The following is a 288,358-nucleotide window of genomic DNA, read 5'->3' on the forward strand; positions in this document are numbered from 1 at the left end:
TTGTGCTATCAAAAATTTTTACATCATTTGTCCACTAAGAAACTAATTAATAAAAAGATTAGTTTAATATATGTAATCCCTATCATAAGTTTTTCCGTCACTTACTCTGTTGTAACTGGAAATTTTTGTCATTGTTGTGGTATTGAGTTCACAAATGGTTTGGTGCAGCTTTCCACGTAAGTCTAACCCGTGAAAGCCTCCTAATCTTTGCATAACTACAGCAGACTACATGCATTGCACTCCGTCTTCAGGCCACGAGTGGCCAACCGGGACCATCCGACCGCCGTGTCTTCCTCAGACGAGTATGCAGATAGGAGGGGCGTGGGGTCAGCACACCACTCTCCCGGTCGTTATGATGGTATTCTTCACCGAAGCCGCTACCATTCGGTCGAGTAGCTCCTCAATTGGCATCACGAGGCTGAGTGCACCCCGAAAAATGGCAACAGCGCATGGCGGCCTGGATGGCCACCTATCCAAGTGCCGACCACGCCCGACAGAGCTTAACTTCGGTGATCTCACGGGAAGCGGCGTACCACTGCGGCAAGGCCGTTGCCAACCTACATGCATTGGGACCTGTTTATTATTGGGTTGGTGCATAGGTTCTTAACGACTACTAAAGACAAAAGGTACAAGCAACAGGGCGTTAATCATCAATAATATATTCTCCTACGCTATTTACAACAGTCTGCCTAAGCTGGGGTAGCTTTTAGATATCGCAACTATAATCATCACCCGGTTTTTTGAGGCGAAGAACTCGTCGAGCCATGTTCGGAGCTCATTTTCATCCGGAAAGGAAGTTCCTTGAAGGTTGTTGGATAGAAGGCAGAAAAGGTGAAAATCTGAGGGTGCAAGATAAGGTGAATGACACTGGTGCGAAATGCCTTGCCAACCCAACTCCAATATAGCGTTTTTTGTCAGTCTAGCGGAATGCGGTGGGCTTTATCGAGAGTAGCATGACGCAGTATTTCTGATCGTTGTTCTTGGATTCTGTCTGCAAGACGTCTGAGTTGTTGACAGCAAATGTCAGCAGTGACGGTTACACCTCGGGAGAGCAATTCGTACGAGGTGCATTCAAGTTCTAACGCCTCCGATTTTTTTTCTCCGGACTGGAAAGAGATAGAAACATGCGCATTGTTTTAAAATGAGGCCGCGTTCATTGTCAATACGTCCAAGAGATGGCAGCACCGTACGGCAGATGGAATTTTACCGCCAGCGGCGAGAATGAGAACTGTTTTAAATACTTAAAATGGCGACGTTTTCCTTACTTGAACAGCGTGCAATCAGTCGTTTTCTGAATTTGCGTGGTGTGAAACCAATTGAAATTCATCAACAGTTGAAGGAGACATGTGGTGATGGAGTTATGGATGTGTCGAAAGTGCGTTCGTGGGTGCGACAGTTTAATGAAGGCACAACATCGTGTGACAACAAACTGAAACAACCTCGGGCGCGCACAAGCCGGTCTGACGACATGATCGAGAAAGTGAAGAGAGTTGTTTTGGGGGATCGCCGAATGACTGTTGAACAGATCGCCTCCAGAGTTGGCATTTCTGTGGGTTCTGTGCACACAATCCTGCATGACGACCTGAAAATGCGAAAAGTGTCATCCAGGTGGGTGCCACGAATGCTGAAGGACGACCACATGGCTGTCCATGTGGCATGTTGCCAAGCAATATTGACGCACAACCACAGCATGAATGGGACTTTCTTTTCGTCGATTGTGACAATGGATGAGACGTGGATGCCATTTTTCAATCCAGAAACAAAGCGCCAGTCAGGTCAATGGAAGCACACAGATTCACCGCCACCAAAAAAATTTCGGGTAACCGCCAGTGCTGAAAAAACGATGGTGTCCATGTTCTGGGACAGCGAGGGCGTAATCATTACCCATTGCGTTCCAAAGGGCACTACGGTAACAGGTGCATCCTACCAAAATGTTTTGAATCACAAATTCCTTCCTGCACTGCAGCAAAAACGTCCGGGAAGGGCTGCGCGTGTACTGTTTCACCAAGACAACGCACCCGCACAGCGAGCTAACATTACGCAACATTTTCTTCGTGATAACAACTTTGAAGTGATTCCTCATGCTCCCTACTCACCTGTCCTGGCTCCTAGTGACTTTTGGCTTTTTCCAACAATGAAAGACACTCTCCGTGGCCGCACATTCACCAGCTGTGCTGCTATTGCCTCAGCGATTTTCCAGTGGTCAAAACAGACTCCTAAAGAAGTCTTCGCCGCTGCCATGGAATCATGGCGTCAGCGTTGTGAAAAATGTGTACGTCTGCAGGGCGATTACGTCGAGAAGTAACGCCAGTTTCATCGATTTCGGGTGGGTAGTTAATTAGAAAAAAAATCGGAGGCCTTAGAACTTGAAGCACCTCGTAGTACACCGCACCGTCGCTGTTGACACCAGATGCATAAGATTAACTTCTGTCGATGTGCGTATGTCTTTGACCGGGGAGTTGATGCTTTGTTTGGGTTCAACCATTCAAGTCTTTTTCCTTACGTTAGACATCATTTCTCGTCATCAGTAACGATACATTACAGGAAAGATCGGTGTTGTTCACGAGCGAAGTGATGACGAGCAAGTGGAGATGCACATACGGCCACTGACTAATTTTTGTGAGTTTGGCTTAGAGCTCATGATCAATGCTCATCACATTTGCCAGTTCTCGAGGACACTGGATTAATGTGTCGAAGCGATCTTCATCATACCGCAATGGTCTTCCTAAATGTTGTGAATCACTATTGTCAAAACGAGCATCCTTAAAACGGGAAAACCATTTTCTTGCCGTGCTCTGTTATATGGCATTATGCCCATATGTGGTGTAAATGATTCTGCCTGCCTCCGCTGCTGTGATTCCCCTACTGAACTGAAACAGAAGAATATGTCGGAAATGTTCAGATTTCTCCACTTGGTACTCCATTTTCTAGCGTCCACAGCTCCACTCATTATCTCAAATGACAAACAGGCAGTATGTAAACTCAAATAGCAACAGTGTACTACATATAAAATGGCACTCTATAAATATACTCATAGCAACAGGAATGCCAACATGCAAACAGCCTATGAACTTATGCATCGACCTAACATATTCAGCTCTTGGTCTTCCTCTATTATTTCCCCCCTCTGCCACACAAACACTTCTCTGCATTACCAAACTGACAATTATTTCATCCCTCAGGATGTGTCCTATTAATTCATCCATCATCCATTCCTTTATTCAAATTGTGTTACAAATATTTCTCTGTAGTTCCATTCAGTACCTCTCTTTAGTTGTTCGATCTACCAATCTAATCTGTAGCTGCCATCCATAGCACAACATTTAAAAGGCTTCTGTCTCTTCGTGTCTGAACAGTTTATCGCCCATGTTTCACTTCCGTACAAGGCCACCCTCCAGACAAATATCTTCAGACAGAGGCCCAAACACTTAAATTAATTTTTTAAGTTAATAAATTCCTTTCTTCAGGAATGTTTTCTTGCTATAATCAGTCTGCATTTCGTATCCTCTCTACTTCGAACATCTTCAGTAGTTAAACTTATCCACTTTTAATCTCTTAATATGTAATCTAATTTCTTCAACATCATCTGATAATTCGGCCACATTCCATTATCCATGTTGATATTTATCTTATAATTTCTTTTCAAGACATTTGTCCATTCCGTTCAAGTGCTCTTCCAAGTCATTTACAACATCATCGGCAAACCTCAATATCTTTATTTCTTATCCCTAAACTTTAAACCTGTACCCATGTATCTCCTGGATTTGCTTCACTGCTTGCTGAGTGCACGGACTGAAAAAAAATGAAGGATATGTTTCAAATCTGATTCATTCCTTTCATAACCACTGCTTTCCTTTCATGTCTTTCGGCTCATATATTTGCAATCTGGTTTTTGTACACGTTGTAAATAGCTACTCGCTCCCTGTATTTTAACCCTGTTGCCTATAAAATCGAAGAAGGTAGACCACTCAACGTTGTCAAAAGCTTTCTCTAAATATATACGTGCTATGAATGTAAGTTTGCTTTTCTTCAGCCTATTTCGCTCCGGAATTCATAATGATCTTCGCCAGTGCCGGCTTCGATCAGTTTTTTCAAACTTCTGTAAACAATTCGAGTCATTCTTCTGCAACCATGGCTTACAAAATTGACGCTTAGGTAATATTCACACCTGACAGAACCTGCCTTCTTTGCTGTATGTATTATTACATTCTTGACTCGCAAAGGTAGCCGAGAGTGCTAATACGCTGCTTCCTGGACTCGAGGAGGCGCGCCGGCCCCAGATCGATTCCGCCCGGCGGATTACCGACGAGGGCCGGTATGCTGGCCATCCTGGATGTGGTTTTTAGGCGGTTTTTCACATTCCGTTAGGTGAATACTGGGCTGGTCCCCACGTTCCGCCTCAGTTACACGACTCGCAAACATTGGGAAATGTTCCCACTATTCCATGACTTACACTAGATGTATACAGCTGGCGTAATTCCGTCCCGGGAGGTTTGGGGTGGCAGCAGGAAGGGCATCTGGCCACCCTCTGCAACTAACACTGCCAAATCAATAGTAACATGGCCGACCACGCGTGACGCTGGCAAAGGCCCCAAGAAATAATGAAAGAGAAAAAGAAAATTATTACATTCTTGATTAAGTCCGAAGGTATTTTGCCTGTCTCATAAAATCTGCTGACCAGATAGTACAGTTCTGTCATGGCTGGCCCTCCCGAGGATCTCAGAAATTATGAGGCAATATTTCGTCTTGCATCTTTCAGTGACCTATCAAATTCTTCTCGCAGTATCATATCTCCCATCTCGTCTTCGTTTCTCTTCCCATTCTACAATATTGTTTTCAACTTCATTTCTTGTGTATAACCCTTCAGCTTTCCCTTCTTTGCTTAGTAATGGTTAGCAATCTCAGCTCATGATATTCATAGTTCCTTCTCTTTTATCTAAAGGCCTCCTACCCATAGTTGTACGTGCTGCTACAGTCTTGCATTTGCTCTCTAGCCATTCCTGCTTAGCCATTTTGCACTTGCCCAGTCTCATGATTAGGCGAATGTATTTACTTTTGCCAACAGCCTTGCCATAGTGAAAACACCGGTTCCCCTTGAATCACCGAAATTAAGCGCTCTCGGGCTTGGCTACCACTTGGACGGGTGACTGTCTGGGTCTTCTGAGCGCTGTTGGCAAGCGGTTGCACTCAGACTTTGTCAGTCCATTTGAGCAGTTGCTTGACTCAGAAGTAGTGGCTTCAGTCACGAAAACTAACAACGGCGGGTGAGCGGTGTGCTGACCACACGCCCCTCCATATCCACATCCAATGATGTCTGTTGGCCGAGGATGAGACAGCGGTCAGTCTACAGGGTGTTACAAAACGGTACGGCCAAACTTTCAGGAAACATTCCTCACACACAAATAAAGAAAAGATGTTATGTAGACATGTGTCCGGAAACGCTTAATTTCCATGTTAGAGCTCATTTTAGTTCTTCCACCTACGCTCAATGGAGCACATTATCATGATTTCATACGGGATACTCTACCTGTGCTGCTAGAACATGTGCCTTTACAAGTACGACACAACATGTGGTTCATGCACGATGGAGCTCCTGCACATTTCTGTCGGAGTGGTCGTACGCTTCTCAACAACAGATTCGGTGACCGATGGATTGGTAGAGGCGGACCAATTCCATGACCTCCACCCTCTTGACTTTCATTTATGGGGGCATTTGAAAGTTCTTGTCTACGCAACCCCGGTACCAAATGTAGAGACACTTCGTGCTCGTATTGTGGACGGCTGTGATACAATACGCCATTCTCCAGGGCTGCATCAGCGCATCAGGGATTCCATGCGACGGAGGGTGGATGCATGTATCCTCGCTAAGGGAGGACATTTTGAACATTTCCTGTAACAAAGTGTTTGAAGTCACGCTGGTACGTTCTTTTGCTGTGTGTTTCCATTCCTTAATTAATGTGATTTGAAGAGAAGTAATAAGATGAGCTCTAACATGGAAAGTTTCCGGACACATGTCCACATAACATTCTTTGTGTGTGAGGAATGTTTCCTGAAAGTTTGGCCGTACCTTTTTGTAACACCCTGTATATCGTTAGGCCTTACAACGCCTGTTTGGAGTTAAGGTTTTTTTTTATATTCCCTTTCGCTTGCTTCATTTTGTGCATTTTTTCTACTTTCGTCAGCTAAATTAAATATACCTTGTCTTATTCAAGAAATTCTACTGCGCCCTCTCTTTTTATCTAGTTAATCCTATGGTGCCTGAACCACGTCATCTCTCAAGCTTATCCATTCTTCTGATGTATTCCTTTCCCCCTGTTTCAGTCAATCGTTGCCTATGTTCCCTCTCAGACTCTCGACTACTTTAGTTCTTTCAATTTATCCATTACCTGTCTACTTAGCTTCCTACATTTTGCAATTTCTTCAGTTTTAATCTTCAGTTCATAATCATTAAATATGGTTATAGTCAACATCTGCCCCTGTAAATATGTTGCAGTTTAAGGGCTTTGGACGTAAAAAATATAGGAAAATCGATTTTTCAAAAATATGCCTGTTTTGTAGCGCACATCTTCCTGAATTGTTTGCTGTATAAAACATATATACTTGAGAGATTATGAGGCATTTTATTTGGTCTTAAGTGTACCAAGGTGCAGCGCCACAGCCCTTTGCACAGCAATCTTCTGTAAGTGTATTTCGCTCTGTAGAATTCAATGTATAGATTTGCGTCATCAAACCTATATTCAGGGACCTTGCAAATGAAAATTTATTGAAGAAACGTCTTCATGGCGGTACCCAAAACCCAAATGAAAGATTTAACCAATGTGTAAGGGAAAGATTGCCAAAAACCGTTTTGTGGGCAGAAATGCACTTGCTATTTGTGGTTATGATGCAGTTTCATGTTTTAATGATGGTGTGCAACGCAGGAAATATGTTTTAGAGAAGATGGGAATTAAGCCCGGAGTGAACTGCATCAAAGCTTTGTATGCGATAGACAGAGAGCGTGTAGTGGAAGCAGATAAATCATTTTTGGAGGTGACAAAATCAAGCAGAGTGCATCATAGGACTGTGAAAAGGAAGGAGACTGATTTAGAAAATGAAAAAGAACCTGCTTATGGTACTGGACAGTTCTAAAGGAATGCCAAATACAATCACAAACTTGAACGGCCATTTTCCGCAAAATACAAATTTCTGCACTTAGATACACGTTACATCCAAAATAAATATCCTATTACTTTCAAACGTGGTATGCTTATTAAACACAAACTCCTTAATGCAGAACTCTAGGAATTTCCATATCTATTAAAAAACTGTGGTAAAAACTGAGATAATTAGCTATAAAATTTGTGTTTTTCTAAACATGAAGTTTAAAATGTAACAGCTCTTTCATTTTTACATAAATTAAATAAATTCTATACATTTATGCACCTGTTACTATGGTTTGTATGCTGTGCAAAACTCATCGAACAGTATCTCTTACTTATGAAGAAAAGTGTACCTATAGCAACAAAAAAGTGAAAAAATGATGAAATTTCACAAGTAAAAAAAATTATTTTGTTATGTTTTTGAACTTCCACCACAGTGAGTGTGAATCCTGAATCCTTCCTGGTCATGCTGACAAAGTTTTATGAATTTATTTGTAGAAGTATAAACAGTGGAAATTAAAATATCCTGTGGTGCCTCTCCCGCTCGAAGTCGGCCCGTTTGACGTCGGACCCCCCTTAAAATCTAGTTTCGATATCTCTACCATACTATTGTATAATCAATGTGAAACCTTTCAATGAGTCTAGGTCTCTTCAGTGTAAACATTCTTCTTACATTACTTTTAAGCCAAGTGCTTGAGATGATTAAATTATGCTCTCTACAAAATTCACGCAGCTTCATCTTGCATTCGTCTCCCCCAGCCCATGTGTTACGTCTATTTCCCCTTCTATTCCTTTTCCTACTGTCGAATTCCAGTCTTCCAGTACAAGTAATTTCGTCTTTTTTAACTGTGTGATTTTTTAAAAATCTCATCATTCATTCACTGAATCTTGTGGTTGGGTTGTTGTTGGGGGAGGAGACCAGAGAGCGAGGTCATCGGTCTCATCGGATTAGGGAAGAACGGGGAAGGAAGTCGGCCGTGCCCTTCCAAAGGAACCATCCCGTCATTTGCCTGGAGCGATTTAGGGAAGTCACGGAAAACCTAAATCAGGATTGCCGGACGCGGGATTGAACCGTCGTCCTCCCGAATGCGAGTCCAGTGTGCTAACCACTGCGCCACCCCGCTCGGTTCACTGAGTCTCTTCATCACCTGGAGCACTAGATGGGATATAAACTTTTATTACTATGTTGTTCATAGTAGCTTATCCACATCTTTGTTTTCTTATTCAATATTAAGCCTACTCCTGTGGGTGCTGGCTGTATGTCCATCTTGACTACTAGGATGCGTTGTCTGTTATTTATAGTAGCTTACCTGCATTTCTATTTTCTTACTCAGTAGTACGCTAACTCTTGCATTGCCCCTATCTGGTGTTGATAATCCTGTTCTGACCTAATCTGATGTTCTGTTCTCTCTGCCATAGCACTTTACTCTCACGATTCATACCTTCAAGCTATGCGTCTACATTTTTAAATTCTACAACCTACCTAGCCTATTAATGGATTAACATTCTGCACTCGGACCCATGGAATGCCAGTTTTGTTTCTCCTGATGTCGACGTCCTCTCGAGCAGTCCCCTTCTAGTAGCCTGAGTGGAAGAGTATTCTACCTCGAATATTTCGGTGCCATCACCATTCGATCATGTAGTAGAGGTTCATGCCCTTGGAAAGAATCACGGCTGTAATTTCCCCTTGCTTTCGGCCAATCATATGAGCAGCACAGCAAGGCCAGGCTGGTTTTGTTATACGGCCAGATCAGTTAATCGTCGAGATTGTTTCCCCTGCAACTACTGAAAAGGCTGCTGCCCCAGTTCAGGAACCATATCTTTTGTCCTCTCAACAGACACCCCTAGGCTGAGTTTGCACCTACAGTACAACTATTGGTAACGTTGGGGCATGCAAGCCACCCCACCTCATCAAGCTCAATTGTTCATGGATTGCGGGAGGTCAGATGTGGGTTAGAAGTCCAGTGCCCAATCTTTAATAACTGCAGAAGGCATAAGGTAATCACAAGGTAATTGTTTCGTGATGTGAGTCTCACAAAAAACACAACATTACATATATGGTTTACTCCATTTGTTGAGTGTGAATTATTTGACTTCAGCTGTATTAGGTACAGATCTACCACCCAATACTGACATATTACAATTTGTGTCAGACTGGGACTCTATCCCTGATTTTCCACTTATGCGAATGGTCTCCTTAACCTCCTCAAATACCAGTGCACGCTCGCTGCACTGAGCCGGCCGCTGTGGCAGAGCGGTTCTAGGCGCTTCAGTCCGGAACCGCGCTGCTGCTATGGTCACAGGTTCGAACCCTGCCTCGGGTATGGATGTCTGTTATGTCCTTAGGTTACTTAGGTTTAAGTAGTTCTAAGTCTAGAGGACTGATGACCTCAGATGCTATGTCCCCTAGTGCTAGGACCCATTTGAACCATTTGAACCCTGGACTGACCCGAACTTCCACATGTCACATTGTCCACATCCTTACATCCATCAACAAATTCATGTTTGGATCCGTCCGAGAAGCGTGCACGGTTAGTCGAAGTGGTTAAGGCGACCGACTGTGACAAGTGGGAAAAACTGGTTCCACCCCCCGGCCAGCACAAATTTTCAAAGGTCGCTATTGGGATCTATACCTAGTACAGATGATATAAGTAAATCACAGAAAGCGTATTAATTTCGAAGTATTTCATACAGCTGTGGATCGTCAAGAGTGTCTGTTATTTCAGACACTTGGCGTGCACATGACAGTAAGTATACTGGTCCATATTCGTTATCTCATTCGCCCTGTGCAGGAATCCAACTAATGTGAGCCTTAGGTGCTGAGTTTAGTGGACGACGATATGAGGATGTTGACAGTGTCATACGGAAAGTTGTGGCGGTCATGGCGGCGTGCACGGATAGCCGATAAACAGGAAATCCGGGTTCTAGTTCTGGTCCAGCACAAAATTTTTATCTGTCACTAGCTCTATACCTAATACAGCTGATGTAAAGAAATTCACAGTGAGCGAATTAATTACGAAGTATTTGGTACAGCTGTGGTTTGGTTGGTTGATTTGGGGGAGGAGTCAAACAGTGAGGTCATCGATCCCACCAGATTAGGGCAAAGACGTCGGTCGTGCCCTTTCAAAGGGACCATTCCGGCATTTGCCTGAAGCGATTTAGGAAAATCGCGGAAGACCTAAATCAGGTTGGCCGGATGCGGATTTGAACCGTCAGCCTCACGACTGCAAGACAAGTGTTCTAAGCACTGTCCCATCTCGCTTGGTGGTACAGCCGTGGGTCGTCAACAATGTCTGTTATTTCAGACATGCGTGTAAGTTTATTCCAGTAGTTTTCAGGATTGCGTCCATTATATGTTGATGTTCGGACATATTGATATATCTAGAACGTACGTCTGAAAACTGAGGGAATATTCAACCCGCCACTGAGGGAATATTCTATCCGCCAGCAGAACTTGAGCAGTCTAGTATTTTCACGTTTTCACATACAATCACACCGAGGCCAATGACTTCACAGCATGTATAGGCATAGAAAAAAATCATTTCTTAGTATATTAGTTCCTTGTGGCAACGGCCTTGCCGCAGTGGATACCCCGGTTCCCGTCGAATCGCCGAAGTTAAGCGCTGTTGGGCGTGGCCGGCACTTGGATGGGTGACCGTCCGGGCCGCCATGCGTTGTTGCCATTTTTCGAGGTGCACTCAGCCTCGTGATGCCAATTGAGGAGTTACTCGGCGTAATAGTAGCGGCTCGAGTCAAAAAAAAACATCATAACGACCGGGAGAGCAGTGTGCTGACCACACGCCCCTCCTATGCGTATTCTCAGCTAAGGATGACACGGCGGTCGGATGGTCCCGATGGGCCACTTGTGGCCTGGTGACGGAGTGCTTAGTTCCTTGTAGCAATATCTACAGAGCCGTATTAAAACTTGGACTTGAATGTCATCTGGACTATTACCAAAACGCCTAGTGGAACCAAGACTGTGAATGCTTAACCAACTGTTTTTATATAACACCCATTTCTCACCCCTCACCTAATAACCCTATGTGTCTTACAAACACTGAATTTTGTCCAGTGTTAGTAATACATAAATGTATCGAGTTTTATTGAAACTGCTTAGGGAGGGGGGGTTCAAAAGTTCTCATATGCACCCCTATGGTTTGGGCTAGGGATTTCTTTACCCTGAAGTACTTTTCTCTAAGGCAGTAAGTCACCTATGTTCCAAATTTGCTTGATATTGCAACAGGCTTTCCAGAACTTATGTCAATGTGAGCTTTACATTAACGCATGTGCCTCTGTGTTGTTCCATAAACTTCAACATTTACATAGAGTAAAAACATTCAACAGCCGAGATCGTATAAATATTACTTTACTGAAAAGAAATGGTTCTGGCAGACTTTGCTGTCATCTTCAGGTCTTAGTAATTATTTTGTTATGAGAAGTGTTCATTTTACGCTGGACCTCACGCAAAGTTGTAATGTGGATAAAAATCAGCACATTATAAAAGGTTTGTCATAACTAAAATATTTAAAAACATAAAGTACATTGTACAAATGGCCATGTCTACAATATATCGCTCACAGATGCTTGTTGCGCTACAAAAACATGCTGTTCTTTTATCCATGTGACAACTTGGTGTGAGGTCCAGGGAAAAATGAGCATGTTTCTTAACATAATTTCTTTAAGACCTCAAGGTGACAGCAAAGTCTGTCGAAGAATGTTGTTTGAAACAAAGAAATATTTGTGCGATCTTGGCTGCAGAATGTTTTTAGGAAGTAAAGCAGATCGCTTCTTTGGCCTTCTCAAAATGAGAAAACTCAGTTCAAAGATTAGAAACCTGACTAGTTTTACTGCTATTTAATTATTGAAAATAAACTGCAGAGCTATACTACAAGATCTGAAAAGAGGTTAGTGGAGATGAAAGAGAAGTTACGTAAAATAAAATGGGATACTTCATGGATATCAAATGATGTGGAAACACGTAGACCACAGAGAGGAAAAGAACGTGTAGGAATGTCTACTGTAGCCATTATTATAAAAAGGCAGCATTATAGATATTCTAGAACTCTCAGGTACTTGTTTTAAAAAGTAAAGGAAAGACATACCTTGGAAATCATTCATCTGCAATTAGTTACGGAAAGCATTAATGCCAGAAAAATTCAATGGTGTATAACAGTATGGGATTTCAATGAGAAATTAATACAAAAGGCGAATCTTTGGGTTTTATGCTAGAAATTACAGATGTTACATTAGTGGAATAGACATAGTAATGTCTTCAAGAAAAAGGGAATCAAACTGAAAATGGAATGCCTACAACAAAAACATTATGCATGATGTGACTGTCTTTTCCCACTTTAGAATTTCAAGTGAACACTGACTAACGACAGCCATAGACGAAACACAACCTCATCAAGCACTAAATCAAAAATAATTATTAGATCCACATGGAAACAACGACGCTCTTTTTTAAAAAGAAAAATCGTACCGCGAAGGAATTATCGAAACGGGACCGAAAACGATGTTCTAATGGTTCTACTTCATGAACCAGTAAACTGAAAGTCGTAAAAATAGGAATAACAAAAAGCATGAATTAAAAGCATTTGATGCAGAGGCTCTAGAATTAAAAACCGAGATGATTACCTAATGGAAGGTAGGCAGATGAAAGGCAATTCTGACGCTGACGGTGATGAATAAGTTTTTTCGCTATTTTCTCGAAAACTGACATGTTGAGAATCGTGGCGGTGGTACTATAAGGCCAAAGAAACTGTCATAGGCACGGGCATTCAAATACATAAACAGATAAACGAATGCAATTTCGGAAAAACTACATGATTTTTTTCAAAAGAAATAGATTCAAAAATTGAGCAAATCAGTAACACGTAGATCCCCCTGTGGCCCGTATGCAAGCAGTTATTCGGCTTGATACTGACTGACAGAGTTATTCGATGTCTTCCTGAAGATCATGTGCAACGAAACTTTGTCTCGAAACCTGGCAGAAAATCCAAAGAGATTCTGGTCGTATGTGGTGTTAGCGGCAAGAAACAATCAATGCCTTCTCTGCGAGATAACAATGGAGATACTATCGAAGACTGCTAGATTTACTAAACACAGCCTTACGAAATGCCTTCGCAAAAGAAGACGAAGTAAATATTTCAGAATTCGAATCCAGAACAGGCGCCAGCATGAGTAACGTAGAAGTAAATATCCTCGGAGTAGTGAAGCAACTCAAATCACTTAATAAAAGCAAGTCTTCTGGTCCAGACTGTATACCAATTAGGTACCTTTCCGAGTATGCTGATGCATTATCTCCATACTTTACAATCATATACAACCGTTCGCTCGACGAAAGATCCGTACCCAAAGGCTGGAAAGTTGCACAGGTCACACCAATATTCAAGAAAAGAAGTACGAGTAATCCACTAAATTACAGACCCATATCGTTGACGTCGATATGCAGCAGGATTTTAGAATATCTATTGTGTTCGAACATTATGAATTACCTCGAGGGAAACGGTCTATTGGCACACAGTCAACATGGGTTTAGAAAACATCGTTCCTGTGAAACACAACTAGCTCTTTATTCACATGAAGTGCTGAGTACTATTGACAAGGGATTTCAGATCGACTCCGTATTCCTGGATTTCCGAAAGGCTTTTGTCACTATACCAAACAAGCGGCTCGTAGTGAAATTGCGTTCTTATGGGATATCGTCTCAGTTATGTGACAGGATTTGTAATTTCCTGTCAGAGAGATCACAGTTCGTTGTAATTGACGGAAAGTCATCGAGTATAACAGAAGTGATTTCTGGCGTTCCCCACGGTAGTGTTACAGGCCCTTTTCTGTTCCTTATCTATATAAACGATTTGGGAGAATCTGAGCAGCCGTCTTCGGCTGTTTTCAGATGACGGTGTCGTTTATCGACTAATAAAGTCATCAGAAGATCAAAACAAACTGCAAAACGATTTAGAAAAAATATCTGAATGGTGCGAAAAGTGGCAGTTGACCCTAAATAACGAAAAGTGTGAGGTCATCCACATGAGTGTTAAAAGGAACTCAAACTTTGGTTACACGATAAATCAGTCTAATCTAAAAGCCGTAAATTCAACTAAATGCCTACGTATTACAATTACGAACAACTTAAATTGGAAAGAACACACAGAAAATGTTGTGGGGAAGGGTAAGCAAAGACTGCGTTTTATTGACAGGACACTTAGGAAATGTAACAGACCTACTAAGGAGACTGCCTACAATACGCTTGTCCGTCCTCTTTTAGAATACTGCTGCGCGGTGTGGGATCCTTACCAGATAGGACTGACGGAGTACATCGAAAAAGTTCAAAGACGGGCAGCACGTTTTGTATTATCGCGAAATATGGGAGACAGTGTCACAGAAATGATACAGGATTTGGGCTGGAAGTAATTAAAAGACAGGCGTTTTTCGTTGCGACGGAATCTTCTGACGAATGCCAATCACCAACTTTCTCCTCCGAATGCGAAAATATTTTGTTGACACCGACCTACATAGGGAGGAACGATCACCACGATAAAATAAGGGAAATCAGAGCTCGTACGGAAAGATATAGGTGTTCATTCTTTCCGCGCGCTTTTCGAGATTGTAATAATAGAGAATTATGAAAGTACTTTTGAAACGTCCCCTTAGAAAAATTATATAAGACTGTGCTTAAACTGACACACAATATTTTTAGCGCAACGCAATCTGACTTTCAAAAATCCCTGCGAAAGAATGGCCCTGACTAACATTAACCTATACGTTTCACAAATCACTTACCTCACAAAAATCTTGGTTACTCGAACTACTGCAATACAGCGAGCGCCACTACTGCCAGCTAAATAAAAGATTCAAACTACGGAAGGCACTAACTATTGGTAGGCATAGTTAGCAAATGAAAGATTTTAATAGAGAACAAACAATGTATTTACCTTAATAGTGTTGAAAAATCATAATATACATAGCAGTTCATGACATCCAGTCTTACGAATTTCCAAACTCCGCCATTTCTCTCCCCACATCCACCACTGCTGGCGGCTCACCTCCAACTGCGCAACGCTATGCGCTGGTAACAGCCAACAGCCCAACACTACAATGGCGAATATTACAACAATGCCACCCAGCCACAGACTGCACACAGCACAGCCAGTGATTTTCATATAGAGCGCTACATGGCGTTACCAATATAAAAACCTAAACAGCCTACTTACACTTTTAGGAACCCTTGTCATTTGCAGATTATCCATGCAGATGTAGAAATTCTGTCTTACTGGCGCATTAGATCGTCAAAATTCCGAACTGGTTCGAGGGCCCCTGCCCTTCACGCTCCAAACCTTCTCAATTGGAGAGAGATCCGGGGATCTCGCTGGTCAAGCACGAAGGAAATGGAAGCCTACATTGTTGAAATGCAAGCCTAGGATGGCTTGCCATGAAGGACACGGTATAACGGAGCGTACGATATCGACAACGTACCGCTGTGCTGTAAGGGTGCAGTGGATGACAACCAAAGGGCTTCTGCTGTGAAAACAAATGACACCCTAGACAATCACTCCTGGTTATCGGACCATATGGCGGATGAGAGTCAGGTTGGTATACCACTGCTATCGGGGGCTTCTCCAGACACGTCTTTGCTGGTCATCGGGGTTCAGTTCGAAGTGGTACTCTTCACTGAACACAATTTTACTTCAGTCAGCGATGGGATACCAGTCTGACCATCGTCGCCATACGCCCGACAGGCAGGAGTGATTGTCTGGGGTGTCATTTCTTTCCACAGCAGGACCCCTTTGGTTGGCATCTGCGGCCCTCTTACAGGACAGTGATACTTCTACGATATTCATATTCCTTCGTGGACTGACCTTTTTTTTTTTTGTCCTCGTGTGTACATAAAATTGAGTAACTTCAGCATCGTAGAAAATGAAATATTAGGAACAAGACGGAAGATGCACTTACTAAACAAAGGTGGTTAGGAAAACAGCGAAATATGATGCAGGTATGAATAAATGAAAGTAAATGTTTGAACGGAAAGGGTCAGTTATTAAACAAGAGACGAGAATTTCAAGCGGAGGATAATCGCAACATGATAAATTAAACAGAATTTCGTTAAAAGTTTGTGTAGCGTAAAAGATGAATCAGAAACACAAACAGGTGATAAGGCGCACATTGATCTTCTGAAACTTACTTGTTTTATAAACTGATTCGAGGTATGAAAAAGGGCAAATCACCTGGAAGTGATGGTTTTTCAACAGAAAACATAAACAGGGAGTAATATACTACATACTTTCTAAATTATTTGTAAAGTATCTGTGGATGAAAAAGTTCCCAAAACTGGAACGATGTTCTAATGGTTCTACTTCATGAACCAGTAAACTGAAAGTCGTATAAATAGGAATAACAAAAAGCATGAATTAAAAGCATTTGATGCAAAGGCTCTAGAATTAAAAACCGAGATGATTACCTAATGGAAGGTAGGCAGATGAAAGGCAATTCTGACGCTGACGGTGATGAATAAGCTATTTTCTCGAAAACTGACATGTTGAGAATCGTGGCGGTGATACTATAAGGCCAAAGAAACTGTCATAGGCACGGGCATTCAAATACAGAGATATGTAAACAGGCAGAATACGGCGCTGCGGTTGGCAACGCCTATATAAAACAACAATGATCTTGTGCAATTGTAGATCGGTTACTGTTACTACAATGGCAGGTTGTCGGTCAAGATTTAAGTGAGTTTGAATATGGTAGTATAGTCGGCGCACGAGCGACGGGACACAGCTTCTCCGAGGTAGCGATGAAGTGAGAATTTTCCTGTACGACCATTTCACGAATGTACCGTGAATATCAGGATTCCGGTAAAACAAAATCTCTGACATCGCTGCCGCAGGAAAAAGATCCTGCAAGAACGGGACCAACGATGACTGAAGAGAATCGTTCAACGTGACATAAGTGCTACCCTTCCGCAAATTGATGCAGATTTAATGCTGGGCAATCAACAAGTGCCAGCGTGCGAACCATTCAACGAAACATCATCTATATGGCCTTTCGGACCCGAAGACCCAATCGTGTACCCTTGATGACTGCACGACACAAAGCTTTACGCCTTGCCTGGGTCTGTCAACACCGACATTGGACTGCTGATGACTGGAAACATGTTGCCCAGTCGGACGAGTCTCGTTCCAAAATGTATCGAGCGGATGGACGTGTACGGGTATGGAGACAACCTCATGAATCCATGGATCCTGCAAGTCGGCAGGGGACTGTTCAAGCTGGTGAAGGCTCTGTAATGGTGTGGGGCGTGTGCGGTTGGAGTCATATGAGACCCAGTGGCCCCATGAAAACTCCACTGACTTTAAACACTTCCGCTGGGCACCAAACTCCCCAAACATGAACATTATTGAGCAGATCTGTGATGCCTTGCAACGTGCCACTCAGAAGAGACTTCCACCCCCTCGTACTCTTACGGATTTTTGGACAGCCCTGCAGGATTCATGGCGTCAATTCCCTCCAGCACTACTTCAGACATTATTCGAGTCCATCCCATCTCGTGTTGCGGCACTTCTGCAAGCTCGGGGGGGCCCTATACGATATTAAGCAAGTGTGCATATTTCTTTGGCTCTTCAATGTAATAGATACAGGAAACAGCGTTACAGATCCATATTCAGATGGTTGTTACACGTCTGATATCGGTTTTCTGCACTTGGATAGACGTACCGCTCTTAGTGTATCGTCACCCTGAGCCGCGTATTACGACCTCAACTTTTCCATGCATCGCGGAATTTTTCTGCATCCATATTGTTTGAGCGTGTTTTCTCAAGTCATCTACTCACCTTCTATCACGTCATTTCTCAAGTCTTATCTTGCCTCTTCAGATGGAGCAAAGAACCTTATTGATCCATCTACCACTCATTCACCAGACCCACCTCTTTCATTTTCATCTTACAATTACGTCTTGCGCTGCATTATCTTACCGTTTCCATTTTGTGCTATTAAATATGAATTCAAAAATTGAGGGCAACCCAACGAGTAAATGTGTTGTTATGTGCGTACGTGTAGGGTGAACAACAAAATCCCAGAAATATTTTTTCTACATTTTGCAACAAAAATATGTTCATTAAGTAGGGTTGACTACGTCATTTCAGGCTTTTAAATGGTTCCTGGACTAGATCTGTTTGAATCTCCGTACAAAACTATGTGCAGTTAAAACTTTTTTTTTTGCAATCTGTGTATAGCGCACTGTGTACCAAACCCAGAAAAATAAAAATAGTTTTTGACAGCGAGGTCATAATTTACAGTGCTGATGTTGTCATGGAAAAACAGTTACTCGACTTCTAGCTAAGACATGCCATTTTTGTTTTTAGTAGTAATAACAGACAATTAATCTTGTACGGGTTCTTGTTGAGGTTTCGTAGTTCTTAATTACATTCCATCTGCCCTTGTGCTTTTACGTACCTGTTGTTGGATGAAATGTCTGCAGCATCTTCACTGCCGCTTGTCTCACGAATCGTACAGCGCCGACGCCTTTTTAATAAGCTGACAAGATGCGAAATGAAAGGGTTATTTGGGGTAGCCCATAAATGACGTCACATCGTTCGCTAAGCGAGGAAATGGTGTAGGTGGCAACACATTAATATACACAGGCATAAGGTGTAAACAAATTTAATTATAATACACATTACAAAACTGTTAATTCCAATCCAAAAAATAAGTTGTAATCAAATATAATTTCAAAAATACCTGTGTATAATTATGCTATGCAACATTCTCATTTTTTTTTTCATTTCACACACATAGGTATCTTAAACAGTAGTTTTGGATGTGTGTACATCCAGTTCTATATACCATGCAAATGAGAAGTGTCAATGTAAAAAGCGTTGCATTAGCACAAAGTAACATTTATTATATCCATGCCCATAAAAGCGAGGGAACTTTCAAATCGGGATGTCTGTATGAGGCTAACCGCAATACGTAAGCGTGTACTCCTCGTGTTACAAATCGCACGCAGCCGAGTGAGTTTTCGTCTCGTATAAAAAGGGTCGGTCGCCCACAGTACCTCTGTCGACGGTACATTAATATCAAAATCGTATCAACTGCGACAGTCTCCTCTAAAGTTAATGTACACCACGGTGTTGGGCGGTCACAAGCAGTAATTACTTTCCAATCAGAAACATCCATGGATGTGTTTTATGCCATAGCTGCTAAGCCACTGCTTTACTGGCATCTTGAACGGTGTATTTTCCACATTTTATGCAGTCCCCTGCTACTGGAGAAGCTTTAGGACGAACCAACGCATAGGTTTCTTTCTGAACTTCCATCGGAATTACATTTATCTGCCCGTCGTCAGACTCTGACACTCGAAGGCAAAATTCATGCATTTCTTTTTTTTTAACGGTTCCAGAATTAGAATCGTTTCTTCCATTTTAAAACGTAAAGCCACAGCTTTGGCACAGCTACTTCAGTTTGGCACCAAAGACACACAAAATTTTAAGGATGGTCGCCAAACGTGTGCCACCAGGATACGTGGAACAAAGTTTCGTATTTTCTTAGTTTATCGTTATTTTTACTAGACATTATCAAACGAAACCTAAATGTCTGCATCAAACAACAACAAAAAATACTCGGTTCACGACTTTACTAGGTTCTAGATGAGAAACAATCGCTCCGGCGGATTATGAAATCTTTTATAAATTGCTAAGTATCAAGACTTTCCGAAACAACTTGTGGCTCTGTCGTAACTAAGAAATTAACAAACCGATACAAAACAGATTTTAACCTGTGCAGCAAGAATACGATCTGCCTCTTCACAAATTACAGTTAACAGTAATGAAATAAATTCACAGTAAACAAGTGAACCAAAACCAATGGATGTCACAAGCTTGCAGGCAGTCACTTCTAGCACAGAGGTCGCACATCAACTTGCTGGTATATAAACAGTCTAAGTAACATTGACAAACTCATTAAGTTTCTGTAGTTTTCTGCCGTATAGTCCTTCCTTTGTACTTCACACATTTGGTTTTAACAGTGTGTCCTATTACATTGTATGGTACCTGATGTGCATACTCAAAAACTCGTGCAGTTTTCAAGCAATTTAGTGAATGTAATTGTTAAAGTAATGTGTTTCCATCAGTTACATAAAAGGTGCTATTTAAAGCTGATGACGTCATTCATGTCACTGCCCCTTTATGATAAGGAATATGTTGCTAGGTGGTAAAATGATGAAATATTAAAGACAAAACATAGTTATTAGTCTTTGTTATTTCATTCTCTATTATGGGTGTAATATGAAAACCTATTTTCTAACAATGAATAGAAGAACATTACTGGTAAGCCAAGATGTCTGGTTAGGCTCATAAAAAGACTGCTGTTAGTTGGGCTGAATTTCTCAGATTTGTTTACAATATATTTTGCGGGAAAACAAACAGCAGCTTAGTAAGTTTCTTTCTTTTTTGTACACTCAGGTGCCCCACGTTTCTGCACTGTACCCTATCTCCCCATCAAACACAATATCACTCAGTTTCTTTGCAACATGACACTTCATTTTATTAAAATAATACATCTCATTCATAATAGATAATATTTATACTCATAATTTCAAATTAATGTGTGCATACGAATAGGTGATGAGTTACAATCAGTTACAAGACCAATATCTTTAAGCGAACGTTAGCGCATCGGTGCTCGTATCGACGTAAAGTTAGTGTAGGTTTACTGAAAAATGTAAATACAGGTAGTGACAATTTTAGAAATGAAATTTCCATCCTTGACATTGGCTTCTGAAGAAGAGTACTGGATGAGCCCATACGAAAACAAACAATTGGCAAAAATTATTTTACTATAGCACAACATATCTGCCACCTTGCAGTGCTTTTAAGTTACAACTCTTTTCATGAAAATAATTCAGAATTTTCGTGAGGTAGAGTGGCAGTAATGTTTTTGTACTTTTCTTTCAAATAATGGAAAAGAACACACACATTCAGAGTTCTATTACAATATAGTCATTGGCAGACTTTTCAACTCCATTTGGCAAGGATTTTGACATTACATTTTTGTGTTTCTCTTTTTTTTGCAAAATTTTTCATATTGGAAGTTTAAATTGACACTGCCATGCCACTAAAGCAGACTTGAGATTTTTTTTCCATTTTTTCGCTTTTGTAATACTTTGCTTTTAAATTTGTCTGCTGCACTAGAAACAATGAAGCACGTGCAATTTGCCTGCACAATACTAGATTTAAACTACCATGTTTCCATTGTTATACAAAGAAATATATGTCTACAATAAAACATCATAGCATCATACCATTGAGTGACAATTACATTTAGGTTCTATGTCATTCTCGTTGCGTTACGAGGTTTTTTTTTTTTCAAAATAAATGTTGACAGTGTGCCAAATATTCAATACAGTGCTTTTTTTAAATCTTTTCGACACAGATTACACATATTATGTTTTTCCCCAAAAAATGTACGTTTAAACAGGAAAAATTTCCACGAATTATATGCCGAGCCTGTGCTGCTTACAATTATAATAATGACAACAATAACGACAATGTGAGAATGAGACTGCACTTTTTTTTAAACCACTCTGCACGTGTCGATCACTCGCATAGCAGATCTGAATCATTGTTAAGCGCTGGTAAAAAAAAAAAAAAAAAGAAAAGTTTACCAATAAAGAACACCTATCATTTCCCTTAGTAACCCCTCTTAGGAAATACATTTTCAGTATTCTTGCTACCAAAACATCTGGACTGCATGCCGCGAAACATACCGTTAATGTTGGTGGGTTAAATAACAACACAAAGAAAAGGATACATTTTGAGATCAAGAGTATAACATAAAACACTGCAAGGGAACGGCTGCCGCAATAAAGCAGCCGCTTCCCACAACATACAGACCGACATCATAGTCTTGGCCACTGTGACGCACACTCGCTCGCACCCCGCCCCGTATGTCAACATCAGCAATGATTTGCTTCATCCGCGTAAGTCAACTGGCTCCCGTCACAGTGTGCGTTGCATGGCGAGGAATAAGCTGCACCTCTCGAACTGATTTAGTAACATACAACGTACAAACTATACATACGGTTAAACACATTATAAAGACACACACACTCGCTCATGTACGTTCCTTGTCAGCAACAAACAGCATCTCTCTTCTCTGAAAGCAATTAATGCGAGGCTCGGCCCTGGCAAAATCTATACTAGTTCACGAACGAGGATGCCCCGTCAGTTAACACTTCTATCAGGTCATGCCCTCCCCCTTCCAGAGCACACGCCGGTATTGCTGCAGACGACAAAAAAAGCGTAAAAAAAGAAAGACTTCTTGGGAAGATTATTTACAGATAATCAGTCTGCGTTCAAAAAAAAAAAAAAGAAAAAAAAAAGAGTAAGCAACTTGACACCCTCCAACTTTGTACTAAACGAGAGAAAAATACTCGCGCGAGCGCAATGCCAGCGTAAGATATTAGGTACCGCACCGTAACCACATAATCATGTTACATAAAAAAGTACTGGATAATGACACAACAAAAAAGCAATGAATCGCTACATTTATTATCATTATTATTATTTTTACAAGTCCACGTATGTAACTGCTTCAATCGCTGGCTGGTAGCCTGATTCACTTGTATGTAGAAACGAATAGTCTTACCGCGACACAGTACCAGAGTCAGAACACAAATTGCTCGTACACAGCCAGCTTTCGGGGAAGTCGTCCACTCCATGGTCACGAGCTGTGACTGGCTCCTTTGAGATTGCGAGACGTAGAGGCAATGATGCACTCAACAAAGCAAACAACAGTCCCAATCGTAGCACTGACTAGTTTGTGCACATATTAAGATACACTTGTATTACAGGTCAGACTAATGTACATTGTCACCTCGCAGCAGAAGAGCTGATCACAGGAAATGTGCACGCGTATAGGTTACTGACGATGTGAAGAGAAAAGAAGCGAAGAGGAAGCAGATGACATGGAGTGCCTTTAAAACGCTGAAACTGTTGAACTATGGAAGGAGTGACACGACGCTGACCGAGGTGGGAGTAAGATGCACAACCCAAAGGTGGAGAGGCAAAGTACGTCGTGCTGACGCCATGCAAAAATGTCTCATCAATTAAAAATTTCTGCGATAGTGTGCATAATGTATCTGGGTTCCATTTAAACTTCATTCTGTTCTTTTCTCAACAGAACTGAAATTACGGTTATTAAAATAACACAATCGCATAAATTATTTGGGCGAAAGAAGGCTGATTAAAAATATTCAGGGTTTAAAAAGGGGAAAACTACTTGAATATTTTTTTAAAGGACGTTGCGCATAGAAATGTTTAAAAGTAAAATAGGCTAACAGAATTAGGTAAAGAGAAGAACAGAAGAGGGGAAGAAAAGCGATGAGAATGAGGAAAACATCTTGGCTGAGAGTCGTCGAAGGAAAGATTGGAAGGGTAAAGAGAAGAAAGAAGATTTGGAATGGTGAATTATATGGCAAACGGGAAATGTCAGCAGCAAGTTAGGGAGGTTCACCGAACAAAAAGAAGTGGGCACAAGCGACGAGTCAAATAAATGTCATGAGAGAGATATACGAAAAAATGAGAAAAGTGTGTGAATAAAAAATAAATACGCATAGGGCATACAAAACAGATTATTTCGCAAAAAAAAAGAAGCAATGGAATTCACAACAGGCACGGATTCGCGCAAACTGTTCTGTGACTGAATACAGGCAAACGACTGATGTCGGACGAATATGCCACCATCATTTCAGTGCCCCTAGAACTCACTCTTTGTCTGTCCCGTTCACCGATGTAAACACAGCAGTGTTCCGTGTCCACCTTGTTGGGCAAGAGATGGCTGCAAGCAAGGTGGTAATTGCAAGCAAAAGGTACAAAGTCTGTACGGTGATACAGGCGTCAATAGTGGCAATTTATCAGGCACAGAGCTAATTTCTTTGCCTTTCTCTGACCAGCCACGGCCGAAACGTTATATTCACAGAGCGTTGCTGAAGGAGAGAGATAGAGGGGAGGGGGGGGGGGGGGAGAAAGGGGGACGAGAGCAGAGAAGAAATACTAACGACCCGCTGTGGGTCGATCTCAGGATCTCTGAAATTGGAATCGTTACTTATGCAATTCCCAACACAAATGCCTCGAAGTGAACGACCTATATCTCCAGAAGCTTTGGCTGCAATTTACTTCTGACCCGGCAGTTCGGAGACGTAACGTTGTACTAATCAAACGGCAAATTCACGTAAAATTACCTCTGACTCACATCAGTTACACACGGAGAAATAAATTCACAGCGACATTGGTGTGTGTGTGTCTCTCTCTCCCTGTCATGTGGCAGGAACACACCAGTCGTCTAGAGCTGAAATTTATTTATATATAAGCCGGTGGTGGCAACTACAAACAACTGCCGCACACAAGACGTAAACAGAAAAACATAAACAAACAAATAAACGAATAAACGAAAGACGCGCCCGCAATGCGACGAACGGAAATGAGATCTAGCCGGTTGGACGCCGGCGATGCAGTCCAGACAAAACTCAAGTCCCTCCCCCCCACCCCCCACCCTACCCCAAAAGAAAATCCCCACCCTTCCCCATCACACAGGTCAGCCCGCAGCCCAGAACGCTGAGTGCTGCTAAATAAAAGCAGTAGAATTAGCTCGTTTACGTGTATACTAAGGCTCAAAACGTGTAACTCAAAACAGCAATAATCATAATAACCACAATAATTATAATAATTATAATATAATGATAATAGTATTTATAACATTTTTCCTTTTTTATTTGCATAGAATAGCATTAAACGTAAATCTCTTCGCACTCTAGCTTAGTTCGTTACCCACTCTCATAATTTTTTTTTCCATCTCTTGTACAAAGTCGCTTCACATTAATAACTAAAGAATTAACTCGTTAAACATAAAACAGAAAAAGAAAGGCCATTTGCTCCATCCTTTCGGGTTGATAACAGCCCACAACTCTCTCTTCTCTAAACAAAAAAAATGCGCTCTTGCGGGAGGAAAAATAAAATAAAAAATAAAACAAAGGCTGGAATTGCACCACACAACCGCATCGCAAAACAGGAAGATGCTTCATCTCTTCCTCAGCGCGTACACACTTTCTGTCATGTTCAAAATACCAAGCCATTTTATTTTATTTATTTTTAAAAAAACGTCCATGTGTTTTATCTATTATGTTAGAATTATATTTCATGTATATATCCTGTATTATATATATATATTTATATTTGTGTTTGTGTGTGTTTTGTGTGTGTGTATATATATATAATTTGTTTTTCCGTGTTGTACAGTTTGTTTGTACGGTCCCTGCCGCTTGGCAGCGCTGGCGTCGTCGTCGTCGTCGTCGTCGTCGTCGTCGACGTCTTGGTCGTGGTGGCCGGCCTACCAGCAGAAGACGGACAGCTCGCCCCCACGGTCCCCACCGTGCCTCCACGCCGTCACCGCTCGCGCCTTCAGCTGCAACAAGTTACACGGAACGTGAAAGTGACGAACACGTGTAACAACAACTCGAAAAAACAACAGGAAAAAAGTAAATTTCATTTGTACACGACCCACAAAGCTGAAAATCTTAAAGTATATTACGTAAACTGAAGGTGGAGGGATGAAAGGGAAAGGAAGGAGCTGATGATAGCAGCAGCATCGGGTCTTTATGCAGAATCGACGGGGATGAATGAAAATTGTACCGGATCGGGGCTCGAACCCGGGATCTCCGTTTACTAGGCATCTGTGTTAACCAATGCGCCATCCAGACGCAGTGTTTATCGCAAATGCACAGACTATCTCGGCATGCTCCCCAGGTCTGCAGCTCGTGGACTAATGGCTAGCGTTGCCGCCTCGGGGTCCCGGACTCGATTCCCAGCCGGGTTGGTGATTTTCTCTGCCCGGGGACTGGGTGTCTGTGTTGTCTTCATCGTTCGTGACAGTGGCTAAACTGAATTGTGTAAAAATTGGACTGTGTAAAAACTGGACTGTGTAAAAATTGGACTGTGTAAAAATTGGGACATACTATGGGCGCTGATGACACAAACCAAACATCATCATCACCATCATCAACGCTGCCCGGCAGACCCACATTCCCACCTAGCGCCAACTATCTATCCTCCAGTCCCCGTCGATGTTCTCCACGCTCGATAAATTTAGATTAGATCGAAAGATATTCTGAATCTACTCTGTATTTTGTGAACTCACTGCCGGTGGATGTGATTCAGTTATGTGAATGGATATTGTTAATCCTTCTAAACCACAAGGGGTAAGGTGTCACAAAAAAATGGCTCTGAGCACTATGGGACTCAACTGCTGAGGTCATTAGTCCCCTAGAACTTAGAACTAGTTAAACCTAACTAACCTAAGGACATCACAAACATCCATGCCCGAGGCAGGATTCGAACCTGCGACCGTAGCGGTCTTGCGGTTCCAGACTGCAGCGCCTTTAACCGCACGGCCACTTCGGCCGGCTAAGGTGTCACAAAACTGATACAGCCAAAACTTTCCAAAAAATGATATGCAGAGTCTACTCCTAAGAAACCACACCTCCTGTTAGTTATGCAGCCATTGATTAGGAACAGTTAGTCTTTTTTCACTTTGGAGGTAAAAATCAGTTTTGACAAAGAGCGCTTTCGAACTCTAAATAAATATACAGACGGTCTTAAAACGTTTCCCACATCTAAGCAAATATTGACTATGTACCTACCAAATTTGCGTTACATGGACACAACATTACGATCTTTCTACTTAATTATTCATTATTGTCACATTCATTGTATGGAGATAATTATTAAGCCGTCGATATAACCCTTAATGCAGTTTACTCCTAAAATTGGTGCGCTAACGCCTACGACCCATCCACCAGACATGCACAGGTAATCAGCTTGCTGAAGAAGAAGAGCCTCCAAAGAAAAAGGGAGTAGGCCAAAAGTAGGACGGCCAGAAATCTATGCCTGTGACCAAAGCTGTTGCAAGTATTCAAAAATAAAGGAAACTGAAGAGACTGGCTGTGATTCCGACATCTCTTTGAAGAGTGACGACAGCATGGACGATTTCAAATTCTTTGGAGGATCCAGCTCCTATTGCAAAGTCTGCACATACATGTGTAGGGGATTATATCTTGGATAAATTTCGAGGAGGAAGAAGGAATTCATACGAGATATGTTTGCACCATACAAAAACTACTAAATAATGATCTCAAACTTATAGCTCTAGAATCTATGGACGAGAAAAAGAAAGGTTTTAAAATAAATGAAAAAGACATTTATCTTATTAACAACAGTGATGTCAGGTAAGTTGGCAATATTCCCCATGTTGCCACTGGGATGATAAATATAAAACGAGGAATCTGATTTGTGTTTAACAGTCCTGTTGATGTTCACGAAAAAAAAGGACAATGGTTCTCTTTTGGAAATCTCTTATTGTTAAGTCTGATTGTTAAGCTTTCCTACCCCATTGTTCACTTTATAGTACCGAAAATACGGAAAACAAAGAAATTCCTGTAGTTCGCTCTGATGTGCATGTCACGCCATAAAAATGTCAGTTGTACATATGTATCGTTTTGTGTGTTCTCTATCTCGTTTTTAAGAGCTCAAGTTTCTATTGTCAGTGTATATAACAACATCACGTCTGTATCATATCTTGGAGCAGCTGTACCATATTAAGAATTTCAGTTAAAAAATGATACACTGTTTTTTATAGTCTTCATCTGTAGCTTTAAAAAACGAAAGACAATGCCATTTTAATGCGGATTATACTCTCTAACATTAACATTTTTTTTCTACCAGTTAACCTTTCTACTTCAAAAACAGAGACAAATTTTGCGATTTTGTATCAATTATATAGATCACAGTTTCCTATATTATAGGTTAATGGCATATTCTGTGATCTGTCAAAAGCACAGTCATAACATCCCTTCAAGTAAATTAGAATATGACAGTCACATAGGCACTTCACAACATATTCATGTAAGAAAAAACAAAAAGAAAGAACGAAAAAAAGATAGCGAGAGAGAGAGAGAGAGAGAGAGAGAGAGAGAGAGAGAGAGATGTCATTACCCACCTATGGATTAAATACAAAGAAATAAATGTAAAAATGTAAGAAACTTCACAACATATTCATGTAAGAAAAAACAAAAAGAAAGAAGGAAAAAAAGATAGCGAGAGAGAGAGAGAGAGAGAGAGAGAGAGAGAGAGAGAGAGAGAGAGATGTCATTACCCACCTATGGATTAAATACAAAGAAATAAATGTAAAAATGTAAGAAACCGACAGTATCAGTGGGAAAGAGCTCTGTCATTGTCTGACTGGGAAATAAATTCATGTGGTGTCACGCAAGGATCCATCTTAGGACCTTAGTTTTTAAAGTGTATGTAATGCTCCAGTTATATCCGCCACATATTACTCATTCTAAAATGTTAGTTCAAAACGAACGACGGCGTATGAAAAAAGATCTCTTGCTGAGTCTCAGAATAAGGGTGACAAACGGGGAAATTCTTTTTTATTGATCTGTGCGTTAAAATACGTTTCATATTAGTGGCTAGCAAAGAACATCTGAGCTGACACCCGGCATTGCATGCGACGCAGGCCACGAAGAATGGAAACGGAATATGATGGGGAAATTTCTTAAGCCAGCAGCTGTATTACAATAAAGGAGATTAACAATGTACTGTAAAAAACTCAGCCGTTGCTTTGTTTTACGAAATGAATTGACGGCTTTTGGCTGTACCAGAACAGAACTATAATGATTTATCGTTTTGTATTCTCAAAAACAAGAAGTACAAATAGGCGCAGTGTTTGAAATTTTATTGAAGAATTACTGTATTAAAGAGTGTCTGTGAACAGGTGACAAAAGTGGGCTATCTGTCGTAACATTTTCTTCAGGATGATATAAGGTTTTTCAGTTTGCTAGCTAGGGCAGTTGTTTATTCTTTCGAATTTCAACAGACACTCTAAGAAAAAAAAATGAAGCACCACGAAAGAATTATCCGAATGGGACGGAAATCAGTAGATGTGATGTACATGTACAAACTAACTAATGATTACGATTTCAGAAAAACTGGATGATTTATTCAAGAGTAAGAGTTCACAAAATCCACAAAATTGGCAAGTCAGTAATACGCTGGTCCACAGCCGTCCCTTACGCAAGGAGTTATTCTACTTAGCATTGAATGGTAGAATTGTTGGACGTCCGCCTGAGGGATATCGTGCCATATTCTGCCCAACTGGCGCGTTAAACCTCCCGTAATGCTGCAAACCTTCTCAATTGGGCAGAGATCCAGCGACCTCGCTGGCCGAGGAACGGATTAGCAAGCAGGAAGACAAGCTGTAGAAACTCTCGCCTTGTGCTGTCTGGCTGAAATTTAAGCTCAGTATAACTTGCCATGAAGGGCAACAAAAGTCGGAGTTGAATATCGTCGACGTACGGCTCTGCTGTAAGAGTGCCGTGGATTACAACCAAAGGGGTCCTGCAACGAATTAAAATGGCACCCCAGACAATCGCTCCTGGTTGTTCGTCCATATGGCGGCCGACAGTCGTGTTGGTACTCCACCACTGTCCACGGCGTCTCCTTCGCTGGTCATCGAGTCTCATTCCGAAACATGACTCACTGAAGACTATTCTACTCCAGTCAATGAGATTCCGGCCCGAAGACGTGTCTGGAATCGCTCCACTCAGCGAAGGTATACCAACTAGACTTCCGCCCGCAGTACGACCCGACAGCTAGGAGTGATGCTCTGGGGTGCTATTTGGTTGTCATCCGCTGCACCCTCACAATACCGAGGTACGTCGACGATATTATACACCCTGTTTTGTTGCCCTTCATGGCAAGCCACCCTGGGCTGAAATTTCGGCAAGATAATGCCCGCCCGCACTTCAAGTATTATGATGATGTGTTCTGCTCATTCGGCACGTCTGTCACTGCGAGTTCAGCGATCTCCAGTCTTAGCAGGTTTTCGCCATCCTTTTCGTAGTTACTTACGATGCATTTTTCTTGTGTCGTTAAGTAAAACCTTACAAAAAGCTGTCGATTTTATGAACATTAATGAACAGACACAAAAAATTTTGTCTCACTAAACCTTGAAAGACAGACTACATGGACATCATAACTTCTGTTCAGAGAAGTATACTACAGAATTTCATAAGAGATCACATTTTGAGGTAACTCGGTTCGAACTGTTCACTGCCATGTCCTCAGCTGCCAATATTGAGAGAATCTGCTTTTGCTTCAGAGTGCAGAGAAATCACCAGGTAATGGGAGCGGCGCCTACACGATCGCTCTGTGGTAATGTTTCTGTTTGTCTCACAGTTATAATGAATACCCCAACATTGAGATCTTCATTAGCCCAATCGATATACTGCTGTTTTCTTTTTAATCTTATTCCGTGATAGAAAGCTGTTTCGGATAAATGTTGTATGCGATAACTGCTCAAAATGGTTCAAATGGCTCTGAGCACTATGGCACTTATCATCTGAGGTCATCAGTCCCCTAGAACGTAGAACTACTTAAACCTAACTAACCTAAGGACATCACACACATCCATGCCTGAGGTACGGTAGGATTCGAATCTGGGACCGTAACAGTCTCGCGGTTCCGGACTGAAGCGCCTAGAACCGCTCGGCCACCACGGCCGGCTGCGATAACTGCAATCAATCTGACTGTGACCAAAAACGGAATATCTATGAAAGTAAAAGTAACTAGATCCCTTTCTGGCATCACTAGTCTCGCAAGAAAGGAACTGGTGTACCCCATACGTCTCTGTCTAGTGTGGATGTCATGTTCAAGCATGATAACGTTATATAAGTGTTTGTGTAGTGTGTATCTGACACGGGACTTGGGTACCAGCCGGTATTCACCTGATGGGATGTGGGAAACCTCCTGAAACCACATCCAGGCTTGCCGGCACACCGGCCCTCGTCGTCCATCCGCGAGGCGAGTTCGATCCCGGACGGCCTTGCCTCCGAAGCGAGCGACTACTGCTCCCCATTGTCTAGGCGGGTGAATTTAGGAAACCAATCAGCATCTGAAGTAGCTTCCCACTGTGGTGCTAACAGAAGTCTATGATTAGAATACCGAACCTCCACTTATACTTTTTCCTTCTTTGATTCTTGCCAAGAATAAGCATGTGTGGTGTAAATTTACACTGATATGTATTCCAGTACGCCTGATCATTATGGCTCACACTTCAGCGATTATGTGAGCGCTGTGAGGCACATCTGTCATTAAAAAAGTAGCGAGACTTCCTTTCTGTTAGGTTTGAAAACACTTTTCTGAAACGGACCTCGTGACAAAAGGTAGGCTCGATATTTCGTTAATGTTATCATGCTTCTTCCTTCTGCTACACTGTTTGTGTCTTATGGCACGTTTCAACTGGAGGTTACCCATCAAGTCGTGTTCTGAGCATCTTCCTTCACCCGTCTGTAACTTCGTCCTCTTCTAATGTCGGTCATCACTTTAAATTCTCTTTATATCTATTGCTCTCATTCCTTCCAATATTGTCTCTATAATTATTTCTTGCAGACAGTTTCCAAGCAGTATATGTTAAAAAGATTTTTTTTCCTCTTTCTGATCACTTCCGATAATCTTCTTTTTTCCCTATTTTCTTCTTCACATTTTCATTCTTAAGTCAGTCAGTCCACTTCACTTTCAGCATTATTCAGCGCAGACACATTTGAAAACATTCTAAACATTTCTCTTCTTTCTTTTGATCTGTCCATGGTTCACTGCTGTGTAACACAACACTTCACACATAAAATTTTGCAAATCTTTTCCTCAGCTCCATTGGAATTCATCTAGATGTTAGCAACTGCTTCATCTTTTTAAATGCTCTCTTTCCCAGAGATATCATCCTCCTTATGCGTTCTGAACAACTTCCACTCCATATCATTAAGCTTTCCAGGTACAGAAAGGATATTACTTGTTCTGCATTTTTCCATCTAAGAATATGTTATTAAAACTTCCTTCTCGCTTATTCTCATCACTTTTATGCTTCATATAATTATCTGCATTTCAGACACATTCTTTTCAATACTCTTCAACATCTTCTGTAACTCCTTTCCTGATTCCACCAACACATTTGCGTAGTCTTTATCCTCCAACAACAATGCCTCTTGCATCCTCTATGGCCTTTCTTGTCAGTTCTTCTCCATATACTTGAATAGTTTCTGTGACAGTCAGCGTCACCGCCTTACACCCCTTCTGTCGTCTCAATCCCCACTCTAACTCTTTTTGCTTTGTGTTCACCACTTAGTCTATACTCATATCTTTTAAAATTCTCAGTAGTATGCTCCAGTTGACTCTACCCATAAAACAAACATACATCACCTTGTTCATTTCTATCATGCTTTCCCCAATCATCCTCACACAATCTATAGTAACTCTTATTCGCCGGCCGCGGTGGTCTAGCGGTTCTACGCGCTCAGTCCGGAACCGCGGGACTGCTACGGTCGCAGGTTCGAATCCTGCCTCGGGCATGGATGTGTGTGATGTCCTTAGGTTAGTTAGGTTTAAGTAGTTCTAAGTTCTAGGGGACTGATGACCACAGATGTTAAGTCCCATAGTGCTCAGAGCCATTTGAACCATTTGAACTCTTATTCCTTTACACTTTCTGGACCCGAGATGGTATTTCCCAATATTTTCCTCAATTTTCTTTTCGTTTCTCCTTAGTATGACTCTCGATGTAGCCTTTGTAACATTACTATTAAAAGCAATTGTCCTGCATTCTTTAGCGTTGCACTTTTTAGGTAAAGATACGAGAATGGTCTTTTGAGTAGGTCTTGAGGCCTGTGTCATAAATTTTGTTTACTACCTTAGTCAATCCATTTATGATGCAGTCAAACCTCATTATCCGAGTAGTACAACTTATATATGTTTAAGAAGTGGAAAATGAAAAAGAAAGTGTCATTTGGCTCATACCTAATGAGCATGCTTAGAGGAGAAACGGTGTAGCACAAGGGAAAGATAAGTTATCTAAATCGGCCTCCGGCAAGCGCTTTCCCCGTCACTCCGTGACAGCAGCTTCGATTTTTCGATACAGACCTACGCGTTCGGTTAACAAGCTCGCCGTTTCTATCACGTGGAAGCCATTTATGTCGCAGCCACCTCTCGAGACGGACACTAAACACATACCGCAAGCGCGGGAGATTCGAGATGGGACTAGTCCCACGAAAGGGAGAAGTCAAATTCTCGACCAGAGCGACCGAATACTTTTTAAGCATTTCCCGCCAGGGTAATCGTAGCTGGCTAGTAACCAAAAGCACTTGGTCACCTAAAGCAGCGATCATTTTGAAACGCTGCTACTCAAGATTCTAAATGAAACTGAACAGAGCAACAGGTCGCAAGCACTTTTACAGCCCGTTCAAATTCAATTTAGGATTTGTATAAAATGAATGAAACAGTGCTATTTTTTAATTTTGTGTTTATTCCGAACGGTTTCGGTATTAAACCATCATCCAGGGAAAAATAAAAATAAAAAAGCTCTCACATATTATATATTATGCTGAAACCGGTCGGAATAAATACGAAACTAATCATGCATTTATACGATATATCTCACCTGTTGACTGTCGCTAAAAAGGTACAGGGTGTTTGATAAAGAACTTCCTAGTTTTAAGTACAAATTTAATGGGGAAATTAATGAAAAATCACATCAATGAGTACATATCATTAAAGAAAATTCCTTCGAGTTTTGTTTAATGTTAGTAGTCGTCAACGTGCGATCCATTTGTTGCCCTGCACACGTCGACACCATACTCCACTTCTCGGCATGTATTCACCAACACTGCAGGTGTACCGCTGCGACGATTCTTTCCCGTAAAATTGATGTCTCTGATCCTTTCGCCGGCCGCGGTGGTCTAGCGGTTCTGGCGCTGCAGTCCGGAACCGCGGGACTGCTACGGTCGCAGGTTCGAATCCTGCCTCGGGCATGGGTGTGTGTGGTGTCCTTAGGTTAGTTAGGTTTAAGTAGTTCTAGGTTCTAGGGGACTTATGACCTAAGATGTTGAGTCCCATAGTACTCAGAGCCATTTGATCCTTTCACTGTACACAACATTTTTTATGTGGACCCAAAAGAAAAAGTCCCGTGAGGTTAAGTCTGAGCTTCGTGGTGGCCGAGGTATTGGGCCAGCCCTACCTATCCACCTTCCTGGAAAGCGAGTCTCAAGAGCCGCATGCACATGGTCACTGTAAGGAGTTAGGGCGCCATCTTGTTGGAAAAACTCAAGCCCCTTTTCCGCTTCAGTATCGTCCATTTGTGGAAAGACATACTCTGTCAACATGTCACAGTAAACGTCCCCGTTTATTGGCTTTTCTACAAAAATGAAAGGACCAGTCACATGATATTCCTACAAACTGCACCAGACATTAATTCTGGGGAGTCACGTTGATGCTAAATACCTTCATGTGGATGCTATGTCCCTCAAATTCAGCAGTTATGACGATTAACTGTTCCACTGACATTAAATGTAGCCTCGTCAGAAAAGAGAATCTTTGTTTTAAAAAATTGACATCGTCATCAGTTCTGTGTAGAAAGTCATCAGGAAATACCTTTCGATTTTTTCCGTAAGTTTTACTTCATGTAACTGTTGCAATTTGTAGGCGGGTAACTTTCTGGCCAATGACTCCTTCGGGCTCCGAACACACGAAACACGGATCTGTTCAACATCATATTCAGAAATTCTCGGTCTACCTGGTGATTTTGCTTTAAAAAGAAAAGTGTGTGAAATCTTATGGGACTTAACTGCTAAGGTCATCAGTCCCTAAGCTTACACACTAATTTAGCTTGAAAAAGTTTTTTGCCATTATCTTTAAATTTTTTTATTTTCTTTGTTGGTTTAAAAATTTTATTTATTTCATATATTTAGTGAAATTTTTTAAGAAAAGGACAAACACACACACCCATGCCCGAGGGAGGACTCGAACCTCCGCCGGGACCAGCCGCACTGTCCATGACTGCAGCGCCTTACACCGTTGCTTTTAAAACACTACCAGTTTCCTTGAAAGTCTTTAGCCAATGACAGATAGTTTTTGCTGTAGCTCGTTCACCACCATACTGACACTGAAATTGCGTTGCACTATTACAACTGACTCAGTTTTCACAAGCCAAATAACACACCGCGCTTTCTGTTGAGGAGTACACATTGTTGCTGAGTTGCTCTGCACTGCACTCCACGCACGCCTGGACTGAACTGAGGGAACACAGGAAAAAAACAGCACTGGTGCCGTCTCAAGGTCAAGCAGACCTGCCAACTGCAGGGGAGCCAAACTTGGAGAGTTGATTAATCAAACAGCACAGGCTACAATAGTGCAGGCCGGCCGCGGTGGCCGAGCGATTCTAGGTGCTTTAGTCCGGAACCGCGCGACTGCTACGGTCGCAGGTTCGAATCCTGCCTCGGGCATGGATGTGCGTGATTTCCTTAGGTTAGTTAGGTTTAAGTAGTTCTAAGTTCTAGGGGACTGATGACCTCAGATGTTGAGTCCCATTGTGCTCAGAGCCATTTGAACCATTTTTAGAATATGCATGTCACTTTGTACAGATTCTAGGACACTTTAAAACTACGGAGTTCTTTTTCAGACACACTGTATTTACTTTGGAACTGACGCTTCGGCAGCAGGATCACGTGATGGCACGGGCTGGAGTTGCCACGTTCCGAACGGAGCACACGTGAAAATTTCATTCAACTCGCTCAAACGCGCAAGCTATTTAATATGCAAAGCTACAGCTGGCACCTGTGCCTTCCGTATGATCTGTACTGTGTATTTTTTTCATTTTTATCTTTATTTGCGGCAATAAATTTTAAAAACACTATACAGAAATTTTAGGAAAAAGCATCTCCTGGTGACTTTATCGAATTTTCGATGTGCGGTGAACCATTTTGTTATCGAATTTAGGTGAACACATTATACGACGAAATGTCGAGGATTTATGCTAACTTTATAACTTCGGAAGTACGTTACGTTTTCACGACTAAACTGCAGAACCCATATTGACGAAATTTAGTATGGAGACAGCTTGATCCCGGAGGATGAATGTAGGCTACTTTAGAAAGTAGTACCTCTCAAAGGGGTGGGGGTGAGAATGAAAGAAGCGTAACGCACCGCGCACAATTGCCCGGACTATATTCAAGCAGTATTTGAGAATGAAAGTACGTAAAACTTGCCACAAACTTCACACATAATTTCAAACCTTCAAGAAACTTTTTCTCCCTGACACCCTCCGCAAAATGGTAATAGGAAAAAAAATAATCGCTTACTATATTCTCGCTGTTCATGCATTAAAACTGCCTTATCAGGCATGACTTTATAATTCATTACTTCTCCACTAACAACTTTGTTCACAACATACTTTGCAGACAGTATCACATAGACCGCTGAATGTGCCTGTGATGTATGACACACAGTTGAGGAGATATAACGTCAAAGAGTTAAGTGCTTGAGAAACTGCCGCATCACCCATGGCGTTTTAATTTATTATTTCTTTACTACTAACTCTATTCGCACCACATTTCACAGACAGTGTCCACTCATACCACTGAAAGTACCTGCAAAATTATAAGTCATTTTACGACACACAGTTCACGAGATTTGACTTCACAAACACTGAAAAGGGATGGCAAGTCTGGAACACGTGGAGCAATTGCATGCAGATTTATTATGGACCTGAGTCGTTATTTTTATAAAAATGTTATGAAGTAAGATACCCCTGGGTGCGAAGGACAAGGAGTAGTGTCAGAATGTTAGCAGACGAAACTGCAGGGCAAAATTCGCTACACATCATGTCGAACACGTGTATAACTATATGTGAAATATGTTAGATGGACTTGAAATGTTTGTGATACGTCCGTGCGAGGCCAAAACCGCGGGTATAAGGTTATTACATCATATTTTCATGTGCTTCAAAATGGTATTCTGTTATAACTCTCTAACACGACATAAAACAAGTTACATGTGATGCATTGTGCGTTACAAGTAACAGATCTAGAGGTTTTAAAATAACACAACAAAAAATTAAGCCTGTTAATCGAGGTGAGGAAACGATAAAGAGAATAACGATGAAAAATATACTGTCTCAGTATTCCAACAACTACAATGCAAACAATGGGAGGGAATTCTTTTGTACGTTTAAGCCTTGGATCTTGACATGAAGTTCATCAGGATTCACTTGCTGATAACAGCCTTCATGTTACCAGTCAATGTTGTCGAAGCAATACTTTTACTATGCAGGTACTCGAACAAGACACACCGTACTTTCAACAGTGCACCTTAAACTCCATTGATATTACTCTCATAGCTACCACATATGCTTGAATTAACACAGTGCCTGGAGTTACTTAATAACGCGTAACTTCGTATAACGACTTTTATTTCAAACAGCTTCATTCTGCCACGCCATTTCTGTGATGCCCTCGGAGATAACTCAGTGCCTCGACTGCAGACAGTGTAATATACCTTTTTTTTAAGTTCCGTGCCTCAGTCGGTAAAAATGGAATCCTTATAGGATCACTTTGTTGTCCGTGCGTTTGTCCGTCTTGTTATATCCCCCTTTTCTTCAGAAATGTGTAGACTGTCAGGTTGAAATTTACGTCAAATACTAAGATCGGTGGCGGTGTAAAACATTTAAGCTTCTAGGTCATTGCAGTCAAAAGATACAGCCATTTATCTCACGTATTTTGATACTTGCAAATTCGCTTATCAGAGCCATATGTGAACTAAGGATGATTCAGAATTACTGTTACAGGCTTGTAGGTGTTGTAGAGGGGTGCTAGTAGATTACGTTTTGATACGGAACACATGTCCGCAAATGTACCGTCTAAACTTAAAATAAATCTGAAGATCGGATCACTTTCAAATCTCCCACATCACGGTAAGCATATAAGCTAGAAGAGGGCCCAGTCGTCTCTGCATGTTGTAATTGTCACGTCACATAACACCTTCCGAGTTCAACAACAGCTACAAGTAGTTGCTACGTTCGCAACTAGGAGGGTTGACTCGGGTGCTCCACGGACGTGCTGCACTCTCGACTTTGAAGAGGGCGTCCTTCGTCACGTAGAAGAGAACCCGAGGACAAATACTCGAAACACGGCCTACGCCACGTACTCCTGCAACGTACAGGTCACAGTTCAGTGTCGCCGCCGTGTGCGTGCCGTGACGTGAAGCGGGGGACTTCAGAGTGATTTGATGAACCGATTTTACATCTTTCCTTGACATGGTTCCTTATCGAAACTTCATCTAATAAGTCCCCTCTGCAACCCCTAGAAGCCTGTAATTCGAAGTCTGAGTCACACTGTACACAAAATTAGGTTTGCACGGAACCTCAGAGCACGAGTACTATTCGCACTTGCTCGCAACGTAACCTTTCATTTGGCTCCACATCAATGCTATTAAGTTCAGATGGGGGTGACGAAGTGATAGCCTAATGGCAGATTGGCCGTATGTTTCCGCCTGCTCGTCGATTTCGTATCCGGGGAGTTGTAGTTCATGGAGATATTAGTTCCACCCTTTCTTATCACTTACTTTGACGTTTTGTCACTGGAGCGGATCACCGTCTCCTTTCGCTTTGCCATGGCACACGTCTTGTCAACAATAACAAATGGCTCTGAGCACTATGGGACTTAACAACTGAGGTCATCAGTCCCCTAGAACTTAGAACTACTTAAACCTAACTAACCTAAGGACATCTCACACATCCATGCTCGAGGCAGGATTCGAACTTGCGACCGTAGCGGTCGCGCGGTTCCAGACTGAAGCGCCTAGAACCGCTCGGCCACACCGGCCGGCCAACAATAACAGAATGGTTGGGAGCATTATCAAGAACGGTTGTTGATGGTGTAGGCATGCATCGACGTGAGCTTCGTGATGTCTCCCGATAGTGAATTTTTTTTTCTCTAGTGTGCTTATTGTAGTAGAATTTGATATTTCATTGTATTCTCTGTCTTACGACGCGTGTGCGAAATTGGTGAAAGTGTCAACGCGGTTTATTTCACATATATTTTGGAATTTAATGCATGATCGATTTTTAATGTTTTACGTCCGATCTCAACAGACTAAAATAGCTACACATTGTCTTACATGTCATAAACTACGACGGTAATACTGACACTAAAAGGTATAGTGGCTGCGAGTGGCAGAAGCGATGCTAAAAAGAGACTGTTGTACATTTTATCTCTGGCTTTGTTGGCCGACTTGGATGTAATTTCTAATTGTTTTTGTTTTGTGTTGTCTTCCCGGCAGGAGTTCAAAATGGCTCTGAGCACTATGGGACTCAACATCTGAGGTCATCAGTCCCCTAGAACTGAGAACTACTTAAACCTAACTAACCTAAGGGTAGCACACACATCCATGCCCGAGACAGGATTCGAACCTGCGACCGTAGCGGTCACGCGGTGACAGACTGAAGCGCCCAAAACCTCTCGGCCACCCCGGCCGGCGTCAGCAGGAATGGAGAGAGGTATATATTGTTATATGAAAGGGATAGTCTGCCATTGCAATCAGAATTGTGGCTTTAATCTTTGGTGTCTATATAGAAAACGCGGAAGGATTAAAAAACCATTTAATTCGAAAGAGCTCATCTTGACGAATAAACGACGAATATAATCATCGTTAAAGACAAAAAAATAGGAAAATGTAATTCATTCTTTTAAAAACTCGACACTACACACTGGAAATTATATATGTTTAAGTTTTATCAGCAAGATTTACATCCTGTGGTGAAAATAATTTCAAAAGTCTGCATCGAATTTATAACACGGATCAAAACCAGCGACATTGCCGTCTTTTCTCCAAAGGAACATGAACAGCCTGGACATGGATTTATTCTCGCTACGACGATTAACTTTTCGTTCCCCTCCCGTTTTTCTTTGAGATTGTGCAGAACCATCAATACTAAATCGTCGATCGCCGCAGCTGTGGAGTGCCGGAATCGACATCGCCGAGATTCAGAAGAAGAATTCTTCCTTCAGCGAATCTGTATTGCTGGAGATACAAAATAATAATAATTATTATTATTTTCAGAGAATCTTCAAGATTTTTTCTAGGAAAAGTCCTGCAATTAACTTCACAAACATTTATAATATTACTGTTCTTTTTTCATTTTTTTATCTGCACAGTCGCCCAGTACAGTACACATTCATTCAAGAGAGAATTAGTACAATATTGCAATTAACTTGGGGAAGGGTTATTATATTATGAATGACACGTATACCAGCACACCATAGTCCATGCCTGCCCGCTGCGTTTTCTCATCGCCTTCAGATAATCAGAGACAGCTAACTGCACCCGCTGACGAGGTACACTTCGGTCAGATGACCGTACCTTCAGTTTCCCAAAACACACTACGTTTGCAACCAAATACCGTAGTGACCACAAGTGCAGTACTTCATCTTCTTTCGCGAGACTTGAAATTCTAATGAATTTACTCTGTGTCCCTCTGACTTCACTGTAAGATTTGGCTGTCATGTTATCAGTAAGGTCGTACAGGTTTATTCATAAAGGTTCTCTACATTCACCCAACAAGATCGTGTTTCTTCCAACAATTCCCCTATAAGTTACACTGGAACAATAACCTAGAACTGGTCAGGCTAGCGTCTTGTACCTTCGATAACCCTCACGTGGTCTCGCCTACACCCAGGCACAGCAGCAGCCGTGTGGCACGTTCACTGAATCGGTGTCGAAGTCCCTGAAGGTAGAATTTTGTAGCGCTCAAAAACAATGCGTGAGTGGCACTGAGGGTGGATGCCGAAATGAGGTGTCTTAGAAGGACATATTGCTTTAGTCACACACACACATGTGAATGTTGCTTTCTCACGTGATCACGTCACAGGAGGGTGCGAAACAGGAGGGCTGAAAAAGCATAAATACCCTTTGATGCTGTGGAATCATATTTATATTTTGTCAAATGGTCTTAGTCCTTAGTGACTCCACCCTGTATACGAGAGCTAAAATTTACTACTTACCCCTAAATGTTTACATGATCAAGGAATACCCTACTGATTTCCTACTTGGGTTATTTCTCTGTTGTAGGTATCATCTTCCATCAATCCGCATTTAAACAGACCTCCCACTTATTAGTTATTACATCATGTGGAAATATTGTACAAGTCATTCGGCATTTTCTTACCACCGATAAGCTACGATTCTTTCCTGTATACCGTCCTGATCCTGTCTATAAATCGTTTACGTAAATAGATCACTTCAGATGTCCCTTTAATCTTTCTTGGGCACTTTCGCCGTCGAGACCTGGGTTGTAACAGTGAAATATTACAAGAGACTAGCACATACCTCCGAAGACACTTCGTATGATCGTATGTTGGTTAGGAATCGACACCCTGGTGCTGTATTTAACGCCTTTTGGAAATCTAGGAAGGTGTAATCTACGTGTTTATCTACAGCTACGATTGTAAGACGCGAGGTATAATGCAAACAACAACAGCATGAGTACTGTTTGCAACGCCTCTTGAAGAGAATTCTCTCGCCACGCAGGACTGAGGAAAAATAGTGTGCGTGGGATGGTGAGACGGGGACAGGCGGTCAGGAATCTATCCTGGACCTTGGACTGTAACACGTCGTTCGCCCTTTCACGGAGCGCACCTGCGTTATGTTGGGTCCGCTGCCCTGCAACAGCAACAAGCAGTGCGGGTTGTCTACACACACGGCTCTTCCGCTCACGCAAGGACCTCTTTGTTCGCGTTTACGTTACACACAGCAATACAAATTGAAATAATGACAAAAAATTCGATAGTCATTTTGACATACCTCAAATATATACCCTATGGACAAGACGTGTATGTCAATATATAAAAACACACCACACATCTTTGCACAGAACAACGCTTCGAAATAATGTTGGAGCCAAAATATTGACTACTGAAGATGCTTTAAATAAAGCGAAAGGCGTCTGGTAGAAATAAGATTCCTATTAGGAAGCAAAACATGGCATGTCTCCCATATTAATTACAAAATTCCTACGGCAGAAGCCTTAAAATTTAAAAAAGGTAAATAAAAGATTTTAAAAAGGTAAATAAAAAGCATACACGAGAATGTTTTGTCGCAGAGGATGTATCTAAAGAACTGTAACATTTCTGGCGCTTGCTGCTATGAGCTTTACTGCCACGTTCCACATGTCGGCGGAACAAGGACGCAGTAGCGCCGACGCATGACGTTTTACATTGGAGTCACATGTGAACAACAGACGCTACAAAGCTTACACGTATCGTGAGAAGTTTTGGCTAGCTGAAACGAATTGTGTTCTGACTGGTTATTGAAATGAAAGATATGAGGGTAACCCTCGGGCCAGCGCGCCGATACTGATATTTTCTTTTAGTAGTAATTAATAACTTAACATCGAGATTTCGTTTATAATGCAAGGTCACCTCTTAACATTGAGGTAACACAACATAGTCATAACATCATTGTATTTTCAACTTCTAGGAAACATTTGAGCAACTAGTGAGAGTCGAATTTGTTCGTTTGTCATTGGCTTCGTGCCGAATGACCGACTAGCTAAGCGGTTCTCGCTAGACAGTGCATTAGGATTAGCAGGGGCAGAGCAGTTATGTTGGATGGATTGGCAGCGTCCGTCTAAGATCGCGACTCTGCGAAAAATGCTAGGCATAACAGAGTGTTCAACAAAATGTTCAAATGTGTGTGAAATCCTATGGGACTTAACTGCTAAGGTCATTAGTCCCTAAGCTTATACACTATTTAACCTAAATTATCCTAAGGACAAACACACACACCCATGCCCGAGGGAGGACTCAAACCTCCGCCGGGACCAGCCGCACAGTCCACGACTGCAGCGCCTCAGACCGCTCGGCTAATCCCGCGCGGCTTTGGAAAGTGTAATTTGGTTTGTCAAATATTAACAATACTCTCCTTTTTGTCTGAACGTGAGAAAGAATTATATTTTGAATAACAATGATTACTATATTTTAGTGTGATTATTGTAGACACACGCATCTCTACCTCACATCATTGAAAAAGCTGCTGTTTTGGCTGATGCATTGTGCTTATTAAAACGTACCTATGATCCATACGAACTTCGGAAAGTATTTTTTCAATGCACGGAATCCTGACCCTGTTGCTTGGTTTCATTATAGCCTTACAGTAAAAGCAGCTGACTGCAGATCTCCGTCCTGCCTCAGGGCTGAAAAGACAACATCCTTTGGAGACGGCAAGTTGTTGGACATTTTTAGAGATTCTGTATTCTGCTTTGATGTGGCAAGACACATGTAGGACCCTTACCCGTCGTGTTAACACAGAGAAGGGAATCGCATGCGCGTTCGCTCTCATGACTGACGTATGTCGTATTCAGTAGCGACGTCATGTCTTTGGGGATCACTGTACAACACACACTATTACAGACCGAAATAGCATTCGCGGTTTTGGTAAAAACAGTGATGATGGAGACACGACGAGGAAGAAGATGAAGAAAATGGATGATGATGATGATATGATGATGTCAATGATGACGACGAAGAATTGCGGATGGAGGATGTAAATAAGTTCACGTCTGAAATCCAGAAAGTGGTGATGGTGATGACCACGACGAGGAAGTGGGAGTCGAGAACGTAAATGAATTCATGGATCACACACGTCTCAAATGCAGGTAACAGTGGTGGTGATGGCGATGACGAAGGTGAAGAAGATGATGATGATGATGATGATGTGGTAACTGTAATGACGATCTCTCTCGTGACGACTAACGCAATGATGATGACGAAGGAGACAGCGACAGGTATTGCGACAAAGGTGAGAAGGGCGGGGATGTGGCCCAACCTGCGGCCCGACACGCATCGATCGGGTAGCGCGGCCTGGCGCAGCCACTTTAAAGCGGACGTGTGGGCGCCACGCTGCGTCTTGTAGTAACGCCGTAGTACTAGCGCCCGAGTTACGGGAGAGGGAGCGAAGTGGGAGAGGGAAGGGGAAGAAGGGTCGCGGCGGCAGAAGGAGGGAGGAAGGAGGGGGGGAGGAGCGAAGGTGTGGGGGGTGGGGGAGGGCAGCAGACGTGGTCGGCATGCCAGGCCAGACCCGCTCCGCTCTGCTCTTTCACGGTCGCTCCGTGGCGTAGCGTAGCACTCCATTCAGAGGGGTCGCCGACTACCGCCTCAACTACAACCTCAGCTCTCTAAGCTGGCGACACACTTGCCATCTCCAAAATACACTCAACTGTCCTTCTCGACCTAATGACGTCTTTCCATTTCTAGGTGCCATGTTTCCAGGAACTCTGAAAAGTCGAGACTACCACTAGTACAGACGTTACAGAATAGCCACTCCCACAAAGTCGCAGACTGTGCCTCCCTCCCTTCCTCTAGCCTGTTAGTAAACCGATTATTTTTGTGTGTGAGGCACTATCATTGCTAAACGATACGTTGGGGATAATGGATACGTTCTTTGATTTAAAAAAGCATTTTATTGTCCGGACCATGCAATACCTTCACGTCTGTTGGAACAGTATAAGTTTAGGGAAATAGCTCAACAATTCTGAAATATACTTGAAAAAAGAGACAGCATTGGTCGTATATTTTTTTATACTATTGCAAAATCGATTTTCTGTCACTGAGTGACCATCTTCAGTGCTATATTGTATAACTTAAATTGGGATGCACTGTTGTCACTATGCTTACGGCGATCACATAGAGTCTATGTGATCGCCGTAAGCATAGTGACAACAGTGCATCCCAATTTAAGTTATACAATATAGCACTGAAGATGGTCACTCAGTGACAGAAAATCGATTTTGCAATAGTATAAAAAAATATACGACCAATGCTGTCTCTTTTTTCAAGTATACCTGTTATCTGGTCGTTGTGCACAAGACAACATGGAGTCGCCAATCAATCAACAATTCTGAGCTTCATATCCGGAAAGAACTAAGCAGATGGGTGACTTCCAGTGTCAAAAAACAGGTAAGAAGTTTATTTCTGACTGGGGATGCCTTTCTTCATTTGCTAGACTTTTTACTAATATACACTACTGGCCATTAAAATTGCTACACCAAGAAGAAATGCAGATCAAAAACGGGTATTCATTGGACAAATATATTATACTACAACTGACATGTGATTACATTTTCACGCAATTTGGGTGCATAGATCCTGAGAAATCAGTACCCAGAACAACAACCTCTGACCGTAATAAAGGCCTTGATACGCCTGGGCATTGAGCCAAACAGAGCTTGGATGGCGTGTACAGGTACAGCTGCCCATGCAGCTTCAACAGGACACCCCAGTTCATCAAGGATAGTGACTAGCGTATTGTGACGAGCCAGTTGCTCGGCCACCATTGACCAAACGTTTTCAATTGGTGAGAGATCTGGAGAATGTGCTGGCCAGGGCAGCAGTCAAACATTTTCTGTACCCAAACAGGGCCCGTACAGGACCTGGAGCATGCGGTCAAGCATTATCCTGCTGAAGCGTAGGGTTTCGCAGGGATCGAATGAAGAGTAGAGCCACGGGTCGTAACACATCTGAAATGTAACGTCCACTGTTCAAAGTGCCGTCAATGCGAACAAGAGGTGACCGAGACGTGTAACCAATGGCACCCCATACCATCACGTCGGGTGATACGCCAGTATGGCAATAACGAATACACGCTTCCAATCTGCGTTCACCGCGATGTCGCCAAACACGGATGCGACCATCATGATGCTGTAAACAGAACCTGGAGTCATCCGAAAAAATTACGTTTTGCCAAGTCGAACTGTTCGTGCTGATGGTTGTTGTCTTGCAAACGTCCCCATTTGGTGACTCAGGGATCGAGACGTGGCTGCACGATCCGTTACAGCCATGCAAATAAGATGCCTGTCATCTCGACTGCTAGTGATACGAGGCCATTGGGATCCAGCACGGCCTTCCGTGTTACCCTCCTGAACCCACCGATTCCATATTCTGCTAACAGTCATTGGATCTCGACCAACGCGAGCAGCAATGCCACGATACGATAAACCGAAATCGCGATAGGCTACAATCCGATCTTTATCAAAGTCGGAAACGTGATGGGACGCATTTCTCCTCCTTACACGAGGCATCACAACAACGTTTCACCAGGCAACGCCGGTCAACTGCTGTTTGTGTATGAGAAATCGGTTGGAAACGTTCCTCATGTCAGCACGTTGTAGGTGTCGCCCCCGGCGCAAACCTTGTGTGAATGCTCTGAAAAGCTAATCGTTTGCACATCACAGCATCTTCTCCCTGTCGGTTAAATTGTAGCGCGTCATCTTCGTGGTGTAGCAATTTTAATGGCTAATAGTGTAGGTAGCCTACAAACAAAAGGGCAAATATAGAGGGTTGCCTTCCTTCATCTGCGAGTTTTCTGGCTGATATAGGTAGCCTATAAACGAAAGGACAAGGAGAGAACAATAAAACAAGCAAATACTCCTAACATGCGCATGTAACAAAACCAATGGTTTCCCCGCTATGACGCAAGCACAAGTGTAATGCAGTGTCCCGTCACATTAATGTGGCCGCCTAGTAAAGGACTCAGTAACCACCTTTTGTAGCCGCACCGCTGTGAGACGTGCAGGTAGGGAGTCATGCCAAAGGTGGACGTGCCGGCTATTAAGTAGGTGGCCATAATGTTCTGGCTGATCAGTGTAAATTCTCTGGCGTGACGGTCTCACTGTGCCTCTGATACATGTTCTGACTGCTTGCTTGGAAGAACTCTGCAGCCAGTATCAAGCAAATTATGCACACGGCCTACAGCAATCGCTGCTACAATTTGTTTGCGAACTGTTCTGAAAGAAACTCAAAAAGTGGTGTGTGCTGTGTGTGGCCTACTCGCCTGAACGGGTTAAAAAGAGGCGGGTCGCCAAGGCCTGATCTATTTTCACTGTGGCGTCCTTCCCGCGGCCGTTGCTTCATTGTGTGATAAGCCTCGTGGCGGCGGCTTGCCAGCCTCTCCGAATCGTCAGTCACCTCTTGCAAGCGCAGTGGGCGCACTGAAATCTCAAGTTACTCCGGGATACCGCTGTATTCCTCTCCAGCATCTTTGCCACAGTTCGTAGGAAGCGAAGTCTATCCATGCGTTTGTATCAGATGCTCTCGCATGTTTTCATTGATTTCACTGAAGATCTCTGGCGTACTGAATCGTCCCTTCGTCTCGCCCTACGAAAATAGTTTAATCACGTGCAGTTTCACGCACGGTAGCGGCCCCGAGCTCTCGCTTTCTTTGCCTGGCAAGACAAATTACGTGACACATTTCTCCCGAACATGAACTCGGACACAACTTGACTAGAAGATGGGATCGGTTGGTAGGACATGTTCTGAGGCATCAAGGGATCACCAGTTTAGCATTGGAGGGCAGCGTGGAGGGTAAAAATCGTAGAGAGAGACCAAGAAATGAATACACTAAACAGATTCAGAAGGATGTAAGTAGCAGTAGGTACTGGGAGATGAAGAAGCTTGCACAGGATAGAGTAGCATGGAGAGCTGCATCAAACTAGTCTCAGGACTGAAGACCACAACAACAACAACAACATGAACTCGGAAACGCCAGACGGCGGATCCAGATTACTACTGGACTCCGTAAACTGTCTCACTAGCGGACACCGGCGTCGCTTCGATACACGAGACAGAGTTCAAATTGACAGTGCTCCAATATTAATCATAAATATCCCGCACCAGTCTACTTTCAGAAAGACTTCCTTGTCTCAAAAAATGTAGACTAGGAACCACCGACAGACTTTCTCACTTGACCCTTTCAACTTATACAGATAATTCCCACAAAAAAGTGACACTTCACAAACATTTCAATTCTAGGGAAAACATTGCAGTTTTGTTGGCACCAGTTAAACCTCGCCAAGTATGTCTCTTCATTAAAACCAGTAACCCTTGCCCATCCCTGATTCTTTAAAGAATCGAACTCAATGAAAAAAGCAGCTTCAAGACTTCTGGGTAAATTGCGCTCCATTTCAAGAACAAGTGATTTTTCACTCATATGGATGTTTATGAAGTGATATCTCCTGCACTGTATGTCGTACGATGGAATAAGTTTGCTGAATGATTCAGTGGTACTAGTGGACAGCGTCTGAAAAATGTTACGAATATAGTTAGTAGAAAAGACGCAACAAATTAAAACGTCATGCCTGACGCCTGAATAGCGAAAATGTAGTAAACGATAAACATTTTTTATTTTTTTAGGCGTGTGAGAAAGAAAAAATTTCGAAAGGTTTAAAATTATGTGTAAAGATTTTTGGAAGTCACTAAGTGCTCTCATCACGAATGCTGTATGAATACAATCTCGGTAATTTGCGCGCCGTAGCCGCGCTAGCTCAAGTCATATACACAGTTTCTAACTTTAATACTTCTATTGTTATGTTAAGTCTTTAACGCTCGGTTACACCTCTTGATGAGTAGGTTATGATAGCATTTTAAATTTTTACTTTCCGTCAGTTATTAAATGAAATACTCGAAATCAGTTTTTTTTTTTCTCCATTCTCTCTCATGAAAGTCCTTAGGTAGGCACTCTGCAAGAGCGTCCAGGTGCCCGCTTTAGCCATTTAGTAATGTAGATACCACCACCAGCTAGCTGTTAACTCTTAGAGTCTTACACGGGCCTCACCCCGCCAATCATCTGCAGTTGCCCATATAAATTGGCAGATCTGTTTCTACACTGTGAACCTGCACACGGAGGACAAGCTTGCAAATTCTTTTAGGTTTTACTACTGCAAGAAAACTTCATGGATCACGTCGAAACTCGGAAATTTGTCATTCCCTCCTAACTGGAACTTCCGATCCAGATATTCCAGTACTCCAACAACCAGAAGAGCTGCCGAACGACTTCTCATTGTCGCGAGTTCCAAAATGCTCCGTGAAAGCCTTTTTATGACTCAGGTATTGAAGCCTCTGGAGCAGAATGCAGGCATTCTGACTGGCCACCTGCCGCCCCCACTAATATCCCCCCCCCCTCTAAAGAGTTCTGTTTCTTTCCAGTATCTCTCGTATTTTCATTTCCATCATTTGCTGGAAAACATCTGCCACTGGAGGGAAAGTCACTAAACCTTAAACTGTCCTACTGAGGTCAGGGTAAACCCCTCTCAACAGTTGAAGGACAACATTATTTCTACCAGGACTAAACATATATTCTGATATGTGTTTCTGTTACAAAAATGGTTCAAATGGCTCTGAGCACTATGGGACTTAACATCTGAGGTCATCAGTCCCCTAGAACTTAGAACTACGTAAACCTACAGGGTGTTTCAAAAATGACCGGTATATTTGAAACGGCAATAAAAACTAAACGAGCAGCGATAGAAATACACCGTTTGTTGCAATATGCTTGGGACAACAGTACATTTTCAGGCAGACAAACTTTCGAAATTACAGTAGTTACAATTTTCAACAACAGATGGCGCTGCGGTCTGGGAAACTCTATAGTACGATATTTTCCACATATCCACCGTGCGTAGCAATAATATGGCGTAGTCTCTGAATGAAATTACCCGAAACCTTTGACAACGTGTCTGGCGGAATGGCTTCACATGCAGATGAGATGTACTGTTCCAGCTGTTCAATTGTTTCTGGATTCTGGCGGTACACCTGGTCTTTCAAGTGTCCCCACAGAAAGAAGTCACAGGGGTTCATGTCTGGCGAATAGGGAGGCCAATCCACGCCGCCTCCTGTATGTTTCGGATAGCCCAAAGCAATCACACGATCATCGAAATATTCATTCAGGAAATTAAAGACGTCGGCCGTGCGATGTGGCCGGGCACCATCTTGCATAAACCACGAGGTGTTCGCAGTGTCGTCTAAGGCAGTTTGTACCGCCACAAATTCACGAAGAATGTCCAGATAGCGTGATGCAGTAATCGTTTCGGATCTGAAAAATGGGCCAATGATTCCTTTGGAAGACATGGCGGCCCAGACCAGTACTTTTTGAGGATGCAGGGACGATGGGACTGCAACATGGGGCTTTTCGGTTCCCCATATGCGCCAGTTCTGTTTATTGACGAAGCCGTCCAGGTAAAAATAAGCTTCGTCAGTAAACCAAATGCTGCCCACATGCATATCGCCGTCATCAATCCTGTACACTATATCGTTAGCGAATGTCTCTCGTGCAGCAATAGTAGCGGCGCTGAGGGGTTGCCGCGTTTGAATTTTGTATGGATAGAGGTGTAAACTCTGGCGCATGAGACGATACGTGGACGTTGGCGTCATTTGGACCGCAGCTGCAACACGGCGAACGGAAACCCGAGGCCGCTGTTGTATCACCTGCTGCACTAGCTGCGCGTTGCCCTCTGTGGTTGCCGTACGCGGTCGCCCTACCTTTCCAGCACGTTCATCCGTCACGTTCCCAGTCCGTTGAAATTTTTCAAACAGATCCTTTATTGTATCGCTTTTCGGTCCTTTGTTTACATTAAACCTCCGTTGAAAACTTCGTCTTGTTGCAACAACACTGTGTTCTAGGCGGTGGAATTCCAACACCAGAAAAATCCTCTGTTCTAAGGAATAAACCATGTTGTCTACAGCACACTTGCACGTTGTGAACAGCACACGCTTACAGCAGAAAGACGACGTACAGAATGGCGCACCCACAGACTGCGTTGTCTTCTATATCTTTCACATCACTTGCAGCGCCATCTGTTGTTGAAAATTGTAACTACTGTAATTTCGAAAGTTTGTCCGCCTGAAAATGTACTGTTGTCCCAAGCATATTGCAACAAACGGTGTATTTCTATCGCTGCTCGTTTAGTTTTTATTGCAGTTTCAAATATACCGGTCATTTTTGAAACACCCTGTAACTAACCTAAGGACATCACACGCATCCATGCCCGAGGCAGGAATCGAACCTGCGACCGTAGCGATCGCGCTGTTCCAGACTGTTTCTGTTACAGACACGACGAGTTGTTGACGCAACTTTACAGATGTGAAGGTCGTCATGGGGGATCGTAACATTTCATACTGTATTAATATGTGACACTGGAATTGAAAAGTAATCGATATATTAAAATTGTTTTATACTTATGTGAAAATTTCGGCTATAGAGTCAAAATGGATCTGAATGTAAAAATAATGACTACAAAGGATGTGGCTTTCAATCACGAGGCAGTAAATCACTAAACGTACAAAACTGCGCTATGGTAAGTCTCACACACGCTTTCATCCAACGACATTACGTATAGTTCGTGTTCTCCCCCTTGCAGATGAACAAACGGCCTTGTGTTTTAATGTCATGCGACTTCTATTCAGAGTCACATACAGTCAAGTCCTTCAATGTGGCGCTACCGTCGTATCTGTCATTAATTTTCAGATAGTCATACTTTGTATATATGCTGCGTAATTTCCATAAATTCTCGTAAAGAATGATTTTTTTATACTGTAATCCATCATACGCTGCTGACAGCTCTAGTCGGTGGCTGAATTATTTGCCGGAAACGATTTTACACAAGTCATAATGGTGGGAATTACTCCATGGTAAAAAAATAAAAAAAAATGATTCATGAGGTCAGTTCTAAATGAATGTCCGAACATACTAACGCATTCCGGCAGCACACACACACACACACACACACACACACACACACACACATTCTCTTAGGAGTCCACATCTGTCAGAACGATGAACAAAGAGTGATGGAGACGTAATATAACTAGACTGGTTCATACCACATCGCAAAGATCTCATGGCCAGTTATGGTAAAGAGTGCAACTGTCTACGAAATGAATCATGGGATCACCAGCACAATTCACAGGGGGGAAGCAGAAGCCGTCTGTTGAGGATGAGACACAAAGAAGCTCCATCATGAAGAATGGCAGCAGTCCCTAAAGTAGCCACAGATGGCGGAAATCAACGAGACTGGTGCGGCAATTGTAATATTGACTGCAGACGTGGTCGGGACGACTTTAATAAATGCAGCACTGCGATGTGGAAGGCGACAACAAACTTCCACATTATCTTGTCCCAGTACAGGTTTGCTCTCTAACAAAAATTATTTTCTATCTCCATCTAGGAAGGAATCAAGATTAGCGTTTACCGTCCTAAGGACAATGATGTAGGAATCAGCATGGGTTTCGAAAAAGACGATCGTGTGAAACCCAACTCACGCTGTTCGTCCACGAGACTCAGAGGGCCATAGACACGGGTTCCCAGGTAGATGCCGTCTTTCTTGACTTCCGCAAGGCGTTCGATGCAGTTCCCCACAGTCGTTTAATGAACAAAGTAAGAGCATATGGACTATCAGATCAATTGTGTGATTGGACTGAAGAGTTCCTATATAACAGAACGCAGCATGTCATTCTCAATGGAGAGAAGTCTTCCGAAGTAAGAGTGATTTCAGGTGTGCCGCAGGAGAGTGTCGTAGGACCGTTGCTATTCACAATATACATAAATGAACTTGTGGATGACATTGGAAGTTCACTGAGGCTTTTTGCGGATGATACTGTGGTATATCGAGAGGTTGTAACAATGGAAAATTGTACTGAAATGCAGGAGGATCTGCAGCGGATTGACGCATGGTGCAGGGAATGGCAATTGAATCTCAATGTAGACAAGTGTAATGTGCTGCGAATACATAGAAAGAAAGATCCCTTATCATTTAGCTACAATATAGCAGGTCAGCAACTGGAAGCGGTTAATTCCATAAATTATCTGGGAGTACGCATTAGGAGTGATTTAAAATGGAATGATCATATAAAGATGATCGTCGATAAAGCAGATGCCAGACTGAGATTCATTGGAAGAATCCTAAGGAATTGCAATCCGAAAACAAAGGAAGTTGGTTAGAGTACGCTTGTTCGCCCACTGCTTGAATACTGCTCAGCGGTGTGGGATCCGTACCAGATAGGGTTGACAGAAGAGATAGAGAAGATCCAACGGAGAGCAGCGTGCTTCGTTACAGGATCATTTAGTAATCGCGAAAGCCTTACGGAGATGATAGATAAACTCCAGTGGAAGACTCTGCAGGAGAGATGCTCAGTAGCTCGGTACGGGCTTTTGTTGAAGTTTCGAGAACATACCTTCACCAAGGATTCAAGCAACATATTGCTCCCTCCTGTGAATATCTCGCGAAGAGACCATGAGGAGAAAATTAGAGAGATTAGAGCCCACACAGAGGCATACCGACAATCCTTCTTTCCACGAACAGTACGAAACTGGAATAGAAGGGAGAACCGATAGAGGTACTTAAGGTACCCTCCGCCACACACCGTCAGGTGGCTTGCGGAGTATGGATGTAGATTTAGATGTCCTCAGAGTCGGAACACAAACTCGGACGGGTGAAAGAAATCGGCCATGTCCCTTTCAAAGGAACCATCCCGCAATTCAATCAGGCGATTTAAGGAAACAGCGCAAAACCAATACTGGATAGCTGAAGGGTGATTTGAGGCGTCGTTCTAACGAATGCGAGTTCAGATTTGTACCACTGTTACAGCCCTCTAGTTGGCTCCTCCTGGGTAAAGTATCCTGGGGGTAGAACAGCCAACAATTCGCTGGAAACTACTCGGGATGAACTAGAAGACTAAATGAGAACTACAACTACAATCGTACATGTCCTGCACGGATTCCTGGTTACGCCCAACATCACAGTCGGCAGGGTATGCCACCGTTCAATACGACTCGGCAAATTTTGAACTCTCTGATTTTCCCCTCCTCAGACGGTAGTCCTTAATCGACGGTAATTTCAGCAAGAACGGTGGGGCAGCGCCTCGCGACATGGAAGGGTACGCCGTCGTGAGAGCAGCCCAGCTGATGCTCCCTGGGCGTGGCTCGCAATTCGTTGCAGCTCTCACGGCCTCGCTCCTGCCGTGTTGCGTACGTCCGCTGCTAGATGGTAGCAGCTGCGCCTCCAGCGCGGAACGCCACGTTACAATGCTTTCTCATTCTGCACCGCTGCACACTGACGTACCTGTGTGCACATCTCATAGAGCAGTGCAGTGCCAAACACATCCCCCTCCGCGCCACCAAAAATACTGAAATGGTACGTGGTACACTTACGAAGTTACTTACACAACTGACATAAAAATTATTTCTAAGATGAGGCCCTTCGAATGTGGCATAATTCTTGTGCATGCACTGCACCGCCTTCTACAAAGATCATAAGCCAGCACACCACCGATAAATGAGGAACTGCTTTAAACTACAAGCTTTTCAAAAATTTTTGGAACATTGTTTCAAGAAAAACACCGATCTTCATACGAGGGGCGTTTGAAAAGTCCGTGCAAAAATAAAAACTACTTACGTGTTTGGGGTGAACCTTTTTTATTTTTCGACATAGTCTCCTTTTACACTTACACACTTAGTCCAACGCTGTTCTAATTTGTTGATCCCTTCCGAATAATAGGAAATGTCCAAGACTGCAAAATTGCTATTAGTTGCTGCAATCACCTCCTCGTTTGAATAAAATCTTTGTCCCCCCAGCCATTTCTTCAAATTGGGGAACAAATGGTAGTCCGAGGGGGCCAAGTCTGGAGAAGAGGGGGGATGTGAAACGAGTTGGAATCCTATTTCGATTAATTTTGCGACCACAACTGCTGAGGTGTGTGCTGGTGCATTGTCGTGATGGAAAATGACTTTTTTGCGGTCCAATCGCCGGCGTTTTTTTGCAGCTCGGTTTTCAAACGGTCCAATAACGATGAATAATATGCACCTGTAATAGTTTTACCGTTTTCGAAATAGTCGATGAGGATTATCCCTTGTGAATCCCAAAAGACAGTCGCCATAACCTTTACGGCCGAAAGAATGGTCTTCACCTTTTTTGGTGCAGATTCTCCCTTGGTAACCTATTCTTTAGATTGTTGTTTGGTCTCAGGAGTATAGTAATGTATCCAGGTTTCATGCACATTGACGAAGCGACGCTTAAAGTCCTGCGGATTCTTCAAAAAATGTTCAAATGTGTGTGAAATCTTATGGGACTTAACTGCTAAGCTCACCAGTCCCTAAGCTTACACACTACTTAACCTAAATTTTCCGAAGGACAAACACACACACCCATGCCCGAGGGAGGACTCGAACCTCCGCGGATTCTTCCTGAACACCTGCAAACCATCCTTGCAACACTTCACACGATTCCGTTTTTGGTCAAGCGTGAGCAATCGCGGAACCCATATTGCAGATAGCTTTCTCTTGTCCAAATGTTTATGCAAAATATTATGTACCCGTTCATAAGAGATGCCCACAGCACTAGCAATCTCACGCACCTTAACTCAATTGTCATCCATCGCCATATCATGGATTTTATCAATGATTTCTGGAGTCATAACCTCCACAACTCCGAAAATTTTGAAACCACTTATAAACTGTTCTAATCGAAGGTTCAGAATCACCGTAATGTTTATCAAGCTTCTCTTTAGTCTCCTGAGGCGTTTTTCCTTTCATAAAGTAATGTTTAATCACCACACGAAATTATTTTTCGTCCGTTTCTTGACAATCTCTCGACTTCCTTGATTCACACGAATGCCAAACACAAAGAAATACACCAGTATGGCTGAAACTTGGTGTGCGTTCTTTCCAAAGATGCTACTAACTAAACGTGATCTCGACACGCGCCTGTGGTGCCATCTCTCGGACTCTGTAGGACTTTTCAAACGCCCCTCGTAATATTATAACGTGTTTCATTACACACGAACGTAATGATATTTTTATTTTTGGATGACCGGTTCCGATCTTCTAAGAGATCATCTTCAGATCTTAAACTGAAGATGATCTCTTAGAAGATCAAAACCGGTCATCTAAAAATAAAAATGAACAACTTAAATGCGCTCACGACTGTGTCTATTGAAATAAGTTACAAAAGCTCTTTGATTCTGAAAGTAAAGTTTTGTAACAACAACAACTGGTTCTGATACAGTGCAACACATCTGTACCTATACTTCACAAGTCACCATTCGGTGTGGAATAGCGTGATTCACGTGCCACTCTCATTCCCGCATGTTCCAAATGGTGTGTGTGATTTCGCTAAGCATCCCTATGCGCTCTAATTTTTGTAATTCTTTTTTTTCAATGTGACGTATTAGATTCTGTGGAGCAGTTAGATTTTGTGGCAGAACGGCTTACGTCCCAGTACGGCTGAAATACCAAAGTGCTGCACACATGACTACAGTCAGTTTTTAGACAAAGCTGTTTGTAGTAATTACTATCCGAGTCAAAGTAAAAGGCCAGAATAATCCCGTTCCCATACTTACTGTTCCTCAGATTTAATTCTTCCTTAATGTTACTAATATTACCAGCCCCGTCGCCACTCTGCGAGGGAATTCCTATACTATTACTGGTCATGGTTCAAATGGCTCTGAGCACTATGGGACTTAACATCCGAGGTCATCAGTCCCCTAGAACTTAGAACTACTTAAACCTAACCAACCTAAGGACATCACACACATCCATGCCCGAGGCAGGATTCGAACCTGCGACCGTAGCGGTCGCGCGGTTCCAGACTGAAGCGCCTAGAACCGCTCGGCCACACCAGCCGGCTACTGGTCATGGAATTATACAGTAAAGTAACAGTTATGTAGCTATAACTTGACCCAGGAGTTATGTAATTGCAACGTATCGCTCGTTTGTCACCCAACAATGAAGCCAGAGGCAGTGGCTTAAGAAACTGCTTCAGCTGAAGCAATAAATGTGTGGAAGGCTGAGATATAATGCGTTTTTTTCTGGTGTTCCGTCAGACACTTACAATTTAGTTTTTGTACTGTATAGCCGGAGTCAGCCAAAATAAATACTGCTTACCATCTCTCTCACGTGAAGCCCACCGTCGAAGGAAAGCGTCAGTTTGTTTCCCGTTACAAACAAAATTATTTTTAAAGCGGAAATTTACGTGCCTATTCGACAGAGTGATCCCAAATTAGTCTGTACAACGTTTGTTTTATCAGTTAACGAAGAATAACCAGCCCGCGCTAGCTGCTACTGCCGAGCAGCAACGCTGTTCAATCGCAGCTGGAGTACTCGTTACTCTACGTGTTTTACTGCTCCTGTTATCTCATACCGACAAAACAAATACAGCACTAGACGAGTTTGGAACCACTCTATCGAATGGGCGCGTAAAATTCCGTTTCAAAAGTCGCTTCGTTTGTAACGGGAAACAAACCGAGTTCTGGCTATTCTTCGTGTTTCACTGCTCCTGTTAACTTATACCGACAAAACAAATATCCCACTAGACGAATCTGGAATCCTTCTATCGAACGGGCACGTAAAACTCCGTTTTAGCAATTATTTTGTTTGCAACGGAAAAAAAACGGCGTTTTCCGTCGACACTGGGCAATGCATGTAAGACGTGATAAACAGTATTTGTTTTGGATGACTCTAGCTACACACTGCAAAAACAAAATTTCAAATATATGCGAAACATCAGAGTAAATACGCCTGACGACTCCTAACCACCAAATCTTTGGCCTCCACGCATCTCTGTAGCAGCCGGCCGGAGTGGCCGAGCGGTTCTAGGCGCTACAGTCTGGAACCGCGCGAACGCTACGGTCGCGGGTTCGAATCCTGCCTCGGGCACGGATGTGTGTGACGTCCTTAGGTTGGTTAGGTTTAAGTAGTTCTAAGTTCTAGGGGACTGATGACCTCAGAAGTTAAGTCCCGCAGTGCTCAGAGCCATTTGAACCATCTCTGTAGTACCATAACACTTCCCTGAGGTCTTAACACATGTATCATCCTGTCTCTTCTTGTAGTTTGAGTTAACCACAGGTGCCTTCTCTGATGAGGACAGTACTGTAAGTATCCGTCTAAGATTATTCCCACAATGTGTGAGTCCTGAGTTTGACCATCGGCTGGCGCTTTATTTTCCCGTTACCAAGGAGGTACGTAGTTATTTCTGCCATTAGCTGGCTACATTGCAGTCACTAACTCATCATCACTCCTCTCCTGCAGGTTTTTAGGCAATGAATTCTCCATCTCGCTGAAATATCTTCTTTGTACGGCGAAATTTCTATCGTCACGATGGACGATGTGCAGATGCCGTTTGTGGAAGTTCGTGGATGTACAAATTTACGACTGAATTTAATCGGTCATTTCTAAAAGACCTCATAAAAGCACCGGGCTACTTTCGAGAAACATGGAAAAATGTGTTTTAAAACCAAATTATTGGCCCCATGGCAACTATTTATTTACACCAGTAGTTAACACCAGAGAATATGTTCTACACTAAAAATAGGTTCCATATTCAGGAGGAAGAACGCGACAAGCTGCCGATTTCTGTGAGACAAGAAACGTTCAGCAATGACTTCAGAAATACGTTTTTTATAATCAGAATATTTAAGAATTTATCTTTTTAAAATGCCGTAATACAAGTTTTTTTTTTTTAAATTAAAGTCGTCTTTCGAATATAGTGAATGAAACGGTGATGAATGTAATCGCGAAGAAACAGCGCTTTATTGTGCATAATGATTAAGGAATGGACAGAGCAAACGCTGAGGTACCACAATATGGTCAATTTGGTAATGGAAGGAAGAGTAGGCGGTAAAAATTATAGAGGGAAACGACGGCTTGAGTACAGTAAGTGGGTTCAGGAAATTGTAGGTTGCTACATTTACGCAGATATGAAGAGGTTTGCATAGTACAGACTAGCATAGAGTTCCATTCAACTAGCCTTCAGCTTCAAAACAAGAACATCATCAATAATAATAATAATAATAACAAAAACAGTCCAGATACATGTTAAAAAACGTACGTGATGAATTACACCCTTGTGTGACGCCTTTGTTTGTTTTGTATAGCGTGCGTGTGTGAGGGGGAGGGAAAATTGTAGAGGGAGAAAAGGGTTTACAACAGGAAGCACATTCAGTTGGATGTAGTTTGCAGCAGTTAAGCAGATACGAAGAAAGTTACACTGTATAGACTAGCTCGAACAACTGCATCAAATCGGTCTTCCGACTGAAGGCGACAATAGGTTGAAATTATGCCTTTAAAAGACCACCAATGAAATCAAATGTGATCAACCTACGTGGAATGTTTGTGTTGTTCTGAGCAACTAACAGATCCCGCAGAAATATGGCCACTACACGTTACAATGTAAAATTTCCCTCCCTATTCATCAGCTGAAGATGTGTAGCTCTTAAGGCAGTTTACAACGACTGTTTCCGGCTTAAATGCGCCATTATTGAAGAAAACGAGCATTTAAGAAATAAATGAAAACACTGTTCGACACAGTAATTTCTCCCGGCGTTATAAAACGTTCAAAAAACTTAGGTGATTCCCCGCCGTTATTTTGACAGGCGCTCACAAACTCTGTGCCTCTGTCGATTGACCAGAGGGCGAGCAGAGTTTCAAAAAAAATGGTTCAAATGGCTCTGAGCACTATGGGACTCAACATCTGAGGTCATCAGTCCCCTAGAACTTAGAACCACTTAAACCTAACTAACCTAAGGACATCACACACATCCATGCCCGAGGCAGGATTCGAACCGCCGACCGTAGCAGTCGCACGGTTCCGGACTGCGCGCCTAGAACGGCGAGACCACCGCGGCCGGCAGCAGAGTTTCAGAATTCAATCATAAACCTCTATCTCTATAGTGTCACTTGCTAATTTAACTACAATTATTTCCTTTATTACTAAATCGGAATAGCTGGAAGTGCGGACCAGAATCTTATACTCCATAGGATGGCCGGAGCCAAAGAATTGATCAGCAAAAGTAAATTTGCTCGGCTGTTTAAGTGTGTGTCATACTTACGTTCAATACACCGCTCCCCCATGGTCCTGAACGGAAATACTGTCGGCTCCTTATTGTTAAAAACTGCCAAAGAGGCCTCGTCAGCGGTTCTAGGCGCTTCAATCTGGAACCGCGTGACCGCTACGGTCACAGGTTCGAATCCTGCCTCGGGCATGGATGTGTGTGATGTCCTTAGGTTGGTTAGGTTAAGTAGTTCTAAGTTCTAGGGGACTGATGACCACAGATGTTAAGTCCCATAGTGCTCAGAGCCATTTGAACCATTTGAGGCCTCGTTAGCGTAGTGTAATGGTACGATACCTCCTCCCCCCCCCCCCCCACTGCCATGGATGGTGGCAAAACACTTTTCCCAAAATCTATGAGGAAGGTACTTACACAAATGAACAATTCAGTTGGAGTAGTAAGCTGTTATCTGATAAGCACACTCCTTATTAGAGAGAGAGAGAGAGAAGAGGATGGGAAGCGGCGGGAGGGGAGGGAGAGAGAAAAAAAGAATATTACCAAAAAATGTGAGAAAGGGCCTTTTGGAAACACACTATTCAATTGAACTCTATGGTAGCATGCTATTAACTGCTATAAAAATTACCAGCACGAATTCGATAAAGTGTTAGGCCGGTACATAGCTTTGTAGCGTTTTTGTTTTCGATGTTGGTGTCCCGGCTGCTAAGGGTTTATTTATCGACTGCCATTTTTTATTTGTACTTCATTGTTGCTATATGAGTTTACATGTTGTCATTTGGAGATAGTTGAACCGTGGACGCTAGAAACTGGAGTGCCAAAAGGAGAAATCTGAACATTTTCCGACTTATTATTCTGCTTGGGTTCAACAGAGGGATGATAGTAACAAAGGCAACCAGAAACATTAGCGCCATCTGTGAGTATAAACCCATTGGACAGGGCACGGCAAAAAAAAAGGTTCTCGTTTTAAGGGGGATCGTTCTGACGATAGTGACTCCCCAGATTCAGCAAGACCATTGCGGTTTCATGAAGATCGTTTGAACGTATTAATCCACAATGATCCGCGCCAGTGTCCTGGAGAACTTGCAAATGTGATGAACAGTGATCACTCCACCAACGTGCGACATTTGCACGCAATGGGGAAGATCCAAAAATCTGGAGTACAGGTGCCGCACGCTCTAAGCCAAAATCACAAGTGGGTGGGTGGCCTTAGGTGTATCTCTGCTTGCTCGTCATCATTTGGCTCGTGAACAACACCGACCATTGCTATCCTGTACCGTTACTGGTGACGAGAAATGGTGTCTTTATGCAAACATAAGAAAAAGACTTGAATGGCTGAACCCAAACAAAGCAGCAACTGCGCGACCCCAAAAGATAATGTTATCCCTCTAGTGGAACAGCGACGCTGAGGTGTACTAAGAATTGCTCTTCCGAGGTGTAACCATCACTGCCGACACACACTGTCAACAACTTAGACGTTTTGCAGACGCAGTCCAAGAACAACGACCAGGAAGACTGCGTGATGCTACGGCACGGTAACGCCCGACTGCATTCTGCTAGACTGACAACACTGTACTGGAAGTACGTTGGGAAGACACCCCACACCCACCTTATTCACCTGATACTGCGCTCTTCGATTTTCACCTTTTCCGCTCTCTATCGAATAACCTTCAAGGAACTTCCTTTCCGAATGAAAACGCGCTCCGAACGGGGCTCGACGAGTTCTTCGCCTCAAAAACACGTGATTTCTACAGTCGCGGAACCGTAAAGTTGTCCCAGCGTTAGCAGACTGTTGTAAATAGTGAAGGGAGAATATATCATTGACGATTAGGTTCTCAGAAACTAGTACACCTGCCGAATATCGTGTAGTGAATTAGATTGTAAATAGTGAAGGGAGAATATATTATTGACGATTAGGTTCACAGAAACTGGTACACCTGCCGAATATCGTGTAGGCAATTCGCGAGCACGCAAAAGTGCCGCAACACGACGTGGCATGGGCGCGACTAATGTCTCAGTTAGTGCTGGAGGGAATTGACACTATGTATCCTGTAAGGTTGTCCATAAATCTGTTAAGCGTACGAGCGGGGTCAACAGCACGTTGCACGGCATCCTACATATGCTCAATAATGTTCACGTCTGGGGAATCTAGTGGCCAGCGGAAGTGTTTAAATTCGGAAGAGTGTTCCTGGAGCCACTGTGTAGCAATTCTGAACCTGTGGGGTATCGCACTGCCCCGCTGGAATTGCTCAAGTCCATCGGAATGCACAGTGGACATGAACGGATGCAGGTGATCAGACAGGATGCTTACGTACGTGTCACCTGTCAGAGTCGTACCTAGACGTATCGGGGCTCTCATATCTCTCCAACTGCACACGCCCCAAACCATTACAGAGCCTCCACCATGTTGAACAGTCCCTGCTGACATGAAGGGCCATGGATCCATGAGGTTGTCTCCATACCCGTACATGTCCATCCGCTCGATTCAATTTGAAACAGTCCAATGTCGGCGTTGACGGGCCCAGGCAAAGTTTAAAGCTTTGTGTCGTACAGTCATCAAGGATTCACTAGTGGGCCTTCGGCTCAGAATGCCCATATGGATGATGTTTGTCTGGATGGTTCGCATGCTGACATTTGTTGATGGCCCAGCATTGAAATCTGCAGCAGTTTGCGGAAGGGTTGCACTTCTGTCACGTTGAACGGTTCTCTTCAGTCGTCGTTGGTCCCGTTCTTGTAGGATCTTTTTCCGGTCGCAGCGATGTCGGAGATTTGCTGTTTTACCGGATTCGTTATATTCACGGTACATTCGTGAAATGGTCGTACGGGAAAATCCCCACTTCATTGCTATGTAGGAGATGCTGTGTTCCATCGCTCGTGTGCCGACTGTAACACCACGTTCAAACTCACTTAAATCTTGATAAGCTGCCATTGTAGCAGCAGTGACAACTATGCCAGACACTTGTCTTATATAGGCGTTGCCGACCGCAGCGCCGTATTCTGCCTGTTTATATATCTCTGTATTTGAAAACGCATGTTGGCGCTTCATTGTAGCTCCTCTTGTCGTTTTTGGGCTTTACGATAAGGATAAAGTGTTCAGTTCACCAGTTCTGTTGTGCAAACTGTTCAGGCACGAATACAAGATGAAAGACATGTTGGAAAGGATGTGAAGGGAAATTGAACCTTGCCTACTCGTTCTACGGGCAACACATTTGGAAGTGTATCCATAGGAAACTGTACGAGTTAAGCTATCATCTGCACCAAACCGCGTAGCAGTATCTAGCATAGTTCCCTCGAAATAAATCCGTGTCACGTTGAACGATTCTCTTCAGTCGTCGCTGGTCCCGTTCTTGTAGCATCTTTTTCTGGCCGCAGTGATGTCGGAGATTTGCTGTTTTATCGGATTCGTCATATTCACTTGAAGTGGTCGCACGGGGAAATCCCCACTTTGTCGCTACGTCGGAGATGCTGTGTCCCATCGCTCGTACGCCGACTATAACACTACGTTAAAACTTACTTAAATCTTGATAACCTGCCACTGTAGCAGCAGTAACCGATCTTACCAAACAGTTGTCTTATATAGGCGTTGCCGACCGCAGCGCCGTATTCTGCCTGTTACATATCTCTGCATTTTAGTACGCATACCTATAACAGTTTCTTTAGCGCTTCAGTGTATATGTATATAGGGTACCTCTGCAATGCCTTTGAGATGTGGTTACCATCGTCGCTGGCGGCGCAGTGCTCCAGTGTATAAGACATTGAGAGCTATAGACATTGACTTGGCTGGTCAATTCAATAGGCAGCAGCTTATGGGTGGTCCGAATGTTTTTCGTGGACTACGAATGCAGATCACGTGTGATGTCCAAGCTGTGTTTGGGGGCAGTACATGGCTGAACTTGGCTGTTGTATGGGGGAATCATGCTGATTATGGTGGCCTTGAAGCATTTCCCGATGCAAACATCTTGGCTTGGAAGACATGGAGTATAGCCGAGAGTACAGGTCTGCTGCCCAAAGTTCCAGAAGGTCCTTTGTTACATTTTTTGAGAAAAGTGTTTTCCCAAATAATGTAAGAAAGGACCATTCGCAAAAAACACCAATTCAATTTGAGACAGGAGTGAACCCTGTGGCAGCATGCTGTTATGTGCTACATACATGATCAGCACAAATTCGGTAAAGTATAATGCCAAGCATACTTCGTATCAGTGTGTGTGTGTGTGTGTGTGTGTGTGTGTGTGAGTGAGTGAGAGAGGGAGAGAGAGAGAGAGAGATGGATGGTGTGAGAGTGTAGTGAGGGGAGACGTCGGCTTTAAGAGGGTGCAGGCCCGGGCTGGTGGGACGCGCATGAATGAAACGGCAGCCAGCCCGGGCGATGCAGCGGCGATCAATAGCGGCCCAGCACAGCAGACCACACCACGGCCGAGCCGAGCAGGGCCCAGCTCGGCTCAGCACGGTGCCACACCAGGGCTGGCTGGGAGAGTTACGACCCGGGACAGGCACACAACGACTGCACTCGGGAAGACCATCTCGGAGAAAAGTCCACTGGTCGCCAGGCCTGCTCCACCTAGCAAACTCAGAGCGCTGGTATATCAGGACGCTACTGAAAGTCAGTCCACTGGTATAACATTGTCTGGCACACAGTAAGCGGGTAGCCGGCCGCTGTGACCGAGCGGTTCTAGGCGCTACAGTCTGGAACCGGGCGACCGCTACGGTCGCAGGTTCAAATCCTGCCTCGCGCATGGATGTGTGTGATGTCCTTACGTTAGTTAGGTTTAAGTAGTTCTAAGTTCTAGGGGACTTATGACCTCAGCAGTTGAGTCCCATAGTGCACAGAGCCATTTTAACAGTATGCGGGCACCCATGTGTAATGCGGAACTGACCACTACGGAAGTGGAAATCAGCATAAAAACGTGCATACTTGTAGGAAAATGAACGCTGTCGGTTGGAATAGTTGTGCACAGTGTATACTAAATAGTAAGAGATCGAGTACACCAAGAAATGCAGTAGTATGGCGTCGCATTTTGTGTCAGTAGTACAGTATACAGGGTGACCTTTTTCACTGTGTACAAACTCAAGGACATGATCGATGAGAGGATACGGAACAAATAAGGTCAAATGAACTTACATCCGGAGACGCATGGTTTCCACGCTACAGACCAGTTATTCAGTCACACTTTGCTACAGAGACTGCGGTCTGACATGCACTGTACCACGCAGCCACAGTTACAGTACGCATGTTATCCTGCTCGGGAGTGGTACTCTTCCTCGTACATCATACTCTAGCGCCCTCTCCTGCAATAGTAAACGGCAATGTTGTGCCGGATTCACTTCTCTTGCTGACTCACCTAGTAGTTGGATGTGATACAGCGTTCTACACAATGGTTCCGTATTCGAACTGAGAGCTTGCCGACATGGTGTCTACTTACGGAAAGGCAAAAGGCAATTGACGGCGGGCAGCAAGGTTGTATCAAGAGATCTATAGCAGCATTCAATGTCCGCAGCAATGTTTCGCCGTTTGTCCGAGACAGGGTCGTTTCAGGAAGCAGGAAATAATGAAGGAGGTATCCGAAACGTTCGGACACCAGACTTGGAGGAAAATGTGATTTACACTGTGGAAGGCTACCGCTGTGTCAGTACCAGGCAGTTGGCACGCCAGTACAGGGTAAGCCAGGCGACAGTGTGGAACATTCTCGATAACAATTGTTACTACCCTTATCGCTTACAGTATGTGCACGGCTCGGATGGAAACAACTTTCAACACATTTTGTAAGTGTGGCTGAATGGGACAGCGCGTATTAGACCGCAATCTCTGTAACAATGTACGAGGGGTGTCCAGAAAGTAAGTTCTGATCGGTCGCGAAATGGAAACGACTGTGTCAATCCGATAAAGCTTTGCACAGTTGTGTTGGGCAGTGTCTCTAGCACAACCCTAGATAGCATCACGTCGCTCTTCTCATTTCTGAGCTCACAGTGAGCGCGTAAAGATGTCTAGAAAATAGTGTCTCCCGCCAAGTACGAGGGCCTGGTGAGAAATTTCGCCTGAAGCTATGCAGCCAACATTACATAACTGTCGTGCTGTTTCTTCTTCAAGACAATTCTCAGCCGGATTCTGCAGTGGCAATGAAGATGCTCCTGCTTCGTTTTCAATTGGAAATGTTTGATTACCCACAGTACAGCCCGTAATTGTCTCCCTCTAAGTTTCATCTCTACTCACATGAACCACTGGCTATGAAGACAACATTTTGGCACAGACAACGAGCTGTAGGCCAGCGTAGAGAATTGGCGGAAAGCACTGGCGGATGCCTTCTATGATGAGGGTATTGGAAAGTTGGTTCAACGCTACGATAAATGTCTAAGTCAGAACGGCGACTACGTAGAGAAGTAGCTAACTGTTACAAATAAAACATTTCTGATTTGCACTGTGGTTTCCATTTCGCGATCAATCGGAAATTACTTTCTGGACAGCCCTCGTATGATTGAATAAACAGTCTCTACCATGGAAACCACGCATTTCGGACATAAGTTCATTACACTTTTTTTGTTCCGTATCCTCTCATCGATCAGCCCAAAAGTTTGCACACAGTGGAAAAAATCACCCTGTATAACAAGACATAAGCAATTCAAGTGGTAAGGGCTGTACTCGGTATAAAGGAAGTCAGCTGCAGTGTTAGTGTGTGCGTAGGTGCCCTTACTACTGCGGGTACGAAACAGACACCATTAGTGGCAGTTCGTGTTCTGTACATAAACCACGATTGCGACACTGCTACGCGGAAATCAGTTATCATGTGATGAAAAAGCAAAAATCAGCGCGTACAAGGAAATGTGACTCTCTAACCATCAAATCGCCAAGAAGCTAAACCGTTCAATTACTGTGATTGATAATTTCGTTAGATTAGATGCACGCTACGGACACAATGGAAAAAATGAACAAAGTAGAAAATTATCTGAGGCATCCAAATGGTTTCTCTTGCGCAAAGCAAGGCCCACAAACCGTCATTCTTCTCACGCTGCTGCCGATTTACAGTTCCCATTAACTGCCAGACGTGTACGACGAATTCTAATGGCTGACAAACGCCTTGCATTCGCAAAAACCTCCTCCAGCGCCAAAACATAAACAATCCAGATTGGAGTTTGTTGAAAAATGTATGCTATGGACTTCAGAATGGGATAAAGGGAGCTTCAGTGACAAGAAAAAGTTTAATTCAGATACGCCGGATGGATTTCAGTATTACTAGCATCATCCGAGAACAGCGCAGCAGGTAAGAATGAGCAGAATTTTTGGTGGCGGGAGTGTTATGATTTGGGCGGTCTTCTGCGCTAAATCACGCATTGCTTGGCTCAAAATTAGAATGCATTCTATCACGTACACTGAGATGTCAGAAACAGAATTGATGAGAGAGTATGAGGACCTAGGGAACGGCCGGCAGTTCTAGCCGAGCGGTTCTAGGCGCTTTCTAGGCGCTTCTGTCTTGAACTGCGCGACTGCTACCGTCGCAGGTTCGAATCCTGCCTCGGGCATGGATGTGTGTGATGTGAGGTTAGGTTAGGTTTAAGTAGTTCTAAGTTCTAGGGGACTGATGACCTAAAATGTCAAGTTCCACAGTGCTCAGAGCCATTTGGACCTAGGGGACGAAAGTCTAATGCTTCATGAAGATAATGCGTCTGTGTGTTTCTCCTACAACCAAATTGTGTTTTGAAGGCAGAGATACAGTTGTCTTGCCATGGCCTGCACGTAGCTCGGATCTGAACCACTTGGTAAACATTTCAAGAATATTTGCAAGGCGTATTTGTCGCAGTAGAAGGCAATTTGAGGCCGTATGTGGGCTAAAAAGTGCAATACGAGGAGAGCGGGGGACAGTTCCATTGTAACAATGCCGAAGTAATTGGAAGAACAGAGGTTAGATAAAGTACTAAAACGCAGTAACTCAACAGGACAGTGAAGGCCTTTATACTAATTTCCATCCACGAAATGCAAACGCCTTCATTTGTTACTTGTGGTATGAAAGAAATATGTAATTCGGCCATGACTGTTTATGCCTTACTATCTACTACTTTCAAAATAACTTCAATACACGTGTGCTTATATACAGTACTCTTACTTTCGCAGGAACCCTATCTTTACACTGATTTCCACTACTGTAAATGTACAACCTCGACTTCAGTTTCGAGCGTCCAACATCACTACTTTCTCCGCTTTCGGCTCTTGAGGAAGGATGGGCTGCTATTCTTCCACAGACAATCAGACACCTCATTGAAAGTGACTCCAGCAGCCAAAGCGTGGACTCAACCCACATTAACGTCCACTAGTACGTTTCTAGATACTTTGGATTAGATAATGCATACCCACAAACAGCCTGATAGAATTAAGAGGATCGATCAATTGATAATGCCCCACAATTTATTCATTAGAGTTTTTCTTTTCATGAGTTAGAATTTCGTGACCATATTAATAAACACTTGTTTTATAAGTACAATTCTTCTTTATACACTCCATCACTCTCCATGGCCTTAAGGCACTGTTGTTCAAAAGCACGTATTTCAGAACATCCAGTTAACTGTCGACGCAGAGACAGAAGGAAACTTCCAATTTTTAAACGTTTTGGTACAACGAAAGTCGAGTGGGCGTCTAGCCCACTCTGTGAACCGAAAGCTGACGCACACTGAATTTCCACCATCCAGTCCAGAAGAGGGCCGTTTAAAATACATTTATATACAGAGCTACACTTCTTTCTAACGAGGGTCAGTTGGACTCCTAAATTAATCAAAAATGGCTCTGAGCACTATGGGACTTAACTACTGAGGTCATCAGTCCCCTAGAACTTAGAACTACTTAAACCTAACTAACCTAAGGACATCACACACATCCATGCCCGAGGCAGAATTCGAACCTGCGACCGTAGTGGTTACGCGGTTCCAAACTGACGCGCTTAGAACCGCACGGCCACACCGGCCGGCCCTAAATTAATCATCTGAAGCGTGTACTCCGTAAGAAAGTGATATAAAGCCGACGCTCTTCAAGAAATGGAAAACGAGATGAGCCAGCGATTGTGCTCCTTCCTTTCTGCAACACTACACGTAACAAACTAAGCAGTCTTGGGAAGGTGACAAACGCACACAGAAGTGACAGAAGTCAAAGGATAGCGAAAAAACGGTTCAAATGGCTCTACGCATTATGGGACTTAACATCTGAGGTCATCAGTCCCCTACCGAGCGAGGTGGCGCAGTGGTTAGCACACTGGACTCGCATTCTGGAGGACGAAGATTCAATCCCGCGTCCGGTCACCCTGATTTAGGTTTTCCGTGATTTCCCTAAATCGCTCCAGGTACATGCCGGGATGGTTCCTTTGAAAGGGCACGGACGACTTCCTTCCCCATCCTTCCCTAATCCGATGAGACCGATGACCTCGCTGTTTGGTCTCTTCCCCCAAGCAACCCAACCCAACCCCCCCCCCCCCCCCCCAAAGCAGTCCCCTAGACGTAGCACTACTTAAACCTAACTATCCTAAGGACATCACACACATCCATGCTCGAGGCAGGATTCGAACCGGCGACCGTAGCAGCCGCGCGGTTCCACACTGAAGCGGCTAGAACCGCTCGGCCACAGCGACCGGCATAGGATAGCGGTATGCATACATACAGATGGAGGTCATCGCGTACTCAGGTCTATTAAAGGGCAGTGCGTTGGTGGAGCTGATTCATGTGATTCAAGTGATTCCTGTGAAATGGTTTCCGACGTTATCACGGATCACCACGGGAATTAACAAACTTTGAACGCGAAATAGTAGTTAGAACTAAACGTACGGGACATTCCATTTCGGAAATCGTTAGGGAATTCAATATTCCGATATCTACACTGTCAAGGGAGGGCCGAGATATCAAATAACAGGTATTACCTCTCACCACAGACAACGCGGTGACCAGGGGCCTTCACTTAACGACGGAGAGCGGCGGTGATTCCGTAGAGTCGCCACTGCTGACAGACGAGCAACACTGCGTGAAATAACCGCAGAAATCAGAGTGGGATGTACGACGGAAGTATCCGTCAGGACAGTATGGCGAAATCTGGCGTTAATGGGCTATGGTAGCAGACGACAGACGCGAGTGCCTTTACCAACAGCACGACATCGCCTACAGAGCCTCTCCTGGACTCCCAACCACATCGGTTGGACCCAAGACGGCTGAAAAACCGTGGCCTGGCCAGGTGAGTATCGATTTCAGTTGGTAAGAACTGATAAAAGCACTCCGTCATCAGGCCACAAGTGGCCCATCGGGACCATCCGACCGCCGTGTCATCCTCAGTTGAGGACGCGGATAGGAGGGGCGTGTGGTCAGCACACCGCTCTCCCGGTCGTTACGATGGTTTTCTTTGACCGGAGCCGCTACTATTCGGTCGAGTAGCTCCTCAGTTGGAATCACGAGGCTGAGTGCACCCCGAAAAACGGCAACACCACATGGCGGCCCGGACGGTCACCCATCCAAGTGCCGGTCACGCCCGACAGCGCTTAACTTCGGTGATCTCACGGGAACCGATGTATCCACTGCGGCAAGGCCGTTGCCAACTGATAATAGGGTTCGAGGGAATGGTGCGGGCTGTGTTTACATGGAATGAACTGCGTCCTCTTGTACAGCTGAACCGATCATCGACTGGAAATGCTTATGTTTGGCTTCAAATGGTTCAAATGGCTCTGAGCACTATGGAACTTAACATCTGAGGTCATCAGTTCCCTAGAACTTACAACTACTTGAACATAACTAACCTAGGGACATCACACATATATATGCCCAAGGCAAGATTCGAACTTGCGACCGTAGCGGTCGCGCGGTTCCAGACTGAAGCGCCTATAACCGCTCGGGCACACCGGCCGGCTATGTTTGGTTATTTGGTGACCATTTGCAGCCATTCATGGACCTCATGTCCGCAAATAACGATTTCATATAGCTGGGCCACTATTGTGCGCCATTGGTTTGAAGACCATTCTGGACAAATCGAGTAAATGATTTGGCCTCCCAGATCGCCCGACATGAACCCCATCGAACATTTATGGGACGTAATCAAGGTCAGTTCGTGCACAACATCATGCACCGGCAACACTTCCGCAATTATGGACCGCTATAAAGACAGCATGGTTCAGCACTTCTACTCGGGGCTTCCAACAGCTTTTTGAGTCCATGCCATGTCGAGGTGCTGCACTACGACGGGAAGAAGAAGATTCGATACGATTTTAGAAGGTATCCCATGACTTTTGTCACCCCAGTGTATTTTCCGACCACCTACGGAGATAAGAGGCCATGCAGCGCCCGCTTAAGGACAGTCTCGGCCTCAGAATCTCTGGGATAAATAACATCTCCTGCGAGTGCGGAAGCAACTACATCCGTCAGTCCATCTGTACCGCTTCCAAACGCTGAGCAGAATAACAACGGCACATTAATAATAGGGAACTTGAGAAATCAGAAGTTGCTGAGCACAGTCTCACGAAGGAACACTAAATACTGTTTCATGAAACGAAAGTTTTCTCTCAGTCTTCTGCATACTGGGATTCTGTTATTAAACAGACGGTGGAAATAATCCAGCGGATATGATCTTAGTGGAGCATGGAAGCGACCACTCGACGCAGAGAAGAAACAGAGAAATTAACCGCATTGTTTAAGGCTCCTGCGGGAGGTGACGCCAGCAGTGCAAACATTGACATCATCTCTGGCAGTATGACGTAGGTGCTGACTAACCAGAAGCCGTCCATTGGCTACATAAGGTCACTATGCAGCAACCACGACAGTCATTTTCTTCTCTCAAAAACGATGCTGAGATGCTGATAGTCGAAAGCTAGATGTTTGATGCAACAAGAAGTCTGAGAACATTAAATGTAAACATGTATTGCTGTTGCTAAAAGCTCTTGTCCTGTGTTCATAGCAGTGTTCTCACGACTTTAATTACGTTCTCGTCATCTTCAAAGTGTGTTCCACGTAGAGAACCCTTAAGAGGTCCAAACGGAAGTCAGAGGGTCCCGGGTCTGAGCTACAGGGTCCCGGGTCTGAGCTACAGGGTGGATGAGGCAGTGGTGTCCATACCAGCTTGGTGATATCTTTCTGATTTCTGAGGCTTGTGTTTCGGCGTGTGTCTTCGTGTTGGAGCAAGATTTCTTTCGATTCTTGTCAGACCTAGCACTGTGCAGCGTTTGGCTGGCCCTGCTCTAAATGATCGTTTTCCTACATATACATAAGGCTGTGAAAAAAATGCGTTATTTATTTAACAGCTTTAGTGCAACTAGAGGGTGAGAGACCAAAAACGAGTGCAAAAACGAGGCATCTGATGGCTGTCTGTCAACATTCACAAATGCAGAATTTGGGTAACCAAAAATCCTAAGACTGTCGTGGAACCCCCGTTGTATGACAAAATGAGTTTGTGTGGTGTGGATTTACTACTCCAATCGTGATCGGTCCCTTTTTGTTCGAGAAAATGCGGAGTGCTGCTTTTTAAACTGTTAGCGCGACGTGTGCGAGGTACGCCGATATATTACAGAATCGCATTATCCTTAGCCTGGCTGATAAACACGAGGTGGAAGGTAGACTTTCATCCCATACTGCTACACGTGTGAAAGATCTCTTGCGCATATCGGTCGGTGAGAATAGCATTCTGAGCCGCCTCTTCCGTCATCCTTGGCCCCCCCGAAGTCCTCAGGCCTCAATGCGTGTGATTACTGGTTGTGGGGCAACCTGAAGTGGAAAGTCTATCACGTTCATCCGACCACATTGGGGATGCTAAAAGATCCGACAGCAATTCTCACCATACCTACTGACATTCTCTACAGTTCTGTCCACAACATTGTCCCTCGGCTGCGGGTATGTCGATGAATGACGTTCGACATGCTGAGTAGGTGTTATAAAGAACATCGTCTTTGCTAAAAATTAATTATCATGCTAATTATTCATTTTGTATCATATGAAACGCCATCTGTTCTTCATTTTGTACATTTTTTGGTTTCAGTAAAACCCCACGTCATTCCAAGCATGTGTGGCAGATTTTACCTCACTACCTACATTGCTTCGTGAAGCACTGAATTTTCAGACGTTACCGGGCTTTTGTTTCACCCTGTATATTTTGCAAAGCTGAGAGTACTTCTCATTGCACCACTCATTAGGGCTTCTTCCAGTTCCATTCACGTACGGGTCGCAAGAAGGACAACTATTTTAAGTGCCTCTATGCGCTGTAATTATTCTAATGCTAATGGAACGATACGTAAGAGGTAGAAATATATTCTTTGTCCTCTAAGGCTTGTACTTGAAACCTTGTAAGTAGGATTTCGCAGGATAATTTGCGTTTATCTTCGAGCATCTGCAGTCCGCAGCTCGTGGTCGTGCGGTAGCGTTCTCGCTTCCCGCGCCCGGGTTCGATTCCCGGCGGGGTCAGGGATTTTCTCTGCCTCGTGATGACTCGGTGTTGTGTGATGTCCTTAGGTTAGTTAGGTTTAAGTAGTTCTAAGTTCTAGGGGACTGATGACCATAGATGTTAAGTCCCATAGTGCTCAGTGCCATTTGAACCATTTTTTTTTTTCGAGCGTCTGCCCGTTCAGTTTCTACTGGATGTTCGTGAAGCTCTCCCATAGGTCGAATAAATATGGTGACCATTCCTTCTTCCCTTCTTCACATACGTTCAATACTCCTTGTTAGTCCTATTTGGTTTGGGTCCCACAACCGTGTGTTGCACGAGCGTTGTGTAATTTACTTACATGCTGATGGTATTTTCCTAGCTTCCTACCGATGAAAAGTCTGCCACTTGCTTTATTATCCTAACCCTGCGAATTCTTATACCCAGATATCTGCATGAGTTGAAGATTCAGATTATGATTCATCGATATTGTTACTGTACGATGTCACTTTTCTTCCGTTTTGTGAAGTGCACAATTTTACACTTCTGAAAATTTAGGAAGACAAAAACTGCTCAGAATAACGTCGCATTTGAAAAGCATATTATTGATCGACAATTTGGCCAATAGACGGTACTGTCAGTATCAGAATATGCACAGCATCAGAGACGCAGCACACAGGTATTCCTCAGTTTACATCCGAGACGCCCACCACGGCTGTCTCAATGAAGGATCGGGCGCTGCTGCACAGCTCTTTTACAAAAACGGTGAGTGTGCACCAGTAGCCCTGCAAAAGTTCAGGAGACTCACGGGTTTGAAAAAAGTCATTGGTCCGATGTCCGTTAGCGGTCTGGAGAAAATGATTACAAAATTCGGAAAAACATTGAAGTGAAATGTGGTGGAGGGAGGAAAGTAGTTGATCCGGCATCTGTCGAGGATGTGACCACAGCATTCCAGGATGGGTCGAGCGGTTTGTGCAAACAAGCACCGCACGGTGAATTTCCCGAATGCCGCACACGCCTTCCAGCAGAGTGCATAAAAATCCTACGAAACATTCTGCATTGCTTTCCACACAAAATCACTCATTTTAAGGGGTTGCTTCCTGATGATCTACCAGCAACACAGACAGAATAACACTCAGCTCAGACTATTTCATGGCATGTCGGAAGAGCGATGGGTCGGATAATATCACATGAAAGGAAAAAGGTACCGGTATATGACGTTGTTCAGCTAACGGTGAACACCAGGAGATCCTTAAGAAAGTACCACGAGAGGGGTCGAAACGTCGAACATATAGAAGAAACTAAAGAGGGACATAACGTGGCCTAACAACCTAGAAGATTTTACCTTCAACGACTCCTTCCTCTTTCCTCGGACGAAGAATCCCTCGCAGCAGGAAATACCAGAATGATGACGAGGCTTCGAGGTTAAACATTTCCTCAACAGCGAACTTGCACAAGTCTACGACCAAGGTCTTCGCCTGCCATTCATCACACGTAAAAACGTGGCGCATTGAAGGGTGAACATGCTGAGAAGCACTAACACCCTCGCAAGTGTTGTGTAAGAAGGCAAATCAGAAAATCTCTGAGCCTACTTTTTTATTATCCAAAGTACCGTACATACAGGTAATGACAAATATACATCCTAATGTACGTACCATGGTCCCCACATCGGTTAACATATTTGTCCCATCGCAGTATTAAATCTGAGATGCCCTGCCATAGAATTCGTCTGACTGACTACGGAACCACAGACGTACTGCTGTCTTGGCTTCACCGTTACTTGCGAATCGCTGCTCTACCAGGAACTTCTCCAACGGTCTGAAAACGTGGAAATCACTAGGGGCGAGGTCTGGACTGTATGGTGGGTGGTCCAGAATCTCTCAGCGAAATGCCCGGAGCTTTTCGGCAGTTCTGATTGCCACATGCGGTCTTGAATTGTCGTGGAGCAGAATCATGCTGCTCAAATCGAGAATCTCTCGCTGTCTTCGCCTGACGGCAGCCCTCAAACGTGACAGTGTAGAGGAAGATGGATGGTTGCACCTTGTGGCATGAAACCCAGCAGGAGCGGTCCACGGCTATGCCAGAAAGCCGCTAACATCAATTTCCCTATAGATGGCGCTGAACGGAATTTTTTTTTGACACAGGCGAACCTGGAAGTTTCCACACCATGCTCTTCTCCTGTGATTCCGAAGTGAAGTGCAGTATCCACGCCAGTAACAATGCGGTCCAGGAAAAAAGCACCGTCCTTGGAGTACCGTTCCAGATGATGAGGTGAAGTGAACACATCATTCGCTTGCCTTTCATCATGTCATCCAATTGCTTAGGCACCCATCGATATGAAACCTTCCGGTACCCTAAGGACCTGTGAACGATGTCCTAAGCACTGCCATACGACATGCCAGGTTCCCGAGAAATGGCAGTGATGTGCACACGGCGACCTGCTTTCACCATTGCAACACGCTCGATAGTTTGTCGTCAGTCAGCGACGAACACGACTCCCCCAACCGCTCATTACCAAGCAAGACTTCACGGCCTTTGTCGGACTCACGACACCACCACCTTACCGTTCTCAAAGGGAGACAGTTTTCCCAATCTGTGGGCTGCATTTCCCTGTAGATCTCGATGGGCGTTCGTATCTTGTTCCATAGTTTACGAATCACACTTCGTTGCTCTACCGCCTGGGACGTGTGAAGCATAACCGCCAGATTTAACAACTGACAGCAGCGCCGTGCGACGCAGCTACCGGCAGATAGGGCCGGCACGAACCTACACTACTGGTCATTAAAATTGCTACACCACGAAGATAACGTGCGACAGACGCCAAATTTAGCCGACAGGAAGAAGATGCTGTGATATGCAAATGATTAGCTATTCAGAGCATTCACACAAGGTTAGCGCCGGTGGCGACACCTACAACGTGCTGACATGAGGAAAGTTTCCAACCGATTTCTCATACACAAACAGCAGTTGACCGGCGTTGCCTGGTGAAACGTTGTGATGCCTCGTGTAGAGAGGAGAAATGCGCATCGTCACGGTTCCGACTTTGATAAAGGACGGACTGTAGCCTATCGCGATTGCGGTTTATCGTATCGCCACATTCCTGCTCGCGTTGGTCGAGATCCAATGACTGTTAGCAGAATGTGGAATCGGTGGGTTCAGGAGAGTAATACGGAACGCCGTGCTGGATCCCAACGGCCTCGTATCACTAGCAGTCGAGATGACAGGCATCTTATACGCATGGCTGTAACGGATCGTGCAGCCACGTCTCGATCCCTGAGTCAACAGATGGTGACGTTCGCAAGACAACAACCATCTGCACGAACAGTTCGACGAAGTTTTCAGCAGCATGGACAATCAGCTCGGAGACCATGGCTGCGGTTACCCTTGACGCTGCATCACAGACAGGAGCGCATGCAATGGTGTACTCAACGACGAACCAGGGTGCACGAATGGCAAAACGTCATTTTTTCGGATGAATCCAGGTTCTGTTTACACCATCATGATGGTCGCATCCATGTTTCGCGACATCGCGGTGAACGCAATTTGCAAGCGTGTATTCGTCAGCGCCATACTGGCGTATCGCTCGCCGTAATGGTATGGGGTGCCATTGGTTACACGTCTCGGTCACCTCTTGTTCGCAATGACGACACTTTGAACAGTGGACGTTACGTTTCAGATGTGTTACGACCCGTGGCTCTACCCTTCATTCGATCCCTGCGAAACCCTACATTTCAGCAGGATAATGCACGACCTCGTATTGCAGGTCCTGTACGAGCCTTTATGGATACAGAAAATGTTCTACTGCTGCACTGGCCAGCACATTCTCCAGATCTCTCACCAATTGAAAACGTCTGGCCGAGCAACTGGCTCGTCACAATACGCCAGTCACTACTCGTGATGAAATGTGGTATCGTGTCGAAGCTGCATGTGCAGATGTACCTGTACACGCCATCCAAGTTCTGTTTGACTCAATGCCCAGGCATATCAAGGCCGTTATTGCGGCCAGTGGTGGTTGTTTGCGTAATGATTTCTCAGTATCTATGTACCCAAATTGCGTGAAAATGTAATCACATGTCAGTTCTAGTATAATATATTTGTCCAATGAATCCCAGTTTATTATCTGCATTTCTTCTTGGTGTAGCAATTTTAATGGCCAGTAGTGTAGGAAGGTCCAAAGCTGGGAATGGATACACTGACTTCGCAATTACAGCCGTAATATGGCTAAGAGTTTCACACCTGGCATTGCCAGGTTCGCGGTGAACAAGGGTAACTCGGCTGGTGCGGTTGTGTCACCGGCTGCGAGGGGGGTGGGGGAGGGGGGGGGAGCGTGCCGGTCGACGCCTGGGCTGCGCGGTGTGGGATGAGGGGTGCAGCTGCCGGCGTGTTTAATGAACGGCCCGGATTAATGGATCCTCTGGCCGGCGCGCGCGCATTATTAAAACGGGTCGGGGTCCGGACTGCGCCACAGGACAGCACGGACACTGGGCAGTCGGCGCCGCGAGGTAACTCGCCGACGCGACGGCGGCCACACTGCGGCCAGACACCGACTGCGACGGCGGCGCGGCTTCCGCTTGCGCTGAGAGTGCGACAGGTAACGTTAACGGTGAACGAATGTTTCAGTTTGCAGCGGAGTGCGCGCTGATATGAAACTCCCTCGTAGAGCAAAGCTGTGTTCCGGATCAGGAATCGAAACCGGGAGCTCTGCCTTTCTCAGGCAAGCACTCTACCGAAACTTCCTGGCAGATCAAAACTGTTTGCCGGACCGAGACTCGAACTCGGGACCTTTATGTTTCGCGGGCAAGTGCTATACCAACTGAGCTACCCAAGCACAACTCACGCCCCGTCCTCACAGCTTCAATTCTGCCACTACCTCATCTCCTACCTCCCAAACTTCACAGAAGCTCTCCTGCGAACCTTGCCGAACTAGCAGTCCTGGAAGAAAGGATATTGCGGAGACATGGCTTAGCCACAGCCTGGGGGATGTTTCCAGAGTGAGATTTTCACTCTGTAGCGGAGTGTGCGCAGATAGGAAACTTCCTGGCAGGCTAAAACTGTGTGCTGGACCGAGACTCGGGACCTTTGCCTTTCGCGGGCAAGTGCTCTACCAACTGAGCTACCCAAGCACGACTCACGCCTCGTCCTCACAGCTTCAATTCTGCCACTACCTCATCTCCTATCTTCCAAACTTCACAGAAGCTCTCCTGCGAACCTTGCAGAACTAGCACTCCTGGAAGAAAGGATATTGCGGAGTCATGGCTTAGCCACAGCCTGCGGGATGTTTCCAAAGTGAGATTTTCGCTCTGCAGCGGCAGGACAGCTTCTGTGAAGTTTGTATGGTAGGAGACGAGGTACTGGCGGAATTAAAGCTGTGAGGACGGGGCGTGAGTCGTGCTTGGGTAGCTCGGTTGGTAGAGCACTTGCCCGCGAAAGGCAAAGGTCCCGAGTTCGAGTCTCGGTCCGGCACACAGTTTTAATCTGCCAGGAAGTTTCATATCAGCGTACACTTCGCTTCTCATTCTGGAAGACCTGTACCGATTGAACTACCACAGCACGACGCACTGTACGTTCGTAGCTGTTCTCCTGCCATTACCACGTCTTCCAGGAGCGCTACACCTGCAAGTAACGTGGGAGAACTTCTACAGGGTGCGGCAAATAAAAGTGTGCCGGACGTTCGGCGCGTTACACTGCCAACACTTTGAGACCTTTTGTGGCAGCATTAACGGAGGAGGAAAATACCTAAGCTTCCAACAGGATGGAGCAACTGCCCATACAGCTGGCTGAATTACACAATTATCAGGCCAATCTCGTCGGGGCCCTAGCTGGCCACACAGGTCACCTGATTTGTCAGTGTGCATTACTTTGTGTGAGGAGTGATCAAGTCTGAGGTGTATCCCAGCACGCCCTTAGTCTTCAAGAAAAGCAGCTGAACATTTCACACGAGATTGCAGCAATTCAAACAGTCCAGCTTCGATCTGCCTTTAGCAGCTTGGCCAAAAGTGCCAAGAGATGAATGATGGTCACTTTCAATATCTGCTATACTCATGCTAGTACGAGGGCTGTCCAGAAAGTAAGTTCCGAATGATCGCGAAATGGAAACCACATTGAAAATCAGAAATGTTTTATTTGTAACAGTTAGCTACACCTTCCAGCTACTTCTCTACGTAGTCGCCGTTCTGACTTAGACATTTGTCGTAGCGTTGAACCAACTTTCCAATACCCTCATCATAGAAGGCAGCCGCCAGTGCTTTCCGCCAATTCTCTACGCTGGCCTACAGCTCGTTGTCTGGGCCAAAATGTTGTCTTCATAGCCAGTGGTTCATGTGAGCAGAGATGAAACTCAGAGGGAGACAGTTACGGGCTGTACTGTGGGTAATCAAACATTTCCAATTGAAAACGATGCAGGAGCATCTTCATTGCCCCTGCAGAATCCGGCTGAGAATTGTCTTGCAGAAGAAACAGCACGACAGTTATGTAATGTTGGCTGCATAGCTTCAGGCGAAATTTCTCACCAGGCCCTCGTACTTGGCGGGAGACACTATTTTCTAGACATCTTTACGCGCTCACTGTGAGCTCAGAAATGAGAAGAGCGACGTGATGCTATCAAGAGTTGTACTAGAGACACTGCCCAACACAACTGTGCAAAGCTTTATCGGATTGACACAGTCGTTTCCATTTCGCGACCGATCAGAACTTACTTTCTGGACACCCCTCGTACTGTATTTCCTTTCCTCTGCTGTGTTCCTTTGTACTCTGGATCTCTGTTCTCTGGGCCACCTATCTGCCACACCCTACAGCAAGTTTAGGAGATTGGAGATGAGGTACTGGCGAAACTAAACCTGTGAACAGCCCGTAACTCGTGCTTGGTTAACTCATTCGGTAGAGTATTTGCCCGGAAAAGGCAAAGATTTCGGATTCGAGTCCCGGACAGCACACAGTTTTAATCTACCAGGATGTTTCAAGTATTAACATGTTTGGTAAAAATACTACGAGGAATAGTTAGAAAGCCATGTTTTCATTAAACTGTAATGTAGTTATCATGAATCTGGCGCACTTTCGCAAACTTTCTACAGCCGACTTCCGTAACAGAGTGTTACTCGTGCATGACAGATCGCGGCAGTGTATAGCTCTAGAAAATGGCCGATACTGACGCACAATTTACAATTTGTACAGAAACCAGATGGCAGTTATAAGAGTCGAGGGGCATGAAAGGGAAGCAGTAGTTGGGAAAGGAGTGAGACAGGGTTGTAGCCTCTCCCCGATTTTATTCAATCTGTATATTGAGCAAGCAGTAAAGGAAACAAAAGAAAAAATCGGAGTAGGAATTAAAATTCATGGAGAAGAAATAAAAACTTTGAGGTTCGCCGATGACATTGTAATTCTGTCAGAGACAGCAAAGGACTTCGAAGAGTAGTTGAACGGAATGGACAGTCTCTTGAAAGGAGGATATAAGGTGAACATCAACAAAAGCAAAACGAGGATAATGGAATGTAGTCAAATTAAATCGGGTGATGCTGAGGGGATTAGATTAGGAAATGACACACTTAAAGTAGTAAAGGAGTTTTGCTATTTAGGGAGCAAAATAACTGATGATGGTCGAAGTAGAGAGGATATAAAATGTAGACTGGCAAGGGCAAGGAAATCGTTTCTGAAAAAGAGAAATTTGTTAACATCGAGTATAGATTTAAGTGTCAGGAAGTCGTTTCTGAAAGTATTTGTATGGAGTGTAGCCATGTATGGAAGTGAAACATGGACGATAACCAGTTTGTACAAGAAGAGAATAGAAGCTTTCGAAATGTGGTGCTACAGAAGAATGCTGAAGATAAGGTGGGTAGATCACGTAACTAATGAGGAGGTACTGAATATGATTGGGGAGAAGATAAGTTTGTGGCACAACTTGACTAGAAGAAGGGATCGGTTGGTAGGACATGTTTTGAGGCATCAAGGGATCACAAATTTAGTATTGGAGGACAGCGTGGAGGGTAAAAATCGTAGAGGGAGACCAAGAGATGAATACACTAAGCAGATTCAGAAGGATGTAGGTTGCAGTAGGTACTGGGAGATGAAGAAGCTTGCACAGGATAGAGTAGCATGGAGAGCTGCATCAAACCAGTCTCAGAACTGAAGACCACAACAACAACAACAACACTGACGCACGTGCAAGACAGCGATTTTTTTTTCTTAATTTTATTCATTACTACAGTAGGTGAAACGACCAATTGCGTTGATGAAAGACAAGTTGTGCGGCAGTGCTACGGTGGACGTCAGTACCATTACACGATGATTTCGTCGCTGAAACGCAGCTGAAGGCCGAACGCAGTTGATTAATACAACTGGAGCGGAGCGGCTAGCCAGCGACTGCAGTGGCTGTCGACCAGAGCATCCGAGAGACGAACGTCGGGTAACTACAGATGAATTGTATCGCCTGTTATCCACTGGTAACGGCAGCATCGTGGTCATTACTGAAAAACTGGGCTACTCCAAGATCTGTGCCCGCTGAGTACAGAAAATTTTGACTGACCAGAATAACGAGACAAGAAAAACAACAGAATCCTTTCTGTCACAGCGTTTCAAACTGGAGGATGTCATGGAAATAGTCAGTGTACCAATTTCATTGCATACTGAACAACTCGATACACTCCATAAATTTCATACACGATACAGACAAATTTTATGTACGATACTGACAAGTTCAAAATTTGTGTTTCTGACTGAAAGGTTTCTCGATGTGAGAGTCGTATTCTGTTACTAAAGACTGCAGGTATATTGGAACGATGCCAACATGCCGAATTATTTAACTCAGCGTAAGTCAGGTAGTAAGAGAGAGAGAGAGAGAGAGAGAGGAAAGAAGAAAGAGTTCGGTGCTGTTGACCAGATCACTAGAGGCGAATCACACGCTCAGATTCGGGAGAGATGGGGAAGGAAGTTGACCGTTTTCTCTTCACAAGAAACCAGCCCAAAATTTACCATAAATGAGTCAGGGTAATCATCGGAACCAGAAATCTGGACGGGAATTTGAAACCTCATCCTCGCTAACTCTAATCCAGTGTCTTACCACTACACCACATCGCCAGGCCAGGACTACATTTTCATTATCTACAAGTGCAGTTTTTCCGATTATGTTCTGAACCGTTAAAGACATACATGTGCATGTACAGTGAACGCAACAACAAGTGCATCAGATGTTACAAAACTTTGGTGCAATCGCATGTAACATTACTTCTGATAGTTCAATTTTCTTTGAAAATTATTTGTATTCTATTTTTACGCGAATAAACAACTACCCCAGAAAGAAAAGTGTTTTTTACTATATGTTCATCCACACTGTTCTTCTTTTCTTGGTCGTAAGGACACCTTCCAGAAGTCTGCACCACTATTTATTCGATATCCTGTATACTTTCTTTCACGTGATCTTCGCACTATGTCTAGTTGTTTGACGATGTGGTACATCGAAACAGCTGCACTGACACCGTCGTTAGATAGTTGAAGACAATTATTTGTTCTGTGGTTTGTCTCAAGGATCTAAAACAAACTTTCGAATCCAGATTTCTTCATTTCTGGGTAGGGCAGTCAATCTTACCATATACTGCACTTGTGACGGCTACACTATCCTTAGCAAGGAAACAAAATCAGTTACTGTAGCTGGGGTGGAGACTAGGGGGTCTTCCCTTTCGAAAAGAAGTATGAAACAACGTTTAACGAATTAGAAGGGATGTTGAAAAGAGTTCTACCAGAAGATGACCTCAAGGTTGAAACGCAGAATATTAAAAACAAAACATTTTGCAGGTTGTTGTGGTTATTTACTACCAAAATCTCCATTAAAATGAAACTATGTTAAACAAATTAAAAAAGTCACATACATCAAATTTCCCAATATCGTAACAAAACTAGCTCTTCTATGTGGGACAGAATGTTTGACTCTTAACTAAAATCATAGAACAGAATATACAGTACAACGCTGGAGCTGGAAATGCAAGAAAACAATCAAAGGTCATCAGACAAAAAATTAGTCACCCCTAGAGAAATCATTACAAGCATCATTTACTACCGTAGATTCCGCCTCTATAGTCGATAACCGCCTAGTTTCGGCTAGGAAGTGAGTCCACAAGGTTGTGAAGGTACGTCGCATCCAGGTTAAGCCACTCGCTGAGGATTTGGTCATGCAATTCCACCAAATTGCAGGGATGCCGATGTCGGAGTTTTAACGGCTGTTCCAACATGTCCCACAGATTTTCTGTGGGGTTCAAGTGAACTGATTTTGCAGGCCAATCGGGATATAATGGGGTGGTGGACTGTTCAGTTGCATTCTTTCAGGCCGATGAACTTTGCTGTTGTCATGTTGAACAACAGGGATATCAATGGCTTACTCCTCATGCAGATGGTGGGTGAAAGGCAACACCTGATCAAAAATGGTTCAAATGGCTCTGAGCACTATGGGGCTTAGCATCTGAGGTCATCGGTCCCCTAGAACTTAGAACTACTTAAACCTAACTAACATAAGGACATCACACACATCCATGCCCAAGGCATGATTCGAACCTGCGACCGCAGCGGTCGCGCGGATCCAGACTGAAGCGCCTAGAACCACTCGGCCACACCGGCCGGCTTTGATGCAGTTCTTCATGCCAGTCTCCCCAGTGCAAGCCTTCGTTAGATTTTGCGAACATGCGAGGGAACATCGACCAATGAGTAGCAAGACTGATTTTCGTGGCTGCCTGATTCGACTGCAGTTCAGTATGTTCTAAAAATTCTGCTACAGAATAGAAGAAGTTGTCTAGAAAGAATGACCTTACGGTTCTACTAGCAAGTGAGAACAATGAAATAACTTTTATCTTACGTGGATGACTGCTGTAAATTTATGTCGCACCATCTGTAATGGAAGTTTTAAAAGCTATTTTGCTTACTGACTTGACATTTCGGCCTTGTATCATGTCAGTGGATTATATTTCATGTGCGTCCGTTTTCATAAAACAAATAGTGTGGTTTGCAACGCAGAACGGCCAGCATCCGCTGGAACCCACTGCGATCAAGAAACAGGATAAGCTTCACGTCCCGTGTGATGTATCAACTCATTTTTGAGCGTGCAGCAACCGCGTCTTGTGCGCTTCAAGATGACAAACACGTCCAGCGTGAGGAAGGTATGTATCAGCGTGGACGCCACGACCTCTCCTAGTAAGAGATGAGTGTGACGTTTACAAGTAATGCCCACTGTGTGGAAACAAAGCGCTGGGAGTGCAGTGTTTCTGCTTTGGGACAGGAGTCGGCCGTCGCTGGGCCCGCGCCTCGGGCTTCCTTTCGTTTCCCGTGAGACAGGAAGGCAGTCGGAGGCGGCCACGGCCGCGTTCACGTTCACGCTCGGCAGAGTGGTCGCCTAATTGCAAAGCCCTGTCGCGCTGTGTCCACTGTGCGCCGTGGGAGCGCCGGCCAGCACCACGCCGCGCCTCTGCTGCAATATTCAGCCGGCCGGCCGCGCCGCCGCTGCCGTAGTAACGGCCAACTACTGTCCAACAATTACACCGAGTTTATCTGTCCGAGGCACCGGTTTACGTACTAATCAAGTCCCTGCCGAATCGTAATAACTTAACAACACAGTTCTAGTCGTTAAGCAGTGCGCCCACCCATCACTGCTAAGGGAAAATGACAGTTAATTCGGATGTGTGACAAGAATAAACCTGTAATGTTAGGATACAGCATTAGTAGTGTCCTGGTTGAAACAGTCAAGTCGTTTCAATATCTGGTTCTAAATGGCTCTGAGCACTATGGGACTTCAGAGGTCATCAGTCCCCTAGAACTTAGAACTACTAGAACCTAACTAACCTAAGGACATCACAAACATCCATGCCCGACGCAGGATTCGAACCTGAGACCGTAGCGGTCGTGCGGTTCCAAACTGTAGCGCCTAGAACCGCTCGGCCACAGCGCCCGGCTTTAAATATCTCGGTGTAAAGTTGCAAAGCGATAAGAAATGGAACGAGCGTGTGAGAACTGTGCAGGGAAGGCTTCGTACGACGGCTTCCGGAGTATTTATGTAGATGTAACCAGTATGAAAATGACTTGGCGGCACTCTTAGGGGCCGGCCGGAGTGGCCGAGCGGTTCTAGGCGCTACAGTCTGGAACCGAGCGACCGCTACGGTCGCAGGTTCGAATCCTGCCTCGGGCATGGATGTGTGTGATGTCCTTAGGCCTGTTAGGTTTATGTAGTTCTAAGTTCTAGGGGACTGATGACCTCAGAAGTTAAGTCCCATAGTGCTCAGAGCTATTTGAACCATTTGAACCACTCTTAGGAAGTTCCATTGAACTCTACCCTCTCGCAGCTAGAAACAACAAATCAACACTATTCCCATTGCTGCATGTAAAGCTGTCCTAACAGCGGACGAGGCTGTACGAGTTTTCTGACGTCCCTCCCTGTTATTTTACGATGAGGGGCCATTCTCTCGCATGAAACACAAAATAACCAATAAGAACTAATATGAGGCAAGAGCGCTCCCAACGTCACTCGCAGAAGTTCCCAGACGCGACGAGACTGTACGAGTTTTCTGACGTCCCTCCCTGTTATTTTACGATGAGGAGCCATTCTCTCGCATGAAACACAAAATAACCAATAAGAACTAATATGAGGCAAGAACGCTCTCAACGTCACTCGCAGAAGTTCCCAGACGCGATGTTGTATTAGTTGTTTTCAGTTCAAGGCCATATTTCGTGGGATTTATACATACAGTATTATAACTCATACCCTTTACATACGACGACGAAAAAAAATCGCGACACCGAGGAGTTGTGCGACATAAATGAAAGTCTGTAGGGTGTTTCGCGCCAGCTGCGTAGAGTGGCGCTAGTACCGCCACTATGAGAATCCTTATCCCGATTGCTTTAAATAAACGCTGAAACGGTCGTGAGCGTTAGTTACCTTTAAGATTGGCCCGCCAGGTTAGCCGTGCGGTCTAACCCACGGCTTTCCGGATTAGGAAGAAGCGCCTGGTCCCTGGCACTCACACGCCCGGGTTCCCGGGTTCGATTCCCGGCGGGGTCAGGGATTTTCTCTGCCTCGTGATGGCTGGGTGTTGTGTGCTGTCCTTAGGTTAGTTAGGTTTAAGTAGTTCTAAGTTCTAGGGGACTTATGACCACAGCAGTTGAGTCCCATAGTGCTCAGAGCCATTTGAACCATTTGAACCCTGGCACTCATCCGCCTGGCGGACTTGTATCGAGGTCCGGTGCCGGCCAGCCTGTGGATGGATTTTAGGCGGTTTTCCATCTGCCTCGGCGAATGCAGGCTGGTTCCCCTTATTCCGCCTCAGCTACACTATGTCGGCGGTTGCTGCGCAAACGAGTTCTCCACGTACGCGTGCACCACCATTACTCCACCACGCAAACATAGGGGGGGAGGTGGGGGGGGGGTCCACCGGGGGCCGAACCGCACAATAACTGAAAGAGTGGTTCGGTGTGGGACGGCGCAGGGGTGCACTGGGGTAGTCGTCGTGGGGTTGTGGATCACTGCGGCTGCGGCGGGGACGGAGCCTCTCCGTCGTTTCTAGGCCCCCGGTTAACATACAATACAATACAATACCCTTAAGATTGGACGAGGTGAAATGGTGCTTTTAAGTCGACAAAGTAGACATTATCAACACATCACTGAGTCTTAACGAGGTCGTTCGACACGGCTAAAACAAGCTGGATGTTCCTTCTGTGATACTGGAGGAAGACTTGACACGAATGTAGCCTATGTACATGACTGCTGGCAGCGGAGGTCACGAGTATGTACGGTTGCAAGAAGATTGGGCTCCAAATGGTTCAAATGGCTCTGAGCACTATGGGACTTAACATCTGAGGTCATCAGTCCCCTAGAACTTAGAACTACTTAAACCTAACTAACCTAAGGACATTACACACATCCATGCCCGAGGCATGATTCATACATGCGACCGTAGCACTCGCGCGGTTCCGGACTGAAGCGCCTAGAACCGCTCGGCCACCACGGCCGGCCGTACCCAACAGAGCCCAAACCAGAATAAAGGCGAAGTGTGGACACATCCCATACTGATGCCCGCAAATATGTGTCCGGAAACTATTCATACACAGTGTATGTAGGGTTAAAGGACAAGTAGCACTATTGTGAAGGAAGACCATCGTGTTCGGAGTATGGCTCTGGCGCATCCTACTGCATCTGCAGGGACGTCGAACAGATGTGCAGAACTGTACACCTATATCTCTAAAGTCGATCAGTTGTAGAATTTTGGAACACGTATTATTTTCGTGTATAATGACTTTTCTGGAGACTACAAATCTACTCTGTAGGAATCAGCATGGGTTTCGAAAAAGACGATCGTGTTAAACCCAGCTCGCGCTATTCGTCCACGAGACTCAGAGGGCCATAGACTCGGGTTTCCAGGTAGATGTCGTGTTTCTTGACTTCCGCAAGGCGTTTCATACAGTTCCCCACAGTCGTTTAATGAACAAGGGAAGAACATATGGACTATCAGACCAATTGTGTGATTGGATTGAAGAGTTCCTAGATAACAGAACGCAGCATGTCATTCTCAATGGAGAGAAGTCTCCCGAAGTAAGAGTGATTTCAGGTGTGCCGCAGGGGTGTGTCGTGGGACCGTTGCTATTCACAATATATATGAATGACCTTGTGGATAACATCGGAAGTTCACTGAGGCTTTTTGCGGATGATGGTGTAGTATATCGAGAGGTTGTAACAATGGAACATTGTACTGAAATGCATGAGGATCTGCAACGAACTGACGCATGGTGCAGGGAATGGCAATTGAATCTCAATGTAGACAAGTGTAATGTGCTGCAAATACATAGCAAGAAAGATCCTTTATCATTTAGCTGAAATATAGCAGGTCAGCAACTGGAAGCAGTTAATTCCATAAATTATCTGGGAATAGGCATTAGGAGTGATTTAAAATGGAATGACCACAAAAATTAATCGTCGGTAAAGCAGATGGTTGGTTGGTTTGTGGGATTAAAGGGACCAGACTGCTACGGTCATCGGTCCCGTAAAGCAGATGGCAGACTGAGATTCATTGCAAGAATCCTAAGGAAACGCAGTCCGAAAACAAAGGAAGTAGGTAACAGTACACTTGTTCACCCGCTGCTTGAATACTGCTCACCGGTGTGGGATCCGTACCAGATAGAGTTGATAGAAGAGATAGAGAAGATCCAACGGAGAGCAGCGCGCTTCGTTACGGGATCATTTAGTAATCGCGAAAGCGTTACGGAGATGATAGATAAACTCCATTGGAAGACTCTGCAAGAGAGACGCTCAGTAGCTCGGTAGGGGCTTTTGTTGAAGTTTCGAGAACATACCTTCACCGAGGAGTGAAGCAGTACATTGCTCCCTCCTACGTTTATCTCGCAAAGAGACCATGAGGATAAAATCAGAGAGATTACAGCCCACACACAGGCATACCAACAATCTTTCTTTCCACCAACAATACGAGACTGGAATAGAAGGGCGAACCGATAGAGGTACTCAAGGTACCCTCCGCCACACACCGTCAGGTGGCCTGGGGAGTATGGATGTAGATGTAGAGATGCAGCAATTTGAGCAGTATTTCGCACAGCAGTGACACAACGAACTGTTACAAATCGGTTACTTCGTGGACAGTTCGATCCAGACGGCCTGCAGCATGCATTCCACTGACCCCAAACCACCGCCTTTGCTACTTCAGTGATGTCAAGAGAGAGCTCTTTGGAGGGCAGGCTGGATATCTGTTGTGTTTTCTGATGAAAGCTGATTGTGCATCGGTGCTAGTACCAGCCGTGTGCTGGTTGAAAGTAGGCCAACTGCGCGCCTGAAACCAAGTTGTCTGCGCGCAGCCACACTGGACCTACACCTGGAATTGTAGTCTGGGATGCGATTTCATACTACAGCAGGCACACTCTCGTGGTTATCCTATGCATCTTGACTGAACTTTGTACGTCACTCTGGTGATTCGACCTGTTGTGCTGCCATTCATGACAGTATTCCAGGAGGTGTTTTCCGACACAATTACGTTCTCCCACATACCGCTGTTGTAACCAGCACACTCTCCAGAGTATCAACTTGTTGCCTTGGCCTTCTGGATCACCAGATCTGCCTAAAATCGAGCGCATACCTGACGTCATTAGACGACAACTCGAGCGCTACCCTCAACCAGTATTAACCGTCTGGACTACGTGTAACAGGCGTGTAACTCCATCCCACAAGCTGACATCCGCAACCTGTACAACACAGTGCATGCACGTTTGTATTCTTACATTCAACACTCTGGCGGTTACACCGGTTATTAATGTGCCCGTATTTCACATTTGCAACGGCGTTATGAATGTACGCTGTTTTAAGGTGATGGCGCATTGAAGACTCACCACAGTCGCGTCGTTCTTTTATGGTTTTGTTATAATTAACTGTCAGTTAACAACGTAACGGCGAGTATAGCCTTCAGAAGATCGTACCATAAAATAAAACGTAATTTTTTGTTGAAGCTCAGCGGAGCTTAGCTGGTAGGGGCGCAGAGCTAAGAAACAGTGTGTGGAGGGTTTGTGTCCTGTTGCTCATTTTTTTTTTCTTTTTACTTATGCGTTTCCTTAAAGGGTTGTGGGACTATCTCATTAACTTAATATAAATATCTGTTATAATGTTCTATGTTACTGTAATATCTCTTTATATTCGATGAATTATTCTGATACAATTCTACCCTTGAATGACGTTTACTAATTTTCTATCTTCATACTCGCAGAATCCATGCGCAAAGTAGTTACATACAATAGCTATGCCATGAGCGCATAAGTATTCTTTGTAGTACTCTCTCTGGTGGTTGCTAGAAAAAAGCTTCCGAGATTGTCTTCGTGCCGATTAGCCTGAGCATTGTTTGAAGAATTGTAATCTGAATATTGAGATTTATGACAAAAGATAACTGATACGAAATTGTACGATTAAAAGGGAAATATATATATACATATATTGCTCCTTCATACAAAAGGTGTGTAATAATTTACATTAATGATATTCATCGATATATTGCGTAGTTGTTAATCAGAAGGGAACTTCCGAAAGACTGGATACGAACCTGCATTTAATAATCCAAGAGCTCCATTACTTCTTCGGAAGGTTAAACCTCATCAAAGCCAAATATCCGCTTGATCTGAGGTTTCCCGACTGATTATACAACGCTCCCAAAAATACGAGGCATTTTATTTGTACAGATTAGCAGACTGCCGCAAAGCACGAGCCTGCAGAGAAGAAGAATCATCGCCTGATTTCATTCTAACAAGTAAAATTTCTGAATCATTTTGAGTGACTGAGTTATGACTGTGTTTCCTATTATGAATGACTGATTGCTCGAACGAATTCAGAAGAACATAACTACATAATTACATAGATAGGAGGAAAAATTACATTACGTAAACATAGGTGCGCTCTGTCTCAAGACTGAGTTTATAGATTTTGTGAAGTTTTAGTATAACCTGTGACGGCGCCCTTGCCCCTCACACAACGCTTGTTTCAGATACTAAGACTTACGCTCACCACGTTTGGTTGGAATTGCTCTGATTTCCTTACTGATTAGACATGGAACTTTCCCATTTATCCTATAACACGTTCATAAATATTCAAGTTTTTATTTATGATACCACAGACAGAACAACATGGGTAGCACAGGGGTGGAGCGGGGTGAGACCGTCATCCAGCACAGCTGTATTTTCAGACAAAACAAAATCGCTGTGTACAGGGAGCTATGTAATTCAGTATTTAACTCTGCACTCAGCACGTACCTGGAGCACCGCCAGAGGTAGAAGTCGATTGAAGTGCTAAGATCGTCGCCGGGTACTTCGGTGACGCGACAGCTATTGTATGGTCAGTCGTCACAAATCGCTACTTCCATGTCTTGCATTTCTCTTCGTCCCGTGAACGCGGTCTGATTTAGAGTGGTTATTGTTATCCCATGTCCTCTTGGCCTACGCCGGGACCGAATGGACATAAGAAAACATCGTAAAAATGTAATAACTAATGTTTTTAAGTTTTTCAACGAATTTGCTTGTAACGAAGAAGCTAGATGGGACATTACTGCCGGCCGTTGTGGGTGAGCGGTTGTAGGCGTTTCAGTCTGGAAGCGCGCGACCGCTACGGTTGAAGGTTCGAATCCTGCCTCGGCCATGGATGTGTATGATGTCGTTAGGTTAGTTAGGTTTAAGTAGTTCTAAGTTCTAGAGGACTGATTACCTCAGATGTTAAGTCCCATAGCGCTCAGAGCCATTTGAACCATTTTGGGACATTACTTTGCCCAAGCACAAAAATTGACGAAAGCAGCATGCAGAGTCACAGACAGAACCGTGCAACGCGTTAGCGATATCGTAACTTCTTCAGAAGCTGTAGGTCTGAATGCTGTCTACCATTCACCACGAAATGGATATAAAGTGCAAAGTATATTTACTCAAATGGGCGGTTTTAATAAAGAAGAGGTGCGCAGTGCTTTTCGTATACTATAGCCACCTGTGTCCGTCAGTAATTTCAATACAATATTGGGTCTTAGGGGTCTGATACGTCCATTCTTCCCTTTCTACATGACGTCGCTGTTACGCCCAGAAATTGTGGCGATGGACACAAACTTATTGTGGAAGGAAGCGATATTATCACCCCAAAAGATAAATTTTTGCTCACTGTGGATTTGTTGCCTACGTAGGACAATAAGCCGTATTTGACTTTCTCAAAACTACGCGAAGAAATATATTTGGCACGAGTCCAAGGGAAATAGTGGCCCCAAAATACCTACAGGCACTTTTGTATAGCGAATATCTGTGTTTTGACTGATGGCTGTAGTGATGAAGAGTCTGCAAACATAATCCCTTCGGGCAGTAGGGAATATTCTCGGTCGTATTAAGGCGAGCCGTCAGAGCGAAAACCCTGGCAGCGGCCTCCAAGTCGTCGGAGTATCTCGCAAGTAAATCTCGTTTACAAGTGACACGATAAAGTAATGATTGCTCAGATTTTATCAAAATTAAGTTTACAATTTTCCCAACAACTTTATCGCTGGATGTTTTCTAACAGAAAGCAAACTCATCAACGACGATGTTTGTCGTTGCACTGTCAAAAAATTTCTCACGTCTTACGGTATTTTATTTCTTACCTCGGAATACATCATGTCTTCAAGATAAAATGTGTATGGCATTCTTCTATGAGCTTTGCGATTGTTCATACTTTTTTTTACAGTCCAAATACGTTAGTGCTTCTGGCTGTTTCCCCAGCTCATGTAAAAACAAATATTTATCTTTAAAATTTCTTGTAAAGTTTGTTTTTCTTCTTTTTTTCACAACGACTGGCAATAGTTTTCTTTCCGAAAGTACTGCATCATATTTTAGACTAAGAACAGAGATGGGTCACTTTCTTTCGGAGCAAGCAGTAATGGAAACAAAAGAAACATTCGGAGTAGGTATTAAAATCCATGGAGAAGAAACAAAAACTTTGAGATTCGCCGATGACATTGTAATTCTGTCAGAGACAGCAAAGGACTTGGAAGAGCAGTTGAACGGAATGGACAGTGTCTTGAAAGGAGGATATAAGATGAACATCAACGGAAGCAAAACGAGGATAATGGAATGTAGTCGAATTAAGTCGGGTGATGCTGAGGGAATTAGATCAGGAAATGAGACACTTAAGGTTGTAAAGGAGTTTTGCTATTTGGGGAGCAAAATAACTGATGATGGTCGAAGTAGAGAGGATATAAAATGTAGACTGGTGATGGCAAGGAAAGCGTTTCTGAAGAAGAGAAATTTGTTAACATCGAGTATAGATTTCAGTGTCAGGAAGTCGTCTCTGAAAATATTTGTATGGAATGTAGCCTTGTATGGAAGTGAAATATGGACGATAAATAGTTTGGACGAGAAGAGAATAGAATCTTTCGAAATGTGGTGCTACAGAAGAATGCTGAAGATTAGATGGGTAGATCACATAACTAATGAGGAGGTATTGAATAAAATTGGGGAGAAGAGGAGTTTGTGGCACAACTTGACTAGAAGAAGGGATCGGTTGGCAGGACATGTTCTGAGGCATCAAAGGATCACCAATTTAGTATTGGAGGGCAGCGTGGAGGGTAAAAATCGTAGAGAGAGACCAAGAGATAAATACACCAAGCAGATTCGGAAGGATGTAGGTTGCAATAGGTACTGGAACATGAAGAAGCTTTGGAACATGAAGAAGCTTTCACAGGATAGAGTAGCATGGAGAGCTGTATCAAACCTGTCTATGAACTGAAGACCACAACAACAACATACTAAGACCTGGAATTATCACAAAACAGCATTGCTGTACGGCGGAACTTTATTCGCCTATTTTCATGACTAACACTAAGGAAGTGGAAGTAGACGTGGAGTGACGTATAAAAATAATCGGAAACCACTGAGAAAAAGAGTCCAGCTCTGTAGCTCAGTGGCCAGCGTGTCTGGCACCGATGCGAAAGGGCTGAGTTCGATTCGCGCCCCTGTCAGGGATTATTCCTTCGCGGAAGGGCTGGTACGAGTGAACACAGTCTCGTGAGGCCCATAACTGAGAAGCCACCTGAATCAGAGGTAGCGGCTCCAAGGTCAAAATGCCGTGAGAGGATCCAGTGACATCACTGGCAGTGGATGACACGGCGGTCGGTCACCCCCGATTGGCCCATCAGCGTCAGCACGAGAAGCTTCGCTTTGTTTTTACTGAGAAAATGGCAATTAACTTGTTGAATGTGCTTTCTGCTTACAAAGTAAAACACGACGGCGACACTTAACTGCAGAAATACAAATATGGAGTCATCACGTATTCGATACAGTTCGAGTGTCGAACTATCAGCAGACGTTTCTCAGCCAGGAATGTTTCACGAGCTCCACCTCATCTAACGGCAGCGGCGCGACTCGACAGCAAAGCGGTTCAGGATGTAGCAGCCCCCACTCCTAGGCTGAGCTGCCCACGCGTCGCGCTGGCGCACAGTGCTAAATTATTCCAACAGCTAACGCGAAAAATGAAAAGAACCGCTCCGTAGTTTGACTGGGCTCTTAGCGAGCTGCGACGGATGAATGTTTTATGGGACATCTCCTCACAAAAAAAAAACACCTTACGGTACTTTTTTTCCCTAAAAGATGAAATGTGCCCTGAATCAACAGTTGTTTCCGATTCTTTCTGTAGGTATTCACGGGATGTTTTTCTTCCGCCCCCGCCTCCTCCCTGGCTCCACTCTTGTCGCGGGCCCCCGGGGGCGGAGCCCGCGGCGGCCGCAGCAGAAATTATGTTCATGTTTTATGTATCGGCCGCGCCGGCGGGACGCTGCTCGGAAATAATTGAAGCTAAAAAACGGGAGGCAGCGTAGGCAGCACAGTGTGACGGCGAGGACGGGTGCGCTGGGGGGGGGGGGGGGGGAAGGTAAGGTCGTGTCGTGCGATGTGCGGGTGGCCGACACAGCAGGCGTTTACGAGACGGGCAGATCCGTCCGCTAACTCGTGCTGACGGGACGTCTGTTTTACTTGTCTGCAACCAGAACGAATTAGTGAAAATAATGCACGTTGCGTGGCCCTGGGGGCGGGAGAACGATCGCTAAGTTGGTTCCAGCTGCGAATGAAGCTGGGCGGAAGTTCATTATAAAAGACTGGGGGCTGCTCAGCTGAATAGGCAGCGGATAGCTTCGTCGCCTTCGGGTCCGTAGACCCCTCTCTCTGCGAGCGTGCTCTAGGATGTCGATGTTTCTTCCTCCAGTTACGTCGTGAAAGAAACTGCGCTTTCATAATCAAGGCGATATGTTGTTGTTGTTGTGGTCTTCAGTCCTGAGACTGGTTTGATGCAGCTCTCCATGCTACTCTATCCTGTGCAAGCTTCATCTCCCAGTAATTACTGCAACCTAAATCCTTCTGAGTCTGCCTAGTGTATTCATCTCTTGGTCTTCCTCTACGATTTTTACCCTCCACGCTGTCCTCCAGTACTAAATTGGTGATCCTTTGATGCCTCAGAACATGTCCTACCAACCGATCCCTTCTTCTAGTCAAGTTGTGCCACAAACACCTCTTCTCCCCAATTCTGTTCAATACCTCCTCATTAGTTATGTGATCTACCCATCTAATCTTCAGCATTCCTCTGTAGCACCACATTTCGAAAGCTTCTATTCTCTTCTTGTCTAAACTATTTATCGTCAATGTTTCACTTCCATACATGGCTACACTCCATACAAATACTTTCAGAAACAACTTCCTGACACTCAAATCAATACTTGATGTTAACAAATTTCTCTTCTTCAGAAACGCTTTCCTTGCCATATAAGGCGATATAAGCTCACCGTACAAAATGTACACTTGTACCTTTCGAACACTCGTAGTATTCGGCGCCACCCCTCTCGTGTTTCGCCAAATACTTGAGTTTCCCCTGTCAGACAGGCGATACCCGATAGGAAAATATATGCTGGAAGTTGATAAGTCGAAACAATGTCACGGTCGAAAATGTTCTGTTTCTCTGTTTTCTGTAAGCGAGAACGAGTTGGTCAATGGTGGTCGCGACAACCAAATCGATACCACCTGTAGCGGTGCAAATACGCTCTTAGACAAAAAGAATGAAGCACCAGATGGAATTATCCGAATGGGACGGAAATCGCTACGTGTGACGTAAATGTACAGACAAACAGGTGATTACAATTTCATACGAAGTGGATGCGTTATTGAAGAGAGAGAGCTTCACAAATTGAGCAAATCAATAACGCGTTGGTCCACCTCTGGCCTTTAAGCAAGCGTTGGCAAGCACGAAGAGAAGCTGTAGAAACTCTTGCCGTGTGCGGGCGGTCGTTATAGTGCTGAAATGTAAGCCCGGGATGGCTTGTCTTGAAGGGCAACAAAACGGGGCTAGAATATACTCGACGTACTGCTGTACTATGAAAAGAAATGGCACCCCAGTCGTGATCGTCGGGCCATACGGCGGGCGACAGAGGTTTATATCCAACCTCTGTCCGGGACTTCTCCAGACACATCTTCGCTGGTCGTCGGGGCTCATCACACACGAAAGTTCTGCTCCTGGCAATGAGATTTCAGGTCGAAAAGGAATCTGGAGACAGTGGTGGGATAGCAGCCTGACTCTTGTCCGCCATACTGCTCGACAACGGGGAGCAATGGTACGAGGTGCCACTTGTTTTCGTAGCAGGACCCCTTTGGTTGTCAACCGCGGCTCCCTTACAGCACAGCGGTATACTGACGATATTCTACGCACCGTTTTGTTGCCCTAAATGGCTAGCCACCCTGGGATTATAATTCAACAACATAACGCCTGCGCGTACGCTGCGAGAGTTTCTACAGATTGTCTTCGTGCTTGTCAAACTCTATCTTGGCCATCATGGTCGCCGGGTCTCTCCCCAATCGAGAACGTTTAGAGTGTTACGGGCACGGCCCTCAAAATAGCTCGGGATTTTGACGATCTAACGAGCCAACTGGACAAATGTGACATGGTATCCCTCAGAAGTGTACCATTCAATCCCTAGCTGAATAACTGCTTCCATAATGGCTACATGTGGACCAACACTTTATTGACTTCCTATATTTGTGAAGACCTTTCTCTTGAACGAATCATCCAAATGTTCTGAAACTGTAGTCATTTGTTTGTATTTAAGTCTCGTTCGACCACGACGTTGAGACCGCAAGAGCGCTTAATTCCTATGAAGCAATTATTTCGTACGTAGGGTCTTTAGAAATTAAGTTATACGTGTTGACCCACGCTAAGGCTATTGCGCAACAAGAGCGGCTCATTGTTGAAAGCGAGTACATGTTCTGGATACGCTGCGGACACAGTTCTGCTGCGGTACGAATGGCAGGTGCGCCGCAGCGCGTGATCGAAATGGCGCGGGAACTGGTAAACTACTGCACTGCTGAAGTACGCGGGACAGTAAGATTCTTGTGGGCGAAACTACTAAATTACACACAAACCCACAGCGAAATCCTGGCGGCATGAGGGCCAAATACAATGTCGCGTCCAACTGTAGTAAAATAATTTGATCGAGGCTGCACAGTCGTGAGTTGATACCAGTCGGGAAGTCCAGCTATTGCACCATGCCATTTCTATCTTTTCGGCGAGCTGAAAGAAAATATGTAGGAAAAGAGATTTCCCAGTGACGAGAACGTGCACACAGCATTTCTCGAATGGCTCTATGACCAAGAAGCAGATTTCCATTATTGAGGTATTGAACGATTTATACAGCCCTGTATGTCCATCTTTTCAGAGATAGTTGCGGGACCTCGGCTGTTCGATACAGAGTATCAAATCAGAACACCTTTCAGCCATCTAAATTTCCAAACTGTTATTTCTGGGCCGTGCTGCGGCTCGCGTTGGTGCCGTTGCTAGGTTGCCAGCGTTTAGTGGGTATAGTTACGGTTGTCGTCTTCTTCTTGTGTTCATTGGCGCCACTCCGTTTGTAAGCGTTGTCTGTCCGCTAGTGGCAGCAGCGGCCGTTATCGATATCTAGTAACAGTGGTATTATCTTTGGGGCGACGTGGTGTTTCCGTGTTCGGTGAGTCGGCAGTTCGGTTTGGGACGGACGAGCAGCCAGGTCCGCGCAGCACGGGAACACGCCGGGACCACTGGCAGCACGCATGCACTGCCGGATGGAAGGGCTATAGGCGCGAGGGGCACAACCTCGTTGTCAACCGGACCCAGGAAGTTTAAGTTGAGTGGACCTTAATTCATTGTGAGATCTCGCCATTTGTTTGCTTGTTGCTGCTCGCTGTGTCGCCGAGACGAAGAGCTGCGAGTGGAGCGTTTGGGGAAGATGAACCTAATTAGCCTTCCTCCACTTATTATTAATTGTTGCATTCTGCCGGCCGCGGTGGTCTAGCGGTTCTAGGCGCTCAGTTCGGAACCGCGCGACTGCTACGGTCGCAGGTTCGAATCCTGTCTCGGGCATGGATGTGTATGATGTCCTTAGGTTAGTTAGGTTTAAGTAGTTCTAAGTTCTAGGGGACTGATGACCACAGATGTTAAGTCCCATAGTGCTTAGAGCCATTTGAACCACTTTTTGTTGCATTCTATATGTTATTATTAGTAAAGTTCAACCAGTGGTATTTTTCCTGCCTAGTGGCCGCTGACGCCCCAGTTACTTGCCCTGCAGCTTAGTGTATGTTACGGCAGTGTACTTTTATTCGCCTTGCCGCTGCTGTCCGGTAAGGCAAGTAGTTCGACAGCTTCCTTGATTTGTGGGGTAGGTAGTGTTTTTTTTTTCCCTACTCTGGTAGTAGTGGTTCCTTTCTGCTTCCGGATGCTCTAAACACCGGAGTCTAAATACGTAGTACTGACTGCCGGACCGAGCGAGGTGGCGCAGTGGTTAGACACAGGACTCGCATTCGGGAGGACGACGGTTCAATCCCGCGTCCGGCCATCCAGATTTAGGTTTTCCGTGATTTCCCTAAATCACTCCAGGCAAATGCCGGGATGGTTCCTCTGAAAGGGCACGGCCGACTTCCTTCCCCATCCTTCCCTAATCCGATGAGACCGATGACCACGCTGTCTGGTCTCCTTCCCCAAACCAACCAACCAACCAACTGACTGCCGGTTCCAGCTTGAGTGTGTTATTCAATCGTTGCATTGGTCGTCGGACGTCAGATAGATTCGGCAAATGATTATTGGTCATGCGTTTAAAGTGCCACTTGTCTGAATTACCAACTCGTGAAGTGAATGCAACTCTTGGCTGTCTGCCTAATCACTTGCGACCTAGGAGCAACGTCTGCGCTCACCCCCCCCCCCCTCCTCCTTGGTTTGGTCAGATTTGATGATTGTTGTTTTGTTTTTTTAAATTTATTAACTAGTTCTTAAAAGACTGCTATTCAAGCCTTGAGCCGTGAAACAGATTTTAAATTACTACTATTGGGGCCTTCAGCCGAGAAATAGTTGAATTTGTCGTCAGTAAGGCCTTCAGCCGTGAGTGTTACTTGTCTTAAAATTTTTATTAGACAATTGTATTCTAGCAGTGGTGCTTTTATGATTGTTCTATTAAAAATATTTTAATAACTGTAACTGCAAGTTGAAGACATTAACTGGATCTTAAAAGATTGTTATTCAAGCCTTCAGCCGTGAAACAGTTTTTAAATTATCACAATTGGGGCCTTCAGCCGAGAAATAGTCTTGAATTTGTTGTCATTGAGGCCTTCAGCCGTGGAACACTTCTTAATTTACTGTCACCTTTTATTTGTTGTTGTTTCCAAATAAAGCGTACGTGATTGAAAAATAAACTAACCAACAGCAATTGATTACGGCCCCGTCCACAACCGAAACCCAATCCTGCGTTCCTTGGCGCCAGGTCTCAATTTTATTGCGTTACCAGTTTCGACGTCATATTACGCAATCTTCAATCCCCTTGACCGACGTGCGGAAAGATTACAACCTCTGTTTCGGTCAAAGTAGAGATCAGCATTCAGAGACTGGTATCTGTAGATTTTTGATACAGCGATAACTTCAAACATCATCTGCCACCTGTACCAGTTCAGTCGGCAGATGATGTGTGAAGCGATCACATTATCGAAAATCTACAGATACCAGTCTTTGAATGCTGGCCCCTGTTTTGACTGGAACCGACATTGGAATCTTCCTACACGGTGGTCAGGGGGCCTGAAGATGGCGAATATATCGCCGAAACTGGTATCCCAATAAAATAAGAGTTTGGAAATTTAGACGGCTGGTTTGATTTGACATTCTGATTTGTAGAACGTTCCGATGGTTCCAGAATGAGATTTTCACTCTGCAGCGGAGTGTGCGCTGATATGAAACTTCCTGGCAGATCAAAACTGTGTGCCCGACCGAGACTCGAACTCGGGACATCCCCCAGGCTGTGGCTAAGCCATGTCTCCGCAAGTATCCTTTCTTTCAGGAGTGCCAGTTCTGCAAGTTTCGCAGGAGAGCTTCTGTAAAGTTTGGAAGGTAGGAGACGAGATACTGGCAGAAGTAAAGCTATTAGGACCGGGCCTGAGTCGTGCTTCGGTAGCTCAGATGGTAGAGCACTTGCCCGCGAAAGGCAAAGGTCCCGAGTTCGAGTCTCGGTCGGGCACACAGTTTTGATCTGCCAGGAAGTTTCGTTCCCATGGTTGTTTACAGAGACTTCGTGACCATGTTAAAAACAGAGCCATGTGTCTGCGTCACTTGGAAGTATAGTGCAGCAATCAATAGAAGTTACTTAGGTCCCCATAATGATTTATTACTTACTTTTTGAAGTTCCCTCGTAATCATGCTACATCATAATGATATTTTCATTCTGCAGTGGAGTGTGCGCTGATTTTTAAACTTCCTGGCAGATTAAAACTGTGTGCCGGACCGAGATTCGAACTCGGCACCTTTGCCTTTCGCGCACAAGTGCTCTTCCAACTGAACTACCCAAGCACGACTCACAACCTCTCCTCACAATTTTACTTCCGCCAGTACCTCGTCTCTCACCGCTGCAGAGTGAAAATTTCATTCTGGAAACATCCCCTAGGCTGTGACTAAGCCATGTCTCCGCAATATCCTTTCTTCCAGTAGTCCTAGTCCTGCAAGTTTCGCAAGAGAACTTCTGTGAAGTTTGGAAGGTAGGAGACGAGGTATTGGCGGAAGTGTAATCGTGAGGAGGGGTCGTGAGTCGTGCTTGGGTAGCTCAGTTGGAAGAGCACTTGCCCGCGAAAGGCAAAGGTCCCGAGTTCGAGTCTCGGTCCGGCACACAGATTTAATCTGCCAGGAAGTTTCAATGCTACATCATGCTTGAACAAAAGGAAAAAAAAATAAGACGGCGGAGTTGTAGCCTAGTTATCTGCTTTTTCCTCTTTGCTTTAACAGCCGAATTCCCACAGCACTCTTAATGTTAGCGATCTTCGATTTTAATTTCGTCGAAAGTTGTTATGGCCTTCCTATACAACGAATCAGTCCTCCAGGCGACCATTTGTTTTCGATTTCTTCATATTCCCCCTGCAGCCATTTCGCCTTCTCTCCCCTGCACTTCCCACGCATTTCAGTCCTGAATCATTCATCCTGCTGTATTCCCGTCTTTCTCGAACCATTTCTGTGTTTCCTTCTTTCGTCTATCACTAGTACTAGCTTTTAGTTACACAAGGTTTCTCCTCAGTTACGTTCCTTGCCTCTATGTTTGTCTGTCCAACTTCAATGATTGTCTTTTTCAGAGGTGTGCATTCCATTTCAAATGAACTGCCTAATGTGGTATTCATTATCATTGTATCTACGGCCACGGGGAACTTGAAACGCATCCCATCACTCCTCAGTGCTGCAGTATTCAACTTCTTTCCTCATACGGACGATTCTCTTAAATTTCAGTCTACTCGTCGTCATTATTAAACTATGGTCAGAGTTACTATACTACTGGCCATTAAAATTGCTACACCACGAAGATGACGTGCTACAGACGCAAAATTTAACCATCAGGAAGAAGATGCTGTGATATGCAAATGATTAGCTTTTCAGAGCATTCACACAAGGTTGGCGCCGGTGGCAACACCTACAACGTGCTGACATGAGGAAAGTTTCCAACCGATTTCTCATACACAAACTGCAGTAGACCGGCGTTGCCTGGTGAAACGTTGTTGTGTTGCCTCGTGTAAGGAGGAAAAATGCGTACCATCACGTTTCCGACTTTGATAAACGTCGGATTGTAGCCTGTCGCGATTGCGGTTTATCGTATCGCGAAATTGCTGATCTCGTTGGTCGAGATCCAATGACTGTTAGCAGAATATGGAATCGTTGGGTTCAGGAGGGTAATACGGAACGCCGTGCTGGATCCCAACGGCCCCGTATCACTAGCAGTCGAGATGACAGGCATCTTATCCGCATGGCTGTAACGGATCGTGCAGCCACGTCTCGAACCCTGAGTCAACAGATGGGGACGTTTGGAAGACAACAACCATCTGCACCAACAGTTCGACGACGTTTGCAGCAGCATGGACTATCAGATCGGAGACCATGGCTGCGGTTACCCTTGACGCTGCGTCACAGACAGGAGCGCCTGCGATGGTGTACTCAACAACGTACCTGGGTGCACGGATGGCAAAATGCAATTTTTTCGGATGAATCCAGGTTCTGTTTACAGCATCATGATGGTCGCATCCGTGTTTGGCGACATCGCGGTGAACGCACACTGGAAGCGTGTATTCGTCATCGCCATACCGGCGTATCACCCGGCGTGATGGTATGGGGTGTCATTGGTCACACGTCTCGGTCACCTCTTGTTCGCATTGAAGGCACTTTGAACAGTGGACGTTACATTTCAGATGTGTTACGACCCGTTGCTCTACCCTTCATTCGATCCCTGTGAAACCCTACATTTCAGCAGGATAATGCACGACCGCATGTTGTAGGTCCTCTACGGGCCTTTCTGGATACAGAAAATGTTCGACTGCTGCCCTGGCCAGCACATTCTCCAGATCTCTCACCAATTGAAAACGTCTGGTCAATGGTGGCCGAGCAACTGTCTCGTCACAACACGCCAGTCACTGCTCTTGATGAACTGTGGTATCGTGTTGAAGCTGCATGGGCAGCTGTATCTGTACACGCCATCCAAGCTCTGTTTGACTCAATGCCCAGGCGTATCACGGCCGTTATTACGGCCAGAGATGGTTGTTCTGGGTACTGATTTCTCAGGATCTATGCACCGAAACAACGTGATAATGTTATCACATGTCAGTTCTAGTATAATATATTTGTCCAATGAATACCCGTTTATGATCTGCATTTCTTCGTGGTGTAGCAATTTTAATGGCCAGTAGTGTACATCAGGTGCAGCGCTGACAAATGAGCCCTTCCACTGTCCACAGCCGGTTTCGCGGCTTAGAGCTAACCGCAGACGCTCGCCTAAGCAGGGCGACATTATGAACTGCGGTGAGCGGAGATGTGACGTGAGGTGGGCGCTGGTTTAGGTTACGTCGCATTGCGCGCGCTTGCCTCAGACGCCGACCGCACGCGCTGGGCGTAATTGCGAGCGAGCGTAATTAAAGCGGCCAAACTAAACGCCCAGGCGCCCCTAATTACCTGGTCTAACTCCGTGAGCTAAAAGACTGCGCCGTCCGGCCGCGTAGTACCGCCAGACCCGCGAAGAACGCCGCGGCTCCACCACATCTGCCTCCTGCTCTTTTGAATATTCTCTCTCATAAATATTGTCTCTCTTCAGCGCTGTCAGTGGTATACACGGGCACTGTAGTGGCATCTGCTGGACGGGTGGAAGAATTAGAAAACCCACGCTGCCTCCAGAAGTACTCAACCACGCGATCACGTGTGTCCGCGGCTGTCTTGCATCCATAATGAAAGCCCACGTGGACGTGAATACGTCCGTGGTTCACAGCGTCATCGATGCGCGCTCACGAACACACGGGCGTGGTCACTGCTGTGATATACGATAGCAACGCTCTCTTAAGGCTCCCAACAAAGCCGACTGTAAAGCGAAAAGCCCCGAGCGATTAGGCGCGGCACAAAACGCACGAAGCCCGCATCTCGTGGTCGTGCGGTAGCGTTCTCGCTTCCCACGCCCGGGTTCCCGGGTTCGATTCCCGGCGGGGTCAGGGATTTTCTCTGCCTCGTGATGGCTGGGTGTTGTGTGCTGTCCTTAGGTTAGTTCGGTTTAAGTAGTTCTAAGTTCTAGGGGACTTATGACCACAGCAGTTGAGTCCCATAGTGCTCAGAGCCATTTGAACCATTTGAACCAAAACGCACGAACAGAACAAGCTACTAAGGCGTCGAGAGCTGAAAGGAAATCAGCACTTCTTGCTTTATGCCGTGGCAGTGAAAAGCAAAAAAGAAAGAATAAAACTGTTACTGTGGGAGAGAGGGGATAGTTGACCGTTCTTCCAAAACAACTTATTTTAGAGGACGAACACACGTTTCGAAATTCCTTCAGCAAAGAAGACGACAAAATATTCCACAATACGAATCGTGAACAAATACCAACATGAAGAACTTAGAAGTAGATATCCTCGGTGTAGCTCAAATCACTGAACATGGCAAGGCTTCTGGTCAAGACCATATATACCTGTTAGCTTCCTTTCACGGTATGCTGATACAACAGCTCCATACTTAGCAATCATATACAGCCGCTCGGTTGTCGAAAGTACCGCACCCAGACAATGGAAAATTCAACATGTCAAAAAAATACTCAAAACAGGAAATAGGAATGATCCCCAGAATTACAAAATGGTTCAAATGGCTCTGAGCACTATAGGACTTAACAACTGAGGTCATCAGTCCCCTACAACTTAGAACTTCTTACACCTAACTAACCTAAGGACATCACACACATCCATGCCCGAGGCAGGATTCGAACCTGCGACCGTAGGAGTCGCGCGGTTCCGGACTGCAGCGATAGAACCGCTCGGCCACCGCGGCCGGCGCTAAATTACAGACCCATACCACTGGCATCGATTTGCACTAGGATTTTGGAACATATAGGCCTACATCATTCTTGTGGAACGTAACTAACTCTTTGTTCAAACGAAGTAATGAGTGCTATCGACGTGGGATCCCAAATTGATTCCACATTTCTGGATTTCCAGAAGACTTTCGACACCGTTCCTCACAAACGACTTCTGATCAAGCAGCGTGCCTACGGAGTATCGTCTCAGCTGTACGACTGAATTCGTGATTTCCTGTTAGAAAGATCACAATTTGTAGGAACTAATGAAAAGTCGTAGAGTAAAACAGAAGGGACATCTGGCGTTCCCCAAGGAACCGTTACAGGACCTCTGCTATTCCTGATCTATATAAACGATTTAGGAGACAATCTGAGCAGCCCTCTCAGACTTTTTGCACATGATGCTGTCATTTACCGTCTTGTTAAGTCATAAGATGATCAAAACGAATTGCAAAATTATTTACACAAAGTATCTGTATGGGGTGAAAAGTGGCAACTGATTCTAAATACTGAAAAACGTGACGTCATGCACGTGAGTACCAAAAGGAACTTCGGTTACACGATAAATCATACAAATCTAAAGGCATTCAAGTGAGCTAAGTCCTTAGGAATAACAATTACGAGTGACTTGTACTGAAACGATCACACGTATAACCAGAGACTGCGACTTATTGGCAGAACACGTAGAAAATGCAACCGCTATACTAAAGAGACTGCCTACACTACTCTTGTACGTCCTCTTCTGGAGTACTGCCGCACGATGTGGGATCAGAATTCAGATAGGATTGACGGAGGACATCGAAAAAGTACGAAGAAGGGCAGCTCGTTTTGTATCATGGAAATCATGAAAACAGAGACGTTTCTCGTTGTGGCAGGATCTTCTCATGAAATGGCCATCTGTAGCTTTCTCCTCCGAAAGCGAAAATTTTTGTTGGCGCCCACCTACGTAGGCAAAATGATCATCACAATAAAATTAGTAAAATCAGAGCTCGCACAGAAAGATTAAAATGTTCGTTTTTTTTGGCGTGGTGTTCGAGAGTGGAACTGACCAGAAATAGCTTGAAGAGGTGGTTCAATGAACCCACTGCCGGGTGCTTCAATGTGAATTGCAAGGTAATCATTTAGATGTAGAAACTGAGGATGAGCAAGGATAATTACCGGTTCCTATTGGAACTTGTGCATCATAAATTAACTAATCTTGACCCTGCGACAAGAAAAAGCAATGACATCTTCCGAAACGTTAACGCCTACTCTAAGATTCCAGGCTACTGGTGATTCCAAGTCTGTGAAAAAAGCTTTACTTTTGGTATGTGGACACCCATACTGTCAGCACTACTTTCTTTCAACGTCTCAATGACGTGTCTTTCTCGGTAGTAGTGAGAACACGGAGTATTATTTTCTTATTAATTTCCCCCACTATTGTCCGCGACCAACTCTCTTTTGCCTATTTCTTCATCTGCATCTACATCGATACTCTGCAAATCACATTTAAGTGCCTGGCTATCATTCCGTACGATCTCTGATTTCCCTTATTTTATCTTTGTGATCGTTCCTCCCTATGTAAGTCGGTGTGAACAAAATATTTTCGCATTCGGAGGAGAAAGTTGGTGATTGGAATTTCGTGCGAAGTTTCCGTCGCAACGAAAAACGCCTTTCTTCTAATGATGTCCATCCTAAATCCTGTATCATTTCTGTGACACTCTCTCCCATATTTCGCGATAATACAAATCGTGCTGCCCTTCTTTGAACTTTTTCGAAGTACTCCGTTAGTCCTATCTGTTAAGGATCCCACACCACGCAACAGTATTCTAAAAGAGGACGGACAAGCGTAGTGTAGGCGGTCTCCTTAGTAGGTCCGTTACATTTTCTAAGTCTTTGGTTAGCCTTCCACACAACATTTTCTATGTGTTCCTTCCAATTTAAATTGTTCGTAATTGTAATAAGCCGGCCGCGGCGGCCGTGCGGTTCTAGGCGCTACAGTCCGGAACCGCGGGACTGCTACGGTCGCAGGATCGAATCCTGCCTCGGGCATGGATGTTTGTGATGTCCTTAGGTTAGGTAGGTTTAGGTAGTTCTAAGTTCTAGGCGACTGATGATCTAAGATGTTAAGTCCCATAGTGCTCAGAGCCATTTGAACCGCCGTGCGGTTAAAGGCGCTGCAGTCTGGAACCGCAAGACCGCTACGGTCGCAGGTTCGAATCCTGCCTCGGGCATGGATGTTTGTGATGTCCTTAGGTTAGGTAGGTTTAGGTAGTTCTAAGTTCTAGGCGACTGATGATCTAAGATGTTAAGTCCCATAGTGCTCAGAGCCATTTGAACCAATTGTAATACCTAGGTATTTAGTTGAATTTGCGGCTTTTACATTAGACAAATTTATCGTGTAAGTGAAGTTTAACGCGTTCCTTTTAGCACTCATGTGGATGACTTCACACTTTTCGTTATTTAAGGTCAACTGCCACTTTTCGCACCATTCCGATATTTCTTCTAAATCGTTTTGCAGTTTGTTTTGATCTTCTGATGACTTTATTAGTAGATAAACGACAGCGTCATCTGCAAACAACGGAAGACGGCCGCTCAAATTGTCTCCCAAATCGATTATATATATAAGGAACATCAAAGGACCTATAACACTACCTTGGGGAACGCCAGAAATCACTTCTGTTTTACTCGATGACTTTCCATCAATTACAACGAACTGTGACCTCTCTGACAGGAAATCACAGATCCAGTCACATAACTGAGACGATATTCCATAAGCATTTAATGGTGTATCAGGTTTTGTGGTAATCTTTAGTCCAGATGTTAAAAAGCCATGGCTGCAGTTCATACCGCTCAACTACAACATTCACGTGTTCTTTGCACGAAGTTACCTTCTATCTCGTCTAAACAACTTCGTCAGCGCGCCGCTTGAGCTGTGACGCGTGCGCTGCTGACGCCTCCACTGCTTGGAACCACACGTGTGAGCGAATGCTTCGGCAGCTTTCGTGTAACATCGTATGTGCTTTCACGCACGTATACAGACTTCGGCTCCGTGCAGCATTCAGCACCCAGAGTGCGGGTAGCGCATTTACGTAGTCCGCACAAGTTGAGGGATTCTTTCTGTTACAAGGAACGTGTCAGTGGGCTCTTAGCGGTAGCTATTTATTTGGTTTAGAATGTACACGCGTGAAATTGCTGCGTTAACTTCATATTCGATTCTCTAATGAGGGAAGCGTACAACCAAACAGACACCAATTTTGCCCATCTTTGGCACGGTTGTGCAATTACTTGAATGATCAATGTTGCTTCATTACAATGGGTTTCTCACGTGCGTTCCAGAAATATAGGTTCTTAGTTTTACGATGCTGCTGAGGGAGGCTAGAAGTGCTGACCGTACTGCGGTCTAGTTTCTTTTATTTTCTAATCTTGAATCGCAACAATGAATCATGGCCGGCCGCGGTGGTCTAGCGGTTCTAGGCGCGCAGTCCGGAACCGCGCGACTGCTACGGTCGCAGGTTCGAATCCTGCCTCGGGCATGGATGTGTGTGATGTCCTTAGGTTAGTTAGGTTTAAGTAGTTCTAAGTTCTAGGGGACTGATGACCACAGATGTTTAGTCCCATAGTGCTCAGAGCCATTTGAATGAATCATGTTTCCGCGGAAACGTACGTAGTGACGTCATCCCAAGCTATACCAGCCTTGAACGACGACCACTGTATTGGTGACACATGCATGAATGTATCGATAAATGAATGTTCACTTCATCTATTTCCTATTATACCTCGCCACGAATGTTCGTTTGCGCAGAAAAAAGTCTCGATGCAGCAGTGCTCGTGGGTAATTTCCACGAATGATTGCCTGTCGAAGTTGCGGTGTCCAAACGATACATATCGAACCTGCGATCGTAAATCGATCATGCGACTTTGGTGGCGGGCGCTGTGATCAATTATTTGTGATCGTCATTTTTATCTGTTTTCCACCGTTCCCTTAGTTGCTCTAATTTACATACCTCCGCGAATTATTTGTGAGTTGCTAGGGAATGCCAGACTATTTATGTCGTTAGTGAGTGGGATGTCTGGTGTTCTTGACGTTTCTTCGGCGGATTCTCTCACATGGAAAAATCTAATTCCATGTTTACCCAGCGCAGAAAATTCTTCGACTTTTTGTCGCAAAAGTGGAGTACCACCGAACGAGGAAAGAAGGGACTATGTAGACTGTGGTGGTGCGAAGTGTGTAAAACTTCGTAAGAACAGTTTCGATGCTGAAATACCGTTTACAATTTCATTGCGGACAGTGCAGAAAACGAACGAGTATCAGGAAGAATACATGGTTGGATTCTTACAAATTATCCATCCAGACCACCGTAATGGACTTTCACATGATGACAACACCGACTATGAGTAAGGTAAGTCGTCTGCTGTGGAATTACAAGTATTTTTATAACGCTCTTCTTTTGTCGTTGCTGTAGTGACCACCGTAAACATCCTGCCACGAGAATCGCATGATCAATTTACGATCTTCGATAAGCAATCATTCTTGGAAATTACCTGCTCGTGTTTGGCGGAATATTAGAAAAATATTGACGAGACTCGTACGTAATAACGGCAGATTTCCCTTAGCCACTTGTGCTAATGCCGCTTCTCTCCTACGTTACTCAGCAATTCCACAAAACTTTGAACGTCCATGTCTCGAAAACAGTCGGGAAGCGCATCGTAGCAGACCAGCATCCGTTACATCTAAGTACGCAGTGCAACCGTGTCAAAGACCAGCAAAATTCCTGACCCGTTGTTTTTATGCTTCCGTTGATGCGCGGAGAAAATCACAAAAGAGACTGTGAAGGTGTAAATGCATACAATGGAGTCTGACAAAGAGATCTTTAAAAATATTCGAATTTTTGCTTCACGAAAAATCAGTGATAACATATCTAAACAAGCAAACTAAGATTCGATTACTTGCGAAGAGTAAAAACTGCGTGCCCTTTCGAGTACCGGTACGGAGTATCGATCCCCGACCTGTGAAAGCCGTGGCAGTCCTGAATACGTTATCTCTGCAAGCGACACGAATACCATCAAACTTTGAATTTCTAATTTGTTTACTTTCATACCTTCCAAGTTTAACTCAATCAAAATTTTCATTTCTTTCTAATCGGCGGATACGCACAGAGACACTGACAGAAAAACTTCGCTAGAGGCTTACATTCCAATCTCGCCGCTTTGCTCGTTTTATAATAGTCAGATAAAAGTTCAGATTAGGCTTACTGGTTTCCGCCGTCACCGGCCTGAGATTTGATTATGCCAAACTCTGCCAATTACGCCGGCCGAAGTGGCCGTGCGGTTAAAGGCGCTGCAGTCTGGAACCGCAAGACCGCTACGGTCGCAGGTTCGAATCCTGCCTCGGGCATGGATGTTTGTGATGTCCTTAGGTTAGTTAGGTTTAACTAGTTCTAAGTTCTAGGGGACTAATGACCTCAGCAGTTGAGTCCCATAGTGCTCAGAGCCATTTGAACCATTTGAACCATCTGCCAAATACGGCACTTCGGCAACGTAAGTTGTATTTCAAGATGGCGTATTCTCGGATCAGCGTCTGACACAAACAAGCACTATTGGACCGTATGAGTTGACACTCGAGCGTTATGTCACAAGAGCGTAAACATCCATTTTAAGCATGAAGTTTCTAAATCCACAATCCGCCCGGTGTTGCTTTATGGCTCAGAATCTTGGGCTCCAATAATTACCTCTGTTTGAATAGACATGACAGAGTCTTGTGAAGGTCCAAGTGTCTGACAACGCAGTTGCATACGAAAAAAGAAAACATAAGGGGATGGATATGAGAGAGAGCAATTTCGGACAAATTAAGATAAACATGCCTTAGCTGGTACCTCTAACCCCCCGCGCCCCACACGTCTTCAAACCCCTACGACACTTTAGGAGCTCCGACAGGCACTGGGTGCAAAAAAAAAAAAAGGTTCAAATGGCTCAACTTAGAACTACTTAAACCTAACTAACCTAAGGACATCACACACATCCATGCCCGAGGCAGGATTCGAACCTGCGACCGTAGCAGTCGCGCGGTTCCGGACTGAGCGCCTAGCACTGGGTGCAAGAATGGGAGGCTATACCCCAACAGCTGCTCGACTACCTAATCCACAGCATGCCATCCCGGTTGTGCGGCCTGTGTACGTGTGCATGGTGATCATATACCATACTGATGTCGGGGTACATGCGCAGGAAACAGTGGCATTTTGTAACACATCTGTTTCTGGACGGTGTTCTCAACTTATCACCAATACCGTGGAATTACAGATATGTGCCGTGTGTGTTCCCTATGTGCCTATGCTATTAGCGCCAGTATTGTGTAGTGTCACGTTGTATGGCACCACATTCTGCAATTATTCTTAATTTATGAGGATGAGTGTAGTTGCAGGACTCATTTCCGACGATGCATTTCACAGAAAAGTTGTGGCGGAAAGCAATCGGGAATGAAAGAAGGAAAGAAATGCAAGACGGGGGGATGGCTGCGCCCGAATTTGTTCTCCTGACGACCAACTTCACATTTACGTTTGTTTTGGAGTACACGCTTCCGGATTGGAGGATTTGTCGTGTGGACCACATATCGTACACTGCCGCTGATGTTCCATTGGAAGGAAAGATCGAAGATCAGAGTATAAGATCGTGTCGACGACGAGGTCATTAGAGATGGAACACAAGCTCGGTTTGAGTAAACATGGAGAATAAAAGCATTTGTATTCTTTTCATATCAACCATCGCGGTATTCACTTTAAGCGATGATTGTTCCCTTACACTCAATACCTACGGCGAAGAAATGAAGCTCACAGTACCTGAATGGAACAACATCACCCCCAAACTTACAGGAACCAGCTGGGATTTGAACATCTGCCCTAGCACTATGATTCCCCGCAGCAGAATATTCTGCACCACTTTGGCAAAATGTTGTACATGGCAAATAGGTTGATGCAGCTTTAAACGAGACGGGTCGCATTGTGCCAGACTGCTTACGTTCCACTGCTGTCAGTAAACTGTACCAAATTAAGGGTATAGCACCGCCGGAGTTTCGCAGGATTGCAGCTTCAGAAGTGGAGAGGAAGAAACAGGAAACTGATCCCACAAATCCCTTGTTTGGACACGAGCATTAACGACCAAGGCTCAGATCACGAAAGAGCTTCGTGCAGACTACAGCAGTTCCTTCGTTTCTTGGACCACTCAGAGTGGACTTTTTTTGGCGATATTCTTTACCTGAAGCACACGAAAAGGATGTCAAAGGGGAGCCATTTGTGACATGGAAGATGCGCTCTCCATTAAGAGCTAGGATCTCACGATACAAGGTCAGCCTCAGCAAATGGATCTTCGGCAATGAGGTTCAAATCTGTCAGTGCGGTGACTTGCAGGACCAACACTACTTTTTTTTTTTTGTCATCAGCCTACCGACTGGTTTGATGCGGCCCGCCACGAATTCCTTTCCTGTCCTAACCTCTTCATCTCAGAGTAGCACTTGCAACCTACGTCCTCAATTATTTGCTTGACGTATGCCAATCTCTGTCTTCGTCTACAGTTTTTGCCCTCTACAGCTCCCTCTAGTACCATGGAAGTCATTCCCTCATGTCTTAGCAGATGTCCTATCATCCTGTCCCTTCTCCTTATCAGTGTTTTCCACATATTCCTTTCCTCTCCGATTCTGCGTAGAACCTCCTCATTCCTTACCTTATCAGTCCACCTAATTTTCAACATTCGTCTATAGCACCACATCTCAAATGCTTCGATTCTCTTCTGTTCCGGTTTTCCCACAGTCCATGTTTCACTACCATACAATGCTGTATTCCAGACGTACATCCTCAGAAATTTCTTCCTCAAATTAAGGCCGGTATTTGATATTAGTAGACTTCTCTTGGCCAGAAATGCCTTTTTTGCCATAGCGAGTCTGCTTTGATGTCCTCCTTGCTCCGTCCGTCATTGGTTATTTTACTGCCGAGGTAGCAGAATTCCTTAACTTCATTGACTTCGTGACCATCAATCCTGATGTTAAGTTCCTCGCTGTTCTCATTTCTACTAGTTCTCATTACCTTCGTCTTTCTCCGATTTACTCTCATACCATACTGTGTACTCATTAGACTGTTCATTCCGTTCAGCAGATCATTTAATTCTTCTTCACTTTCACTCAGGATAGCAACGTCATCAGCGAATCGTATCATTGATATCCTTTCATCTTGTATTTTAATTACACTCCTGAACCTTTCTTTTATTTCCATCATTGCTTCCTCGATGTACAGATTGAAGAGTAGGGGCGAAAGGCTACAGCCTTGCCTTACACCCTTCTTAAGACGAGCACTTCGTTCTTGATCGTCCGCTCTTATTATTCCCTCTTGGTTGTTGTACATATTGTATATGACCCGTCTCTCCCTATAGCTTACCCCGACTTTTTTTCAGAATCTCGAACAGCTTGCACCATTTTATATTGTCGAACGCTTTTTCCAGGTCGACAAATCCTATGAAAGTGTCTTGATTTTTCTTTAGCCTTGCTTCCATTATTAGCCGTAACGTCAGAATTGCCTCTCTCGTCCCTTTACTTTTCCTAAAGCCAAACTGATCGTCACCTAGCGCATTCTCAAGTTTCTTTTCCATTCTTCTCTATATTATTCTTGTAAGCAGCTTCGATGCATGAGCTGTTAAGCTGATTGTGCGATAATTCTCGCACTTGTCAGCTCTTGCCGTCTTCGAAATTTTGTGGATGATGCTTTTCCGAAAGTCAGATGTTATGTCGCCAGACTCATATATTCTACACACCAACGTAAATAGTCGTTTTGTTGCCACTTCCCCCAATGATTTTAGAAATTCTAATGGAATGTTATCTATCCCTTCTGCCTTATGTGACCGTAAATCCTCCAAAGCTCTTTTAAATTCCGATTCTAATACTGGATCCCCTATCTCTTCTAAATCGACTCCTGTTTCTTCTTCTATCACATCATCAGACAAATCTTCACCCTCAGAGAGGCTTTCAATGTATTCTTTCCACCTATCTGCTCTCTCCTCTGCATTTAACAGTGGAATTTCCGTTGCACTCTTAATGTTACCACCGTTGCTTTTAATGTCACCAAAGGTTGTTTTGACTTTCCTGTATGCTGAGTCTGTCCTTCCGACAATCATATCTTTTTCGATGTCTTCACATTTTTCCTGCAGCCATTTCGTCTTCGCTTCCCTGCACTTTCTATATATTTCATTCCTCAGCGACATTACTAGTTTGCCAAAACCTTTCGGTTACATGTGTTACCAGTGACCTTTCTGCAGCTAACGAAACACCAGTCAAAACTGCCGAATACAGGACTCTCTACAGAAAACGAAGGGAATTAAATGAAATTATAAAAGACATTTTCAAGTCTTAAACGTCGATGATGTACACATACAGACTGAAGTGACGAATGAAAATTTGTACTAAGGCCTGGATTCGAAAGTGGGTCTCCTGCTCATTAAGCCGACTCGTAAACAGTACGCCAGCCTGGCACAGTGGCTTCGCACACCTGCACGGACTATCGTAGCATGCCTCCCTCCATTATCCACATTCCCATTCACCCCTCAGCTGACTTGGTATTCCCCCTAAACCTGAACAGTATTTCACAGGCTCTCCAACAGTATTGGAATAGGACATCATTATTGAACAATATAGGGATCCTTCCCGAAACCTATGCATAGGTGCTTTTGTCAAATGGAACTATATGGTTCCAGAGTCCTTTTCAAGTCTCTGCCATCTATGATGTATAAATGCAGATTGAAGCGACGATGCGTCGTGTTCACGGCAAACGGTTTCTCAAAAATGGCTCTGAGCACTATGGGACTTAACATCTGAGGTCATCAGTCCCCTAGAACTTAGAACTACTTAAACCTAACTAACCTAAGGACATCACACACATCCATGCCCGAGGCAGGATTCGAACCTGCGACCGTTGCGGTCACGCGGTTCCAGACTGAAGTGCCTAGAACCGCACGGCCACACCGGCCGGCCAAACGGTTTCTCGTCTGCTCCGAATCACTTAGTGCCTTACAATCGCTACAGAACATGTACCCAGCTGAGAAGTTGCACCAGCTGACATATGACCAACTATACACTTGCTCCAACGGCAGGAAAAGCAGGTGTCATTCTGCTGGATGCCTGGGGATATGGGGAAATAAACAGGCCAATCGGGCTGTCAAAGAGGCCTGCAGAGGGCACGACGTGTCACAGTGTCCTATTTCCCTGCAGGATGGCGTTTCTGCACTACACAGGAAGTTCACCAGTTGTGGGATGAGGAATGGCTGACAGTAACGGACAATGGTGAAGTCAACTATCACGGCCGTCGTGTTCCTCTTGCTGGTTGTAAGGCGGGATGAAGTGATCCTCAAATGTCTTCGCATTGGGCACTGCCCTCTTACACATGGCTTTTTACTACGGCGAGGCCGCGCGGGATTAGCCGTGCGGTCTTAGGCGCTGTAGTCATGGACTGTGCGGCTGATTCCGGCGGAGGTTCGAGTCCTCCCTCGGGCATGTGTGTGTTTTTTTGTCCTTAGGATAATTTAGGTTAAGTAGTGTGTAAGCTTAGGGACTGATGCCCTTAACAGTTAAGTCTCATAAGATTTCACACTTTTTTTTTTTTGTTTTTTTTAACAACGGCGAGAGGATCCACCGTTTTGTGATGCCTGTGGCGTGGACATCTAGGTACGCCATTTTTTAACACAGTGCATTTTATACCGTGATGATGTGATGAATGTGACGAAAGTTTTAAAGTTTTGTGATGTATCTGGACTCTGGCCTAAGCTTTTAGGCTGGAGGTTTTAGAGTGCTGCAGAGTGGCTCGTTCGTCGTTGTTTTACTCTTGCGGTCAGCCAGCCACGTCCATCTCCTATATTGTTTTAACTCTTTTCTACCGTTTTTTTCCTGTTTAGCTGATGTTTTAATACTGTCATGATACTTCGTTTCGTGCTTCCGTGTAGATACACACTTAGTTTTCTACATTTTGTTACCTTTCGTTTCCGTGTTGTTTTGTACTCCTATTTCGTACATTTTCTCGACGCTTATCTCAAACTGTTTTCGCGCGGACGCTGAAGAACTTGCTGCCGTGCGCCCATATCATTGTGTCCATCTATCCATCCTGAAAATTTGTACCAATCCAGGTTCGAACCCTGGCGTCGGTACAAATTTTCATTCGTTACTTCAGTCGGCATATATAAATCACGTAAAGAATTATCTTCCTGCTTATTTGTTTCTTTTTATCTTCCTGCCTGTTTCTTTTGTAATTTTTGTGTAAATATTAATCCCTGTGTTTTATTGCTGTTACTTTCTGTCTGTGTTCGTTGAATTTCTTCTGTAACTAATTCTTTGTTTGTAATTAATCTCTCTGTGTATGTTATTAATGATCAGTCAGTATCGTAATAATTTCATGTCCTAGAGATGTAAAACAAATAAACAAATAACCTTATCGATTTAGGAAAAACCGGAAAATCTGAATCGGTTGTTCGTCCTCCCGAACGCGAGTCCAGTGTCTTACAATTATGTCACCTCTTTCTTTTCGAGCGCTGGAATTAGGTGGGTTAATCACTGTTATCGTGGTGTCGTATAGTCGTACAAAAACTCACTTCCGGCATCCGTGTCCGTGAAAATTCCTACTGGGGGAGTTTTGAATGCGGTAGATAAATGACAAATCGCGCAGACAAATTCAACAGCTATTGTCAGGCGCGTTATTATTTGCAACTGTCTCTTCAGCTATTTGTGATCGGAACAACATAGAGTTACTTCTTTCACTCTGACATGAAAATCGGTTGCACGTTAAGAGGATAGTGCGATCATCCTACTAACAAGGGAACCTCCCCATCGCACCCCCCTCAGATTTAGTTATAATTTGGCACAGTGGATAGGCCTTGAAAAACTGTACACAGATCAGTCGAGAAAACAGGAAGAAGTTGTGTGGAGCTATGAAAAAATAAGCAAAATATACAAATTGAGTAGTCCATGGGCAACATATGCAATATCAAGGCACATCTGGGCACAGGAGCGCCGTGGTCCCGTGGTTAGCGTGAGCAGCTGCGGAGTGAAAGGTCCTTGGTTCAAGTCTACCCTTGACCGAAAAGTTTACTTACTTTGTTTTTGCAAGTTATGACCTGTCCGTTCGTTCATTGACGTCTCTGTTCACTGTAATAAGTTTAGGGCCTGTGTTTTGCGACCGCAACGCAAAACCGTGCGATTAGTAGACGAAAGGACGTGCCTCTCCAATGGTAACAGAAAACATTTGATCTAGGAAAACACGTCTGATATATTCTATACAACACTGGCGACGGCATGTGCGTCACCTGACAGGAATATGTTGTCGACCCACCTAACTTGCACACTTGGCGAATGGGTAAAAAGATTCTTCTACCTTGCTCGATTTAGGTTTTCTTGTGGATGTGATAATCACTCCCAAAAAAGTGATGAAAACGTAAGAGTGTGTCACATAAACTGCAAAAAATGAATTCAACAGTTTCACAGTCGCACAGTTTTCTCTGTGCTCTGTCAAAACATATGTTTTTAACGTTTTAAAATTTTTCCCTGTGTAGACCGTCAAATCGTGCATACGTCCAAGCAAATCTGAACACGTCCTGGAATTTTGGAGAGCGAAATTGATTATGTGTGAGTGCCTGAACTGTGATAATCGTCTGAAAATAAAAATTAAAACTTTTTACTGGAGGGAAGACTTGAACCAAGGACCTCTTGTACCGCAACTACTGACGCTAACCACGGGACCACAGCACTACTCAGCTCACGCTTCTCTTGATGTTACCTATCTTGCGCATGGACTACTCAGTTTGTACATTTTGCTCATTTTTTTCATAGTTCCACACAACTTCTTTCTGTTTTCTCGATTGATCTGTGTTCAGTTTTTCAAGGCCTATCCACTGTGCCAACTTATAACTAAATCTGAGGGGGGTGCGATGGGGAGGTTCCCTTGTAAGTCCCTGTACGAAGCTGTGCGAGGTTTACCTCTGGCGCTGAGCATCTAATTGCTGTGACGGCAGACGCATAAAGTCGTGAATGCAGTGTGTAAACCGGCCGGTGTCTCCGCTGGATGCACCACAGGCGGGAAGAGACTATAAGCGTATTAAGGAGTATAACTATTGTTGCGCAATAGACTCTCTCTTTCCCAATGTTTATCCCGTCGTATGGGGAGCATTGGTTTTTTTTTTTCGTTACTTTACATTACTGTTTCACCTCTGTGGACAGGTGCCCTTCCTGGAGCCACAATCGTCTTAATCTGAGGGAGGGAAGCTGCGTCTTCCATGTCCGGGAGGCGACTGCCAAGGAGGAAGTAACTATGAGAAAAATACTGAGTAACCAACGAATGGGTAACATTCTACTAGACAGAGCGTCGAATGTCGGAAGTCTGTACATGGTAGGGAAGCTAGAAAATCTGAAAAGAGAAATGCTAAGGCTCGATCTAGATACAGTGGGCGGTCACTGGCGTGAAATGGAAAGATCAGAATTTCTGGCCAGACGAATACAGCGTAATATGAACAGCAGCAGAAAAAAGGCTTAGATGTAGTAGGATTCGTTACTAATAAGAAGATAGGGGAGTAAGGGAGTTGCTGTCAACAGTTCAGCAATAGAATCACCTGCAAACTAGCGCCAACGATAGTTAAGATATACATGCCGACGTCATAAGCAGACAATGAAGAGATAGAGAAGATGTATGAGGATGTAGTACGAGTAACTGATTATGGAGGGGAGATGGTAATTTAACAACCAAGGTAGATTGGAACGTGGTAGTAGGGGAAATAATATACAGCTAGGGGAGTATATGGGCTTGACTGTGGGAATAAGAAAGGAGAAAGGTTAATTGAGTGCCGCAGTCAATGTCAGCTAGTAATAACAAGTTCAAAATTCACAAGACGAGCGGATATAGCTGGAAAAGGCCGGTGAATAGGCGTAAACTTTGTTTTGAAAGTTTTCGATTTTTTATTGTTCGTGTACAGAAGTTTCTGTGGCGCGGAATGGGAATGGGAATCAACCCAGTATTTGTCAAAACTTGCGTGGAAAACCGCGTAGAAGGCACGATAATTCTGGGCGGTGCACCACGTAAACGCACTTATGTTTGAGCTGTACGAATGTGTCCCGTCCCTCAGTGAACTAACGCGTAAATTTTGCTGATAAAGAAAACTATCTTTCACTGTGAGGAAGAATTACAGACCCTGGCTAATGGCAAATGGAATGACTGTAAATCAACTAAAAACGGAAGTACTGTGGAGCAGCGTCGCAGAGAGTGACAAAATTAGCATCAAAATTAGGGACTGTGCACAAGAGGAAGATAAGAAATTCTGCTACCTTGTCAACACGCACGAACCTGGTAGCATATCTGAAGCAGTAAAGTACAGGGAAAGAGAGCAATGCTCATCAGAAGAAGTCTATCTACACTCCTGGAAATTGAAATAAGAACACCGTGAATTCATTGTCCCAGGAAGGGGAAACTTTATTGACACATTCCTGGGGTCAGATACATCACATGATCACACTGACAGAACCACAGGTACATAGACACAGGCAACAGAGCATGCACAATGTCGGCACTAGTACAGTGTATATCCACCTTTCGCAGCAATGCAGGCTGCTATTCTCCCATGGAGACGATCGTAGAGATGCTGGATGTAGTCCTGTGGAACGGCTTGCCATGCCATTTCCACCTGGCGCCTCAGTTGGACCAGCGTTCGTGCTGGACGTGCAGACCGCGTGAGTGGCCGTGCGGTCAAAGGCGCTGCGGTCTGGAACCGCAGGACCGCTACGGTCGCAGGTTCGAATCCTGCCTCGGGCATGGATGTTTGTGATGTCCTTAGGTTAGTTAGGTTTAACTAGTTCTAAGTTCTAGGGGACTAATGACCTCAGCAGTTGAGTCCCATAGTGCTCAGAGCCATTTGAACCAGACCGCGTGAGACGACGCTTCATCCAGTCCCAAACATGCTCAATGGGGACAGATCCGGAGATCTTGCTGGCCAGGGTAGTTGACTTACACCTTCTAGAGCACGTTGGGTGGCACGGGATACATGCGGACGTGCATTGTCCTGTTGGAACAGCAAGTTCCCTTGCCGGTCTAGGAATGGTAGAACGATGGGTTCGATGACGGTTTGGATGTACCGTGCACTATTCAGTGTCCCCTCGACGATCACCAGTGGTGTACGGCCAGTGTAGGAGATCGCTCCCCACACCATGATGCCGGGTGTTGGCCCTGTGTGCCTCGGTCGTATGCAGTCCTGATTGTGGCGCTCACCTGCACGGCGCCAAACACGCATACGACCATCATTGGCACCAAGGCAGAAGCGACTCTCATCGCTGAAGACGACACGTCTCCATTCGTCCCTCCATTCACGCCTGTCGCGACACCACTGGAGGCGGGCTGCACGATGTTGGGGCGTGAGCGGAAGACGGCCTAACGGTGTGCGGGACCGTAGCCCAGCTTCATGGAGACGGTTGCGGATGGTCCTCGCCGATACCCCAGGAGCAACAGTGTCCCTAATTTGCTGGGAAGTGGCGGTGCGGTCCCCTACGGCACTGCGTAGGATCCTACGGTCTTGGCGTGCATCCGTGCGTCGCTGCGGTCCGGTCCCAGGTCGACGGGCACGTGCACCTTCCGCCGACCACTGGCGACAACATCGATGTACTGTGGAGACCTCACGCCCCACGTGTTGAGCAATTCGGCGGTACGTCCACCCGGCCTCCCGCATGCCCACTATACGCCCTCGCTCAAAGTCCGTCAACTGCACATACGGTTCACGTCCACGCTGTCGCGGCATGCTACCAGTGTTAAAGACTGCGATGGAGCTCCGTATGCCACGGCAAACTGGCTGACACTGACGCGGCGGTGCACAAATGCTGCGCAGCTAGCGCCATTCGACGGCCAACACCGCGGTTCCTGGTGTGTCCGCTGTGCCGTGCGTGTGATCATTGCTTGTACAGCCCTCTCGCAGTGTCCGGAGCAAGTATGGTGGGTCTGACACACCGGTGTCAATGTGTTCTTTTTTCCATTTCCAGGAGTGTACTAACATGTAGCCGGCCGCGGTGGTCTCGCGGTTCTAGGCGCGCAGTCCGGAACCGTGCGACTGCTACGGTCGCAGGTTCGAATCCTGCCTCGGGCATGGGTGTGTGTGATGTCCTTAGGTTAGTTAGGTTTAAGTAGTTCTAAGTTCTAGGGGACTGATGACCACAGCAGTTGAGTCCCATAGTGCTCAGAGCCATTTGAACCATACTAACATGTAACGCGGGCCTCAATGTGAGGAAATCACTGACTATAAGAAGGGATTAAAAACAAAGGAATAATTTTCATGCTACAAAAGGGAGCAGTAGCCAGCAGTCACCGTATGGGATTAGAATATATCTAAAAAGTAATTGGGTATATTACTCAGGGTCGAAAAGACTTCACAGTTGCGAATTGCCTGACATGCCTTTCAACAGTGGAGACAGAGAAAAGAAGTCAGAGGGGCCACCATGAAAATACGCCATTTCACTGGACCACCGCATTAAATATCCGTCGACGAAGTGTCTCTTTCGATATGATTAGTTATAATTAAATAATAAGAGTTACATCAACGTTTGAAAGTGCTACCATTCCACTAAAACGAAGTAAAAGTTTCAGTTATTGAAATGGACAGAATCTACCAATGTTTTCACCGAGAAATGTACACGTAAACCTACTCGTTCCGCACCATAGCGAGTTAACGCGGGTACGATCCACGAAACAACACAAAAGCTAAACTAAACGAAGAGCAAAGTTTTGAATGGAATTACTAACTTCTTCAGAAGCTTTACTAAGAAAATGGGTATGTGCATATCCAGGGATTACTCAAGATTAAGAACTTTATTCGCGATGTACTTAGAAGGTAAGAAGACTTGCAAGTTAGAAATATAAATTTTGAGAAGTTTTATGACGCGTGCCCACAAAGCGGATATAATAAACCTACTGCTTTCAGAATTCTGGGATTGTGATCTGTTCCTGCTTAATGAATTCATGCCTTGTCTCCCTCTACAATTTTTCCGCCCTTTCCCCCTTTAAACACACACACGCTTCCCACCAATGCTAAACTGACAACTCCTTGATGTGTCAGAATGCGTCGTATCAACCTGTCTGTTTTGTTAGTCAAGTTGGGTCGTAAATTTCTTCTCTCCTCAATTCGATTCAGAGAGAGAGAGAGAGTGTGTGTGTGTGTGTGTGAACTCTTATGGGACTTGAACTGCTAAGGTCATTAGTCCCTAAGCTTAAACACTACTTAACCTAAATTATCCTAACGACAAACACACACACCCATGCCCGAGGGAGGACTCGAACCTCCGCCGGGACCAGCCGCACAGTCAATGACTGCAGCGCCTCGGACCGCTCGGCGAATCCCGCGCGGCTAATTCGATTCAGTACCTCCTTCATTAGTTAGCTATTTCATCTACCCATTTAATCTTCCCGCACATTTACTCTTCAGTTTTGTGTGTATCACTACATTTCATAAGCTTCTGTTCTTGGTTCAAATGGCTCTGAGCACTATGGGACTTAACATCGATGGTCATCAGTCCCCTAGAACTTCGAACTACTTGAACCTAACTAACCTAAGGACATCACACAACACCCAGCCATCACGAGGCAGAGAAAATCCCTGACCCCGCCGGGAATCGAACCCGGGAACCCGGGCGTGGGAAACGAGAACGCTACCACACGACCACGAGCTGCGGGCTTCTATTCTTGTCTGGACGGTTTATCGTCTAAGGGTTCCACTTCTGCACAAGTATACATTCGAGACAAATACCTTGAAAATGACTTCTTAATTCTAAACTGATGTTATATGTTGATAGATTCCCCTTTCTGAACCGCTTTTCCTGCTATCGTCAGTCGACATTTTGTACCCTCTCTACTTCGGCCGAAATGGAAAAACACGTCGGTTTCTCGTTTCCTAGTTCCCTCAATCCCCTACATCGCCGGGTTTATTTCGATTACACTCCATTACCCTTATTTTGCTTTTGTTCATGGTCATCTCATAAATAATTTTCAAGACGCAATCCACTGCGTTCACCTGTTCTTCCAAACTCTGACAGTATTACAAAGTTATCGGCAAACGTTAGAGTTTTTATTTCTTCACCGAGAAGTTTAATTCCCTTTCCCCATCTCTTCTTGGATTCGTTTACAGCTTGCTCAACGAACAGGTTCAATGATGTCGGGGTAGGCTACAACCCTGCCTCGCTCCCTTCTCCACTGGGAATTTCCTTTCATGTCCTTCGACACTTGTAACGGCAGTCTGATTTCTGTACAAGTTGTATATAACCTTTAGTTCCCTGTATTTCATCCCTGGTACCTGCTGAATTGCAAGGAGTGTAGCCAAGTCAACATTCTCAAAAACTTTCTCTAAATCTACAAATTTTATAAATGTAGTGTTGCTCTTCTTCAACCTATCTTCTTCAGTAAGTCGCAGAGTCAATATTACCTCACGTGTTCCTACATTTCTCCGGAACCCAAACTGATCTTCCTCGACGTCGCCTTTTACCAGTTTTTCCATTCTTATGTAAATAATTCGTGTCTTCAGAAGCAAAAGTGTGTGCAGCTGGCGCGGCAGATGTTACTGACAACTGCCGCTGGATAGCGCGACGGTCGCAGATGACGCCGCGCACCTAAGCTGTGATCATTTCTGACTGCTCACCGACCACGCGAGAAACCACGTCTACTTCCATGTCAGGATTCAAAACTCTTGTAACTTCCGCTTAAAACCCCGTAGTTCCTCGCCGCAGACGACGACTGCAGCTAACGATCTCTTCCATCGCGGCAACAACGTAGTGCATCATAGCAAGGACTTCAGCGATTACACAGAAAATTGCGTCTATTCAGAAGCACACGAGGTGGTCAGCTGCAAAGAGTGCTCTAACAGACGACCTCTACGCCAAGAGACAGTAGCGAAGCAGCTGTAGAGCGCGGCACGTAAGGCAGAATACGCCTGCGCTCGCAAACCGCCAGCGCGTTGCATTAGAGGGGGCCGGGCGAGCCCCATAAAGTAAGGCGAGGCGTCGTGTGTGTGTGTGTGTGAGAGAGAGAGAGAGAGAGAGAGAGAGAGAGAGAGCGGCAAGTAGTACGGCTGACCTTCTGCCGGTTGTAAGGTTGCGCTGCTCAGCTGTTCGCGCCCCTCCGCGCCGCCGCTCCCCACCACTGCGGTCGCACCCGCCCTCCCGCTCTTCCCCCACCTCCCACTCGGCGCTGCCGCTGACACACCCACCTCCTCTGGACGCCATAACGCGGAGCCAGCGCGCCACGTTCAAACGCGCTAAACAGGGTGACGAGTTTTCCGCCGGGCAGTTAAGAACTGAAATACGCACCTTCAATCCAAGCAGTGACCTTCCAGATCAGTGTTCCTTATCAAACGGTCTGTAAACGCTCTGAGCAGTCTTTAAGCCAATTTTACACGATGACTTTCTTGTCTAAATCGACTGCTCGGGACACGCGAGTTTACAGCGACGCCCCTGGCATATTGTTCCTGTACTAGCTGTCGCTTCTCAAGAATGGGCATTTGTGTTTACACGTCGGCTCAAAGCTGGTTGTGTTTTGACAGCACTGAACACTAAAAGCTACGTCTGTGAGAGACTGTCGGTAGAATAAGATGTCGATAAATAATAACAGAATTACGAAACTAACAATGACAACAGATTCCAGAATGAGATTTTCACTCTGCAGCGGAGTGTGCGCTGATATGAAACTTCCTGGCAGATTAAAACTGTGTGCCCGACCGAGACTCGAACTCGGGACCTTTGCCTTTCGCGGGCAAGTGCTCTACCATCTGAGCTACCGAAGCACGACTCACGCCCGGTACTCACAGCTTTACTTCTGCAAGGTTCGGAGGAGAGCTTCTGTAAAGTTTGGAAGGTAGGAGACGAGATACTGGCAGAAGTAAAGCTGTGAGTACCGGGCGTGAGTCGTGCTTCGGTAGCTCAGATGGTAGAGCACTTGCCCGCGAAAGGCAAAGGTCCCGAGTTCGAGTCTCGGTCGGGCACACAGTTTTAATCTGCCAGGAAGTTTCAATGACAACAGAGTTCATTAATCGTGCGTCTTTAGAATGAGTACATGTAAGACATAATGGAACGGCATAAGATTACAAAAATTATGGGAAAGTGCTGGACCCAAAGGGGCTGGTCATGTGCCAAAGATGTGTGAAGAGGGAAAAAGCAAACTCGCTGTGGAGAGAAAAACAATAACAAAACATGTCCGCTTAGCAGGCCTAAAGTGAGGTAGTGGGATGAGCTGCAAAACTAGATCGACTGAATGTTTCACAAAATCAGAAGGAAGCGCTTGCCTGAAGCAGGCAGAGACATTTTGTTAGGGTTTCATCGTCTCCAGCGCCTGTGGTAACTGGACGAGGATGGTGGTGGCGATAGACTACGAGAACAATGTTGACAACCATAGTGCTGATGATGATGACGGATAACTACAATACTGATGAGTACTGTGATGGGTACAATAGCAACGACTAGAATGACAGTTACATTAACGATGACAAGAATGCAGAGTACAATACTGATGACTGGAATTACGACTATAAGAGTGATCCCTAGGATGTTGATTACAGTAATGATGACTACAGTGACGATTACAATATTGAGGAGTATACTGACGTTGCCCGCATCTCGTGGTCGTGCGGTAGCGCTCGCGCTTCCCACGCCCCGGTTCCCGGGTTCAATTCCCGGCGGGGTCAGGGATTTTCTCTGCCTCGTGATGGCTGGGTGTTGTGTGCCGTCCTTAGGTTAGTTAGGTTTAAGTAGTTCTAAGTTCTAGGGGACTTATGACCACAGCAGTTGAGTCCCATAGTGCTCAGAGCCATTTGAACCATTTTTTGAAGTCCTTGCCACATCTAGGTTTGGACGTAACCACTGCTTAAACTGCTGCTTTAATGACACTGTAGAAGCCCAGATTGTAATTTTTTCCCTGTATTTTTAAGATTTGTAAATTTAAAAAATTCAATATTTAAATGGCTTTGTACGAGTGTCTGTGGTTTTTGTACATTGTTAAAGCCTTTGTAAAGTAATCTATTGTATATCAGTTTGCACTAATGTACCAAATACAAATTCGGCTTCTACATAGGTTTACTGCGTAAATAACGCTTAAGAATAAGTTTTAGTCTGCCTTAATTAACTGGCAGTAATTTTGTAAACATGTTTTTTAGATTTCTTTTCGTCCACGTTTCAGTTACCACACTGTAAATGTAATCATACAAATAGTTTTAAGAAAGAATGTAATGTTACACTAGTGGAACCTGTCGATCCAGTTGGCAACGCGTATCCTTTCTTGATCACTGCCTTCCAGTCAAGGGGCACCCTGGCTGCAATTATGTGCTGTGTTGTGAGTGACATACAACGGATGTATGTGGTGAATAACTGTGTATATAGTTGTTTTAATGTTGACATGCCGATGCATCAGTCTTCTAGTCTGTTACGTACCTGCCAATTCGTGAGAAAGAATACTTTTACTGTTATTTTAAAGAAAAATTCAGTAATCTGTCTGTCGAGGTATGTTGTCCTTCTGGTTTTCTTCTTTTATATTGTACCTGATACTGTACATTGCAATTGTTTTGTATATAGTCAGACTGTATAAATACTTTCGTGATCTGAAGACGGTAACACTGATTACTAAAATCGGTTATGAAGAAAATAGCGATCTCGGCAAAGAAGTTCAGGTTCTCTAAAGTAATTACAATAGTGATTGATGACCATGATAATGAGTGCAGTGATGAATGTGGGGTTATGACTTCAGTGATAATGGTTCTAGTGGTGATGACTGCAGTGGTCATGACTAGACAACGGATTTTTAGGTCGTAAAAAAGTGTGTTTTAGGCAGCTAAAATAGGCTCTTTCAGTAGTTCATTTAGGCTATATAAAACCTAAAATAGGCTCTAATAAAAATGATGCAGAGAAAATAAAAATAAATTAAAATACACAGTGTTGACAGTATGAACATCTTATTAATGCCCGTCTCTTCTGAACAAGCGAATGGAATCGACCGGTGCTTCAGATGAAAACATCTCACTACTGGCAAATTATTTTTCGACCCGGAAAATTCACGTATAACACCTTTCACGAAACAGAGTAGTTTGATAGGTCTGCCTGTAGACAGCAGCGAGATAATGCGCGGAGGGCAGTAATTTAGCTATAGAGGGCGTCTACGATTAACATTGTGCTTTTTTAATCCGTGCTCAGCTTAAGGCCTATGAAACCGTTTCTTTGCGAAAATACACAGCTGGCTAGAATCATAACATTTAGTACTCCCACGTTCGATTCTAATGTGTAACTCAAATCTTTGACCGGTTCCCATTCAACCGCGCCGAGTGCTGTTGGTAGTAAGGCAAGCAAAGGAATTGTAAACAGTCTCTAACGATCTTCGCCTTCGAAGAGACGTAAAGCCCTAAGTTTACTTCCTTCTTCTAATCTTTGAAAACACAAGAACTCTATGTCAGATTAACGAAATAGGTACTTTTTAGGATTTTGATGCCGAAATAGGCAAAATTAGGCGTCAACGTCGAAATACGCAACTTTAGGTCCTATAGAACTAACGGTATTCAGTATAGTCATGAAATGCCTAAGTACCAAGTTATATGCAAATTGGAACTTAGGAAAAAAATAGGTTTTAACCTAAAGATCCATGATCTATTTTTTACATATGAATAATAAAACACCTTTAAAGAGTATCTGGTATTAACAGGGATAGCGATATAAAAAAATAAAAAAACCGAAGTGTTAGGCAAATACGAAGCATGAGCACATATCAACTAGCCACTTTGCTGCACGCTGGGCAGAAAACTTTTTTTTTCCATTTGTCGTATAGTGTGGAAAAATTTGGAACCACTGTCTTATATGATGAAACACGCACTTTTTAGGTTATTAAAGCCGAAATAGGCAAAAATAGGAACTAACGTCGACATAGGCTTTTTTAGGTCCTATAGAATTAACGCTATTAAGTGTAAATAGTCATGAAACGCATAAGAACAAATTTTTATGCAAATAGGAACTCAGGAACAAAATAGGTTTTTACCTAAAATCCGCGGTCTAGTCATGACTTTGCTGATGACAACTATGGTGATGTCTGTGGTGGTAATGCGCATGGTGATAATTACTGGCGACAATGACAGCACTGATGATTACTACGGCTGTGATGGTGATAACACTGACACGGATGACGGTGAGGCTGATGACTGTGACTGTGACAAGTTTGATGACGAGAACCGTAACGATGACTGCGACATGGACTATGACGCCTGGAACGATGATGCCTACAACAGTTGCAACCATGAGTCTGGCAAGTACATCGAGGAGATGAGAAGCAAAAATGAGAGAGAGGGAGATGGAGTTTAAGACTTTTATAAGCCCTCGTCGCCAGTTTTGTAAAGGCCTCGCCGCTACTGTGGAGGCCGAGTTGCCACTGTTGTTACGGTAGGCCGAGTTGCTGAGTTCGTGAAACGGCTTCTGGTGCAGTACAGCGCTAAGACAATTTCTCCCTGCCACTATTACACAGCTATGCACCAGGGTGAGGTAACAGGATATGAGTACGAAGGCTCTACAACACGCCGACAAATTAGTAACAAAATCACGGCAATGAGTTAAAAAATGGGTTCAAATGGCTCTGAGCACTATGCGACTTCTGAGGTCATCAGTCGCCTAGAACTTAGAACTAATTAAACCTAACTAACCTAAGGACATTACACACATCCATGCCCAAGGAAAGATTCGAACCTGCGACCGTAGCGATCACTCGGCTCCAGACTGTAGCGCCTAGAACCGCACGGCCACTCCGGCCGGCAATGAGTTAAAAGGTTTATTTATTTTCGTGACTTGTTGAATAATGAAGTCTGTAACACTGCTTGTAATATAACACAGAAAGGCCCTCAATAGCTGATTGCAAATTATCGTAGGTAAACTTCAGAGTACATAGCAAATGCAATTTACAACAACTGCCTATTCACTTCTAAGAGTTCTCTATACGTCATTCCCTGTCTTACAAGGGGACCGTCCCTACTGTAAATCACAGAATTTAATGCGCTTCAGATATTTTGCAAAGGCACTTACCCTGAGTACCTGGCTATCCAGTTTTTTAGCGACGGGCCTTGGTTTTTGAGAAAATCGTTTCTGAAGTTCATTGCGTGCTTTGTGTTTCGTAACATTACAAGTAATCCGAGCAAGTCAGCGTAGCGCAGTGGTAGAGCTTCACGACTGCCGTGCTGGAGGTACCGTGTTCGAATCCTGTTGGCGTAGTTTTTCGTCCGAATTTTTCAATTTTATTTCAAAAAATATCAACAAACAGTGTAATGTATGCGAAATTAAGAAGATATATTCAGTTATTAATTTTTTCTGTCATACAATATTACAAAATCTCATTTTTCACCGTCCACATTGCTTGATGTGCCAGAACGATATTGTGCGTGATACTTATCATAGAACCAATCGAAGCACAAATTTTCGCAGCACCACGCGCATTTTATGAAAGCAACCGTCTTGCAGGCGCACGGTTTCTTCACGAGCGATACCGGGAAACACAATTATTTTGCACTCAAAAAGATTTCCCTTTCATCCGCTAATTTCGATGCGAACCATGCGTATCTGATCTTGCTTTCAAAATTAGGTGCGCTGAATTGATGTAGGGTTAGCGAATGTAATTTTATCGAATCTTCCCTAGAAGCGATCTATATATTGTCAAGTCGGGAGCACACTGAATAATTTTCGTGAAGATTTTCACCAGTCGGCAAAAATAAACATCGCAGGCCGGCAATAAGGAGTGCACTTGGGTGGGACCACTTTTAGGGTGCAGGTGCTCGCTTTCCTTTCATCAGTGAGTAGATGATCGTATGATGTTGAATCGGTTTGACCTCCCCACGAATCGATAATGTACAAAACATTTTTCTGTCCCAAGTACGGAAAAATTACAGAAAGCAAAAATTCTTCGTACAACAGTTTCGTGAACTTCCCGGATTTTGTGCAGGACACGACTACATTTCCGGATTTCCCAGTTAATTCGTTTTTTAACGTTAGGACCAAATTTTCCGGACGCTTCTTGCATACATAAAAAACATATAGGATCACCTTCCCTGAGGCTGTTATGGTATACTGGGCCGTATAAGAATGAGTGAGCACTCCGTCTTAAGGCCACAAGTGGCCCATCGGGACCATCCGACCGCCGTGTCATCCTCAGCTGAGGATGCGGATAGGAGGGGCGTGTGGTCAAGCACACCGCTCTCCCGGTTGTTACGATGGTTTTCTTTGACCGGAGCCGCTACTATTCGGTCGAGTAGCTCCTCAATTGGCATCACGAGGCTGAGTACACCCCGAAAAATGGCAACAGCACATGGCGGCCCGGATGGTCACCCACCCAAGTGCCGGGCACGCCCGTCAGCGCTTAACTTCGGTGTTCTGACGGAACCGGTGTATCCACTGCGGCAAGGCCGTTGCATAAGAATGAGTAGTCTTGTTAACATCTTTTTTCGGGCGAGAACGGTTTTCGTTCCTCTTTCCGAAAGTGATCTATTATACGTTGCCTGATCAGTGTTGATTACGAAGTCAGGGTCGAAATTCTCCAAGAGTATTCTCCTTTGTATGCGGAATTGTTCGGCAGCTGCTAAAACTTCGTCTATCGTCGCAAATTCTTTAGAGCTGACGAACTTTGTAATTTTGAAGAAGAAGAAGAAGAAGAAGAAGAAACGCGAGCAGGATTCGAACACAGTACTTCCAACGGGGTAGCCGGAACCTTAACCGCTGCGCTATGCTGACCTGCTCGGAATATATGGCAAGTTACGGGCATACAAATCACGCAATGAACTTCGAAATCGATTTTGTCAAAAACCAAGGCCCGTCGCTAAAAAACCGGCTAGCCAGGTACTCAGGATAAGTGCCTCTACAACATATTTGAAGCGCATCAAAATCCGTGATTTACAGTATGGAGGGTCCCCTTGTACGTCAGCCCTGGACGATGATCTATAACCAAGCGGGCGAGTGTTGCTCTTCTGTCTTCCGAGTAGGCTTCTGTCCGTTGTCGTCCGGCTATTGGCCGATTGTACTCGGCCGTTAATGGGCCGAGGCGAAGTCGATACCTTCATCCTCAGCGCCGCCTGTGGCGCTGGTGGAACTCGCACAAGTGGCGAGTCTCTGTGGCATTGGCAGCAGCTCGTATCTTTGCGCCTGTGGTGCTTTTATCCCGGCTGTGTCTTGTTCGGACGACACAGCTTAGACGATTGTGTGTACCTCAACGCACGAAGCCGTTCCTCCAAGAACAGGAAGAGTGCACAGGAAAGAGGGAATAAGTGACAGTCAGTGGCGTGCCGTCGCTTAGCAACGAGCACGCAGGATGAGCCTGACGCCGCACGCTGCCCGCAACATGCTGGGCAATCTCGACGTGAAGCCCACCAAGTACCCGTTCGCGGCGCTGCTCGTCATAGCCAGCAACCTGTGCACGGGCACCATCCTGGGCAAACACTGGGTGCTCACCGCGGCCCGGTGCCACCACAGTGAGTACAGCCTATACCTGCACCACCTAGCCACACGCCGGTACTACTCCAAGTAAATTCCGGAATGCAAGGGATGTAAAATGTGGATTTAAGGAATGGGAACAGCTGCGAGAAACAACCCCGGAGCAGAAGAGTACTTTAGCTTTCATAGCTGCATCCCAGGCGTATGTAAGGCGCTACATTCAGCTCTTACCAACTGAAATCGGGGCTCATCTCACAGGGCCGACGTTTTTGCAATGGTGTAGGGTCCGATCGATATCGTCACAAGCCCAGGAGAGGCGCTGCGGCCGATGTCGGGATGTTAGCAAAGGCACTCGCGTCGGTCGTGTGCTGCCATAGCACATTAAACACAAATTTCTCCGCACTGTCCTAACGGATACATTCGTCGTACGTCCCACAATGTGTTCTGCGGTTATTTCACGCACTGTTGCTTGTCTGTTAGCACTGACAACTCTAGTTCCATACTTAACAAGGGTCTAGTGTAGCAGGGGATGCAACCCATCGGCTTTGAACAATGACGTCAAAAGTCGCCACAGAGCATGTATTACAAAGATGGAAGAGCTGAGGAGAATGTTGAGAAACAAAGGAATGCGAGAGAGATAAACGTTATTTCACATATGTAAGGGTCAGTAGTATTTTCACGTCAACGATATCGCGTGTTTATATCTTAGTATTTCTCCGCAAAATACAATGGAAAGAAATGAATGAAATTACTAGCAAAGAATACATCACGTTACATGTATGTCAGTTGTATCTAGAAAGTCTTTCGAACTGTATTGCTTAAGTGCAGTACGTGATACAAGTTCAGCGTAGTCGATTTCTTAGTTTCAACTAGCATTGCTGTCCTGTTGTTCACTTGAACTATGTATCCCCTGCTTCACTAAACCGCAAATGAAACACCCGATACAAATTAAAAGCTCATTCGAAGTGTGTTGCTTAAGTACAGTCCGGAATACGAGTTTGTCGTAAGGCGATTTCTTCGTTTTGACTAGCATTACTGTCCTGTTCTTCACCTGAACGATGTATCCTCCGCTTCAGTAAACCCTAAATGGAACACGGGATACAAATTGTAGATGTGCTGTTTATTTCGTCTCCGCTATTACTAACAGTCTTTTCTTACGTACATATCAGTATTACTGATGACACAAATACCTACGTATGTAATATATGTATACCAGACTTCCATTGACCTCGATATATGTACACTGGTAACGAATAGGTGGAAATACACGTACGTTACATTTGCAACCTGTTTCATTTTATATGTTTTGATTGTTTATTTAATCTTTGCGTTTCACTTGTTGAAAGGGAACTACACATTGATCTTGTCAAAAGCCGAGAAGCGATTCTTCTTAGTGTTGTAGCTCCCTTCAGTAGCTGATAAGTGTTTTTTGGCTTTTTTAAAAAAAAATCTCACGAGATAGAATAAACTGATCCTAAGATACAGATGCTTCAGTAGCTGATAAGTGTTTTTTGGCTTTTTTAAAAAAAATCTCACGAGATAGAATAAACTTATCCTACTTCATTAAGCAATCAATAAAAAAACTAAACTGAAACATAACAGCAAAAGCGAAAATGGTAAACTGAAAATAGAATAGATTACGAAGTCTTTTGCTGTTATGTTTTAGTTTAGTTTTTTTATTGATTGCTTAATAAAGTAGGATCAGTTTATTCTATCTCGTGAGATTTTTTTAAAAAAAGCCAAAAAACACTTATCAGCTACTGAAGCATCTGTATCTTAGGATCAGTTTATTCTATCTCGTGAAATTTTTTTTTAAGCCAAAAAACACTTATCAGCTACTGAAGCATATTGGTGGAATAAGAAAGTGAAATATGGCAAAATAGTGAAATATAGATAAATGATCGCTTTTAGATTCACATTCAATTATTTTAATGATAGCGCTTATTAGAACACAGAACTGCTTTATTATCTACGCCTCGAAGTGAAGACATTACTATCTATGACTAAGGAATGACGTCATTGTTCAAAGCCGACGGGTTGTATCCCCTGCTTCACTAGACCACTTAACAATCATATACAACCGTTCGCTCGACGAAAGATCAATACCCAAAGACTGGAAAGTTGCACAGGTCACACCAATATTCAAGAAAGGTAGTAGGAGTAACCCACTAAATTACAGGCCCATTACATTAACGCCGATATGCAGCAGCATTTTAGAACATATACTGTATTGTGTTCGAACATAATGAATTACCTCGAAGAAAACGGTCTATTCACACACAGACAGCATGGGTTTAGAAAACATCGTTCTTGTGAAACACAACTAGCTCTTTATTCACATGAAGCGCTAAGTACTATTGACAAGGGATTTCAGATCGATTCCGTAGTTCTGGATTTCCGGAAGGCTTTTCACACTGTACCACACAAGCGGCTCGGAGTGAAATTGCGTCCTTATGGAATATCGTCTCAGTTATGTGACTGGATCTGTGATTTCCTGCCAGACAGGTCACAGTTCGTAGTAATTGACGAAAAGGCATCGAGAAAAACAGAAGTGATTTCTGGCGTCCCCCAAGGTAGTGTTATAGGACCTTTGTTGTTCCTCATCTATATAAACAATTTGGGATACAATCTGAACAGCCGTCTTCGGTTGTTTGCAGATGACGCTATCGTTTATCGACTAATAAAGTCATCAGAAGATCAAAACAAACTGCAAAACGATTTAGAAGAAATATCGGAATAGTCCGAAAAGTGGCAGTTGACCCTAAATAACGAAATGTGTGATGTCATCCACATGAGTGTTAAAAGGAACGCGTTAAACTTCGGTTACACGATATATCAGTCTAATCTAAAAGCCATAAATTCAACTAAATACCTAGGTATTACAATTACGAACAACTTAAATTGGAAGGAACAAATAGAAAATGTTGCGGGGAAGGCTAACCAAAGACTGCATTTTATTGGCATGACACTTAGAAAATGTACCAGACCTACTAAGGGGACTGCCTACACTACGCTTGTCCGTCCTCTTTTAGAACACTGTTGCGCCGTGTGGGATCCTTACCCGGTAGGACTGACGGAGTACAACGAAAAAGTTCAAAGAAAGGCAGCACGTTTTCTATTATCGCGAAATATGGGAGAGAGTGTCACAGAAATGATACAGGATTTGGGATTGACATCATTAAAAGAAAGGCGTTTTTCGTTTCGACGGGATCTTCTCGCGAAATTCCAATCACCAACTTTCTCCTCCGAATGCGAAAATATTTTTTTGTCACCGACTTACATAGGGAGGAACGATCACCAAGATAAAATAAGGGAAATCAGAGCTCGTACGGGAAAATATAGCTGTTCATTCTTCAAGCGCGCTATACGAGAGAGAATTGTGAAGGTGGTTCGATGAACCCTCTGCCAGGCACTTAAATGTAATTTGCACAGTATCGATGTAGATGTAGATACGCAAACGCCGAAGCTCTCTGGTGTTGAGTGAAGGCACTGCGTTGCTCTTAGTAACAGGTAATGCCTCTAATTTGGTATTCTAGGCACATTCTTCACACTGTAGATCTCTGAATATTGAATTCGCTAACGATTTCCGAAATGGAATGTCCCATATGTCTACCACTTCGCGTCAAAAGTCTTTTCATTCCCGTCGTATGTCCATAATCACGTCGGAAACCTTTTCATACGACTCACTTGAGTACAACAGACGGGTCCGCCAATGCACTGCCCTTTTATACCTTGTGTACGCGATACTACTGCCATCTCTGTATGTGCATATCGCTAGTCCATGACTTTTGTCACATCAGTGAAAATGAGCTGTTCGATACACCTCACTCTAACAGGAAAATGTGTCAAAGTATAGATTCTGTCTAAGGAAGGCTGAAAGAACAAGCCATCCTCAGACAGAATCTATACTTTGACACATTAGCATCTTTCGTTTATACGAGTCAGTGCTATAATCCAGTTTTAACCTAATCATTTGATGAGCCTTTTATTCAGCATATTTTCACCCCCCCCCCCCCGGCCACCCTCATGATCGTTCTCGTAAATGAGTGGATGGTCAACATATTTGAACTAGTAATTTCATACAAGAACAGGTTTATAAAGATAGCTGAAATATGTGAGTACTTATGGCGTAGTGATGATATAAATGTTAGACTTCAGTCGTCCAAGTATGTGGGTGATTTGGCATTTCAATGATTGTTGTTAACTTATGTCAACCCTTGACTGGATTACGTATAACAATTTGAGCGTTATACTTAGTATATCTTACTGTGTACTCTTCTTTAATAATTAGTTACTAGAGGAACTACATGTATTTTATATATTTGACGAACTGCTTTGACTGAGAACACCCTGTCTACTTCTATTTGGAGCATTGTTATGTACTTGATCGTTCTTTTACTTATGCGGGCATGTTAGAATTAGATTACCTTAGACCTGGGTCACGGCCTTAAATGAGGCACCGACATTGAAATGGTACATTTTGGTGGCATGTTAGCTTACATTTCTCTCATCGGAATAAATAGATTCATGAACTGACTCATGTGTATTTATTTTACACCACTGACTACCTTTTATTATATTAACTGGGTTCCACACCATTCTTCCTGTTCCTCCTCACTTCTGTTTCGTATCGTTATGAGTGATGTTGTTTCAGTAACCTGTTCCACTTTGTTACTTTATAGTGATGATGATACAGTGTTATGCAAAAGTAAATCCTTTCCACCGTTACCACCATTCACTATTAATAAACAATGGAATCATACCTTACATATGTCTGATTGGCATTGCATATTTTCCTTCCTGTTAGTTAAACTGTACACACAAAGAAGAGTTTTTAGGGTATTATTATTCGTTTTCGCCGACCGCGGTGGTCTAGCGGTTCTGGCGCTGCAGTCCGGAACCGCGGGACTGCTACGGTCGCAGGTTCGAATCCTGCCTCGGGCATGGGTGTGTGTGGTGTCCTTAGGTTAGTTAGGTTTAAGTAGTTCTAAGTTCTAGGGGACTTATGACCTAAGATGTTGAGTCCCATAGTGCTCAGAGCCAGCCATATTCGTTTTCAACACAATTTTATTACTGTTTTATTCCTATATTATTATCTCTAAGGGTAATGGCATGTCACCTAGACTTATATATATACCCCCATTTTTATTCTAATGTCTGGTATTGATCTATGACGGAAATAACCGTGTATTTTTAACACCATTTGTACTTGTTTGTACTATAAAAATTGTTAATGTCAAGGTAAATTGCATCTTAGTGAAAATGAACCAAATGTAGTTACTTATCATGAATTCATCCTATATATATTATGTTTATAATATATTTATTTTGTACACTAGCTCACAGACTACTGATGTCTCACATTGTTTGTTTTATGTATGGTGTTGTTATATAGGGCCTGAAGATGGCGTTGACGCAACGTCGAAACTAGTAGCGAAGTAAATAAAAAAATCTTAAGTACAGCTGGTGGAATTTCATTTTTAATAAAAAGTACTATGTAGTTCAATCAGGTAAAAGTACACGCGCGCACCAAAAGGTGGTGGTGAAAAACCAAAAATGGTGTTTCCCCAAGGAAGAGTATTGCACCTCATTTGTTTATTCAGACGATCTGGCCCTCTCAACCAGCATAAAACATTTGAAGGCGCCGAAAGACAACTCTCTTTTGCTCTTGACGTCCTGGAAGAGTATTACGAAGCCAACAGCCCGACGCCAAACCCTAACAAAACAGTTGTCACTGCGCACCACCTCCGCAAGAAACAGGTCAACTACAAGTTAAAAGTCTCATGGCTCGGAACTCATCTCAGTCATAGCTCTGCCCACAAATACCTCGGAGTTATTCTCGACAGGAATCTGACATTGAAAGAGAAGTGCGACAGCATTAGAATGAAACTTGCAACTTGACATAATACACTGAGGCGCCAAAGAAACTGGTGAAGGCATGCGTATTCAAATACAGAGCTATGTAAACAGGCAGAAAATACAGAAGTATGTAAACAGGCAGAATACGGCGCTGCGGTCGGCAACGCCTATGTAAGACAAGTGTCTGGCGCAGTTGTTAGATCGGTTACTGCTGCTACGAAGGCAAGTTATCAAAATTTAACAGAGTTTGAACGTGGTGTTACAGACGGCGCACGAGCGATGGGACACAGCATCTACGAGGTAGCGATGAAATGGGGATCGTGCGACCATTTCACGAGCGTGCCGTGAATATCAGGAATCCGGTAAGACATCAAATCTCCGACGTCGCTGCGGCCGGAAAAAGATCCTGCAAGAACGGGACCAAAGACGGCTGAAGAGAATCGTTCAACGTGACAGAAGTGCAACCATTCCGCAAACTGCTGCAGGTTTCAGTGCTGGGCCATCAACAAGTGTCGGCGAGCGAACCATTTACCGAAACATAATCGATATGCGCTTTCGGGGCCGAAGACCCACTCGTGTACCCTTGATGACTGCACGACACAAAGCTTTACGCGTCGCGTTGGCCCGTCAGCACCGATACTGGACTGTTAATGACTGGAAATATGTTGCCTGGTCGGACGAGTCTGTGGATGCTCTGTAATGGTGTGGGGAATGTGCAGTTGGACTTTTGTGGAACCTCTGGTACGTCTAGAAACGACTCTGACAGGAGACGCGTACGTAAGCATCTCGTCTGATCACCTGCATCCGTTGATGTCCACTGTGCATTCCGACGGACTTCGGCAATTCCAGCAGGATAATTCGACACCCCACACGTCCACAACTGCTACAGAGTGGCTCCAGGAACATTCTTCTGAGTTTAAACACCTCTGCTGGCCACCAAACTCGCCAGACATGAACGGTGTTGAGCATAACTGGGATGCCTTGCAAGGTGCTGTTCAGAAGAGATCTCCACCCCCTCGTCCTCTTGCGGATTTATGGACAGCCCTGCAGGATTCATGGTGTCAGATCCCTCCAGCATCACTTCAGACAGTAGTAGAGCCATGCCACGTCGTGTTGCGGCACTTCTGCATGCTCGCGGTGGCCCTACACGCAGGTGTACCAGTTTCTTTGGCTCTTCAGTGTATTTTAATAGAACCCAAGTGTATAAGCAGGGAGGGGGCAGGGGGGGGGGGGAAAGTGTTTCCTGGCAGGAGAATATGTTTCTCCTGTGTGGCACCAATCCTGCCACTCGAAGCAAGTTGACATTAGTGTTCACCAAACTTGGCACGTGGTGACGGATCGCTTGATACCAATTGCAGTCGAGAAGACGTAGCCGGAATAGCGCCAGCAGACAGCTGATGGATAGTAACAGACAAATCCGAAAGGTGCGTAGTCAACGCTGATGGTAGACATCCACTTTATGGGCATGATCTGTGGCTCAACGTTTCCGCAGCAGGAGTACGGTTGCGTTAGTGAAATCAAAGGGAGAAGGGAGACCATCACTGGCAGGACAGAGCTAAACGTGATTGGATACCACCAAAAGAGGAGCTACCTCCCAGGAAACAGCCTACTTTGGCCGACGTGGACATAACTTAACCGTCTTCGCGCGGGAATTGTCCGAAATACAACTGCCATGTTAAAATGAGGACTTTGATGTAACGAAGATGGGTCATGTGCGAAGCAGACGATGAGTCACTTCCATCATTTCCCCGTCCACACCAAACTCCTCGCATCAGGACCCAACAGGATCTGGCATCAACAGGCGCAACAGTAGTGCACCTTACTCAGGTGCTTCACTTTATCTAAATGTTATTCAAATGATTGTCATCGACACGCTAAGAAGAAGAATGGGCGCATCATCAGTCCAATTTCGTACGCTGGCTGGAAAAAGTAAGGCCGAATCACGAAGCGACAGCTGAGCGATGGACGCACAGTCGGCGACGCGAAACTACGTGACCGGCATGGGCCGCGCTAGCCATTGTATTCGGGAGTGCTGCAGAGTGCAAAACGAGCTGCCTGCCGCAGGGGTGTCCACACTGGCGGCCGACACGCACAGCGGCCCAAGCGCTGCAGAGTCAAAGGCGTAGCAGACCCAAAGCCACACGCACAGCAGAGTCAAAGGCGAAGCAGACCCAAAGACCTAACGATACCGCCGAGATTCGGCAAACTGGTCAGTGGCCATTCGAACGTCACTCCCGTGAAAGGCCACTTCCATTTTCGAAAAAAAATCGTAACGGATCAAGTGAAACCGTTAGAACTCGAAAAAAAAAATTTTATTTTTAGCTGTCAGTAAACAACTAAATAGTTTTAGAGAAATAGAAGGATTTTCCAGAAAAACTGTTATTAAGTACGACAGTGGTCAAGTGATATAAGATACGAAATATGTTCACTCTTTTTCTGGAGCTTACGATTTCATTACTTGTTGTGGCTCGCTCGGACTCCGATAAAAATAGTCCGTTTCTCGGTTCTGCTGCAATCACGCCTCATACGATTACCAACGATATTTAGAGAAACGGGCAGACACACACGCACGTATATACAAACACACACACACACACACACACACACACAGAGAGAGAGAGAGAGAGAGAGAGAGAGAGAGAGAACAATAATTGCGTACCAGCTTTGGTCGGGTTTCCCTCTTCTTTCTTCGTATGGCTCAACAGGCACTGAGCGCTATGGGACTTAACGTCTGAGGTCATCAGTCCCCTAGAACTTTAGAACTACTTAAACCTAACTAACCTAAGGACATCACACACCGAGCGAGGTGGCGCAGTGGTTAGCACACTCGACTCCCATTCGGCAGGACGACGGTTCAATACCGCGTCCGGCCATCCTGATTTAGGTTTTCCGTGATTTCCCTAAATCGCTCCAGGCAAATGCCGGGACGGCTCCTTTGAAAGGGCACGGCCGACTTCCGACTTCCTTCCCCGTCCATTCCTAATCCGATGAGACCGATGACCTCGCTGTTTGGTCTCGTTCCCCAACCAACGCCAACCTAACATCACACACATCCATGCCCGAGGCAGGATTCGAACCTGCGACCGTACCGGTCGCGCGGTTCCAGACTGAAACGCCTAGAACCGCTCGGCCACAACGCCGTATTTATTCGTATTCACTAAAAAAGATAATGGATAATTTGTGAGAAAACGAGAAAAAAAAAACAAAAACAAACGAACAGTCAGTACGTCGGATTAAAAACGTGGGGTTGGGTTGTTTGAGGGAAGAGGCTAGACAGCGAGGTCATCGTTCTCATCGGATTAGCGAAGGAAGTCGGCCGTGCCCTTTCAAAGGAACCATCCCGGCATTTGCCTGGAGCGATTTAGGGAAATCACGGAAAACTTAAATCAGGATGGCCGGACGCTGGGTTGAACCGTCGTCCTCCCGAATGCGAGTCAGTGTGCTAACCACTGCGCCAACTCGCACGGTTTAAAAACGTCTCATAAGTAAGTTAGGTATCAGTCGACAAAGACGACCTGAATAGATCGGCGTCGCTGGAGTGTTTATGCCAGGGAAACAAGTGGGCGCTGTAATACCTCTAGATAACTAAAACTAAAAAGAAAAAACAACTAAATTCCGCTCGAACAAGCCATGAAGGCCAAAGGTACCGACCGGCCGCTGTGTCATCCTCCGCGCCCACAGGCATCACTGGATGCGGATATGAAAGGGCATGTGATCAGCACACCGCTCTCCCGGCTGTATATCAGTTTACGAGGCCGGAGTCGCTACTTCTCAATCAAGTAGCTCCTCAGTTTGCCCCACAAGGGCTGAGTGCACCCCGCTTGCCAACAGTGCTCGGCAGACCGGATGGTCACCCATCCCGGTGCTAGCCCAGCTCGATAACCCTTAACTTCGGTGATCTGAGTGGAACCGGTGTTACCACTGCGGCAATGCCGTAGGCCTACATTACTGAACCCTTGTAAAATTCACGCCTGTAGTAGGGTATAAAACAGGGCATTTTGTACTTAATTTGGTATGTAACGCACCACTGTAGCTATGTAACATCCCCCCCCCCCCCCACCTTTTTACTGTTTTAAGGTTAAGAACGCGCACTGCAGTAATCTCAAAAGAAGACAGCTGTCTCACGCTACAACCTGTGCACCAATACCTGAGTAGCACAGTTAAACAGTGAAATGCAGTTTTGTTTGACAATAAGCTTCGCGTACTTTGACAGCATTTATTCACAGTGTAATATGTATGAATCTACGTTCCTTCTGGTGCTTAGTTCTTTCAAAGATTTTTTGAAATTATGCCGTCTGCTTCCCGCACATGGCAACTCATTTATTCTGGCGTCTTTAAAACCAAATACCGTAAACAGAATAACTTTTTTTTTTTCGGAGATTGTTTGCTAAACTATAAAGACTTTCTTTTCACTAAGAATTTAATTCATAACAGTAACCCCCATGCCCAAATGCATGGGGAATCGAACTCATAGGTATTAAACAACTTTCAAAAGTCTGGTTACTTAACAAACGAATTCCTGTGTTAAATAATTGGCGTTAAGCATCCAAAACATTTATGGTTGAAGACACAAAACCCAGTTTGTATTGGTTTTGTCAGTTTTGGATTATTCACTGATAAGTATTTTCACTTGTATATCAAACACTAGATTAGTGTCGTCCGGGTAATTTGCGCTGCATGTAAAGATGGTTTTTCACACATCTTACAAGGGGAGGCCGCCAATTGTGAAATTCAGATTCGATTCATACTGCGCATAATAAAAGCTCATGGCCAGAGGTGTAATGTCGCAAAGCACCAAGATGCACTTCTCAGCCGTTGTCGAGAAAATCGACAGTTAAAAGAAACCATTCCGGTGAAATACTCTCTACGATTAATAATTTTCCACAGCGTCGTGGCGCAGCGGTAAGCGCTCGGGTTAGTAATCCGAAGGTCGCCGGATCGAGTCTCGCGCCATGCAACCCTTTTTCATTAGTATTTGTTTTTTGTAATTCAAATATATATATATATATATATATATATATATATATATATATATATATAAATTCCCGGCAATCAGTTGGAACAATTATGCATATAATAAGTTGTTGAAAGTCGTTTGTAGTGGAAAAACTGGCGACTTCGAACATCATTATGTTTTCCGCAAACAAAGTTGTATTTCACAAATGTTATGAATTGTCTTCATAGTGTTAACCACGTATAGATAACGGAAGACGTAGAAACGGTATTGCGAAACGAATACATATAGCGTAAGTCAAACGTTCGAATTAGAATAGAGACCCCACGAACACAAATTTGCTGCGGCAGGTATGAAATATAAACTCCGTTACTCGCTCGTTACACTTGAAGGACAGATGTTGAATGGGCCGAAACGAGCCGCCGCATAACAGCGTAGTTGCCTGCTAACTTCGAAAGAAGGTAGATGCGGTCCCTAGCGCAACTTATAACATCGTCGAAAATCAGTGCGGACGGGAGAGCTTTGGTACACCCTGTTAAAAAAACGGAAAAATGGAGGCGGTACAATTGGAGAGAAATCCGCCTTCACCAACATGCATAAGGAATTCATTAATAGTTTATATATATATTTGAATTACAAAAGACTAATAATAAAAAAACGCATGGCGCGAGATTCGATCCGGCGACCTTCGGATTACGAAGCCGAGCGCTTACCGCTGCGCTATGACGCTGTATAAAATTATTAATCGTAGAGAGTATTTCACCGCAACGGTTTCTTTTAACTGTCGATTTTCTCGACAACGGCTGAGAAGTGCATCTTGGTGCTTTGCCACATTACACCTCTGGCCATGAGCTTTTATTATGCTTAGTATGAATCGAATCTGAATTTCACAATTGGCGGCCTCCCCTTGTTAGCCGTGCGGAGTGGCCGCGCGGTTTAAGGCGCCAGCCGGCTGTGGTGGACGAGCGGTTCTAGGCGCTTCAGTCGGAACCGCGCTGCTGCTACGGTCGCAGGTTCTAATCCTGCATCGGGCGTGGTTGTGTGTGATGTCCTTAGGTTAGTTAGGTTTAAGTAGTTCTAAGTCTAGGAGACTGATGACCTCAGATGTTAAATACCATAGTGCTCAGAGCCATTTGAACCACTTTAAGGCGCCATGTCATGGATTGCGCGGCCCCTCCCGCCGGAGGGTCGAGTCCTCCCTCGGGCATGGGTGTGTGTGTTGTTCTTAGCATAAGTTATTTTAAGTAGTGTGCAAGTCTAGGAGCCGATGATCTCAGTAGTTTGGTCCCTTAGGTATTCACACACACACATTTCACACATCTTAATATTTATGACGTCATATCTAGTGAGCTCGGTGTCGTACAACGATACAACTTTGCGGTACATTCTGTCTGCAACATGTACTGTGAATAACGTTAGTAGTGCAAAATCAATAAATTAAAATATGAAGGTTTTACTACATGAACAGCGAACCTGTTGTAATCAGTTAACTTTTCTCCTTTCATTATTTTGTATGTTTTAAAAAGGTTTGAAATTACGTGTAGAGTTTGCTGGCAGTCGCAAAGTACTCTCATTCCCAAATACAGCACGAATATGGTCTGGGTAACATGCGCGCTGTGAGGTAAGCCTCCTCAAGACACACACAGTTTCTAACTTTAATACTCGACTTATTGTCCTAACTTTTAATACAGGGTGAAGATTAATAAAACCGAAAAATGGCAGGGACGGATTCCTGTCTGCAAGTGTAGGAAAAATTATCCTGTGATGGCTCAAATGGCTCTGAGCACTATAGGGCTTAACGTCTGAGGTCATCAGTGCCCTAGAACTTAGAACGACTCAAACGTAACTAACCTAAGGACAACACACACATCGATGCCCGAGGCAGGATTCGAACCTGCGACCGTAGCAGTCGCGCGGCTCCAGACTGTAGCGCCTAGAACCGCTCGGCCTGATCCAATGAACATGTGTTCAGAAATCTATCGTTTGCCATAGTAGACGGCGCTGACGAATGCCAGTTCCTCTGACGTCGGCTGTCTGATTGACGCAGAGTACTGTAAGCAGCAGAATGGTGCGGTGATCATGTCCGGAACAAGCCGAGATGGTGTTTGTGTACGACCAAGCACATGGAAACGGTCGAGGTGCAGCCCTGCTATACCAAAACAAGTATCGTCGCAGACACCAATCGCACAACGTTTCAAGCCCCTTTTAGGTGTTTGTGTGATCATCGGTCTCTTCAGACAGACGAAAGTGCAGGGAGGCTGTGGACTGTGCGTCCACCAGATCAGGAGCTTGTCCTATGGTTCGTCTCAGTGTTCTGCGGACCATGGTCCTTTACATCTATTTTATGCACAGTCAGGCGCCCGACATGAATACCGCACCATTCTGCTGCTTACAGTACTCTGCGTCAATTACACAGCCGGCGTCAAAGGAACTGTGATTTTTCAGCTCCGTCTGCTGTGGCAAACGATGAATTTCCGGACACATGTTCACAGGACCTTTTTTCCTCCATTTCCAGTCAAGAATCCGTACTTGCAATTTGTCGGTTTTATTGAAGTTCACGCTGTGTAATAGCTCATTATGAACAGGTTAAGACAGCATTTCAAATTTTTAAATTCGGTCAATGGACATATGAAATATAAATTCGGTCAATGGACACATGAAATACAGAAAATCAAATTTTTATTGCCGCTGGAAGCAACCTGCAACTGAAGTGTCTGACCCTTTCAGTCGGTTAGTAACGCAAATTCTGCAAAGACGCTGATAACCACCCTGAAACATTCAAGATCACAACCATTATAATTTCAGAGATTCGAGCTCAGACGCCGTTTTGTCCAACAGTCTTTCTCCCGTGCACCATTCGCGACTCAAAGAGGAAAACGAGAGATGTTGCAAGATCCCCTCGATTCTAAACTGGTACTGTTATTACTCAGCTTAGCCGCGAGTCCGTAGAAGGTGGAGTATTTGACGTACAGTATAACTGGTCAGCATTTCCACCCGGAATTTGCGAGTGTAAGTTCCTTGATCCGCCTTGGTGGGTCGTGCCGTCGGATTTCCTCCAACCTGTGCGCGGTGCAGCTCTCGTAAATGTCGTCCCGTGCAGATTCTTCATTGGCGCATTGGATGTCTGTGTCGGTGGCAGCTAATTATCTGAAATTGCTGTCGATCAAATTTGGGGTATATATTTACTCGAAATTAACATTCAGAATGCCGTAATGTCACTTTTATTCCTATTAGATCAATAATGAAACACTCATGTCACAAACTACTCGTAACCGAGAGCATGGCTACCATCGAACAAGACAGGAAGAGCTCTTAACGGCGACAGCCGACTTTGGCGCGCAGTCCGTATCTCTTACTAGTTTCGTCACAGTTCGTGGATTTGCGATCAAGTTCGTACTTACTAAGATACGCATTTGTTAATGAACGGGCGTGAATTATAACGAGGCAAAATTATGATAAATAGTTTTAAACATCCAGAGGCTCCTCCTAGTATTCATGTTGTCATAAACGACTTTAATTATTAAATATAAAATTGGTGACTTTGGCGCCAAGATGGCGGCACTTCCCGTCATGTATATTTCCCAGGCTGACGCTTGTTGCTACCGTCCAGCGCCGAGCCACACCCCATTACGCGCTACATATGGTCGCTTCGCCACCTAACCAGCCAGCGTGGCAAATTCCGACTCATGGCCGGCTACGGACTATAGCACTTCGTAACTATCGTGAATATATCACTAAGAGACAATAATTTATTAAAACTGGTAAAAATGTCTTCCTCACGTAAGAGGCACCTTACAATGTGACAGTGGACGCGAAGTACCCTACGCCACAGCCTTATTCTCAATAGATGTAGATATAGAATGTACTCTGACGAGGGAACCTCCCCTTCGCACCCCCCTCAGATTTAGTTATAAGTTGGCACAGTGGATAGTCCTTGAAACACTGAACACAGATCACTCGAGAAAACAGGAAAAAGTTGTATGGAACTATGAAAAAAATAAGCAAAATATACAAACTGACTAGTCCATCCGCAAGATAGGCAACATCAATGATAGGTGAGCTCAGGATCGCCGTGGTCCCGTGGTTAGCGTGGGCAGCTGCGGAACAAAAGATTCTTGGTTCAAGTCTTCCCTCGAGTGAAAATTTTACTTTCTTTATTTTCGCAAAATTATGATCTGTCCGTTCGTTCACTGACGTCTCTGTTCACTATAATAAGTTTAGTGTCTGTGTTTTGCGACCGCACTGCAAAACCGTGCGATTAGTAGACGAAAGGACGTGCCCCTGCAATGGGAACCGGAAACATTTGATCGCAAGGTCATAGGTCAACCGATTCCTCCACAGGAAAACACGTCTGATATATTCTGTACGACACTGGTGGCGGCATGTGTGTCACATGACAGGAATATGTTGTCGACCCACCTAACTTGTACACTTGGCGCCGGCCGGTGTGGCCGTGCGGTTAAAGGCGCTTCAGTCTGGAACCGCGTGACCGCTACGGTCGCAGGTTCGAATCCTGCCTCGGGCATGGATGTGTGTGCTGTCCTTAGGTTAGTTAGGTTTAATTAGTTCTAAGTTCTAGGCGACTGATGACCTCAGAAGTTGAGTCGCATAGTGCTCAGAGCCATTTGTACACTTGGCGAATGGGTAAAATGATTCTTCTACCTTGCCCGATTTAGGTTTCTTGTGGATGTGATAATCACTCCCAAAAAAGTGATGAAAACACAAGAGTTTGTCACATAAACTGCAAAAAATGAATCCAACAGTTTCACAGTCGCTCAGTTTTCCCTGTGCTCTGTCAAAACATATGTTTTTAACATATTCAAATTTTTCCGTGTGTAGACCGTCAAATCCTGCATATGTCCAAGCAAATCTGAACATGTCGTGGAATTTTGGAGAGTGAAGTTAATTTTGTGTGAGTGCCTGAACTTTGATAATTGTCTGAAAATAAAAAATTAAAATTTTCACTATAGGGAAAACTTGAATCAAGGACCTCTCGTTCTGCAGCTGCTCACGCTAACCACGGGACCACGGCGCTCCCGAGCTAACACTCTCCTTGATGCTGCGTATCTTGCGCATGACTACTCAATTTGTATATTATGCTTATTGTGCGACTGCTACGGTCGCAGGTTCGACTCCTGCCTCGGGCATGGATGTTTGTGATGTCCTTAGGTTAGTTAGGTTTAAGTAGTTCTACGTTCTAGGGGACTAATGACCACAGCAGTTGAGTCCCATAGTGCTCAGAGCCATTTGAACCATTATGCTTATTTTTTTCCTAGTTCCACACAACTTCTTCCTGTTTTCTCCATTGATCTGTGTTCAGTTTTTCAAGGCCCATCCACTGTGCCAACGTATAACTAAATCTGAGGGGGGTGCGATGGGGAGGTTCCCTGGTGAGCTCTATTTTCAGTGTATCGAGTGGAAGGCTGACAACGCAGAGGGTTTCACATCTGTCCCCTGTTTATTGTTGCGACCGTAATGGGAGACGTTGCGGTCCTGCAGACGACTGGGAGAGCCGTTCGCACCTGCTGGCGGGCGACGTGCGCTACAGGCTGGGCGACGAGCTGCTGCGTGCGGGGGTGCAGCGCCGCCCACTCTTCCACCTGCTGGTGCACCCCCAGTACTTGGGCGGCGTCGCCCACGACGTCATGCTCGTCGGTTTCAAGGAGGCCCTCGTCTTCAGTGAGCGCTGCCACCACCTGCCGCTCACCGACATGATCGTGTGAGTGTGGATTCCCCCCTCCCCACCACTCACATCGCGTCTGTCGCTCATGTTGTCTGCATTGCACAAACACGTGAGTATGGCTCTGAGCACTATGGGACTTAACATCTATGGTCATCAGTCCCCTAGAACTTAGAACTACCTAAACCTAACTAAACTAAGGACAGCACACAACACCCAGCCATCACGAGGCAGAGAAACTCCCTGACCCCGCCGGGAATCGAACCCGGGAACCCGGGCGTGGGAAGCGAGAACGCTACCGCACGACCACGAGCTGCGGGCACACGTGAGTATGTTCTGGGCAGAGTTACGGATGTAAAAGAAGGGAACTAGGGTTTCCAACATACCGGGCAGCCATTTAAATCAAAACATCTTGACATAACCGCACATTTTTACCGTAAGTATTAACACCAACGTCATTTAATGTGCACTGATCAGCCTGAACATTACAACCACCTACCTAGCAGCCGGAATATCCATCACTTGCACAGATACACTACTGGCCATTAAAACTGCTACACCACGAAGATGACGTGCTATGCAAATGATTAGCTTTTCAGAGCATTCACACAAGGTTGGCGCCGGTGGCGACACCTACAACGTGCTGACATGAGGAAAGTTTCCAACCGATTTCTCATACACAATCAGCAGCTGACCGGCGTTGCCTGGTGAAATGTTGTTGTGATGCCTCGTGTAAGGAGGAGAAATGCGTACCATCGCATTTCCGACTTCCATAAAGGTCGGATTGTGGCCTATCGCGATTGCGCTTTATCGTATCGCGGCATTGCTGCTTGCGTTGGTCGAGATCCAATGACTGTTACAAAATATGGAATCGGTGGGTTCAGGAGGGTAATACGAAACGCCGTGCTGGATGCCAACGGCCTCGTATCACTAGCACTCGAGATGACAGCCATCTTATCCGCATGGCTGTAACGGATCGTGCAGCCACGTCTCGATCCCTGTGTCAACAGATGGAGACGTTTGCAAGACAACAACCATCTGCACGAACAGTTCGACTACGTTTGCAGCAGCATGGAGACCATGGCTGCGGTTACCCTTGACGCTGCATCATAGACAGGAGCGCCTGCGATGGTGTACTCAACGACGAACCTGAATGCACGAATGGCAAAACATTTTTTCGAATGAATCCAGGTTCTGTTTACAGCATCATGAAGGTCGCATCCGTGTTTGGCGACATCGCGGTGAACGCACATTGGAAGCGTGTATTCATCATCGCAATACTGGCGTATCACCCGGCGTGATGGTATAGGGTGCCATTGGTTACACCTCTCGGTCACATCTTGTTCGCACTGACGGCACTCTGAACAGTGGACGTTGCATTTCATATGTGTTACGACCCATTTCTCTACCCTTCATTAGATCTCCTCGAAACCGTACATATCAGCAGGATAATGCACGACCGAATGTTGCAGGTCCTGTACGGGCCTTCCTGGATACAGAAAATGTTCGACTACTGCCCTGGCCAGCACATTTTCCAGATGTCAGCACATTTTCCAGATGTCTGACCACCTGAAACGTCTGGTCAATGGTGGCCGAGCAATTGGCTCGTCACAATACGCCAGTCACTACTCTTGATGAACTGTGATTTCTCAGGATCTATGCACCCAAATTTCGTGAAAATGTAATCACATGTCAGTTCTAGTATAATATATTTGTCCAATGACTGCCCGTTTATCATCTGCATTTCTTCTTGGTATAGCAGTTTTAATGGCCAGTAGTGTAACAGCGGCGACGCGTGGTGCTGCGGAAGCAATAAGGCGTTCGTAAGTCCTTGAAGGAGCTGGCACCGCATCTGTACACGTAAGTGACCTAATTCCCATAAACTGCGGCGAAGAAGGCGACGATCTATTGACGCCACGTTCAATCACATCGCAGCTGTATTCCATCGCATTCATATCTGGCGAGTTCGAGGGCCAGCATACCAACTGTGTTCCTCGAACCACTCCATCACACTCCTGGCCTTGTCACATGGCGCATTGTCTTGTTGGAAAATGCCACTGGCGTTGGGAAACATGATCGTCATGAAGGGGTGTATGTGGTCTGCAACCAGTGTATGATACTCCTTGGCCGTAATGGTGCCTTACGCGAGCTCCGCTGGACCCATGGATGCACACGTGAATTTCCCTAGAACATAATTGAGTCGCCGCCATCTTGTCTCCATCCCACAGCACAGGTGTCAAGGAGCTGCTCCCCTGGAAGACGACGGATTCGCGCCCTCCGATCGGCGTGATGAAGAAGGTCTCGGGATCCATCAGACCATGCAACGCTGTGCCACTGTACCAACGTCCAGTCCCGATGGTTACGTGCACATATCTGTCGTAGTCGCTGTTTCCATGGTGTAAACTCTGGCACACGCATGTTTTGTCTGCTGCGGGGGCGCATCATTACGAGTGTTCAGTGCGCTGTGGTTTCAGACACACTTGTACTCTGCCCAGCATTAAAATCTGATGTCAGTTCCGCACACAGCTCGCCGTCTGTCCTGTTTCACCAGTCTGCCCAGCCTACGATGTCCGACATATATAATGAGGAGTGGCAACCCAACACCACGGCGTCTGGACGTGCTTTCACCTTCGTTTCACCATGTATTGAAGACACCCACCATAGCACTGTCGAACACTAGACAGGTCCTGCCACTTTCGAAATGCTCATGCCGAGGCTCCGGTCCACCACAATCTGTCCTCGGTAAAACTCAAAAAATGGTTCAAATGGCTCTGAGCTCTATGGGACTTAACATCTCAGGTCATCAGTCCCCTAGATCTTAGAACTACTTAATCCTAACTAACCTAAGGACATCACACACATCCACGCCCGAGGCAGGATTCGAACCTGTGACCGTAGCGGTCGCGCGGTTCCAAACTGAAGCGCCTAGAACCGCACGGCCACACCGGCCGGCGTCAAACTCAGATATATCACGCGCCTTCACCGTTCTACACACGGACAGAACGCTCACTGATACCTCCATGCACCGTACGTGTGTCTGACTTGAAGTCATTCATCGACAGGTGACGCTGCTGTCGCCTGGATGGGTTTATATCGATAATAGGTCGGTGGTCGTAATATTCTGGTTGATCACTGTAATGCATACATCACCAGAAATTTTATTCCCCAGAGAAACTTTCCTAGGCATTACATGTATCCTCTTCAGTCACATCATATTATCTATTGTTTACTATTGCTGGTGAATCTTCTGGATTTTGGGCACAGGATCAGGTAATCAGGTATTTCAGCTTACAAATCGCAAGATACAGGGGTGCCAACACCCTGCAGCTAACAGAGCTCACTGCGCCGGGGAAGTGGGGTTTACTCGTAAATAAGCGCGAATGTGTCAAGATGTTTGGATTTAAATGTCTTCGAAGCTGACATGTTATGTCCAAAACCTAGTTCCCTTCTTTTCCATATGTAACTCTACCCGCAAATTTTTTTATTTTTTATTTTTTTTTTTTTTGTTTGTTATGATGGAGCATTTTACATTCTGGTCCCTAACTTTTACTCTGTCACGCTTCTGACATTACACTGATGCCGATTTCTCTTGACTCGGACGACGACTAATCCAGTGTATGTTTCTTTATTGTCTTTCAAACCATCCTGCTTATATCGTGGCAACGGACGAAGGTTTCACAAAAATACAGGACGACCATTAATTAAATGTATTTGTCTACCGTCTGACAAAATTTTAAAGGATTCGTACACGTTTGAAACATAGAAGTGCCATGCGTAAATAAACTCACAAAAAACGTGCAAAATCTGGATGAAGCTAGAATTTTGAAAGCGAGTTTTCAATTTTATCGTAAGAACGCATTTTTTATTTATCTGATTCACTTTAAACCGTTTCCGCACATTTAGTTCACTTTAGACTATAATATCACGAGAATGGATAAAGATTATGCGACAACAAATTTTCGTTTTAACTTTAGCCATGCAAAGTCTGAATTGATTCGTACAAGTTTAAAGTACATAAGTGGCGTGCTTTAGAAGCCTCCTAGAAAACGTGTTTTTTACATGTAAAATCCCAAGAAAGCAAGACTTTTCAGATGGTTAATTTACCTTGGAGCAACGTCCGATACACCAGTGGACCATATCTGAACCATTAGTCTCGTTCCAGTCCGGAGTTATTTAAGGGTAACTGTTTTTGATCGTTATATCCGAATGTTTCAAAGGGCTCGGAGCACTATGGGACTTAACATGTCATCAGTCCCCTAGAACTTAGAAATACTTAAACCTAACCAACCTAAGGACACAACACACATCCATGCCCGAGGCAGGATTCGAAACTGCGAGGGTAGCGGTCGCGCGGTTCCAGACTGTAGCGCCTAGAACCGCTCGGCCACACCGGCCGGCCCTGTAAGTGGGAAGACATGCTAAAACGTCACATAGAATTAGAGCTGCTGCGAAACTCTCTGAAGTTCCCAGTTCGATAAAAATAACGAATGCGTTTAAAAGGACGAGTGTACTCCCGACTGACTGGCGCTCGAAACATTAGAAGCATTTTCTCTGATCCGATGCGCGACAGTTCTCAATCTCCTAAGAATTACCTAGTGGCTACTAAGCTGACTTACTAATCAATAACACCTGAAACAACCGAAAAGAGAATCATTAGACGACGAGGGGAAAGAGGGAAACGCCACAGTAATGTGGTTTTTGCTCATAAAACTATTCAGTACCTCCAGGATACTATTGCATGAAACCCACGAACAATGCAGTGATATGATACGTGGTGTCCAAACACCACGGTTTCAAGTCAGTGATTCGCCTAGATGGGCAATGGATCCATCTTCTTCAGCGCGGGTGTACTAGTACGTCCGACCTCCTGCGAGTATCTCCGAGTACCGAGCGTGAAGGACATGCACAGGGACCGTGGATAGGTGGCGCTCGGTGGGACAGTGGATCGGCCGTTAAGCCCGTCTCACACGGAGCGAGATTCGCTGTAAGTTTCCTTGCTGGCTCGCGCGACGGCTAACTTGAGGGCTACGTCGTCTGCTAGCGGGCTACCTTGCTGGGAACCTTGTAGGATTTCCAGGATAGGCCCGGTGCTATTTTTCTTGTAAGGTTCTCTGCGCGCTACCTGCGTTGGCCAATCATGAGACGTTTCGTTTGTGACGTCAGACGCGGAAAGCTTGGGCGGGAAGCCTTTGTCGATAGTCGCTTTTCTGCTGTTGTGAAGTGCGGTAGGAAGTTCTTATAATTATTAAATAGTGGCACCGCAGTGGTCCAAGGAAGCGACTGAAGCATTGATAAGTACTTACAGGGAAGAACAGTGTCTGTACGTCGTGAAAAGCGCAAACTACACTCCTGGCAATGGAAAAAATAACACATTGACACCGGTGTGTCAGACCCACCATACTTGCTCCGGACACTGCGAGAGGGCTGTACAAGCAATGATCACACGCACGGCACAGCGGACACACCAGGAACCGCGGTGTTGGCCGTCGAATGGCGCTAGCTGCGCAGCATTTGTGCACCGCCGCCGTCAGTGTCAGCCAGTTTGCCGTGGCATACGGAGCTCCATCGCAGTCTTTAACACTGGTAGCATGCCGCGACAGCGTGGACGTGAACCGTATGTGCAGTTGACGGACTTTGAGCGAGGGCGTATAGTGGGCATGCGGGAGGCCGGGTGGACGTACCGCCGAATTGCTCAACACGTGGGGCGTGAGGTGTCCACAGTACATCGATGTTGTCGCCAGTGGTCGGCGGAAGGTGCACGTGCCCGTCGACCTGGGACCGGACCGCAGCGACGCACGGATGCACGCCAAGACCGTAGGATCCTACGCAGTGCCGTAGGGGACCGCACCGCCACTTCCCAGCAAATTAGGGACACTGTTGCTCCTGGGGTATCGGCGAGGACCATTCGCAACCGTCTCCATGAAGCTGGGCTACGCTCCCGCACACCGTTAGGCCGTCTTCCGCTCACGCCCCAACATCGTGCAGCCCGCCTCCAGTGGTGTCGCGACAGGCGTGAATGGAGGGACGAATGGAGACGTGTCGTCTTCAGCGATGAGAGTCGCTTCTGCCTTGGTGCCAATGATGGTCGTATGCGTGTTTGGCGCCGTGCAGGTGAGCGCCACAATCAGGACTGCATACGACCGAGGCACACAGGGCCAACACCCGGCATCATGGTGTGGGGAGCGATCTCCTACACTGGCCGTACACCACTTGTGATCGTCGAGGGGACACTGAATAGTGCACGGTACATCCAAACCGTCATCGAACCCATCGTTCTACCATTCCTAGACCGGCAAGGGAACTTGCTGTTCCAACAGGACAATGCACGTCCGCATGTATCCCGCGCCACCCAACGTGCTCTAGAAGGTGTAAGTCAACTACCCTGGCCAGCAAGATCTCCGGATCTGTCCCCCATTGAGCATGTTTGGGACTGGATGAAGCGTCGTCTCACGCGGTCTGCACGTCCAGCACGAACGCTGGTCCAACTGAGGCGCCAGGTGGGAATGGCATGGCAAGCCGTTCCACAGGACTACATCCAGCATCTCTACGATCGTCTCCATGGGAGAATAGCAGCCTGCATTGCTGCGAAAGGTGGATATACACTGTACTAGTGCCGACATTGTGTATGCTCTGTTGCCTGTGTCTATGTGCCTGTGGTTCTGTCAGTGTGATCATGTGATGTATCTGACCCCAGGAATGTGTCAATAAAGTTTCCCCTTCCTGGGACAATGAATTCACGGTGTTCTTATTTCAATTTCCAGGAGTGTATTATAATAAACACTTGCGTGCAGAAGCACTCGAAAGAGTTGCAAGTGCCGTGTATCTTGTTCGACCATATACGACGAGCAAGGAGTGCTATAGCAAAATGCACAATTTACGTACTCAGTTTAAAGTGGAGAACACCAAAGTAAAATCATAGAAATGCAGTGGCACTGGGATGAACGACGTAAGTACAAAACTATGAATTTTGTGTTGGATGTAGAAACCTACTACTTGCAAAACTCGGACACATTTAAGACTATTTCCTAGAAATATCACACTGAATATTCACCCGATTTTTGAAAGCACATAATCTTGAATGGTAATGGATTACGATGTAGCTTTCTTCTGAATCAGAGGCGAAACCATACAAAGCAGTTCTTCAAACACCAATACACCCATTCGTATAAAATTTGCTAAGGATGTACGATCTTCTATCCTATAAAATAAAGTCGTGTATAACAGTCATTATTGGTATATTTATAAAGTCGAACGGTAATGAAATGGTGATACTTTTCAAACAAAAGTAGGTGTTATGCGAACTAACCTCAACTCTCTATGAAGCATGGAGAGCACACCTTTTCCAGCGTTTCTCCTCTTAATCCAGTTTTTCGTCCATTCTTTCTTTCTTCTTCTCTCATTAGCATGCATTTCTGCATCGTTTAGCACCAAAACAGCTAATAACGCCAGTTTGTTCTGAACATCTGTACCTGAAACAGCCATCTTCGTTCGATACAACATGCAGCCGATCACAACACAACTAGCTGCCGATCTTGCACTGTGGGAGAGCTTCGGAATGGAAGATAGCCGCCTCCTTTCCCTGCAAGCCGGCAGGCACGCACGCCATCTCGCAAACTTGCGGCGAACCTTGCTCCGTGTGAGACGGGCTTTAGGCGTGCCGAGATAGTCCGTGCAGGGTCGATAGACCCTGTGTCTGGGTGGCGCAGTGGATAACGCGTCTGCCTTCTAAACAGGGGATCCCAGGTTCGAATTCCGGTCCGGTACACATTTTCAACTGTCACTGCCGATGCCGCATAAAATCCTGATGCAGCTGATATCAGTAGTCCCTTTCCTTCACTTCCTTCCTCCCCCTTCTTCGTTTAGAAATACAATTATCATGATAGACAAACAAAATCTCTATGCATTCGACTAAAAATGCAGCGTATTTGTGAATATTGTTTACACTAGTGTGTTGAGAAAAAAATTTCTACTGCTGTTCAAATGAAATTTCGTATGGAAAGAAGCATCTACAAAACCGGCACAAGAACACATATAGAACAGTATCTACGAAATTTGCCACTGAAGATGTCTTTCAAATAGTACAAGCAAAACGCCTACAGCATTAAAAGTTCGTTTCATTCAGATGTAATTACAGAGATCACAAGGGATACTTATTGACGTAATACAACACTGAGGACGACAGACCAACGAAAGCTAAAGATGATATCAGAAAGCAGGCTAAGAAATTCAGAATTCTTAAAGTGTCAAAATAATTACAGTTCGTGTGATCTCAAAATTTTATACTCTTATTGGATCTACAGCACTCACAGATCCATTAACTCACGTATGAGCAAGTTGGCGTTGGCAGCACTCTTTCGTCAGTTCTTACCTGAAACAAAGGAAAGCACAGTTAGGAACTCAAAAGGGTTTTCACTGTTGCAGTAACACAAACACAGATACACTTCCGTAAGTACATGTCGTAAGAGAACAAGAACCTGATAGTACGGTCAGCAAGGTTGCAGTGAAATAAACGTCTAATCTGGGCCGCGCGGGATTAGCCGAGCGGATGCGGCACGGTAGCTCAGCGTGTTCGGTCAGAGGGGTGCTCGCCCTCTGTAATAAAAAAACTGAGTAAAAAAATCAACGATCAACTTGACCGGATGTCTTGTGACGTCCGCCCAGAGCAAACGCAATGCGGTCTAAGGCGCTGCAGTCATGCATGGACTGTGCGGCTGATCCCGGTGGGGGTTCGAGTCCTCCCTCGGGCATGGGTGTATGTGTTTGTCCTTAGGATAATTTAGATTAAGTAGTGTGTAAGCTTAGGGACTGATGACCTTAGCAGTTAAGTCCCATAAGATTTCACACACATTTGAACATTTTGTCTAACAGGGGAAAATTTTTCAAATAACCAGCGGTTGGAAGAGCACCATTGTCGAGCTACAACCATAAAACGACGGACAGTGAACGATGATCGCACGGAAATGTGTGAATTTAAACTAATTTGCACCAGTTAAATTTGTTATACTACGTAATAAACGCAGTTACAGATTAAATTAGCTGGACTGGAGGTATTAGTTTCAGGTGAACAGCGAAGGCAAATTTTAAATATTTATACATGGCTCGTTACGTCGTGCGTGATTATTACTGTGATATTTTCCGGGTACAGCTTGACTATTAAATCAGATACACTAAAAGTACGTTCATGTCATTAACTTGTTAAGAGTACAAACTGTACTCCGGAAATATCTCTGCAGGAAGATAAGAAGGTGCCATGTTATTAACCATGAAATGTAAAGGTCATGTTTTACTTTTTGCTGTGGTACAGAGAGCATGTATCAACTTTTATTCCGTCGAGTGCTGTGGAGCACAACAGCAACAGCCAAACACAGCAGCACCGAAGTCGGACAAAGCCACAGTGGTACACACACCAAAATACATTCGCTTTCTGGAAACAATCCTGCATTTCCGACCTATGGTAACTTGGAAACTTTTATTGGATTCAGTGCCCCCTAGCCTTCTGTTACCTTATTATCAGGTTGTTTTACTCCATATAGTATACATCTGTACGACAATATACACGGACACTTAAAATGAGGAACTTATCCATGTTATGAAACTAACGTTATAATAAAGTGGAGGAGAGTATATTTCTCTGTTCTTTAGTGGAAAATACTCCGCGAAAGACTTAGGTCAAAGAATTTCACTCCGTACCACACCAACTTTCAGTTGCAAATATATTGTCTTGTGGAATACAGAAAAGAATTCGGGACGGGGTTGGCAGGGTACAGCAAGTTGTCTTGGATGTGAACGACAGAAGTAGAAGCAACTTCAGAATTACCGCAAGGAAGTACAACCTTGTTATTCATGTCGTGCACTAATGATCTGTCAGACATTTTCAACAATAACCTCAGAATTTTCGGAGTTACGTAATTATTTTCCAATAATTATAAAAAATATCCAGTCAGATACTAATAAGATTTGAGTGGAGCAAATTGAATACTGAATCAGCAAATGCAGAATATAATAGCAGGGGGAATAAAAAAATATTTGCATGCATTGATGCGACGATAGCGCAAACTTCCCAACAGAATTACTAAATTCGCTCAATGTTCCCCGTATCTCCTGCCACAAAGTCATCTAAACAACACCCTAGAAGCGGAAATATTAACCGGAAAAGAAAAGGCAAATTAATATTCATACCAATAATTCCAAGGATTTCAATGAACTTATCATTCAGTTTTAAAAGGCTCCACTTTCCCGTAAGATTGGCGAGCTGTATTACCAGCAATAAAGTACAAAGGCAAACATTCCACTGTTGCGGAGTCAATTTGTTCACCGTCAAAACCTTTACTACTAAGTCCCGTCTGCTCCCGCCAAAAGTCTGTAATTAGGGGTTGCGCAGCACCATACGTATTACAACTTTGTAGAACATTCTCGAACATTTTTAGCCTTCGATCTTGTAGAAAACTATATGAATGATATTCCCACCATTTGACTGGCAAACTTCTTTGTTTAATACTACTATCATGATTTCGGCTTTAAGCTATCATCACGAACAAAATTGCAAAAAATTTGTGTACAAATGCATAAAAATGAGAAGAACGAAATTTAACACCAGGATGCCATTCCAATGTCACATTAAAAATTATCGAAATTATACTGCATACATATTGAGTGTAACTGGAGTTTGCTAAGTGAAGTCATCGTCAAGCTCTATTGAACTGAGTATCCCGGCATGTAGGCAAGTACAAGATCACCGAAATGTATGGCAAACATGTAGCAAACATGTTTTTCAGCCACAAAACAATTGAGCCGCCGAATGAACATCAATACTATAGTTACACGTGCAGTGAACATACACTCCTGGAAATTGAAATAAGAACACCGTGAATTCATTGTCCCAGGAAGGGGAAACTTTATTGACACATTCCTGGGGTCAGATACATCACATGATCACACTGACAGAACCACAGGCACATTGACACAGGCAACAGAGCATGCACAATGTCGGCACTAGTACAGTGTATATCCACCTTTCGCAGCAATGCAGGCTGCTATTCTCCCATGGAGACGATCGTAGAGATGCTGGATGTAGTCCTGTGGAACGGCTTGCCATGCCATTTCCACCTGGCGCCTCAGTTGGACCAGCGTTCGTGCTGGACGTGCAGACCGCGTGAGACGACGCTTCATCCAGTCCCAAACATGCTCAATGGGGGACAGATCCGGAGATCTTGCTGGCCAGGGTAGTTGACTTACACCTTCTAGAGCACGTTGGGTGGCGCGGGATACATGCGGACGTGCATTGTCCTGTTGGAACAGCAAGTTCCCTTGCCGGTCTAGGAATGGTAGAACGATGGGTTCGATGACGGTTTGGATGTACCGTGCACTATTCAGTGTCCCCTCGACGATCACCAGTGGTGTACGGCCAGTGTAAGAGATCGCTCCCCACACCATGATGCCGGGTGTTGGCCCTGTGTGCCTCGGTCGTATGCAGTCCTGATTGTGGCGCTCACCTGCACGGCGCCAAACACGCATACGACCATCATTGGCACCAAGGCAGAAGCGACTCTCATCGCTGAAGACGACACGTCTCCATTCGTCCCTCCATTCACGCCTGTCGCGACACCACTGGAGGCGGGCTGCACGATGTTGGGGCGTGAGCGGAAGACGGCCTAACGGTGTGCGGGACCGTAGCCCAGCTTCATGGAGACGGTTGCGAATGGTCCTCGCCGATACCCCAGGAGCAACAGTGTCCCTAATTTGCTGGGAAGTGGCGGTGCGGTCCCCTACGGCACTGCGTAGGATCCTACGGTCTTGGCGTGCATCCGTGCGTCGCTGCGGTCCGGTCCCAGGTCGACGGGCACGTGCACCTTCCGCCGACCACTGGCGACAACATCGATGTACTGTGGAGACCTCACGCCCCACGTGTTGAGCAATTCGGCGGTACGTCCACCCGGCCTCCCGCATGCCCACTATACGCCCTCGCTCAAAGTCCGTCAACTGCACATACGGTTCACGTCCACGCTGTCGCGGCATGCTACCAGTGTTAAAGACTGCGATGGAGCTCCGTATGCCACGGCAAACTGGCTGACACTGACGGCGGCGGTGCACAAATGCTGCGCAGCTAGCGCCATTCGACGGCCAACACCGCGGTTCCTGGTGTGTCCGCTGTGCCGTGCGTGTGATCATTGCTTGTACAGCCCTCTCGCAGTGTCCGGAGCAAGTATGGTGGGTCTGACACACCGGTGTCAATGTGTTCTTTTTTCCATTTCCAGGAGTGTAGTCTGAAAATATACTATGCAGGTTACTGGCTGACTGGTAGTCAAAGTTGAACAGGTTAGATTGTAATTCTACGTTGCACAATCCATGATTACGGAAAGATCATAGGTACCTAAGATGAGACATCTCTGGAAGTACTACATTATCTATGAATACATCTGTAAACACATCTTCACGGAAATATGATATCATGCCGACAGGAACACCCTACACATCATATAACGACTATAACCGTGATAGAACGAAACCGTCCGTCGAATATATATAATGCATTATACCCGTTCTACAACATATTGGTTACAGCACGTAATATTTTACTGGCAAATTCCAGTAACTTTCGGTACCATGTTTATGTATGACAGACCGACCCACTATATAAGAAGACTCGACAGACGGTTGTGTTCTGTCACGGTTATAATTGCTCTGCACTGCACTGAAGTATGGGCGTTTCTCATTTAAACCAGCATACGATGTGGCTCAATTGCTTTATGGCTGGAAAACATGTTTGCTACTTGTGTGCTATACATGTCGGTGATTTTGTACTTCTACACGCTGGGACTCCCAGTTCAATAGATCTTGACGATGACTTCTCTTAGCAAAGTCTAATTACACCCAACATTTTTATCTGACGTTTGAATGGCATCCTGATGTTAAATTTGGATCTTCTCACTTTCTACGCATTTGTACAAAACTTTTATTTCAATGTTCTTCGTAATAATAGCTTAAGGCCGAAATAATGATAGTATTATAAATATTACAAAGTAAAGGGCATTGTACAGTCAAATGGAGGAAATATTCAAACATTATTATATGACTGTGGCCCAAAAATATGAAAAGACTGTAGAAAATTGTCGATCGCCTTGACATAGCGATATTGTTCAGGGGTGTGACCGCGAAGCTTCAGAAGTAGTTTGTTCTGTTGTACCAGATCGCACGCTTTACCTATGTACAGAAAGACTCCTGGTCTGGAGTTCCTTCTGCTAAGGTTCCGCGCACCGCGTTAGTCGTTTAGTACGAGGGTGAGTCAAATGAAAACCTTGAATATTTCTTAAATATTATTTATTGCGCAGAAGTGGTACACAGCTGTATTATTTACTGTGCCGAATTGGTGAAAAGCTGTATCACTTTTCAACATAATCTCGCCCACGCTCAATGCAAGTTCTCCAGCGCTTACAAAGCGAATAAATTCCTTTAGAAAAAAATTATTTTGGTAGTCTGCGCAACCGCTCCTGCACCGTGTGGCGTACTTCTTTGCTCCCATTGCGTCTTTGAGTGATTCAAACGTATGGAAATCACTTGGGGCAAGGTCTGGTGAGTATGGTGGATGAGGAAGACACTCAAAATGCAGGTCTGTGATTGTTGCAACTGTTGTACGGGCAGTGTGGGGCCTTGCATTGTCATGTTGCAAAAGGACACCTGCTAACAGCAATCCACGTCGCTTTGATTTGATTGCAGGCCGCAGATGATTTTTTAGGAGATCTGTGTATGATGCACTGGTGACAGTGGTCCCTCTAGGCATGTAATGCTCCAAAATGACGCCTTTTTCGTCCCAAAAGAGAGTCGGCATAACCTTCCCTGCTGATGGTTCTGTTCGCAACTTCTTTATTTTTGGTGATGAGGAATGACGCCATTCCTTGCTCTCTCTCTTCGTTTCCGGTTGGTGGAAGTGGACCTAAGTTTCATTCCCAGTAACGATTCTTGCAAGGAATCCACCACCTTCTCGTTCAAAGCGCCGAAGAAGTTCTTCACAAGCATCAACACGTCGTTCCCTCATTTCAGGAGTCAGCTGCCTTGGAATCCATCTTGCAGACACTTTGCGAAACTAGAGCACATCATGCACAATGAGGTGTGCTGACACATGACTAATCTGTAAACATGCTGCAATGTCATTCAGTGTCACTCGGCGGTTTTCCTTCACTACGGCTTCAACTGCTGCAGTTTTCTGTGTGCCTGACCTGGACGAGGAGCATCTTCCACTGAAGTCACACCATTTGCGAACTTCCTACTCTCTTCGTAGACTTGCTGCTGTGACAAACATCACCATACTGAACCTTCATTCGTCGATGAATTTCAATATGTTTCACACCTTCACTACGCAAAAACCGAATAACAGAACGCTGTTCTTCCCTGGTGCAAGTCGCAAGTGGGGCGGCCATCTTTATACTGATACTGCGACGGTACGTGTGCATCTGCACTATGCTGCCACCTACAGGCGATACTGCACGCTGTTTGTAGCACGCTTACCAACTTACAGGATAACGGCGCGAAATTTCGATTTGTTATTACAAATTTAAGCTTTTCATTTGACTCACCCTCTTAATTTAGATTACCCGCTTATTTAACCTCAGAATGGACATGACGAACACAAGCCGTCGCGGAGTGGTTAAGTGTGCGTCTGCCTTGCCGCAGGGTGGCGGACAACACAACTCTGGACTGCGAGATGACCGGATTCGGCGTGCGCGGGCGGAAGGGGTCGGTGAGCCTGCAGACGTCTCTGCAGAAGGTGACCAACCTGACGCAGTGTCGCGCAGGAACCCCCGAGGAGCGGCAAGTGGCCCTCTGCACCGACAGCCCCAAAGAGTCCAGCGAGAGCGCCGCGTGCAGCGCTGGCTCCGGCGCACCCCTAGTCTGCGGGCCCGGCCTGCTCACCGCCGTCACCCACTACAGGTACACTCTGGCTGCACGCCGCTACCTCAACCTCATGCCCTCATGCTCCGAGACCTTTACAGACCCTCCCACCTGTCGACAGTCAATTCTCGACAGTTCTAAGTACACTCTGGCTGCACGCCGCTACCTCAACCTCATGCCCTCATGCTCCGAGGCCTTTACAGACCCTCCCACCTGTCGACAGTCAATTCTCGACAGTTCTAAGTACACTCTGGCTGCACGCCGCTACCTCAACCTCATGCCCTCATGCTCCGAGGCCTTTACAGACCCTCCCACCTGTCGACAGTCAATTCTCGACAGTTCTAACAAGGGAACCTCCCCATCACACCCCCCTCAGATTTAGTTATACGTTAGCACAGTGGATAGGCCTTGAAAAACTGAACACAGATCAATGGAGAAACCAGGAATAAGTTGTGTGGAACTAGGAAAAAAATAAGCATAATACACAAACTGAGTAGTCCATGCGCAAGATAGGCGGCGTCAAGGACGATGCGAGCGCAGGAGCGCCGTGGACCCGTGGGTAGCGTGAGCAGCTGCGAAACGAGAGGTCTTTGGTTCAAGTCTCCTCTAGAGTGAAAATTTTAATTTTTTATTTTCATACAATTATCAAAGTTCAGGCACTCACACAAAATCAACTTCGCTTTCCAAAATTCCAGGACATGTTCAGATTTGCTTGGACATAGGAAGGATTTGACGGTCTACACACGGCAAAATTTGAAAACGTTAAAAACATATGTTTTGACAGAGCACAGGGAAAACTAAGCGACTGTGAAACTGTTGCATTCATTTGTTGCAGTTTATGTGACAAACTGTTATGTTTTCATCACTTTTTTGGGAGTGATTATCACATCCACAAGAAAACCTAAATCGGGCAAGGTAGAAGAATCATTTTACCCATTCGCCAAGTGTACAAGTTAGGTGGGGCGACAACATATTCCTGTCATGTGACGCAAATGCCGTCACCAGTGTCGTATAGAATATATCAGACGTGTTTTCCTGTGGAGAAATCGGTTGACCTATGACCTTGCGATGAAATGTTTTCAGTTTCCATTGCAGAGGCACGTCTTTTCGTCTACTAATCGCACGGTTTTGCGGTGCGGTCGCAAAACACAGACACTAAACTTATTATAGTGAACAGAGACGTCAATGAACGAACGGACAGATCATAACTTTGCGAAAATAAAGAAAGTAAAATTTTCACTCGAGGGAAGACTTGAACCTGCCCACGCTAACCACGGGACCACTGCGATCCTGAGCTCACATTATCCTTGATGTTGCCTATCTTGCGAATGGACTAGCCAGTTTGTATATTTTGCTTATTTTTTTCATGCTTCCATACAACTTCTTCCTGTTTTCTCGAGTGATCTGTGTTCAGTGTTTCAAGGCCTATCCACTGTGCCAAATTATAACTAAATCTGAGGGGGGTGCGATGGGGAGGTTCCCTTGTAAGTACACTCTGGCTGCACGCCGCAACCTCAACCTCATGCCCTCATGCTGCGAGGCCTTTACACCCCCTCCCACCTGTCGACAGTCAATTCTCGACAGTTCTAAGTACACTCTGGCTGCACGCCGCTACCTCAACCTCATGCCCTCAGGCTACGAGGTCTTTACATACCCTCCCTGTTTCGCGGTGCGAACGTCGCTAGATGTTTTGAAACTTGAGACATGATTGGTGGCTGTGTCAAGGTTACTCCTGCAGTACCGTGTTTCACTCTGTTAACTATGTTAAGGGGACTACAACGTGGTTCAGGTCGAAAGTAATCGTTTTTCGGTTTTCATCATATTTCGATAGATTAAGGTTTTATTTAAGTACTCTGAAAAGGATTTTGCTGAGAAAAAAAATGTTCGAGCATTTGAAGTGCATTATCCTACCACGTGTTTTTATCTGCCACGCCCACTTTTCTGTCACCCACTGTCAACCCACCCACTGTCAACTCTAAGCCATATGGAGATGCCATTATTAGCAAAATAGAATGCGCAGGCCACGTTCAAAAACGTTTGGGAACAAGGCTGAGAAAACTAACTGTTGATATGAGAGGAAAATAATTAGAAAATGGAAAATTATTGACCAGATAGGGTCGGTTAACTAAAACTGAAATAGAAAGCTTGCAGGCATCCTATGGGCAAGCAATTAGGAGAAATAAAGAAAATCTGGAGGCAATGAAGAGCGATGTTTGGGCCATATTCTTCAATAAGTCCTCTACTGATGATAAGCCATGTCATGGATTGTGTCCATCAGGAGAAAATTCGTGGTGCAAATAGAATAGGGCTCAGGCAACTGGAGAATCTTATTCTCGCCAGAATTCTCTTCCTGCTGCTGTTATTACAGCAATTAAACCTATTTTCAGAGACTTGGCTCATCCTGACCTTCTAAGGAAATGTCTGCATCCTGGTGCTGGCCGGTGTGGCCTTGCGGTTCTAGGCGCTTCATTCTGGAACCGCGTGACCGCTACGATCGCAGGTTCGAATCCTGCCTCGGGCATGGATGTGTGTGATGTCCTTAGGTTAGTCAGGTTTAAGCAGTTCTAAGTTCTAGGGGACTGATGACCTCAGCAGTTAAGTCCCATAGTGCTCAGAGCCATTTGAACCATTAATCCTGGTGACAATATGATCACTGAGCTGCAACACTGCGATAAAATGAGGATAGCCGATGCAGACAGGTCTGCATCTAATATGGCCAAGAAAGCAAGACAAGCATCCAGGAAGGTGAAAAAGAAGCTGGAAGACCTGGTAGTGGCCAAAGAAGGGCCATCATATGCAGCAGGACAGTTTTAATTAACTGTAAGTAACAAATTTTTTAAAATTTTTTCTTTAAAGTCAATTTCCCACAAACTAAAAATTTCAGTTCATATGCCCCATTATATCATTAACTACCATAGATAAATGAACGAAATTTTCAGAGACTCTGCATAACATAAAAAAACGACCTCTGGTACTACATTCATTAGTATTTCCCCATTAGGAAGTCCACAAAAAAATATTTTCTGCAGAAAAAAATTAATATTTTTGTTAATAAATTTAAAAAAGTATTTCTTAAAAACTATAACATGGATAAAGAAGATTTTAGTACAGTTGACTATATTAGAATCATGTAACATACAGTAAAAATATTAAGATCCTGCATCAAATAGTTTTTTCAGAAATGGGTCAAATACTTGCCTAAATTAACATGGGTTATAGGCTGGGTGTGCTCCTCTTTTCAGCTGCAGGCTAATCGCTCCTAGCGAGCAGTACCGTAAACAGTCCGCTACCATAGCCGAGCAGTCAGTATGACAGACTGCCACGCGGCGAATCTGGGTACATTTCCAATACCGCGACGGATTTTTGCACAGTGAGACGACTGGCCAGGGTGCACTCAGCCTCGATCAGGAACTGTCTGACTGAGAGGTCCACATGTCAACAATGGTGCAGGGGTGCTGACTCCATGCCTCTCCATACCACATCTGAGTATGAATGGCTGAGGATGACACTGTGGTCGGGCAAGTATCGTGTGGGAAGACACAACTGAAGGGTTTCCTCCTCCCCCTCCCCCTCCCGAGGAAGATGTACGAAGATTCCCAGCGAGTAGCGATGTTTCATTTGTGAAGTGCCAGTCGCTAGGCTGCAGCATAACCGTACCCTTGCCGTCCCATTTAACCTGCACCATCACTGCTCACCCCGCTGCTCACTGAGATCCTCGCCAATGATGATATCAAGCTGGTTTGCATTTCGCACCATGACCTAGAACCGCCGGATGTCCTGAAATTCAAGCTATGACTGACTGCTTCAAGGTCACTCCGAAAAAGTCGTGCTTGAGTCTGTCGGCACTCTGCTAGCTATATGAACAGCTGCATGGCAATTACGCCTGGCGAGCAGTGATTCTGCAGCGTAAAGGTAACAAGGCTCCCAGGGAGCAGTGAGGTGCGATGTGCCATTACAGCTGGAGTCACGAACGACGGCGGTCGAGCTTCGGCTTGTTCTGCGCACCTACGTCACGTTTTCTCCGACAGCCAATGAGCGCTCAGTAGTGTTCTGAGCGAACTGCTGTGAATCCCGTAGCTAATGCGAGCAATAAACGTGATTTCAGTGAGTTGTTTACTGAATACGCGAGTTGTCACTGCTGATTGTGGTGCTAAGTGGTAAATTCTGCATAAGCAAGTAGGAGAAATAATTTGCAGGACGTACACTTCCTTCAAGTGGAAAGCACGCGCATGCGCGTACCGCAATTGTCAACGATACAATCCCCGTCCGTGCCTCGACATTCGCGAACCTCGGGCATGGGTGTGTGTGTTTGTCCTTAGGATAATTTAGGTTAAGTAGTGTGTAAGTTTCAGGACTGGTGACCTTAGCGGTTAAGTCCCATACGATTCTACACACTTTTTTTTTTGTTTGTTTTTGTGGATACAAGTCGGCGTTCCCATGAATGCGAGACAACGCCTGGTAGGACACGAGAAACCGCACACACAAATTGTTAGAGAACACTTGCAAACGAAAGAAAAAAAAAACATGTAACTGGCAGCGTGTGTGTGTGTGTGTGTGAGAGAGAGAGAGAGAGAGAGAGAGAGAGAGAGAGAGAGAGACGATCTATTGATTGCACAAGGCAGTAGTTTAGTAGATTACGTTAGCGGCATCATGGAGGTCCCGGTTGCCTAGTTAAGATCTTAATTACGTGTGGTCATTATAATTTGAGATGGTCTCATTATCGCAACTAGCGTGCAACAACACAATGTATTGATTCCCCGACCAACCATTAATATTAGCTCCACCTCTTGGTGCTTCCCGCACACAGCTAAAATCTCTCCACATGACATATGATAGGTCCATGTTGTTTTGAGACTCTACGTACCAACATGCGAAATCGCGTCTTGACTACAGATGAAATCGGGCCCGGGGCAGAGCTCTTGCTGTAGGGGTCATTTAAAAAATGGTTAAATGGCTCTGAGCACTATGGGACTTAACATCTACGGTCATCAGTCCCATAGAACTTAGAACTACTTAAACCTAACTAACCTAAGGACATCACACAACACCCAGCCATCACGAGGCAGAGAAAATCCCTGACCCCGCCGGGAATCTAACCCGGGAACCCGGGCGTGGGAAGCGAGAACGCTACCGCACGACCACGAGATGCGGGCAGGGGTCATTTAATAACTGGGGTTTCGAAGAAAGCGGCCGACTTCCCGGAGAGCTCTCCTTTTCATAGCTAACTTAACTATGCTCATTTGTACAGCTTTGGGCAGACTGCAAAGTTACGTTAGGCTGACAAACAGTGCCTACCTCTAATCATCAAAGTTACTTTCCTGGCGACTCGCTGGTGTATCCATGTGCGGAGGACAATCCAAAGGTAGCACAAAGGGCTACCTTGCAAGGGGAAAGGCCATCTTGGCAAAATTTACCAACTTCTGAATTAATAGCAGTCGCAACCTGCAAAATGTATAGACAATATTCCTATATAGTAGCATTATCACAGTCTATTCGGTATATTTCGTCCGCTCTTGCAACACGCGTAAAATCATAAATAAATTATAGTTAACATTAATTATTTTACAGAGTAACAGTTATGAAATAATATAGTCATAACTTCTGAACGGTTTGCGTTAGAACGTTCAAACTGCACGGTCTGCCGTGGGTCATTATGGGAATTAGTATACGAGGTGCGGCTAGAAAAAAACCGGACTGATGCTGGAAAAAACATTAATTTACAATTATGTACAATTGCATGTTATCTCCTTCAATGTACTCTCCTCCTCGGTCTCTACACCGCTCCATACGAATTTTCCACTGTTCATAGCAATGCTGCAGATCATTTTCGGTAAGTCCGTACATTACTTCCGTCGCTTTTTCTTTTACTGCTTCAACAGTCTCAAATCTAGTTCCTTTCAAAGCTGACTTGACGTTAGGGAAAAGAAAAAAGTCACAGGGGGCCAAATCAGGTGAGTAGGGTGGATGATCTAAGATGGGAATGTTGTGTTTTGCCAAAAACGTCTTCACTGACAACGCACTGTGAGCTGGGGCATTGTCTTGGTGAAGGATCCATGACTTTTTTCTCCACAAATCGTTCCGTTTTCTCCGTACTCGCTCACGTAGGGTAGCCAGGACGCTAATGTAGTAATGCTGATTCACTGTTTGTCCCTCTGGTACCCAATCAATGTGCACAATCCCTTTGATGTCAAAAAAAAACAATCATCATTGCCTTGAATTTCGATTTTGACATTCGTGCTTTTTTTGTCGTGGAGAACCAGGAGTTTCCCAATGCATCGATTGGCGTTTAGTTTCGGCATCGTAAGTAAAAAACCACGATTCATCGCAAGTAATAACATTTTGTAAGAAGGTGGGATCACTTTCAATGTTTTCCAGGATGTCAGAACAAATCATTCTTCGGCGTTCCTTCTGTTCAATTATGAGACACTTTGGAACCATTTTTGAACACACTTTGTTCATGTTGAAACTTTCATGAAGAATCTGCCTAACACTTTCCTTGTCAACTCCTGTTAACTCAGACACTGCTCTGATTGTTAAACGGCGATCTTGTCGAACAAGTTTACCGATTTTTTCAATGTTTGCATCAGTTTTTGCTGACAATGGTCTGCCAGTGCGAGTGTCATCACTGGTGTCTTCGCGGCCATCTTTAAATCGTTTAAACCACTCAAACACTTGTGTTCGCGATAAACAATCATCGCCGTACACTTGTCGTAACATTACAAACGTTTCACTTGCAGATTTTCCTAGTTTGAAACAAAATTTGATGTTAACACGCTGTTCTTTCTGTACACTCAACATTTTCCGACGCACAGACAAAACGTCAACTACTTAAAACAGACGCCACGGGCAGACTGAGTGCAGGAGCCAGATGAAACTCGAGCAGTAGGCGGAGCGAGAGTCACGTGACAGGCCACGCGACTTTCAGCCTTATTGCATTCGTTTTATTGTTTCACCAGTACTAGTCCGGTTTTTTTCTAGCCACACCTCGTATGCATGCATTGTTTGATTTAGCGACGAAGCCCACTTTCATATGGATGGGTTCGCCAATAAGCAAAATTGACGCATTTAGGGGATTGGGAATCCGCATTTCGCGATCAAGAAGTCTCTTCATCCTCAGCGGGTGATTGTGTCTCAATGTCCAGTCACGGAATAATCGGTGCGATATTCCTTGATAGCATAGTGACTACCGAACGGTACGTTTTGGAAGATGATTTCATCCGCATTATCCAAAGTGACTCTGATTTCGACAAGAAGTGGTGCATGCAAGACGGAGCTCGATCCCATCGAAGCAGGAGGATGTTTCATGTCCTGGAGGAGCACTCTGGAGACTGCATTCTGTCTCTGGGGTACCCAGAGCCCATTGGCTTGGACCTCGAGTGGCCGTCATAGTCTCCGGATCTCAACACATGGCACTCCTTTTTGTGGGGCTACATTAAAGACAAAGTGTACAGCAATAACCCCAAAACCATTGCTGAGCTGAAAACAGCCATTCAGGAGGTCATTGACAGCATCGATCCTCCGACACTTCAGCGGGTCATACCGCTATTCGTCTGCACCGTATCATCGCCAATGATGGCAGGCCTATGGAACATGTCATAACCTAAATCCGAATACCTGTACTGACGTTTACATGTTGAATAAAGGGTATGCAAGCCGTAGTCTGTGACTAATTTACGTATTTATTTTTTCCAATAGTTCAATAATTGTCACCCTGTATATAGAAATCTCTTTGTAGCATCAAAGGCTTGTTAAGCCATAATTAGCCAAACTCAAATGTGGCGATAACAGTTTGCCCTCTGCTGTAGCGCGTGGCATCACATGATCAAGAAGAATTAGGAAAAAGTAAGAGTAATGGTACCCCCTCAAAAGACACAGTTAAAAAATAAATTGTTGCAGTTTCAGAAACTTCCGTATTTTTTTACAAACCAAAAGAATGTTCGCTCTTTAACGTTTTATTAATTGTCACTTTTTCAACATTTAAAACAACAGAATAGATAGAACTTTCCGATAATATAAAAGAAAACTTCAATTTCATTTTGCAAAGGCCTCCACTTGCACAATGGACTCGCATTCGGGAGGACGACGGTTCAAACCCGCGTCCGGCCATCCTTATTTAGGTTTTCCGTGATTTCCCTAAAGCCGTGACGACTCGTTTGAAAGGGCACGGCCGATTTCCTTCACCATCCTTCCCTAATTCGAGCTTGTACTTCGTCTTTAATGACCTCGTCGTCGACGGGACGTTAAACACTAATCTCCTCCCCCCCCCCCCTGCACCACTGTGACCTGCAGTGCGCACCAAAAATCGAAAACCACACTGTACTTCCTCCTTTAACTGAAATCGCTCAACAGAGGAAAGGCCCCTACACAGAGTATGCGAAAGATGTTGCCGCTGTTGTAGGAGCAGTGTCTCGTCGATCTCTTAGAGAAGAGAAGCGTTCCTAATGATTCGGAAAAAGCAAGAGCACTTCCGTTTTCAAGTAGGGTCGCGAAACAGACGCACAACACTATAGGCCTATATCTCTGACGTCTGTTTGTTGTGCTACTTTCTAGTCTTTATGTACGCACATTCTGTCGAACGAGCAGTTGTATATGATTGCTAAGTAAGGAGCTATTATACCAGGAATCTAAGTGATATTTTAGGTCTACAACTTTGCTTCCGCCGTTTTGCAGTAGACGGCATTAGTGGAAAGTAGTGGCGCAAGTCGTAGGTCGTAAGTGTCATACAGTAAGCTTAGGCATTTAAGAACATAACGCCATCAAAATACGAGGGCAGTTCAATAAGTAATGCAACACTTTTTTTTCTCGGCCAATTTTGGTTGAAAAAACCGGATATTTCTTGTGGAATATTTTCAAACATTCCCGCTTCGTCTCGTATAGTTTCATTGACTTCCGACAGGTGGCAGCGCTGTACGGAGCTGTTAAAATGGCGTCTGTAACGGATGTGCGTTGCAAACAACGGGCAGTGATCGAGTTTCTTTTGGCGGAAAACCAGGGCATCTCAGATATTCATAGGCGCTTGCAGAATGTCTACGGTGATCTGGCAGTGGACAAAAGCACGGTGAGTCGTTGGGCAAAGCGTGTGTCATCATCGCCGCAAGGTCAAGCAAGACTGTCTGATCTCCCGCGTGCGGGCCGGCCGTGCACAGCTGTGACTAGAGATGGGCAAAACTGTTCTTTTCAGAGATTGGATCAGAACTGTTCACTCCCTGAAATGAATTAGCTCTTTTTCATGACTCACCACTCATTTACAATAGAAAATAAATGGAAGGCACATTGCCCTTTAAACTTGGTTTATTCCAGTACTATACCTGTATTTTGATCTTATTTGATCCTATTTTGAAGTAACACAGATAACGAGTAAGAATTTTGTATTGTTTATTGAAATTTCCACGATATGACAAAGTTTTTGATTATTGATTTATTTTGCACTATCGTGGTTTTTTGGGTGATCGGAAAATGTTGTAACTTGAGATTTACATTAACAATATATTTGGCTATAATGTATTAAAATTTCATTAACCTCATACAAATACATCGCAAGCCATATATTTTTAAAGTGAACGTTTCCTTCCGAAGACGCCTAAAATCGCAAAATCCGTACCAGAATAAGAAAAAAAAAATTTGACTGTAAAACGAAAGTGCTGCATATAGCCTTACGCAGAATAAAACAAGGAAAATATTGGTGTATCACATTTTGCGATACGTTTATCGGTTCGCTCGTAATTAAAGCGTAAATTCGAGTGTCCATAATAAAAATCCTATGGTAAGAGGAGTCGTCAGGAACCTAATCTAATCAGTTTAAACAAATAAAAATAAAATAAAAACGATTGATGTATACATAACATAATAATGTAATATACATAGCGGTATTACTACGAAGAACAATATCCAGTGGGGACGAACTCCGATGCAGAGGCGCTGAGTCGAGCAGGTCGAGCCGCGAGCTGTATTACTGCATGAGCTGAGACCGCAGAGACCAGAGTGACACCTGAGTCGCTTTGCCCAACGCTCTGGCTAGAGTCGAGACGGTGGGGTGAGCGTTGAGCGGGCGAGTTCCGAGGGTGGGGGGAGCGGTGAGCGGCCACCACTCACCCGCTCTGAGGCAAATCGTCAGTTCCCTTGCGAGCAGGTTTTTGCAAGTAGTTCCTATGTTATCCGCTAGGTGGCTCTCTGTCCTGTTGCTCGCATCAACTGCCCAGAGGGCAGGACGTGCGACTGAAACGATCGCCGACAGAGTGCGATGCGAAGTTAAGCTGCGCCAGACACTGCACACGGCAGACGACGCACAGAGACGGCACGGCATACGTGAAACACAAAATCCAATGGGGCACTGCACAATGCAGGCAGCCAAGGTAGAAGCAGGGCAGAGGCCGGCGCTGGCTGTGTTGTGTGGCGTGCACTGTGCTCTGACCAGCAGAGGCGCTGCTGATATGCTCCGTCTCTCTCTCTCTCTCTCTCTCTCTCTCTCTCTCTGTCGTGGGAAACGTTTGGAGCTACCGTTCTTTTTTTCTGAATCACTGATTGTTCACTCCTTTGAAAGATTCAACTCTATGAATTAGTTCAAGAGCGGATCCCCCATCTCTAGCTGTGACTCCTGCAATGGCGGAGCGTGCGAACACACTCGTTCGAGATTATCGACGGATCACCATCAAACAACTCAGTGCTCAACTTGACATCTCTGTTGGTAGTGCTGTCACAATTGTTCACCAGTTGGGATATTCAAAGGTTTGTTCCCGCTGGGTCCCTCGTTGTCTAACCGAACACCATAAAGAGCAAAGGAGAACCATCTGTGCGGAATTGCTTGCTCGTCATGTGGCTGAGGGTGACAATTTCTTGTCAAAGTTTGTTACAGGCGATGAAACATGGGTTCATCACTTCGAACCTGAAACAAAACGGCAATCAATGGAGTGGCGCCACACCCACTCCCCTACCAAGAAAAAGTTTAAAGCCATACCCTCAGCCGGTAAAGTCATGGTTACAGTCTTCTGGGACGCTGAAGGGGTTATTCTGTTCGATGTCCTTCCCCATGGTCAAACGATCAACTCTGAAGTGTATTGTGCTACTCTTCAGAAATTGAAGAAACGACTTCAGCGTGTTCGTAGGCACAAAAATCTGAACGAACTTCTCCTTCTTCATGACAACGCAAGACCTCACACAAGTCTTCGCACCCGAGAGGAGCTCACAAAACTTCAGTGGACTGTTCTTCCTCATGCACCCTACAGCCCCTATCTCGCACCGTCGGATTTCCATATGTTTGGCCCAATGAAGGACGCAATCCGTGGGATGCACTACGCGGATGATGAAGAAGTTATAGATGCAGTACGACGTTGGCTCCGACATCGACCAGTGGAATGGTACCGTGCAGGCATACAGGCCCTCATTTCAAGGTGGCGTAAGGCCGTAGCATTGAATGGAGATTACGGTGAAAAATAGTGTTGTGTAGCTAAAAGATTGGGGAATAACCTGGTGTATTTCAATGCTGAATAAAACAACCCCTGTTTCAGAAAAAAAAATGTGTTGCATTACTTATTGAACTGCCCTTGTATTAGTCGATTTTTGATTGCATCTTAAAGTTATTCTCGGCTGAATATGTCAACTTACGAGCCCAATTCTCGTCATCTACGGGAGGTTTTAATGTTCTGCTTTGATATGAAGAAATTTGCGGCTGAGGCTCATAAAAAGCTGGGTAAGGCCTATGATGAGACGCCTGTTAGTGACAGAACTTTGCAGAAAATGGTTTCAATGCTTCAAGAACGGTAATTTTGACGATGAAGACCGGCATGGTTGTGAAAGAGAGAAAGCTTTCGATGCGACTGCAACCGACGGGAACAATCACAGGAGATCGTTATTGAAAGCAATTGATGTGTTTGGGCCGATCACTGGAAGACAAACGGCCACAATACAGCGATAGACATGAAAAGGTGATTTTCCAGCATGACAGTGCTCGACCCCACGTCGCAAAACTCGCCAAAACATACCTGGAAACGTTGAAGTGGGAAGTCCTACCCCACCCGCCGTATTCTCCAGACATTGTTCCCTTTGACTACCAATCTTTTATTTCAATGGCACACGATTTGGCTGCCCAGCGCTTCCTGTCATATGAACAATTGCAAAATTGGATCGATGCATGGATCTTCTCGAAAGACGCCCAGTTCTTTCGCCTCGGGATTCGTATGCTGCCAGAAAGATGGGAGAAAGTAGAGGTCAGTGATGGCCAATACTTTGAAATGTAAATTTTTTGCAAGATGCTCACAATAAAGCCTCGAACTTAGAGAAAAAACGGCGGAAGCAAAGTTGAGCCCAAGTACAACCTGGACTCGAAGACTTGTCTTTACAACGCGATTTGAGTTGCTTCGCTAGACCTAAATACCTTCTTCTAACATACTCATGTTGGCAGCAGTTCTTGATTCGAATTCTGGAGTATTTACTTCGTCTTCTTTGGTGATAGAATTGCTGAAAATCGTGTTGACTTTGCATTAGTGGTACTGTCATCGGTAACATCATCATCGCTACCGCGCAGTGAAGATATTGATTGTGTCTTGTCGATTTTCCGTCATATTTGAAGACATGTCCAAAAGATGTTACGATCTAGACAGCTAGGCGCCTTACGCAGGTCTACATCTACATTTATACTCCGCAAGCCACCCAACGATGTGTGGCGGAGGGCACTTTACGTGCCACTGTCATTACCTCCCTTTCCTGTTCCACTCGCGTATGGTTCGCGGGAAGAACGACTGCACGAAAGCCTCCGTGCGCACTCGAATCTATCTAATTTTACATTCGTGATCTCCTCGGGAGGTATAAGTAAAAGCACTCCGTCTCCAGGCCACATGTGGCCCATCGGTACCATCCGACCGCCTATCATCCTCAGTTGAGGATGCGGATAGGAGGGGCGTGTGGTCAGCACACCGCTTTCCCGGTCGTTATGATGGTTTTCTTTGACCGGAGCCGCTACTATTCGGTCGGGTAGCTCCTCAATTGGCATCACGAGGCTGAGTGCACCCCTAAAAATGGCTACAGCTCATGGCGGCTGGATGGTCACCCACCCAAGTGCCGACCACGCCCGATAGCGCTTAACTTCGGTCATCTCACGGGAACCGGTGTATCCACTGCGGCAAGGCCGTTGCCTGCGGTGTAAGTAGGGGGAAGCAATATATTCGATACCTCATCCAGAAACGCACCCTCTCGAAACCTGGACAGCAAGCTACACCGCGATGTAGAGCGCCTCTCTCGAAGAATCTGTCGCTTGAGTTTGCTAAACATCTCCGTAACGCTATCACGCTTACCAAATAACCCTGTGACGAAACGTGCCGCTCTTCTTTGGATCTTCTCTATCTCCTCTGTCAACCCGACCTGGTACGGATCCCACACTGATGAGCAATACTCAAGTATAGGCAGAACGAGTGTTTCGTAAGCCGCCTCCTTTGTTGATGGACTACCTTTTCTAAGGACTCTCGCAATGAATCTCAACCTGGCACCCGCCTTACCAATACTTAATTTTATATGATCATTCCACTTCAAATCGTTCCGTACGCATACTCCCAGATATTTTACAGAAGTAACTGCTACCAGTGTTTGTTCCGCTATCATATAATCATACAACAAAGGATCCTTCTTTCTGTGTATTCGCAATACATTACATTTGTCTATGTTAAGGTTCAGTTGCCACTCCCTGCACCGAGTGCCTATCCGCTGCAGATCTTTCTGCATTTCGCTGCAATTTTCTAATGCTACAACTTCTCTGTGTACTACAGCATCATCCGCGAAAAGCCACAAGGAACTTCCGACACACCAGTTCATTTATATATACGACGTGCATTCAAGTTCTAAGGCCTCCGATTTTTTTTTCTAATTAACTACTCACCCGAAATCTATGAAACTGGCGTTACTTCTCGACGTAATCGCCCTGCAGACGTACACATTTTTCACAACGCTGACGCCATAATTCCATGGCAGCGGCGAAGGCTTCTTTAGGAGTCTGTTTTGACCACTGGAAAATCGCTGAGGCAATAGCAGCACGGCTGGTGAATGTGCGGCCACGGAGAGTGTCTTTCATTGTTGGAAAAAGCCAAAAGTCACTAGGAGCCAGGTCAGGTGAGTAGGGAGCATGAGGAATCACTTCAAAGTTGTTATCACGAAGAAACTGTTGCGTAACGTTAGCTCGATGTGCGGGTGCGTTGTCTTGGTGAAACAGCACACGCGCAGCCCTTCCCGGACGTTTTTGTTGCAGTGCAGGAAGGAATCTGTTCTTCAAAACATTTTGGTAGGATGCACCTGTTACCGTAGTGCCCTTGGAACGCAATGGGTAAGGATTACGCCCTCGCTGTCCCAGAACAAGGACACCATCATTTTTTCAGCACTGGCGGTTACCCGAAATTTTTTTGGTAGCGGTGAATCTGTGTGCTTCCATTGAGCTGACTGGCGCTTTGTTTCTGGATTGAAAAATGGCATCCACGTCTCATCCATTGTCACAACCGACGAAAAGAAAGTCCCATTCATGCTGTGGTTGCTTGGCAACATGCCACACGGGCAGCCATGTGGTCGTCCGGAAGCATACGTGGCACCCCCCTGGATGACACTTTTCGCATTTTCAGGTCGTCATGCAGGATTGTGTGCACAGAACCCACAGAAATGCCAACTCTGGAGGCGATCTGTTCAACAGTCATTCGGCGATACCCCAAAACAATTCTCTCCACTTTCTCGATCATGTCGTCAGACCGGCTTGTGCGAGCCCGAGGTTGTTTCGGTTTGTTGTCACACGATGTTGTGCCTTCATTAAACTGTCGCACCCACGAAAGCACTTTCGACACATCCATAACTCCATCACCACATGTCTCCTTCAACTGTCGATGAATTTCAGTTGGTTTCACACCACGCAAATTCAGAAAACGAATGATCGCACGCTGTTCAAGTAAGGAAAACGGCGCCATTTTAAGTATTTAAAACAGTTCTCATTCTCGCCGCTGGCGGTAAAATTCCATCTGCCGTACGGAGCTGCCATTTCTGGGACGTATTGACAATGAACGCGGCCTCATCTTAAAACAATGCGCATGTTTCTATCTCTTTCCAGTCCGGAGAAAAAAAATCGGAGGCCTTAGAACTTGAATGTACCTCGTATTTTGACAAGCAATGGTCCCATAACACTCCCCTGTGGTACGCCAGAGGTTACTTTAACGTCTGTAGACGTCTCTTCTTTGAGAAGGTCTCAGCAAAGCTCCCTGTGTGCCCGGCAGCCGGCACCTGCACTGCGACCAGCCGGCGAGCTTGAACGTCTACCTGTTCGTGGGCGTCTTCCGGCCCTGGCTGGAGAGCGTCGTGCCAGACCTGGCCACCGCCCCCTGGAGCCGCGGCACAGGCTCTCCCTGCCCACGGTGGCTGCTGCTGCTCGCCTTCCTCGCTGCGGCCGCAAATGCTGTCCCACCTGCCTACGGACGGCGAGGACGCGGACAAACACTCTTCAGTGCTGTGTGAGCTGACTACGTCTGCCTGGACTCGTGTATCGATCTGTCTTTCAGTACTTCTACTCGAAGCACTACCCCAGATATAAAGACTAACGGGATTAGGAAACGCCGCTTTTCAAATTAATTTTAAGAAAATCTGTAAAAGCGTCCTATATATCGACAACAAGTGCACTGACGTAAGCAACATTTTCCTTCTTTTCATAAAAATTATCAAGAAACTAAATTCGTAAAACTGAATTAGACGTAAAATTTAGTCCATTCCATTTTGGCAGGCTGGTACAACAATAGGTTTAAATTATCTCAAACTGAAAAGCAGACAGCGTTGCAAAGTTATATACACTACTGGCCATTACAATTGCTACACCACGAGGATGACGTGCTACAGAAGCGAAATTTACCCGACAGGAAGAAGATGCTGTGATATGCAAATTATTAGCTTTTCAGAGCATCCACACAAGGTTGGCGCCGGTGGCGACACCTACAACCTGCTGACACGAGGAAAGTTTCCAACCGATTTCTCATACACAAACAGCAGTTGACCGAGACCATGGCTGCGGTTACCCTTGACGCTCCATCACAGACAGGAACGCATGCGATGGTGTACTCAACGACGAACCTGGGTGCACGAATGGCAAAACGTTATTTTTTCGGATGAATCCAGGTTCTGTTTACACCATCATGATGGTCGCATCCGTGTTTGGCGACATCGCGGTGAACGCACATTGGAAGCGTGTATTCGTCATCCCCATACTGGCGTGTCACCCGGCGTGATGGTATGGGTGCCATTGGTTACGCGTCTCGGTCACCTCTTGTTCGCATTGACGGCACCTTGCACAGTGGAAGTTACATTTCAGATGTGTTACGACCCGTGGCTCTATCCTCCATTCGATCCCTGCGAAACCCTACATTTCAGCAGGATAATGCACGACCACATGTTGTAGGTCCTGTACGGGCCTTTCTGGATACAGAAAATGTTCGACTGCTGCCCTGGCCTGCACATTCTCCAAATCTCTCACCAATTGAAAACGTCTGGTCAATGGTGGCCGAGCAACTGGCTCGTCACAATACGCCAGTCACTACTCTTGATGAACAGTGGTATCGTATTGAAGCTGCATGGGCAGCTGTACCTGTACACGACATCCAAGCTCTGTCTGACTCAATGCCCAGACATATCAAGGCCATTATTACGGCCAGATGTGGTTGTTTTGGGTACTGATTTCTCAGGATCTCTGCACACAAATTGCGTGAAAATGTAATCCCATGTCAATTCTAGTATAATATATTTGTCCAATGAATACCGTTTATCGTCTGCATTTCTTCTTGGTGTAGGAATTTTAATGGCCAGTAGTTAAACTTCAATAACGCGTTTCGCCCTTTTGGGACATTATCACACTGTACGAAAGTAACTGCGTATAAAATCTATCCGTCATAAAATCATATCGAATGAGAGATTGACCTCAAAGAAACCAACAGTCACCACCATAGCATCACACTAGAGGACCACGGTTACAAGAGATATCAGCGTGCACGGTACAATAGGTCTGTTTAGCGCTCACACAAATATGACTTCCGGTACGCTTGAGATTCATCTCTCATTTTATATGACTCCATTGTTCTGGCTTAACCACAAGCGACGGAACGAAGATGAAGGACGCAAGAGTAGAGAAGGCGGTGAGACGACGTCGGCCAATGGTGCGCTGATTAGGAGCGCACCGCGACGGAGCGGCCTCTACAAGAGGAGAATATAAGCGCCGATCCTGCCAGCCCGGCCGCACAATGTTATCACAGTACCAGACCGGGACTCGCAGACCAGCAAAGTACTGGCACAGTGCTAGGTGAGCAATACGATAGCACTGACGTGTGATCCATATCAACTGCTTACATGGATCTTGTATACACAAAAGGACTTTGCTTGTTCGCATGTCGCCCATCGCTTGCGACACCGTTGTAAATTCAGAGTTAAGTATTGCCAAGCTCCTTTATTGTAATGAAACTACACTCCTGGAAATGGAAAAAAGAACACATTGACACCGGTGTGTCAGACCCACCATACTTGCTCCGGACACTGCGAGAGGGCTGTACAAGCAATGATCACACGCACGGCACAGCGGACACACCAGGAACCGCGGTGTTGGCCGTCGAATGGCGCTAGCTGCGCAGCATTTGTGCACCGCCGCCGTCAGTGTCAGCCAGTTTGCCGTGGCATACGGAGCTCCATCGCAGTCTTTAACACTGGTAGCATGTCGCGACAGCGTGGACGTGAACCGTATGTGCAGTTGACGGACTTTGAGCGAGGGCGTATAGTGGGCATGCGGGAGGCCGGGTGGACGTACCGCCGAATTGCTCAACACGTGGGGCGTGAGGTCTCCACAGTACTTCGATGTTGTCGCCAGTGGTCGGCGGAAGGTGCACGTGCCCGTCGACCTGGGACCGGACCGCAGCGACGCACGGATGCACGTCAAGACCGTAGGATCCTACGCAGTGCCGTAGGGGACCGCACCGCCACTTCCCAGCAAATTAGGGACACTGTTGCTCCTGGGGTATCGGCGAGGACCATTCGCAACCGTCTCCATGAAGCTGGGCTACGGTCCCGCACACCGTTAGGCCGTCTTCCGCTCACGCCCCAACATCGTGCAGCCCGCCTCCAGTGGTGTCGCGACAGGCGTGAATGGAGGGACGAAAGGAGACGTGTCGTCTTCAGCGATGACAGTCGCTTCTGCCTTGGTGCCAATGATGGTCGTATGCGTGTTAGGCGCCATGCAGGTGAGCGCCACAATCAGGACTGCATACGACCGAGGCACACAGGGCCAACACCCTGCATCATGGTGTGGGGAGCGATCTCCTACACTGGCCGTACACCACTGGTGATCGTCGAGGGGACACTGAATAGTGCACAGTACATCCAAACCGTCATCGAACCCATCGTTCTACCATTCCTAGACCGGCAAGGGAACTTGCTGTTCCAACAGGACAATGCACGTCCGCATGTATCCCGTGCCACCCAACGTGCTCTAGAAGGTGTAGGTCAACTACCCTGGCCAGCAAGATCTCCGGATCTGTCCCCCATTGAGCATGTTTGGGACTGGATGAAGCGTCGTCTCACGCGGTCTGCACGTCCAGCACGAACGCTGGTCCAACTGAGGCGCCAGGTGGAAATGGCATGGCAAGCCGTTCCACAGGACTACATCCAGCATCTCTACGATCGTCTCCATGGGAGAATAGCAGCCTGCATTGCTGCGAAAGGTGGATATACACTGTACTAGTGCCGACATTGTGCATGCTCTGTTGCCTGTGTCTATGTGCCTGTGGTTCTGTCAGTGATCATGTGATGTATCTGACCCCAGGAATGTGTCAATAAAGTTTCCCCTTCCTGGGACAATGAATTCACGGTGTTCTTATTTCAATTTCCAGGAGTGTATTAATGTGATTTGCTTGAATTGTTGAATAGCATTCAGAGAACGCAGCATTCTTTAGGCACCCTGTAAGAGACGAGTGGGCAGGACCCCACATCTATGACGGACAGGCTTTATATCCAGTTACTTTTGTACTATCTGATGCTGCCCCAAAAGGGTGAACAGCGTTAATGAAGTTAAACTTCTCTGCATGTAATGCCTGTTGGTCGGGCTTCATCCACAGTTCATTCAATCAACTGTGGATGATCACTATCAAAAATGATAGTGCATTGAGCGAAAATGACTAGTTTCTAGCTGGAATCTAGACCTGCCAATAAAATTTCAAAAGGACGACTGATAGATGAAGTCTGTTATTTACAAAACTTGTATAATGTCCTGTTTGACTTTTCATGGCGACATTGTAGATGTCTCCCGAGATACTGGTTGGGACACTGTTCTCACCACTGCCTGCCGATTATCTTGAAGGTACTGCCTGCTGAGTGGAGCTGTGTACTACAACGTCTGGCGGACGGATGTCCACCTGGCGACTATTTGTATGACGTCAGGCGGTCGTTGCCTTGTGTGGCCTCTGTTGGAGGGTACTTCAGTTGTACCTCAGTACTAGGCAGTTCGGCAGTCTTCTAAGTACGGTTGTGGTCCGTATCTTTTGGAGGAAAGAGCAGCACTAAAAGAGTAATTTCTCTCCTTTCTTTTTGAAGTATGGTGAGTAATGATTGTGCAGGGGTTTACGGTTCATATTTTTTCGAACACGACCAACGCTCTGACCCGTCCGAAGCTTCTTCGAGAGGTTTTCAGTTTTAGAGCTGTAAGCTGGATAGTCCACGAAATGTGACTCGCTACGAGTCGCGGTGCTCTGATAGTCGATTAACGTACAGCAACATTATCTTTTGTGTCTCAAAGGTGCTGGAACCGACCCTCTACACTGTTTTTCCTCCGCAAATGTGTCAGTCTCAGAAGACATACAGCTCGCAATGCTCGCAGACGATACCGCGATCTTCGGACCGAACGTGAAAGCACCGTAACGCCTCCAAGCCCCAGTAATTCTCATTAGTACATTAAGCTCTTCAACACAAACAAAAGCCGAGCCATCATCCTGAGTCATCAAATAAAAGGGGTAAAGCTGTCAGTAATCCAAGGGTTGGTTTGGAGACGACTGTCCTTTGGTGGGAATGGTTCTATTGGAGGTGGAGGAACCCATTAGCCGGGGATCTACAGCTTAACCTGGTCTCCGAAACACGGTGCAATTCAGCATTTTTCACAGAATGTCTAGAAAACAGATTACAAGATGAACGTCAACAAAAATAAAAGAGAAATGGAATGCAGTAGTCAAATATGGGCACGCTGAGGAAATTAGGTTAGTGAACGACACAACAAAAGCAGTAGATGACTTTTGCTATTTGGGCAGCAAAATAACTGCCGATAATCGAAGTAAAGAGCAACTAAACTGCAGAATGACCACAGCAAGAAACGTGTTCCTGAAAAACCGTAGTAGTCGCGCGGTTCCGGACTAAAGCGCCTAGAACCGCTCGGCCACCGCGGCCGGCCGTACCCAACAGAGCCAAAACCAGAATAAAGGCGAAGTGTGGACACATTCCATACTGATTCCCGCAAATATGTGTCCGGATACTATTCATACACAGCGTATGTAGGGTTGAAGAGGAATGCATAGGATAGACTCGCGTGGTGTTTTGCATCAAATCAGTCTTCGTACTCTAGAACACATACTCTAGAACACAACAACGACAACAACAAAAAAATCATAATAGTAATAATTTTTCGTTGTATCATCACATCATCGACTCAATTATCACTTTTATCAGGGTGCAAATAATCCGGAAAGTTAACCCTCTGGATTTCATAATCCCCGCCCCCGTGGCCGTAGCGTCCATATTTCTCCCTCGCTGTACAGTTGGGTCCAGTGTGACTCGTCTGCCCTTTTATACGGCAGGGCCAGAGTGAGGAGTGACCAGTCGGAAGCCATGTTTTCCGATCTCCCCCTGCTGCGCGGGCTCGGAACATACGGACCCGTAACGCCGTGTCGCTCTGCAGCATAATTTTCGCCGCGGAATGTCGCGTTAGTGCGAGTTTTTGGCGCTTTTTTTATCGGCGACATTTATCAGCGAGTGCGCGGGGATTAGCTAGCTGCTCCGCGTCGGGTGGGACGCATACACACTACACAGTGCGCGCGCCTCTATAAATATAAGTACCCGCGTGCTCCATCTGATGGCTGGCGCGCTGAACTCGGCGCCCTTTCGGTGTCGCTGCGGCGGGAGATTTCTGAAATAAGCGCCGCACTCCACGGGGCGCGAATTTTTCCGTCCAACATTTAGGTAGCAATTTTATACGTTGCATCCACTCTCCTACTAACCTCTCACTCACTCGCAAGCTTTTGCGCCTCCACACACACCTACACACAACACACACACACACACACACACACACACACACACAAAAACTAGATTGTCTGTGACTTAGACGAAAATTTAGCTACACAAACTGGTCCTCCGAGGTGGAACCACCCTTCTAAAACAAAATGAGGGATCAACAGACATTCAAAAAACACGTAGTAGGCGTTGTGAGACGGAATAAAACGTGGAACTCTACGTCACCAACGTGGTTACCAGTTCTGAAGCCGCCATCTTAGATGAAACTATTAATTTTCAAATGGAAATGCGGTCACGTGACGTATCAAACAGAAAATTATTTATTGTTTCTTCCGTTGCTTCTTGGTAGCGCAATTCCATATTTAAGGTTAAACAACAATAAACTGCTCTTGTTCTACTGATTTTTGGTTGTTTCGAACCAGTTTTCGGCGTCATAACCATATAACCTTCAATAGTTTAAGATTGAGTATTATACTATTGCGTGTATAGTAATGTCCATTGCCTAAAGTTTAGTATACAATCCTAAAAACATGTTTGCTGCACAACATAACTGAACAGTACTCAGTTTAACAGTTTCTCAGCCAATGTCAAGACTACAAAAGAAAAGGCATTATAACCATTTAACCCGTAACACTGTCTAGTTTAATTACTTATTGTGCTTAAAGTTGTCGACTATGTATAGTGTAATTTCAACTTTAAGAAACAAGTTTGATGTATAGGCCTAACACTATGCTAGGGATTGTATCTTCGCCTATAATGTTTGGCTACCTAAGAATCAGTTTCCTTCCAAATACTAGTCAGTTGTTTCCTGAAAACGAGCTAATCCCCCGAAAACTAGTTCTAAATAAACAAAATCATTAGAACACAAACACTGTTTTTTATTTAACCTTAAACAGAGATTTACATGAGAAAAACAATAGTTCCTTTCCTTCAAGCGTAGCTTTACTCATTCTCTGATCGTTTTGCCCTTATAGGTGAGGTAGAAAGCGATGGATTTAAGACATGACCAACGCACTAAGATCGAGAGTGACGTTTTTACACATTACAATTTCATGTCTGATACAAACCTTCAAAAATGTAAGCGAACAAAGTACAAAGGGTGTAAAAACGTTAACAATTCAACGAGCGTATATTCTTATGACATTCAGACGTAATTCTTATCACATACAGATTTATAATTCTATTAAGTAACGTATCATAGCATTGTTTAGTGTGAAATAGTTCCGGTACAACCTACAGAAGATATTATAATTTCGAAAAATCTTAATTGTCCGACACTACCTGATCTTCCCCTACGCTTTTGAGAATAGTGGAGGATACATTTTATTTCATACAGGGTGCATCTGGAAAGATCAGTGAATGGTCTCAGAAAAAAACATGAGTTATAGACAATATACGTTTATTGGCCTCCAAAGTAATCAGCATTAGATATAATACATTTATGACATTCCTTGTAAAGCAGTTGGAATTTGTCAGTAAACGTTTCTTGTTGAATCGCTGGAAGCAGCGTGGTTAGGCATTGCTGAATGTTCTCAGCATTACAGCAGATTAGGCATAGCGCCACCAATGTGATCCGGAGAACCAATGATGGCCAATGGCTTCGTGTTCATCATCTCCCCCCCCCCTCCCCCCCGTCCCCTTAGCAGAAATTCATGATGGATCAAGCCCTTGGTATCCAAAAAGGCAATCAATATCGTCGAAATTTTGGATTTTGTCAGCCGACTTTGTTTGGATGCCCACTGACTGTCGCTTGGCCCCTGAATTGTGTTGATAGCACCAGGTCCCATCCCCTGTAATGACCATAGTCGTTCGAGCCATTCCAGAAATGTTCGCTGACAGTTTCCAAAAACTTTACAACCGATGTCAGAACCGTGTAGTAGCTAACGGTGATTACTCTGAAGACCAGTAAACCCATTTTCTTTACAGTTCTTGTTTCCTTTATTTTCTGAAACCATTCACCGATCTTCTGAGACGCAACTTGTATTAGTTTAAATAGATGTTTTGTGTTAAAGCTAGGCATAAGCATGCACCAGACAATGGATGAAAATCCGAATAGTGTGGTGCTATCTCCAGTTGCGCGTAGTGAAATAACCAGATGATGCGGCCACAGATGTACGAATAGACATGCCATCCTGACACACGGTGGTGGGCTGGTTGGCAAAGAGAAAGCACTGTCGTCTGATGGTCAAATATGTGGCTTTCGTGATTTTAGTGGAGCGTAATACCCCACTAAAGCCTGACGTCTATTTGGTGTTGGTGCCATGAAGTATAATAATATAACAGCACGTGACATCGTAACACGTGCGTCGTGCATCAAATAAAACTCTATATATATACTTCAGGAATGAGGTCGGCATCGCTGGCAGCTGTAAATACTTTAATCTGGACCGCCTCTATCTACGTCGTTGCATCCGCCTCTCCTAAATTCTGTCACTCCGTAAACAATTCCCCTCGGGCCCCGTTCCGCGTTCGCTGTTTAAAATACCTATGTGGCTTCCAGACCCGCGCCATAGCAGATGCGAGAAGCATTGAGTTACGCTTTTATCAGTAACGGCTCTTGGTGTATGGTTCGTGTATTGCACGTCAGTACATCCCAAGTACTGCTCTCATAAACCTGACATTCCATCCGCGCCGCCTTTCTTGCTAGTAACAACTGAAAAGTGCCTTTTGTCACGTCTCGAGAGCTTGCGCTTAGTCGCGCGAAATCGCACACACGCGCCCGCGGTCAGAACCCACGTACTCTTAGCGCTGCGCTGCGCTCGAGGCAAATAATGCCACGTACTACTCCGTGTATTTAATTACAAACGTTTATTCGGGAATCTGAATTACTTTTCTGCACTGTCACACTGTCTTATTATTTTAAATAAGAGTAGATCAGAACATCTGCAGCTGAGAAACATATTAATAGAATAAAAATCGGCTTCAGTTGCCAGTAATCTCTTATTTATTACATGACTGGTTTCGAAGCGTAAAGATTCATCTTCAGGTACCAGCAGCACTCGAGCCAGCCATTCAAGGCGGGTTCCACTCCACGTCGGCTGATGAGGTGGGTGCCTTTGTTGCTGGTCCTTAGCTCCCATGCGTTTGTTTGGCGTGGGTGTGATCCTTCATGATAGACTGGCCCGACTGTCAGACAGTTACGTTCGCATAATTATTTGGTGGCATCTGAAGACGAAGCTTTAGGCTTCGAAACCGGTCCTGTCATGAACAAGAAACTACTGACCACTGAAGCTGATTTTTATTCTATTAATTAGTCTACATAAGATTCTCAATAACGCTTTGAGCAAATAATTAAAGAAACGTATCCTTAAACTTTCAGGAAAGGTTACGAGGTCCGACGACTGGACTGCAATATGTTCACTGCTAACATTTATATACATCCCCTACAGCCAGCTCCTATAATCTTATGCATGACAACAAAACATGAAACAGAGGACATTTAGTGGCATCAGCTATTCCTAGCAAGAGTAGGTGAACGTGGAGGCCATGCTACTGGACTTCCTCGGTCAACTTATCGTTTCATTAAATGTTTGTGTTAGGTGCTGTCGTGCGAGGCACACAAAATGGGTGATGTCCCGTCGTGTATAAACTTCATGTGGTGTGTTTGTGGCCAGCCATGCATAAACCACATCTGCTGTGTGCGTGCACAAGCAGCGAACCAAGCACAGAGACGTACACGACTATTAAAAAGTGAACAAAGAACGTCAACAGGAAGACAGCCTGCAATATTGAGAACAAGACACATGTGAAAAGGCCAACATTTAAACTATATATATATATATATATATATATATATATATATATATATATATATATATATATATATATATCACTTTTCTCTAGTTTTGATCACAGTGTCGTCTATAGCTAGTAATACAGCGCATTTTTTAAAAGTTTCGCATACTATTACTAGAAGGTAGTACTGGTCAAAACCACAAGAAAAGTACCTAATGATACGTCCCAAAACATTTGCCGCGCGGGGTAGCCGCGCGGTCTTGGGCGCCTTGTCACGGTCCGTGCGGCTCTCCCCGTCGGAGGTTCGAGTCGTCCCTGGGGCATGGGTGTGTGTATGTATGTGTGTGTGTGTGTGTGTGTGTGTGTGTGTGTGTGTGTGTGTGTGTGTGTTGTCCTTAGCGTAAGTTAGTTTAAGTTCGATTAAATAGTGCTTAAGCATAGCGACCAATGTCCTCAGTAGTTTGGTCCCCTAAGACCTTACCACAAATTTCCAAATATTTTGTCCCGAAACAAATACTTGTTGAGATATCGGCCGTTGAAGATGCGCAGCTCACAGTCTGCATTTTAGTTACAGACGAAGCAGGATTCGCAAGAGATGGCATACAAATTATCACAATGTTCATGAGTGCACAGATGCGAATCCTCGAGCATTCATGGAGGTGAGCTGTCTGGATCGCTTCAGTAGTGACGTACGAACACTTTAACCAAAGAGACTAACAGGTGCTGTGTGTCACCAATTTCTGTGCGATGAAATTCCAACATTATTCGAGAACGTTACCCATGCAGAAAGACAAGAGCTACCTTGTATGCACGACGGGGCACCAGCGCATTTTCTGCGGATCGTGCGTCAGCACCACACCGAAATTTTTAACGGGCGATGGAGTGATCGAGGAGGTCCAGTTGCATGTCCTCTCCCTTCACCAGACCTGAATCCGTTGCCTTTCAGCCTATAAGTACGTTTAAAGCCACAGGTGTATGTCCAACACTGTTAGAGGAGCGTGCGACCGATCATGCGACGCTGTTCGAATGGAGGAAGGTCTCTCTGAAACAGTTCGTGATTCACTGCGAATAAATGGTGAAGGATGTGTGCAGATGCGTGGTAACCACGTGCAGCAGTGCCTATACTGTCTATTTCTACGTAACAGACAGATGGTAATTAGAGGACACCGAGCGAGGTGACGCAGTGGTTAGCACACTGGACTCGCATTCGGGAGGACGACGGTTCAATCCCGCGTCCAGCCATCCTGATTTAGGATTTCCGTGACTTCCCTAAATCGCTCCGGACAAATGCCGGGATGGTTCCTTTGAAAGGGCACGGCCGACTTGCTTCCCCGTCCTTCCCTGATCCGATGAGACCGATGACCTCGCTGTCTGGTCTCTTCCCCCAAACAACCCAACCCCAAGAGGACAGATGGGCCCAAACCTCAACAGATATTGGTTTCGGGACACACACTGAGGTAACAGATGTCATGGAACAGCGACATGCACATATACTGATGGCGGCAGTACCGTGTACAAAATGTATAAAAAGGCAGCGCATTGACGCAGCTTTCACCTGTACTCACATGATTCATCTGAAAAGGTTTCCGACGTGATTGCGGCCGCGCGACGGGAATTAACAAACTTCGAACACCGTATCGCAGTTGGAGCTAGAGGCATGAGACATTTTCTTTCGGAAATCGCTAGGGAATAAAGTATTCTGAAATCCAAAGTGTCAGAAGTGGGCCGAGAATACCAAATTTCAGGTATTACCTCTCGCCACGGACAATGCAGTGACCGACCGAGAGCAGTCGCTTTTGAGTAGAGTTGTCAGTGCTAACAGACAAGCAACACTGCGTGAAATAACCGGAGAAACCAGTGTGCGACGTGCGACTAACATATCCGTTACGACTGTGCGACAAAATTTGGTGTTAATGGTCTATGGGAACAGGCGACCGGCGGGAGTGCATTTGGTAAGAGCACGACATCACCTGCAGCGCCTCATCTGGGCCCGGGAACATATCGGTTGGATCATAGACGACTGGAAAACCGTGGCCTGGTCAGATGAGTCCCTATTTCCGTTGATAAGAACTAATGGTAAGGTTCGAGTGTGGCGCAGACACCACGTAGCCATTAACCCAATATTTCAACAAGGCTCTGTGCAAGCTGGTGGTGGATCCATAACGGCGTTCGTTGTGTTTACATGGAGTGGACTGAGTTCTCTGGTCGAACTGAACCGGTCACTGACTGAAAATGGTTATGTTGTGCTACATGCGGACCACTTGCAGCCATTCATGGACTTCATGTTCGCAAACAACGATGCAGTTTTTATGGGTGACAATGCGCGAAGTCACTGGAACACAACTGTTCGCGTTTCGTTTGAAGAAGATCTGGAGAATTCGAGTGAATAACTGGACAACACATATCGCCCGACAAGAATCAAAATGTTCAAATGTGTGTGAATTCCTAAGGGACCAAACTGCTGAGGTCATCGGTCCCTAGACTTACACACTACTTAAGGGGCTCCGGAAAGGCTCAAAATCATGAAAAGTTCAATTTTTACTTTTTTGCGTTTTCTGAATCTGCAGACTATTACCTTGTTATAGATATATAATTTATTCAATTCCGCAGACTACAACTATTTTTAAATTTTTTTTGAAATGTGTTCTACATGGGCGTGACCCACTGTGGCGCTGTTAAACTGCTGTCAAATGGTGTTATTATTAACGTCCGTGTTCATCAGGTACATTTTAGTGATGTGAGATAAAGTATGTGTTGTGGCTAACCTGTGATGGTTCAATATATATCGCTGGTGTGATTGTCGATTGTTTCATGTTTATTTACTCTGTCGTTATCTCGAAAATATTCGTAATTAATTCTGTTTCTTGAGTCTCTGTTTTGTTGAAGTATAATAATGAGTAAAAGTAAAGTTATTAGAAATCCTCTGAAGGCTTTTAAGAAAAGGAGAAATGTTGGAAAGCCAAAGGTATTTAGAAATATGGGAATGAAGATAGGTTCTAACATGGTACGAGCGATGCTTGCTTTAGACAAGGAACGCCTTCGGGCTGCAGACAGGGCTGTAAAGAGTCTAGAAACACAAGCAAGAGTAAACAGGAGGAGGAACAAGAGGAAGCTGGAGGAGGAGTTTGCAGAGGATGAAGATAATCCATCCTATGGACCTGGAATGCACTAAAAAGTTAATCCAATCTTTGTCGCTCGATTCCCAAAACTTTTATATTCTCATACTAATTACATGTTTTCTAAGGATCTTCTAAACATATTTGTTTCAAACTTTCAGTAAATGTTACACAGTACCTTCTGCATAATTTAACACAGTCTTTTTCCAAAAAACTGTATATTTTTGAATATATAAATAAAAAATTGCAAAAAAATGTTGTGAATTTTCATTACAATTGAAAAAAAATCATCTTTAATAACTGAACTAAAATTTTGTAAAATCCCTGTGTTAAGTTGTAGCCCATATTCCAATAAATAATCTGTAAAAAGTTCAACTTCCTACCTCAAATACTTTGTGAGGAAAGATGTAATTTATAAGCGTTATTTTAACATTGCAAGTATAGGGCGTTCCGGAGCCCCTTAAACTAACTTAACGCTGAGGACAACACTCACACCCATGCCCGAGGGAGGACTCGAACCTCTGGCGGGAGGGGCCGCACGATTTGTGACATGGCGCCTCTAACCGCGCGGCCACTCCAAATGGTTCAAATGGCTCTGAGCACTATGGGACTTGACATCTGTTGTCATCAGTCCCCTAGAACTTAAGATACTTAAACCTAACTAACCTAAGGACATCACACACATCCATGCCCGAGGCAGGATTCGAACCTGCGACCGTAGCAGTCGCGCGGTTGCGGCCACTCCGCTCGGCCGACAAGAATCCCATCGAACATTTATGGAATATAGTCGAGAGGTCAGTTTGTGGACAACAGCCTACACCGCCAACACGTTCGTAATTATGGATGGCTATAGAAGCAGTATCGCCCAGCATTTCTGAGGGGGAGTTCCGGCGACTTATTGAATCCATACCACGTAGAGTTGAGTGAACTACGCCGGGCAAAAGGAGGTCCGGCAAGTTACTAGAAGGTCTCACATAACTTTTTCCACCTCAGTGTATTACAGGGACTGCATAGAGTTCCATTGATTGACTGTTCCGTCAGTTGTTGGTAGAATATTTTATAAGAATACAATATGAATGAAACAAAGACAAGAATTGTGTAATATTCTACAATATTTATTATATGTTACACGAACCAGTTTTCGGCTATTACCCCATCATCAGGTACAAAGAGAAGTATGTCGTACAGTGAAATTTTGTTGGATCAATGATTTTAAAGTAGTTCATGTACAGAGTATCTCCATTTCCAGTGATGAAATTGATAATATTAAAACAGGCACTCAGTATTTCCAACTGCAAATACTACTCATAATCCCATACAGGCCTTGTTGTAACTTCCACTCTTACTCACATGCTCCATTTCCTTTGTTTCACCGGCCGCAGTGGCCGAGCGGTTCTAGGCGCTTCAGTCTGGAACCGCGCGACCGTTACGGTCGCAGGTTCGAATCCTGCCTCGGGAATGGATGTGTGTGATGTCCTTACGTTAGTTGGGTTTAAGTAGTTCTAAGTTCTAGGGGACTGATGACCTTAGATGTTAAATACCATAGTGCTCAGAGCCATTTGAACCTTTTTTTTATCCTTTGTTTCAGTTACTGCAATTTCTCTTGTATTAAAAAAAAATTAGTTTATGTAGTTACAGCTGCATCACTCACCTGCTTAATATCACTATTATATATCTTCTGTTCGTAATTTATGATCTATTAAGAATAAGATTATTTTGTTCAGCCACATCTATGGAACACGTCACCAAAGTTTATTGTTCAGTTATGTTCTTCTACGCACAACTGTTGCAATTTGTCTATAGTTCATTAGTTAATGTCCCATATTTTATCTTGTATTGTACTCGGTACCTAGAAACGACGGACAGGCTTCGTCCCCGCAGTAGCCCTCAGTCGTTCACAGCCCCACAGCAGGCTACAGCAGTCCACTCACCCCACCGCCGCCCCACACCGAACCCAGGGTTATTGTGCGGTTCGACCTCCAGTAGACGACCCCCCCCCCCCCCCCTGGGAACGTCTCACACCAGACGAGATGAGTGTAACCCCAATGTTTTCGTGGTAGACTAATTGTGGTGTACGCGTACGTGAGAAAGTGTTTGCGCAGCAATCGCCGACGTACTGTAACTGAGGCGGAACAAGGTTCCCAGTCCGCATTCGCCGAGGCAGATGGAAAACCTCCTTAAAAACTATCCACAGACTGGCCGGAACAGCGGACCTGGACACTAATCCGCCGGGCGGATTCATGCTGGGGCTGGCACGCCTTCCCGCCCGGAAAGCAATGCGTTATACCGCACGGCTAACCGGGAGAGCTATATTCTGTCTTAGTTAAACACCTTACATCACATTTACACTGATATAACCTCGTCGTTTTTTCTCCTATTCTAACATTAACAATTTCGTCTCTGGAAATGGAGATACCTCGTACATCCACTGTTGTAACTGTTAATTTGAAAATTTTTACAACACAAATTTACGTGAGTCTACGTGGAAATGAGTGAATAACAACGAAATGTCACAATCACAAAGCCAGTAAGAATGTCCTACTAGATGCAACAAAACATAACTTCTAAGTTTCCCACAAGAGTCCGTGGTAACACACATACACTTGATTCAGAGTCCTATTATGATGGGGAAGACGTAGTCTTCCGTGGAGACGTCCTTGAGATCGGTATTCGGCGTGAACTGACGCCCGGTGCTGGTTCTAGCCTTTAAATAGTATTGGCCAGCCAATCAGACGTTGCTGTAGTAATGCTCCTGCACGCCATCTCCAACTCCCTCTGTAGGAAGTAGTACGCGGAATGTCTGTTTCCAAAACAGCCGATGTTTACCATTGCTTAAGCCTTGGGCATAGACAACCTCAGTCCTGTGTGGTGTTAGATGTGTTGCCGATCCGCAGGGGCTACCTTGGCGACGGCGTAACACCCACTAGTTTAAAATTTTTGAGCTAATAAACTTTCAGTGCACCACATACCTATCTTTGTATCTGATGACGGCGTAACAGCAGAAAATCGGTTCGTGTAACAAATAATAAGTTTCGTAAAATATGAGACCAGTGTCTTGTGTGCTTCATTCATAATATACCGTCAAATTCATGAATAATGAATAATACACCCCAAACGGGGTGATTTCGGACAGTTTTGTCATTAGTTTGATTGTAACTTTCGTATATATTGTTAGATTAAATTGATTGTTATGGAAGTAGTAGGGTATATGTGTAACAAATAAAATATCCCAGAACCAGAAAGTGTATGTGCAAGTATATTTATCTGAGACAGTTGAATAAAGTGTCCGAAGTCACCCCATGGATTGGGATGATTTCGGACACATGTGTTTTTTAAATCTCTGTCCGAAGTTACAGTATATAGAGGGCGAATTCTGACAGTTAGTGCCTTTTTTAAAATTCTACATACTTTTTATTTGATTTTGGTGACATTTTATACATTTTAAGACAGCCCTTTGTTACGAATAAGTGATATGGAATGATATAATGAATTTTATATATTACCGATAAGTTTTTATTTTGCAATAATTTAAATAAACAGTCTCTTTGTTCACTTCTGCACGAGCTCATTTAATATTTTCGCTTAAGCGAACGGAAAGATCTTCTGACTGTCGTTTGAGGAATAAATGCATCCATTCTTCTCTTGGCAAATTATTACGAAATGTCTTGTCTTTTCGGCTAGATTTATCAAGGTAGCCTTCAACTAAATATCTAATATCCAATTTAGGGAAGGGAAATACCCGATGTGGAGCCCTCAAGATATCTTGCTTCATCATTTCTTCTTCTTCTTCTTCTTCTTTATTTAGCACTGGCTGTCCTCCCATTTTTTTCGGATGTGCTTCCTGCACTTTATTTTGCAGGGTTGATTTAGGTATACTATACAAATCACATGCTTTTCTGTACGATAATTTACCACTCTGAATATCACGAACAGCTTTACCTAAAAGTTTCGGGTCATAATTACACCATACTGTAGTACCTCTCCTGCTCTTATACGTTCTTGGCATTGTCCGAAATCACCCCACAAAGTACACAGTTTTACAAAAACTGTCGTTATTTTATAACCTTGCACGAGAAACTCGACAAACTTGTACAGAAATTGTCTCAATGCTGTTAGCTACTGAGCGCGCCGACAATTACGGTTACAATAACTTTCCGCTCGGCGCAACAATAGAAAGTTTCCACTTTACGATACTGCATGGATTTTTAACACTGAGACTGTTCGTCAATTATTCACCTAGGGAAACAAATGACACAAAATAAAAGTTGTGGGAAGCGATAAATGCAATCTTGCGCTTAAAATAACTGGCGCACGGACGTTAAAATAAGTAACTCTTTGTTTCTATGCAGCAACAAAGAGCAAATAAGCCATATTGTCCGAATTCGTCCCGGTGTCCAAAATCAACCCGTTTTGATACATTTAAACTGTCGAGTTCCGGGAAATACTGCCTAAATATACTCTGTTTCGGTTAAATTGAGCTGTGTAACGGTAAAAAGCTACATAAAAATATGTGTAGCATGTAAATTTTGAGCCTTCTAGCCGTTACGATATGTACAAAATAGTTCGCCAGCAGCGTGACAAGTGGTGATCCGCCGGAACCGCCCGGTGACGCCCGCCCCACAGGCCGCGGACGCTGCACCGCGGCTGCAGTGGGCCGCGTTTTAACCAGCAGAGTCGAGATGAGTCGAGCCGAGCCGAACCGCGTGTGGCAGGCAGGCAGTCCGCGGCGGCGGCCGCACGGCTGTGTTCGCGCCGTCCCGGGCCCGCCGCTTTCGACGCACGCCCGCGCAAATGTTATTTACCCAATTTCTCATTACCGGGCGACATTAAACGAACAGATGGCGTTATTAAGCGCGTTATTCCGCCGCCAGTAATTACCGCCACGCACCGGCGGCAGCTGGCGGCTCTGTTTACAGACACGGCGGCCGTAGAGCAAAACCGGGCCCCGTGCGTAAGCACCACAGCCGGGCCAGGCCACTAGCTGAAGCAGCGGTAGCAGCGCGTGACGCGCAGCCAGCGAACTACGCGTGCGTAGCGGCCGACCGTGTGATGGTGCGCCTCATTTTGAGAGCTCCAGTATCGCTCACCGGGCAGACCTGTGCGTCGTAGACTGACTTTTTTCCTATTGGCGACGCCAATAGGAAAGTTCACTTTTTTTGTTTTGTAAACAAAAGAACCCTTCCCTTGCTCAAAATGGTTTAAATGGCTCTGAGCACTATGGGACTTAACATCGGAGGTCATCAGTCCCCTAGAACTTAGAACTACTTAAACCTAACTAACCTACGGACATCACACACATCCATGCCCGAGGCAGGATTCGAACCTGCGACCGTAGCGGTCGCGCGGGTCCAGACTATAGCGCCTAGAACCGCGCGGTCACTCAGGCCGGCCTTTCCCTTGCTGCGCTCTGTTTGATTCTCCCAGACGCGTTTCGCCTTTTTTTTCACTTCAAGGCATCATCAGTGAGATCTATAACGTTACAATTATGAAACATTTCTGTTGTGATACGTATTATTCGTAGATTATAAAAAAGTTCGCATCTCGCTTTTTATGTAAATAAGTGATTACTTTCAGTTCTTCGCGGTTTTTAGTTGCCACCTGCGTTTCCCCTCATCTGGTCACATGGAGGTCGCACTACTTACGAAACATAAGCATGTTTTTATGTTTCGAACATTTTTCTTCCCACTTATCATTTTGCTTTCCCTTGCTCTTGTGATGTGTTTTTTAAGTAAGTACCGTTTTGAAATTTAAAAAAGACGTGCTAAGATATCTCAATAATTTTATTTTTACATGAAAGCCTGTACCTTAATCTAATTTTCTACATAATTTCCGTCAATATGGAGGCACTCGTCATAACGTTCTACCAGTTTTTGAATACCCTCCTCATAGAAGTCTGCCGCCTGACTTGTTAACCACTGCATCACCACTGTTTTGACATCGTCATTGTCTTGGTTGGGTTGGGTTGTTTGGGGAAGGAGACCAGACAGCGAGGTCATCGGTCTCATCGGATGAGGGAAAGAAGTCGGCCGTGCCCTTTCAAAGGAACCATCCCGGCATTTGCCTGGACCAATTTAGGGAAATCACGGAAAACCTAAATCAGGATGGCCAGACGCGCGATTGAACCGTCGTCCTCCCGAATGCGAGTCCAGTGTCTAACCACTGCGCCACCTCGCTTGGTGTCATCGTCTTGAAGACGCTGACCGCCCAGGTGTTTCTTCAAGTGCAAGAACAGATGGTAGTCACTGGGCGTAAGATCGGGGCTGTACGGAGGATAATCGAGAGTTTCCCATCGAAAAGATGTGATGAGATATTTGGTCTGATTCGCCACATGCGGCCGGGCATTGTCTTGCAGCAAAACGACGCCCTTGCTCAACTTCCATGGACTGTTACTTTGGTTCTGGTGCGACGTAGGCCACCCATGTGTCATCGCCCGTAACAATTTGGCTTAAGAAATCATCACCGTCGTTGTGGTACCGCTCAATGAAAGTCAGTGCTCTGTCTAAATGTTTGGTTTCGTGCACATCCGTCAACATTTTCGGTACCCAACGTGCGCATAATTTTCGGTAATTCAAGTGCCCGGTCACATTGCCATACAAAACACTACGAGAGACATTAGGAGTCATCCCGCAAGGAGGAAATCGTAAGGCGTCTGTTTTCTCTCACCTTATTGTCCACTTCCTGCACCAAACTTTCATTAACGACCGAAGGACGCCCACTCCGTTGTTCATCATGCACATTTGTGCGGCTGGCCGGTGTGGCCGAGCGGATCTAGGCGCAGGTTCGAATCCTGCCTCTGGCATGGATGTGTGTGATGACCTTAGGTTAGTTAGGTTTAAGTAGTTCTAAGTTCTAGGGGACTGATGACCTCAGATGTTAAGTCCCATAGTGCTCAGAGCCATTTTTTTGAACATTTGTGCGGCCATCTTTAAATGCTCTCACCCACTTTCTTACCATTCCATCACTCATAATGTTTTCTCCCTTAACTGCACAGATCTCACGATGAATATCGATGGCTTTTAGGCCTTTAGGACTAACAAATCTTATAACAGCCCGTACTTCACAGTCGGCGGGACTCACGATAGTCGGAGGCATCTTAAACACTCAGTACACAACGTAAACAAGGAAGAATCAGACTGCAATGGCGTCAGTGCGTAGATTAAGGTACAGGCTTTCATGTAAAAATAAAATTATTGAGATATCTTAGCACGTCTATTTTTAATTTCAAAACGGTACTTACTTAAAAAAAACACGCCTCGTATCAGTCTGCTGTAGTCACAGGTAAACCAAGATTCCAAGTATTGCAACAGGTGTACTTTCTTGAACCTCATGCCATCTACCTCAAGAAATTCTTCCTAACTGCATGAACTCCACATTTAGCCCAACCTTCTGCGCTTAGTTGTCAATTTTCTGCTACATTTCTTCCGACTCATGGTTTGAATGACTTAGCAGTACCATATCATTTGCATATGTGAGGCAACTGAAATTTCCGTCCATCTGTACTCCAGCCCACTCCTGTTGCCTCATTCCCCTATTACTTTCCCAAAGATGACATGAACAGAAAAGCTGAGAGAGCATCCTCTTGTTCCAGAGTTGTCTCAATCTCAAACATTTCTGATGTCACCCCTCGGAAGTGCACTGTTGCCCTTGAAACATCCATACATTTTCACTAGCTTCTAAAGGATTCTGAAGTCATGCAGTGCGTTGTACACTGAGGAGACAAAGTCATGGGACACGTCCTACCATCGTATCGGGCCTCCTTTTGCCCGGCGCAGAGCAGCAACTCGATGTCTCATGGACTCAATAGGTCGTTGGAAGTTCCCTGCAGAAATACTGGACAACGCTGCCTCTACAGCCGTCCACAATTGCGAAAATAATACCGGTGCAGGATTTTGAGCACGAAATGACCTCTCCACATGTTCCATAAAACTTCGATGCGATGCACGTCGGGCGACCTGGGTGGTGAAATCATTCGCTCGAATTCTTCAGAATGTCCTTAAAACCAATCGCGAACAAGTGTGGATCAGTGACGTGGAGCACTGTCATCCATAAAAATTCCATCGTTGTTTGGGAACATAAAGTGAGTGAATGACTGGAAATGGTATCCAAGTGGATGTATGCAACTATTTCCAATCAATTATCAGTTCAGTTGGACCAGACGGTCCAGTCCAGTCCATGTGAACACAACCCACATCATTATGGAGCCACCACCAACTTGCACAGTGCCTTGTTGATAACCTGGGACCACGGCTTCGTGAGGTCTGCGCCAGACACAAACCCTACCATGAGCTATTACCAACTGAAATCGGGACTCATGTGATCAGGTTTTCCAGACATCTAGGGTCCAGCCGATATGGTCACGAGCCCAGGGGACGCGTTGTACGCGATGTTTAGGAAAGGCACTTGCGTCGGTCGTCTGCTGTCATAGCCCATTAACACCAAATTTCACCGGACTCTCCCAACAGAAACGGTCATCGTACGTCCCACATTGATTTCTGTGGTTATTTCTCGCAGTGCTGCCTGCTTATTAGCACTGACAAATCTATGCAAACGCCGCTTCCGCTGTTAAATGAAGACTGTCGGCCACTGCGTTGTCCCTGGTGAAACGTCATGCCTGAAATTTGGTAGTGTTGGCACATTCTTTAACACTGTGGATCTCGGAATACTGGATTCCCTAACGGTTACCGAGCGAGGTGGCGCAGTGATTAGCACACTGGACTCGCATTCGGAAGAATGACGGTTCAATCCCGCGTCCGGCCATCCTGATTTAGATTTTCCGTGATTTCCCTAAATCGCTCCTGGCAAATGCCGGGATGGTTCCTTTCAAAGGGCACGGCCGACTTCCTTCTCCATCCTTCCCTAATCCGATGACCTCGCTGTCTGGTCTCCTCCCCAAAAACAGCCCAGCCCTAACGGTTTCCGAAATGAAATGTTCCGTGCGTTCGTTAATTCCCACCGTGCGGCCATAATCACGTCGGAAACCTTTTCACATGAATCACCATTGTACAAATGATAGCTCCGCTAATGCACAGCTCTTTTATAACTTGCGTACGCGATACTACTGCCACCTGTATATATGCATATCGTTATCCCATGACGTCTGTCACCTCATTGTAGTCAGGCACGTCTGAATCTAGATCCTGCGAGTACGAAAATGAGGAAGAGAAGATCGGTAATGCGGGTCCATACGCGTACAAATAAATATCGCTACCGAAATGTGGAGTGCAGAGCCGCCACCTGCAGCGAGGTGTGGTCCCGGGCCGGTCGCAGCTGGGTTTGAGCTCGACCGCTGCCGCCAGATGTCCGGGCGCTATTTTTAGCCGGACCAAGGATAACGGCCCAGCCAGGCGGCCGCCTGCATCTGGTTCGGCCGCGGGACGCTTTCCCAACTCCAACACTCGCGGTCGCCCGTCATTTCCCACCTGCCTCGGACACCCGGCGCGATGCACAGTGTCTGCATCTGCACCGACACACATGCTCTACAATCCACTGTTAAGTGCATGGCAGAAGACACTTCCCATTGTACCAAATATTACGGCTTCGTCCTATTCCATTACGTATGCAGCTCGGGAAGCATGAATGCTTGAACACCCATGTGCGTGTTATCTTTTATCTTCAAGCGTCTACTAGTTCCGGCTGTTAACCACTTCCCTGGCGTTCCCATCATTCGTGCTGTTCTCCAATGCATACGTTCAGTTTCCCCTGTTGGTTGAAAATCTCAGCAGTCTTGATCGCAATAGAAAATAATTACAGCTTGCTGATTACGAGTTTCGGTTGACTAACTACCATCTTCAGACCTATGAAAATAATCGGAAAATTACCTTTCATTTAATGTCAACTTGACAATTCTTAAAAGACATACATTCCTTAAAAAATATTAAAATTGTAAAATGTACCGTGCTCACTAATGGATCAATACCTATGTCAGGGCTTCCCAACCTTTTCAGCTGGCGGACCCCTTCTTCAGTCGAAAATCCATGCCGGACCCCTAGTCAGTCAAGAGCACAGTAACTTCAAATTTCAGAGCGAAACCCATGGGAACTGAAAGCTTCTTAATGCAAGTGCCATGTTCCCAACTACCCCCCTCCCCCCCCCCCCCCACCCAGAAGTATCAATAGTCTTTGGCTTAGAGATGAATGAAAACAACTTGAAATTAACGATCCAATTTGAATTCCCACTGTATCCAGACACTTACTAGTGGATTTACTCACTTTGTTCAAAACACTATAGCCTGATTAAAATTACTTGGTAATGGAAATTTCACACGATGGAGCTGTCTTCCTCCAAGAGCAACCAACGTCACGTCCAAACTGTTCGCTGTTGACAAGCTGCCGCTTATGGTCTGTTCACTTCCACTATTTGGCTACTGCTCTGTAAGGAGCATGCATATTTTGCAACAGTCGTGTGTGTGTGTGTGTGTGTGTGTGTGTGTGTGTTTGTGTGGTTTTTCGTGAAATCCGAAGAAAAATATTCAATTGTATGTAAAGTCTCCCTTTGATCGTCCTCCCTCCTCTTTCATTTCAACTGGAAACTTCCCTGGTTGTGAAGGCGATGGAGAAACTGCACCCTTCTTCAATGATCCTGACTTCAGCCACCGATCCATGTTGCAAGTAATAAACTGGTCAAAAATCGGCTTATTAGGTAGTGCAGTGACAAAGCAAGTTTAACATTTAATGATGCCTGGGGCCGCATATGTGCCAGCGAGCGCTATGATTGGTCGACACAGCTGCCTCCGCGCATGCGTAAAAGGTTTCAGCGCATCTGGCGCCATGAGCCGGTGCACAAACGACCCCCGTATTGTTGCTAACAGTCGATCAGAGAAGCCGCATTTTCCGGCACTAAACTGTGTATGCGTTCTCACTTAGGAACCGCAAAGGCTGCTTGGGAATACGACCTGAAGTAAAAGTACATATATTTTTCACACGAAAAAGAAATAGTGATGAATTTGATTTTCACATTTTATTCAATAATTTTACTCATTATTTTACACGATTTGGTGAAAGGTGGCCGCGGACACCCTAGAAAGAGTCGGCGGACCCCTAAGGGGTCCGCGGACCACAGGTTGGGAAGCCCTAACCTATGTACATTACATTTGTTGGTGGGTGGGACGTGCCTTGAGCAAAACACCATTTTTTTCTTTTCTTCTGTTACACAAACATGTTTCGCTGAAGTTTAGTATCACCATTCTAGGACTCTTATTTTCTTTCTATTAAACAATAGGAAAACTGTTCTTTACCACTTGTACGGGGTGTTCAAAAAGTCTCTTCGCAGTGCCGTATGACTGTTAGCCGCGCGTGCCGTATGCCACAGTGAATATACGGGAATGAAACGAAGTGAAATACAAGTTATTTATTGATTATTCATTTTTACTTACAAATTTTCACATTAAATGTTGAAAGTGTCCCCCCTGTTGTTGAATACACAATTCAGTTCGTCTAATCATGTTTCCAAACACAAGCTGTAACATTTCTTCTGTAACAGAAGCAGTGAAAGTGTATATTGCCGTTTTGAAATCATCGATGGTTTTTGGACGGTTTTTATAGACAGCTGCTTTCGCTGCACCCCAGAAGAAAAAGTCAGGTGCTGTTAGGTCAGGCGATCGTTGAAGCCAAAGCCACTGTGAAATTATGCGATCGCCAAAAACATCAGCAACAAGTGACATTGAAACGCGAGCTGTATGCGCAGTTGCACCATCTTGTTGAAAATAACCGTTCAGTGGCTCTGAGCACTATGGGACTTAACATCTGAGGTCATCAGTCCCCTAGAACTTAGAACTACTTAAACCTAACTAACCTAAGGACATCACAAACATCCATGCCCGAGGCAGGATTCGAACCTGCGACCGTAGCGGTTGCGCGGTTTCAGACTGAAGCGCCTAGAACCGCTCGGCCACACCGGCCGGCCAACCGTTCAGTATTTCACGTAACACAAGTTACCCTATGAATGGGTGCAGAATATCACTGCAGTATCGTTGGGCGTTTATTGTTTCGTTGAAAAATATGCGACCCACAATCCGACGTCTAGAAATTGCAATCCAAACTCCTATTTTCGCAGAATGAAGTGGTTCCTCATGAATACACAATGGATTTGCAGGACTCCACATACGAGAATTTTGCGAGTTCATGTACCTGGATAAATGAAACCACGCCTCATCAGTGAAAAATGTTTCATTGAGAATATCCCTTCCATTTTGTTGAACGAAATTTTTGAACCATTGACAATAATGAAACACTTGGGATGATCAGTATTTTTCAGTTCTTGCACGACTGTCACTTTGTATTAGAAAAGTTCTAATTTTTTCCTTACAGCTGTGTCGGCCGTTCCGACACTAACATCGATTTCCTGGGCGAGTTTTCTTACTAACTTGTTCGGACTCATGGACATTTTATCTGAAATATCGAGTAGTTTATCCTCAGACAAAACGCTAGAACGACCACTTCTCGGTGCATCTGTCACTGAACCCGTACTTCGAAATTTGTTAGTCAAATCTCGCATAGTATCGCGACGTGGGAGTGCTGTCTCCGGGAAAATTGAATTAAATGTTTGACGAACTGAAACTCTGTATTTACCGCCAGCTTTGAACACTTGTTCGACTAAAAACACACGTTCTTCAATGGTTAGCATTTTAACAGTCACAAAAAAGAAACAAACTTACAAAGAAACTAAACTTAAACGTTCATGTTCACGTAACGACACACACCAACGATAGTTCGGTCTAACAGTGGAATGTTGGGAGGGTCCACTTTAAGGGAAGTAAGCCAGGCACGCGAACAATCATCCGTCACGCGCGGCTAACAATCATATGGGACTGCGAAGAGACTTTTTGAACACCGCGTATACACACTGAAGAGATAAAGTAACTTGTACACCTGCCTAATGTCGAGTAGAGCCCCCGCGAGCACGCAGAAATGCCGCAACATGACGTGACATGGACTCGACAAATGTCTGAAGTAGGGCTGGAGGGAACTGACACCGTGAATTCTGCAGGGCTCTCAATAAATCCGTAGAATCGAAGGGGTGGAGCCCTCTTGTGAACAGCACGTTGCGAGGAATCACAGATATGCTCAATAATGTTCATGTCTGGAGAGTCTGGTGGCCAGCGGAGGTGTTTAAACTCAGATGAGTGTTCCTGGAGCCACTCTGTAGCAATTCTGGACGTGTGGGGTGTCGCACTGTCCTGCTGGAATTGTCGTCGGAATGCACAACGGACATGAACGGATGCAGGTGATCAGACAGGATGCTTACGTCTCATCTGTCTCAATCGTATCTAGACGTATCAGGAGTCCCATATCACTCCACCTGCACACGCTCCACACCATTAGACATCGTCCATCAGCTTGAACAGTCCCCTGCTGACATACAGAGTCCATGGACTCATGAGGTTGTCTCCATAGCCGTACACGTCCATCTACTCGGTACAATTTGAACTGAGACTCGTCCGACCAGGCAACAAGTTTCCAATCATTTACTAACTGAAGAATCATATGAAGTATTTACAAATTTTTTAAAAGGCCAGATTTTTTATGTGTAATTTGTTCCAACATGCTGTGGTTTTTCTGGTATTGCAGTTGTTTTTCTTTCTCTGTTTGTCATTTGCAGTCATATAGATCCTAATGTTGTAAAGTTATTTAATCCAAATTTTACTACTGGAGATGTGATCGTTAGGTCTGATATCAATCAACCATAACATTCTCAGTCGTAAAATTTCGATGTTAATAGCATTTCTCCATTAAGCTCTATATGGATGCAGATGATAACCTGTAAAAGGAAAACAACTTACTGTAACGCAAAACATAAAAAAGTAAAACAGGAAAAGCACACCATGTGGTAATGAGGCACATATAGAAAATCTTGGGTGTTTTTAAATTTGTAAATACTTTTTTTTAAACTTGAATTTATATCTGATATGTACAAGCAGGAAGGGCCCATTATCTCGTTGTTTAGGAGAAAGAAAATAAAACCATACTCATGCTGCTGCAACTTCATCGAAAAATGTCTGAGTAATAGAAAAAAAAGGCAATTTGTGTTACGCTCGAGGCGTAATCTATCTACAAACAAATTTATCTGAAAGCATACACGGATGAAAGCGCTTCAGTCTCAAGAAGAACACCTATGTACAATGTTGGCCACAACATATCGTTACTATGACTCAGATCTAAGTAATGAAAGGAACTTACCTTTCAGAAAGTGAAAACTTCACACTCTTTAAAAAGACACTTTATTTATAAAGGTATTAAAACATTCAAATAATAAAAAGCGTACCATCCTTACGAAGGAGTTGGTAACCACGTACAATGTTGGCCACATCAACGTTACTAAGTGTAACATATAAATACCAGGAAGTTGGTCACAGAATGACTGTTACGTGTGAAACCATCAGAAGACTAATCTGTTGTTCCTATTTGGTATGGGTCTCAAATAGTGAGCATTACTCTACTCTCATGCCCATAAATTAAGGATAATTGCAGAATGTGGTGCCACCACAACGTGGCATTACACAAAACAAGCGCTAATAATATAGGCACATAGGGAACACACACGACACAGATCTGTTAAGTCCACGGTATTTGTGATAAGTTGAGAAAACTGTCCCGAAACACAAGTGTTGCAAAACGCCACTGTTTCCTGGGCATGTACCCTGACATCAATATGGGATATGATCACCATGCACACGTCCACAGGCCGCACAACGGGTTGGCATACTCTGGATCAGGTGGTCGAGCAGCTGCTGGGGTATAGCCTCCCATTCTTGCACCAATGCCTGTCGGAGCCCCTGAACCGTCGTAGGGGTTTGAAGACGCGCAGCGCCACGTCGACCGAGAGCATCCCAGACGTTCTCGATGGGGTTTAGGTCTGGAGAACAGGCAGGCCTCTCGATTCGCCTGATGTCTTCTGTTTCAAGGTACTCCTCCACGATGGCAGTTTGGTGGGGCCGTGCGTTATCATCCATCAGGAGGAAGGTGGGACCCACTGCACCCCTGAAAAGGCGGACATACTGGTGCAAAATGACGTCCCGATACACCCGACCAGTTACAGTACCTCTGTCAAAGACATGCAGGGGTGTACGTGCACCAATCATTATCCCACCCCATACCATCAAACCACGACCTCCATACAGGTCCCTTTCAAGGACATTATGGGGTTGGTATCTGGTTCCTGGATCACGCCAGATGAAAACCCGGCGTTCAGACTATACCTGGACTCGTCCATGAACATAACCTGGGGCTACTGTTCCAATGACCATGTATTGTGTCCTTGACACCAGGCTTTACGGGCTCTCGTGTGACCAGGGGTCTGTAGAATGCACCTTGCAGGTCTCCGGTCGAATGAACCATGTCTGTTCAGTAGTCTGTAGACTGTGTGTCTGGAGAAAACTGTTCCAGGAGCTGCGGTAAGGTCCCGAGCAAGGCTACCTGCAGTACTCCGTGGCCGTCTGCGGGCACTGCTGGTGAGATATCGATCTTCTTGTGGTGTTGTACACTGTGGACGTCCCGTGCTGTAGCGCCTGGACGTGTTTCCTGTCTCTTGGAATCGTTTCCATAATCTTGAGACCACACTTTGTGGCACACGGAGGGCCCATGCTACGACCTGCTGTGTTTTACCACTCCCCAGTCGCCCTAGTATTCTACCCCTCATAACGCCATCAATATGTGTTCTCTGAGCCATTTTGAACACACAGTCACCATTAGCACGTCTGAAAACATCAGCACACTTACTCGCTGCACCGTCCTCTGACATACACAAACACACCTCTGAGCGTTTGGACTGCTGCCAGCGCCACCGTGCGACAATCACTGGTCAAATGCACTGCATGGTCATACCCCGAGGTGATTTAAACCCGCAAACCGCCCAACAGAGCATTGTTTCACCATGTATCAGCATTATCCTTAATTTATGAGCATAAGTGTAGAATGGGTAGCACTAGAGTTTTATAAGCTATCTCCTTTGTAGATTGATTGTATTTTTGTAGTATTCTACCAACTAACTGAAGTCTGGCATCTACTTTATCTACGACTGAACCTATGTGATCATCACATTTTATATCCCTACAAAGTGTTACCTCCAGGGAGGTATATGATTTGGCTGACTGTATCTGTGGCTCATTGATATCATAGTCATAACACATTACGTTTTTTTCGTATCGTGAATTGCACAATTTTATATTTCTGGACGTTTAAATAAACTTGTCAATCGTTACACTACTTTTAAATCTTATCAGTATTTGGCTATATTTGAGCACCTTTTTTTCATATAGTACTTCACTGCCAGGTTATTACAACAAGAAAAGCATGCGTTCCAACACTCTTCCCTGTTGGTACCTCCGAATCTCCATCCAAGACAACATGCTGCGTCCTCCCTAGTGTGAAATCCATTCTCAAACCAGTCACAAAGTTTGCTTGGTACTCCACACAATCCTCTCCCTGATAACAAGCATAGGTGTGACATTCACGCAGATGCTTTTGGGGGTGCCAAAAGGTACTGCATCCATGGCTTTCAGAATGTCCTTGAAGAAAAGGGCGAGTTCGGTTTCTCTTTTGATCGACGTTTTCGGAATCCAAGCTAGTTGTCTTGGAGGAGATCATTCTGTTCGAGAGACCCAACAACTTGTTGGAGCCAGGTATTTCTAAGAACTGACTGATTCCATTTGTGACTCACTGATATTGTACTCATAGGATATTACATTCTTGCTCTTTGTGAATTGCACAACTATACATTTCTGAGCATTGAAAGCGATTTACCGACCTTCGTATCACTTTGAGATCTTATCAAGATCCGACCGGATATTTGTACAACTTTTTCGCTACTACTTCATTATTAACAGCTTTGCCATCTTAAAAAAAGTCTGAGGTTGCTAATGACACTGTTTTTCAGGTCTTTCAAAATGTTCCAAATGGCTCTAAGCACTATGGGACCGGGCGCGGGATTAGCCGAGCGGTCTAGGGCGCTGCAGTCATGGTCTGTGTGGCTGGTCCCGCCGGAGGTTCGAGTCCTCCCTCGGGCATTGGTGTGTGTGTTTGTCCTTAGGATAATTTAGGTTAAGTCGTGTATAAGCTTAGGGACTGATGGCCTTAGCAGTTAAGTCCTATAAGATTTCACAAACATTTGAACATTTTGAACACTATGGGACTTACCATCGGTCATCAGTCCCCTAGACGTAGAACTAATTAAACCTAACTAACCGAAAGACATCACACACATCAATGCTCGAGGCAGGATTCGAACCTGCGACCGTAGCAGCAGCGCGATTCGGGACTGAAGCGCCTAGAAGCGCTCGGCCACAGCGGCCGGCTTTCAGGTCTTTAAGACGGTTCTCAGGCGTAAGCCTGAAGTTACATCTACCTCCGTCGATGGCTCATTGTACCATCGGATGCACTTGATCACCCAAAACGGTCACATAAACCTTGGTAATAACGTGACTTTGTAAAGCAACCATGGGGCTTATGGAATACCACGCTATGGCTGCCTAAATCATCACCGAATGCCAGCGATGTTTCACTCTTGGGACGTAAACTCGGCCACAAGTTCGAAACAGTTTGAAACAAGATTCATCTGACGAAATGACCTTCTTCTATGGCTCCATAGTCCAGCTTTTATGGCTCCGGCACCACGTTTTTCTGTTACGTGCATTTGCATGAGTGATGAGTGGTTTTGGAATTCGAGCTCGTCATGCAATTCCCTGCTTCTGGAGTTCCCTCTGTGATGGTTTGGTGCTGAGAGGGTTCGCGAGAGCGATCTTCAGTTCTGCAGTGACTTTTGCAGCTGTTGTCCTCTTATTTTTCGTCACAGTCCTCTTCAATGACCGCCTGTCATGATCACACAACAAACACTTTCGTGCCGTTGTGACTTAGCGGATGATGTACTTCCACTTTTCCTGTACGAGGTCTATGAAACGGTGCCTTTGGAATACCAAACGATTTGGCTCCCCTGGTTACGGAAGCACCAAGAATTTGCCCATGTTCGAATTCACGTATCTCCAACATAATGCATGCACAGCTATGCAGAACACAGTTCTCATAATGACTGACACATGCAACGAATTGAGGACAAAATACTTGTGCCGTTCGTGATCAAGTACAACAGCACAACCTGTAGTTCTGGCTAGGATCTGCATTTCATATTCAACCACGCATTTCTGGCGGTGTTGCCACATCTTTGCGAAACCCTGAAAGGTGGTAAGTTGTATTCTTCGTGGCTTTTTCTACCAGCTGTTCATAGCGTGTATATACAGACTATGCAAGCTCCATCTTTCTAGAATTTGCTTCTGCAATCACGCCTACTCGTCTTTGAATTACGATTATTTTATACGGTGTATACCATAAGCTTCTCTCTGTAATTTGCAGTTTTCATTTTACTACGATTTCTTAAATACTCGGAGCATTCTTTCCTTTGACAGACCTCCACGTATCTTTCAGTATAAAAAAAAATTAAAAATATCAGGACTTTCTTGACTCTTTGACCACAATTCTTGTGTTTCTTGTTTCTTATTTTAAACTAATAAATACATATGTCAACGAAAGTAGAAATATTATGAAAATGTCGTGGGGAATGTAAGAAACTAAAACCGTATGTTACAAGATTAACCTTGGATCCCTGCCGCAATCAACCAGTCAGTCAAGAAAACCAAAGCAGTTTTTAAGACGCCAGCTGCACGTTATTCATTTCCCTCGGCCGGTTTTGGGCTTAATTCGACAGTAAAGTGGGCTATATAAAATGTTAGTATAATTTACTTTCGCACTGTTCACGGTTATCTTCTTACGGCGATGTTGTAACTTAACAGTGTGGGCCAGTAACTCCGGATTATAAGTGGAACTCCACGCCACAGTAGACCTGCACAAACAGCCATAAGAAAGATAAACTTCTACATCATAATTATCAAAAAAAAACATCAACCACGCCGTACGTTCACCAGTGAAAGACGCCATGAATGTTGCAGGTGAACTACTGTGACATTCTGAATTTTCCACTCGAGAATAGGTTCACGGATCTTCAGAGCGCTTGTTGTTTCCACTGGTGCCGTATGAATCAGCGATAACAGCAGGAGATACGTTTCGAATTATGTTCTGTACTCTGACAGACTACTGTGTGTTAAATCACTATCACGATCCACAGTTAACATTCTCTCGGCTGGGGAACGTCCCAGGATATAGCACAGCTGTGTCTCCGCAATGGTAGCCCCGCAAGCTGTGCAGGAGAACTTCTGTGAAGCTTGGAATGTAGGCGATGAGGTGCTGGCAGAAGTACACAGAAGTGACAAAAGTCATGCGATATCTCCTAATATCGCGCAGGATCTGCTTTTGCCCGACGTAGTGAACTAGCTCGGCGTAGCATGGACTCTGTGAGTCGTTGGAAGTGTCCTGCAGAAACATCGAGCCATGCTGCCTCTGTAGCGATCCATAATTGCCGAAGTGTTGCTGGTGCAGGATTTTGTGCACTAACTGACGTCTCGATTACGTCCCATAAATGTTCTACGGGATCCATGGAAGGCGATCGGGGTTACCAAATCATTCACTGGAACTGTCCAGAATATTCTTCAAACCAATTACGAACAATTGTGCCCTGGTGGCATGGCACAACGTCATCCATAAAAATGAAGTCCATGAACAACTGCAGATGGTCTCCAAGTAACCGAACATAACCATATCCAACTGTGTGCCGGACCGAGACTCGAACTCGGGACCTATGTCTTTCGCGGGCAAGTGCTCTACCAACTGAGCTACCAAAGCACGACTCACGCCCCGTCCTCACAGCCCTACTTCCGCCAGTACATCGTCTCCTACCTTCCAAACTTTACAGAAGCTCTCCTGCGAAGGTAGGAGACGATGTACTGGCGGAAGTAGGGCTGTGAGGACGGGGCGTGAGTCGTGCTTGGGTAGCTCAGTAGGTAGAGCACTTGCCCGCGAAAGACATAGGTCCCGAGTTCGAGTCTCGGTCTGGCACACAGTTTTAATCCGCCAGGAAGTTTCATATCAGCGCACACTCCGCCGCAGAGTGAAAATCTCGTTCTGATAACCATATCCAGTCAATTATTTCAGTCGGACCAGAGAACCAAATCAATTCTACGTAAAGACAGCCCACACCATTATGGAGCCACCACCAACTAGCATGGTGTCTTGTTGACAACTTGGGACCATCGATTTGTGGTGTCTGCGTCACAGTCGAACCCTACCACCAGTTCTTACCAGCTGAAATCGGGACTAACTAGCGGACGGTTTTCTAGCCGTCCAGGGTCCAACCCATATGGTCACCAACCGAGGATAGACACTGCAAGCCGGCCGTTGTGGACGAGCGGTTCTAGGCACTTGAGTCCGGAACCGCGCTACTGCTACGGTCCTGGTTCGGATCCTGCCTCGGACATGGATGTGTGTGATGCCCTTAGGTTAGTTAGGTTTAAGTAGTTCTAAGTTCTAGGGGACTGATGACCTCAGATGTTAAGTCTCATAGTGCCCAGGGCCATTTGAACCATTTAGAGGCGCTGCAGGTGATGTCGTGCTGTTACCAAAGGCACTCGCGTCGGTTGTGTGCTGTCACAGCCCATTAACGCCAAATGTCTCCGCACTGTCCTATCAGATACGTTCGTCACACGTCCCGTACAGATTTCTGCGGTTATTTCACGCTGTGTGTCCTTGCCTGTTAGCGCTGACAACTCTACACGAACGACGCAGCTCTCGGTCGTTAGGTGCCGGCCCTCGGCCACTGCATTGTCTGTGGTGACAGGTAATGCCTGAAATTTGTATTCTCGGCACACTGCTATGTGGATTTCGGTATACTGAATACCCTAACGATTTCGGAAATGTCCCATGCGTCTGTTAACTTCCATCGTGTGTCCATAATCTTTTCACATGAATCACCTGAGTACAAATGACAGCTCCGCCAATGAAGTGCCGTTTTACACCTTGTGTACGCGATACTACCGCCATGTGTATATATACATAGCGCTATTCCATGACTTCCGTCACCTCACTGTAAAGCTGGGAGGGCAGGTCACGAGACGTGCTTGGGTGGCTAAGTCGGTAGACCAATTGCCAGCAAAAGACAAAGGTTCCAGGACACAGTTTTAATCTTGCAGGAAATTTAACTGTCACGATGTTCAACAGATCAAGAAATGTGTGTGTGTGTGTGGGGGGGGGGGGGGGGGGGGCTGTGGGTCGGTGGATGTATGTGTGTTTTAAGGTGGTAGGGAGATTGGGCAGGGGAGGAGGACTGTTACTGAGTTCTCCAATGGGCTAATAGTTCAACGTTTCGTTGACGTCTATGTCATTAGATACGGAGTAGGAAAAGGCTCGGACAAGGAAGCGAGGGCTTTATCGTAAAGTTTTAACTGTCACATCGAAAAACCAAAGTTATGTAATGTTTCCAGAGCATAGGTTCCCACATTCCAAACACCCAACCTAGACCTATCGTAAGTCAAATTACTGCATCTACAAAACCCATTTAGGAAAGATAAGGGCACTAGAGAGGCAGTTCTCACGTTGCGCTTGGTTCAAATGGCTCTGAGCACTATGGGACTTAATTGCTGTGGTCATAAGTCCCCTAGAACTTAGAACTACTTAAACCTAACTAACCTAAGGACATCACACACATCCATGCCCGAGCCAGGATTCGAACCTGCAACCGTAGCGATCGCGCGGTTCCGGACTGTAGCGTTGCGCTTGATTACGGAACCAAGGCCGAAGAAAAATCAAGGCGCGTTCATAGTATCTATCGACCTATAAAAAGCCATCGACAGTGTAAAATGGTGCAGGATGTTCGAAATTTTGAGAAGAACTGGGGTAAATTGTAGGGAAAAATGAGTAATGCACAATGTGCATAAAACCACGAGGGAACAATACGACTGTAAGACCTAGTGCGAAATGCTCGGATAAAGAAACGCGTAAGACAGGGACGTAGTCCTTCGCCCCAACTGTGCAGTCTACACGTCGAGCCGGCCACGGTGGCCGAGCGGTTCTAGGCACTTCAGTCTGGAACCGCGCGACCGCTACGGACGCAGGTTCGAATCCTGCCTTGGGCATGGATGAGTGTGATGTCCTTACGTTAGTTAGGTTTAAGTAGTTCTAACTTCTAGGGGACTGATGACCTCAGCTGTTCAGTCCCACAGTGCTCAGAGCCATTTTTTCCTACACGTCGAAGAAGCAATGACGGAAAGAAAGAACAGTTCAAAAGTGGGATTAAAAATCAAGGTGATAAGACACCAACGATATGATCCGCTGATGACGGGGCTATCTTCAGTGAAAGTGAAGAAGAATTACGGGACCTTGTGAATTGAATGAACAGTCTAATGGGTAGTTGAAGTGAGAATAAATCGAAGAAAGACAAAGTAATGAGATGTAGCAGAAATGGGAACAGCGACGAAACATCAGAAATGGGGATCACCAAGTAGACGAAGTTAAGTATTCTGCTACCCAGACAGCAAAATAATCCATGATGGACTGGGCAAGGACATAAAAAGCAGACAAGGCATTCCTGAACTAGTATAAAAAAAGGCCTGAACTAGCGGAAGAAATTTCTTAGACTGTACGTTTGGAGCACAACACTGTATGGAAGTGAAACACGGACTGTGAGAAAACCGGAACAAAAGAGAATCGAAGCACTCGACATGTGCTGTTACAGAAGAATACTGGAACTTAGATGGATAAGTTAGGGAAGAGGACGTTCTCCGCAGAATCGGAAAGGAAAGGAATACGTTGAAAACAGTAACAAGAAGAAGGCACGGGGTGACAGACATCAGGGAATACTTTCCATGATATTAGATGGAGCTGTAGAGGGTAAAAACTGTAGAGGAAGACAGAGATTGGAATACATATAGAAAATAATTGAGAACGTTAGGTTGCAATTGCCACTCTGAGATGCGAAGCTTGGCGCCAGAGAGGAATTCGTGACAGGCCGCATGAAACCAGTCCGAAAAATGATGGAAAAAAGAGGGTCCAAAGAATTTAATTCACAACACGATACAATTAAAAAACTGGAATGTGTTCTCTGAGACACTAACATCCTTGAGCTGAAAATAAATCCTGTCCTGAAGCATTAGATGATTCTGTAGCACCCATTCTGCAGTCATCTAATGCCGTACCAACAACGTTCCTGGTCTTGGTAATGGAAATGTCCACCTGCTGCAAGGAGACACAAAACTCTTCGAAGAAAACACTTTCAGTGAGCAAACGTCAGTTGCTGCTTTCAAACGTACTCTATATCTGGCAGCAGGTAAGAAAAATCGGTGGACACAAATGCTAGAAGGGCAAGGCATGATCAAAAGTAATCGACTCGCAAGGATCCCACGTCGTCTGAGTACCGATCCAACACGAAATGAAATTAACGCGGTCATTTCAGAAAAACAGATTTTTAGCAGTTTCTAAAAATGTTAAAACAGACAAATATGGGGGGCTCAGCTTTCAGAGGCAACAAAACCTAGAAACAAATGAGATTTCAACCTCAGTTCGCGAAAAAGAGCTGCAAAAAGCTATACAACAATGTAAGAATAACAAGGCAACTGGCTTGGTCCACATACGAATAGAGCAGGTAGAGAAATTCGGACCAACAACACTGAAATGGCTTGCGCAGTTCTACAATGACTTCTTAAAACAGAACAAGTTTCCAAAAATATGGCAGCCAACGTAACTGCTACCTTGAAACGGGGAAAAGAGTCTTCTGATAGTCTCAGGCATATCGACCTATCTCGTTATTACGATATGTACACCTACACATTTGAAAGGATGCTTTTGAACCACAGACTGACAACTTGCTTATCACTGAACAGGCCGGCTTCAGATCCCAAGGAAAGCGACCAGTACAAATAATTCACCTATCGCAGCACGCAGACGATAGATTTGAAAGGGGAAGTTCACTGGAGTAGCGTTTATTGACCTTTCATCAGCTTACGAAGCAGTCGAAACCGCATAATGCTTTACACGATCTACGCTCTACCACGAAATGACCAACTTTAGGTTTCCTTTTTCTTTCTTTCTTTCTTTCGTTTCATGAGTCCTTCGTGATGATATAAGTTATATAATAACGTAGATTAATCGTCAGCTTAGGGAAACTTGATATGTTGTAGGACTACTTGGCTCAGCAACCAACGAACATTTATTTCTGTGCAGCTCCAACGGCAAGCTGTTTTAAACAGAAAACAGCTGCTAAATGAGGGCTGTCTGCGAGATGTACCCGAAAATGAGGCCAGATGGCAGATGGAAACGAAACATAGGTTGTCCTGGCCTTCGCACACTTACTGATGCCAAGATCCCAATCTGCCAGCTACACCACGATCATAAAATGTCGAGTCAGCAAAACAGATGGCTTCCTCAGCAGATATGCAACGCGTGGAACTAAAGATAACTACAAACTTCGTCTTGAAACTGTGTAGCTCGGCACCTCCCGCTGTCCGATTACGAAAGACTCACTGATGCTCCGAAATTACGACCAGGGAGAGAGAGAAGCCAATGGGGGAAAAGGAGACCCGGCTCACACTTTCGAAATTCGCTTTGGTTGCTGGCCAAAAGCTTGCTAGGTGCACAGCTGACACCCATCCAGTCGTTCAGTAATCCCTACGAGGCCGATTTGCCGATGTAAGTTCCTCACAATGGGCGCTTTCGTATCACAATTATACCGATGGCAGAGGATCCAAAACTGATATTTTAAGATATAAGAAACCAATGGTCGGAACTGTGAGTAAGACATGTGAGTGTGTTTGTTAACTGTTTAAGTTCATGTACCTACATCTACACCCATACTCCGCAAGCCACCTGACGGTGTGTGGCGGAGAGTACTTTGAGTACCTCTATCGGTTCTCCCTTCTATTCCAGTCTCGTATGGTTCGCGGAAAGAAAGATTGTTGGTATGCCTCTATGTGGGCTCTAATCTCTCTGATTTTATCCTCATGGTCTCTTCGCGATATATACGTAGGAGGGAGCAATATACTGCTTGACACCTCGGTGAAGGTATGTTCTCGAAACTTCAAGAAAAGCTCTAAGTTCTAGGGGACTGATGACCTTAGAAGTTAAGTCCCATAGTGCTCAGAGCCATTTGCACCAAGGTATCAATGTCGGTCTGTGAGGCCTGGCACGAAGGCAGCGTTCCAAAATATCCCGAAGGTGTTCTGTAGGATTCAAGTCAGGACTCTGCGCAGGCGAGTCCATTACAGTGATGTTACTGTCGTGTAATCACTCCGCCACAGGCCGTGCATTATGAACAGGTGCTCGATCGTGTTAAAAGATGCAATCGCCATCCCCGAACTGCTCTTCAACAGTAGGCCTGTGCTGTGATAGAGTAAAAAAAAAAAAAAACTAGGGGTGCAAGGCTACTCCATGAAAAACACGGCCACACCATAACACCACCACCTCCGAATTTTACTGTTGGCACTACACATGCTGGCAGATGACGTTCACCGGGCATTCACTACATCCACACCCTGCCATCGGATCGCCACATTGTGTACCGTGATTCGTCACTCCACACAATGTCTTTCCACTGTTCAATCGTCCAATGTTTACGCTCCTTGCACCAAGCGAGGCGTCGTTTGGCATTTACCGGTGTGATGTGTGGCTTATGAGCAGCCGCTCGACCATGAAAATCCAAGTTTTCTCACCTCCCGCCTAACTCTCATAGTACTTGCAGTGGATCCTGACGCAGTTTGGAATTCCCGTGTGACGGTCTGGATAGATGTATGTCTATTACACATTACGACCCTCTTCAACTGTTGGCGGTCTCTGTTAGTCAACAGACGAGGTCGGCCTGCACGCTTTTGTGGTGTAGGTGTCCCTTGACGTTTCCACTTCACTACCACATGGAAAACAGTACTCCTAGGGATGTTTAGGAGTGTGGAAATCTCGCGTACAGACGTATGACACAAATAACACCCAATCACCGACCACATTCGAAGTCCGTGAGTACCGCGGAGGGCCCCATTCTGCTCTTTCACGATGTCTAGTGACTACTGAGGTCGCTGGTATGGAGTACCTACCAGTATGTGGCAGCACAATGCACCTGATATGAAAAACGTATGTTTTTGGGGGTGTCCGGATACTTTTGATCACAAAGTGTATGTATGGTCCACAAGTTACTTGGCACTGACACCTCAAGCGAAAGTTACTTTCGTCCGTAAGTTTTGGACACAAGTGTATTTTCCGCATTCATTAGCTTTAGATACACGTTACTGTAGAAAACAGCACGTTGCTGGCACTGCGCACTCGCGCTGCAAACCTCTCCCCCCCCCCCCCCTCCCTGCCGCTCCCCTGCGGCCACCCTCGCTTGTTACGCCTCCAGAGAGCAGAGCCCCACGCATCCTGGTGGGCAGCCTTCGACCGCGTTCAGACAGCTGACGTTTCCAGCTCCCTTCTGTCTGCCACTCCGTGCAGGCAGCTCACTAGTGACTGCCATCGGCTGTAAGATATTCCGCCTCTCCCTGCCAATCAGCTTTCAAATAAGTGCTTTAACACTTATCGTTGTGGCTGACGTAATTTCAACGGCACTCGAGATAAATGGATATGTGCGGCGGACGTAATATTACGTCACGCCAGTTGCGATGATTTCCACGATGTCAAACGTATTTTTAAGGATCCCGGAATCGTCTGTGGGGTCTCCAGGCTTCGTATATCCCAAAAGCAGTATCACTCAAACAATTATTGTCGCTTGCTCCGTACGCATTAGGTGAAGTTCGAGTTCTCACTGTTTCTGTGCTTTTATTTTGATTTTGTGGAGAGGAGGAACATTTGGAGAAAATTATTTACAAAGTTCTTCAAGAGATAAAAACGGAGTATCTGATGACGATTCTGATTACACGTCATCTGTAAATTGTTGTAATTCTTGGCTTCTTTGGAGGTGCTGCATACGCTTATCGTATTTTTTTCGCAAATTCTATGATTATGAAGGTACGTCATAGAACTAATGAGAGGACTGGAGGCCAGTGGCTGTAATGTTAGACCGTGGATCTCTACGTGTTTCAATTTACATCACACAGTATCCCACTATGAACGCAAAATTTTACTTTGATCTTAAGTTTTGCGTGTTTCTTTAGATGACTACTGGCTGTACTAAACATATACACGGAAAGATCATATGCTTGTCTACATATCTGAATACTAGAATTCCTTTCCAGCTTATCACTAATACCGTGGACTAACATATCTGTGTCGTGTATGTTCCCTATGTGCCTTTGCTATTAGCGCCAGTTTTGTGTAGTGTCACGTTGTGTGGCACCACATTCTGCAGTTATCCTTGATTTATGAGCATGAGTGTAGAGTGGCGTCAACAAAATATTTTCGTAATCGGAGGAGAAAGTTGATGATAGAAATTTCGTTAGAAGATTCCATCGCAGCAAAAAACGCCTTTGTTTTAATTATATCCACCCCAAATCCTGTATCATGTCCGTGCAACTTTATCTCATATTTCGCGACAGTACAAAAGATGCTGGTCTTCTTTGACCTTTTTGTATGTACTCCGTTAATCCTATTTGGTAAAGATGGCAGACCGCGCAGCAGAACTCCAAAATAGGATGGACAAGCGTAGTTTAGGCAGTCTCTTTAGTAGATCAGTTCCTTTTTGAGTGTTCTGCTAATAAATTGAGTCTTTGGTTCGTCTTCCCCACAACATTTTCTACGTGTTCTTTCCAATTTAAGTTGTTCGTAATTGTAATTCCCACGTATTTAGTTGAATTCACGGCATTTAGATTTTGCTGACTTTCCTTTTAGCACTCATGTGGTGACCTCACACTTTTCATTATTTAGGGTCAATTGCACAACAGAGTTTAATTTTATCGATAAACTTTTCAAATAAATATTGAATATACATAGAAAATACATTACATATGTCGTCGTGCGCTAAGATCGTTGCAAAACAGGAGTGCCGCGTTGTCAGAAGACAGTACATGTTCTGGGTTTCATGCATGCATAGTTCTGCTGCTGTACGAATAACAGATTCATCACGGTGTGCCCCCGTGCCAGTGAAAAGGTGCGGTAACACAAAACGTACTACAAAGCCGACAGCTACTTATAAATATTTTCTAGGTCATCAACAGCCACACATGCAGCAACGACATTTACCCTGAAACTAAGGTAGCTCATGTTCTCCTATTCAATCTGCTGTTCAAGAGAATACTCTTCGTCACACTCTTATGGAGCTAGCCACACCTTGGAGAAAATATTAATTATTGCGAGACATTCGTCTTTAAATACGTGTACTATTACGTGAAATGGACTACATTCTCTCAACAGTTTCGTATAATCCACCTTATATGAACTTCGTATGAAACTTAAATAACTTTCAAACCAAATATTTAAGGAATAACAATAACCGTTCTCATTTTATATTTTTCATCAAGTTTAGGGAAATTAAAGGGCAACATTTTTCCCGTTTATTCATCGTATACATTTTTAATAAGTTAGGATTTATTACAACAGGGATATGCATAATGGATGTAGGAGTATAAGTTGTAGACACATGGTTGACGACATATGCAAGTTTGGGTCTGCACATCAGTCGTACTAGGATAACCTAATGGTAAGGCGACCGTTCGCGATAGGAGGGAAATCTGGATTCTAGCCCCGTCAAGGCACCAATTTTCATCATACAGCTGATGGTTGTCCATATTCGCAGTGATTTCCCTACATCGCTTCAGGGAAACGCCGGGATGGTTCCTTTGAAAGGGCATGGTCGATATCCTTTCCCATCCTTATCTAATGCGATGGGACCGATGACCTCACTGTTTCGTCCCCTGACCCAAATCAACCTATCACATTCGCAATTGGGAATACAGTTTATGTAATACAAGAGGAAGCTCTTTGAATCCCACTTAACATTTGCAGCGAAGCGCGTATGAAACGAATCCGTCTCGACAGCTGAGTGGAAAGCGGAGCTGACTGCCATGTGGATGATCCGGGTTCGATTCTCCGAACTGCCACGGGTTTTTCGTTGGTAGGAGGACCGGAACGGAGTGCAATCGGCCTCGTGATGCCTACTGAGCAGCTGCTTGACCGTTTAGTAGCGGCTCCAGGTCGCGAAAACGGGCAACGGCCGGGAGAGCGCTGTGCTAACCTCACGCTCCTCCATACCGCATCCAATGAAGCCACTGGAGGAGGACACGGCGGTCGAACGATGCCGATGTGACCGCCAGGATGTGTGGACCGAGGGCCACGAGAAAGACAGGCCGCGGCGCGTGCGTCACGAAGGTAGGCATGAGCCCGCTCGCTCGCATAACTCAGCAGACAAAATGCGTTTCTAAACCTGTCAAATCGCAACTGAGTGTGCACCTACTGACGAGTATTGGATCTTTTACTGGAATCTGGTACTACGAAGTCTTTGTGATTACTAGTCGTACAACAAAGTTTAAGACCAATTACCAACCTAAATGGCTTGTTTGTAGCATTAGTCTCTTCCGCGAAACAGTCCTCATTTCACACAAGATTTGGTGCCTTATGCAACTGATACTCATTTTGACATGATTTTGATTTTCTAGTACCCCCGTACAGCCGTAACACATTATTAATATGTCTATGCACCTTCTATCATTGTAGGACTAATAACAGTAAGATTCCATAATAGTGGATTTCAGTAGAAGATACAATTCTCGTTTGTACGTACATACCCAGTTACGAATAAAGAGTTGTAGAAACGTAGTTCCTCTGATGAGTTGAGCGAGCGAGCTAGGCCTACCTTCGTGACGGTACGCGCCGCGGCCTTACTCATAGGCTTCGGTGTGGACGGAGTTTACGTTTACGTACGTGATGAGTGCATTTCCAGTGTGTCGTGCGCCCAGGTGACTACATCAACAACCCCAATTACGTAAATTTTAAAATACACGCTGTATCAAAAAGGATCGTCCGATTTTAAAAATATCAAATTATTAAGTTATTTGAGATATGTGCGTGAACAACGAACTGTTCGAAAGAGCAAACTTTCGAGTATTACATGCTTCCCGCTAGGTGGCACACTGGCATCTGGAAGTGCGAGAATTTTTAAATCGAAGGATTACAGATCGACGGATCGGTCGCATGGACCAGATGATTCACCCTTACATTACTGGCCTCCAAGGTCACCGGACCTGACTGAATGTGATTATTTCTTGTGGGGGTTTATAAACGACTCTGTTTATGTGCCTCCGTTACCGACAACAATGGATGAACTCAGACACTGCGTAACAGCAGCTGTGGAAACAGTAACTCAAGACAGGCTCGCTGCAGTGTGGGAACAATTTGAATACCGCATTGACATGTGCCGTGCATCTCAAGGGGGCATGTTAAACAACTTTGAAAAGGTATGAAAAAAAAGTTTTTGAGTTTTTGGTTCATCAAAAAAAAATTGTATATGTTTATTAGCTTCAGAAATACAGTCGTGGCAAATCGGATTATTCTTTTTGATACACCCTATATTCTATTTAGTTCTGTTTCCCAGAAGATTATATTACGAAAATGTGTTGCCTGGCTGTTCCCTTTTTTGTGTGTTTTTCAATGTACCCTTACCGTCTCGTGTCGCCTTGTATCCAGCTTAAGCTCGGCCACGATGACACGAACGTGTGACAAAACGTCTTCGGTGGTAAATGCAGATTACCCGAAAGCTGGTAAGGCTACGAACGGAGCGCCGGCGACGGAAAGTCCTGCCGTGGCAACGGGTAACAGGCAGAGGGCAGCCGCGAGCTGCCAAACCTGATCCACTGTGCCGTTATATACCTGCCTACCTGCCGCTCACTGTTGGCAACCAACTGCTCTCCACCCGCGGCACGTAGCGACTCCGACATGTCGACGGCACGGAATATGCCGAGCGAAAAAATAGTCCTCGAAAGGCGTGAGCAGTTACCAGACAAAAAGCATCCTTCCACGGAAGGAAAACATATCGTACTAGACAACACAGAGCCCTAATAGCTACCAGTATAACAAAAAGGTTCCACGGAAGTATGTGGGCGACAGCGTCTGTGAAGTTGAGATAAACGCCTATTTTAGATAACTTCGGTACATTTCAGTGATGAGATCCGCCGTTCACATTCAAGAGGCGCCGAACACAAAAGCAAAGCTGTCAACAACTCGAAAACTGATATGGTCCTATTAGAGGTGGTACCAGTAAATAGCTTGAAGGTGGTTCGATGAACCCTCTGCCAGGCACTTAATTCTAAATGCAGAGTAGTCATGTAGATGTAGAACACAGCATAGGAAACCTTTTAGTTGATGTTCGATGGAGCGACACGTGTTGGAAATCGTATTTTCCACATTATTTTCCGCATTTTTTCTGAGACAGCGCCGGCAGATAGCTCCCAAACTATGTGAGATAAGAGGTGACACCAAACGCCGCCACACGATATCAGCAAATTGAAGACTTGTATCTAGAATTAGGTAAATTAAAAACTTTAATTTCAGTTTCAAGGGCATGATCTTTATTAAAATACACCCACATTAGCGGTAGGAAAAACTCTTCCTTCAAAATGACGTTCTGTCCAAAGATCCATCTCTATGTTATCAAGGATAAATAAATTTCTTTCGAAAGAAAATTTGTTTATAAATACTCTATGCTTACGTTTGTAGCCTCAGTTCCTGAATAACAGCCGATGTCGGGAGCGGCTTTACGATTCTTGATCCTTTTCTTACCTGCAACAAAGACACAATTTTTAAGTCTTTATGGACTATAAACTTCCTGACAATGAAGCAAAGTAATAATTTTATTATATGTTTATTAGCGTTTGGATAACATCCCAGGAATCTAGCGCCATTTTATGTACGCTGTATAACTGAAACTTGAAAATAAAGTATGGAAGAGCATATGTAACATAAACATAGTAGTGCAATTAAATGCAGCTAAACTCAAGAGAATGCAGTATGGTGTAAGGCAGATGGTAAATTTACATCTTCATATACATCTACATCAATATTCCGCAAGACACCTTACGGTGTGTGGCAGAGGTTACTTTACGTAGAGTCTGCGCAAAGTATCGTAGCCGGTAGATGCGCAAAAGACATGGCACGCTTGGGGAGAGCGGTATTGGCGGGGGCTGCGTCCTGGCGCGGTAGGGGAAATGCTGAGCACTGGAGGGGAAGTGCTGTTCTAAACTGAAGCTCACATTGTAAATGTTAAGTGGAACGCCTTCATGCCCACACCTGCATGGTGACCATTTGACCATTTAAAAAGATCTATCATCTCTGCTTTAGTTAGTATATAAAAGGAATTTCGCCGAAAACACAGCGATTTATTTCCGCCTGGCTTGTTACCATTTGTAACTTTCAGAGAAATGTCACAAGTGACGAATTTTGAGAAAAACCTACACATTTCTCTTGCTGCCACGTTAAAATTTGCTTCTTTTGTCAAAGCACAGCGGAATTTAAACAGTTTTATACCTCATTGACATGCTGTGCAGGTGCCATTACAAGAGAATTCTGAAAGAGTAGTTTATTAAGCTTAAGTGAGGAACTGAGGATAACTAAGAACAGTAAGGAAAAAGCAGCCCGCCCAGTTAGCCGTGCGGTCTAACGCATCGCTTTCCGTAGTGGGAAGGAGCGCCTGGTCTCTGGCACGAATCCTCCTGGCAGACTTGTGTCAAGGTCCGGTGATCCGGCCAGTCTGCGGATGGTTTTTAGGCGGTTTTCCATCAGCCTCGGTGAATACGGGCTAGTTCCCCTTCTTCCGCATCAGCTACACTATGTCGGCGATTGCTGTGCAAACAAGTTCTCCACTTAGGCGTACACCACCATTACTCTACCACGCAAACATAGGGTTTACACTCGTCTGGTGTGAGACGTTCCCTGGGGGGGGGGGGGTCCACCGGGGGCCGAACCGCGCAATAACCCTGAAAGAGTGGTCCAGTGTGGGTTCAAAAAATGGTTCAAATGGCTCTGAGCACTATGGGACTTAACATCTATGGTCATCAGTCCCCTAGAACTTAGAACTACTTAAACCTAACTAACCTAAGGACATCACACAACACCCAGCCATCACGAGGCAGAGAAAATCCCTGACCCCGCCGGGAATCGAACCCGGGAACCCGGGCGTGGGAAGCGAGAACGCTACCGCACGACCACGAGATGCGGGCAGGTCCGGTGTGGGGCGGCGGAGGGGTGAAGTGGACTGCGGTAGTCATCGTGGGGTTATGGACCACTGCGGCTGCGGCAGGGACGGAACCTCTCCGTGGTTTCTAGGCCCCCGGTTAACATACAATACAATAAAATGAAAATCATATACTCTGTACAAAAAAAAATTGTAATGTCTTCACTTATGTTGCTCCAAAACCCATAGCATTCTTCGTTTCATCAGCCATCGATTGGCCCTAAAAATTACATTGTTTCATCGAAAGGATCTGTAGTTAGTGGAATAACACTGTAGATATTGAAATTTCGCGTAATAACCATACAGCGGAATTCTCTCCTTTTTATGCTGTCGTTTGACACAATCTCATTTCGATATCTGAAACTGTTTATGAAATATGAGGAATTTGTGGACATTTCACTCTTGGTTTTATCGCTGGCGCGGGGCGATCGCAAATGAGTGCGCTAAGTCAGAACAATTTTCTCGATATTGGTGACAGATTGAGACCTCCACCCAATTCTAAAGAAAAATATGTTAAATAAATTTCATACACAGCAACATGTTATGTAACATGCACCAAATGCAATATCAAAATGGCCCCTATTTTCACTGGAATGTTTTTCGAATTTCGCGCAGTGTCTTACTTTCAAGAAAATATCACAATAGGTATGACCATTAACGAAATTGTAGGCGCATCATAATGAACTGACATACAAAGCTGCAAGTAAAGCAAAAACGAATTTTTTCCCCGAATAATTTCTATGATATGGTCTGAGATAGATTTGCAGGGCGTGCGCCTCGGTTCTGTCATCGCCGACCGGCCGAAAGGTGGCAGACACTTGTCGGCCTCCCCTTCCAAACAAACGAATGAATTCGCAAAGTGGTCTGGACGAAAATTGGTCACTGAGCCTCGGCCACGGTATCCTCACCGCACTGACCAGCGTTACTTCCCTTTTCCTTGTTCAGTCGCGAATGTCGCTGGGAGATTCAGTGCTGGTAAGGCGCCGTCTGAGTTCGAATCTTTCTAGTTTTCCCTTAACGGTCTTCTCGCGAGATATCAGTAGAAAGAAGTAACATATTGGTTGGGTCTTCTAGGAGTACACTCTTGGAATTTTAACAGTAAACCACACCGCGGTTCAGAAGGCCTCTCTTGCAGTGTGTGGCACTGGAGTTGGCTGGGCAACTATGTAACGAAACGTGCTGCTCTTCTTTGGATCTTCTTATTTCTCCATCAATCGTATCTGGTACGGTTCCTATACATGCGAGCAATACTGAAGTACCGTCTGAACGAGGTTTTAGCCAGTTACTTCATTTGTTGTTGTGCTACACTTCCTGTGGATTCTTCAAATGATCTCAGTCTGGCATCTGCCTTACCTGCGATTCGTTTTATGTCGTCGTTGTACGTTAAACCGCTTCGTAAGCGTAGTCCTATGCATTTTATGGGTGCGACTGCTTCCAATGATTGTTCTTCAACTGTGTAAGCATACAATAAAGGACCTTTCTGCCTATCTGTGCGCAATAAGCTAGATTTGTTTATGACATCTTGGATATTCGGGAATCCAGCCGCAAGTTCGCGTCGATCTCGCACGATATTTCAAAAGCGTTCAAAATGGCTCTGAGCACTATGGGACTCAACTGCTGAGGTCGTTAGTCCCCTAGAACTTAGAACTAGTTAAACCTAACTAACCTAAGGACATCACAAACATCCATGCCCGAGGCAGGATTCGAACCTGCGACCGTAGCGGTCTGGCGGTTCCAGACAGCAGCGCCTTTAACCGCACGGCCACTTCGGCCGGCTTCAAAAGCGTGCCTCGCTGTCTTCTTCAGGTGCTACCTGAGACTGGTTAAATTAGCCATAGCAGAGCATTGTCTGGAACTTGGTCATTGAATGGATTACAATGAAGCCAAGATTGTGACACAGACCTCAAGATTTTGGGACTGTGTCATTAAAGAAGCCATTGAGATTAAGGTCACAGATAATCTAATCAACCGTGACTCGGGATACCAAATAAACACTGCCTGGAATCCAGTCCTTGAGCTTGTGAAAACTCAACGCAGAACACTCCGAGATTCTACAAGAAATACAAGTGGAGACCGAGAGAACAGCCGTGAGACAAGGTGTCGGACATCAGAGACCAGATTTGACACACCCCAGATCATGAACTCGGCTTCAGAAAACGTTCAGGCCGGGCGCGGACGGCGTTCGGAACAACGACGAGCAGAGACGGCCAATGTAGCCGCCCAAATTACCCATACCGTAATAAAGATGACATAAACACCCCCAGAGGCTCCAAATACAGTCCTCTACACGCACAATGGTAGTAAATGCTCTCGAGTAAATACTACACGAACACAGACACATAGTCTCAGAAGATTGACGGAACGGCGTCTGGCGGTCGCGGATCGCAGACGAAACACACGACACGGCGCGGACCGGTTACGGAGCGCCCAACACGAAACAGACGTGGAAATCATAGTAACAGTCATGAGACAGAGTAGCCAACTTCTCAGATCGGGTCTGACACACCTCAGATGACGTCCACAACCGTTGTGGACGGCCAAAATGGGCGCGGACGGCAGTCGGAACATCCGCGACTGGAGGGGTCTATTGAAGCCGAGTTTGGCGGGCGCGGACCACAGAGGGAACACTCGGCGCGGACCGAAGACGGTACGCCCAGCTCCTTCCAGGCATAAATACTGGACTCGATCGACACAAGGACCAGTCTCAGGTAGCACCTGAAGAAGATAGCGAGGCACGCTGTTGAAATATCGTGCGAGATCGACGCGAACATCCGGCTGGATTCCCGAATATCCAAGATGTCAACAGATCGCCGGGAAAGCATGAAGAATTACATCCAAAGACTCTACGGGGTGAAGAATTACATTTGTTTATGTTTTAGCGTCAGCTGTCAATCCATGCACCAAACGTCAATCAACAGGTCTTTTGCATATCCCTACCATTTTCTAGCGTTGCGGCCTCTGTGTATACAACAGCACCATACTGTTAAATTTAATGCTCCAATAACCCTCCCTTGAGGCACGGTAAAAGTTAATTGTACATTTCTCTCCGTTGAGAACGACTTGCTATGTTCTGATGCTACAAACTCTTCAATCCCCGCAGTCGGTCTAATATTCCATAGTCTCGTATTTTGTCCAGTAGCCTGCAGTACGGAACTTTATCGATTATTTTCCGGAAGTCATGAAAACGGCACCAACCAGCTTGCCTGTATCTGCTGCTTTCTGGGTCTCGTACACAAACAGAGCGAGCTGGTTTGACACGATCGTTGTTTACGGAACCTGTTGATTCCTACACAGAAGATTTTCGGTCTCCAGAAGTATCACAATACGAAAGTATAAAATATGTTCCACAAGTCTATAACAGGATATCGGAGATACAGGCCTATAGTTAACCACACACTGACGGTGAGTAACCATCCTATAACGTCCTTTGAGATGATGAAAGGACACAATGAAACAAGACAGGCTTCACGGAATTTCTATTCAATAAATCTAAATGGTGAATGATTAGACAGAAGTTACAACTCCGGTACCGTGCAGAGATCCTGTTTCCCAGAGAAAAAAGTCGAAGAACATTCTGTAATTGTCATGCTTATTTATGAGTAGCATTTCGCCTGTTCCTGACGATATCTAACAATGATGTATAGCCACTACGCTGGTTCGCTACAGCCTAGAAATCTCGTTCACTGTCCGAGCCTGAAGAACGTTTACAGCGCGAGCATGCAGTCCTTGGGCGTAGTCTGTTTCGTTACGTTCCATCGCACGTAAGGGGCGATCAAATACCTTCTAGGTGAATCTCCGCACGCAAGACTGCCTCTGCGACAGAACTCGCTACGACTGAAATGTCACCCACTGGAATTTCCTTACGACATCTTTAAAAAATTTCTTTAATTCCCACATTTTCTACGGTGAATACATAAACAGATACTTCAGATTTCGCTAAAGGATTTCCGCTCTACCAAATGTGACGTAAACTTGCTTATCCACAATTCTTTTGCTTCTTTACGCAAATATGATGTAATGTCTTCAGAAATAAGCAGTATTAAAAATTGTCTCTTTTCTTTGTTGGTTTAGGCTACTAAAGACAACACGAAATAATTTGTGTCTTCTTTCTTTCTTTCCAGCAATTTCTCATTCTCTCTCTGTGTTTTACTCTTTCTTCTTCTGCCCACATTACGCCTATCTTTTTCTTCGTTTCCTCCTGGAAGCCCTTGAAACTTTTTACTTTTTCTCTGAAATTTTCTCTTTCTCCTATTTCTTCCTCGGTTATTTCCATTTCTCTCAAGTCTGCTTTAACTTCTTTGATCCATGTGATTTATGATGTTAAAAAAATCTTTTCTGTTACCCTCTTTTCATCGAGCCGTTTTAGGTGTCCATACAGTACACCTCTCCCGTGTCTGACACTGGTTCTATTTTTTTTACAAATTTCTTTGTTACTCCTTAGTTTCCATTTTCCATTCTTATATTTTGGTCCCAAAACTTTCCTGATTATTTTTCTTTTCTTCTTCGCTATTTCATCTAATTGTTTACCTGTATTTAACGAAATGCATTCTGAAGCACAGGAAGTATACTTCTTGTAATACATTTCTTTTGTTAACTGAAAAGCCACCCCCGTTTTCCTTTTCCTTGCTAAGTTAGTTTCTTTGTCCAAAGTACTTGGTTGTTTTATTTCACCTAGATATTTAAATTCTGTAGGCTTTTTTATTCTTCCATAATCAGTTTCCATGTATTTCGGTGCCTCCATCGCATATTTTACATACTCTCTTTTTCCAAAAGATATACATTATATAGGTATGCTTTTGGAGCTGTCTTTTGTAGGAGATTTACCTGCATTCTTGCACCTTCTGTAGATTCAGCTACGATGGCAAGATCATCCGCAAAAGCCAAACAGTCGAAACTCAGATTATTCCGCTTTTTTCCCAAATTGTGACACTTTAAATTCATCCTTCTTCTTATTCTCTTCCTCCATTCCATGATTATCTTTTCTAGTGCACATTTGAATAGCAATGGGGGCAATCCATCTCCCTGCCTTACCTTATATTTTACCTCACATAAAATGTTTATTGTAATTTATGTAACATATAATGTTACCTATTTTGGTAGTTAAGTTCGAAAAATTCGTCCCTATGTCTCGGCGTTATCTGGTCAAGTGGTCTTTACCTAAGACCAATAAAGTAAATTAAACGAAAAAAGTATGTAATGTGACAACCACCAATCTGCACCTACATGATAACTCCGTAACTCAAACTTGCGTCGTTGGCGGTGTGTTGGTAGAACCACTTCTTCCATTCTATTTCTTTAGCGTTTCATTATCAGTAAACACGTGGGGAAAATAAACACCTCCATACGAGCACTGATTTCTCTTATTTTATCACGATGGTCCATGCTCCCCGTGTAAGGCGGTAGTCATCAAAATATTTTGGCATTCGGAGAAGAAATTTCGGCATGATAACTTCGGGCAAATATTTCGCAGCAACGAAAAGTGCCTTTTTTAATGATGGCCATCCCCACTTGCTTATCATATCCGTGACACTCTACCCAATTTCGTTATACTATAAGTAGAGGGGAGTGTCGAATATTATTACAAATGGTTCAAATAGCTCTGAGCACTATGGGACTCAACTGCTGAGGTCATTAGTCCCCTAGAACTTAGAACTAGTTAAACCTAACTAACCTAAGGACATCACAAACATCCATGCCCGAGGCAGGATTCGAACCTGCGACCGTAGCGGTCTGGCGGTTCCAGACTGCAGCGCCTTTAACCGCACGGCCACTTCGGCCGGCAATATTATTACAGATCTAAACTGCGCTGACAACAAATTTTCATCAACTCTCTGTGTGGGATGCATCATTTGATACCAGGTACATTTTTGAGTTCCCCATAACATAATTTTTCATTCCAGATTCATAATTTTGTTGAAGAAAAGAGGCAGTCCAGTCACGAGCGAATACCGCATAGGTCCTAACTGTAGATCTTCGGGATGCGTCCCCAGAGAAGCGCCGTTCGTTCAATAAAAAATTGAGAGAGCAACGCACATGTAACAGATGTCATGTGAATAATGTGGGAGCTCAGTAGTAATGGTTGTTTCCTGCTTCACATCACTGAACTGAAGAGGAGGAAGATATAAATTGATGACAGAATTTTTCTAACAAAAAATATGTCACGGTTTCATTATTTTTTTTAAATTTTGGCCATAAAAGACTTGCACCGACAAGGCCAGAGACAAAACCACAACAGAACTTCTAATTTGACTCTAAGTTCATCTACTAATGTTTTAAAATAGAATCCAAAGCCAACTTTCGATATTTCAGTTCTAGAGTATGTAATCCTTAACACATCATGTCAAAGTCGTCAACGTTGTTTCCCAAGCGGGGGTTTCTGGGGAACCCGCTTTTTTTCTTATTTTCTCAACATAATATCATAGATTAGGTTCTTTGGATTATAACAGTATATTTAAATAACTGTTGTATACCTGTTGTTTTATCGTCAGATCTGATAAACTGAAAAATACGCGCAAATCAGTTCCCTTCCATGACAGCAATAAAAACTGCACAACGAATATATTCGTCTGCTGTGCACATTTAAAAAATCGATTCCTTTCGGCAGCGAAGAGCTCCAGCAATCGGTAGGACACGACACACACACACACACACACACACACACACACACACACACACAACCTCAGTTTGTCAGAATCTACAATTGACCTTTTTCTCATTCTGCTCAGAGCAGCATTTGCATTGTAGTGCTGAACAACACATGATGCTTCAGCACACGTGATGGTGTATATGGTATCTACAATTTGGTCACCAAGGAACATGAAGACTTCGGACACTGTGAGTGCTAGCCCACTTTCATTCGTTGGCCTCGGGGATCCTCCGACAAATGTTGCTCTGACGACAGTACGTCACGGAGACACTGAACTTGTCCGTTTTCGTCCTGACTTTGCAGTAAACTCATCTGCTTCATCCGAATCTCTATCAGAATTTACACTGGCAATGTCACTTTCTTCTGTTATCTTCCCTGTCTGAGGCATCTTGTTCCGGAATAATGTCATCAGTCTCGTTCTTGACATCTTCTGGTTCACTGCGGTCGCATTCATCCAGCACCTGAAGAATGTCTTCGTCTGAGATTTACTTGCAGGCTATTTTTTGAAAATTTGTAGCGTTCACATTATGAGAAATAAAATAAATAAATAAATAAAACCGTCAAAATATGTAACGTAATATACAAGCTGAGGGTCCCGCCAGGATCCCAAGAATGTTTTTATATGTTTTTAGTACACGCATCAGAAATCTAATTATGTAATATATATCTTAAACAGATGCAGGACATACATAAAAATCAAGTATGAATTGATTCTTACAGCTGCTGCAGTATCAGGAAAAATCGTTCTCTGGGGCTCCTAGAGGACTCCACTTGGCACGCTGAAGTTTAATACGTTTCTTCAGTTTCAACTGAGCAAGATCGTGTTTTACTTTTACCTTAGCACGAATATCTTCCAAACCAATACTTACACATATTTGTATTACTGGTTTACACCGTTCAAAATTATAGTTAATGCTCAATTTCATCATTAAATTTCTTCCATGAGCAGATTTCTTTATCATAATTCCATGACACTTACGTCTGCCTCCTTAGCTTGATTTTCTTCTTTTTCTCGTGGCTTTGTCCCGCATCGGCGCAGGGTCGCCATGTTTTTTAACGGATTTGGCATGCTTAGTACAAGGGGTGGCCGCACGCCCCTCCTGTCGCCACCCAGTTACTCCCCGGACGGAATATGTCTGAGTGTAATGTTATTCATGTGAAAGTGAGCGAAGTTTCTCAAATGTTTGAGAATCGTATAACTAAGGCGGGATTTGGGAACCAGCCCGTTATTCGCTAGGACACAAGGTCCTAGTGGGACGTCGTAGACCGCCTAAAAATCACATCCAGGCTGGACGGCACACGGAAATTCGTCTACTTATTGCTCTGAAATGGCCACATAATATACGTTATTGACAAGTCAGTGGTGTAATGAAACTGTGTACAGAATATTGTCTAATAATGTGTTTTTATAAGAATGATTCATCGTAATGACAAATGCCATTATTTCATTGTGGTCAGTTATATGTATGAGCTACTGCCTTTATCTGATGTAGGTCAGCCACTGTACTCGAACTGATAATTGATCCGAAGATGGCTCAATGTTCAGCCGAAACAAGCAATCATCGAATGTTACACAACTACGATATGGTTTTTTTACAAGATTCTGTCCATACAATTTTTTAGCCTCTTCACACTCGTAAGTTATTTAATGTGATTTACGGTTTGGTCTGTGCAGAGCTGTGACGATGGCAACACAAAGACAAAGAATTGTTGACGGAAAACTTTTGTTTGCAATGAAAAGTAGCACGTCTGCCGACAGTCAACTTCGGATATAATACCTAGTGTCTTTCATCGCATGCAGTATGTACACAGGTGCCATTTGTGAACAGAATGAAGTCACGCCATGGCGGCGTTCGCAAATAACACCTTCAAGGGACGTATATTACGTGCCGCACCACGCGAACGCCATGCATCTCTCTTCCTTTATTAATCCCAGGTGCGTTTAATTACTTATTATACATGTATCAATGTTACGTTAGTGCCCGCTTTAATATAGGGAGGGTAATTTTATGGAGGGAATTTAATGAGGGAGCAGTTTAATGAATGGAGTAAGAAGCGGAAGGAGGAGGAGGAGGAGGAGTGAAAACAACAACAACAAATGGGAAACAAGATGAATGAGGAAGAAAAACGGTGTTGGTTTGGGAAGAGAGGAGCCGTAAAAAAATATAATGTAATCAACTGAAACGCACTCTGCACACACATAAAACATAGTCGGTTTTCAATGTTAATGTAATCGAGGTTTTCGTGGTCTCTTCTCATTTGGTTTTTCTCTCTCTTGCCCTGTTTTATAGGTGTTGTTTTCCTTTTAACGCTTCACCGTTCCTTCGACCGAGGGCTCACCAGAATGTCAAGAGCATCTCACATTTCAGTGAAATGATGATGTAAACATACGTGCTCACTGGTCCACAACCGAGCGAAGTGACTAATGTATAAGGCTATGTTCGACGTCCACTGTCCACAACATCGTACAGTGCGCCATCAGTAAAACAGTGTTAGAAGATGTCACATATCTGAGCACGTACTTCGACACTGTACAGTTTCGAACGCCTTTCAAAAGTACATGTCGAACACCATTCTTTTGAGGTAGTAAACTTAACGTCAAAATTGGGGAGCTTGAAGTAAATCAAATGAAGGAATTCTGCTACCTTGGAAGCAAAATAACAGATGACGGACGAAGCAAGGACAGAGAAAGCAGACTAGGACCGGCAAAGAGGGCATTCCTGGCCAAGACAAGTCCACTAGCATCCATCTGGCGTTAATTTGAGGAACAGATTGTGAGAATGTACGTTTGAAGCACAGCATAGTATCAAAGTGAATCACGGACTGTGGGAAAAACCTAAGAGATGAGAATAGAAACATTTCAGATGTGATTCTACACAAGAATGAAAATGAGGTGGACTGGTAAGGTAAGGATGTTAAGGTTCTCCGTAGAATCGGCAAGGAGAGGAACATGCGGAAAATATTGACAAGAAGAGGATACAGGTTGACAGAAAATGTGTTAAGACGTCAGTGAGTAACTTTCATCGCAGCCGAGGAAGCGGTATAGGATAAAAAATGAAACGGGAAATAGAGATGGGAATATATCTAAAAAATAATTGAGTACGAGAGAGAGGGGGAAAAACAAGAATCCACAGTGTGTATCGTAAAAATTACGACGCTACAAGCATGGGACTCTTATCGCTTCTCTACTGTTTTAGTACTGTTGCGTTTTCATATTTGCACGGGTATTAAATAAGTCAACCAAATATCACCTAACATACACTCTCAGAAAAAATAGAACTATGCACCAAGAAGGATTTTTGCGTCACAAATCAACAATTTTCGAATAAAATCTAAATTAAACATTGACAGTTTCATTTTTTCTACAAATACTGTTTTTTTTTTTAATAACTGGCAGGAGGATAACTATGTACAACAAAGGTGTTCCACAGACTATGTGGCGCTTTATATATATCATCACTCAGTTTCTAGATGGTTCAAAGCTTTCAGTTTTTAGGGGACTCGAGAGAGACACTGATCGCATGCGCAGACAAAGCGATGGAAATGATGTGACGCCCGACAGTTATGCAACACACCTAACGTATAGGTAACGCGGTTATTAGCTTAACTGACCAAGACTACCAGGAAAACTACCGCAGTCTTCAGTTATTTATGACAGCCTACGGTAGTTCTACGAATCTATACAGGACACTCCACACAGCAGCGGAGTAGATATAGATGCACGGTGGCTCCATCTCTTCTCTCCGCAAGGAAGTACTCGCTCTCCAGTCTCGCTTTCTTCACAGCCGCACAGTGCTCGGCCTTTTAAAACTAGTCGCGCCAGAGTTCCTCTAGCAATCAGAGGTTTTAATTTGGCGCGAGGTATCGAACCAAGACAACCACTGAAGCAAGGTCAACCCCCCACAGCTCATTTCTGTTACATGAGAGAGTGTATTGTGCAGCGTTTGTAAATATCACGAGTGCTGTATAACAAATGGCTCAAATGGCTCTAAGCACTATGGGACTTACCGTCTGAGGTCATCAGTCCCCTAGACTTAAAACTACTTAAACCTAACTAACCTAAGGACGTCATACACATCCATGCCCGAGGCAGGAGTCGAACCTGCGACCGTAGCAGCAGCGTGGTTCCGGACTGAAGCGCCTAGAACCGCTCTGCCTCAGCGGCCGGCGCTGTTTAACACATTAAAGCTATTTTGAAGATATTGTCAGTTCTCCGTTTACAGAGTTTTGTGATGAGTAAAATTCTGTGTGATTTTAAAACGAGTTCCATAAAGTGTGGGCGGCTAAGCCATCCTCGTCAGTCGTGCGCCATCGTGTAACGGAAGGTCTTTTACCATGGAACATGCGATATTTGCAAATGAACCGAGTTTATTTAATGTCTCAACAATTTCCCCATCTCGAAAATGGAAAATTGTGTTGGTTTCCAATAGCTTCTCGATCAAAACTTTTTTAACTTCTAATTGGTTTTTGATAGTACTGCTTCTTCGTTTGATTTCATACACTGATTTTTGGTGTGTCACAGAGTAATAATGAGGCCGACTATTAAATAGGGCACTGACAAAATTTTCTCGCTTGCAACGCTTGTACATCTGAACAGAATGTGTGTTCCTAGAGACAGGACCATGTCGTACCTTGGAACAGTTTTTCACATGTGTAATACCTTACTTTTTTTCCTTTTTAATTGGCATTTGTTCACCATAGAATCTTACTTCTTCGAAGCAATTTTTTGTAACTTCAGAAAAAAAAACTGCAGCACACGTAAAATGCTATTCCCTCAAAATGTAATTCTTACCTATTTATTACTATTATGTACACATGTTACGATTCTATTACAGGGTTGGCTAGAGCCGAAACTCTGAAAAGTGTTGAAAGGTACAGCACTCCCCATTATTAAATGACTAGAATCGGAAAGTTCTAATTGTTGGTTATCTCTCTAACGGCTTCCAGTGGTAAACAAAAATTTGGTTTTCATCATTTTTTACAAACGGAATTTAAAAATTTAAAACGTTACAATAATCTCCTCATTCAGATGTAACGCAATAACTCGAGTAGTACAATCAGACACAGCTAACTGAAAGTGCGCAAATTACCCAGACTATATTCATCGCGTATATCAGAATGAGAGCACTTGGCGACTTTCAACAATCTTTACGCACAATTTCAAAATTATTGACACTGTTTCTCGTTGACAACCTCCAAAACTAATAAAAATAATAAAAAGAAAGAAGCTTATCGCTTGCTACATTTTCGCTGTTTGTGCAATAAAACTACAGCAACAGGTATGACGTTTTAATGTAATTCTGCTTTAGTACTGACTGTATTTATAACAGTTTGCAGGCAGTATGCACATATACTATTGACTGCACCTGCAAAATTATATAATAATATATTTCAGGAGATATGATGTCATAAACATTGAGATGTGTGAAAAGCTACCTTTTATTAAAACGGAACGGAAATTATCCAACACTCATCCGGTGTTTTATAATCAGAGCCACTTCACGACTTCCTATAAACTCTAAACATACTCGTAATTTGAAAACTTTTCTAAACTTTTTCTCTCTTGCAACTCCACGTATTACACGCTTCATGCGGTAAAACTGCGGCATCGGATTTCTTTACTAATAACTCTATGCGCTACCCATTTTGCACACAGTATTCACTTACATCAATGAGGATACCAATAAAATTATATCATTGTAGCACTCGTACTGTAGGGGAAAATCTAGCTTTTCGGAAAAACGTAAATAGTTCTCAATGCTGATTTTGGCTATTGACTATTACATTAGCATGTGGGTAAATAATCCGTAAGTAATAAAACCTCAACATTATTTTGTCTTTTGCACCTTCAATTATAAAGGTTTTAGATGTTTAACAACTAACACATTCACTCATTTGTAATCAGATGTCTGTACCTGTTTTACGTATGAGTGTTTGATTCTTTAAAGAATCGGGGGTAGGTGGGGTAGTAGTCACTTACAAAATGACTCGAAGTAGTGAACTGCAGGCGTATCTGCTCTGCCATGATAACAGGGTGCAAAGAATTCCAAGGTTCGTCTCTGACGCAACAGTGACGAAAAGCTATTATCTACTCTTTTTTCCGAATGACGCGGATATAAAGCGGACGCGGCCGCACTCACAGTCTCTAGCGCAGGGCATAAATACGGTAGGTGCTTCTGGTCCTTAGTGGCATCTGACGTAAGTCAGACCGGTTCTGCTCGACTGCTGTGAAGAAATTTCAGGAAAATTGCCCGATGGGCTGACGGTTGTACCCGACGTTCAGTGCACTCGGTTGCCGATAGCAGCTGACATTTCCCGAGGAGGTCCACGCAAGGTGTTTCAGAAGAACACCTGTGATACAATTCTCATGAATACTTTGCTGTAGACTTTCAAATACTGACTACAAGCACTCAATACATATTTCACTGACTGCTTGCATTGACTCTGATGTTTCGTAACATAATAATTCGTCTAAAACTAAGACTACTTGAAATTTCCTGTTTCTTTTCATAGCAATCAGTTTACAAATACTTACCTGATCAGTTCATATATTACTCAAGTTTTTGCTTTTCTTTTCTTTTATAGAAATTGTGTTATCATTTACTGACTGCCATAGCAATCTTTTATTTGTACTGAGACAACAGGCAGGTTTCGTTTGCGTACACCCAGCTTCAAATTGATATATGGGCAGCAACTGACAAATATATGTGAAGCAATGAATAACATCGGCACCTGTGTACTTGTATTTATCATTTATTTAAGTGCGAGCGGTTTCGATGGTCCGCATCACCGTCATCATGTATATACAGGGTGTTTCAAAAATGACCGGTATATTTGAAACGGCAATAAAAACTAAACGAGCAGCGATAGAAATACACCGTTTGTTGCAATATGCTTGGGACAACAGTACATTTTCAGGCAGACAAACTTTCGAAATTACAGAAGTTACAATTTTCAACAACAGATGGCGCTGCGGTCTGGGAAACTCTATAGTACGATATTTTCCACATATCCACCATGCGTAGCAATAATATGGCGTAGTCTCTGAATGAAATTACCCGAAACCTTTGACAACGTGTCTGGCGGAATGGCTTCACATGCAGATGAGATGTACTGCTTCAGCTGTTCAATTGTTTCTGGATTCTGGCGGTACACCTGGTCTTTCAAGTGTCCCCACAGAAGGAAGTCACAGGGGTTCATGTCTGGCGAATAGGGAGGCCAATCCACGCCGCCTCCTGTATGTTTCGGATAGCCCAAAGCAATCACACGATCATCGAAATATTCATTCAGGAAATTAAAGACGTCGGCCGTGCGATGTGGCCGGGCACCATCTTGCATATTCCACGAGGTGTTCGCAGTGTCGTCTAAGGCAGTTTGAACCGCCACAAATTCACGAAGAATGTCCAGATAGCGTGATGCAGTAATCGTTTCGGATCTTAAAAATGGGCCAATGATTCCTTTGGAAGAAATGGCGGCCCAGACCAGTACTTTTTGAGGATGCAGGGACGATGGGACTGCAACATGGGGCTTTTCGGTTCCCCATATGCGCCAGTTCTGTTTATTGACGAAGCCGTCCAGGTAAAAATAAGCTTCGTCAGTAAACCAAATGCTGCCCACATGCATATCGCCGTCATCAATCCTGTGCACTATATCGTTAGCGAATGTCTCTCGTGCAGCAATGGTAGCGGCGTTTGAATTTTGTATGGATAGAAGTGTAAACTCTGGCGCATGAGATGATACGTGGACGTTGGCGTCATTTGGACCGCAGCTGCAACACGGCGAACGGAAACCCGAGGCCGCTGTTGGATCACCTGCTGCACTAGCTGCGCGTTGCCCTCTGTGGTTGCCGTACGCGGTCGCCCTACCTTTCCAGCACGTTCATCCGTCACGTTCCCAGTCCATTGAAATTTTTCAAACAGATCCTTTATTGTATCGCTTTTCGGTCCTTTGGTTACATTAAACCTCCGTTGAAAACTTCGTCTTGTTGCAACAACACTGTGTTCTAGGCGGTGGAATTACAACACCAGAAAATCCTCTGTTCTAAGGAATAAACCATGTTATCTACAGCACACTTGCACGTTGTGAACAGCACACGCTTACAGCAGAAAGACGACGTACAGAATGGCGCACCCACAGACTGCGTCGTTTTCTATATCATTCACATCACTTGCAGCGCCATCTGTTGTTGAAAATTGTAACTACTGTAATTTCGAAAGTTTGTCCGCCTGAAAATGTACTGTTGTCCCAAGCATATTGCAACAAACGGTGTATTTCTATCGCTGCTCGTTTAGTTTTTATTGCCGTTTCAAATATAGCGGTCATTTTTGAAACACCCTGTAGATACAGCAAATATGTCGTTAACATGACGTAGCGAAAAAAATGCAACATCATGACGTAAGTAATACCTATTATATTAGCTAATATTATTATTTTTTATTTATTACTCGTTTAGCTACTGTAATTGACTGTTGGTGTCTGCCGTTACGAGAATGTACGTTCTCAAGAAGACCGGGCACCTGACGGCCACGTAGCGCTACTGAAACGGAAGACCATCGTGTTCGGCTACATCTGACCAGGAACAACACATACCAAAATCATTCACAGGACTAATAATAATAATAATAACTGGCACTAATAATCTGCATCCACATAGATACACCGCAAGTCACCGTGAGGCGCTTGGTGGAAGGTACCGTGTACCACTCCTTGTCATTTCCCCTCCTGTTCTACTCGCAAATAGAGCGAGGGTAAAACGACTGTCTGTACGCCTTCGTATGAGCCCTAATTTCTCGTATCTCATCTTCGTGGTCCTTACGTGCGATGTATGTTGGCGGCAGCAGGATCGTTCGGCACTCAACTTAATAACAATGATAATAATAATAATAAACGGCATTAATAATAATATGGATTAATTTAGCACATTTGGATACATGTTTGGCATTACAGAAGCGGAATGGGTAAATAAAGAGGAGAAGAACGAAATGACTGTGACATTGGCTGATACGGAAGAACAGAATTTAAATAAGGTACTCTCCCAAAATGCGGGAGGGAAAACTTGGGGGGGAGGGGGAGGAGGGGGGGGACATTGACGAGAGTGACCTGCAGAATTTTATATGGGAGAGATGGCTACTGTGATAGAACGTGGGCTATCAATCATCTGTTGAAGTCTGGAAGGAATTTGATTTCTCTGACTGAACCAAATGATGTTAAATCTTTTCGTCTTACAAATGTTTCAAATGGCTCTGAGCACTATGGGACTTAACATCTGAGGTCATCAGTCCCCTAGAACTTAGAACTACTTAAACCTAACTAACCTAAGGACATCACACACATCCATGCCCGAGGCAGGATTCGAACCTGCGACCGTAGCGGTCGCGAGGTTCTAGACTGAAGCGCCAAAATCGTTCGGCCATGCCGGCCGGCCTTTCGTGTTACAAGAAAGGACAGAAAAATAAAATAACCATAATTGCAAATGTTGTTCCGTTATACACTGATGGAAAATAGGGGGTGATCGAGCAGGCCAAGACAACATGTCGACTCTGTGTAGAGTTACAGCAGCGATACGTGGGCGAGCGGTACCACCTCCTAGAATGATGTTCATGAATGGCAGCACAACACATCGAATCAGCAGACTGACGTACAAATTTGCAGTCAGGTTGCCTGGAATAACTACGAGATTTCTCCTGGTGTACCTCTAAATCGCATCCCAGACCATAATTCCAAATGTAGGTCCAGTGTATCTAGCACACAAGACAGGTTTGGGTGCACACCCTCATCTGGACCCCTGCTAACAACCACACGGCCGCGGAGGCAGACACATGGTTTATCAGAAAACACAACGGACTACCACCATGCCCTCCACTTATATCTCACTTGACACCACTAAAGTCGCAAACGGCGGCCTACTGCAGACCGACACTTAAAGGGACACCGAATACAAATCGACATCGAAATAGAGGCCCTGTCATATGACAGGCGCGGTGTATACGCTGAAATTAAAATTTTTTGTGAGCTAGGCTCTACTGCAGTGTCACACACGACGCGTAAACAGGGAAACAGTAGAACGTCTGTGTAGGGTCATTTGGCTAAATGTGTATAAGGCTCTGCGGCACCATGTAAACAGAGCCAAACCGTCACAGAAGCTGTGTCTCGCTGATAAAGGCACGCTGGAGGGCACCTGGCTCGGAGCTGTCCTTGAAGTAACGGATTTTTAACAGCTCGTTGTGTCACTGTGGTGCCAACGGCTGCTCATATTGCTGTTGCAGACGCAGTACGACGCGCCAGAGCCATACGCCGAACACGATGGTCTTCCCTCTCGGTAGTGTTACGTGGCCATCAGGAGCCCGATCTTTTTGAGACAGTACATTCTCGTGACCACGCTGCCAACAGTGAAGTACAGTGGCTACATTCCTGCCAAGTCTTTCCGCAACATCGCAGAAGGAACATCCAGCTACTCGTAGCGCTATTACATTACCACGTTCAAACTCAGTGAGGTGTTCATAATGGTGTCTTTGTCGCCTTAAACGCATTCTCGACTAACGTCAACTCACTACGTCCGATCAAAGGGTAAGTAACGTTCACGATCGTTACACCGTGTATTTAAAGGAAACTTCATTTTCATCCTTATGCCACTGGCGCGAAATTTGAATAGGCATCAGCTTTCAGATATACAGGGTGTTACAAAAAGGTACGGCCAAACTTTCAGGAAACATTCCTCACACACACAAATAAAGAAAAGACGTTATGCGGACATGTGTCCGGAAACGCTTAATTTCCATATTAGAGCTCATTTTAGTTTCGTCAGTATGTACTGTACTTCCTTGATTCACCGCCAGTTGGCCCAATTGAAGGAAGGTAATGTTGACTTCGGTGCTTGTGTTGACATGCGACTCATTGCTCTACAGCACTAGCATCAAGCACATCAGTACGTAGCACCAACAGGTTAGTGTTCATCACGAACGTGGTTTTGCAGTCAGTGCAATGTTTACAAATGCGGAGTTGGCAGATGCCCATTTGACGTATGGATTAGCACGGGGCAATAGCCGTGGCGCGGTAACTTTGTATCGAGACAGATTTCCAGAACGAAGGTGTCCCGACAGGATGACGTTCGAAGCAACTGATCGGCGTCTTAGGGAGCACGGAACATTCCAGCCTATGACTCGCGACTGGGGAAGACCTAGAACGACGAGGTCACCTACAATTAACGAGGCATTTCTTCGTGCAGTTGACGATAACCCTAATGTCAGTCTGAGAGAAGTTGCTGCTGTACAAGGCAACGTTGACCACGTCACTGTATGGAGAGTGCTACGGGAGAACCAGTTGTTTCCGTACCATGTACAGCGTGTGCAGGCACTATCAGCAGCTGATTGGGCTCCACGGGTACACTTCTGCGAATGGTTCATCCAACAATGTGTCAATCCTCATTTCAGTGCAAATGTTCTCTTTACGGATGAGGCTTCATTCCAACGTGATCGAATTGTAAATTTCACATTCAACATGTGTGGGCTGACGAGAATCCGCACGCAATTGTGCAATCACGTCATCAACACAGATTTTCTGTCAACGTTTTGGCAGGCTTTGTTGGTGATGTCTTGATTGGACCCCATGTTCTTCCACCAACGCTCAATGGAGCACGTTATCATGATTTCATACGGGATACTCTACCTGTGCTGGTAAAATATGTGCCTTTACAAGTACGACACAACATGTGGTTCATGCACGATGGAGCTCCTGCACATTTCAGTCAAAGTGTTCGTACGCTTCTCAATAACAGATTCGGTGACCGATGGATTGGCAGAGGCGGACCAATTCCATGGCCTCCACGCTCTCCTGACCTCAACCCTCTTGACTTTCATTTATGGGGGCATTTGAAAGCTCTTGTCTACGCAACCCCGGTACCAAATGTAGAGACTCTTCGTGCTCGTATTGTGGACGGCTGTGATACAATACGCCATTGTCCAGGGCTGCATCAGCGCATCAGGGATTTCATGCGAAGGAGGGGGGATGCATGTATCCTCGCTAACGGAGGACATTTTGAACATTTCCTGTAACAAAGTGTTTGAAGTCACGCTGGTACGTTCTATTGCTGTGCGTTTCCATTCCATGATTAATGTGATTTGAAGAGAAGTAATAAAATGAGCTCTAACATGCAAAGTAAGCGTTTCCGGACACATGTCCACATAACATATTTTCTTACTTTGTGTGTGAGGAATGTTTCCTGAAAGTTTGGCCGTACCTTTTTTGTAACACCCTGTAGAAACACGCCTACCAACTTCCGTTTACGTCGCATAACTACTTCTTGGTGTTGCGATATTTTTTCCGTCAGCGTAACATTCATATTTGCCGTTGAAAATCAGGCGGCTACAGTAACTTGTGTATTGGTCGGGAAAGGCAGCCTATCGCATATGTTGAGCAAGGTACGAATGTATAATAAAACACGTATAGTTCTCTTAGACAAATTGTATCACATAGCAGAAACATTCAAAGGATGCAGAATTAATACGTTAATGCTTGTTACATTTGTCTGCGACGTTCCATCCATTTCGTCCAGAATAGGCAAGAAGTGTTGTTTGTACTGCTGTCAGTGTGTTGCTGTCACAGTTTTTATGTTTCCAACACTAAAATGTCTGTCAAAACACTTTCACTTTTCTTTTGTACGGAGCTGACAGATAAATATATCACACAAAGTCTATCATTTATTTCATTCCTTGGCTATATTAGCAAAAACAACCTCAAAAGCCGAAGACAAGCCGTCAGCCTGTGCCTATGGGAGAGACAAAGAAACACGTTAAGTATGATATCCACGAAACTACTAGTTATGCAGATTAATATAGACCGCCAGGAGTAGGGAGACTGGTGATATCACGGACCTTTCAACGGACAAATATTACACAAACGTACAATCTGGCCTCAGTACTAACCTAGGCTGGCACTGTGTGTTTTGGTAGATGGAAGACTGCGGGGAGCTAGGTGAATCACAACAGTGTACTTACCTGTTTCTGTGAAAGGAAGAGATAGTTAGATGCCGCCATATGAACCACGAAGTCTTCAACGAGGATATCGGATGCTTTTAAGGTCGATGTGAACAAACAAAGAGTGTGAGCTAGCGAATACAATAACACACCTTTGCGATATTCTTTCACTGTTGAACATTTTTCCGGCACGAACGCTTTTTAAGAGTTCCGTGGATGTCAGATTAGTATCGGGTGCAAGCATAATTTTATACCTCACAGCGAACCTTACTCACTAAAATCTTAAATTTCACTGATCCATTTTGGTTTCTAAGGAAAACCACATGCGGCACACGTACACAGACTCCACAGCTTTATACGACGATGTTTTTTTTTTTTGTTTCTTTTTTTTTCTGGCGTCGTTGTTGTCCATTAGTACAGGGGAATGCAGACTCTGTGTCCATTTTTGCAAGACTTCTTTTCTGCAAGGTCAAATAACTTTACTGCACTTAACTCCGGGCGCATTAACATATGCAAGAGTCCTGTAAAAATTCCGGTCCCTGTAAGCTGACATGCATTACCGGTCTTAAATCCACCGGTCTCTTTCGCTTAAGTCATTTGTCCAACGGGGCGTACTCGTTTCCAGACTTGCCAGCGGTACAAAAGGAGGAAAGACTGCGGTTAAGCGCCCCGTCCATGAAGAGGTCATTGGAGCACAAACTCGGATTAGGTTAAGAAGGGAAGATGGAACCATCCCAGTATTTGCCTCAATTTGAGGAAATCCTGTACGTTTTTATGGCTGGACGCAGATTTGAACCGTTGTCCTCCCGAACGTGAGTTCAGTTTCTAACCACTATGTTATATAAGTCGGTGCCAGCAGTACAACCGCATCAAGGTTTTTCTTTTGTTCTCCGATAGTTAACTTGCGAATGACACAGCACATGTGATACTAAGTGATCCTTACGTTGAGAAAATGTTGTAAAAATTTACGATTCTTGGCATCTTTTCCTTTTCCTTGGCATTTTTTCCTTTACCTGTTTGGGACTGTTTCTGAGCGATTCAACTCATAAAATGGTTGCAACTGGAATGCAATTTCATTCTGAGAAAAGTTCAGTATCGTTCTTGGGTCTATATGTTCTCTGTCTGATGTGCATAAAGGCGCTACGATAGTCGAGTTTGTACGTTAACTCTGTTGCAAAGAGTGAACTGTTGCTGCTAGCCGAGAGCCTCTGGGAGTGTCTCTCAAAGAACAACGCCTCAGACACATTGCATCTCGGAAGATGTCAGCTGAAAAGTAATAAACTATGTCGGAGTGAATTACCAAAGTATTTATGCGAAGGTGAAAAGAAGAGAAGTAAATGACATTGCGGTTCCTTTGCCAGTGAATCGTGGTTTACGAATATTTGTAGATGAGACATTGTCTGCTCAAAAATCCATTGTCACCTCTCCAGTTCTGTCTGTTCGTCAGGGAGGATTTATATACACTGCCGAAAATTAAATGGATCAAGGATAATGTTAAGTAACTGACAATTGATGCGACATGTAGTTCATTGTTGTAGGAGTATATGATGACAGATTATGACCAAACGAAACACATGTCACCGTAAAGGGTGCCAAAACAATCGCATCAGTAAACATTGTACTCCTCTCCAGCGGCAACGCAACCGTGTATTCACGCATGCAAACCATCATAAAGGTGCCTAATGGCATCCTGCGACAGACTGGCAAAGCATCTTACGCCCTTTTGTGTTGCAGGCTCTGGAGAACGTGTAAGTTCCCACTTCATCGTGTCCCAAACGTGTTCAGTTGGCGAGAATTCTGATGATCTCGCTGGCCAGGTCAGTTGAGCACCTCGCTTCATAGCAGCCGTATGTGAACGTGCACTGTCCTACTGGAAAAGCACATCACCTTCCTGTCGAACAAATGGCAGTAGCAGGCGGATTACAACCCGTACAATGTAGCTTCGATTGGTTAGTTAACACTGAAGAAACACCAGATGTGACTAGTTGTAACTGTTGCCCCCTAACCATGAAGGCTGGAATGTATGTCGTGGGCGAATGCATACTGGAACAGCTAGCCCACCATGTCTACGCATCATACTTGTACGTGTACCGCTCGCATGCAGACAGAACCTGCTTCCATCACTGAAAAAACTGAGCACCATTCCACTCTCCAGTCAACTCTTGGCGGTGTAGTGGTAACAGTGGTAGCCTGGCCAGAGACACAGGTCATCTTAGTCGTGCTGCGAGCACAGGGTTCTCGATGGTCCTTGGTAACACATCAGGTGAAACATGTGCCCGGATTTCGTCCCTGCATTATGTTCGGTCGGCCATCATTGCTCGCACAGAGCGTTGATTTTGCCGCGCGTCTGTACTGCACGGACGTCCAGGAACTGGTCTAGAGGGATGCGAATCTTAAAGAGTCCCCTGTTGAAAGCAGCGATACAAAGCCGATACTGTGTCCAGCATGTGCAGCAATCCGTCGATAGGTTCATCCAGAATCCCGCAAGCCCAAAACGCGATCGCGTTACATGGCTGAATCAGTTGAACAGGAGTACGTACTAGTCGGTGGGCATGGTTGTACCCTAGAATGAACGTTGCAAACACTGTTCACCTCTGAACGCAGCACAGTTCTGCCTCAGAGTCAAATCTATAGGGTGCACAAATAGGCGTTCTGAGATCCATCTGATGGACCAATGACTGTTACAAATGGATCACAAACACAACCACTCACGAGTATGGACAAATTATACACTGCTGCCACAAAGCACAGTCCTTCACGGTGTAGTATTTTTTTAGGCCTTGTATACCTTACTCATATTTATATAAGAACTAATAGTTACAGCGTTAACCTTCATACTGCCTTGAGTACGGCTGTACTACCCATTATTGTGACCGTTTTGGAGTAAACTACAGGAGTTGTTGTAGGTCAGTCGTGTTGCGCCAGAATTGAATGCTATCCGAACAGGGCTTGAAGGTCCAACAGTACCGACCGACCGCCGTGTCATCCTCATCCCACAGGCGTCACTGAATGCGGATATGAAGGGGCATGCGGTCAGTACACTGATCTCCCGGCCATTGTAAGTTTTCGTGACCGGAGCTGCTTCCCAACCGAGTAGCTAGAACCGCTCGGCCACCGCGGCCGGCTGTTAGGACCAAGTTTTCATGTAGAATCACTGAGTAACATCCTTGTCTGCGGCAGAACCCAACAACGTCACTAAGCCTCGCCACGGTCGGTATCCATAAAAAGTCAACGTGTAGCGTCTATCAAAGAGGACCTCGCGTCATGGACGACTGCCAGCCGCAGTCGGTACAACACAGCGAGATGCTACGGCCTACAGGCTAGGTAACGCATCATCTTCCACTGTTACTACTCATTGCTAGCATTTCTCTCTCTAGCTCGTCTCGGCCTTATAGGCGCTTCTTTAATTCCTTTTCTGTTGCTTTGCAAATCTTGAATGCACAATATACCTCATTTAAGTAATTAATTTGGGCTCTTCCCGTGGTTATGTTTGTGGTTCTGCCCTTCCTCTTCACCTTCATCGCCTTGATTAGCTTCGATTAGCGTGTGTTCAAAATGACAGCTTGATTCACACCTACAAACAGGATCGAGTCAGGTACTTCCAAGGCTACGTTGTATGGCATCCTCTCCGTTGTCAGTGGAAGAGGTGGGCAGGCCAGGTGTAACCCCACGCATTCAATAAAGCTCACATTTGAACCCTTCAAATAACACCAAATATGATGGAGACTTGTCCCTACAGTAGAAACGGTATTGCGCTCATTCGAACCTCGCCACGGAAGAAATTTTAGCTTCTTGTCTGCAATTTAGAGGCGTTGTTCTTTTTAGGTAAAGGCGCAAACTGCGTCTGTGTCAAAGTAGTTGGTGATATGCGTGTCTCTGTCTTGACAAATGTCCTTTCCTCCTTTCTGTCAACTTGAGCAGATTTTTGTTTTCCTTATTTTAGATTCTAACGAGAAGGAATTAAATGCACTAAACGGATCGATGGGCGTTCATTTCGCACATCCGTTGTGGCAAGCTAAGTCACAGTCCTTCACAGACTCCGCTACCCCAATGGAAGAATCTCCCGCTAGCAGTGATCGGAAATTTTTTTCGGAAAAATCACTAATAGAAAGGCCTGGAGACGCGCTCAGGTAACATACTGGTTAAAATAAATAATCGCGAAATGCAGGAAATCCAGAGTTCGAGTTCCGCTCTGACACAAATTATCAATTATCACTATGTATTCGATGAGAAATATGCTAGGATGCACTGGAGACGCAGTCATAACTCGTAAAACGTCTAATCCAACTGAGGGCTAGGTCAGTGAAACTATAAGGTTTCACTGTCCTACGATCCCTCGTTTTTCAAGGGGGCTCTCTCGAGGAAGTTTGATTATAACTACTCTGTATTTAACACATTGACTCATTTGTAATCAGGCGTTTGAAGCTCTTTTATGTACTGGAGTTAGGTTCTTCAAAGAATCGGAGGGTGGGGATTACTGACAGAACACTATACAAGGTTGTAGAGTGGTGCGAAGGCTATAGATATACACATACTGATTTTAAACTGAAAATTTTTCAAAATTATCTGTTGTAATACCCTTTTTCTTTGTCGTTGCAACTTTCTTCCTTTGTTCCTTACCTTGAGTAAACGTTCTACAATTCTGAGAATTCCATCACAATAACTCTACGAAAGACACCTTTACAACAACAAAGGACACAGTAGCTGTGCGCGGAGGAATCAATTGAGAAAATGATAGCACATCTAAGTCACAAACTGGGTGGATAGGTTGAACTGAAGAATGCTTTCGAGCAAACGGTGGAACGGAGAAAAAGGATGTCAGGTACTTTTCCAAGGCAAGGTAAAATTTCAGATGTGATGTTGGGTGAATGCGGAGAAGCTGGGCCGACAGAAGCTGGATCATTTCCCGTGCTGGAACCGTAACCAAACTCGACAAGACTCTCGAAGGTCAGCCAGTAACGGTAGAAAGCGCCTCAGTTTAGTTGGTGGCCAGTTCTTACTGTGGACAAGCCAAGGTGCTATCATCTTCCGCAGCAAACTGGGGAGAGAGAACGGAGAGTGAATGTCAAAACTAAACGTGAAAAGGGCAAATAAAACTCATCCAGGTAAGGTATGGATGTTTTATTCTGCAACACTATTGTCACATTATAGCGGAGACTGGTGATCCTTTTAAAACTCCCTACGTTCTTTCACTGTGTCAAAGGTTCGACATATTTGTACTTACACAAGAAATAAGAGCTCTTCTGTGCCCATGAATTGATCTCATAGTCAGGAAGGACATGTAGTTCTTTATTTATTTTGGCATGAGAAAGCACTTCTGTAGAAATTTTTACTCCACAGTTCCAGAACCGTGATTAAAATTGAATGCCAATCCCAAATTATCTCTCCGCGTTACGTATAGGACTGCACTGAAGTCATGCTTCAAGGACGCTTGTCTCACAGAGCAGAGGCGGATTATTGGTGGGTCAGTAGTTGAAATAAAGTATTAGTAGATGAAATATCTCAGACTCGATCTATGATTACTATAGATCTTTTACGGCACCTAACACATTTACCACAGCCAGTACTCTGTAGATGCAAAAAATACTATGTGCTAGTGTGGTTCCAATTAGACACTAGACAGTATATTGCCACGTAACCACTCGGTTCTCCGGAAGCAGGGGGGATGTACAACTTGTTAAAATAAATCTTCCGATTGAGAACAGCTTTGTACACTGGAAGAATGTAATGTCTCTTAATATGTAACATGGAATCGATACTCAGTACCGGCAAAGGTGTGCAGGGGAATTTCAGTGGAGATTAGAAGCTACAAGCTAGCAGAAATGAAACAGGCCATGAACTGCGTTTGGATAGCTTAGTCGGTATTATCATTACATACAAGAGCTAAGAATCAGGATTAAAATACCGATGCGTCGCACTGCTTTAATCTGGCAGAAATTTTGAGACTGAATAAAGTACAAGATGAGAATAAAGTCTTTAGTTGATCTATTCCTAAAGAAGTATGCTAGATACAGCTATATGGTTTGTTGCAGATGTTAGTTTAAATCACAAAGGTTTATATGATAAACTTCCACATATCCACTGACTGCATTTGATTCCTTTTCTCTTTCTTTCTCTCTCTCTCTCTCTTATTACAGGTACCGTAATTCAGGAGTGCTGTTGTCGCATTCATTTTTGTTCGCCAGTTCTTGGGTGAAATCTTTCCAGATAGCTGGATCGGCAGAGACGATACAACATCAAGATTACCACGTTCAACAGACATACATTGAAGAGCCAAAGTAACTGCTACACCTTCCTAATATCGTGTAGGGGCCCCGTGAGAACGCAGAAGTGCCGCAACACGACGTGGCATGGACTCGACTAATGTCTGAAGTAGTGCTGGAGGGAACCAACACCTTGAATCCTGCAGGGCTGTCCATAAACCCGTAAGAGTACGAGCGGCTGGACATTTCTTCTGAGCAGCACGTTGCAAGGCATCCCACATTTGCTCAATAACGTTCATGTCTAGGGAGTCTGGTGCCCAGCGGAGGTGTTTTAAAGTCAGAAGAGTGTTCCTGGAGCCACTCTGAAGCAATTTTCAACGTGTGGGGTGTCGCATCGTCCTGATGGAATTGCCCAAGTCCGTCGGGATGCACAATGGACGAACATGAATGCATGCAGGTGATCAGACAGGATGCTTACATACGTGTCACCTTTCAAAGTCGTATCTGGACAGATTAGTGGTCCCATGTCCGCCCCCAGTACTGAGTGGTCAGCGCGACATAATGTCAATCCTAAGGGACCCCTCAGAGACTGGGTGTTGAGTTGTCCTAATTATCATCATTCCATCCCCATCGACGCGCAAGTCACCGAAGTGGCGTCAAATCGAAAGACTTGCACCCGACGAACTGTCTACCCGACGGGAGGCCATAGTCACACGACATTTACATTTTTGTTAGCGGTCCCATGTTAGTCAAACCGCACACGCCCCACACCATTACAGAGCCTCCACCAGCTTGAACAGTCCCCTGCTGACATGCAGGGTCCATGGGTTCATGAGGTTGTCTCCATACCCGTACACGTCCATCCGCTCGATACAATTTGAAACGAGACTCGTCCGACCAGGCAACATCTTTCGAGTCATCAACAGTCCAATGTCGGTGTTGACGGGCCCAAGCGAGGCATAAAGCTTTGTTTCGTGCAATCATCAAGGGTACACTAGTGGGATTTCGACACCGAAAGCCCATATCGATGATGTTTCGTTGCATGGTTCGCACGCTGACGCTTGATAATGACCCTGCATTGAAAGCTGCAGCAATTTGCGGAAGGGTTACACTTCTGTCACATTCAACGATTCTCTTCAGTCCTAGTTTGTCCCTTTCTTGCAGGATCTTTTTCCGGCCGCAGCGATGTCGGAGATTTGATGTGTTACCTGATTCCTGATATTCACGGTACATTCGTGAAATGGTCGTACGTGAAAATCCCCACTTCATTGCTACGTCGGAGATGCTGTGTCCCATGGACCGACTATAACACCACGTTCAAACTCACTTAAATCTTGATAAGTGACAACTACGCCAGACACTTGTGTTATGCCGGCCGTGGTGGCCGAGCGGTTCTAGGCGCTCCAGTCCGGAACCGCGCTGCTGCTACGGTCGCAGGATCGAATCCTGCCTCTGGCATGGTTGTTTGTGATGTTCTTAGGTTTAAGTAGTTCTAAGTCTAGGGGTCTGATGACCTGAGAAGTTGAGTCCCATAGTGCTCAGAGCCATTTGAAGCATTTGAACTTGTGTTATATAGCCGTTGCCGACCGCAGCGCCGTATTCTGCCTGTTTATACACCTCTGTATCTGAAGACGCATGTTTGCGCTTCACTGTAGCTCCTCTTGTCGTTTTTGGGCGTTACGATAAGGATAAAGTGTTCAGTTCAGCAGTTGCTGTTGTGCAAACTGTTAAGTCAAGAATACGAGATGAAAGACATGTTGGAAAGTATGTGAAGGGAAATTGAATCTCGCCTATTCGTTCTACGGGCAACAAACGGAGCGCATTTGGAAGTGTATCCATAGGAAACTTTACGAGTTAAGCTATCATCTGCACCAAACCCCGTAGCAGTATCTAGCACAATTCCCTCGGCATAAATCTGTGCAATCGAGGAAGGATTTTACGCTCACGCTTCGTATCTACGAGTAATTGGTTGATTCAAATGGCTCTGAGCACTATGGGACTCAACATCTGAGGTCATCAGTCCCCTAGAACTTAGAACTACTTAAACCTAACTAACGTAAGGACATCACACACATCCATGCCCGAGGCAGGATTCGAACCTGCGACCGTAGCGGTCACGCGGCTCCAAACTGAAGCGCCTAGAACCGCACGGCCACATCGGCCGGCTACGGGTAATTACTTCATTTGGTACATGAAGGGCAGAAAGCATTATGAGGAGCTACGTAATAGTGTATGAGTATACTGCTTAGCCGGCCGAAGTGACCGTGCGGTTACAGGCGCTGCAGTCTGGAACCGCAAGACCGCTACGGTCGCAGGTTCGAATCCTGCCTCGGGCATGGATGTTTGTGATGTCCTTAGGTTAGTTAGGTTTAACTAGTTCTAAGTTCTAGGGGACTAATGACCTCAGCAGTTGAGTCTCATAGTGCTCAGAACCATTTGAACCATTTTTTTATACTGCTTACGCGAATGAACCGACACGAGAATGAGAATAGGGTCGGGGAGTAATGAAAAATACGTTAAAGTAAGCTATAGGAGGAAGCATCTGTCAATGAAGGCTCAAGGTGTAAGAGCATGGACCGGAAGGCGGTGTAGCGTGTTAATGTTGAAAGACGTACCTCGAAGCACAGGAAAATTAATTTCTTCGGGCGCAGAATGGAGGGGCATAAAAACGTTTCCCGCAGAGGCGACGGTGCTTTCTGGGTAGCTGGTGGCGGCGACGCGTGAATGTCAGACGGCTGGACCTTAATGGCCACTGCCCGCAGTAAGCCGCCGCTTTCCTTGTTCGCTGCGTTCCACACGTTTTGCCACGTCACCTGATGGCCGTTCCATTGCAGTAGCGCGTCTGTCATAAGACAGCGTTTTCTGAAAGGACAGCGGCCGGTCGCCACAGCTGCAGATCGGGTATTTACCGCAGCGCCTCTGTTCTTCGTCATATATGCGAGAGGCTTTCAAGATATTCAACCGTTTTCACAATATAACATCTCCTATTTGGATACAGGCAGAGGCTTGGGGTGTGAGATATCGTCCAGAGATTACGGTTTCATACCAAAGTCGGCATTGCGAATCGATATCACAGACATTAACTAAGGGTCGCTGCAGTCCCCAACAACCTCATCTACATCTACATCCATACTCCGCAATCCACCATACGGTGCGTGGCGGAGGGTACCTCGTACCACAACTAGCATCTTCTCTCCCTGTTCCACTCCCAAACAGAACGAGGGAAAAATGACTGCCTATATGTCTCTGTTCGAGCCCTAATCTCTCTTATCTTATCTTTGTGGTCTTTCCGCCAAATATAAGTTGACGGCAGTAAAACTGTACTGCAGTCAGCCTCAAATGCTGGTTCTCTAAATTTCCTCAGTAGCGATTCACGAAAAGAACGCCTCCTTTCCTCCATAGACTCCCACCCGAGTTCCTGAAGCATTTCCGTAACACTCGCGTGATGATCAAACCTACCAGTAACAAATCTAGCAGCCCGCCTCTGAATTACTTCTATGTCCTCCCTCAATCGGACCTGATAGGGATCCCAAACGCTCGAGCAGTACTCAAGAATAGGTCGTATTAGTGTTTTATAAGCGGTCTTCTTTACAGATGAACCACATCTTCCCAAAATTCTACCAATGAACCGAAGACGACTATCCGCCTTCCCCATAACTGCCATTACATGCTTGTCCCACTTCATATCGCTCTGCAATGTTACGCCCAAATATTTAATCGACGTGACTGTGTCAAGCGCTACACTACTAATGGAGTATTCAAACATTGCGGGATTCTTTTTCCTATTCGTCTGCATTAATTTACATTTATCTATATTTAGAGTTAGCTGCCATTCTTTACACCAATCGCAAATCCTGTCCAAGTCAGCTTGTATCCTCCTACAGTCACTGAACGACGACACCTTCCCGTACACCACAGCATCATCAGCAAACAGCCGCACATTGCTATCCAACCTATCCAAAAGATCATCTATGTAGATAGAAAACAACAGCGGACCTACCACTCTTCCCTGGGGCACTCCAGATGATACCCTCACCACCGATGAATACTCACCATCGAGGACAACGTACTGGGTTCTATTACTTAAGAAGTCTTCGAGCCACCCACATATTTGGGAACCAATCCCATATGCTAGTACCTTAGTTAGGAGCCTGCAGTGGGGCACCGAGTCAAACGCTTTCCGGAAGTCAAGGAATATGGCATCCGTCTGATACCCTTCATCCATGGTTCGCAAGATATCATGAGAAAAAAGGGCGAGTTGCGTTTCGCAGGAGCGATGCTTTCTAAAGCCGTGCCGATGCATGGACAGCAACTTCTCTGTCTCAAGGAAATTCATTATATTCGAAATGAGAATATGTTACAGAATCCTGCAACAAACCGATGGTAAGGATATTGGTCTGTAATTTTGAGGATCCGTCCTTCTACCCTTCTTATACACAGGCGTCACCTGCGCTTTTTTCTAGTCGCTCGGGACTTTACGTTGGGCAAGACATTCGCGATAAATGCAAGCTAAGTAAGGAGCCAATGCAGTAGAGTACTCTCTGTAAAGCCGAATTGGAATCCCATCAGGACCTGGCAGTTTATTTATTTTCAACCCATTCAGCTGCTTCACAACCCCATGGATGTCTATCACTATGTCCTCCATACGGGAATCTGTACAAGACTGAAACGGCGGTATGTTTGTACGATACCATTAGGAAACACCCCAAAAGACACGCCCTCCCTCTCAGTACACTATTACCCTCGCAGTGAGGTCAATAAAGCGTCTATCGTGCAAGAGTAGGTGTGATCAACGAGTTGTTAAGAGTTTCTGTTGAACTTCAGCAAAGGTCGAACATTGTAACTCAAGAGAGTGGTTCATTAGTTAGTGCATCAAGTGATGCTTTGTTAGTCAATCACAGTTGTAAACTGTCCAATACTCCTGCGGCAAAGAAGTGTGGCGAAGGTAAGGAAATCTTTTATTCATTGATGTAAGGAAGTGAACCAGTATTTCATGAGTTACAGTTCCTACGTGCCATGAGCTTGATTGTATGCAATCAAAGAACCCACAATTATGGCCTGACAAAATTAGTTTCATTCAGCTTACGTAACCTGAATAAAAGTTAACCTTGGTTCCTCTTGTCGTTACTGGTTTTTTGCGGTAGCTTGTATGGGTCTCCACAGAACAGTTAACTCGTTCGCTCGCTCATTAAAGTCATCCTTACACTGGTGATGACGTTGACGTGGAACTGTAGGAACTTTGTGACGTCTCTTCCTGTTATATTACGTTAGGAAGCTATTGTCTCGCGTGAAACACAAAAATAACTTCCTTGATATTTCTATAACGTGCTACAAAAGGCTGAACCAACAAGACGCAAGAACGCTCTCTACATCACAAGGAGATCTTGCGAGATACAATAATGTATTTGTCGCTTTCGGCTGAAGCCTCTATTTTGTGGGTTTTATGCTATAATTTACAGTCTACGCTGTTTAAAAGGAGCAGCTCTTTTAGGCTCTATAGAAAATGCATCGTTACTGGCATGATTTGTTGTAATAAGATAGCGCGAAACTTAATACTGACGCTTAAAGAATTTTCATATTTAGTTATTTTCGTGTTATAACTCGCCTGTTGTGAAAGTACTTCGTTTTAATGCAACGGAACATTGAAGATTCATCAAAAACGTGTAGTTCTAGGTGAAATTTGTTACAGTTAAATGCTAGTTAATAACAATTATAGCCTTCAGAAGCTCCTAACATAAAATACAAGGTCCACTGGTTGTAACAAGTTCAGTGTCGAGTAGTTTACAGAGGTATCGAGTTTCGAAATAATTAGTACAACGAGTAGTAGGTTCGTGTCTTGGTGCATCTTTTTTTTCCCTACCTTCGTTTTTTCTAAAAGGTTGTGGGGCATTCCTACTAAATTAATAAAAATATTTTCTGTAGTATTCCATGTTATGTAAATATAAATGCGCTCGCTCTCTGGAGTGGGTTTGTCCGAGTTTGTAAAGTTTTATAAGCTACGTCCTTACTGACTGGACATGATACTTTCTTTTTTGTCTTATAACGTCGTTATGAATACTGAAGTTCTCATGCATTTTTTACAGACTGAGTAACAAGATGAGTATATGGACAAGGGAGAAAAAGTGCGTTTTAATAGAGATAACGCAGGAACTTTATGCGCGCCCACTATCATAAACAAACTCTGTTGTTTTCGAGCAGCATTGTAAAACTACCGTAGGCTGCAGGAGACTACAATAAGTAAGAGTCGACTGCGATAGTTATCCAAGCAGCCTTGGTCAGTTAATACTGTAACCGTGTTACCTGTACACTAACAAGGGAACCTCCCCATCGCACCCCCGTCAGATTTAGTTACAAGTTGGCACAGTGGATAGGCCTTGAGAAACTGAACACAGATCAATCGAGAAAACAGGAAGAAGTTGTGTGAAACTATCAAAAAAATAAGCAAAATATACAAACTGAGTAGTCCATGCGCAACATACGCAACATCAAGGATATTCTGGGCTCAGTGGCGCCGTGGTCCCATGGTTAGCGTGAGCAGCTGCGGAATGAAAGGTCCTCGGTTCAAGTCGTCCCACGAGTGAAAATTTTTACTTTCTTTATTTTCGCAAAGATATGATCTGTCCGTTCGTTCATTGACGTCTCTGTTCACTGTAACAAGATTAGTGTTCGTGTTTTGCGACCGCACCGCAAAACCGTGCGATTAGTAGACGAAAGGACGTGCCTCTCCAATGGGAACCGAAAACATTTGATCGCAAGGTCATAGGTCAACCGATTCCTCCACAGGAAAACACCTATGGTATATTCTATACGACACTGGTGACGGCATGTGCGTCACATGATAGGAATATGTTGTCGACCCACCTAACTTGTACACTTGGCGAATGGGTGAAAAGATTCTTCTACCTTGCCCGATTTAGGTTTTCTTGTGGGTGTCATAATCACTCCCAAAAAAGTGATGAAAACATAACAGTTTGTCACATAAACTGCAACAAATAAATGCAACCGTTTCACAGTCGCACAGTTTTCCCTGTGCTCTGTCAAAACATGTTTTTAACGTTTTCAAATTCTTCCGTGTGTAGACCGTCAAATCCTGCATATGTCCAAGCAAATCTGAACATGTCCTGGAATTTTGGAGAGCGAAGTTGATTGTTTGTGAGTACCTGAACTTTGATAGTTGTCTCAAAATAAAAAATTAAACTTTTCACTCGAGGGAAGACTTGAACCAAGGACCTTTCGTTCGGCAGCTGCTCACGCTAACCACGGGACCACGGCGCTACCGACCCCAGATTATCCTTGATGCTATGTTGCGCATGGACTACTCAGTTTGTATATTTTGCTTATTTTTTTCATAGTTCCACACAACTTCTTCCTGTTTTCTCGATTGATCTGTGTTCAGTTTTTCAAGGCCTATCCACTGTGCCAACTTGTAACTAAATCTGAGGGGGGTGCGATGGGGAGGTTCCCTTGTAAGTGTATTGCATACGTATTAGGCGTTACCTCATTTCGATCGCTATATTTGCGTATGCGATCAGTGTCTTGTGAGATTCCCCTAGAAACCGGAAGCGGTCAACCGTCTAGAAACTGAGTGAGGATACATGAATTGCACGTCAGCTACGGAACAGTTTTGTTCTACGTTGGTATCCTCCCATCTGTTGTAAGGTGAAACAGGGGAATGTTTAGTAATTATAAAAACAATGCATATTTATTATACAGCGCTAGAAAACCCAATTAGGTGTAATAAAAAAAATGGAAACAAAAGCTTATCGAACATGGCTTCAACACTTCGTCGAGATTATATGAAACGTGTTTCTGTTATTTGTAAACAACTTTTGCACTTATCAACAGAAGCAGGAAACTCTTGCCTTTGATCATGACGAAGAGCATCCTATTGAGTACAAAATAACAACAATAAGTTATATTACATTTGAGTATTTAAACAGAACTCTCATCAAAAGTAACTGTTTCAGTTACATACAAGAACAGAATTTAGGCGAGCAGTCAATTTTCATTACTTACAAAATGTAAGTTGTATTTTGTAATGATATGAAATACACAACTGTGTAACACTGAACGAAACCAAGCGAGGTGGCGCAGTGGTTAGCACAATGGGCTCGCATTCGGGAGGACGACGGTTGAATCCCGCGTCCGGCCATCCTGTTTTAGGTTTTCCGTGATTTCCCAAAATCGCTCCAGGCAAATGCCGGGATGGTTCCTTTGAAAAGGGCACGGCCGACTTCCTTCCCTGTTCTTCCCTAATCCGATGAGACCGATGACCTCGCTGTTTGGTCTCTTCCCCCAAACAACCGAACGCAACCCCACTGAACGAAGTGCAGCTGTAATAACGTGAAAAACAAAAGCAATAAAGAGAAGTCCTCGGCTCCCAATTTCTCACACGTTCATGTACGTTTCTTTGTGTACCAGTGCCACCAATATAGCCAGTGATCCTAGTATTTACTAAGTCATTTATGTACTGTACCAAAACTACCAAACCGTAGATTTCAAAGAGCACAACTCTGTTTGCGAGTAACATACAGGCGATAGCTGCTGCTGGACAACACTACAGTCGCAAATCACGTTTAGTAGCATGTCCCATGTGGTGTGTGCATTGCGTCTCATGAGGTTGGGTTTCCCGTTCGCGTCCACGTCCACGTTAGCTGCCTCGTCCCGTATGAGGGCGGCGTAAGGTTTGTTTTGCACGACGAATCTAAATTCTGAAGCTAACAATAAGCTTCGAAACTACATTACTGGCCACTGCGCACGTGCGATTGCGCAAGTCTCCATCGAAACTGAATAGCTTTGGCTTATTCGATCTTTGGCGACCAGAAACTAGTAATTACGCTTGGTTTGGGGGTATCTGTCGTGACAGTGGCGTGTCAATGAAGTTAAATATGAAGTGGGAAATGGAGCAAATTGTTCGCTTCTCGAACAACTATGCTACTCACAGGTGCTTGCAGATTTTCAATGATACTGATTGCAGAAATAAACAGCAACGTGTTTATGCACATGGGGCCGTCCTAAGTGACGTGAACATGGATGGATTGGCGGTATATGAGCTGCAGAACAAAATTTAATCCATTAGAAATACAGACACAAATGAATTGGGAGAAATACAAGCAACTGAAACATCTGCTTGTGGAAAAGATCGCATCTACGAGACAAAAATCCCGCGGTACAAGTCGGCTGATACAAGAGGAAAAACTGAAAAAATTGGTAAGCTGAAATCTTTATCAAATTCTTATTTATCTTACGTCATATCACTGCATCACACAAATTGTAGTTATGGCATCACAAATAATTGGAGAAAATATTGGCTGATGGTGATTTTGGAACACGAAATAGAGCCTGAAGACAGATACGAATCCGTTCTTGCCAAAAAAAACGCAGCATGATCCGTAGTTCCCGTTTTGGCGACAGTCCTTCACGCATTATAGTATCTTTCGTCCTTATCGCATTATAAACGTCCTCAGATTATTGAAATAACTTCTCGGAACTTCCATAAAAATTTCTTACAGCAAGACCGCTGAGCAACCGAACTAATGTCTTTTAGTTTTTTAATCGAATCACGAATCTGAACCCGTTTCTTGCCTCATTCCTTATGCAGCTATTTTACGCAGACAAGCATTAACTCCACCATTAATCATGCAGCTGCCGAAACCATTTCAGACACGATTCCGACACAAAACAAGAAAATGAAGTGTATACCGGTGTCGCCGTTTCGCAACCTAATGTCGTCCTGCAAAACAGCCTTTCTGCGATGTGCGTCGAGTGGAGATGACGGTAACATAGGGAAAGAAGGCGTTCTGGCTTCTCCGTTTCAATAGGTGCAACACAATAAACTGCACCTTTTCTTCTAACGGGAAACTCAAGGGTCGTCCTCGTGTGCTCATTCAAGTCTTAAAGCGAACTCAAAGGACTCTTGTACGTAGTCCAAAGAAGTCTACATAACCTGCCACAAAGCCAATATTCATGTTCCCGTCAGACCTGTTTTGCGGCGAAGTTTCTGTTTCGAACCACACAAGATTCAGTTGCTACAAGCCCTGCATGATGGTGATAAACAGCCGTGTGTACAATTTTATGAACTCATTCTGGTTGCGGAGACAGAAGGTAACAACTTATTTTCCGATTTAGGTGTTCAGTGATGTGAATACCTTTAGTTTAAGTGGATAACTGAACCGCCACAACGTAAAAATATGCGAAGCACCACAGGCACATACAGTGATGCAAGACTTAAGGAGTAAAGTAACTTTAGCATGGTGTCTCGCTGACTAGTAGCATAGCTCGATGAAACTTGACCATACATAGAAAGAACTGCTACAGTACACTGAAAAAGCTAACTGTACGACACACACAATGAGACGAACAGAAATAACATTTTTATTAAAACGAGATAATTCACTTAAGGGAAGGTTTACTATCTTTGGCCCGAAAAAAGCATGTTCTTTGAGAATTTTTTTATCGGTGTGTGTTATAGATATCAATGTCAAATTTGGTCAAAATGTGTATTGATATTTCCTTTACAAACTGGAATTTTTTAGACCAGAACTGTCGAAGAGCAAAGGCGGACGTGCCGTCGGAACGAAACAAAATTTCGATGTAGACCTCCACGCGCGGTATGTCACAGGTCGGCCGGCTCGTCATGATCCCATCGAAGCAGGAGAGTATTTGATGTCCTGAAGGAGCACTTTGGGGACCGCATTCTGGCTCTGTGGTACCCAGAGGCCGCTGGCGTGGGCTTCGATTGGCCGCCATATTCTCCGGACCTGAACACATGCGACTCCTTTTTGTGGTGTTTTATTAAAGACAAGGTGTGCATTAGTAACCCCTAAAACCAACGCTGAGCAAGAAAACAACCATCTATGTTCCGAAACTTCAGCGGGTCACACAGAATTTCGGAATTCGTCTGCGCCAAATCATCGCCAATAATGGCAGGCGCATCGAACATGTGATAACCTAAATCCGAATATCTACAGTGGCGTTTACATGTTGAATAAAGTGTGTACAGGCAGTACTAATTTACGTTTTTTTCATATAGTTCAATAATTGTCGCCCCGTACATTCATGCAAAATACAGTATAGTCCTGTAAAATTCGATCAACCTTCGTGAAATACTCCGTGCAGTGGTTTCCAAACTGAGCCTTACCAAACTCCGACATCGTGTTAGAAAGTGGTAGGCAGGCAACAGTTTGAACAGGAATAGAGAACCACGCACGCTGACGGCCCGCACCCTTGCGTCGGGAACAAACATTTAAAACTGACTCTCCCACGTCAGTTGGCGGAAAGAGAAGCACACTAATTATTACAACTAACCCATGCGGTAACGACGCGCACGCAAAGCTATTGTGCAACGGGAAGTGGGGCATCAAGGGAGGGTGAAGCACCTAATGTAACAAATGGACACTGTGCCTTTCGTGTGCACTGTAGCAATGAGCATTATTACCACTATCGGCACTTGGTTACAATGTAGTAATTACCAGACTCTAAGAAAATTGCTATTGGTGTTTCGCTCACTAGATGCAGGACAGGTAGGCCTTTTTTGTAGGAGGGGGGAGTGGAGGGGGGGGGGGAAGGGAAGCTTTTAGTGTAGATGTCGTAAATGTGTTTTGCTGCTAGTTACACTGCCAGACATCATCGACAAATCTTGAATAACGCTAGGACAACGTCCTACATTTTACAAAAATGCCATCAAATGCCTCAGTACACCATCAAAAGATTTATGAAACATCTTATAATTTTTTTTTTACAAAGTTCTTTTACAGGTATTGGATGCCTTAAGGATTTCTGGAACTTTGAGGGCAGGGCTACATTTAAAACAGGTGTCCCAGGAGTAATGGTCAACTTCTAGGGATATGACAGGAATGATCATTCGCAGCAGAGAAGTCTAGTAAACCTGTGCTCTAAAGTTCTTATCTTAAGAGTTATGAGCACCATTACTCCTGGGACACGCTGTGTAAATACTGTGTTGTTGTTTTTAGAATTAATGTTTTACTTTAATTAAGGGGAAGAGCCATAATAGTAGATAATGTTTGGTTACATCTGATTAACTCTAAGAAAAGTATTTCTCGATTGATGCATAGTCTACATGGAAAGGAAATGTGATTTATTCTCCTTCAAATTATCAATCTATCATAAACACATCTAACCATTAGTTTATACGTGTACACAGAGGAGATGGCTTGATAACTGTCAGTGACTGAAATCTGCAGATTACGAAACTTTCATAATTTTTATTGGCTTTAAATGTGCAGAAACACGGCTTAGAAGGAATTTTCGACTGTAGCTGTTGATGATTTTTCCATTCACTGCATTTGAGACTTGATATTCGCCTTTCCATTGTCATCTTCTCTTCTACATAAAAAGTATCCTTAAGTCTTATGACGGTAGTTTGACATTTTCAAGCGATTGTTTTCACTTATTCATCATTTACTTCATTACATTTAACTTTAGCGTGCCTCATCATTTACTTCATTACATTTAACTTTAGCGTGCCTCTTCACCCACATAAATTTCACCTTCCATCAGAGATTGTATCATCCATGGTGACGTGCATAATATCCATTAGACCTCTTAATAATGGCTAAGGTCTGCAGTCCTTGACCACACTGCTGCAATGCTTTATGATTCAAGTATGGTTTGCTGAGCGATTCCATACGTAGAAACACATTATAGCACACGTTGACCCTGTGCCCTCCACACGTTTTAAGATTTTTTGAGGTATAAACAGAAACACCCTCCATTCAAAATGCAAAGCTTCCATAAACATCCAGCTGCAAATGAAGAGTTTTGTACCTTCTGAAAGTCCATTCACTCAGATTTTCAAATTGTTTCCAGCTTCCAGACTGTGGAATTAGCGACTCTTCCTAACTCATCTAACTTGCTCAATTCATCCCCGCCGAATCATAATCCCACTTGCCTCCTTGGCTGCACTGTTCTTTCCATTCTATTTAATTATGTAACGATTACATCGTTACATAATTAAAAACATGTAAGTGATTAATACTTTTTCGAATAACTAGTAATAGTTGTTGTTGCTTTAACATCACTAAGTCTAAAAACGCAAATCTGCACCGCTGATAGTCTACCCTCGCCTGTATGCCGAGGAAATGAAAAAATAAAAAGAACAAAAAAAAATCTGCGTCCTCTGAGGAAGGATAACAGAACCGGTATTGTCGTTTGCCACCCTACCGTTGCACAGCCGAGGTCAAAGTAAGCGCTACGTGGTAACCTAACTCTATGGCCCTAATGACTAGCCTTTGCTTCTTCCTCGTCCTTAGACGGCGGTATTCGCGTTTGGGCCGAGCACAACATCCCCTCACCTCACCCCCCTCTTTCCGTAAAAGTAAAAGCCCTATCCCCAAATGTCGAAAATTTCAGCATTATATCGCCTTTCTTCCCTGCGTAAATGACATCCCTCTTCCAGAGATAAACGCAGGAAGAAATTTCATTCGCACACTTAATTATTTATCTGTCCTTTGACCTTTATTTTCTAAAATATATTTGTGAACGTTGAGTTTTAAGTACTTTCATTTGTTGAAGTCTAAAACGACGGCTTCGCCGACACTACAAATTTTTTAACAGGTGTTTTTCTGTCTGAATGGGAACCCAAAGTTATGCTGGTATTATCTGTTCCGGATTACCAACAATTGTACAACATTTGTCATTTCTTCAACATTCTCCAAAATTCTCGAATATTCAAATAGGAATTCACATTTGTTTGGCGCGACGCACCGAGAACGCTTAATACAAAAATTTCGTGCACGATTTATTGGTTATCTAGGTAAGTCATTAGCAGTTTTTTAACTTAACGTGAGTTAAAGGAAAATGTTCTCAGTCCCATAGTTTGTTTGAGTACCACAGCGCTTTACTAGTCATCAGCTACGCCAATAATGAAACTGCTATGCTTCAGGCCTTTAACCTCAGTCAGCTGTAGGGTGTCATGGAGTTTCACCTGAGCTGCTAATCATAGTTCAACAAGGCATTTTTCATGAACATAGATCATTCCCTAAGCGAAAGAAGAGACGACTGTGAGGACAATAAGCGCCAGGCTTTTGGATGAAGGGGAACTGAATGAAGAAGACCGGGGTACTGAGGTATTGAAACGGGAACTGATCCAAGCAGTTCTGGAGTTCCAGGAAAAGAAAGCGTTGGGTGTTACAGAATACCATCTTAGGCACTGAAAGTCTTAGGTTCGCATTCAATAATCAGATTGACTGAGGTAGCAAACTGAATTTATGACATAGGAATCTGGTCTCAGAGTCTACTTAAGACCATTGCAGTACCTGATCATGCAAAAATTCAGTTCAGAAGAGAGCAATGACCATAGCATAATTATTTTTACAAATGTTGTAACGAGAGTCATACTAAGGAGAACTGAAATTGGGAAGGTAACGGAAAAAGACATGGTATAGATTCTCTGAGGATGGTTGGAGAAAGAATGACAGCAGTGAACAAGTCGGCGTATAGTTGTGTTATCGACATTGAGAAGGCTGTCGATAGAGTCAACTGGAGTATACTGCTCATAATTTTAAAAGATGTTGGCATACACTAGAGAGGTAGAAGGTTAATAAGGGAGATGCAAATAATGCAAAAAAATGGCAGAGTAGGGAATGAAGAGGTGGAAGTGGTGAGGATTGGAAAGGGTATAGGACAGGAATATTCACTGTCACAGAAGCTGCTAAACATATATGGAGATGAACTGATACGTCATGCGAAGAGGCATTGTAATTGGAGGAGAAAGGGAGAAGATTGTAAAATATATGGATGATCAAGTAGTGCTGGCGGAATAAGAACAGGAGGTACAGAAGATGCTGGAGAGTGTTACAAGAAGGGGTGACGAGTATGGAATAGGAAACACAAAAGTGATGAGAATAAGCAAGAAGATGTCTCCAGTTAACATACTGTAAGACGGAAGAAAGACAGAACGAGTAAAATCCTTTCTGAGACTGAGAAGTTTAACGACACGGAACGGAAGCTGCACAGGAGAAATAAGGAGGAAGATATGCTGTTACTAACATGTAGCAGAATCGAGCTAAGGAAAAGATCTGCTACACGTTTTGTGTGGAGTGCAGTATCATACAGCAGTGAATCATGGACAGCTAAAAACAAAAAAGGAAGATATTTAGGAAATTTTGAAATGCAGCCATGCAGAAGAGTGCTTAAGGTAAAGTGGACTGACAGATTTAAGGGTTGCGTTGGTATGGGGGAAGAGACCAAGAAGCGAGATCATCGGTCTCATCGGATTAGGGAAGGACGGGAAAGGAAGTCGGCCGTGCCCTTTCAAAGGATCCATCCCAGCATTCGCCTGGAGCGATTTTAAGAAATCACGGAAAACCTAAATCAGGATGGCCGGACGGGGGATTGAACCGTCGTCCTCCCGAATGCCAGTCCAGTGTGCTAACCACTGCACCACCTCTAAAGTACATTTAAGAATATACAAGTAATGAAGAGAAAGTGGGAAGAAAACAGTTTGCTAGAAGCGATCAGAAAGGAGAAAAAATTTGGCTGGGACATAAACTGCGTCGGGATTGTCTGCAACAAAGAGTTATACACTCATGCTCACAAATTAAGGATAATTGCAAAATTTGGTGCCACACAACGTGGCACTACACAAAACTGGCGCTTATAGTATAGGCACATAGGGAACACACACGACACAGATCTGTAAGTCCACGCCGGCCGGGGTGGCCAAGCGGTTAAAGGCGCTACAGTCTGGAACCGCGCGACCGCTACGGTCGCAGGTTCGAATTCTACCTCGGCCATGGATGTGTGTGTTGTCCTTAGGTTAGTTAGGTTTAAGTAGTTCTAAGTTCTAGGGGACTGATGACCTCAGATGTTAAGTCCCATAGTGCTCAGAGCCATTTTATTTTTGCACCAGTGTCTGTCGGAGCTCCTGATGTGTCCTAGGGGTTTGATGACGTGCAGTGATATATCGACAGAGAGCATCCCAGCCGTGCTCGATGGGGTTTAGGTCTGGAGAACAGGCAGGCCACTCCATTCGCCTGATATCTTCCGTTTCAAGGTACTCCTCCACGATGGCAACTCGGTGAGGCCGTGCGTTATCATCCATCAGGAGGAAGGTGGGACCCACTGCACCCCTGAAAAGACGGACATACTGGTGCAAAATGACGTCCTGATAAACCTGACCTATTACAGTTCCTCTTTCAAAGACATGCAGGGGTGTACGTGCACCAATAGTAATCCCACCCCACACCATCAAAACACGACCTCCATACAGCTCCCTTTCAAGGACATTAAGGGGTTGGTATCTGGTTCCTGGTTCACGCCAGATGAAAACCCGACGAGAATCACTGTTCAGACTATACCTGGACTCGTCCGTGAACATAACCTGGGACCACTGTTCCAATGACCATGTACTGTAGGAATCAGCATGGGTTTAGAAAAAGACGGTCGTGTGAAACCCAGCCCGCGCTATTCGTCCACGAGACTCAGAGGGCCATAGACACGGGTTCACAGGTAGATGCTGTGTTTCTTGACTTCCGCAAGGCGTTCGTTACAGTTCCCCACAGTCGTTTAATGAACAAAGTAAGAGCATATGAACTATCAGACCAATAGTGTGATTGGATTGAAGAGTTCCTAGATAACAGAACGCAGCATGTCATTCTCAATGGAGAGAAGTCTTCCGAAGTAAGAGTGATTTCAGGTGTGTCGCAGGGGAGTGTCGTAGGACCGTTGCTATTCACAATATACATAAATGACCTTGTGGATGACATCGGAAGTTCACTGAGGTTTTTTGCAAATGATGCTGTGGTGTATCGAGAGGTTGTAACAATGGAAAATTGTACTGAAATGCAGGAGGATCTGCAGCGAATTGACGCATGGTGTAGGGAATGGCAATTGAATCTCAATGTAGACAAGTGTAATGTGCTGCGAATACATAGAAAGATAGATCCCTTATCATGTAGCTAAAAATAGCAGGTCAGCAACTGGAAGCAGTTAATTCCATAAATTATCGGAGAGTACGCATTAGGAGCGATTTAAAATGGAATGATCATATAAAGCTGATCGTTGGTAAAGCAGATGCCAGAATGAGATTCATTGGAAGAATCCTAAGGAAATGCAATCCGAAAACAAAGAAAGGTTACAGTACGCTTGTTCGCCCACTGCTCGAATACTGCTCAGCAGTGTGGGATCCGTACCAGATAGGGTCGATAGAAGAGAGAGAAGATCCAACGGAGAGCAGCGCGCTTCGTTACAGGATCATTTAGTAATCGCGAAAGCGTTACGGAGATGATAGATAAACTCCAGTGGAACACTCTGCAGGAGAGGCGCTCAGTAGCTCGGTACGGGCTTTTGTTAAAGTTTCGAGAAGATACCTTCACCGAAGAGTCACGCAGTATATTGCTCCCTCCTACGTATTTCTCGCGAAGAGACCATGAGGATAAAATCAGAGAGATTAGAGCCAATACAGAAGCATACCGACAATCCTTCTTTCCAACGAACAATATGAGACTGGAATAGAAGGGAGAACCGATAGACGTACTCAAGGTACCCTCCGCCAACACCGTCAGGTGGCTTGCGGAGTGTGTATGTAGATGTAGATGTAGATGTACTGTGTTCTTGACACCAGGCTTTACGGGCTCTCCTGTGACCAGGTGTCAGTGGAGTGCACCTTGCAGGTCTCCGAGAGAATGAACCATGTCTGTTCAGTCGTCTGTAGACTGTGTGTCTGGAGACAACTGTTCCAGTGGCTGCGGTAAGGTCCCGAGCAAGGCTACCTGCAGTACTCCGTGGCCGTCTGCTGGCAATGACGGTGAGATACCGGTCACTTGTGGTGTTACACATTGTGGACGTCCCGTACTGTAGCGCCTGGACACTGTCTGCTGGAATCGTTGCCATAATCATGAGATCACACTTTGTGGCACACGTAGGGCCCGTGCTACGACCTGCTGTGTTTGACCAGCCTCCAGTCGCCCTAGTATTCTACCCTCATAACGTCATCAATATATGTTCTTTGAGCCATTTACAACACACAGTCATCATTAGCACGCCAGAAAACGTCTGCACACTTACTCGCTGCACCGTACTCCGACATGTACCAACACACCTCTGGGTATGTGGACTGCTGCCAGCGCCACTGTGCGACAACTGCTGGTCAAATGCACCGCACTGTCTTACCCCGAGGTGATTTAAAACCCGCAAACTGCCCACCAGACCATTGTTTCATCGTGTATCAGCATTACCCTTAATTTATGAGGACGGGTGTAGAAGGAACGAGAGGAAGAGCTAGGAAGAGAACTGGTAGACGACATTGGAAGAGAATGAAATTATGAACAGATGAAGGAAGATGCTCAGAACAGGACACGATGGACAGCCGCTTGTTGAAATCTGTCCAAAGACAGATACGCTAAAGGACAAGAAAGAAAAAGCGTGACACAGCCTTAGGGCCAAAGAGAAGCACACGTCTCGATTGACCATTAGCATCGAGCCGTTGCCCGTCTCGTGCAGCCTTGATGCTGAAGCGGCTCTTACAGTTTCTCGTTTTAGGCAGAAGCGCCCGCTTACGTCACCTTCGGACAGCAGGGCCCCTTTACAAATGGACTTGCAGCTTCTCAAGGTCCTTCACAGCTCCTCGATGAACTATGCTGTGCAATTAGCGGTCCGACAGCGTCCTTCAACCTCCCATTGCTCGCTCAGAATGGTCCTGCGTTTGCGGACGAAACCGCCCGCTTCAAAAACGGTGGAACCGTTCGCCGTGCGCTCGCGCAGACACCTTACAGCGAAGAAATATGCCCCATACAATACGTATGAAACCCACCATCAGGCTACCGCAGGAATGGGTCTCGGTACTCTGCTAATGCTAACACTCGTTCATTAGGAGACAGTGACCTTTTTTTGGTAAGCTATATTACTAGACTCGATTCCAGTTGCAGCTTGCCTAGCTAGCGGCTACCAGGACAACAAAAATTTAATTTTCAGTGTTTCATATTCACTGTCGGAAAAGAAATCGCAACAGCTATACGGAGCTGTGCGACATAAACGAAGTTGGAAGAAGTGTTTCTACATGTGAACGATAATTCTATTCGAATTTCACGACAGTCACTTAAGAGTGGCGCTAGTACCGCCACTATGAGAGTGAAAATCAGGTTTGCTTTAGATACACACTGTAATGGTAATGTTAGTTACCTCTGAGAGATGACATGGTGAGCTGATACTAGTCAAGAATGCCTTTAAGGCGACAAAGACGCCATTATCAACACCTCACCGAGTCTGACCGCGGTCTTATAATAGGTCTACGAGAAGCTGGATGTTCCTTCTGCGATATTGCAGAAAGACTTGGCAGGATTGCAGCCACTACAGATGACTGTTGGCAGCGTGGTCACGACAATGTACGGTCGCAAGAATATCGGTCTTCGGACACCCATGTGCAACTACCGAGAGGGAAGACTATCGTGTTCAGCGTGTGGGCCGGCCCGAGTGGCCGAGCGGTTCTAGGCGCTACGGCCTAGAACCGCGCGGCCGCTACGGTCGCAAGTTCGAATCCTGCCTCGAGCATGGATGTGTGTGATGTCCTTAGGTTAGTTAGGTTTAAGTAGTTCTAAGTTCTAGGGGACTGATGACCTCGGATGTTAAGTCCCATCGTGCTCAGAGCCATTTCAGCGTATGGTTCTTGCGCATCGTACTACATCTGCTCGAGCCAGACGTCCTGTAGCATTCTGCAGACTCCAAAACCATCGCCATTTGCGAGTTGAATGGCGTCAAGCGTGAGCTCGTTGGACGGCAAGGTATGGGTCTGTTGTGTTTTCTGATGAAAGCCGCTTCTGCCTCGGTGCCAGTGACGGCGGTGTGTTGGTTAGAAGGAGATTAGTTGAAGGCCTGCAACCAACCTGCCGGCGTGCTAGACACACCAGCCGTTCACCTGGACTTATGGTATGGGGTGCGATTTCGTATGACACCAGGAGCACTCTAGTGGTTATCCCGTGCACCCTGACTGGAAATTTGTACGTCAGTCTGGTGATTCGACCCGTTGTGCTGACATTCATTCCAGAGGGTGTTTTCCGACAGGATAACGCTCGACCACATACCGCTGTTGTAAACCAACATGCTCTGCAGACTGGCGACATGTTACCTTGGCCTGCTGAATCACCAGACCTCTCTCTAATCAAGCACTGGGCATTATCAGTGGTGTCAAGCTAGAGCTCATTGGACGGCCAGGTGAAGGTCTGTTGTGTTTTCTGATGAAATTCGGTTCTGCCTCGGTGCGAGTGATGGCCGTGTGTTGATTAGGAGGAGACCAGTTGAGCGCCTACCACCAACCTGTTTGCGAGCTAGACACTCTGGACATCCTCCTGGACTTGTGGTATAGCGTGAGATTTCGTATTACACCAGGAGCACTCTCGTGGTTATCCCACGCAGCCTGACAGCAAATTTGTACGTCAGTCTGGTGATTCGACCCGTTATCCTGAAATTCAACTGTTGTTAACCAACATGCTCTGCAGACTGTCCACATGCTACCTTGGCCTGTTGAATCACCAGAGAGAGATCCAATCAAGCACGTACGGGGCATCATCAGGCGACAACTCCAGCGTCACCCACAAACATTAACCGTCCCTTTATCGAGCGATCAAGTGCAACAGGCAGGGAACTCCACACCACAAACTGCCATCCGGCACCTGTACGACACAATGCATGCAAGTCTGCACGCTTGCATCCCACAGTATGGCGGTTGCACCGGATATTAATATACCAACATCTCACATGTGAAATGGCTTACCTCGCGTTTATATTAACCTGTAATCTTGCAATGTTAATCACTTAAACAAGTTACCTAGACAAAGGTATTCCCGAAATTTCATTACTCTACTTCAACTACTTTTTGGTGATGCGAATTTTTCGTTATTATAATTATTGATCGACTTTTAAAATATCACAATGTACTCATAAAGAGGTATAATCAAATTTTTCACGAGAGTTGGGCGAGGCCTTTACGTTAGCGTTGTTTTGTGACAGCTGTTGGCGCAGCGGAAAGAGTGCAGAACGGGAATCCGAAGATCGCGAGGTCGAGTCCGTATGTGGGATGTTGTTTTAAATTTTTTATTTTCAATTTGTATGTTACATAAACTTCAAAATAAACCGAAATAATATTCAATATCTTAGAGTTATTAATATTTTCATAAAAATGCTTGAAAAGGAAAGGGAAAGGCAAAATGTTGTGTCGATTCCCTAAGGTCTCGACACAATGAGTGGCTAGGTGCACGCGAAACTAACGCAGACGGGCGTAAATTCTGAAACAGGAGACTGGATGAAAAACTATAAAGAAAAGAAGAGAGATTGTCATCTACTTAACTTTTAATGATGTCTTGTTCTTGTTGAAATACATCTCTTGCATAGTAGTAAGCAATTAGCAATGATACACATGGCGCCTTGCTAGGTAGTAGCGATGGACTAGCTGAAGGCTATTTAATCTGTCTCTCGGCAATTGAGAGGAAGACGTGATACGTCTTGTCGCAAGCTATGTCGTCCGTACAACTGGGGCGAGGTCAAGTCCGTGTCTTCTGACCTGCCCTGTGGTGGCGCTACGTTTGCGAATACACAGTGGCGACACGCGGGTCCGACATGTACTACAGGACCGCGGCCGATTTAAGTTACCACCTAGCAAGTGTGGTGTCTAGCGGTGACACCACACAAAATATTGAATAAATTCGATGAAGATTCATTCCCCCACTACTGCAGTAACTCAACGTGCTGTATTCTACAACACGTATGACTAAGAATTAGTTCTAATACATGTTGAAGAGCCGAAAAGACTACGACCAGCTGGACATCTCGATAGCTTATTTTGTGTTTACCAGTTTCAGGCTGGTTTGCTCATTTTCAGACGAAGTCTAGATTATATGAAGATGGCAACTATTCTTTCGGACATGTCCGAAAGAAAAGATGCCATCGTCATATCGTTAAGGCTAACCGGCTGATGACCTTCTTCAGTGTGGATGCACACGAATTGCCTGAACTCTTACGCGACTCGGTGGATTGTCTGCCGTGAGTAATGGGTGTAATGGCAGCGGTACTACGAATGTAGTGTGTGGACTATAAGTTGAGAATGTGGGTCTCACGGGGAGCGTGGCGGCGATAAGTCCCTGCAGTCGCACTATCCTCTGTGCCCTCGGTGGCTCAGATGGACAGAGCGTCTGCCATCTAAGCAGGAGATGCCGGGTTCGAGTCCCGATCGGGGCACACATTTTCATCTGTCCCCTTTGCTGTATATCAACGCCTGACAGCAGCTAATGATATTGATTTAATTGTAATTTCAAGTCTAGATTATGTTGGAATGTGACAGTTTGGTTCTGAGTTGGCGAAACCAGCGAATTCAAAAGTAAAGCACCTTGTTCTGGTTACAGACTGATTTGTCGTTTAAGTTAGGTTGACATGTGACAGATTGGTTGTGAGTTGGAGAGGGCAATGAATGTGAAAGCAGAAAAATTCCTGAAGTGTCTTGGTCTCCGGAGAAATGTTACCACAATCAATCTCTGCACAAGTGTCGTTTCGCAGAACTGTCATAAACTCGATGAAGAGGATGGCACAGGACAGGATGTGGGGGCGGACCGCATCTAAGCAGTGAGGCGACGAAAAAAGAAAAAGAAATTTCATTGGCGTAGTACCCAGCGGAAGAGCCAAGTCTCTTGAGTTCGAAACATAACAAGGGGAAAGTTACGAGAGAAGAAATCCTGGTCGCCTAGGCGCTATGACAGCCAGATCTCGGAGGGAGGTTAAATAAAATGGCAGAGGCTCCTAAGCGCATCGGGGAAAATACGCATCAGCGGCGGCAAGGTGGCGACGGACGCGTATAGCGATAACACAACAAGATATACGAACAAGACAGATATAACTGCAGACAAGGAGCAAGGGTAAGAGAGGGACAATGGGAGAAAGTCTTTGGAAGGTGCACATATTCGTCATAAACAGCCTACAGCAGGCCTACGCCATAATTTAACAATAAACGCCTGTAGTGGGACGCGAAATTGAAGCGTCACCCATCCACCAGTGCCAGCCCAGTTTGCAGGTGAATATAAGTTTAATTTAGTGTTTTGTTTATGTATTTTGTAATATTTGTAATGTTTGTGAATTATCTAAAGTTTTGGATTTATTTTTATGTTTTATGTACGGAGAGGGCGGCGCAACGAACGGAGACAGCATCTTCACTGCCGGGACCAGAGAGAAAATTGCTGGCCACTATACGTCGCGGGTCGACAGCCAAAGAGCAACAGAAGATCCTGAAACCGAGTTGTTGCGTCGTGCTTCTAAAAACTGAAAAAATAAGAATTTGTAATGTTTCTACAACAATGACGTCATAGAAAGTTTAATCATGATGTAAATATTCAGTCCTATCTTGTCAAGGCTCATGTTCACGTCTATATGTAGTATATATGAAGATAATAAACTAGTGTCTACTACAAAAGTGTTCCGAGAATTTATTTATGAAGAATTATATTAAGGAAGAAGTATTACTGATTTATTTGACAAGATTATTAATTTTTGACAATATTCATCGCGAGTTTGAGTCTTAAACGTTTATTCAATGTGGTTTTAATATTTATTAAAGCAGATAACTTGCATTAATATAATTTCTGAGAAGAAACAAACGATATCTAAATTGAAAAAAGTTTGCGCAAACCAACTGGACTGAGTGACGTAATTCTGCGCATACGACTCAAATGATGATGTTTTAATTACAGTTTCGTTCAAGAACCATTCAGAGACAACTTTAAAAAGAATTTAAATAGTTTGGAAGTGTTTTGTGGCTGACGTAGGTGACGAAGTCTGCATATGGTCGTATGTCAAAAGAAAATCATTTATACAAAACTTACGTCGTTACACTACACGCCTCCCTCCCTCCATTCAGCCTCTGAAGAATACTTTGAGGTGACAAAAGGTGGATACCTCCTAATATCATATCGGGCCTTCTTAAGCCCGATGTAGTGCAGCACTTTTTCGCGCACAGATTCAAGTAGGAGGTCCCCTGCAATAATACAAAGCCATGTTGCCTCTATAGCCGTCCATAATTGCGAAAGTATTGAAAATGCAGGCTTTTGAACATCAACTGACCCTTCCATTATGTGTCACAAATGCCTGATGGGAAATCACGCAGGCGATCTGCGTGGCCAAATCATTCGCTCGAACTGTCGAGAATGTTCTTCAAACAATTTGAGAATGGTTGCCACCCGGAGAGACGGAGTACATGAAAGGTCTCCAAGTACACGAAAATAACCATTTCCAGTCAATAATCGGTTCAATTGGACCAGGGGACCCGTTCCATTCCGTGTGAACACAGCCCATACCATTATGGACCCACCACCAGCTTGCACAGTACCTTGTTGACAACTTGGGTCCATGGCTTCGTAGGGTCAGCGCCATACTGGAAACTTACATCAGCTTTTACCAACTGAAATCGGGACTCCTCTGACAAGATCATGGTTTTCCAATCGTCTAGTGTTCAACCGGTATGTTCACGAGCGCAGTCGATGTCGTACTTTCGGCAAAGGCACTCACGTCGGTCGTTTGCTCCCAAAGCCCATTAATGGCAAATTTCAAATGGTTCAAATGGCTCAGAGCACTATGGGACTCAACATCTGAGGTCATCAGTCCCCTAGAACTTAGACTACTTAAACCTAACTAACCTAAGGACATCATACACATGCATGCCAGAGGCAGGATTCGAACCTGCGATCGTAGCAGTCACGCGGTTCCGGACTGAAGCGCCTGGAACCGCTCGGCCCCCGCGGCCGGCGCCAAATTTCCGCGCACTCACCTATCGGATACGTTTTTCGTACGACCCACATTGAGTATTGCGGTTATTACACGGAGTATTGCTTCATGTCAGCACTGGCACCTCTACACAAAACCCGATGCTCTCGGTCGAAAAGTGAAGCCTGTCGGCCACTGCATTGTCCATGGTGAGAGTAATGAATGAAATTTAATATTCTAGGGACACTCTTGAAAATGCGAATGGCGGAAAATTGCATTCGCTAACGATTTCCGAAATGGAATGTCCCGTACGTCCAGCTAAAGCTATCATTTCGCATTTAAAGTCTGTTAAATCTCGTCGCTCGGCCATAATCACGTCAGACACCTTTTCATGTTGATCACTGACGCCAATGCACTTTCCTTTTACACCTAGCGTACGCAAAACTATTGCTGTCTGTTTATGTGTATATCGCTATCAAATGGTTCAAATGGCTCTGAGCACTATGGGACTTAACTTCTGAGGTCATCAGTCCCCTAGAACTCAGAACTACTTAAACCTAACTAACCTAAGGACATCACACACATCCATGCCCGAGGCAGGATTCGAATCTGCGACCGTAGCGGTCGCGCGGTTCCAGACTGTAGCGCCTACAACCACTCGGCCACCCCGGCCGGCTATATCGCTATGCCATGACTGTTTTGTCACCTCAGTGCACTGCACAATTAGAGCCACTGAGACGGTGGGGCGCTTCAACAACACAACGTTTCAGGAACTGGCGGAAGCACGACGCTCCGAGAGGCCTACTGCAGTCAGATTAGGAAGTTGGTAATTGCATCAGCAGAGATGCAGCCGGAGAGCGTAGCTAGGCGGGGCTAAGCATGTCGCCAAACACGGATGCGACCATCATGATGCTGTAAACAGAACCTGGATTCATCCGAAAAAATGACGTTCTGCTATTCGTGCAGCCAGGTTTGTCGTTCAGTACACCATCACAGGCGCTCCTGTCTGTGATGCAGCTGATAGTCCATGCTGCTGCAAACGTCGTCGAACTGTTCGTGCAGATGGTTGTTGTCTTGCAAACGTCCCCATCTGTTGACTCAGGGATCCAGACGTGTCTGCACGATCCGTTACAGCCATGCGGATAACATGCCTGTCGTCTCGATTGCTAGTGATACGAGGCTGTTGGGATCCAGCACGGCGTTCCGTATTACCCTCCTGAACCCGCCGATTCCATATGTGGAATCTCGACCAACGCGAGCAGCAATTGTCGCGATACGATAAACCGCAATCGCGATAGGCTACAATCCGACCAATATCAAAGTCGGAAACGTGATGGTACGCATTTCTCCTCCTTACACGAGGCATCACAACAACGTTTCACCAGGCAACGCCGGTCAACTGCTGTTTGTGTATGACAAATCGGTTGGAAATTTTCCTCTTGTCAGCACGTTGTAGGTGTCGCCACCGGCGCCAACCTTGTGTGAATGCTCTGAAAAGCTAATCATTTGCATATAACAGCATTTTCTTCCTGTCGGTTAAATTTCGCGTCTGTAGTACGTCATCTTCGGGGTGTAGCAATTTTAATGGCCAGTAGTGCATCAAGAGTCCATGCAGTTATCTGAATAATGTCAGGAGTTGTGCAACACTCGCAGTGTATGTCGTTTCAGTACTTATTCCAGCCGTACTTTTCGTAATACGAGAATTTTAACAACATAATCAGCGCAAGGCTCCGTCAATTAGGCCAACCGACTGTTTGCCTTCTTCCCGAGCCCTGTCGCACAGTCCCAAGCAACGTTCACCCTTGGGACGCGACACTGGACAACCTGCTGAAGCCAACAGAAGTGTACCTTTCGTCCTCTCTTCACGGTGTGGCAAAGTCGTTGAAGATCAAGGCCACTGCCGGAGCTACTACTAGGTGCGTGCGGCCTCCGCGGTCGCACCTGCAGCAGCCGGTCGCCATTCACTGTGCGCCTGCACATTCACGTCTGCGCACGCCGGACGCCGGCGAAGGTGACCGTCCGGCCGCTCGGCGCGGGTTTTTTGGCCGACTGGGTTTCCGCCGTGACCGGACTGCGGGGCTCGACGCCCGGACCAAGGTCTCGCGGCTCACGGCGCGCCGGCCGGCGTCTGCATTCCGCGCCAGCAGCCGGCAGCCAGCAGGTAGAGGCGGGCTCCGTCCTGCAGCCTCACCTCTCAGCTACCCGTCAACGACGCGCGCGGCGCAGGTGCCGAATACACCGCCCGACACCTGCTGTCTGCAACTGTTTCCATTCGACAAAATGCGTAACTAATACATTCCAAAACGCCGCGCAATACCTTGTGTTCTATTGGCGATAAAAAGGTAGCGTCAAGTATTTTGGATAGCCCTTTGGCTAGGAATCGTTTCTACAGGGTAAAAAGTATTTAAACCGACAAATTCTGGGAGGTTGTAGGGGACATCAAAACAAATATTTTTCCCCAATGTCATTTTTTCCTATGCGGAGTATTTAAATCGGTAGAGGAAGATTTCTCTGGCGGCAAATTAATTAAACCAACAAATACTTTTCCATTTTTTTATGACCAAGAGACAACACATTAACACAACCCAATTTCAATTACAGTCGATTTTCAAAAATTCCTGCATTGATACGTAACCAAAAGTTACACCGTCGGATCATGTTCTGTCTGACACGGGCAAAAACCCCAGGAGTATGATAAATTCTTCCTGCTGCTGCTACTATCCGGGTAGCCAGATCCTCTTCTGATGTAACAGGAGTTGCGTAAACAAGGTTGCGCATCTCTTCCCACACAAAAAAGTAAAAAGAGGGGACATATCTGGGGATCGAGCAGGCCATGGTACAGGACCACCTCTGTCAATCCACGTTTCTGGTAGTCGTCGGTCCAGGAATCGACGCGCACGACGACTGAAATGTGCTGGCGCCCCGTCATGTTGGAACCAAAGGGTTGTCTTGTAGGGAGCGGGACGTCTTCCAGCAATTTTGGCAATGCTCTAGCGAGAAAATTGTAATATTGCCTGCCATTTAAAGGCCTAGGTAGCAGATACGGCCCAATTAAACAGTCCCCAACAACACCGACCCACACATTAACGAAGAACCGCACTTGATGAACGCAAGTAACTGTGACATGTGGGTTATCCTCACTCCAAACATGCGAATTGTGCATGTTGAAGACTCCATCACGCCCGATCGTTGCTTCGTCTGTAAACAACACAGAGGATGGAAATGTAGGATGCATTTCACACTGTTCCAGGTACCACTGCGAAAACTGTGCTCTGGGTGGATAATCAACTGGTTCCAGGTTGTGGACACGCTGTAAGTGAAATGGACGTAACAATTGCTCTCGAAGGACTGTTCTTACATTCGTCTGATTCGTCCCCATGTTACGTGCAATTGTACGAGTGCTGATTGAAGGATCCCGCTCCACATGCTGCAAGACAGCTTCCTCAAATTGCAGCGTTCTTACCGTGCGACGGCGTCCCTGTCCAGGTAATCTGCTAAATGACCCGGTCTCACGCAGACGTTGGTACACGGCAGCAAAGGTCGTATGATGCGGGACACGGCGATTAGGATATTGTTGTTGATAAACCCGCTGTGCAGCTCGTCCGTTGTGGTGCGTTACGTAGTACGCACCAACCATATCAGTGTACTCACTCCAAGTGTATCGCTCCATTAGTAAACAGGGACAATGCACTACTACACTGGTGGACAGCAATTGTCTACAACTGAAGAGCGTAATACGCCCTCTAACAACTGAAGATCGTAATACGGCCTCTAACAACTGAAGAGCATAATACGCCTTCCACCGGTTAAAATAGTCCTCATAGGAAAAAATAACATTACTGAAAAATATTTGTTATGATGTCCCCTACAACCTCCCAGAGTTTGTCGGTTTAAATACTTTTCACCCTGTATACTGAAAGATCGGATTGTGTCACTATCCTGCAGTACAGGGTCAAACTATGAATATTACACACTTCCTCCTACTTAGGCAAATGGATAAAATCTGTTGCTTCTTTTTGCATTTGATATGGCCTACGGTGGGCTTGATGGGACTTACGGAGCCACCATTAGCTCATGGGCGGTTACTGCAAAACCCCACAAAAGGCTTTCTTTACTATATTTTCGGTGTCACCAGCAGACCAATACGCGGCCGAGGATTCCACGACGGCTAAGCCCAGCAAATGGCTGAAAGTTTTGCAATATACTCCTAAGATTCCGATCTCGAAGAACCTTCAAAAATTTTCTCGATATCTGTACGCGTTTCCGGTATACAGAAGTTCAAAGTTACCCTATTTGTATACGTAAAATAAGCACGTAAAACCAACTGTGAGGCGGGAAAGTGGTTTACAAAGTGACGTAGCACGGATAAATATGCTGTGAAGTTTCTCTATTATCAGCAGGGAACACCGTGTTATAGTATTGAAACACATGCAAAATTTTTTGTACGTAAAATCCGGACTGAGGTGTAAAATTAGTTTTGCGTTATTTCAATTTCTGATGAGTAAACTATCTGCATTGTAATGATCAATACGTTTTTTTCACTTGAGCTACATGTCCTGTTGCAGCAGGGAGAAGAAGGAAACAAGCGGGAAGAAATATGCCAATATGTTGCTGTTTTTTTTTAAAGGCTCTGACTGAAAATGGGGCACCAGCTACCTCAGTCTACCTTCCTCAGCTCCTTAAAGGTTTTTCCCAAAAATTTTGGCATACGAACATATTCGGGCTTCTCTTCTAGACAGAAGACAGTGCAGTGCCAAAGAGACGGAAAAGTAATAAATACTGGTAGGTAGTAGACAGTGATTGTGTTATAGAAAGAGATGTAGGTATAGAGAGAAAGACGGGATACAGTGGCAGTGGAACATAGTTGAGAGTGACAGAACAGTGCTACGAAAAGAGTGAAAGAGAGAGTGATAATGGGGAGAGGAATAAAGAGAAAAAGAAAGTTTGAGTGATAATGAGAAGGAGAGTATATGACACTGACAACTAAGAAGACAATGAGGAGAGACAGCAGCAGTAAGTGGGAAGGAATGAGATACTAGCAGTAAGAGAGAGCAAGAGGGAGACAGTGACAAAGAGGGGAGACTTTAGTAGTAGGACAGAACGATGGGGATTGTGGCTGACACAGCATTACAATGACAGAGAGGCACAAAGAGATAATGACAATGAGTTGGGCTGAATGAGTGATTGTGAAATGGCATCTGGGAGTGGATGAGTAAGAACGGCTTACGGCGATGGACTAGTGGATTTGAGTGAGTTACAGTTAGGCGAGCTTGTGGGTGTTTGAGGTGAGCCGCAACTTAAGAAAAGCGCGAATATGTTCGCATGCCAGATTTATTGGGAAAGTTTTGAAAGGTGCTATGGAAGGTAGAATGAGGCACCTGGTAACCCCACATTTCTGTTACAGTCTTTTAAATTAACAGGCACATGTTCGCAATTTTTGTGTTCCGATAGGAGTATTTTTCTACGGATACTGTATATTGCTACACTGTTTCCGCAATACGCGAATAAGACTTACTCAGTTCCAAACTTGTACTGTATATACACTATCTGGTCAAAAGTATCGAGATATCTTCACTATCTCATCAAAATTATCCACACACCTATTACTGCACGTTCATGCGGTGTGTGCCCACCCTGAACCTTTACAACGTGTGGCTGGGAACACTTTCAGCGAGGTTGTTGATTGCCATTCTTCCTCAAGAGCCGAGACCACAGAAAGTAGCTATGTTGGATGATGGTAACTAGAACGAAGTCTACGTTCTAACTCGTTCCAGAAGTGTTCCACTGGGTTCAGGTCGGAACTCTGGGCAGCCAAGTCCATTTCAGGAATGCTATTGTCCACAAACCATTGTCTCACAGATTCTGCTTTATGGTATGGCCCATTGTCATCCTGCTACAATCAGTCATCGTCCCCGAAATGTTCCCCTGCTGTACGAAAACCATAGTTCTGTAAAATGTGTTCACATCCTTCCGCATTTACCTTTATCTCAAGCGCAGTAATCGGACCACTCCTTAACCAAGAAAACCCCCTCTCGTGGTAAACCACCTCCTCTGTACTTCACTGTTGGCAGTACACACGATGGCGGGTAACTTCATCCAGTCATTCTCCAAGTCCAAACCCTTCCATCGCATTGCCACAGGGTACAGCGTGGTTCATAGCTCCAAATCACTCGTTTCCAGTCTTCTACCGTCCAAAAGAGTCGCTCTTACACCACTTCAGCCGTCGCTTAACACTGACTACAGAGCCGGCCGAAGTGGCCGTGCGGTTAAAGGCGCTGCAGTCTGGAACCGCGAGACCGTTTAAGTAGTTCTAAGTTCTAGGGGACTAATGACTTCAGCAGTTGAGTCCCATAGTGCTCAGAGCCATTTGAACCATTTTGAACTGACTACAGAAATGTATGTGTTATGAGGAGCTGCTGGACCACTTTACACCATCCTTTCTAATCCCCTACCTGGGCTACTTTGGAACTCACAAATGATTCCAACTGCCGATGTTATGTGATTCTTTTGACAACCGCTCTCCGCCAGCTGAGTGTCACCGTCCGTCAGGACATGAGGTCAGCCTGGTTTTTGAATACCCGCGGTTGTTCCTTCGCGTTTCCGCTTCTTAATCGACTTAATCAGCTTTAGAAGGGCTGAAATGTCACTCACGGATTTCTTGCCCAAGTGACATCTAACGACTATCTTGGAAGTCACTGAACACTTCTCGCCTACCCACTCTGCTGTTCCTGCTTCCCTGCCGCCAGCACCATCCTCGCCGGCTACTTTTACACTGAGGTCCATTCCGCATTACACAGCTGTTTTCGGAAACCTTTGATCAGATAGTGTACACGCCGCGAGAAACCTTAGCCTGCCTTGCATCTCGCAGGATACTGCACACCATTATTTGCGCTTTTCTGTCCTATTCCACTGAACAAGAGAGAAGTGACTGTCTCTAGCCTCTGTGCGAAGTCTTCTTCCTTCATAGCGGCGTTCAAGCTTGTCATTGGTCGGGCAATTTGTATATTGTGGATATTTTTCAGCATACTGGGGAAAACCATAGTGTCTTGAAAGGAGGATATAAGATGAACATCAACAAAAGCAAAACGAGGATAATGGAATGTAGTCAAATTAAATCGGGTGATGCTGAGGGAATTAGATTAGGAAATGAGACACTTAAAGTAGGAAAGGAGTTTTGCTATTTACGGAGTAAAATAACTGATGATGGTCGAAGTAGAGAGGATATAAAATGTAGACTGGCAATGGCAAGGAAATCGTTTCTGAAGAAGAGAAATTTGTGAACGTCGAGTATAGACTTAAGTGTCAGGAAGTCGTTTCTGAAAGTATTTGTATGGAGTGTAGCCATGTATGGAAGTGAAACATGGACGATAACTAGTTTGAACAAGAAGAGAATAGAAGCTTTCGAAAAGTGGTGCTACAGAAGAATGCTGAAGATTAGATGGGTAGATCACATAACTAATGAGGAGGTGTTGAATAGGATTGGGGAGAAGAGAAGTTTGTGGCACAACTTGACTGGAAGAAGGGATCGGTTGGTAGGACATGTTCTGAGGCATCAAGGGATCACAAATTTAGCATTGGAGGGCAGCGTGGAGGGTAAAAATCGTAGAGGGAGACCAAGAGATGAATACACTAAGCAGATTCAGAAGGATGTAGGTTGCAGTAGGTACTGGGAGATGAAGAAGCTTGCACAGGATAGAGTAGCATGGAGAGCTGCATCAAACCAGTCTCAGGTCTAAAGACCACAACAACAACAATTGGGGAAAATCACTATGGTTGGTTTCGTTTGCTAGACCTTAACAAGAACATAATGTCTGCCTTTTCCCGTGTACAATAACAGGCTTTCATTAAGCTGGTAAGTGGAAACGTAAGACTACAATGTAAAAGCATTTCACTAACGTATCAAAATCTACCCGGTAGCCGCGAGCGTTAAAGCGCCCGCTTTCATGACGGGGAGACGGGCTACTCCCGGATCCGGATTAACATGGAGGGCCGATGATCAAAGCAATCTGGATGTGGTTTTTAGGCGGTTTCTCATATCCAACCAGGTGGATGCAGAGCAGGTACCGGAGCCCTGCCTCAGATACATGATACGCAAACATTTAGAACCTTCGCACGCATGCACATAGGATGTACACTGATACCGTCCTAGAAGGAGGAATGTCTCCTTAAATCCGTAACCAGCAGCAGCAACAACTTATCGAAATATAAACTGGCTCCATTAGAAATAATGTGTGCACTGGACTTACAACTGCAAATACGGTTTATAGTAACAAAACTAACAGATGTTTAGTGCATGTTATATCCCTGCAGAATAACAAAAAATGGGGTTCAAATGGCTCTGAGCACTATGCGACTTAACTTCTGAGGTCATCAGTCGCCTAGAACTTAGAACTAATTAAACCTAACTAACCTAAGGACATCACACACATCCATGCCCGAGGCAGGATTCGAACCTGCGACCGTAGCGGTCGCTCGGCTCCAGACTGTAGCGCCTAGAACCGCACGGCCACTTCGGCCGGCTGCAGAATAACAAATGTATCCTCATTTGTGCACTGCATTCTGTAGATCGATCGTAATAGGAAAGAACTAGCAGCAGAAGAGATGTGTTTCACAGTGGAGAAGATGAACAAGTGCTCATAGCTCTTAAGTTATGATTTCGTAGTCCAAGTTTGCCTTGTTTCGGTCCCTACCAACGGGTCTTAAAACTTGGAAAACTTTTATTGATACCTTGTATGACACTGTGGAAAGTAATCGTCCCGTGCAGAGGTGCACACAGTCCGTTTTTAACCTGTCCATGCTTGCCTGTTAGCCAGGCAGGCAAGCTGCCGCAGGTTACCAGCAGAACGGGTAGCCTGCTTCACTCCAAGGCAAGCTACGCCCAACCCAAGCAAGCTAAACGAATATTGCCGTCTTTCCGCGGTACTACGCTACGTAGCAGTTTATTCCGTACGCTTTCACTGTAATTTTATGAGTGCGGTTCGGAAACTTTTTTACCCAAGTATCGCAAGACGAGGCACAATGCAATACGTATTCATTTTTGGCCACTGCAGCCCAGAAAATTCTGCATCTTATTCGTCCATTTTCTCTTTTCGGCGTATTCCGAGCTTATTTAATTATTTCGACACGAACGGCTTTCTCTGCAACTTCACCCTCTTTCGGCTGGTACTGACTACTCCCAATTCGAATCATTATGAGGTCACCACTAATACATGTTTTCTGTAGTAAGCAGAACCATCTCTAAAAATTAAGACCCTTTACATTTAAGAACAAGAAGATGCCAATTATACTGCATCGCCAGCTAAACTTAGGTTCTAGAAGTCTACCTTCTGTAATCTTAAAGTCTTTCAGCCAAGTACGAACACAGTTTCCCAGGCACGAGCACATAGATAATATTGTGGGTAGAGCTAACCAAAGACTGTGATTCATTGGCAGAACACTCAGAAGGTGCAACAGGTCTACTAAAGAGACTGATTACACCAAGCTTGTCCGCCCTGTTCTGGGGTATTGCTGTCCGGTGTGGGATCTGTATCAGGTGGGACTGACGGATGACATCGAAAAAGTAAAAAGAAGGACAGCTCGTTTTGTATTATCGCGAAATAGGGGAGATAGTGTCAAGGGGTGCAGGTATGATACGTAAATTCGAGTGGCAATCATTAAAACAAAGGCGTTTTTCGTTGCGACGGGATCTTCTCATGAAATTTCAATCACCAGTTTTCTCCTCCGATTGCGAAAACATTCTGTTGGCACCCACCTACATAGAGATAAATGATCATCACGATAAAATAAGAGACATCAGGGATCGCTCGTTCTTCCCGCGTGCCGTTCGAGAGTGGAACGGTAGAGAGACAGCTTGAAGGTGGTTCATTGAACCCTCTGCCAGGCACTGTATTGTGAATATCAGAGTAATCACGTAGATGTAGATGTAGACGTGTATTGCGTGTTCGTTGAATTCATACTAAGTGGCCCAAACAGTTCATTCTAAATCCTCCAAATGCATTTTAGCAAACACGAAATTCGTTTTTTATATCATGTTAATCTAAAAAAATACATCTCTGAAAAAAGAAGCTTTTCTTTCATACTAAGATTTCTTTGCACTACGTTGCATACCACCAGAATGTGGTATTTAATAACCACCAGAATGTGGTATTATTTAATATCCAATAAGCCATATTTTATCCACTATAGTCAACGTTTGTCCTACATTTAGAGAGCCTATACACTGCTAAATGGCCTAAAGATCTTAGCACACGTTTCCACACACTTGTGAGCCGGTAAGTGTTGGTCCTCTTTCAGGATATTTATGGAGTGAGGGAACTGTTGGTCAAATTTACAAATATGTCGTAAGATACTAGAGGTTTCCATATGAGTGTTTAATAAATTTTTACATTGCGTTGCACTTACGGATATTATATGAATGTGTGGTGTCTTCTTTCGGAGAACAGACACCACACATTCATATAATTTGATGGGCTAACTGGGCAATGAATCAATCTTCTTCAGTGTGGCCGGTCGAAGTGGCGGAGCGGTTCTAGGCGCTTCAGTCTGGAACCGCGCGACCGCTACGGTCGCACGTACGAATCTTGCCTCGGGCATTGATGTGTGTGATGTCCTTAGGTTAGTTAGGTCTAAGTAGTTCTAAGTTCTAGGGGACTGATGACCTCAGAAGTTAAGACCCATAGTGCTCAGAGCCATTTGAACCATTTTTTTCTTCATTGCGGATGAATAAATACGTCTGATCTCCTGTGGAATCTCGGAAGAGCGAATATACAGGAAATGGACAGGGGCTGAGGATAGGTGGCGCGCGATGAGACTGTGGATCGGCCCTGAGGAGGGCCGAGGTAGTCCGTGCAGTAGCGATAACGCTGCGCCCGGATGGCGCAGTGGTTACCGCTCCTGCCTAGTAAGCAGGAGAGCTACATCTACATCTACTTGATTACTCTGCAATTCACATTTAAGTGCTTGGCAGAGGGTTCATCGAACCACAACCATACTATTTCTCTACCATTCCACTCCCGAACGGCGCGCGGGAAAAACGAACACCTAAACCTTTCTGTTCGAGCTCTCATTTCTCTTATTTTATTTTGATGATCATTCCTACTTATGTAGGTTGGACTCAACAAAATATTTTCGCATTCGGAAGAGAAAGTTGGTGACCGAAATTTCGTAAATAGATCTCGCCGCGACGAAAAACGTCTTTGCTTTAATGACTTCCATCCCAACTCGCGTATCACATCTGCCACACTCTCTCCCCTATTACGTAATAATACAAAACGAGCTGTCCTTTTTTGCACCCTTTCGATGTCCTCCGTCAATCCCACCTGGTAAGGATCCCACACCGCGCAGCAATATTCTAAAAGAGGACGAACGAGTGTAGTCTCTTTAGTGGACTTTTTGCATCTTCTAAGTGTCCTGCCAATGAAACGCAACCTTTGGCTCGCCTTCCCCACAATATTACCTATGTGGTCTTTCCAAATGAAGTTGTTCGTAATTTTTACACCCAGGTACTTAGTTGAATTGACAGCCTTGAGAATTGTACTATTTATCGAGTAATCGAATTCCAACGGATTTCTTTTGGAACTCATGCGGATCACTTCACACTTTTCGTTATTTAGCGTCAACTGCCACCTGCCACACCATACAACAATCTTTTCTAAATCGCTTTGCAACTCATACTGGTTTTTGGATGACCTTACTAGACGGTAAATTACAGCATCATCTGCGAACAGCTTAAGAGAACTGCTCAGATTGTCACCCAGGTCATTTATATAGATCAGGAACAGCAGAGGTCCCAGGACGCTTCCCTGGGGAACACCTGATATCACTTCAGTTTTACTTGATGATTTGCCGTCTATTACTACGAACTGCGACCTTCCTGACAGGAGCCGTGCGGTTAAAGGCGCTGCAGTCTGGAACCGCAAGACCGCTACGGTCGCAGGTTCGAATCCTGCCTCGGGCATGGATGTTTGTGATGTCCTTAGGTTAGTTAGGTTTAACTAGTTCTAAGTTCTAGGGGACTAATAACCTCAGCAGTTGAGTCCCATAGTGCTCAGAGCCATTTGAACCATTTTTTCCTGACAGGAAATCACGAATCCAGTCGCACAACTGAGACGATACCCCATAGGCCCGCAGCTTGATTAGAAGTCGCTTGTGAGGAACGGTGTCAAAAGCTTTCCGGAAATCTAGAAATACGGAATCAACTTGAGATCCCCTGTCGATAGCGGCCATTACTTCCTGCGAATAAAGAGCTAGCTTTGTTGCACAAGAACGATGTTTTCTGAAACCATGCTGATTACGTATCAATACATCGTTCCCTTCGAGGTGATTCATAATTCCAGGGTTCGAATCCCGGTCAGTACGCATTTTCACTCGTCGCCGCCTATTCCGCGTAATGTCCCAATGCAGCTGACAGCAGTGATCCCTCTCCTTCCTTTCCTTCAATTTCCATACACCTACCGATATATTTGAACCTGCCTCATAAACGCACAAAAACGTTTCCCCACCTGGGCTTCGGCTCTGTTTCGTGACTGGTATATATTCCCCAATACTTAACTGCTCCTCGGTCTCCTTTACATATGGTTTGTTCACCTTGCTGCTTCCACCGTTACACAGGCAAATGCCTGACTACTCTGTAGTCATGCTGGAGTGACAGCATGTGCAGCTGGCTGAACGGGTCCCGTGAAGCTTGCCAGGCTTTCGGAAACCGAAGCTGGTCTGCTTTAACCACTGTGCTTCAGTAAGTGTGTACTCTTCTGTCTTCGTTGCGGCAGGTTGAGCTGCTTTAACCCTTTCGGGATGCGAGGCCCGTATACGTGGCCCGACTGTCGCGTCAGAAGCCATCCATAATTTGTGACTACACGGCAAATATGGGAGCCGTAGACAGAGCCGATCACTACTGCGCGTCGTATCATTTTGCCAGAAAATCCCTCAAATGGTGGAGGAAAATTTTCTTCTGGTTACTCGAGGTACGATATTCACTTTTCTAATAGGCCTTGGTCTACTTAGTACATTTTTATTTTGACAAAAGGGTAATTGTTCTGGCTAATTTCAGGTGGGGATCGTCAACGCTTACTTGTCATCATAGCAGAGAAAAGAGGAGAGACACCAAAGAGTCATTTCCAGTTTCGGAAGAGTCTCGTCAAGGAGCTTGTGGGCGACGTCAGGGCTTAACCAACCCCATCGAGGAAGAGGCCACGCTCTGAGCATGGTAACATACACAGGATGGACGGCCTGTAGCATGCTATCGCAAGAATGGATACCGGAAAGCAGGGTGACTGTGTCGTTTGCAGTGATCGCTCCAAGCCAGGAGGGCGAAAACGGTCGCCCTTTTTTTAGCGAAACTTGTCTGACCAACCCTTCTCTTCATGTGCCTGAGTGCTTCAACAGGTATCACAAAGTAGCAAAGTACCGAAAGGACTTGTAAAATATGGTTGCCTATCGAAAAATCGATATGGCAAAGTTGTAAAGTTTGTTTTAAGCAAATTTTATAGTTTACTGACATATATTAAATTTTTCATACCTCAAAAAGGACTTGTTATTTTCCTTCCCACGGGCGTCCCATAAGAGAAAAAATTGTATTTTATATGTCGTTTTAAAACTAAAACTTTGAAGAATAAGATACAACTAATTGTAATATGTCTAATACAGTGCATCACATCTCAACTAAAAAAAAAGCAAAAAAATCAAATTTTTCATTTTTTTCTATTTTAACACCACCACCGAGTCAAAAAGTGCGCGATACGAAATAATGAAAATAGTATCCCAGTAAAGAGCGTGTTTCAAGCTTCATCTAAAAAAAATAAAACAATAAAAAGTAAAAAACTGTAGATTTTATAAGAGACGAAAGAAACGCCGGCCGGTGTGACCGTGCGGTTCTAGGCGCTTCAGTCTGGAACCGCGTGACCGCTACCGTCGCAGGTTCGAAACCTGTCTCGGGCATGGATGTGTGTGATTTAGGTTAGTTAGGTTTAAGTAGTTCTAAGTTCTAGGGGACTAATGACCACAGATGTTAAGTCCCACAGTGCTCAGAGCCATTTGGACCATTTCAACGAAAGAAACCTAAGGGATATGGAACCCGCACAGCGCCGCTGAATTGCACCGCTTTGGGGAAACGCACTCCGTCCCGAAAGGGTTAATGATTGCGGCAGAGAAAGGGACAGGCAAGCTGGAAGGAGAATCGTACGCCTCTGGTCCTACAGCACTTCCTTGGGGTGCACTCCAATTTACTTTTACGTCAGAAGATTTCACTTCGTAGAGTATGACATGCTGTGTTCTGTTTGCTATAAACTCTCCAATCTAATCACACATTTGGTCTGATATTCCGTAAGTAAACTCGTGTTTTCAGAATGAGATTTTCACTTTGCAGTGGAGTGTGCGCCGATATGAAACTTCCTGGCAGGTTAAAACTGTGGGTCAAACCGAGACTCGAAGTCGGGACCTTCACCTTTCGCGAGCAAGTGCTCTACCAACTGAGCTACCCAAGCACGACTCACGCCCCGTCCTCACAGCTTTACTTCTGCCAGTAACTCGTCTGCTACCTTCCAA

The 288,358-nt window shown here is 44.7% G+C and overlaps 1 long non-coding RNA gene and 1 pseudogene across 1 annotated transcript; both read right to left on the reverse strand.

Moving 5' to 3' along the window:
* Window positions 1–24,724: 24,724 nt before the first annotated feature.
* Window positions 24,725–221,855, reverse strand: LOC126194816 (uncharacterized). Its single transcript, XR_007538507.1, has 3 exons — window positions 221,781–221,855; window positions 155,624–155,668; window positions 24,725–25,595 (listed from the first exon to the last, which is right to left on the reverse strand). It is a non-coding gene; the product is annotated as an uncharacterized LOC126194816 (long non-coding RNA).
* Window positions 70,101–70,218, reverse strand: LOC126196627 (5S ribosomal RNA; annotated as a pseudogene).
* Window positions 221,856–288,358: the final 66,503 nt, after the last annotated feature.

Source organism: Schistocerca nitens, chromosome 7 (assembly GCF_023898315.1).
Source record: "Schistocerca nitens isolate TAMUIC-IGC-003100 chromosome 7, iqSchNite1.1, whole genome shotgun sequence".
Classification (NCBI taxonomy): Eukaryota; Metazoa; Arthropoda; class Insecta; order Orthoptera; family Acrididae; genus Schistocerca; species Schistocerca nitens.